This window comes from Leiobunum rupestre, chromosome 5, assembly GCF_980474605.1.
Source record: "Leiobunum rupestre chromosome 5, qqLeiRupe1.1.hap1, whole genome shotgun sequence".
Taxonomy (NCBI): domain Eukaryota; kingdom Metazoa; phylum Arthropoda; class Arachnida; order Opiliones; family Sclerosomatidae; genus Leiobunum; species Leiobunum rupestre.
In genome coordinates this window covers 55,622,573-55,910,930 of record NC_143388.1, presented here as the reverse complement: position 1 = coordinate 55,910,930, position 288,358 = coordinate 55,622,573, and the positions used below count along the sequence as shown (strand labels likewise).

Genomic DNA, 288,358 nt, shown 5'->3' with positions numbered 1-288,358 from the left:
GCAGATAACCATTTTTAACGTGAAACTAATTTCTTAATCATTTGAAAATAATTAAAATCCGCAAACAGACGATTGAAACTGTTAACCCTCCCGTTTTACTAAGAAATCTACACCGGCAAAATGGAGGCATAGTTCATTCTAGCTCAAATTAAATATTTATTCTTGGTTCTTATATCTTTACTTGGAACTGCGTCATTGATGACGTAGGGATGCAAACTATGTATTGATTGTATATTTATTTATTTCCAAAAAGTAAATAAAGTTTAATTTTCAACAGGGGTAAGTTGGATATCACGTGATTGGGTGTGGCCAAACGTTGCCAAGGATATAAAACGAAGGTTTCCCCATCTCGCAAATAAACAATTAGCATTTTAAACGGCGAAAAAAAGAAAAAACGAAAAAAGTGACACCAAAAGTAAATAAGTGGAAGTATTTGGTGGGGTAACATATTACCGCCGATATCTCGGTTCGACCTTGTCCGATCGTGACCAAACTTGTTGATTTGATAGACCGAGGCTTAGTGGTTGTGGACAGGTGTCAGGCGTCGAGGTCAAGGATCATCTTCAAGGTGAAATTTGAGATTGAAAACAAAAATATGTTTTTCGATTTTTCCAAGGACAAAAATTTTTGTTTTTGAAAATATTTTTTGGGGGTGGGGGGGTTGTTTTGGTGGCCATCTTGGCGGCCATCTTGGATTTTTACATGTTCATATTTAGTTTTCTACTACTCGTGTAATATCACACCAAGATTCAACGTATTCAAAACGTTGATATTGGGTTGAATACGTATTATATACCACAATTACCATTTTTACACCTTATTTCAACGTACGTTTTCTACCGGGGTAATAGCAAAATAACAATTAAAGTTGAATTATCTATGAGTAACGAGCGAAAATCAAGAGAAATTTGTAAACTTACAACCGTTTTCCCGTGATGTTTTTCAAATTCTCGCGACTGCGCAGTTGCGCTTCGTCGCTTGAAAGCAAAAACCACGTAACTGTTTATAGTTACAGTTACGTGGTTTTGGCTTTCAGGCGACGACTTGTCCCAGGTAAATTTCATCCCGCCCGCTATTTACCCACCGACATTTTTCGATTTCGGCCGACGCCTCCAATGCCTTGACGAAAGCTATAGTAATATATCCAGTAGTATATTCCTTTATCCAAGAGCGCTTTACTATCCAATACTTGCCAAGCTATCCAATGTAGTACATTGGAGAGTTCATTTTCATTTATTGGGTTTACAAATTATAACTGGGTCAATTCCTTCTTCATTAAGTACTAAATTGTATACCCAATTGTAACAAAACAAAACCCATCTTTTTCGTAAGTTTTTATCACATTCATGAAATTTTCCATCCTAAATCCTAATTTATTATTTCTATCAATTATCTAACTAAGCCTTGCCAAACATGTGAGTTTTCACAAATAGCAGACGCATCAAATCCAGCCCAAAGACTATATAATCAGGTGGATAAGGAACTGAAGAACAAGAACTATAATATATCAGCCGATTTACGCAGGTACATGCAAGTAAAGCGCCAATTGTAATGCGCCGCCAAAGGGGGTAGGCACAAACTAGGGGCATGCTAGGGGGATCCTCATTTTTGATGGAACAGGGCCACCGGGTCCTCCCAGACTTATTGTTTTATATCCACTTTTGGTAAATCTAACCCTTTTAAAAATGAAGTATGAAAAATCTATTACGCGTGATACCCGTTTGATCCTTAGGGGGCCCGTAACATTGGGCCCGCAAGCCGCACCGTCCGTGCCGGTTGTTTCACAGCGAGTTGAAGCTCAAACCTTTCGAACGATGACAATATATTCCTACACTGTACTGATGAGCCCCAAAAGGGCGAAACCGGTCTACGAATGGAAATTTTGGCTAAATTGTTTTTAACTTTACTATATTTTAAAAACGTCGGACATTATGTCTATATATTATGACTCGAGCAACTGTTGATTTTTTATAATTTAACTGATATAGGCGACTATCAATCGTATAAAGCCAGAATTCCTACACTACCACGATCTGTTCCAAAGAGCGAAACCGGTCTACAGTTGGAATTACAGTCTAATTGTTCAAATTTGGTATGTACATAAATCGAGATATAAATATGTACCAAAATTGAACAACCGGTAGTACATGCACATTGAAGGTTGAAAGATTTTTTGAAACATTAAATGCTGTACAATATATTTTACTTCAAGAATTTGACAAACTGGTTCATTAACGTACGGTAGCTTCGTTTTCACCTTAAATTTCTTCAACCCGATTAAATTAAAAACTAAGTAAATAATTTAGAGATTAAAGTTTTCTCATATTGCTATCTCTTTATCGAATCGCGTACATTGAAACGCACAAAAATTGACATATCACAGGGTCTTATCTTGCATTTGGGCCCAATTTTCCTAGCTAGGCCACTGTGTAGGTTAATTTGCACTTTGTGTTGAATACACAGTTTTAAGCCTTCTAAGAATTACACGGTTTTTAAGAACAATCCTTAGACAAATGATCTATTACTTGAATGTGAACCGTTATAATGATTAAGAAGCCGAGAGAGATTTACTCCTTTTTGGCCAGATAATGGGGCGGAAAAGGGGAAGGGACGTGAGCATGCGCCAAACACATCCTTGTTTCTTTTAGACGCCATATTTGAAATCGCGCCAGCCATTTTGTACGGGAAAAATTCAGGGGTAACTTCGAAACACAAATTATTAACTGAAATAAGGTTTGGTGCAGCATCTTTGGTTGTAAAAGTATTTATGGAGCTCAAGGAATTATATTTAATCGCTTTCCAAAGAAGAGAACTCGCCTTTGGGCAAGAATAAAACACAGAAAAAATTGGAGCCCAACGCCGAGTTTGCGGGTTTGTAGCAGACATTTTCGGGGCTTAGGATACTGACTGGATTCCAACGCTAAATTTACCATCTCGTATAATAATACTCCAATCAAAACGTGAATTAGTGGGGTAAAAGGCAGCTAGATAAAAATAAATATGAAATCGGTTAGTTACGATATATTAAATGAAATTGGTTCCTAAACTTAAGCCTTTTTAGTAACTTAAATTTCTAGAGATTATTCGATTATGCCTTCTTTCTAGGAAAAGTATAAAGTTTTTATGAATGAATTGGTTCACCAGCAAAGACTTTCACTAAATTTTCATAATAATTACATGTCATTTGTAGAGATATAACCATAAAAGATAATACGGAAAACTATTCTAAAGAAGTTGAAAACTCGTTCCACCGTTCACAACCACAAGATAGTATTAAAAAGACAACCATATCACCAATAGAGAATTTGCATGAAAATTTTATCCAGAAATGAATGGAAATGTGCCTACGGAAGTTAACCTACTACCCGAGGCTTTTCGATTAAAGTTTTGTTCTAAAGGAACCCAGACAGACTACATGAACCTGAATTTGAGAACCGAACTTAACGAGAGAATTAGAGCACTGAGAGAGAGGAAACAAGGAAGATTTGGGGAGTAGAAAAAATAAGAGGCAATGATGAAATGAAAAAGTTCTATTATTATTTTAAAAAAGGAAGCTTTTTATTGTGGATTTATTTATCACTAGATTTCACGATGAGACTTAAAGTCCAAATCGAGTCTTAAATTTATTCCGGGTCTACAATTGCAGTTGAGCCCAATCTGAGCCTTATATTAGTCAGAATCATTCCAAAAATTAAATCATGTTTAAAATTTGTACCAATGTAATTAAACATTTTTAATTATTACGAAGTAATTAACTAATTAAAGCAGGAATAAATTAATCGATATCACTATCAACTCACCACACTCGATTCTAACCCACCGATAATATCGTTCGCTTCAAGATGGGCCACTGCTTTTTCAAAACCTTTGAAATGTTTATTGCTGTTGTTGTCAATGATCGATTTTTCATATAATTGTAAATTTCAACAGATGTAATTTGTAGTAGAGTTGAAGGAAGAGTACGAGTTTTCCAGTAGAATATTTTGGTTGTGGATCATCTTTCCCGCATAAATCTATTCATTAAAGATAGAAAATGTTTAATGATTTAAGTTATTAAAACCTAGCAGTATTTTTTTTAATCAACTTACCTTGGAAAAACTTATGAACACCACTACCTAGCAAAATTTCAGGCTTGTTCTTTTTGGATTCCTTTGATATTGTAGTTGGAGCTTTTCTTTTACAAGAGCATTCCTCCAATAACCATTGCACATATCAAATTCTTCAAAAAATTGTAGAGCTTCCTCAAATTTTAACAAAATAGTTTTATGTGCTTTCCAACTTCTGTAGAAATAGAAGGCCAACAACATACACGTTTTCGTCAAGGCCTAGATTTTCATCATGATCTAAGTCCGGCAAACCGTACCTGTTACCACTTATATGTAATATTGTCTCGTTTTCGCTCTTTTTTCTTTAATTCAGTAATATAATCACTTTTTTTCATTCAAATTTAATTCCTAAACTTGTGTATAACACTGTCAAAGTTTTATTATAAGTTTCACTAAACATTCGTTATCCATAGTTAACATACGGAGAGAGATGGCGTCGTCTGCTTCTAAGAAACATTGGGCCGTAAGCGCATGCGCGAAATAAAAAGCAAAAAGGTGTAAAACTGACGGATGGTTTGTTCGACAACAACCGCTCATTCGGCGGGAGGCCTACGTCTCAAGATTCTTAATTTTTTATCATCAGAACTTATTTTTTAATTGTTATAATCAGTGACGGGATGAATATTTTTCTTTAATTTCTCATCGATTTGTGTGTTCTTAAATTAAATAAAAAGCGGAACAGAGGGTGCGCAATACTAACTGAAAAAATTAAAAAAACATTTAGAATAATATAAAGGAATACTAAAAACAATTGGATAAATTAAATAATATATGGCACTATTTTATTATAAAAGATATTGACCGACTAACCCCTTCTAGATTGAATGTTACCGTTGTAAGTAACAGGTTCATCAAAATCTAGGGTGCAAACATTTTTCGCACGATATTAATTAATGATGGTTTTATACTGGAATTTTTTTTTGGGTTTTTAGTCATATTCCGCCGGATACGTCAAATGACCCCGTAAGAAACGAAATTTTTGTTAGAATAGTTTTTATTGTCTACGGATGTAATCAGTGGCGTACAGAAGGGGTCGGATTGGAGGGGAGTAGTGTACCAGATTTGTTGCCCGGTGTACCGCAAACAAAGTGCACACCACCGGAGGTCCTTATCATATTGCCCTATGCCAGCGTCCACAGCCCAGACAGGTGACAGAACAGCCAAGGCAGCGAGAGAACCCTACCACTGACGGTCTCACCTTCGACGCAAGCCGCTCAACCCAGCAGAAGGTGCAACAATGGGAAGATCAACCCCTCACTTCGCACAGAGCAGTGGGAATAAGAACGGATGCTATGGCAACTCCAGCCGACACCCTACCTACGTAGGTAGAGGGCCATACCCTTCAGAAAGAGTGTTTAAAAGGGAATGACGGGCATACAGCGGTCCGCATAACCTGGCACGGCTGGCACCGGAGATCCCGGTGGACTCCAAAAGGCCGGCAAATGGGACCACTGTGCCTCATACGGAGACCCGCCACCCCACAGCAGGCAACCCAATCCTCCGAGGTGGCCAGTTTGCCCTGACCCTCTCCGCAGTGCCGTAACTAGCCTTGTCTGTGTCCGGTGCGAGCTTCTAAAACTGCGCCCTTAAACAATGTTCTAATCTTTCCCGGTTCTGACTATAAAATAAAAAATGTGACAATGTCTATAAAAAAATCTATTATTCAAAAACTAATTTTTGGTTTGATAAATAATAGGTATTGTACCGTTTTGTACGTATGCCAGGGCCGGACTTAGAGATGCTGGGCCCCTAGGCCTATAAGGAGTCCGCTGCCCCCCCCCCTTTAGAAATATAGTATAGTATATATAGTTTACATAGAGTCACGTAGTGGCAAACCCGTGTAGTTCATAGACTGCTGGATTTTTGTCTGCTAAGCGGACGATTTGCCATAATAAAAATACAAAGCGTCTGCTAAGCAGATGAAAGTCCAGCAGTTTATGAGCTTCTCACGTTTGCCGGTACGTGGCTCTATATTATTATATAAACTGAAATAGCAAACTTCCTGATGTGAAAATATTATAGCGTACAAACCCATCCGACATAATCCTTTATAGGAGCCCACTAGCCCAAGCCTTTAAAATTAACACACACCTACACAACTCTCATAGCTACGGTTACACTACAGGATAGAACACATTTCGAACCGTTTAGAAACAAATCGAAACGGGTTGAGTGAAAATTCTTGATGTTACTTTTAACCTACGTATTTTAGTAGAGTTTAACCCTAAAATTGCTCTTATTTTTACCCTTCGCGTACCCAAATTGACTTTGAAGAAAACTTTTTATTTTTATTTGCGAGTATATTTTACACCTAAACCAAAGATAATTTAAACTCGTACCCTAGATTCGAATACTGAGAGCTTTCCCATTGACGGTTTTGTTCCGAAGCGTTTACCCTTCCCCGGAATGTGACCTCAGAAAAATCGGGCTCCATTGGTTGCGGTAAGGCGCAAACCATGGAGCGAATTTTTTCTGAGTTCCAGCGGGAAGTGGGTAAACACTATCGGCAACGCGTGAGAGAGTGATTTCGAATCTAGGGTACGAGTTTAAATTATCTTTGCCTAAACTAAGGTTATAAATATATCATCAAAAACGTGTTAATTTAGTTATTGGGATGTTTACTACTAACACCCAGTCACTCACAAGCGTATATTTTAATTTTATTAGATAAAAAATAACTTAGTTTCGATTTCTTGCACCCACTAATCACTGGCGATTTGCGAACCGTATTGCGCAAAAACTAATAGTTTTTAAATACCCTCTAAATCAAGAAATAAAGAGAGGCTTCCGTTTAAACTAGCGATGAATACCGGGCTACCTTTCTTTCACAAAGATAATATAACTACGTACCCTAGATTCGAAATCACGGAGTTTCTCGATAGCGCGTTTTCTCGTGAGGCTTTTACTGAGTTCCCGCCGGAAGTCGGAAAAATCGAGCTCCATAGCAAGGCGATAAATATGGAATTTCAATAGATAACCCAAGAATATATTACTCGCCTTTAGTTTTCTTTCGTTTAGAAACATTTTTAGAGCTACAGGCATGATCCATTATTGTTTTAAAATAATATAACGCAAAAATATCTGGTATCTTGAAAACCGCGAGTCAAAAACCACGGGGCAAATTTTCACTATAACTTTACGTTTTAACTATATGTCGGTAGCCCTGCCTGGCCCAGCTCCATGGAGGCAGTTTTTTCCCGACTTCCGCCGGGAACTCAGTAAGAGCCTGCGTTCACGTGAAAGTGCTTGATTTTGAATCTAGGGTACGTAGTTATATTATCTTTGTTTCACGAGCTGGAGTTACTCTGATCCCTGGAACTAGGCTGTGCCTGAATTTCCCTAATTCAGCATAGAAGTCGGAGCTCTGCGGTTATATTACTAAATAAACGCTCTTAACAAACGTGGACTAAATATGTATTAGTTTTGAAATATTGAGATTTAAGGCTACGACCGTTAACTGCCAGGTAGAAAATTGGTTAATTTAAATTACGATTGTTATTATAGATTCATGCTTTCGTTTACGGTAAGGATGGGCCCCTAGGCCTAGGCGGAAATACGGCCCTGACGTATGCTTCTAAAAACCATGCATGGCCCAAACCTTGGTCCTGGCGGCTTGGCCTGGTCATTTCTGCGCCCCTCTAAGGTCTGCGCCCTGTGCCTGGGCACCGCTGGCACCGCCCTAGTTACGGCACTGCCTCTCCGTTAGTCGGAGCCGAAGCCCAGATTCCAGCCCATACCTGACCGAAGTCGGGGGTGGAGATACCCAGGTAGCAAAATAACGTTTGTAAAATGGTCAATATTTGGTTTTTGGTCAAAATAACGTTTAATGGTTATTATCCCACTAATTATAAACGTTTATATTTAGTAAAATATTGACCTCTTTTAGAACTCATGTTTTCATCAAAATAGTTAGGTTGAAAAAACCACGTTATTTACATTATATTTATCACATTCAAAAACGTCACTTTTAATGTGGATATTAAGGTTAAAATAACGTTATATTATTTAACTTTTTAAGGATATATCTTTTGACAAACATGAGACGTTGTTATATTTTTTGCTATCAACTAATTTTTTAATCTAACTAATAATAAAAGTTTATATTTAGTTAAATATTAACCACTTCTTAAACATGTTTTTACCTCTCCGAGGAGGGGTTATACAATCACCGGGTCTGTCTGTCAGGCCTGCGAACGCGTAATCATTGCGTACGCAGTTTCTCGGAGGGTTGACGGTGAGCGTTAACGGATTAATTTGCGGTTGGGTTTGGTTGGCCTTTTTTCGTCAACGTTCACCGGATATTTCGTTATTGTTATGTTGTAGGGCGTGATTGTTGATTTCGTGTTGTGACTGTTGTGGGTGTTGAGTTTGTGTTATGATTGTTGTGGATGTTGAGTACGTGTTATGACGGTTGTGAGTGTTGAGTTTGTGTTATAATGGTTGTGGATGATGAGTCTGATGTGTTTGTATGGGCGTTTCCTCTCCAACTTCTTCTTACTTCGTCTTAGTATCAATTTGCGAATTTTTGGTGCCGACCGGAAATCGAACCCGGGTCTGCCTCGTGCAAGAGATGTGCTCTAACCACTCAGCCACCAACGCTTGTTAAGTTACGGTGTTTTTTTAAAAAACAGCTTTGGCGAATGTCCTTTACAAAGTTATAAAGTTAGGTACTATAATTTATTCTACATGATTTTAAATATTTATAAATTAAATTAATCTTATATTTAATTAAATATATATAAATTATATTAATCTTAAATTTAATTAAATATTTATAAATTATATTAATCTTATATTTAATTAAATATTTATAAATGATATTAATCTTATATTTAATTAAATATTTATAGATTATATTAATCTTATATTTAATTAAATATTTTAGTATTTTAATGTAAAATGTGATCGCGATCAGGAATTGAACTCGAGTCGCATTGTTACAATGCGGATAGTTCACCGCCGAGCCATTGACTTCCTTAGGGAAAATGTTCAAGTAAAGGAACAATTATGATTATGAACTAAACGGATTAATACAATATCTGTATATATTGTTTATTGAATGATAATTATTCAAAACTCCCGCGGAAACTATATCAAAGTAATAATATAGCGCCACCGTGTGGAGAACTACCAATCAAACCGGGTAATAATCTTGACGGGTCTAAAAAACGCCAAATTAACGTATATAAAGCCGTTGCCGTAAATAAAGAAGATTTAGTCTTTCTTAGTTCTTGGCTGTCAGACGAACTACTACAGGACGGGGTCCTGGTGTCGGTCAAAAGTTATGAGGTAACTTTGCGGTTTTAATTAGTATGTTCGGTCTTCGGTCAAGAAAAGAGTTTAATTGTGTTTCGCGTTTGGAACGTGAGTGAATGGACTTAAGTGTATGAACAGTGCGTGTTTAAGACTGAAAGTGTTAAAGTAATTGTGAACTAAATCAAGTCAGCTGTAAGATAAAATTGATTGTTTTTATTTTTTGAATTGGAATAACCTAATTATACCCTTGAAATTATCAACTCAACCTGTGAGGCTAATTAAGTACATTGGAAGTAATTAGTAGCGAACAGCTCTTAGCTGTTAATTAAGGCAAGAGTTTATAGTAAGGTAGTTTGAATTTAGTTAAAATTACTCAGTATAATTTATGATACTTACTTAAGTGTAAGTATGTTTTGGTTTATTTTTCAATCACGATGAACTAAGACAAATCTAGTCTTAGACACTTGAGTACCAGTTCTGTACAATTACGTAGGAGGGATATATATTGTTGGGTTATTAATGAAAGTTAAATCTAGAACGTTCCATAGACTGTTCTGAATAAAAATAAACATTTATAATTTTGCATAATTCTGGTTGCCATTTTATCTTCTAATCACTCGCCCACAACATTACAGTTCTGGCAATCCCGAATCAACTAAATTTTCGGTATAACGGCGACGGGAAATTATTATTGTAAATTTATCGCGCGGCCTTAGAGAATATTCTTTTAACAAAATTTCGATAATCTATCGTTTAATTAAAATCGGCCCGATTCCGTTAAAATTATAAACCAAAAAGCGAACGGTCGTTATAATACCCTCTGTAGATATTTCTTTCATTAACTTTGTATTATTTTCAACTGACAAACTTGTACTGTAAAAAGGGTTTAATTCAATTGTGCATTGTTATAGTACGTCTAACTCACTGTTGTAACTACTTAACTAATGATATTCTGAATAAATCAAAATTGGTCGTTTCATCTCAATTATTTTAATTATAATTAAAATTTTATACCGGGCGGGATAGAACTGGGATAACATTTTTAACAAATAACTCTAAATTTCGGAGATATATCTTTAAGGGTTATCTCGAGAAATTAATACCACTAGGGACAATTCTTCCGAGGAGAGGTATATTTTGGATTGCCAACTTGTAATAAAAATATTCTAATTAAAACATGTTATAGAAGTGGTTAATATTTAACTAAATATAAACTGTATTTATATGTTTGTTTGTCCGCTATAGGAATCTACAGTTTTCAACTTAGGTCGACCAAATTTGGTATACTATCTCATGGTACCCTGACTGTGGTTTTCAACGGTTACGGTCGGCAAAACATCTTTAATTAATTGGTTTATTTTAAAAATTAGGTATATCCGCTATACACAAGATACTACACTTTGGTCTTAGCCAAAAGACCGAGTTTCTTCATTCTTTGGCCCTACACACGGAAAACGATTAAACTATAGTAATGTTTTTTAAAAGCCTTCTTCTATAGACACTAGGCCTTATGATAAATGGAAAATTATTGTGTTATCAACGTATAATTGTTTAAATTTGCATAAATCAGTTGGTTATATGGGGTACGGTGCCATGCGTGGAGAGATTTACGCCACCGTTGTACTTTCGTAATAATTGTGATGGCGTTAGTCACTGTCGCTTTTTATTAGATTACTACCTATACTGTTTGGTGAAAGAATTCTTGTGTGCTGTTATACTGTATATTCCCCGGGAAGATCGGGTACCCTACCTCAAAGACTATTTATACGCTTCGCTTTCTAGACAGGCGTATTCCTAGGAAAAACCTGTTAACACCTCTGTAGCACTGTAAAAGATGGGGTAATATTTGGACCCGCGGATAGAGACGCCACTAGTAACACAGCTCAAGCTAGGGGAAAATTTTGACCAGCGTCGAGATGGAGCCACAATCGGTATGCAAGTTGAGCCATAGAACACGCCTGTCTAGTAAGCGAAGCGTATATATAGTCTTTGCCCTACCTAGTTAAGTAATTTACAAAATGTTCAAAACCGACGTTTAATCGACTTTAGTCCTATAACGTTTATATTAGGTTCATTATGCATCGTTTAATAGTTTTATTAACATTTCATATTGACGTTTAATAGACGTTAATCTAATAACGTTTATACTTGGGTTTCTGTTAGTATTAAAAGACTTAATATCAACCGTTTTATAAACCGTCTATTTTGGTGACATCGTCAACCATTTCATAACGTTTATCTCTCAACATAGTTTCAACGATTCACAAACGGTTTATCAACGAGATTTTGCTACCTGGGCAGCGATCAAAACGAGATTTACATCATTTACTGGACAAATATCGCCATTTGTCGACTTGTCGCGGTAAAAGCGAAAACTAGAACACTTCTGATACCATGTTATATTATGGGTTCGAAATGAAATCACGCATATACCTGCTCGGCGACTGCCGTTCCAAAACTAAAACTAAACTATTGTTACCCGTACTTGCTTCATGGATTAAAACCGTGATTGATTTTAGAAAGATCTAGCTTGATCCCTAGGAACTGGCGCCACCTACAGTTAACATACAAAACTATATAAAAATTATTACATACCTTCTGCATATGGATAAAACTCGTGAGGTCCGCTGTTAGGTGTGGCCAATAAACCCTTGGCTGGAACCCCTTGGTGTACTGCATGAAGCTGTTTCATGACTTCAGTCCGCATGTTCATATGTATAACCATAAGTGTATAATATTGTTACATAAGTATGACACTTCCTGTTCTTCACATGCAAATGGTTTACGGAGAGCTAGTCACAAGAACGACTGCATTACAGCCTTCGTCGCCGTTTTGCGTCCGCTTGCTAACGCGTCTCACGTAGCCTTTGACAGCGCCTCGCTAGGGGAGATTTTCTTCTTGTGATGACGTTACTCCAATACTAGCTCTCAGTAAAATATTACCCAAAGTGACAGACTTATGGAACAATATTATAAACTTATGGTATAACTAGTCAATTCCTTTCCCCCTATATATGAGCTATTTCAAGAGTCAGATATTGACCCTTAATCACGATTAGTACTATGGAGCTTCTTGCTGGGAGCAGTGCTGCCAGTCAATACCGCTATTACAAGGACAAGATTTACTGCATAAAACGGAGTCCCGTACCCTTTTACAACGCAATTAGAAGATTTATATTCTTTGCTTTATTTAAATTTTGCCGGTGATGCATTGAATTAAGAATTTACGTTTCTACAGATTATTTTGAAACCATTGAAGCTAAGTTTGGTTAGTAATTTATAAATATGTTTGTGGTTCTTCCGTTTTTCGTATGAGAGGGCTTTAGTAAGCAATTATTAAGCGATTGTAATGAAAGTTTTGAAAGCCAAGGCTTAATGAAAATTTTTTTTATATAATACAATATAATTTTGGGTACAGTAGAACTCGCGACGAAAAAAAAGCGAAAAGAAATATCTAGGTTAATTATTTTGGTTATTAATACCTGGGAATGAAAGAGCATTCAGTTACCAGTAGGTGAAATTATCAAATAGATACCTTTGAATTAAAATTCAACTTATTATATTATATCATAGATTAACACTCATACTTTTTCTATATAAAAGTTTCAGCTTAATAAGGCCAAATCTACGGAGTGATGATATTGATTGGGGGAAATTCATCCGTTTAATAACGTGTACCGTAATTTTTTTTTAAATTTAATTAACGGGTTGATTTTGAAAGCATGTTTGAATTTGAATCGAGAGTGAGTTTCAAACCACCGCGTAGGTTATGTTCGATTAAAAATGTATTTATTGCTATTTAGGGAGAATGCTACCCCCTTTATGCCAATCAGATTGGTGAGGTATCTCATTGGTTCCCTAGTAGCGATTTCCACTTGTGCGCTCTGAAAGCGCTCAGATTATTATCTTTCACTGGGAAGTCGAGAGCAGTTCTCGTTGAGATACACATTTCCCACTGGCGAGCGCTGGAAAATTGACCTCGGGCAATATGAATATGAACCAGGTTTTCAAGGGGAAGCTGCTTAGAAACTATTCCCAAAGCTACGGATCCCCGGGGGGGGGGGGATTTTATCGTGCTCTCAAGTCATCTCCAGACAGGATGGGTTTCATACGCTAGGCGGGATGGGTTTCATACGCTAGGCGGGATGGGTTTCATACGCTAGGCGAGATGGGTTTCATACGCTAGGCGGGATGGGTTTCATACGCTAGGCGGGATGAGTTTCATACGCTAGGCGGGTTGAGTTTCATACGCTAGGCGGGTTGAGTTTCATACGCTTGGCGGGTTGAGTTTCATACGCTTGGCAGGTTGAGTTTCATACCCTTGGCGGGTTGAGTTTCATACGCTAGACGAGATGGGTTTCATACGCTAAGCGGGATGAGTTTCATACGCTAGGCGGGATGGGTTTCATACGCTAAGCGGGATGAGTTTCATACGCTAAGCGGGATGAGTTTCATACGCTAAGCGGGATGAGTTTCATACGCTAAGCGGGATGAGTTTCATACTCTAAGCGGGATGAGTTTCATACGCAAAGCGGGATGAATTTCATACGCTAGGCGGGAAGAGTTTCATACGCTAGGCGGGAAGGGTTTCATACGCAGGCGGTGTTGCCCTAAACTCATTCTCATCCCTAAACTATAGCATGTGCAATTAGGCTTTAGTCTCCTAGTATAAGGCAAAAGAGGGATAACTCAAAACAATAAACTTTCTGGCATAAACGTAATAAAAGACTGATTATTTATTCATTCTCTCATTCTCACACATGTACATAAAAGTCAGACGACGCTTTCGTCTGACTGGCAAAATACTACGGTTATCTATGTGAGGTACGGCGAACTATATGAAGTACAGTCAACTATATTTAACATACTCCCCTACTTCACATACACAATCTACTAAATTACAATATATTACATTCATGAAACATTATAATCCAAATACTTTGGTAATCTACACAAAACTACCATAAAACTTTGGTGAATATATCGGCTAAATTATATTTCGAACGTTCAAAACATATTGTAAACAGTCCTTTACACTTTTCCCAAAGCAATTTTACACTTAAATCAAGATATCTAGTTCTCGCATTGTCGGCATGATTCTTAATACATCGAATAGCGGCTTGATTGTCCATCTTCTATATAATATGTCCTGAAACATGAGGAAATACTGGTTTACACTCGGCTAAGATGCGTTGCAGTACAATAATGGCTTTTGTTGCTTCAGTGGCTGCAACAAATTCTGATTCTATTTTTGATAATGCGGTCAGGGTTTGTTTAACTGATCGCCATGTGATAGGGTTTGAACCACACATTATTATACAACCAGAAATTGATTTTCTCGATTCAAGATCAGAAGCAAACGATGCATCACTGTAAACGTTAATTATAATAATGGCAGCAACAGATTTGCCATCTGTAACGCAAAGTTTCTCACCCTTTCAGATAATTAGTAGCATTGATGTTTATGCTTAAAAATTACAAAAGCATATGAATAATCTTAACTGGCAAAATAATTAGTAACTAAATCTGCTCATGTGCACATGGAGTGATTTTTTTGATACATGCGTACACAATTGGTGCTATTTTTCCAGATACAGGGATGCTGAGATGTCCCTTTTTTAATTAATCTAATAGTTAAGTGGTTGGACTCACTTTTTCATCCATCATTTAAAAGTTTTCTGGAGATTTTTTATCGATCAATAGCATCAATTTATGAAGTATGCTTAGTAGTCCAACAACAACCGAATGAACGTGAAAGTGAAATGCTTGAGTGCCTGGCATCAGCTTGGCAATAAACTTTTCAAACCTGTGAATTTAACTTGGCAGTAAAATGAGTGTTTTCTTGCTTATTTTAATTTTAAAATCAGTTCATTGAAATTGACTGTGCAAATCAGGCTGTGCAAAATATCTTCATTGTTTTTTATTTCTTCAACAAAAATTAATCAAGATTAGAAAATCTAACCACGCTTTAAACGAGATTTAATCATTCTAATCAGGATCTAATCTTTTTAATCAGGATTTAATCATTTTAATCAGATTTAAACATTTTAATTAGATTTAATCATTTTAATCACGATTTAAACTTAATCATGATTTAAACATTTTAATCACGATTTAAACTTAATCATGATTTAAACATTTTAATCACGATTTAATCAATATAATCGGTCGAATCGAGATTTTATCGAGCGCGGTAAATACGAAATAATAATTCTAATCACTTAGTAAATTATTCTAATAAGCTCGATAAAATCACGCACAATTATAATCATTCCAATCACCAATATAATCATTCTGATTCTCGTTCTAATTTCTAATCGCGATTTAATCATACTAATCACGATTTAATCGTTTCAATCAGATTTAATTGTTTCAATCAGATTTAATCATTTATATCAGATTTAATCATTTATATCAGATTTAATTGTTTCAATCAGATTTAATCATTTATATCAGATTTAATCATTTATATCAGATTTAATCATTTATATCAGATTTAATCATTTAATCATGATTAAATAAATTTAAAGATTATATTAATTAATTAAACATGATTTAATCAACATAATCGTGATTAAATTGAATTTAATCAAAATAATAACGATTTAATCTTTTGAGAGGTGCGTCGTTAATCAAGGAAGTGACCTGCCCCTCCAAATTACCCATTTAAAAAATACCAGCATTGTTCTGTTCCATTGTGTTCATCTACTTTTAAGAAGACCAAAGTGTCATTTCATCAGTTACCCGCTGATGAAAATTTATGCGAACTGTGGATTAAGAGCATCTCTAGGAATGATTTTGTAGTCAACGAAGCATACACTTCACATGGAAGATTGGTTTGTGGTTTGCATTTTAAGGAACTTCAGTTAATGATAGTCTGTTGTGAGGCTAATGCGTAATCGTAGGATTTGGAACCAGATGTACGTCACTACCTATTACTTAATTGGTGGCATTACATATGAGCCAATATACGATTAGGTCTCAAATTCGAATATAACGGGTAAATTTTACTTTATGGGAACGGGTGCCGTAGAACACGCGACGGACGTATTAAGTCGCAAAAAGTGTGCAAACCATACTAAGCCTTTTGGAAACCAAAATTCGAATGTAGTAGAACTCGTGAAGTTGAAATCAGGTATCAATTCATTCTTTTGGACTAGACTACAATAAAATGAAATTATTTTCTAATATTTTGGACGTTTTTTGACATATCATTTTCGAATTCTTCCAACATACTTCGGGATCTGGGGGAAAATTGGGGCTTTGGGTGGGGAAAATATATAATCGTATAAAATATTGAAATTTAATTAGCCTCGCAAGTAGGAATTTTGTAAAGGAAATTTCCTAGTAGAGAGGCCATTCATTGGGAGAAGGTGTATGAATTGGCCTCGCAAGTAGGAATTTTGTAAAGGAAATTTCTTAGTAGAGAGGCCATTGATTGGGAGGTGTATGAATTGGCCTCGCAAGTAGGAATTTTGTAAAGGAAATTTCCTAGTAGAGAGGCCATTGATTGGGAAAAGGTGTATGAATTGGCCTCGCAAGTAGGAATTTTGTAAAATTAAGCAAAACTATCTATACTTAATGCTTAAGGCTTGGTACTGCTCCTCTAGGTCGCGTTACAAGCGGCCCAGCTTGATTAGCTAGTTTGGGGTTGGGGTGGCGCCGCGCGCCCCCAGCGCTCGAGCGAAGCGAGTGCGCGCCACCGTTAGGTGGCAATACTTAAAATACATCATCTATTGGTTTGAATATTAAGCAAGACTATCTATACTTAATGCTTAAGGCTTGGTACTGCTCCTAATCAATGGCCTCTCTACTAGGAAATTTCCTTTACAAAATTCCTACTTGGGAGGCCAATTCATACACCTTTTCCTATTCAATGGCCTCTCTACTAGGAAATTTCCTTTACAAAATTCCTACTTGCGAGGCCAATTCATACACCTTTTCCTAATCAATGGCCTCTCTACTAGGAAATTTCCTTTACAAAATTCCTACTTGGGAGGCCAATTCATACACCTTTTCCTATTCAATGGCCTCTCTACTAGGAAATTTCCTTTACAAAATTCCTACTTGCGAGGCTAACTAAATTTCAATATTTTATACGATTATATATTTTCCCCACCCAAAGCCCCAATTTTCCCCCAGATCCCGAAGTATGTTGGAAGAATTCGAAAATGATATGTCAAAAAACGTCCAAAATATTAGAAAATAATTTCATTTTATTGTAGTCTAGTCCAAAAGAATGAATTGATACCTGATTTCAACTGCACGAGTTCTACTACATTCGAATTTTGGTTTCCAAAAGGCTTAGTATGGTTTGCACACTTTTTGCGACTTAATACGTCCGTCGCGTGTTCTACGGCACCCGTTCCCATAAAGTAAAATTTTTCCAATATAACTACCATCAGAAACGAAAAGAATGTTTATCCACATCATCCAGCATATTTCAACCTCATCCAGCATATTCCTACATCATCCAGCATGTTCCCACATCATCCAGCATGTTCCTACATCATCCAGCATGTTCCTACATCATCCAGTAATTTTAATTGAATCTTGATGAATTTTACTTGAAAAAAACTGATTACTTTAATGTGAGCGTGGGACTACTAAGTTATCGAGATTCTTAAAAGCAATTAACAAAAACCAATTTTAACTTAAATTATGGTAAAAAAAATGGGAATCTCTACATTTAGACCTAAACCATATTGTGAACTGTGAGTGAGACTAGTGAGTCTGTGATTTAGAATGCTTACATGTCTCATACATAGATTTCCAGCAATCTTCAACATTGTCTGACTTTGTTAACTGTAAAAATAATATTCTAGTTTTATAATCTGCATTACATTTACTACTTATTTACTTAAATTGAAGTTAACTTTGTAAATATTAAAACAACTTACTATCAAAGAACTGTAAGAATAAAATCGAAAAACAACAGCTGATAAGCGGACACATGACTAGTTCTTTTGTTTACATTATTAACGTCGACAGCGTCTTCTTTGTCTGGTTTTCTCGGCGCGTATTTTGATTTAAAAAATATCCAAACGTATTTTACTTATTTATTAATAAGTAATTTAAAGATTACGGAAAGAAATTATAACCCTAAAATTACACAATTAGTAATAATTAATGAAACTCTAAAAATTGGAACGTTTTCGCCATATCCTCCAGCCATTTCTTAGTTGTTACGTCAGCGCCAAAGGTCGATGTAGGAAAAAAGTTAACTAATTTAACTTTCGCAATTTTCAGTCGATCGCCGGGGCCGCTATCGTCGCGAGCAGCGTGAGCGCGTGCAGGGGGCCGTGCCCAGACATAAGCTGACAAATACCCACTTTTACCCATTCCAAATTTCAAAAATACCCTTAAAATTCCCACAAGACTCAAACAATAAAATACCAACTTTTACCCATTTTAAATTTAAAAATACCCTAAAAAATCCCATAAAAAACAACGATATAAAATATGTAGTTTAATTATCACAGTTTTTTCTTTAATTTTTACAAAGAAAAAGACACTCATATTAATGGTAGGTATGCAATTCGCTTACTAAGGGACGAAAACAATATTTTTGTCTGCTTCAGAGAAAGAACCTAAAAAGGTAACAACATAAGCAAAACCAGTTTTCTACTTACGGCCAACTTAGTTACACTTTGTCAAAAAGGGAAATTATATTTCATGGTAGATTATTTTCAAAATTATTTAAATACCCTTAAATTTCCCATGAATTGTTTAAAATACCCTCATTTTACCCATTACCCTCAATCTCGAAAAAAAATTCCTCTCGAGGTCAATTTTACGCGAAAACGGGTAAAATACCCTCAAAGTGGAAGCACTGGTAATAATAGAGTAATATCACTTCATAGCTTTGGTCATGGCTGCCATTTTAGACACGTTTTTTTCTCTGAAAAAAAAAGCATGGGTGTCGGATAACTAGATTTTTTTCGTGTATCGTCTGTATCGCGCCATTTTTTTAAATGTTTCGCTCCGCCATTACAGATCTGCTGAATTCGGGTAGCTTTAATGTTATATTAAAGCGAGCTATGTGATATTTTCGCCTTTATTATAAGAAACAAATATCTGTGATATGAATTAATGTATTTGTGAATGAAATTTTGAACCATGGAATCTGATAAAGTAATTAAAGTTAAAATAGGTAAGTTTATAAGTGAAAATTTGTATCTTTAGACTTAAGCCTTGGCTGACTTAGGATTTGGAATACAACCATTATTTATCATTCTTTTCTTGATAAGGACTAGGAGATACAGAAGTGGAATTTCCAAATCCAAACAAATTGACCATTTGGGAAGATGATATGAAGCAATGGCCATCTGTGACATTTGATAAAATACATTCCTACCTCATTAATACTAGAATAACTGAAGATAAAGATAGAGAATTTAAAGCTTTTAAGAGCTTAGAAGGCTACAACTATTTACGGAGTGGATGGGTAGGGACCATTTTCCATCACCTGCATAATGACGTTGTCATAATAAAGACAAAAGTAATTCCATCTCAAAATATCAACAATGAGCAGCACGAACCATGGGTTGCCACACTAAAGAATGGGACAGTGTTATCGGCATCATGTACTTGCATGTCTGGCTTGGCAAAATGCTGTAGTCATGTTGCAGCTTTGTTATTTAAAGTTGAATATGCCCATTTAAAAGGACTCACACAAACTGGCTGTACGGATGTTTTAGCAAAATGGAATTCTGGCACTCAAAAAAATATAGTTCCTACCAAGATTAAAAATATTCCTTTTTGTGCACCAAAGAACTTACCTGTTCCGAATGTACAGATTTCAAAAATAAGAGACATTTCAAATTCTAATGACCAAACTCAAGAAAGACTAGCAAGTTCTCAGCAATCTAAACCAATGTTTACAAGCCATGAAAATCTTAAAAAACACCTATTATCTAGTCCTTTATCAGTGCTTCTTCAAGACAAATCATCTTTAATTTCTCAAACACTGAATAAAACCGTAAAAGTTGTAGACCAACGCGCCCAAATAAATCTCAACCACACTTGTAAAAGTGAAACTATTTTAGATGAGGAAAATATAGTCATATTAAATTGTCAACGTTGTAGGGTGTTCTATGAAAAGTTAATAGTTTTATCAGAATTTAAAAGAGAACATTTAACAACTAATACAATTGATCAATCGGGTAGTGCAATATGGTCTCAAAGTCGTATGATACGAATAACTGGTTCGACTGCTAATAATATCCCTAAGAGGGAAACTACTAATCCTCAAAATTTTCTTCGTACAAAATTGGGATTCAAGAAATTTTCTACAGCTGCCATGGAAAGAGGAATTCTCCTTGAACCAGTCGCTCGTGAGCAGTTTAAAGCCATAACTAGCTATAATGTTATTGAAACTGGTACTTGGATTTCTGAATCGGAACCTTGGTTATCGGCTAGTCCTGATGGATTAATTGGGAGCTTCGCTATTTTAGAAATTAAAAGTCCGAATTGCAGTAATGCAAGAAAATTAATTCAAAGCGGGAAATATGATGTAAGAGAAAAAATTGATAAGAAAGGCGAAACCGAATTGTTCTTAAAAGAAAGTAGTGGGTATTATTTGCAAATACAAATTGCGATGTTTTGTACGAAACGACACTACTGCTTCCTATTCATTTTGTTCTGAATAAATTACATGTTTTATTCAAAATGAATGCAAACAATGTAAAAAAAATGTTCAAAATAGAAAAGAATTAAAATACAAAGTAAATGTGAAACATTTTTCTTGGTTATGAATGCTAATTGTCAAATAAAAATTTACATTTAATGAGATATTATTGTTGAGTGTAAATTACAAAGTGCAGCACAAGTAATAGCAATATCATCTAAAACTTTTAAAGTAGTTACTGGTAATATCTGCTTAAAAATTCTGAAAGTTTTCCACCTGCCAATGACACGCTCAACGTGAATTCTAACTGAAGCAATTTTTCTAGTTCTGTGAACGTCTTCAGCTGGTAGCTGTTTTTTCCCCTTAGTGAAAGCTGGTATATTTAATCTGGCATAATGTTCACTCAATTCTTCTTCAATTAAAAAACCACGATCACACATTAATTCGTCACCTGGTAAAATGAAATCTAATATTCCACAATTATTGGTAATAAATTTGTCACTAGCACGTCCACCGTATCCGTCTGATACAAACATAATAAGACCATTTGGTGATATTGCTGTTAAAAATTTTGCAGTATTTTTCTTTTTATAATTGCTATAAGTTAACGCTTTTGTCAGATGAGATCTAGGTCGATCAATGAATATTTCTGTGCAGTCGTGTTAGGATACTTTTCTTTAAATGCATCCATGTATTAAATATGTTGCTAGCAAGGCTTGTTGAAATACCAAATCGTCGCCCTAAATCTCCAAATAATGATCCAAGCCTGAGTCGCATAAGTACTAGTAATATTTGGTCAGGAAGTGGAAGTTTGAAAGGAACATCGCATCCACTCATCAATGTAACTAATCGCAAAAATAACTCTAAATTTAAGCCAGTGAAGAAACGACAGTCAGCGTTGTTTAAGTTCCCATTTGAAAAAGGTGGAAAGTCTGTTTGAGTTCCAACTGAACATGAATCAAGTAGAGGTTTACAATATGAATGGTCAACATGTAGCACATATTGCGTGGCTGATTCTTTCGTTTCGGGTTTCACCGAACATGAAAAATCTTTTCTTACTATAGAGCCAGCATTTCTTTCTTTCTCATCCCAGTTTTTACTCATAACTGTTTGCTCTTCAAAAGCAGATTCATTATCATTCGTGATGTTCAGAAGAGCGTTACTATTATCTGAATGATCGGAAACTTCAATTTTTTGTTTCTTGCTTTTTGTTAAGCTATCAGTCACTATAGTTCTCTTTAAAACTCGTCTTGGCTTAGGAATAGATCCTACAAGTTGATATCCAAGGTGTTTAGTTGGTATTTTATTTCGATTATTAATTTGTTCTTCTTCAAAATGAAGAGAACACACCTAATTAAATATAAGACTTCAATAAGTTTAAATCCTTTATGAAAGTTATTTATTGTTACTTACATATGTAAATTTAGATGGTTCAAAATTCTTTCTGTTAATAGCTTTAATCCAAGCCTGTTTTAAATTATCCTCTTTTGGTAATGAATGAAACGAATAGGGAATGAAACATGGGCAGTCAGAATGAAGCCAAGGCTTATGTTCTTCACATAGGGAATTTTTCCATTTATGTAATTTTTTATTACTGTTTGAACAATTATACACTGCACAGTATTTACCCGAAGAATTTTGGTATGCCATTTTATAAAAACCACATTAATATTAATATAGATTCACAATCGATAAAATTTCATCTCTAACAACAAGACCTATCATTGAAAAACATAATAGCTCGCGGGAAACTTGCAGATCTGTAATGGCGACGAAAAAAAATATTTCATGTAGACACTAACGCCATCTAGTGAGAATAAAAAGCGAAAAAATCTAGTATACTAAAATGATAAAATGGGTAATTTAAATTAGCGTCTGTAACTGCAATTCAAACACTAACCTTTTAATTTTAAAGTTCAATTCAAAGGCTAAATATGTAATATTTTTATAATTATAAAACAGTGCTTATAAATTTTGAAACCGCAATATGAGTCTGGAAAGCTGGATGTCATTACCAAATGTAATAAATAAATTTTACATAGTTCCAGACTGTATTATATATGACCATGCCTGTGCACTCCATTCTTACTGCCTCAACAGAGAGCCCAAACTTTTTAAGTACACCAGGTTCTTAATTGACAGACTTCACTGGAAAAATCACACTGGTAAGTATGAATGCATATTTAAATAAATTGTCAGTGCTTAAGAAAATATCAAGTGTTGATCTTGAAATTTATCATATTGAAAATGCAATTTTCCCCACTACGAGAAAAGAGGTGGCAGGATCTACAATCTCACCTATTTAAAGAGTTTTGTTTGCATGTATTTCAAAACTAAAGTAAGTAATGTCGCAAGCCAAATAAGACCCAAAGGTTTGTCAACTCTATGCACTTTTTAAAACATTTACTGAGAGCTAGTCTCACCATTGACTACATAGCCTACTAGATGGCAAAATACTAGGGCTATGACTTGGTGTTATTTTATTTTTTACTTGCCCGTAGAGATTTTCTATAATGCTGGAGTGTTGGAAATGTCAGATTTTGTTGACTAATTTTGTCTTTTTCACTTTAAAGCCAGCTCTCATTAAATCATATACCGTTGGGTCTTACAGTGCTTTTGGTAATGCTCTTAGCTTTTATTTAATTCAAAAAAAATTATTATTAGAAGTATTTCTTAACAAATCATATTAAGATAAAAAAGTAAGCATTGACTATAGTTACGATGACATTTAAAAAATATATATATATTTTAATTAAGCTAGAAAATTTTTACAGTTGGGACATGAAGATGCACTAAATGGGGAATAGTTTTCACTAAGAAGTTCATCAGAAAGTTGACAATGAAGTTAAATCATTTTATATTGCTCTTTTTATAATGAAAAGGAGATCTAACATGGAATGTGCAGGTTAATGATAGTTTCTAAGCAGATGCTGTAGACAAATTCGGAGTGGCTGTTACAATCTACAAAGATGTAAGGGAGAGAGCTAGGCTTCGTAAGGACAGCCAATGAAATTGTACCAGAATAAATCCAAGTGAATTCTCTAGCTATGATACTTTTCTGGTACAATATCATTGGCTGTCCTTACATTCTTTATTAGTAGAAAGCGACTGCTACCACTCTCCTTGCGAAGGGTGGGTGTTGCACTTCTTTGACAGTGCATAGTATTGGGAAACAAGGTTGCCTGCCAAAAATATAGAAAAACGGTCCAATTTCCCGCCTAAAAAATTTGATGTGATTGCATTTCAATACAAATTTCTATAAATTATTGAAACCGTTTGGTGTAAAATTTAGTTTTTTTGGCTCTGGGGAGTGAATTCTTTTCTAATTATTCGTTAAACACAAATCCAACATTATATATTCCTAATAATGATTGGTTAATTGGTGATATCCAAATTCCCAAGCTGTCATTTTCCTTGTTCACATGAAAAATGTCTAGTTACAATATCGTAAGCATTTCAAAACAGAATTTTAACGCTTGAAATATGGTAAATTGTCAGTTTTCAAATTGAAATGATTTACTCCAAAAACCCACTTTCCATCCAACTGGTTTATTTACCCCAAACAACCATTGAAAATTGCCCAACTGGCAACTGTGTGGGACAATATCACTACTTGCTTTCAGCCACTACATGTAAAGATGGACTAAAACTTAACACTTTTTTCCAAGATGGCCGGCAAAACAACCTCAAATTTTTTTCAAAAAACCAGTTTTTGACCTTGGAAAAAGTCATCAAAATATTTTTGTTTTCAATCTCAAATTTGACCTTGAAGATGATCTTTGACCTCAACGCTTGACCACTGTCCACAACCCCTAACAAGTTTGGACACGATCTGACAAGCTCGGACCGAGATATCGACGGTAATATTTGACCCCACAATTACTTACGTTCATTCACTTTTGATATCGCGTTTTTACTTTTTTCGTTTTTTAGCTTTTTAAAATGCTAATTAGTTAATTACGAGATAGGGAAACAAATTCGCAACCTTCGCTTTATAGCCTTGGCAACTTTTGGCCACACCCAATCACGTGATATCCAACTTACCCCTGTTGAAAATTAAACTTTGTTTATTTATTTATTTCCAAAAAAAGTAAATAATCAATACACATTTTAAAACAAATTACAATGGGGCTGGTCAATAGCCCCTTATGTATAACCCCGGTCGAAATAAAATACAATTTATTTACTTTTGAAGATACAATGTTTTTACATTTGCAATACAAAGGTGTAATTTTCCCCAAACAGGAAATTGGTTTTCAATAGTACACTAATACATTCTAAAATAATATAATCAAATAAAAATCCGAAAAACAATTATTTTAAAATAATAAATTAATTACATAAACAATCAATAAACATTTTTAAAACATTACAATGAACTTAATCGGTCGATATCCGCCAGAGATATAGTCACTAATGTATTATGAAAAAATTCAATTTATTTACTTTTTAAAGATACAATGTTTTAGCAATTCAAAAGTATAATGTTATCCACCTACAATAAAACATATTACTTTACCAATATAAAAATAATTCTTACATTTTTGAAGATACAATGTTGTTTTTATTGATACTTTTGCTAGTGTTCGCAATTGTTTATTCATTATCCACAAATTTTCCGAATTATTTTAAAAAAAGATGGGAAAAAGAATATCATTTTAACTTATTTAACTATGTTTTTTACGCAACCATGCATTAATTTGAATAAAAGTGGTATTTATTCAAATAATTGTTTGTTTTATTTAAATAATAGGCTTATTCACTTTCAATTATTTAAACATTTTGCCATTTTTATTAAACTATTGGTTATTTAAATAAATATTGAAATATAGCCGAGCTTATTTTATTCATGGATAAAAATTAATCGACTGCCGAGCACTAACTTTTGCAACTCAAAAGACTATAATTTTACCCAAACGGATGTCTGGTTAATTTTTAATAGTAAAATAATATATTCTAAAGTTGGAAAATCATTTTTAAGTTACATAATCAATAAAAATTCCAAAAACCATTTATTTAAAATAAATAAAAAATAATTAATTTTTTTAAATTAAAAATAGCAAAATTGTGAATACACGTAGATAGAATTTTCTCTGACTATACACAGTAAACGAACGGGTATTTATTGGTGGCTAAATTAAAACAAAATTAAGTTTAATAATTTTAATTATTTTTAAATTAAATATGACTTACTTTATTTGATATATAATTTTAACTTTCTGGTGAACTGTCGTTACCAGAAACACGCAAAGCAATTGTAGACGACACGATCTATGAAATTCTGCCGGATTGCGAGGTATATCTTTAAATTCATAAATTATAATTACCTCTAGGATAGAACTGGTTCAACATTCTATTGCATTAGCCTTGTAAAACTGATTTGATAACCACCCCTTAATTATTGTCACGTGTAGAGTTTATCCACTCATTACAACCTTTTAAAACTAGTTTGGATTTTTCAACAATTTACTAACGATATCACACTTTCAAACGCAAAAATGTTTATAAAAATCGATTTTACCCTTATCTTGTCACCTACATTGTAACACATCTCGGCGGTAAAACGATAAAATTAAAAACGCAGATCGCGTTTCGCCAGGAGACATTCCACAGAGCCAGTGAGAAGAAAAAACTGGTTTTTTACAAACAACCGCTAGATATTAATAAAATATCAATTAATAAATCCTCTAATTTGAAAAAAATTGTAAATAAAAATGAATGGTTTTAAAAACAAAGCTTATTGACAATTTACTTTTTGAAGATACAATCGTTTATAATACTTAACAACTATTAATAATAATTTATAATTTATTTAGGAGAGTGATTTAAAGCGTTATTTAACGCAGAAATTTTTAGTAAAGTGTAGAATAGCTGTCCCCCCACCCGATTTTATATATATATATATATATATATATATATATATATATATATATATATATATATATATATATTATAGAGGGCAAATAGGGGGTTATTTTAATGTTAAATAACATTTTGCCGGAAATGAATATTTACAAAGATATGAATTTTCAAACATTGGCCTTTTGCAGTGAATTTTCGATAGGACGATTCTTTAAATTCCTAGATTTTAATGCGTTTTGGATAACGTGGGGCTGATGACGAAAAAGCAAAATGTGGACATGCAAAACATTACTAACTTACTATTTTCGGTATTTTCGCGGTATTTCAACGAATTTTAGGGGTTTTGGTGGGGAAAATAGGTTAGGTTATTTATATTATTAGGTTAGTTGTATTAATATCGGGTTAACGATACTTGATGCGTCAGGCTTGGTGCTGTCCTCTAGGTTGCGTTATAGATGGCCCATAGCTTTTTTTAGTATGGGGTTCGGGAGGCGTCGCGCGCCCCCAGCGCTCGAGCGAAGTGAGTGCGCGGTGCCGTCAGGCGCCATTACTTAGAATACATTCGACGTTGTATAAGTCAACATCACACAGAAGACATATAATATGACATAGTATGATTAAAAAAGCCTTAAATGCGTTGAAATACGGGGAAAAATCCCAACCCTTAAAAGTTAGTACTGTTTTGCATTTCAGCCTTCTCCTTTTTCGTCATCAGTCCTACGTTATCCAAAAAGTATTAAAATCTAGGAACTTAAAGAATCGTCCAAGTCATCAGTCCTACCTCATCCAATACGAGTGCGCGGCGCCGTCAGCCGCCAAGGTATAGTCTTTGGGCATTTTTTAATTAACTTTTTAAATAATGCTTTGCGGGGAATAATATTCGCACCATTGGAAAGGGGGGCAAAGGGGGTGGCGGGGCTATTGTTCCAAAAGTATTAAGATTAAGTTTTTCTTACAAATGACCTAATTGCCTTTAGGACATTATTTACTTTTTAAAGTAACAGTCTTCTGGCGGATTTTGAATGATTATGCCCACTTTTTATAAAGTGTTAATTGATGCGGTCAGTTGAGTTTTTTTTTATTAGTGCTTTTACTGTTGATGTAGAGTTGTTTGCTGTTTTATAACACTAATTTTCTCAATTGGTTTTTACAGATACTTGTATGTCGTTAGTCAAACTAACACAGAACCATTGGCTCTTCATCTTTTTATTAACATAATATTTTTTTATTAATATAATAATTATTTCCCATTTAAATAGTTTTTATTTATATTTATGAACACACAATTTATTAAAAACTATCAATAATTATTTCTAATGGCCAATAAAAAGTTCATTTTTATTTAGCCCTAACCTTTTTTGTAATTTAATCCAAACCTTTTTTAATTAAAATGTCAAATAATAATGGCCTAAAATATGAAACAAAAATCACGATATTAGCCTCTTAAACTGGAATGAGAACAGAAAATCAAATTTTCAAATATCTAAAAGCTCGTATCCCGTAACAGTTAATCGCGCTATTGTATGTTTAGAAATTTGATTTTATTTATTTTTGTTTTTAAATTGTTAATATTCCCTCGCGAAATTCACCAGCTCAGTCGATATCAAAACCTTTTTTATCTACAATTTTTAATGGGTAAAGTTTATCTAAATGCAAGAAAAAACCGGTAAAAATATTACAGGAAAGTAGACCAAAGGACTAAAGTATAAGTGTATTGCACCTTGCACCTAATCAATGCATTCCGATTTAGTGGTCCACTTTTCTCGAGCTTTTTTCATATCTCGACAAAGGTGGTCTCCAGACATTGAGGCGGCCCTTCGACCATTTCGACATTTGAACTGAGGAGGGCCTAATCTTTCACGTGCTACCTAAGGTACTTACCACAATTGGGTAGAAATATTGAGCAAACTAAATTATTCCTAATAAATTTGATCTTCTGAAATGTGTTTTACACTTTTTTTCCAAGACGAGTGAAACTACATTGTTAAGTTCTAAATGGAAACCAGGGGTGTTGGAACCGGGGGGGGCAAGGGGGGCAATCCCCCCCCTAGAATTTTACTGGGAGGGGCAAATAATGTTATTGCCCCCTCCAACTTTTTGGTCAATTGAAATCTTCGCAAGGCTCAAATTATCATTTTAAAAGCATATAAAGCTTATAGAACCTCAACTGTGTTTAGATTTCAATCTTTTCCCACCAATTTTCACAGTAGTAAAAAGTAAACATGCATTCGTAGAAGTACACTCCATTAAAAATTCAAAACCATTCTCCAGACCCCTATTGGTTTCACTTTGCCCCCTCCAACTTCTAGAACGTTCCTACGCCCCTGATGGAAACGAGCGTTAATCGATTGAAACCTAAAAAATAAATTTAATTATACATCCTATATTAGTAATGGTCAAACCTCGCGTTTGATAGTGCCCAACTTCCACCATAAAAATAAGATAATAAAACAGCAGCCTACACTATAAGCACTGCTAAAAATCTGCTAATCAACGGTTAATAAACAGCGTTTTTAGCATTCCGAAAAGGGAATTCACTACTAAAAATACCTCAACTAACCGTATATAAAACATCAATTAACACTTTATAAAGATTGGGCGTAATAATACAAAATCCGTCAGTAGACTGATACTTTAAAAAGTAAATAATGCCGTAAAGGCAATTAGGACATTTTTAAGAAAAACTCAATCCAAATACTTTTAAAACCCCAAATATCTATTTAAGACATGAGATTATGCCAAAATTTTTACATCATATTATTCTCCCGAAAACAGCTATATTATATTCAATAGAAACAAATAGGGATTGTATGTCAAAAACAATTAAGTTTCATTGTAAACCAATTACCCCGCCAAATTAAATTTGGCATTTCTATGGCGCACAATTAAGTTGTTATAGTAATTGGAACGTATGGTTTGCAAGCCCGCATATGAACTTGATTTGACACTGTCTACACGTCACTACGTATACATTTCAAAAAGTACCTTCGTAAGGTTTTACATCCCCTTTTTCCCCAAGGAAAAAAGAGGTGTTTGTTCTCCGACTAACCAGTGGGTGTTCCTCCGCCACATCCTCAGCTCGACGGTGACCGCTGACGCCATCTTCATTGTTCACTCTTTTTTAGGGTCATCTCTCCATATAGGATAATATAAACAAGACGTTCGACAGTATTTGAGCTATTCACAGCAACCTGCCACGCCGGTATCACAACCACCACCCTCCTACGCATTGTAACCCGGCCACCTGAATTAATGCCTTCAAAAGTCGCTTGATGACTTAGACCTAAGGTGGTGCTTTGGTATTACTATTAGCCTAGCTGATATATATCCACGGCCACACATATTTGTTACTTCTAGTCATACTTTGAAAGCATCGAAGGTTCATTCGATCAGTGTCACTCTTATTTTTTACTTCTGATCACACTTATTTGTTACTTCTGTTCATACATTGCAAGCATCGCGTACTGCTCCAATAAGTGTCACACTTATTTGTTACTTTGGGTCATATTTATAACGGCCTTGAAAAATGCCAGAGATAAATTCGTGTATAGAGTAGTTTCAGTTCGTAGCTTTGGCTATAGCCGCCATTTTGTGCGGAATTTTTTCTCTATGGGAAAAAGAATAGGTGACGTCGTGTCACGTGATACTGAAATAACTGTATAGTCTCTATAACCATTTCTAATGTTGGAAGTTGAGGGGGGTACGTATACGCTGTCCAAAAAACTTTACTTAGTATTAAAATTAAGGAACGTATTTGCAACTCTAGGTTATATGTAAACCACAGCTATTCAAAAATATAACTTTCATGAAAATCGGACTTAAATTTAGGAACGTTATGTCGACTTTCAGGCGGAAATACAAAACCACGAACATTGGGGTCCCTTAAAATACCCCGAAAACCGTACTTAACAATAATATTTACTGATTTAACCGAAGGGATAGTTCCGCTGAATCCTAACCTATCCAATAATATTTTTTAACGTTATCGGACTTAATTTTTAACCAAATATCTACCACACAAAGCCAAACTACCGAAAATGGTAAATTGGGCTAATGCCCAACTTCTTGGACTTCGATTTCAAAAATTTATGAAAGGCTATCAATGGCGATGTACACAGTGGCGTAGCTGAGAATTCAAAGGCGTCCCCGCCAAAATCTCTATGGGGCCCCCCTTTTCAATTTTTTATGGTGAGCGCGGCCCCCTGAAGCTCGGGGACCCTACGCGCCGCGGGCCCTGCGGACCATCAGCTACGCCACTGGAAGTACACTCGAACGAGATATCATTTACTCTTCTAGCCCTAACCATTGAAGAGATATGCGAGACACGGCTGCATCGCAGGGCCGCCTTATCCATAAGGCAGACTAGGCAAAGTGCCTAGGGCCTACGAAAATTTTAGGAGACATTAGGGCCTACGATTCCATATAAAAGGGCCTACGAAGGTCCAAAAAGTCGGTAAATGAGAGATTTTGCCTAAGGCCTATGGAAGGGTTAAAACGGCCCTGCTGCATCGGCGGCATCGGCATCGGCAACGGCTACACTGTACGTGAAACTAATACACACAAATACAAGGATTGTGTGTAAAAACGCTGAAACCAGATATTTAAACTTTGTGTGTAACCTGCTAGACTTAACGTATTATAATTGGGAAAACATATTGAATTTTTAAATAATTGTACATGCCTCAAAATAAGTTATAATATTATAATCGTTATTTTTAGAGGCGTCCCTTAGGGCAGCGGTACCCAATTTTTTATTGCTATGGAACCCAAATTATCCACCTAATTCTGGCGCAACACCAACTCATTTTTTTTACTTATCTTAAAAGACTATTTACACAAACAAAGATGGCCACGCTGCGAATTCTCGGAACCCCGGCCTGTGACCCTTCCGTTTTGGATAGTTGGTAAACTGAGGTCTAGTTTGTGACTTGGAAAATATCCGGGGAGACTTGGTAAAATCGATAGTCTCCTCCTAATCTGACCAGTGATTACGTTCGTAGACAATAAAACACTAGTCTAACCAAAATTTGGTTTCTTAAAGGGTCATATGACGTATCCGGCGGAATGACTAAAATCCAGTATTTATAAATAGCGAGAGAAAAATGTTTGCAGCAATTGAGTCCCCGAGATTTCAATGAACCTGTTACCTACAGTGGTAACATTCAATCTGGAAGGGGTTTCGTCGTTCAATATCGCGACGGATGATATATTTTCATAATAAAATAGTGCAATATAGGTACGAGAGTCTAATTTTACAGATCCTATCCCTGGTTTGCGGTTTATTTTATCCAATTGTTTTTAGTATTCCTTTATATTATTCTAAATGTTTTTTTAATTTTTTCAGTTAGTATTGCGCACCCTCTGTTCCGCTTTTTATTAACTCTCCGAGGGGACTTTGTACCCTAGGAGAGGTTATACAACCAGCGTGTCAGTCTGTGTGTGTGTGGCCTACGAACGCGTTCGCATTTTCGGGGCAAAGGGTAATCACGCAGTCGAACAACAGTTTTAGCAGTTTAAAGGTTGTCAAAACCACCGTGTGACGGTAAGCGTTAACGGATAAATTTGCGATTGCGTTGAGGTTTTTTTCTTTTTTTCGTTAAAGCCCACCGTCGCTACGTTTGTTATGGGTGCGTATTCTCCAACTCCTTCTTATTGACTTTTGGGACGGACCGAGTCAAGGGGTGATTATTCCTCGTTTCGGTTTGTCTCTCCGTCAGAAAATCGAGAGCTCCTCTAGTCGCAGTCGCGTGTGACGTAGTTGGATCCCTTCTTCGAAGCGCCTACGATCTAGACACAATAATGAGGCGGCTTACAATCTCAAAACCATGTATAAACTATGTCTGTCATTTTAAAAACTTCAATCGTTTTTATAAGAATTTAGGACTATAAAGGAACTTATGGCACACCGTTCAGGACAAAATTTAACCAAAAATATTTATATATTTTTTGTAAATATAAAGGTGTTTTTAAAATATAAAGGCGTTTTTGAAATATAAATTACTTTTCAAAATATAAGGCGAATTCGTCTAAGACATTCGAGACCAGTTTAAGAAATGTACTACCTACCTGGAAGGTACAAACGCACTATAGTAACACATACCTCACAGGCAGTGGCGTAGACAAGGGGGATTTCCGTGTCACCACCCCCATTAGGCCTACTTTTGACTGTACTAAATTGTCACCCCTCCTCGACCCCCTTTGACGAATTTCTGACTACGAGACTGCTTACAGCCTACAAAGATAGTTTTTTATGTTTATTTCCTGTAGCTATGTATTAGGAGACAGCAAATAAACCAAAACTTTCTCCTACAATGCAGGAAAAATGGAGTACACCCTAAATCATTTCTCCTAAGCATACCAATGGAAAAAGGACCAAACCAGAGACCCTATATTTTAAAAACACCTTTATACATTTAAAAGCGTCTTTATGTTTTAAAAACGACTTTATATTTTAAAAACAGCTTTATATTTATAAAAATACCCCCATATTTACAAAAAATCTATTTTTTATTGAGTTTTGTCCTGAACAGCGTGCCATAGGAACTCTTATTTATTTACATCTAAATAATCCAAAGTTATATTTTCATAAAAACAGTTTAATATAGACTAAATCCAAAAATAGTTCTCAAGTACAGAAATATTTATCACACAGGCATGTATAATGAAAAAACACCTTTCAATTAAATTATTACTACTAGTTAAGTGACACCTTGTATTAACGCTTTTAATATTTTATACATTCAGTAACTATATAACGTAATGTGATGCCTTTAGATACAGTTGTTAAAAATAGCAGTAATTAATCAAATTATAGATTTTTACTTTTAAGTATTTTAAAGTATATTAATTATACATATTCAAAATTTACATTAACAATCAACTAGAACTTTAATTACCAATTTTATAATATAACACCTTAGATTTAAAATTTTAACATTAGCAGAAATCTATACATTCCTGTTACTTTAGTAAATTTTAAATTTGTACATATTTAAACTTTAAATAACACGCTACTAATACTTTATCACTTTCTTTATACTATATTTCATTTCTCGATCTTTTTTGAAGGAATGGCAGTGGGTATTCAGAGCCTCTTTGTATTGGGTTCATCAATTCTACTCTCAGATCTCTTGGATAATCTTCTTCATAGAAATGTTCTGAGCAAATCCTTGCATATTTCACATTTATTTTGTCTTGGGAACGTCCGCAAGCGGTTATCCATTTTTGCCTTATAATTATTTGAGATGGGAATCGATGGCATGACAAATTCTTCTTTCGGGTGCCAATTAAGGAATTATTGCACCCGAGAACCGAGCATTTTAATCCGTGCATTACTGTATTATGTTGAGTTCATGACAACTTGACAAGCCTTTATTAACAAAATTCAAAATAACCGCCTTTAAAAATTTAAAAGTTAAGCCTCGGCTATAAAATTAATGGTTTAAAATAGTCAAAAATACTATTATTATATAACTATACCATTTAACACTAGTAAAAATGTAATACTATAATGGATCTAATTTATGGGTAAACGATTAATGCTTACCTGAATTTTAATCCACAAAGGAATTTTATAAAAAGGCAGACGCGGCCTGCCAGCCGAAGAGGAATGTTTACAGCATAGACAATATTGTCTATGTTTACAGTCAGCTCTCCCGCTCGGCTGTCTTCCCACCGCGGAGTTTCTGAGGTACGCGACGCCTGTTTATTTTCGTTGTAGATCGTTCGCTGGGATCCAGCTACGTCACACACCGGGAAAGCACCGTTTTCTTCTCAGCTGATATCTCTATTCCCGACCCCGCGTTATGCGCTAACCTTATAATACACAGTATTTTTACCAACCTTGGGACCGAGTGCTATGGCAACCTCTCTACTTCCAATGGCAGGGTTTCCACCAATTGTTTACGGTATTCGTCTTAGTATCAATTTGCAATCGCATAGGGCGGGATTTGAACCCGAGACCTCCTGCTTAGCAGGCGGACGTTCTACCACAGAACCACCGACACTTGTTACACTCCATTGAAAATTAGACCTTCAGCTTTATTTTATGATGCTGGATCATGCTTCTGTGTCGTTCTTTTTCTTTTCTGCATATTTGAGTCGATCTAGGTTTTACCTTCACCGTGTCTGTCTGTCTGTCTGTCTGTCTGTGTGTCTGTCTGTCTGTCCTGCGAACGCGTTCCCGAATTCACCGCGTTCGCAGTGGCTTGGAATGAGGGAAAAGGTTTTTACAAAAACCTCTTCGGCTGCGTACTGTAATTTTCCGTGTTTGTAACGGACGGAGTCCTAAGGGTTACGTTAAACGTCTTAGCATCCAGATGGCAGGGTTTCCACCAAATGTTCACGGTGTACGCCTTGTTATTTATTGGCGCCGGCCGGGAATCGAACCCTGGTCTGCTGCTTGCAAGAGATTTACTCTAACCACTTAGCCACCGACGCTTTTTAAGCTACGGTGTTTTTTTTCTAAAACAGCTTTGGCGAAAGTGTTTTAAGCAGTTTTAAAGTTATTAACGTCAATTTTTTCCTGTACCATTTTATTTTTTTTTGATATGTATAAAATTTTCAAATTTGGAAATTTACCAATTTGTAGTTAAATACGATCGTCGTCAGGAATCGAACCCGGGGCACATTCTTATGACGCGGACTTTTTACCGATGAGCCATAGACGTCTACGGCTATACAGGGTGTCCACTAAAAAATGAACCAGGGCGACTATCTCAAAATCGGTTTTAGGTACGATTTTGAAATTTTCAAGTCGAATACAAGATGTAGGGGGAAACCTAATGCGAAAATGTCGATGACCTTGAACCATGTCTTCAAGGTCATCCTAAAACTAACTCGAAAACCGTAAGTGTTACAAAGTTGGTTCCAATTAAAAAGGTGTTCCACGTGACTTTCTTAGTACCAATAGCTTTGACCTGATCGGATTTGACCAATAGGAAGCCGAGAAATGCTAGATGAAAAACAATAAGTTCGTTAAGTTGATAACGTGTCGAAAGCGAGGTTCGGGAGCTGATAGCTCTAAAGATACTCGTGTTAGAGGACTGAAAGTTGTTACACATCCTCATCAAGATTGAGGGTCTTTAGTTTAAAAATTTCAATGACCTTGAATCATGTCTTCAAGGTCATCCAAAAACTAACCCTGTATAGTTTAAATACCAGTAAAACCGGGATAAAAATAAATGTAATATTTGTTTCTTGGCTTCTTATTCCCAAGAGATGGCGCACTGAGTTGGACCTAATAAGGGGTTTTCATAAAGTTTCTTAATAACTTCTAAGGGGCCATATATAAAAGTAGAAAATTTGTAAGTTAATCAGAAATTTGTTGAATTTTAAATGTTTTATAATCATGACAATGTAATTAAAAGATTGTACAAATAAGATGAAAAAATAGCAGTTTATTTCCCATAAAAATTTTAAACTTTATGTACCTTCCTTGATAATGTAGTTTAGAGGTTTCCGAATTTGTAAAGTATCAGTAGCGTCTCTGGCGTGATTATAAATATTTTTCTAGTATTAATTTGGGTAGGCTAAAATCTTTACAATTACAAACTAACACTTTGGTAAAATGGGGTAGTATAATTTGTAATTCGCTAGCGAAACCGGTATAGGCAGCGCCACAGTCGCTACCCCTGCAGCTTGGTTTGTCTGCGTACTTTGTTGATCAAAACAAACGATTAATATGGCGGATTGTACGCGCAGAGGTGGCATAAATTGCCTTTTTGTAGTAATACTGCCTTTAAAAATATTACAATTCGAGTAAATGGTGAGAAAAGAACGTTGGAGTTATCGTTTCTCAATTTTCCGAAATGCAAAAATCTTTTTAATGTGTGGTTAACTAATGTAAAATCAGGGAAGATGCCTAGTTAGTGGGCACAGATTTGCAGCGCCCATTTTAAAGATAAAGACTTTTTAGAAAGAAATGGTGAGACACAAATTTTACTTGTTATTACTGATTTTAAAGTTAATATTATTAAATATATATCATAATAACTGTCATTTAGATGGAGAATTCAAGAGATGCATGAAATGCAGTGCCATTCCAAGCAATAATTTACCATGTAGACTTATTACAAATCCAATGTAACTAAATAAAAAGAGAGGACCCTACGTTTTGTGAATCGTTTTAAAGGTGATCTGTTTTATTATATACTGAAAAATAAGGAAATGCTAATGAATTAAATTAATTTTAGGTCAAGCCGTTCGATTGTCATTATCACTGGAAAATATTACATTGAGGCTCACAAAATTATGCGTTAAAAGGGTATATTTTTCTATTTTGTATTGGACCCCAATTTTCCTATCTTTGCCACCCTGATGGTTCGGTATGAGTTTTCGAGTTGATTAATAACATTTCGAGCTATTGCCGCAGATCCCAATATGATTCAAAATAATACTGTAAATTCAAATGGTTTTTATTTTTAATACTTATTTGCATATGTTAACATTTTATTCACTTCTATTGTAATTTCTAATTAAGTGGTTTCTTCAATGAATTTAATTGCTTTTAACTTTGAATTAATTCTATAATACATTTGTTTTTGCCTTTTTAGTTAACATGGCTTTGAGTAGAAAATTCATAACATAAATAGTTCAGTTCATTTGTTATCTACAAATACTAATTGGCCAAAATTTAAAATAGGAACTAATTTAACATATTAAAAACAAAACTTTCCTTGACTAGAAGTGTAAATTTAATTATAACTTTTCTTTAACTAAAATCTAAAATAAAAATTATATATTTGGACAACGTTTTTCAATTATTGTCAGTCTCTCTTAATATCAATTAAAAATAGCCCTTGAGAGAATAGACAAAAAAAATGAAAAGGCCTAGCTGAATTTTTCCATAGTAGCCTCTACAGTCTTTAGCCAGTAGATTCCTTCCTTTCCAACTTAGTTATTTTGTGCCACTGCCTCTTCAATTGATATTATCTTCGCTACAAATGGACTCTCCACAAATATTTCATCCCGACTAAAAGCTAGAAATAAATTTTTGAGACTAACTAAGTGACCAAATAAGAGTACATAAACCTTTTTGAGCCAGCCAAATTTAACCCTCTCAACTCTAACCATTTTATTACCGTACAATACCGAAGGCACAGTTAGTTCTTTTCCTTCATTTCACACCACTAATGTCAGAAAGTTGGGATAGCTCTCAGTATCTTTATATATAAAATAGACCAGCAATTTACTGCATGTTTACAAAAGCCTGAATTTCTAGAATAATAAGTAAAACAGGTTACATTAAAGAATTGGGTTTTAATAAAAAATATATTTACCCACTATTGCATGAACAATGGACACTTTCAATGCTGTGTTTTCCATCACCAACTTCAAATTTTAACTTTTCTTTTAAGCATCCGCACACCTTATTCTATGGATCAATAGTAGACTACTCTCCAATATACTTAAAAATTTCAAGCATGGAGCGATTCACTAATATACCAAATAAAATTATTTAAAATACATTATACATTATACAAAATGCTGAAGCTACTAGTTTATGAAATTAGAACAATCTGGGCTTGTTCTAATGTGAAGATAATAATAAATTTCCTACATACCTTTAAAACTTTCAAACTGATCCCGTCACGCAGAGATGGGCGAAACTCTGAGGGAGAGTGTAAAGAGTAAACGAATGCGTCCCTCTTTCCCTCTCCCTCTCGCATATACCACTCTCTGCGAAGAGGGGATTTTTCCCCTCTTTCGACGCTCTCCCCACTCTCCCTCTTTCGAAAGAGTGGCATTCTCGGAACTCTGAGTATTCCACTCTTATTGTTCTAAAAAAGGCGCGAAATTTGAATTTCAATATTTTTTCCAGGTCTTTAAAGGGCGGGAATTTTGAATTTCAATATTTTTATATATCTTTAATGAGCCGGGAAATTCCAATCTTCGCTTTATTCTTATTTTTAGAGTGCTTGAAATAGTTTAGTGATTTTAAATTCAATAATTAAATAGGTATAAAATGATAATGCCAAAGACAGTTAAATTTATACCTAGCGCACTCATTACACTGACCACAGAAAATTAAATACGCTAAGCATTTCTGGAAATACGTTTTATCATAAGTAAGCTAACAACAATAAGTATGACAATGTTTCACATTTTTCAGCAATTCAAATGAATTGTAAATAATAGGCCATTCTATAAAACATCGTAAAGGAAACCACCAAGAAGTAATATTTCCGAAAGCCAGGAACTGCTAGTTTCTGTTTTGTTTTTGTGCTTTTTGAAATAATGGAAACTTCTCACCTGTAAACAGAACGTCGTGTTTTTTATGTCAAAAAAGCTACCCGATTAAAAGGAAACCGTTGTTGCATACCGTACAGGTTTTCATTATTGCAAGCTAAATGGTACGTTAACGTCGAAATTTCGAATTCGCAAGGGTATAAGGCTGGTATTCCTTGTCCTCGTACTTCTTCAATTAGTCAGCAGAATCCCTTTTGTGTCATGGAAGGATTGTAGAAGCTGGTGGGTACAAGAACGTCCCTGACGGAATCCTAATTGCGAGGCAGGTATAACGGAATTAACAACTAGGAACGTATTAAAAGCTTCTTGGAAACTATGGATTCCGGTAACTTGCCAATGATAGACGTCGAAAGATCAATACGCTTTCCAGACCCTTTAGAGACTGGAATGACATTAGTAAGCTTCCAACTCGAGAAAACGAAGACGAGGAGTTATACCATCTAGTCCGCAGGCTGAGCCGTTCTTTAATCGCTGTTAGGCCAAAGGTACATCTGTTGCGTCAACTGAGGAAAACGAGAAAACATTATCCGAAGGTGTAAGGAAAGGTAGAGTTAAGTCAGGCTCCAACTTGTCAAACTACGGTAAATGAAATCTCCAAAGGACATGACAATTGACAATTCTCTACTTCAAATGACGAAGCCGGTAGTATCTTGGATTTTGAGCGGATATGGTAATAATCCAGGGGGGACGCTTTGTCCAGCCAAAATTACCAAGTCTCATCAACATTACTTGAAGTAAAAACCATATCCCATGGAGCATAGGACACAGTCTCAACAACATCTCCCTCAGACAGATCCTTCTAGTTGAGTATAGTACCAAGGGTGCCAGAAATAATGAAATGATCACTAGGTAGGTTGGCTTTACTGTCAATCTCTTTGAGGAAACAATGGTAGTTGATAAAAACCAAGTCTAGTGTACTTCTTTCATGAGTTGGAAATGCCACAATCCGATCACAGTATCGAAAAAAATATACCATTGCAGGACTAGAAGACGGATTTGTTCAGTCAACATGCAGGTTGAAGTCTCCCATGCATCAGGAAGAAAACCTCATGAGGTGGAATAGTTTCATGTAAGTAGCCAAGAATGTCACAAAGTCTGTAAACGTATTCCATGGAAGAACTACGCGAGATGTAGACTCAACTATAGCCACAACTGTTCGGGTACCACATGTTAAAGTCAAGAAAATTGCGTCTACGACAATGCCGTTATCTGTTTCCTGTAATTCATCTGCCACTTCCACTGAAAGAAGATGAAGGGAGTCAAGAATAGCAATAAGGGCACCACCTCCATGCACGCGTAGGACAGTCGCAACGAAAATAACATAGTCTGGATGAAATATTTCCGAGCCCAGAACCGAGGGGTCCATCCATGTCATAGTGGGACCAATAACATCGTAATGTTCCAAATTTAAAAGAGTTAAGTAATTGATCTTTTTACGTACGCTACACACGTTAGAGAGAAGAAATGTGACATTTCTGGAACGTTTCGATGGCTTTGAAATTGACTGGCCAGTACCAAAACGTGTTGAAGAGTCACCAACAGCGAAAAACGAATCATTGAACGCGGTTAAGGTGAATGTCGGATAAATGTAACGTTCATTTGCGGAGCCAATACGGCGGTATTCTTCACGAGTCATATTGACGCATTTGGTATGAAACCACCTTTGACAAAGAGCTACAACACGGAAGAGATCAATTTGGTCCAGGGTTGCTTTCAACATATCCGCAACATGCAAGGTCAATAAACCGAACGGCTATCAAAGATTCAAAGGCGAAATTGTATAGTCAACGTTAACAATATAGTTGATGGGAGCGAACCGAAACGGCACTCGAGGTCAAATGATTTGTCATGGTGAACCGGAGAGTAATCCAACGAAGTAACACAGCAACAAGTAGCATCCACATCTAGCAAGCCGTAGCAGTTAACCCTGGTTTCGCCGAAACGTATAGAGTCATATAGAGCAGTCATAATGGAGAACATCCAGGAAAATCGCACGGATGTTAACTCTCTTTACTTTATATCTTTAAAGGCCACTTTGTTGCTTATGCTTCAAGTTACTATGGTAACGCGCGCTTATGAGAAAAGTCTCTTAGATTCAGTTTTCAACATTACAACATATAAGATTGTTCTAGTATTTTATCGCCATTAAACTCTTTGATCTAAAGTTAATTGTTAAATTCGTTCATCGCCAAGTCCTTCTAACGAAGCTAACCAACGAAGAGGTCACTCTAAAATTTCAGAAGTGGAATATTTATCCAAAATAGCAATGGGTTTATGAGGAGAAAAGCAACCAGGCTTAATAGATGGCAAAAAAGACCTATTTGAGGCAACTATTCATTAACTCTTCACACGGATAAACAGCACGAATAAAAACGCGCGCAATTTAAAAAGTAAGTGACGAAAAATAAATACTTTAACTCTAAAAAAGAAAACACAGGCGACTAGACGAAAAGAATCGCCCTTCACTGCCGGATTCCAACTATACAAAACCCGAAAACCAAATTCTCAGCTTAAAAAACCATTCTACCGAAAACACACTATCAATGTAACTGCCTACGCACTCATTGTGCACCACGATATTTTTAATAATAATCCGCTACAACAACGAAGGTATTCTCGACGATAACGCAGATTATTTTCACGAAGCGGTTGACAGTCCAACGAATTTTAACGACAAAATGCCAAATTCAGACGACTGTCAGGCTGATGACAACGATTCCATCTCTAATCAGAGCTCAACCATCGAACGCAACCTGGAAGATCCACTATACAGGCCTAGTTGTTAAACGCAAAAACCACTTACACATATTCGAAGAGCGTCCTAATGAAAAAGAATGCGACTTCTTAATTTGGACATAACATCGTTACCAGAACCAAAAATAAATCTGTGGGCTAAAGAAGCTACGGTTATTCCACCGAATTATATTCGTAGAATTGATATCACGCGAGCCGGGATTTCATAACTATGAGCTGTACATTGAAACACACGTTAGAATGAAACTTGGAAGTGAATATTGCATACCAGTACGAATCTATCTGCTCGATTGGTAGCGAAAGAGAAACGTATCTGATCACGAAATAAAAGATTAAGGCTGATCAGAAGATAGCGCGCTGACAAATTTACGTCCAGGAATCTGAGATTAACATGGAGATTGTACACGAACTGATGTTTCCAACGACACAGGCGCATAGGAACGTTTTGGATTTAGGGTGGTACAGTTGGAATATGGAATTTGGCGTCCCTTTTAAACGTTATAAAAATACACTTTTAGCGCCCCTTTCCAATTTTAAATGGGGTACATCGTTCCCCTGTAACCCTATGTGCTACGCCACTGCAACGATAGTTATGACACCCGTACGCTCTTAAAAAGGTTGGGTCAAATGGTACCCAAAATGGGTAAAATTTTACCCAAAACTATTTGTCCACCATTGCACCTATCCAAGAAATTGAGCAAACCTTGAAATACCCAAATTGGGCAAAAAGTATTACCCAAATGTCGGTCAATCTAAAATTACCCTAAATTTTGGGTAATAAAATACTTAATAAAATATTAACCCAAAAAATGGGTTGTATTCAAAATAGCCCAAATTTAAAGGTTAAATTGTTAATTTAACCCAAATATCTTGGTAGTTTATTATAAGGGTTGATTGAAAAAGTGCCCAATTAAAAGAGCCAAATATATATTTGACCCAAAGAACTGGATTACTCCATCAGAAATTTGATATATAGTCACTCGTGAAGGTACTTATTCCACCATTCCCACTGTTACTAACCATTATACACCTAGGGTGCCCTATATGTGAATTTTGCAGCGAAGTTATTCACCTTCTATTGCATGACGGTCGCTATACAGCAGACAGCTTTTTGGCTCGAGGTTCTATTTGAAACTCCAAGGTTAAGAAATATATCCAGAGTCAAAACTTCAGTCAGAGATTAAAACCGCAGACCGGTTCCCCATTTGAGGGCTAATCAGCACAGTGTAGAACTCCGTCTTTACTCGGAAGAAGCTGCCGATACCATTAAACTAATGTACATCCAGAGTTCCCTAAATGTGAGTAGTCCATTGAAATTTATAGTGAAGTTATTCACCTATTATTGCAAGGCGGTCGCTATACTGCAGACAACGTTTATGCTCGGGTTTCCGTTTGAAAATCTAACGTTAAGAACTATATCAAAAATCCAAATTTCAGCCAGAGATTCCAACACTAGACCGGTTCGCCCTTTTCTCTGAAAGAAATTTTGACATTTAATATAATTTTTAACGTTGGATTTTCAAACGGAAGCCCTAGTATAATTGTTGTCTGCTGTATAGCGACCGCCGTGCAATAATAGGTGAATAACCTCACTATAAATTGCAATGGACTGCTCAAATATAGGGCACCCTGGATGTATATTAGCTTCTTCCGAGTAAAGACGGAATTCCTACACAGTACTGATTAGACCCAAATGAGTGAAACCGGTCTTGTTTGAATCTTTGCTTGAAATTTTGACTTTTGATACCAATCATGCCTTCAAGAAAATACCAAATATGGTATTCCGCTCATTGACGCTCTAACGATCTCGCTCACCCCGCCGTGAACCTTCATGGGCTAGTGAATGTTTCAGCGTTCACTTAGGAATTACTCAGTGGGGCTTCCTCGCTGACAGTGAGTGAAACACGATGATTTTCAAACTGATATAAGTGCGCGCTCATTGTGGGAGTTTTTCAAAAAAGCAAGCGCTTTCCACTTTTGTTCGCCTCTGATGTACCATGCTAACTTAACAAACGTGTTTTATAAAAATCAACGTTACGTCAATTTAGATTAAGAAGATTAATAGTACTTATTGCTTTGACAAAGCAACCAGTTCAAAGACCCAAATCGTAGACTTTTTAAGAGCTATTGCTTATTAGAACAGTCTGGAAAGCTTATGGTGAAGAGGTGGAAACTTGTCAGTTGACAGTCTAGATCTATGCAAATTAAGCCTAATATTAAACAATTAATAAGTCGGATCTAATTCTAAACGCAATCTTAAGTACGATAAATTAATTTACCCTTAAGCAAAATCCTTCCAACGTCTGTCGCCAGTTTGTGAGGTGGGAAACGAATATTCGAAAAAGTGGCCAATCACTTTTATTTTATGAACCAGAAAGTTGAAAAGACGACCAAATTTCTTTACTACTTTGTGGGCAGAAAATAACACAAGTTGGGCTGGTGCTATAATCCATAAATAACCCAAAAGCCTTGGGGAAACCCAGCTACCCAAAAAAGTTGTAATAACCCGAATTGGGCCAAAAGGGACTAAAAATGGGTCAAAAAATATTTTACCGAATAATTTTTACCCAACCATTTTTAGAGTGAGGGTCACCACCAGCCGGGGCTGCCCTCAAGGGGGGCTGTGGTGCCTGGTTGTGGACGATCTCTTGGTGAGGCTAAACAGGGATGGTTGTTGCGGCTTTGATTACGCTGACGATGTCGCAATGATTATTACTGCGAGGTTCCCAGAAACCATTTCGGCTATATGAAAAAAGCTCTCATCTCTGTGGAATGCTGGCGTAGGGATTTTGGCCTCACCGTCAATTCTGACAAGACGAGCAGTAGCGGCGCCAGGATTTTTGGGGAGGTAGGCCAAACATTTGGAGGCCACCCAAAATTATGGAGGCACCCCCCCCCCACCACCACAATTTTTTCAAATCCGTCCGCGTGAACTATTTAATTTTTTTAAGCAGGTGGTGAAAATTTTGGGTAAAATGGGTACGCGACGAAACAATTAGAATTAATTATGAATTTAAACATTACTAAAAACAGAGTGTGTGTTGATCCTTTTTTGTGTACCGATAACACTTAACAAATGAGTGGTTATTTACTTATTTCTACCAATTTACATTAATTCCTTCGGTACTTCGCATGTACGTCCCATATATCAGAACTTACAACTTTACGAAAATGAATGTACGTAGGTACACTAACGTCGTAAGTAAAGTAAGTTTAAGAACCATTTATTTGTAATGATAAAATTAAAGATACAATTTGGATAAAGTAGCGCTCGCGAAATATTAAAACTAAAAAATAAACTACTGCCAAAAAAAAAGTGACTCGTACCTTTGAAAGGAATAAAAACAGCAGTGTCGTTAAGCGAATCACTCGCGTTGAATATTGAAAAATTAATAAATAATAAAATTATTTCGCAAATAAATTACAGAATTTTCTGATATTAAATAATTTGGAGGACCCATTTTGGAGGCCCCTTAAAACGACTTTTGGAGGCCCCTATCAAAATTTCAAGTAGGCCCAAGCCTACCCCGGGCTGTTGCTGGCGCCGCTACTGAAGACGAGCCTGGTTCCTTTCACTCGGAGGGTGGTACAGGCTCGTTTAACGATTTTTCTTTCTTTGGGAAAGACCCAAGCGTTTCTTTAGAGGTGCTCCTAAATATTCTAACGCTCCATCTTTATATAGAGGAGGTTGCAATTATATGAGTCCCTACCGCATAATGGTTGGTGGAGGTCTGCTTATTGGGAATGCAGCCACACCAAATTGTTTCGGCAATATTCTGGTCATTTACCGATCTTATTGATGGGTTCTGACAAGATAGCTGCAAAGTTACAATTTGAAAAGCAGTTTAGTGTTTACTTTCCAAGTCGCCTAGACTGGACTGGCGACACAGTTTTTGGAGCCAAAGGTGAAACTGTTTGGTTCACGGATGGCTCCAAGACTCACTCAGGGGTGGGAGATGGAGTTTACCGTCGGACTAGGAAGTTGGGCTTCTCTGAGAGCCTTGGCGTTTTTACTACGGTTTTTCATGCTGAGATTTCTGCAATCTGCTTCTGTGTAGACTTCTGTTCTTACGAAGAAGTATCGGGGCAAGACTGTTCAGATTTTTTCGGACAGTCTGGCTGCCCTTAAGGCTCTTAATCAGTTTAGTATCACTTCCAAGCTCATTCTTAGCTGTCTGGATCTCTTTCTGAACTGGGCACCCATAATAAATTTCAAGCACTAAAAGTAACACTAAATTGAAGAATCGAATTTCCCGCCCCGTTAAAGGCAAACCAAAGAATTGAAATTCCACAATCCCGCCCTTTAAGAAGAACATCGCGCCCTTACTTAGCGCGCTAGAAAAACCAAAAGAGCGAATTATCAGCGTCCCGAGAGTGGCACGCTTCCGAAAGGGGGAGAACTTCGAAAAAGGGGGAACCAGTTTTACCAAGAGTGAATTAATGTTAACTGAGAACATGCAGGCGCAACTGTAGTCCCCGCTTTGATGTTGTAACGGCGATATTCTTAGTGTCAAGTTTTCTTGTATTTATTTTTCAAAATTAGCTGAGTGGTATGGTTTTTTTTTTAAATGTGGCAACGCATTAAATTCCAGTTCCAGGTTTAGTTATCCCATGTTAGAGTAACCTCTTCGTTGGTTCGCTTCGTTAGAAAGCCCAGGGCCGGCGTTAGCGGGGCAAAAGTACCCCGGGCCCGGGCCTCCGAAAGGGGCCCGTCGGCCCGGGTGCCTAACTAAAATTTTCGAACTATTTCCAAAAAACCCTCACATATCTGAACTTGTTGATTTCTTGAAGAGTGACCGACGGCTCAGACTGTTTTTGACTTGTACAATAATACAGGGTGTCCACTAAAAAATTAACCAGGGCGAATATTTCAAAATTTGTTTTAGGTACGAAATTGAAATTTGCATGTCGCATAGTGCGCAGGGGAACCCTACTGCGAAAATTTCTATGACCTTGAACCATGTCTTCAAGGTCATCCAAAAACTAACTCGAGACCCGTAAGTGTGACAAAGTTGGTTCCAATTAGAAACGTGTTCCACGTTACTTTTTATTTACAAATAGCTTTGAGTTGATCGGATTTGACCAATAGGAAGCCGATAAATGCTAGATGAAAAACAAGTAGGTCGTTAAGTTGATAACGTGTCGAAAGCGAGGTTCGGGAGCTGATAACTCTAAAGATACCCGTGTTAGAGTACTGAAATTTGCTACACATCCTCATCAGGATTGAGGGTCTTTAGCTTAAAAAATTAAATGACCTTGAACCATGTCTTCAAGGTCATCCAAAAAACAAACGCGAGAACCGTAAGTGTTAGAAAGTTGTGACGGTTACTCATCCCTGTTTAAATTGATTTTTTTCGGAAAAAAAATTTAAACAAAGAAATTTACTAGTTAATATTTCGGAAAATGATTAAAAAACATGTATTATTCGTAAAATTTGAGCTTTTTGTCGAAAAAAACGTCGTTTTTCCGATTAGTCTTACAAATTTATCAAAAAATTAATCGGATAATACAGAAATATAAATTACTTGATCAAAACGTTTTACGAATAATTTTGAATAAAAGTTGACCATCCTCGACCTCTAGAAAGTTGGTTCCAATTAGAAAAGTGTTCCACGTCTTCAAGGTCATCCAATTTTACAAACTTGAAAATCTCCCACCATAATAAGTTTGTCTAGCAAATTTCGATGTAACACGAATTGGTTTCGAGTTATGGTCGTTTTCTTTCAAGTTTCTTTTTAACGACCTTTGTGATTTTGAAAAACAGTTCCTAGATTTCCTATTGGTTAAATTCGATCGAATCAAAGCTAATTAGACCTACAAAGTGACGTGAAACACTTTTCTAATTGGAACCAACATTGTAACACTTACGGTTCTCGAGTTTGTTTTTGGATGACCTTGAAGACATGGTTCAAGGTCATCGACATTTTCGCAGTAGGTTTCCCCCTACATCTTGTAAACGACTTGAGAATTTCAAAATCGTACCTAAAACAGATTTTGAGATATTCGCCCTGGTTCATTTTTTAGTGGACACCCTGTATAAGCGGTCACTCAAGCTGTCAATCAATTTATCATATTTGTCAGTTAAGCTGTCACAGTCACTCGTCAAAACATCGAGTACAGGATTAGAGGGGTAGCAATTCGCCCTGCTCTCGGTCTTTAACATAATTCATTCTCGGTTTTTCTAACCCACCAAAACATTTTAACGTAACCGCGAGGTCTTACTTTTAAGTTTTATAAGCGTACAAAGTTCAAATTTTTTTCCTTTCACGAGTGTTACAAACAACAACAAAAATTTGGGGAAAAAACATTAAAGCACTCAGCTCGGAATACGATTCGCGTATATCGCGAGTGTAAAAAGCTTGTCGCGTGGAACTAAATATCATGCCAGTATTCGCTTCAATTTATAAAAATTTCTAGTCCTCTTGAGACTCGAAATTGCATTTTCACACCATTTATCTTGTCGTATTCAAGCGTTGTAATATATAAAACCAGAAGTTAAAATGGTATCTATTACGTGATAAGTTACCATTTGCGACATTAATGGTAGACACTCACCTTCGCAGGGTCGAGGCAATATATATTGGGCGCGAACTTGCCGTCAAATCGCGGATGTGTACATAACATCACGTGATAGAATTTACCGCGAGCAATGCTGAGTTTATCGATGTAAAACGTGGAAATTACACGGCGTAGGGATATTTAGCGCTTTATACACCTTATTTTCCCGATGTAATAGCTATATAAAGTTTAAATACGATGCATTTGACCCGGCACTATTTTTTTTTCCCGAATTTAGATATTGAATAATCATCCAGAGCCTGCGTATAAGATTAGCAATATAGGAAGATGGATACTTCTCTCGTAAAAGTATAATATATACTTCTGATAAAACGTATTTTCAGAAACGTTTAACCCTTTTAATTTTTTATGGTCAGTATAATGAGTGAACTAGAAAAACTACTACTTTTGCGTAGTTTGAAAGTTATCTCCCCCCCCCCCTTGTTAAAGGGGTTTTCCCTGGTGTTCTTCGGTTTCCCCTTTCAATAAAATTTTTATAGGTTTAATAATAGTCAGTGTAGGGAGCTGTTGGCTCGCGTGGAAGGAAGGGCTTACTACCACCCTCCTACGCATTGTAACCCGGCCACCTGATTAAAAATTATTAAAAGTCGCTGATTTCTTGGGTATTAGAATAGCTGATTATTATTATTATCATAAATTTCTAAAAGGAAAACCTCGAGTAATATTTTTAACGAATCGGGTTTATCGAGTACTTGATTAAGCGGAAACTTTCTCTTGTTCGAGTCGAGTAACTAAAAGGAAAACCTCGAGTAATATTTTTAACGAATCGGGTTATCGAGTACTTGATTAAGCGGAAACTTTCTCTTGTTCGAGTCGAGTAACTAAAAGGAAAACCTCGAGTAATATTTTTAACGAATCGGGTTATCGAGTACTTGATTAAGCGGAAACTTTCTCTTGTTCGAGTCGAGTAACTAAAAGGAAAACCTCGAGTAATATTTTTAACGAATCGGGTTTATCGAGTACTTGATTAAGCGGAAACTTTCTCTTGTTCGAGTCGAGTAACTAAAAGGAAAACCTCGAGTAATATTTTTAACGAATCGGGTTTATCGAGTACTTGATTAAGCGGAAACTTTCTCTTGTTCGAGTCGAGTAACTAAAAGGAAAACCTCGAGTAATATTTTTAACGAATCGGGTTATCGAGTACTTGATTAAGCGGAAACTTTCTCTTGTTCGAGTCGAGTAACTAAAAGGAAAACCTCGAGTAATATTTTTAACGAATCGGGTTTATCGAGTACTTGATTAAGCGGAAACTTTCTCTTGTTCGAGTCGAGTAACTAAAAGGAAAACCTCGAGTAATATTTTTAACGAATCGGGTTTATCGAGTACTTGATTAAGCGGAAACTTTCTCTTGTTCGAGTCGAGTAACTAAAAGGAAAACCTCGAGTAATATTTTTAACGAATCGGGTTTATCGAGTACTTGATTAAGCGGAAACTTTCTCTTGTTCGAGTCGAGTAACTAAAAGGAAAACCTCGAGTAATATTTTTAACGAATCGGGTTATCGCGTACTTGATTAAGTTGAAACTTTATCTTGTTCGAGTATAGAAAAAACAAATACTCAACAAGTTTCGAGAGCAGCTTATTCGAGTAATCGGGTACCCAAATATGCAATTTTTTGGTACTCCGTAATCGACGAGTATTCTCCAATTACTTATTCGAGGTCGAGTTCGAGTACTCGCACAGCCCTACTATTTTGTCGGTTTATTTCATTGACTATGCAATGAGTTTAAAACTTCAATAGGTTATGGGCCCAGTACGCTTCCACTGCGGCACTGATATCACCGTCCACACCACGAAACGACTGAGTGAGTATCCGGAAATCAATAAGTTCCTGATCTTTCCTGATCACGATGGATGGGCTTCCTCGACACGACATTGAGAAACTGACTGGACCAGAAAACGGGAGGAGCTTGAAACGGGAGGTCATTGTCATTCTCACGATCTGAGATATTTTCGACGTCGTCACTGGTGACCGAATGGAACCGTTATCAAAAAGAAGTTCCGAGTGGCCTTCAGTAGCGCTCGAACCCTTATCTGGTCATCACTGTCAAGGAAGGTTCAGAACATGATCACCGTAAGGAACCGAAGGAGATGTGGGACAAACTGCGAGAGATCACAGACCGAAGTGCTATAATTGCAACAAATACGGTCAAATCTCCAGAAACTGTCCTAACCCGAAGAGACCGTGGAAGGATGAAGGCGACGGGAGAGGTGGCCATACACGAGGTAGCAGTGGAAAGACACACGATTCCGGAAGTTCAACACCCCAGCTAATGTCCAGGTCGGAAATAAAGCCCAGATGTCTGCAGACGGTGAAGGTGGCCTTGCAGTAGTAATCCGCATCGGAAAGGAGTTACATTGAGAGGTCATTCACAATGTCTAGCGTATCAAAGATTTCGCTTGTATGTTTTTTCGTTGAAAAGTGCAGTTACGAGAACAATGGCTTGGAATTTAGAGCTACGGCAAAGTCACGCGGCCTGTACGAGAATGGCGAGGGAACCCAAAAAATGCGTCTACCTGGGAAGGTCGATCACCTATTCCGTCTGGACATCACGCTAGAAAGGTCGAGAAAATCCGTACATCTGGCAGCTGATCCTAAGAATGAAAGAAAGGCAGATCTCCAAGTCTGGCACGAACGCTTTGGTCATTAAGATAAGCGTCACGTTGCAGCTACGCTAAAGAGACTCTGCTATGAAGTGGTTGAGTCGAAGATTGACAAGCGCTGAAAAGCCTGTATGTACAGCAAAATGACCAGATACCGTTTAAGCACTCGTCTGGACAAGGCGGAAAGACCTGGAGATCGGATTCAATCTAATCTCTGAGGACTATCGCCAACACCGTTTATGAAGGGCAAGATATACTACCTACTTCTTAAGTATGAATACTCTGGCTTGAGGGTCACGCATTTTCTGGCGAAGAAATCTGATGTGGTCGACCGTTTTAGAGACTTTATTGCTCTTTTTACAACCCACAGGTACACTGTTCTAGAGTTGGTAACCGACAACGGTACTGAGAACGTACACGACGACTTTCACCAGATGAATACGCGAGTCAATACCATACACCCCAGATCGGAACGGGGTAGCCAAGCAAGATAACCAAACGATTATGGAGTCCGTCCGAGCGATGTTAGTGTACATGTTAATTCAGATCTCCCACCCAAGCTGTGGGGCCTAGGCGGTTAATACCACGACGTATGTATTAAACTGAACGGCTCCGACTCGTATTGCCGGGAAGACACCGTATGAGCTATCGACTGGGAAGACGAATCCGTCCTATGATTTTTCGGAACAAAATGCTTGGTTCACAGTCCAAAGGTGACGAGAAAGAAACTGGGGAAGAAAGCCTATAAAGGTGTGATCGCCGGCTACGAAGAAAATTCCAACGAATAACGAGTCTACGTTCCTGAGCTCAAATGTCTTACGGTCTCGGGACGGTCGGTTCAGTCCCGAGAAATTCGTTGTGGATTTCTGGTTCGGAAGATGCCTTTAGCCAGAGTGAGCAGTCGACGAACTCTCATGATGCAACATCGGAATCAGATGAGAGTGGGGATGACGCGACTACCAGATCCGTCAAGTCAAGAGATGACTTGACTACCAGATACGTCGAGGAACGAGAAGATGCCTTACCCGTCGAACTACCCAAAATATGTCCAGCCGGAGCTGACGGCCCTGTCCTGAGGGATCGTTCGAAGCTGAGGAAGCCATCATGTAGTGTCTGCTCTCCTCCTGCGGATAAAGTGTTTCTTATACGCGACGCTTTGCCAAAAACAGTTGAAGAAGCTCATTCCAATCTTGATTCCACCGAGTGGAAAAGGGCGATAAACAAACACGGAGTCTACGACTTGATCACTCCTCCACGGTGAACGTTAAATAATTGGGAACAAATGGTTTTTCCGTGTGTAAACAGATGAAAGTGGAACAATCACGAAACACAAGGCTAGCGTTCGACAGTACAACGTAAGAGAGTGTGTTCAGCAAAGGATTCATTAATATAGCCTACGTTCCGAGTCAAGATATCTTCGCGAAACTATTACCGGCAGAGCCTTTCACTCGTTACGCCGGAGTTAAATCTACACGCGTATGACAAGGTCTTCATCGAGGGCCAGTGTTGAAGGAAAAAAACAATCGATATTGACTTTGTTCAAATTACGCGTTACCGTTTCTTCATGTATCTTCGGTGTTTGTAAACAAGATAACGTTTTACTGATAATAACCTAGTTTGTTTTCTAATATGTTGCATATATATCGAACCAGTAGAGTTTTAACCTAGTTCAGTACAGTATACAGTCTGGTTCTCTAGTACTTCTTTACTTTACAAATAATGTCGTCTTAAAAAATAATACTTCAGATTTACTTATTACTTGGTTTATTTCAATAACTGCCGGGACAAGTAGCATAGTCTTGTAATACAAAGCATTTTAGAGTCCGAATGTGGACGGCCTTGTGAGAAAAAACAACAATCTACAAACGGGTGGTTGTTATACTTCCGTTACGGGTGTCCCATCCATATTCCCAAGTATCACCCCGTTGGCGTGGCCGTAACACAAATCTCACCCTTGATTAATTCTAATCACTAATAAAAAATTATTTACTATGCTATGCGTTTAAGACTTCATTACATTTAAATATTTAATTTAAAATCACTAAACTATTTCAAGCACTCTAAAAATAAGAATAAAGTGAAAATTGGAATTTCCCGGCTCATTAAAGATATATAAAAATATTGAAATTCAAAATTCCCGCCCTTTAAAGACCTGGAAAAATATGGAAATTCATATTTCGCGCCCTTTTTTAGCGCGCCAGAAGAACAATAAGAGTGGAATACTCAGAGTTCCGAGAATGCCACTCTTTCGAAAGAGGGAGAGTGGTAAGAGCGGGAAGAGTGTCGAAAGAGGGGGAAAATCCCCTCTTTCGACGATCACTCGCACTCTAGAGGGAGAGTGCTACGATTGAGAGTGTTTACAGTTTCGCCCATCTCTGATCCCGTGTATGAATTCTCCAAGGCCTACTCATAGTGTTATTAAACTCGAATATTTATACTTATATTTACGAATTCAATACCTATTGACAGTTCCAAATTAATAAATAAATGTCGTATATACACCTTTGTTAATACAAAACATTCGAACACGCTATAAAAAATATGCTAAAATCGCTAGTAAAATGTATTAATTGATGTTATAAAACGCGCATTTTCGCATAACGCCATTACCCGTATCACCCAAATATAGTTCTAGGCAGTGTGACTAGGTGGCGCAGTTGTAGTTTTCGGTGGCGAATACTGTGGCTAATACTCGGTCTTCAGGTAAATTTTGCAAAACTAACTGTATAAATTTTGTTACCTCTACTAAAAGCAAAGCTAATAATCTGCTAAGGTATCTTAAAGTCTATCTTTATTAGTAACATGAGTGAGTTTGCAAGAGACATCAATAGGAACTGATAAAATTGAATGTGTTCACTGACATCAGTTTCACCAAATATAGATTCTATCACTTATTTTTAAATCTTGTTCTTTCGGGAATGAATGAAAACTGATGTGTATCCTATCATTTTCATGTTGACTTTTACGTTTATTACTTATTTTCTTTTCACTCTCATTACAATTTGGTACGGAGCAGACAACCATGTTCGAATATTAAATAAGGTTATATAAATTTCCAAGCTATATTAGGCTTCACTTTTTTCATTTCTATCAAAATATCTATTACATTTTATACTAAAACCATTTATATTATTGAAATTAATGGATTATTAACTTTCTTTTTCTTTATCCTTCGAATTCAATTCTTTAAATAACTTAAGAAAACTTTAATTACATCACAAGCTAGTCCTAAGGCTGCCAGAAATAAATAGAAAAAATCTAGCGTGCACGGGCCTTTATAATAACGTAGGCAACGGTTGAAGAAAGAGAAAATAGCGTCACCTGCATTGAGCCACGGCCAACTTTGATTTCTCGCGCATCTCTCGCGCTAGAGCGGCCATCTCATTCGTTGACGTTTCTGTGTTAACCTATGAGCAAAAGATGTGTATGACGTCAGCGCCCCTAGCGGATTATTATTTTTAGTATAGTTTTTACATTGAAGACAATATAACCACCGAGCGTGGTGCTGAACTCCTACACATTATAGTACAGTTTATAGGGGGAAAATCCCTGCTCGCGGAATTTCGACGAATGTGTTGGTCGTAGTAGCGCGAGCAGCGCGTGATCAAAGTTGGCCGTAATTGAGCACTCGCCCACTTGATCACTCAAATAAAAAACGTCTGAGCGTTCGTTTCGGAATTCGCTCACAATTTTTGCCCACCTCTGGTTTGTTATCCGATTTTTATGGTAATATCTCGGGAAGTTTGTTGTCAAAATTATCGCATTTTAATGGTTTACTAAAATAATAAATTATAATATTTTTGGAGGCACCGATAATTTGATAAAAATTTCTATTTGGTTAAAATTTTCAAACCCATAGAAATCTCATAGGTAACTAGAATGCTGCCGCCTACGGCCGAGCTTGACGCCAGTTCGCCTTGAACCTTCAGCCAATGAGGGGCCGTAGAGTGGTTCCGCCAAGGAGGATAATAATCCTCCTTGGATCCGCTACTAAAGAGGGAGATAGGTGACGTCATTCTCTCTGGTGACATTAAATTCTTGGCAGAACCACTCTTTGAGCTCTGATTGGCTGAGATCTGGCTATCGTCTGCCACGGCGTTTGGCCCATTTGCCAGTTACACGGCAGCATTCTAGTTACCTATGAGATTTCTATGTTCACACCTCGCGGTATTTGGTCGAATTATTTTTTCATTTTAAAAATTTGATTTGACTGTTGGTATTCAAATTCCTAAGTATTTGATATTTGACAAATATCCAAAAAAGTGCTATTAACCCAGCGAGCGCGGCAAATTATCGTAGAAGTCGAAAATAGTAAAAACGCTCGTTGTCCAGTTGTCCGTTGTCTGCGTATCGAAATAAAAGCTCCCTTGGAGCCTTGATAGCATTTTTATTTTTTCAATTTTGGTGTATAAGGCTTGTGCCTAACACAAATATCTTATTTGAAAACAAAATCGCTTTCACGCGGAGCGCGTGTTGTGCTTTCAAAAATTTTACGTAGTACGAGCATTGAGTTGGGAATATTAATCTAGAGATCCAATCAAATCTGCTCCCCGCGAAACAAGTTTTTGAAAAATACGAATGTGCTGTCTGCTCTAAAACGACGATCAAACGTTATCATATGACCCGTGGCGCCATCCATCATTTTGAAGAAAAAAAAATCTTTTTGCTTGAAAACGCGTCTTATTTGAAGGAACCATTGAGAGATAGACGGCGCCACGGGTAGAATGATAACGTTTTCTCGTTATTTGGGACGCCGATGGGAGCAGACGACAGTATTCTTATTTTTAAAAACTTGTTTCGCGAAATACTGAAATCCGACGTTTTGATTGGACCTCTAGATTAATATTCCCAACCAAAGAATATTCTTTGTCCCAACCCAATGAGTACGAGGGCTCTATGTATTTAAGGTATTTCTAGAGGGTTTTTACGTCGATTTCTTCTCCTTATAGTAAAGATAAATTCCTTAACCGGCAGGCTTTCACTTGAAATTATTTGCTTGTTTTATCGTGCAACTATTGGGCCTTAGGTAATCATTTTGAATAATATTTATTAAGTTAAGTGGTTTAATGTTATATAAATAGAACAGTCGTTTAATTTGTAAACTGGTATTAGTCTTAAATACAAATTTTCTTATTAAACCAAGGCTTATGTGAATCTTAAATTCAGTTTGTAGGTACAAACAAGAATTAATTAATGATAAAGGATGTTCCATGGGAAAATAACCTTGTGGCGGCACTCCATTAGCAATAAACTAGGAATAATTAACATGGTCAAGCTTCCTGCGTTTGGGGGAACAGTCCCATTTTAGAGGTTATTGCCTTGTTTTGCAAAATTATAAAATTTCCAACCTCTTCAACGAGATGAAATGTACCGTTTTTAGAAAGTGTTTACTGTTATATGGTGTTAGTACTTGTAATAACTCGGCAAACTGCTACATATGCAGTAGAAAAGGATATATTCATGAAAATTAAACGAGATTTGTTTTCATTTCCTAGACTGCCCATTCAGAAACTCCAAATAGTGTATTTTGCGATAAAACGCATTTTCTTATTATTCCAATTAGAAAATGCCAAACCGACCTATTCGCTGGTTTCTGAAATAATTCTACATAGGGCGGCCTCAAATGTCTGAAATGTGTTTGGGTGTTATTTGACTAATATTACAGAAAATGCGTTAAATGTATTTGATGGGTTTCTGAAAATAACTGATCCCATAGTGTGGAAAATACAAATAGCTCTAAAAATAGCAGCTCCTAACCTGAACATTAAACATCTATCTCGGTACTCACTTAAATAATAATTGTATTTACGATCAAAGTTCAGTGTGGAATTCAGTATTTAAAGTACAAGTCCGTACTTTCTTTCTAGACCTTGTGGATGATTTTCTGCAAGGATAAAACGTATATGAAAAGATTGTTCTGGCCATGCAAATTCTTGCTACTTAATTATATAGCTGTTTCTATGAAACATGTTGTGTCTGAGCTCATAAGCATTGGCAAATAACGGAAAACTCATACATTTCAATCTTAAGTAGTGAGTCATAATCAGGTAGTAATAAAAGTATTTGATTCGTTTGTAGAGTTGCTAGCTTCATCTAGCTTTTAAAATATAAACATCTACATGTTTATTTTCCGCCATATTGGCAAAGTTAAACACGTGTGATCAATGATAACACTTCAATACATGTATTAGTCTATATAATCAAAAGATATTATTGGTTATGATATTTGGTTTTCCAAATCTCCATAAATCTAAAAATTTCTACTTCATTTTGGTGGTCAGGTTTTAGCAGGAGACATGACTAGGAGTTCACAGCCGGGCACTTTTCCCAACGTGCGCTGTTAACGAAAAACGTGTCTTTCCCTTCTCAAACTTTTACCCCCCAAACCGTGGTATCTCAAGTCTCGGAGACAGACCCGAGATGAAATATTTTAGTGACGCTCTCTAGCGAGGATTTTGGGAACTACTGCTGAAGAAAAAACCAGTTATGACTGGGTTGTAGAGCCGCCTCAGAGCGAGCCCGCGAGAAGGGTTTTTTTTTTCTCCCAGAGGGCGCAATGTTGATAGTATAGTATCTACGGCCGAGAAAAAAAAGAAAACTCCAGAGAGAAAATTCGAGGGGTGGGTAGAAAGCGGGAATTATTGGGAAAATCGGGTTTTTGTGTTCACGACGCCGGGGTCCATTCACCGCGGCAACCGCTCTCAACTCCTAGTCATGTCTCCTGGTTTTAGTGCTAGTCGTTTTGGAACTACAACTACTTGAGGGAAGAGTTCACTCCACCAAGGTTATGAACCTTTGGCATGCGTCCATAGTAGTCCCAAAACAATATTAGTGCTTATTGTGAAACTGTTTTAGTAATTTGGATATATTTCGGTGTTCACCTCAAGACATTAATTGCAACTTCGTTTATAACGTTTTATCTCTGAACTGGAGGGAAAAGTACGGTATAAGTTGGCTTACTCTTCCCAATTGCGTGCCCAAAGTTAGGCTTGATAAGGTTGCACAAAGAGGGTCCTCCCAAATTTAACGAAACCCATAGAGTAGTATCAGTGTGACGTCACGCAACATCACCCATGCTTTTTTCCATAGATAAAAAAATGCGCCTAAAATGGCAGCTATGGCCAAAAATACGAAGTGATATAGCATAAGTAGACAATCTTAGACGCTGTCACAGAGTGTGAAGTGTTGGAAACCCGGCTTACTAACTCAATTTTGGCATTTGCTCCCTTTAAATGCAGACAGCAGTTCTGATGACATTTGCTTTCCATAGATAAGATGAGTTCTTCCGAGGAAGTATCATGGATATCCTGGTTTTGTGGACTTCGGGGAAATGAATTCTTTTGTGAAGTACGTTTTTTTATGTATTCATAATTTTTACCTGAAAAGTGTTTGGGACTGTTCACAAATTACGTAACGCGGTAGGGGGGGAGAGGGGGTTTGTGCAAGCGTTACTAATTGTTACATGGGGGGGGGTTCACTAAAATGTTATGTAACACATTTTTAATATCGTAGAATAAAATTTTCATAACTTTCAGAAACAGTCGTAATTATTAAAAACATAAGCATTTTCATTGGTTTACTCATGTTTAAAAGAATTTCATATGACCTTGATCTACAGTTTCGCCTATTTTCCCCCGCTCGGGATGGACAAAAGTGCGAGAACGATTAGTCTGGATCTACCACGTGAATTTTAAAGTTTTAAAATTTTTTCCTCAGTTTAGATTGATTTTTCATTGTTAAAAATGGACAAAAGCGCTCTATTTACGTCCCTCATATCTGCTTACGGAAAAGCGTTCCCCGATAAGACACCACAATAAAACCCATGGGTGGGTATAAAGTGTTGCATAAAAATACAGTTGTCATTTCAAGTGTAAATTACAAACAATAAAATTTAGTACCTGATCTTATTGTACTTTATTACCAGCATATTAGTTGTTACGTACTATAATAATATAAGGGGGGGGGAGTCTATATTTGTTACGTAATTTGAGAAGAGGGGTCTTTCCATTTGTTACTTTTTGTTACGAGGGGGAGGGGGGAGTCTAAAAAGTGGTTTTTCTGCGTTACGTAATTTGTGAACAGCCCCTTTTTGGGTAGTTAAACTCATACTAAGCTGTTTGATATTAACGTACAAAGCTTAGAATTTAAGGCTAACAAGTATCCTGGAAATCGAGTTTGGCAAAGCTTTAGGTTAGGATTTGTTTACAACCAACTATAAATTACTTTAAAACTTAAAAAAAGCATGATTAATTTGTCACTTCAACCAGGAAAAACATTTTCATTAATGATTCATTTGCCTCAGTGTAATAGCTGTAATATTGTTATAGTAATAACAATAAAACACCAAAGATTAAGTAATAAATAACAGAACAGGTTCATTAGCGTGTTAACTATATACATTTAGTTCTATTTACAGTTAAGTTAAGGTTAATATAAATCAGCAACATAGTTACTAGTGGGAGAGCTGCACATAAACTGAACAAAACCCAAGATCACAGAATCTATTTACTGTCTTCCTAATTAAAGTAAGGAACTAGATGGAGCCCCTAACAACCAAATGTCGTCTGCTATCACCTCTCCGATCTTAAAATGATTACTTAGCACTCAAATTAAATAGCAACAGATATGAGGAAAAACTTAAACGGAACAGTGTTCCGGTTCATTTCGAGCACTGCCCAACTTGTTAAAAAGGGACCACAAAATAGTTCAGTTAAAGGCTATAATACTTTATAATATCGCCTATTGTGACTAGGTAATGCAACAATGAAAATTAAATTATTTTTCTACAGGTTGATGAAGATTATATTCAAGATAAATTTAACCTCACTGGCCTAAGTGAACAGGTTCCTCATTACCGCCAAGCGTTAGATATGATATTGGATTTAGAGCCTGATGATGAGCTGGAAGATAACCCGAATCAAAGTGACCTCATTGAGCAAGCGGCAGAGATGTTGTATGGACTTATACATGCCCGATATATTCTTACAAACCGAGGAATTGCTCAAATGGTAAGTAGGTAGTTGGTTTTTTATATAGTGTCTGTTGTACAAAAATATAGCCTTTATTTTTGAATTAATATTACAATTATATGATTATGCTAATCTTAAGGTTTTTCTTCATCCTATAATAGACATGTATGATGTCTCTCGTATATTGATTTAAAATGTGAATTCCTCTATGGGACTATAGAGAAGATTAGATTAGTCGCAATACCCCCATTACTACTTAAGGTTTTGCGCCTCCTTTTATCTAACTTTTTTTGATTGACCAACTTAAAGTATAAAGGCCCTATCTCGTAAACCTATATTGTGCTTCTTATCCATGAGAAATTAACCAGTCATGTCAGCACGGTGGTGTAGACAAGGGGAGGGTTTCAGTGTCCAAACCCCTTCCTTTTGTGTAGCTTTGGCTTTACTAAAGTTTCACCCCCTACTTGACCCCTCTCCGGTATTTTCATTAGTTTGAACCCCTCCCTTAAAGAATTTCTCTCTATGCCACCACTGTGTCAGCATGAAAAATTAATTCTGTTTAAATTGTAAGCTAGACCATGTTAATATTGGTTAGAGATGTTTGTAAGCGAAACAAAAATAAAATATTTTTTATAGATGTGCCGAAACTGATATAATATCGGTATCGGCTACCGATTAAACACTTCGCATCTAAATAACCAATTTGTATGTACTGATTTTTCCGGATATATTTTAAAACCAATTATGGGTTAAATAATCGGAATCTGTTGAATATTGATCAACCAACATAGTTTTTTTAATTTTATAAAACTAATACTGTTGTAACCCCTGGTTTAAATTTTTCATACCCTTTACTAAATTTGCCATAGCTATTTAGATTTTGATTTACGGTAAGTGATTTCATCGGAAACAAATAGTTGGGAAAAGTCTAATTTCCCAAAAATAACGACCACTCCCCCTATTTAATCCTGGTAATACTTTTCAATTATCTCAAGTATAAATTCCTGTAGAACCAAGCAAGATGATATGCCCATTATAGACTGGAAAATCTGAAATCCTTTGTGTATGTCTGAGCCATTCTGTTGTCTGTAATCCTTTAATACATGATGCCTGTTTTAATTTCTGCTTATTGAAAAATAATTTTAAAATATTTAGATTGAGAAGTACCAGAATGGAGACTTTGGGTACTGTCCAAGAGTTTATTGCGAAAATCAAACCATGCTACCTATTGGTGAGTTCAAATTTTTTTAGATAGATATTATTTGATCTGGTTTAGGGGCAGAGTATATTATCTCAGTTTAACCTGCGTACTGTTACTATGGGTATTAACTTTTCTTTGGGTACCCTTACCAAAAAATAAGTTGGCTAAAAACCACTTAGGACAACTTGTATTTCAACTTGGTTTTCAGTTTGTATTTGGGACAAATGCTTACTTAAAAATAACTTAAATCCTCTTTATTAATCAACTTATTTCCAACTAAACCAGAATCAACATTTACATTTAACTACTTAAAAGCATCTTAAATCCTACTAGGGAAACATCTAAAAACCAACTTAAAAATATTATGTAATTTCCTGACTACTAAAAACCAACTAATTATAAACTTAGCAAAAGCAGTATTTTCCTACCAACTGAATAACTTATTAACCCTTTAATAGTAACTTGAAATATGCTGACAACTTGAGCCTACTTAATACCAACTCAATATCAACTATTAATGTGTATACAAACTAAATACAAACTGAAATCCAACTTATTTTTTGGTAAGGGTAATCTGTGTAAATGGTGTATAGACAAACTCTAGGTTATCAGCCCCTTGGTTTAATGGTAAAGTGTTTTGCACTTATAGTCAGCCCTGTAATACCTCAGCGAATTAACTAAACAAGTCATTTTAATTGTTGTTTGATATATTTTAGTTGTATTGTAATTGAAAATGAGGTGGCACTTTTGCCACACAACTAAGATTGTGACACTGGTTGAAAACTCTTGAATAACTCCTGTGTAGAGTTTGCAAGTTGACTCCCCACTGATTAAAGGGGTTTTCCCCTGAGCTTTTCAGTTTCCCCTTTCCATAAAACATGTTGAGGTTAATGGTAATAGTAAGTTTAGGGAACTGTTTGCTCGTGGGGCACTAAAGACTTGCCACCAACACACAGTTTAACTCTATTGGGTACCTGGTCATAAGGGGGCATCATGGTAATGAACGGGCTGACGCTCTGACCAAGGAGAGTATGGAGGCTAGGGTCTTTGGTGCTGAACCTGCTATTCCAATACCCAATGGCCTGGTTCGCAGCCATGTGCATGGCACTATGGCTGAGAGAGGTCAAACTTTGACTTGAGACGGATTAACCAAGGCAAGCCAAGGAGTTCATCCCTGGGCTTTCTAAGAAAAAGCAACTGAGTGGGTCTCTCTCTCTAACAGTAGTATCAGGTTATCTACGGGCGTTATTGCCAGCTAAATAGGCATCTGCATTTGATTGGCATCAGTGGGAGTCATATGTGAAGAGCATGCCTTGCAGAGGAGGAAACTTCCTCTAATGTCCTTTGTCTCTGATTTTTATGTACCCCAAAGGATTGAGCATCTTGGTAGATACAAGTTTGAAACGAGAGGTCTTTCCAATATCTTGGCGAAGCTGATCTTGCGCTTAGTTTCTGAGACTGGTCTTTTCTAGGTCTAAAAGGCTGGGGCTGCACAATGGTCGAACCAATAATAATAATAATAATCACCTGGCTACCTGAATCAAAGGCATTAAAAGTTACTTTATGGTGGTGCCTTGAGTATTTAGCCTAGCAGGTTATTAATATTTTTCGTGTTAGTTTAAGAAATGGTGCTCCAAAATTTTTACTAACGTCCAAAATCCTAATTTTGAACTTTCACTGACAGGTCTTTCCGACATTCCTGGTGAAGCGATGGTGAAACTTTATTGCCCCAAATGTATGGACGTCTACAGTCCAAAGTCATCAAGACACCATCACACTGATGGGGCATATTTTGGCACAGGCTTTCCACACATGCTTTTTATGGTTCATCCGGAATATAGACCCAAGAGGCCAACAAACCAATTTGTACCGAGACTGTATGGATTTAAAATTCATCCCTTGGCGTATCAGCTACAGCAGCAGGCCGCTGCAAATTTTAAAGCTCCAGTTAGAGCGATGAGTTATAATAATGGGAAACGTTAACACTTATCAATGATAGTTCTTTGTTCATAATATATTCATTCTTTTGTAATGAATTTCATTTGTATTTTCCAATTGCAAATAAAAAGTCATTCTCCATTTACCTAAAATCTACGCGTCCACCCATTTTTGGTACCGGATACAATTTATACTTATTATTAAAAGCGGCAGCTATCAGCTTTTAAATAACCTTTTTTTATACTTTTAAATTCACCACAGTCTAAAGGGTGTGTTGTACAGGTGTGTTATTGTCCCTTAATGAAAAAATCTTTAAAACCCCTAACAATATTCGTTATTTTAAAAGCAGTACCCCTAATACAGAATCTTTGTAAAAATCAATTTTAACTATATTTATTACCAGTTATTAACTATCATTTAATGCTACTTTTATTATTAGAATGTGTTACATAAATGTGTCAAAATGTAATAAAAAATTGTATTTTTAACAATAGGGATTGGTTATTCGACATAAAGCTTGAATAACATTTTGTGACATCAAAGAATTTTTTTATTTTTATCATTTGTACTTGAAAATTGAGTTCCTTCCTGTAAAAAAAAAAAAAAAATCAGCCCCTTATCCAGAGCCATTTTAGACTTTCAGTAGGCCTTAAGCAAAAATCTCTCATTTACCGATTTTTCCAGACCTTTGTAGGCCCAATGACTTTGCCTAGTCTACCCTATAGATAAGGCGGCCCTGCTGGTATACATTGGTTCCTTCACCTCTCATGATGTCGAGTGTATCATATACTTGGGGTGGCGGAGTGGTTAGCACTTTCGTCTAGCAGTAAAAGGAGCCGGATTCGATCCCAACTTGTGGCACTGAGATCTTTGGTTTCCCCTTCCATAAAAACGTTGAGGTTAATGGTAATAGTAAGTATAGGGAGCTGTTGGCTCGCATGGCATTAAGGGCTGGCCACCACCCTCCTATGCATTGTAACTGGACCCCCTGAATTAATGGCTTTAAAAGTCGCTTGGTGACTTAGGCCTAAGGTGGTGCCTTGGGTATTAGCCTAGTTGATTTTTATTATTTGATTATTATAGTCATCCTCAAGAAGTATAAATAAATATATTCTGGAACTGAACTAAAACAGCCCTACTTACAGGATGAGACTAAAAACATCTTTTGCATAAATTATAGTTCCCCAGTTCTGCACTTCTATATATTTTGACAAGCAACAGCTCTGACTGTTCTTGAATAAAGTATACTTACCAAAGGTCAATCAAAGAGGTAAGGTATAAGGTACAAGAGTCAATAATTTTACCGTGAAAAATTGTAGAAGTGTGGGACATGTGATAAAGAATCTCAGGCATTAAGTTGGTATAAAATACCTATGTTCACAGTAAGACTCAATGAAGAAGAAACTGCTAGCTGAAAAAATATTTTAATTTCATGCTTACGCAACCAAAAATATTAAAATTATATAATATAATTATAGCCAATGAATTTGTTGAGCAACCTTTGACCAACGTGGCATGGAAACAAAAAGTGTATGGTAAGAAACTCAACAGTGAGTCTGTTCAGTATTACTGAATGCAGCCACTATAGTAGCAAAACATTATCAATAGAGAAGAGACCAAGCGATTTTTTCAAATTTCACCAAAAGAATTGAAGAAAATTCAGTACCTTTTAAAAAAGAATTCATTTGCATTCGCCGGTAATAAAAATATTAAAAATTCTGCTAAAAGTGATTAAATAATAATTTTGCTATTTCTTAAAATATGCAATTTGGACCCAAACATAAATTAAAATTAACATATTTTCTGTAATCGCTTATTGATTAAAATTAATAAAATAGAAACACGTTCATAATGCGCAAGTAAAATGTATTTATTTACAGTAAAATAACAACCGACTTGTTTTGACCCTTACCAAAAAATAAGTTGGTTTTTAGTTGGTATTCACATTTAAGTTGATATTAAGTTGGTTTTAAGTGGTCAGCATATTTCAGTAAACTAGTTAAGTTGGTAATAAGTGGGTTTTAAGTTGGTGGGGAAACGCCTTTTTCTTTAAGTTGGTATTTAGTTGGTTTTTAGTGGTCAGAAAATTACATATTATTTTTTAAGTTGGTTATAAGTTGGTTCTTCAATTCTGATAAGTGGTCTTTATTAAGTAACATTTTAAGTAAGCTTTAAGTTGGCTTTAAGTGGTCTTTATTAAGTAACATTTTAAGTAAGTTTTTAGTTGGTTTTAAGTTGGTGTTAAGTTGTTTTTAAGTGGGTTTTTAGTTGGTATTTGTCTCAAATACAAACTTAAAACCAACTTAAATAGTTCTTAGACCACTTATTTTTTGGTAAGGGGAATTAACATTGCTCTTTTATTTCAGACAAAACGGATTGACTAACATAATGGCCATACTCGACGCGGGGAGTGGGAAAGATCAGCGATCGCCCTACATTGTAAGAATACAGGACATTAATTCCGCATCAGGAACCGAAGTTTTTTAAACAGAGATACACGTGAATGTATTGAAATATATAAGAATAGGAATTTTTTAATCAATGTTTCTGAGGGACCTAATTTACCTGAAATCTTTAAAAAATTATTGACAAACACGGTTTGAATAATATTGTAACTGTTGATAGATTTAATTTTTTATTTTTTGTGTTATATATTATGTACAATTTTTCGCCGCTCTCCTTTCCGCCTTGATGACACAATGTTGTGTCAAAACTAGTTGGTTGTTATTTTATGGTAAATAAATACATTTTACTTGCGCATTATGAACGCCCTTACCAAAAAATAAGTTGGTTTTTAGTTGGCTTTTAGTTGGTTTACACATTTTAGTTGATATTAAGTTGGTTTTAAGTAGGCTCAAGTTGCCAGCATATTTCAAGAAACTAGTTAAAGGGGTAATAAGTTGGTTTTAAGTAGGTTTTAAGTAGGCTGGAAAATTCTTATTTTTTCTAAGTTGGTAATTAGTTGGTTTTAAGTGGTCGGAAAATTTCATATTATTTTTAAGTTGGTTTTAAGTTGGCTTTAAGTTTGTGCTTGTATCGCGAGAAGGTTTAAAATGTTTTGACGAATATTTTTCTACTAAATAACTACGCTCGTCCAAATATGCAAAGAACGTATTTATATTTCTAAGAACCTACGAGGGTACTTTGTAACGATCCGTCCAAGGGTCGCTCTTTAACAGAATATTTCGGGCACATTTCATGCTTGTGACTAGTGTTGTTCCAGCAGAGGCGTAGCGAGAGAAAATGGCGCCCGGGGTATTTAGCCGCTTTTGCGCCCCCCTTAATATATAGTTTTAAAGGGAGTATGTATATGTATATTTTAGTAGTTGTTAAGTGGTTTAAAGGCCTAGGTTTGCTTCTGTCAGTCCGCCTTTATATTGACTTGCCTGCAGTGCAAATACCCTGGTGGTAGGCCACCCACTAAACATGTTGTTGTCTTTACTAAGTAAGTTTCAAGTTGGCTTTAAGTTGTCTTTATTAAGTAAGTTTTAAGTTGGTTTTAAGTAGTCTTTATTAAGCAAGTTTCAAGTTGGTTTTAAGTTGCCTCCATTAAGCAAAATCAGAGTTGGTTTTAAGTCTACTTCTAGTTGGTTTTAAGTAGGTTTTAAGTAGGTATTTGTCTCAAATACCAACTTAAAACCTACTTAAAACCAAGTTTAAATATTTTTTAGCCAACTTATTTTTTGGTAAGGGCGTGTTTCTATTTTATTAATTTTAAATTGAGGTTTCATAAAGTGAACGCCCCCCCCTGAAAAAACCTATGGGTCATAAAGTATGTGAACCCCCACCTAAAAAAACTTTCCATCTTTCATGGTCCATGTCAACTTTTCCAAATTAACACCATCGAATGAATCACACATTTCTCAACCCTTACCAAAAAATAAGTTGGCTAAAAAATATTTAAACTTGGTTTTAAGTAGGTTTTAAGTTGGTATTTGAGACAAATACCAACTTAAAACCTACTTAAAACCTACTTAAAACCAACTAGAAGTAGACTTAAAACCAACTCTGATTTTGCTTAATGGAGGCAACTTAAAACCAACTTGAAACTTGCTTAATAAAGACTACTTAAAACCAACTTAAAACTTACTTAATAAAGACAACTTAAAGCCAACTTGAAACTTACTTAGTAAAGACAACAACATGTTTAGTGGGTGGCCTACCACCAGGGTATTTGCACTGCAGGCAAGTCAATATAAAGGCGGACTGACAGAAGCAAACCTAGGCCTTTAAACCACTTAACAACTACTAAAATATACATATACATACTCCCTTTAAAACTATATATTAAGGGGGGCGCAAAAGCGGCTAAATACCCCGGGCGCCATTTTCTCTCGCTACGCCTCTGCTGGAACAACACTAGTCACAAGCATGAAATGTGCCCGAAATATTCTGTTAAAGAGCGACCCTTGGACGGATCGTTACAAAGTACCCTCGTAGGTTCTTAGAAATATAAATACGTTCTTTGCATATTTGGACGAGCGTAGTTATTTAGTAGAAAAATATTCGTCAAAACATTTTAAACCTTCTCGCGATACAAGCACAAACTTAAAGCCAACTTAAAACCAACTTAAAAATAATATGAAATTTTCCGACCACTTAAAACCAACTAATTACCAACTTAGAAAAAATAAGAATTTTCCAGCCTACTTAAAACCTACTTAAAACCAACTTATTACCCCTTTAACTAGTTTCTTGAAATATGCTGGCAACTTGAGCCAACTAAAAACCAACTTATTTTTTGGTAAGGGATACCCCTAAAAAGTATTAAAATTGTAGCTCGCCCCAAATGAGCAAACAATATTGAACTTTTTCTAAACGCTATAGAAATAAGGAATTTTTTAAAGTGCAGTAAAATCAAAAAGTAAACAAAATTCTTGGCTTATATTTTGCAAAACTAGTGATTTTGATTTGCTAAGTGACATCAAAATCGGTGACCCTTCATTGAAATAATTTCAAAGGTAGTAATTCTACAATTTTGTACAAATATTTACTGATTCTATCTAGAATTTCCAGTTCTTTTCATAAGCAAATTCCTGTAACTTTCTTTGATTTTTTTTAAAAAAACCAATCTAACTTAAATTATTATAAATTTAGGGTGCATGTTCTTGTGAAAATCTTCTCTAACTTCACCTGTAATCCATGTTTAGAATTATTTTTAATAGCTGGCCAAATTTGGAATTTGAAGCAATTTTACTGGCCACAGAAGTTAAAATTGATTTTTTATAAACCAAAATTGTTACAAATCAATAAAGAAATTTTCATACTTTATGTCAATATTGTTAAAAAAACTTAACAAGGACCAAATTGAATATGCTGATGACAGGACACAAATGGCCATCTTTGTTGTATTACTTTCCTGTTTGTTGCACATTTTCAGTGAAAAACTCAAAACAGAACCAACCACTTTATATCTGTGCATAAATTTACATTGGATGTTCATTTAGGCATTGCGTCCAAAAATTTACAGGAACACTTTTTACTATACAACGATATTGTGTATATGGAAGAATATCGTAAGTACAAAATGTACCTAAACATTCTCAGCCTTTTTAATTGAAATAATAAATAGGAATGTAAGTGGATTTAGTCAATTTGTGGTAAATATCACTACTAATAGAACATAGTTAAAAGCATTTTATGATCAGGACACATACCTCCCGAAAATTGATTATATATATGTGCAGTGGTTATTTAAACTAAAATTGAAAATGTTACTTTTTAAATTCAATTACTGCTTGCAATTTTGTTTGCTCTTAGTTGGCATTGTTAAAGAAACATCATAGACAACAAAAATCATTTAATTTAAACCAAATTGTATTAAACAATACCTACATTGTATTTGTTATTTCGACTTTTTGATTTATAATTGGAGATAAACAAATAATTACTAAATCGCTCACTGCAGTGATAAAGTAACTAGCTTGCTAACTTGAAACAAGAAATGATTTTCTTAAACTGTTTGCTATCTAGTTTTTAGTGAATTTACCACACCACTCATTTCCATTTAAATTGACTGTTGACCTTTTAGTAAAATTTATAGACTATCTTTCCTTTATTTAAATCTATTGGTTTAAAAACAATAGCTAAAATGACTCAAATGGATCTTTAAAGGGAGAATCAAGAATCCGGTTTGAGGGTGGTCCATTGATTTCAGAGAATTTGTCTACCACCATTTACAAACTCTTATGGGTCACTTGCTTTCTTGCAGGCATTCCATAACTTAGTTTATCTAATTATAGGCTTCGGAATAACTCACTGTACACTCTTAAATAATCTGAATGGGTGGTTGAAAATTTATTGTTTGTGCCCCAAATTTTCCAGAACTTTATATTCCCTTTAAAATTTAACTATGATATATGGAGGGTGTACACGTTAAAGTCTCGTATTTTGAATTTTGTTCTCTAGCTTTCAATTTACACCTACAGGTATGATTCAGAAAATTCAAAGTCCGAATGAGAAGCTCTTGAACTTCGCGCAAAAGATGTTCCTGTTACGAAACCGGAATCTGAAACTGGATCTATTGATATAGAATCCTTCTTCTTTCCTGGTGCCAGCAAGACTCCATCCATTACTTGAGGCTCAAAACATATTCTCACTCGTTCTCCACCACCTGCTCCTAATTGTGTGGTTGTCAAGACATGCGCTGACCTTAGATTTTGTTTTTCTCGAAGTTTCATTGTCAATATTTGTATCTCTTCTTCTTTCTATGGTATCAAAAACAAAATACATAAATTTATTTGTCACAGCCTGTTATTTTAAACAAAATCTTAATTATGCTCAAAAATCAATATCTGAAAATCTAAAAATTTAAATGTTGCTATGTATTTATTAATGTGTAGCACATTTAGTAGAAGGAAAGTGAGGGCGAGACGCCAGTCCCAGGATCGAGGATCGAGGATCCAGGATTTTAGGGGTGAAATGGGGGTAAAATCGTCGAAAAGTCAATGTATTTATGATATTTCTCGCGACGATTTGTTTTCCCGTATATCAACATATTGTGTCCAGGCCAGCTTGTTTATTTATCTACGCTTATCGCGAAAGACACTTGAACGTATATCTTATCGCGTTTTATCGTACGTAATAAGATTAAATGATGTAAAAATTAATAACCTAGGCGGCGCGTGCGTGGATTGCCCGGGAGGCGCGGTTAATTTGAATTTAAGAGTGTTTTGACGTCATGGAATATTCGTTGTTAAAGTAGAATGGAAATATTTTTAAACTTCATTTTATTATCATTGTAGTACGCTTGGCACTTAAACCGATCTCACGAGTATTTCTTAAAACGAATATCTCGATCGCGTTTTATCGTACGAAATAAGTTGAAATTATGTTAGTTGTATGATACTTAATAACCTAGGCGGGAAGATAGTGTTCGCGCGCGCGTGCGCGGATTACCTGGGAGGCGCGGATTACCTGGGAGGCGCGGATTGCCCGGGGAGCACGGTTAATTTGAATTAAAAACATGGATTTCGTCTCCGAAATAATTCATGTACCCAAAATTGGACCGCAAGTGTTTTGCTTTTTAGGGGAAGCTCTATGGGAGTTTAACATTACAATAAAGCTAATAAGTCCAGTTTTGGGTACTTTTGGTTCGAAATGGGGTACATAGGGCCGAAAATGGTGACTTTGGTCGTTTTTACGGTACTTTTGGTCTATTTTGGTTAATTTTTGGGTACATCAGAAAAGCAGTTGGAAAAACGAAGAGCCTTATTTTTTTTTCCACCCATCCCCAAACTCTAAAAATTTATTGCTATAATTTATTTATCGCTTCCGTAGGTATAAAATAAGATAAAAACCACTTACCTATATTTTAATTTCGGTAAATTAAAAATACTTAATTAATGTACTAAGTTACGTTTAAAAGAACCATTTGTAACAATTCCAATATGTAAATATAGGTAAAAGGATTGAAAAAATACTTAAAGTAAGTGGTTTTACTGATAAACTCTAAAGGAATTTAACTTTAAAGGGTATCTTAGATTATTGTTTTTAATTTTATTCAAGTTGAAAACGTATTAAGAGTCCTTCAAAGTACTATAAAAGGATTTTATTTACGAACGAAATTCATATTTTCTTCAAACTTTCAATTCGCTTTTATTACTATTTAAATACGGTAAAATAGAATTCTAATACACAAATATAGTCAGAAAGATACTATCAAACACTAAAATTAAAATGAAATGAAATTTGTGTGAATAAGATTTGTAAATATAATTTTGAAAATAATTACTTTCACGCTTTATTTAAGTCAAGCAATTACATTTTTTTAAATGAATGAAGTTAAACAATATAAAAATTTGTAAATATTGTAAATATTTTTAGACAATAAAGAAATTAAGAAATGTTTTAATTAAAATATCTTTTATTTTCTACAATAGTTATCTTTTATTACTATAAATATTCCAATATTAAATGGGAACCACGTATGCGTAACAATTTCAATATGTAAATATAGGTATAAAAAATACTATAAAAACAATTACCTATATTTTAAATACGGTAAAATATAAATACATTTCCGATATGTAAATAGGTAGAATAACACCATGAAAAATTCCTTTTTCTACTTTTAATACGACAACACACAACTCTGATACGCAAATATATACAGAAAATATTAAAAAAAAAAAACAATTTTCAGATACACAAATATAGATAAAGAAATACTATAAAATGTAAAAAGGTAGAAAAATACTACACATTAACCATTATAAATTTAAGCTTATGTTCAGAGTTAACTTGTTTCCTCGTTATCTTTATCTCATATGTTTTAAATAGCGTATGGAATAAGTTAAGAATGTACTGAAATGGTGTATGTTAAAACCTCGTATAATAAAGAGTAAAACATAAGTTCAGAGTCGGCTTGATTACTAAAGCGAATAACACAGAGACGTTTCCGGTGAAGTCACGTAGGAAGAAAAATACTACAACAATCTCTATACTCTACATTCAACACGTTAAAATATATTTCCGAAATGCCAATATAGGTAGTAAAATACTACAAAATCTCTATACTCTACCTTCAATACGTTAAATTACATTCCGATATGTAAATATAGGAGGAAAAATACTACAAAAGCCTCTTTTCTTGGCGTTCAATATGTTAAAATAGATTTCTGAAATGCAAATATAGGTAGTAAAAATGATATGCCTCCGATCGAATCGTTCATTTTTCCCTATTTATTTAAATATAAGTATTTAAATTAGAATTGCTTCTAGTCTTCGGCAGTCGATTAATTTTTATCCATGAATAAAATAAGCTCGGCTATATTTAAATAATATTTATTTAAATAACCAATAGTTGAATAAAAATTGTTAAATGTTTAAATAATCGAAAGTGAATAAGCCTATTATTTAAATAAAACAAACAATTATTTAAATAAGTACCACTTTTATTCAAATAAATGCTTGGTTACGTAAAAAACCTAATTAAATAAGTTAAAATGATATTCTTTTTACCAACGTTTTTTAAATAAATAGGTCGGTATATAAAGTTTAAAATGTGTGTTCTGAGGGTAGAAATAATATCAGCCCTATTTTGATTTTCTTCCAAGTTAAGTGTTTCAGATAACGTTTACTTATTCCGCACCTTCCATCCATTTTTTCACATTAATTTGATATAACCTTGTATCTTCCTACAATTCAGTTTTATGCTATGTACAATTCCCTTATTCATTACATCATTCCAAATTTAGTCTAATTCATTCACAGGCGTTGATCTTCTGAAATGGATATTCCAATAAAACATTTTTCTTATATCATCGCTTCTGATTAATCTGAATGTTGTCAATATAAAAAACATCATATGCTATATTTAAATATAAAGGATAAATTCATTACATCATTCCAAATTTAGTCTAATTCTTTCACGGGCGTTGATCTTCTGAAATGGATATTCCAATAAAACCTTTTTCTTATATCATCGCTTCTGATTAATCTGAATGTTGTCAATATAAAAAACATCATATGCCATATTTAAATATAAAGGATAAACACTGCTTAGGTTAAAGATAGATTGAAATGGAATATTTAAGTAAAAAAGCATAAATTTCTGAGGGCCTTTTCCTCCAAAATATCTAAAAGGGCAAGTACATTCTCGATAATTATACAAGTTCTTTGGAATAAGAGACGTTTTTATCAAAGATAAGCCAAGTTTATACCTTATTGTCATTAGTTCCATAACAAGAACCACGTTGTAACGTGATAATGGCTACCCCTATCGAGAATTTTCGGCACTAAGAAATTCTACGTTTCTATGTATTATACGGGTTTTGACAGATTGATATTTTAAATATCCGTGAAACGTAAACTTATCAGAATAAGAAATGTCATACAATGAGATTAGATAACTAGATAACGATCATTGATAATAAAATTCTAATCGTTTAAATTTAACATATATTTTTTACTAATAATAAAAATATTTAAGAAACATGCTATTATTTTTAACATATATAAGACAATTTTTTTATTCACTATATAATCCATTTTTTTTCAAACTTAGAAGTTAGTTTGTATGAAATACTTACTAATACCTGAAAAATAGACTTTAGAGTGGATAATTAAGTATTTTTCAATCCTTTTACCTATATTTACATATTGGAATTGTTACAAAAGGTTCTTTTAAACGTAACTTAGTACATTAATTTATTTTGGAAGTTCAAAACGTATTAAGAGCCCTTCAGAGTACTATAAAAGGATTTCATTTTCAAACTAAATTAATATTTTCTTCAAACTTTCAATTCGTTATAATTTGAATTTAAATAAAAACATCATGGATTATAGATGCGTAATCTACTATTAGACCGAACGGATTAAAAATACTTTAAGTAAGTGGTTTTACTGATAAACTCTAAAGGAATTTTGGAATTTTCTAGAATGGCAAAGTAAAACTAAAACGTAAACCAAGTTTAAAACGAAACTAATAACTGGGAGAGAGGTTGAATTAAGTAATTTTTTTGATTATTCGTTTTTTAATTTTTGAGTTCCCTATATTATTATAAACTAAATTAAATATAATTTTTGAAAATTTGTGATAAAAGATCTGCTCCTTCGTGTTTTACATATATTTAAAAACTCGAGATTTTAATGAATTGTTTTCAAAGCATGAAAAATATAGCAGATCCTTTGATATTAATTGTAGTTAGTAGTTACTTAAAAAAAAGAAAAGTCGCTAGCTGACTTGGAGCTGGTGTAGTTAAATTTTAAAAATGTGTATTTTAAATTTTGTTTGTAAAAGTTTTTTTTGAAAAGGTTTAGTATTATAGTTTAAATTTATTAAATAAAACAAAATATAAATTATACATTTGGTTTAGTTTTTTACTATTGCAAGTAAAATTAACAGTAATTTCAATTACTTTTTTAGTTTTTTTTGACAAATATGCAAACTATTTAGTTATTTCAAAAACAAATACGTCGAATTATTTGGTATTCGAAATACTATTGGTTAGTTTTTATATCTTTAATTTTATTTTTCAGAACAATTTCTCTTTGTCTAGCTTCTTCTAACTTTAATTTAGATGGCCTTAAAGCCAAGTATTTAACAAATTTTGTAACCAAGTAGATGGAACTTTAAACAATTTTTCAGTCATGTAGTCAAGGAAATGTTCAAATATACGTGTATTTGGTCATTTTGATGGTCAAATAGCCCAGTATGGAACTGCCAGAGACGCGGGTGGCGCCCGTGTCCCCAGCGTCCGCGCCAGCCCCGTCGGTGCCCCATTTCACATTTCAGACGTCGACGGGGGCTCATGACTGAAAAATTGTTTAAAGGTCCATCTACTTGGTTACAAAATTTGTTAAATACTTGGCTTTAAGGCCATCTAAATTCAAGTTAGAAGAAGCTAGACAAAGAGAAATTGTTCTGAAAAATAAAATTAAAGATATAAAAACTAACCAATAGTATTTCGAATACCAAATAATTCGACGTATTTGTTTTTGAAATAACTAAATAGTTTGCATATTTGTCAAAAAAAACTAAAAAAGTAATTGAAATTACTGTTAATTTTACTTGCAATAGTAAAATACTAAACCAAATGTATAATTTATATTTTGTTTTATTTAATAAATTTAAACTATAATACTAAACTTTTTCAAAAAAAAACTTTTACAAACAAAATTTAAAATACACATTTTTAAAATTTAACTACACCAGCTCCAAGTCAGCTAGCGACTTTTCTTTTTTTTAAGTAACTACTAACTACAATTAATATCAAAGGATCTGCTATATTTTTCATGCTTTGAAAACAATTCATTAAAATCTCGAGTTTTTAAATATATGTAAAACACGAAGGAGCAGATCTTTTATCACAAATTTTCAAAAATTATATTTAATTTAGTTTATAATAATATAGGGAACTCAAAAATTAAAAAACGAATAATCAAAAAAATTACTTACTTCAACCTTTCTCCCAGTTATTAGTTTCGTTTTAAACTTGGTTTACGTTTTAGTTTTACTTTGCTATTCTAGAAAATTCCAAAATTCCTTTAGAGTTTATCAGTAAAACCACTTACTTTAAGTATTTTTAATCCGTTCGGTCTAATAGTAGATTACGCACCTATAATCCATGATGTTTTTATTTAAATTCAAATTATAACGAATTGAAAGTTTGAAGAAAATATTAATTTAGTTTGTAAATGAAATCCTTTTATAGTACTCTGAAGGGCTCTTAATACGTTTTGAACTTCCAAAATAAATTAATGTACTAAGTTACGTTTAAAAGAACCTTTTGTAACAATTCCAATATGTAAATGTAGGTAAAAGGATTGAAAAATACTTAATTATCCACTCTAAAGTCTATTTTTCAGGTATTAGTAAGTATTTCATACAAACTAACTTCTAAGTTTGAAAAAAATGGATTATATAGTGAATAAAAAAATTGTCTTATATATGTTAAAAATAATAGCATGTTCCTTAAATATTTTTATTATTAGTAAAAAATATATGTTAAATTTAAACGATTAGAATTTTATTATCAATGATCGTTATCTAGTTATCTAATCTCATTGTATGCCATTTCTTATTCTGATAGGTTTACGTTTCACGGATATTTAAAATATCAATCTGTCAAAACCCGTATAATACATAGAAACGTAGAATTTCTTAGTGCCGAAAATTCTCGATAGGGGTAGCCATTATCACGTTACAACGTGGTTCTTGTTATGGAACTAATGACAATAAGGTATAAACTTGGCTTATCTTTGATAAAAACGTCTCTTATTCCAAAGAACTTGTATAATTATCGAGAATGTACTTGCCCTTTTAGATATTTTGGAGGAAAAGGCCCTCAGAAATTTATGCTTTTTTACTTAAATATTCCATTTCAATCTATCCTTAACCTAAGCATTGTTTATCCTTTATATTTAAATATAGCATATGATGTTTTTTATATTGACAACATTCAGATTAATCAGAAGCGATGATATAAGAAAAAGGTTTTATTGGAATATCCATTTCAGAAGATCAACGCCCGTGAAAGAATTAGACTAAATTTTGAATGATGTAATGAATTTATCCTTTATATTTAAATATAGCATATGATGTTTTTTATATTGACAACATTAAGATTAATCAGAAGCGATGATATAAGAAAAATGTTTTATTGGAATATCCATTTCAGAAGATCAACGCCCGTGAATGAATTAGACTAAATTTGGAATGATGTAATGAATAAGGGAATTGTACATAGCATAAAACTGAATTGTAGGAAGATACAAGGTTATATCAAATTAATGTGAAAAATGGATGGAAGGTGCGGAATAAGTAAACGTTATCTGAAACACTTAACTTGGAAGAAAATCAAAATAGGGCTGATATTATTTCTACCCTCAGAACACACATTTTAAACTTTATATACCGACCGATTTATTTAAAAAACGTTGATAAAAAGAATATCATTTTAACTTATTTAATTAGGTTTTTTACGTAACCAAGCATTTATTTGAATAAAAGTGGTACTTATTTAAATAATTGTTTGTTTTATTTAAATAATAGGCTTATTCACTTTCGATTATTTAAACATTTAACAATTTTTATTCAACTATTGGTTATTTAAATAAATATTATTTAAATATAGCCGAGCTTATTTTATTCATGGATAAAAATTAATCGACTGCCGAAGACTAGAAGCAATTCTAATTTAAATAATTATATTTAAATAAATAGGGAAAAAAATGAACGATTCGATCGGAGGCATATCATTTTTACTACTTATATTTGCATTTCAGAAATCTATTTTAACATATTGAACGCCAAGAAAAGAGGCTTTTGTAGTATTTTTCCTCCTATATTTACATATCGGAATGTAATTTAACGTATTGAAGGTAGAGTATAGAGATTTTGTAGTATTTTACTACCTATATTGGCATTTCGGAAATATATTTTAACGTGTTGAATGTAGAGTATAGAGATTGTTGTAGTATTTTTCTTCCTACATGACTACACCGGAAACGTCTCTGTGTTATTCGCTTTAGTAATCAAGCCGACTCTGAACTTATGTTTTACTCTTTATTATACGAGGTTTTAACATACACCATTTCAGTACATTCTTAACTTATTCCATACGCTATTTAAAACATATGAGATAAAGATAACGAGGAAACAAGTTAACTCTGAACATATATGTTATGCTCTATACGTGAAGGATGTTGTAAGCTTAAATTTATAATGGTTAATGTGTAGTATTTTTCTACCTTTTTACATTTTATAGTATTTCTTTATCTATATTTGTGTATCTGAAAATTGTTTTTTTTTTTTTTAATATTTTCTGTATATATTTGCGTATCAGAGTTGTGTGTTGTCGTATTAAAAGTAGAAAAAGGAATTTTTCATGGTGTTATTCTACCTATTTACATATCGGAAATGTATTTATATTTTACCGTATTTAAAATATAGGTAATTGTTTTTATAGTATTTTTTATACCTATATTTACATATTGAAATTGTTACGCATACGTGGTTCCCATTTAATATTGGAATATTTATAGTAATAAAAGATAACTATTGTAGAAAATAAAAGATATTTTAATTAAAACATTTCTTAATTTCTTTATTGTCTAAAAATATTTACAATATTTACAAATTTTTATATTGTTTAACTTCATTCATTTAAAAAAATGTAATTGCTTGACTTAAATAAAGCGTGAAAGTAATTATTTTCAAAATTATATTTACAAATCTTATCCACACAAATTTCATTTCATTTTAATTTTAGTGTTTGATAGTATCTTTCTGACTATATTTGTGTATTAGAATTCTATTTTACCGTATTTAAATAGTAATAAAAGCGAATTGAAAGTTTGAAGAAAATATGAATTTAGTTCGTAAATAAAATCCTTTTATAGTACTTTGAAGGACTCTTAATACGTTTTCAACTTGAATAAAATTAAAAACAATAATCTAAGATACCCTTTAAAGTTAAATTCCTTTAGAGTTTATCAGTAAAACCACTTACTTTAAGTATTTTTTCAATCCTTTTACCTATATTTACATATTGGAATTGTTACAAATGGTTCTTTTAAACGTAACTTAGTACATTAATTAAGTATTTTTAATTTACCGAAATTAAAATATAGGTAAGTGGTTTTTATCTTATTTTATACCTACAGAAGCGATAAATAAATTATAGCAATAAATTTTTAGAGTTTGGGGATGGGTGGAAAAAAAAATAAGGCTCTTCGTTTTTCCAACTGCTTTTCTGATGTACCCAAAAATGGACCAAAATAGACCAAAAGTACCGTAAAAACGACCAAAGTCACCATTTTCGGCCCTATGTACCCCATTTCGAACCAAAAGTACCCAAAACTGGACTTATTAGCTTTATTGTAATGTTAAACTCCCATAGAGCTTCCCCTAAAAAGCAAAACACTTGCGGTCCAATTTTGGGTACATGAATTATTTCGGAGACGAAATCCATGTTTTTAATTCAAATTAACCGTGCTCCCCGGGCAATCCGCGCCTCCCAGTTAATCCGCGCCTCCCAGTTAATCCGCGCCTCCCAGTTAATCCGCGCCTCCCAGTTAATCCGCGCCTCCCAGGTAATCCGCGCCTCCCAGGTAATCCGCGCACGCGCGCGCGAACACTATCTTCCCGCCTAGGTTATTAAGTATCATACAACTTACATAATTTCAACTTATTTCGTACGATAAAACGCGATCGAGATATTCGTTTTAAGAAATACTCGTGAGATCGGTTTAAGTGCCAAGCGTACTACAATGATATTAAAATGAAGTTAAAAAATATTTCCATTCTACTTTAACAACGAATATTCCATGACGTCAAAACACTCTTAAATTCAAATTAACCGCGCCTCCCGGACAATCCACGCACGCGGCGCCTAGGTTATTAATTTTTACATCATTTAATCTTATTACGTACGATAAAACGCGATAAGATATACGTTCAAGTGTCTTTCGCGATAAGCGTAGATAAATAAACAAGCTGGCCTGGACACAATATGTTGATATACGGGAAAACAAATCGTCGCGAGAAATATCATAAATACATTGACTTTTCGACGATTTTACCCCCATTTCACCCCTAAAATCCTGGATCCTCGATCCTCGATCCTGGGACTGGCGTCTCGCCCTCACTTTCCTTCTACTACATTTGATTTAATAATAGTCATAGAATTTTTCAGCTATAATTGTATAATTCATTACACGTGGAATGCCCATTTCTAGGGCGTACAACCTTGAGCTTTTTTTACGTGTGGTATTGAAATAAAAATCCTTCTAATTTTTATTACAATGTCCCAGTTGATGACAACTTGTTGTTTTATCTATTTAAAACAGCTATCATCTACAATGTTCAGAAACGTTGGCATTTTAAATTGTTCAAAAATAGTATAGGACCATATTTATCCAGTACAACTGACATTCCGAGTAAAGTTGAAATTCAGTGTTGTTTAATATGAAGTGTTATTTACCTGTGCAATTTGTCGTTTAAAATCTTCATTCTCCAGGAGAAGTCGTTGGTGTCTCTCTTCCTCTTCTTTGCTGCTGATGGTGTCAGTTAAACTTCTAGCATCTGCCCTTTCTTTAGGACGACGGACCAGTTCAATAACCTAAAGGAATTTAGAATAGGTTATATAAGGGAACTAGATCTACAACAAGAAATAAAACTTAAGGCAGTGTTTTGATAATAGGTGGAAAAACCAGAGTTACTAGGATGAAAAATTTTAAGGTTTGAGAAACCTCAATATTCTGTATTTAAGTGCTGTAAGATATTCAATTGTTTATATCTCTTGCTAAACAGAACTCCCGGCAGTCTTATCAAACATACTACCTAAAATTTGCAGATGTTTGGCATACAAAGTGTACGAACATGGAATAATAAGTTGACCACTGACATACAGGAGAAGGCCACTAAGTACTTAATTCTTCATTTGCGTTTATAGCTTTTGGAATTACTTTTTAATATCTTAAGTCTGAAGTTCCTTTATTTTAAAACATTTTATTTAGTTTTTTTAAATTTTTAAATTTTTTTTATTTGATAATTTTTAGATCCTAAAACTTTTTTGATTTTTTAAAATTATTTTTAATTTGTGTGTGTGTAACAACACGGACATATGAAAACTAAATTTCCCAAAATAAAAATTATATTATCTATTTACTTACTTTTGGAATGAATACAAGTGCCATTGAAAGAAAACTACAAAATATTATTGCTAAAGCCACAAATGCAAATGTTGCATCCTGTTGACTGCTTATCACTAAAGTAACAGGTGCCGTTATTAAACAGAGAACCTGTAAAGTGGAAATGAGTTAAGATAGTTAAAAAAATTTAACCTTAAAATTAACTTCATATTTCTAAATGACAATTGGCTACATCCTAAAAGCTGTTTTTGAAATTTCTGTAAACTTTATTTAGTTTAAATTTAAAAATGAAGCAACCCCATCATCTTATTTGATTCCACAAATTTTATGAATTTAAATGTAGGGTGTAAATTGGATTCTAAAGAACCATTTCTATTTCATGGCAAAAATAATGCTAATAATTTTAATACACTGCTTAAGTGCTTAAAAAATACAGACACCGTAACATTTTGAGAATGTTTACTTTGATATTGTTTAAGCGAAAGCAGCTACATGATTCATTAGAGGTTTGCCATTCTACGATCAAAGAACCAGAGTGACTGAGTTTATATACTTCTTGAAATGGCCCTAGCTCTCTTAAACAAAGCCGAAAGATATGTCAATTGACTATATTATCAAACATTGTTTTCAATTATGGGCACTTGTTACTTTTTATACTACAGAATGGCTTTGGTTAATACGTATATTCTTGTAACAGGCAAAATTTTAATTTTAGGAAAAATACACTTACAACAACATTATAGATGCTCATCCCTACAAGCCTTGAATCATTTAACTGTTTTATTTTGACACTTCTTGTTTCATAGGCAAGAAAAATTCCAAATATAAGAAGCAGTCCTTTATAACTGTAGAGAACACCTAAAAATGGTAAATGCTCTTTAGACACTATAAAAATTCAAAAAAAATTGAATGGAATAGGCCTGTTGGTATCTAACTTCTCACGTAGTAGATAATTTGCAAAAATTCTATACATTTTAACTTCTCTTCAGATAAGCTATATATATATACTCTTGGAATGTTTATGGAACACTGAGGTGGATCTAATGATTCCCATAAAAATAGGCATGGTATAGAGCTAATATTTTTGCTCTAGCCATGGTAAGTTAAACTATGTGCCAAATCCTGACTAAGCCATTGGTCAATTATAGAAGTTCACAAATATGTAAAATTGTGTAAATATTCCCAAAAAAATTAAGAACGGTGACAGTGACCATCCAATAATACACGTTATATCTTGTATTAGACGTTATTTAAGAGGGTGCATTCACAGCAATGTAGCAATGAATATTCCCAGTGTATATGTATGTGGTCGTATTATATAATTTTTTATTATATGTTCTTCACGAATACACTTGAGAGGGGTTTTATGAAAACTTTGTTTAAAATAATTTTTTATAATTTCAATAAGTATACCTAGCCAAATGGCATTGTATTCCGACTCGCAATGTTCTAGAAGAGGTTGAATCTTTACATCTCGTTCTGTTCCTGCTTCAGGTATTTCCTGAGGAAAAACTTCCAGCTTTCTTTGCAGCGGATCAACTATTTGCCATGTTGTTAGGATAATAATATCAAAGAGCAACAATGCACCAACCAGCACGTATAGTTTCCAACTTTCAACTTTCTAATAAAAAAATTAAACATACTCGTAAATCAGTTACTGAATTACTTAAAATTTGCATACTTTGTTTTCATTGTTTGATTTTGTGGTCAAACGATGTACTCTCCAAATTTTTGAAAACATAGCACCATAAGACAAAGTGAAACCTAGAGTGAGTAGCCATGCCCTGGCCTGGCACATATGAGAGAAAGAAGCTTCTTCAACAAACTGACCATCAAGTCCAAGAAAGCAGACACAAAGAAGGCATAGTATAATTCCCAAGAGGAGAATGTTGTTACACATTGGATGTGACAGTTGTATATATCTGTTCAAATAAAATTAGATAAGATTTTTACACATGTTAGCTTGACATAAGTATTTTTGTATACTAAATCTAATCATAATGAGAAAAAATACATAAAAATTATTTAAAATTTAATATTTAGATGTTATTAAAATAAAACCCCACTATTGTTTCTGTTACTTTTTCAATGTAATATGCAGTGGCGTAGCTAGCATGGGTGACACCCGGGGCGGATATCATGGTGGGCTACTTACTAGTCTCTATAGCTTGTGTTTTCACGGTCGGGTGTCACCTCCAAATAACGCCCAAACGGCTGGCACCCGGGGCGGACCGCCCCCCCTGCCCCCCCTCCCTAGCGACGCCACTGGTAATATGTTAATTTTATGATGCTAGAATTGAAAGAATTTGACAAATACTGCTGGGCATGGTTTTTGAGCCTGTAGCTTTGACTGTACTAAAGTGATTACGTAATCAGTTACAGATTAAGCACTACCAAAGGCTGTACTCGCTGTACAGAATTTGACGAAATGTTTAGCCCCTCATATTTTATGAATTGAAACAGAATAATACCTTGAGTGACGAAATAACCAGTTGAACACAAGAAGTCCAGCTGCCCAAGTTATACCAATAAAAGCAACAACACACATGCTAATGAAAAGGCCTAATGAAACGGTCCTTAGTACTTCCACAATTATAGTTCGATCTTGGGGAGGACGACCATCTAAATATACAAAATATGTAAAAACAAAGTAATTTGTTTGTGTTGTTACTTAAAAATGAATTACCAGGCCAGTGTTCAGATCTAATCCATGTTAAGTTGTCTGTCTGAATGTCATAGAATCCCAGTTGACGATATTCACCATCTTCAAAAATCATATTTGTGTTATTTGCGACCGAAAACTATCACAATGCCCACTTTGTTTCGCGAATGAAACCTAGATAGGTTGCGGCTAAAGCAGATGCTATTCGTTTTTCCTCATGTTTATTTGTTAATTTGACTTTATAAATAATCATACTTGCATTTTAAAATAATTTTTGCATCATTTGCTTATATTTTGATAAGTTTATTTAAGAAAAAACATCTTTTATGACTTTTTTATTTGTCTGTAGCAGACGCTAGATCATAGGCGCTACCTCGGTGAAGCTAGCGCTGTTACACCACCTAGACTTGTTTCGGTCTTGAATAGGGATTCAATTAAAGACAGATTTACAATAATTAAATCTCAAAATTACATATAATAGCAGCCTTAGAATAATTTAATTGTAAATATCCAAATTATATTTAATAGAGGACCCCCAAATTATACCAAGTGGGCCGAAAATATTAAAATTTGCAAAAACTTTTGGTGGGTTATTTTTAAATTCTTTAAAACTACTGAAATTTATAGCGGGTAGTATAAAAATAGAAATTTAGAGGATGAATCACCATATTTTTTTAGTTTTAGGAAATAAAAGCCCTAAAATCATGATAAGGGGTTCAAAAAATGAAATAGGGGCCCCCACTTAATAATAATAATAATAATAATTCTTAGATTTGCCACTGTGCCGTGCCCTAATTTGACAAAAACGCAAAAAAATCTGTGGTCAAAGCAAATGGATACAAAAGTATCTTACCCAATGAATTATTCATTATAATTGTATATTTTTAATTAAAGAATTAAATCAATAACAATGAAAATTGCATAGTTTTTAAGAGATCCACACATTCATACTTACCTATCATTTGTTCTATTTGAGTCCAGGCCATTCGGTCACCTTTGGATGAAAATGCTACATGCCCCTGAGATGAAAATTTTATTAAACCAATAATGTTTTTTCATTTCATTGAAGGGAATGGTTAATTTACCGATACTCCTAAAAATTGGGTGGAGTTCATAGCAGAGTAGATCTCATTAGCTATTCTACTGTTCGAGTAGGTAAAATCTTCCAGCGATATTCCATCTTTACTTAATTGAGTGATAGTCTTATTTAGGGCTAAAGTGATGGCCCATATCGCATCATAAGCTAAAGGAGCTTCTTGGTACCCTTCAGGTCGGCGATCAGTGTAGCCCACTTTGCTTAACTCTTTTTGATAGCGTCGTATGAACTCTTGTGATGTCTACGAAACCAGAAAATAATTTATATAAAATATAAGGAATTAAATGTCACAGTACAAAATGTATTATTTTTTCTGTTTAACTTTTTTATCTTTTTAATGCATTAACTTTTTATGTCTCAATTCCACCATTTAGAAAACATTTAAATCTATTCCATTTCTCTAAAAAAACACTACATAGCTAATGTACTACTGTTGGCCAATAAAATGCTGAGTTATATATCATTAACAATAATTATAAGCTTACCATTCCTGATATAGTTGGTTTGCTGTCTTGATTTAGCATTAGAGCTTCAGTTGTGAAATGTCCTTCTACGGCTTCCTTCATTTGTTCTGTGGTGCAGTTTACACTCGAATCTCTCACTGTATACCAATCATCTTCATACCATCCAATAAGAAACCATACAAACTGTTTTCCATAAACCTTTTGCCTATAGGCCTATAACAGAAATATAGTTTCAGCCTATTTAATATTTGATATTATATTAAGATTAATTAATGTATTGATTTGATTTACACAAAGGACATGCAATTATACAAGCTTATAGAAACCGCAAGCCTACCTCACACAGAACTCGCCTGGCCGCACCACCATAGAACATGCCCACAATAATTCGAGCATCTTGTCTCTGTTTAAAAGGAATTAAATATTAAATGTATTATTAATCAGAGATTTTAAAGGTGCCAATTTGCCCAGAATTTTCTCATTGGTTAATTATTTACAAAACATTAGGTTGATTTTTCAATTTTATAAAATATGTAATAGTTCCATTTTAAGGGAAGTATGATATTTATATTGTATCAACAAATTTCACTAGGAGTGATTTGTGCTAATTACATTAAAAAAAATAGATCATAAGCACACATTTCTTTTTATTTAATTTCTCCTTTTATATCACAGATAATTTATCGTTTTTAGTTGTCATAAACATTTTCAGTTACTATTTCAAAACTAAAACTCATCGTAATTTTTCACATAACATGAAGGTCTAATTAATTTTGAACTTTGGAGTAGTTGAAGGAGGGAAAATTCCATACGTATAGTGTTAGTTCTCTTCTTCTATGATTGCCACCGAAGGCCTTCCCAGAATGCCGAACTCTTTAACTGGCATCACCCTACGAAGCCAATAGATCTGCTACACTCTAACCAACCCTACCATACTGCAATGGTTTCTGGGTAACATTTTGCTTCACACATTTCTCCTCAGATGGTCTCCTTTCTACTTGTAAATTACATAAAATTGATAAAAATTGGTGGAACAGGTGCATTTTTACTCGCAATGCCAGAAAAAAGTAATAATTTTTATTGTTTGCAAATACATGTGAGATTTCCCATAACCCACCAACCACTGGTGGTTTGGTAATTTATCTTCAAAATGAGATATAAAACACATTCAGAGAAAAGTGTATGGGATTTCAAGATTTTAACTTGGTCTTCGTGATTTCAATACGGATTTAGGGATGAACTTCAAAATTTTTTATTGTTCCATTTATTTTAATGACCAAAAATCATACGTTTAATAACGGTAAAACTTTACAAAATAGACTTAATAAATCATTTCAGGATAAATTTTGTGGAAACAGGAAAAAAGGAAATTCCGAACTAAGCATTTCTCTTTCTGACAATAGTCACTGCGCTTGCTGAGATCGTAACTCAGTGAAGCTTTTACTTTGATAATTTATTGCCTATTGGGACTTAGCAGTCATTTAAAAATTGGGTTAACTAGCTCTAGCAAAACAAGGTCATGAAATACTTTCAAATTGCCAGCGTTGGAAGCCTACCATCTATGATTGGCAAATATCAAATAGAAATTGAGTATGTGCTATTGTGACATTCCTATGTGTTTAAATATGCATAATTTTCCATCTTTAATAATTTCAAAATAAATAACCAACCACAAGATTTTTAACTGCGTCTGTAACATCAGTAAGAAAGCTTTGTCTTGTAACAATTTCAATTTTAGCTTCTTTGCATCGATGCTCCAAATCTTCACTTGTCTGAAGTTAGAAAAGGTGTTATAAAAATTTAATGAACCAAAGTTATTCGTTTAATTAAATTTTTAAGCGTTCATTTTCCCTAACATGAAAGGGAAGGGTCCAGTGTTAATATCCCCTATTCTTTCTCTCATAAAATCGCTATTCCTATGTTCTCTATGCACAGAATTTAAGATATAATTATAATATCATAGCCGCCTAGATTAATCAAAGCCCGTGCATGGTCGGTAATTTTTTTTCGGAACTGTGTTTTTAAGGACGCCTAAAGAGACCGCTAGAGGGAGTCTTATGGACTAAGATCTATGACGTATATCAATGACGTTGTATGCGTAGACAATGATGCAATAACACAGGGTCGTAAACTCGTAACTGCTGCCACTTTTAATTTAATTTAAAGAGAAGGAGCCTGAGGTAATAATTAATTTTTAAATACAAAATTATTTACTTGTATCATTAGCTTGCATTTAAACACTTGTTTAAACATTTCATATTTTGAGTGAGCTTATTTAATTAATACCAAAAGCAATATACTTAAGCGGTTAAGCCTTAACCGAAAGTTATATAAATCTTAGGCCTTTAGACCATGTTAATTAATCCATGTTTAGACCTACTGCAGAATGAAATCTTTGTGGAATTCTATCAATTTATGTAAACTTATTATAATATTTCAGTACTAAAGTTAAATTGATATTTAACGTTAAATGGTAAAATGGTGTACTGTTTAATACCAAAATGCAAGAATAATGACTGGTATAGGAAAAGTAATGATGATCGAAGCTTTCATAGGATTCCTAAGAAAGGAGGTAATCGTGAAAAGTGGCTATGTGCAATATTTGGAGTTGAATATGAAAATAAAAGGGAATATACAGAACACATAATAAATCCGGGTGCAAGAGTTTGTAGTGAACATTTTAACCCTTCCGATTTTAGCATTTCATGCACGAGAAAATCATTACTTCCATTCGCTATTCCTACTATATTTCATGACTCTACCGATGAGAACCATTTAAATGAACCTATAATTCAGGCAAATAAATGTCAAAGATTGGAAGAAGACAACCTAATAACTAAAACACCATTAGCAGAAGTACAGAGTAGAAATCCCCAAGCAGTTCCTGATATAAACGAAGCTAGTCAAGAAAACCTTCCTTGTGAATCAAACATTTCTAGAAAACAAAGCACTTTACAGTCCAAAGCTATTCTTGACGACAATATAGTTAGTCCAGAAAACTTTAAATTTGGATCGAATTCATCCTGTTTAATGAACAAAGAATCGGATTGTAGTAATATAAATGAGAATTTCACTCCTAGGAAAGAAACAGTGCCAACACTTAATAGAACAAAACGATGTGTCAGACTTCGAAGATTATTATTTGAGAATTCCACCGATGAAACATCTGCTGTTTGCCTCCCAAATAAAAATTGTGAGATACAGTCAATTTTATTAGGCAATAAAAATAAAGACCACATAGTACTGAAATGTATGGAAGAAAGAGGAATTCAAGTTAACGTTCCAGTTCCATATAGGAGACGCAGAATAACATCAACCAAAAAACAGTCTAGGATTATATTCAAATTGAAAAAGAAAATTGACAAGTTGAGGAAGAAGGTCTCTGAATTTGTAGCAGTTAATAAGCAAATAAGAAATGAACAGAAAAAAGATGAATGTGTCCAATTACGCAAAATAGTGGAAGAATGTCAACACGATTTGCAAGCATCTTTTTTGTTAGAGCAAATTTTATCTTTTCGAAAACAAAAAATGCCGTACCTGGATTCAACCCTAAAAATCTCTTGTATATTATTCAAAAAATCGCCATGTGCTTATGAGTTTATTAGGGAGCTGGGAATTATAAGACTTCCTCACAGGGTTACATTAGCCAGGTATATCGGTCATTCTTCAGGAGGAGAAGGCATAAATAACCTTGTTAAACTATGATTAAAAGAACAATTTGAAAAAATTCAAAATGACCACGAAAAATTGGGCTCCCTAGTAATGGACGAAATGTCAATTAAGCCTAAGCTATTATATGACCGTAACATGGACACAGTTTTTGGGCAAACTAGTTCTGCCGCTGCAAATGGCATAGATGACACTTTAGCAACACATCTTTTATGTTTTGTGTTTCATGGTATTTCCACAAATGTTCGCTTGCCAGTGGCGTTTTATTTTACTGCAAATACTGATGCTGTCACTTTGGAAGTAATGAAGTGATATAAATCAATCTCTGGCTACAAGTCTCTCTAAGGAGTACGCGGATGATAATGCTCTTATAAATTCGGCAGCAACAATTGATGAGTTAATGAGGGAATTGGAGAAAGAAACACAAAATTTTAAATCCACTTTGAAATCTAGGCGCTTAGTACTAAACGAGGGGAAAACTGAATTTATGATTTTTTGCCCCAATGGAAAATCATTACAACCAGATGACCATAACACGATCGTAGGTACTGAAATCAAGAGGGTATCGTCCTACAAATATCTTCGGGTCATAATAGACGATACACTAACATGGAAACATTACATCGATTACGTCATTAAAAAGACTAACAGTCGGTTAGGTATACTAAGACCGCTACAAGCATCTCTTGACACAGACACCCTAAATATATTATACAAAGCCCTTATACAGCCAATTTTCACCTATGGTGATATTTTTTATAAATCGGAAAGTCAATCCAATTTAAAGAAAATACAAATTGCTCATAATAACGGTGCACGTTTTGTGGCCAGAAAGAAGAAAGGAACCTGAGCTACATATACACGAGACCAATTAAACTGGCTCACACTGAAACAGCTTTATGTTAAAATATCTTGATACTTATGTATAAAGTGTCAAAAAATCGCTGTCCAGAATATCTTTTTGACTTTTTTAGAAATTCTGCTGAAGTTCATAAACACCAAACCCGCGGTTCTAAACTAGACTTTTATTCTGAACATCTAAAAACATCCTTACGTAATAAGAGTTCTAAACATCGTGGTATAAGTTTGTGGAACAATATGAAAAGCGAATTAAAACAAATAGACCATTTTAAACAATTCAGGGAAGATGTGACAAAATATATTATTAGCATGGACATATAATTGTATTGAGACTATATTTCAGAGTTTAAATTCCTTATTTTATTTTTATTTTATTTTTTAAATTAATACTCGGGACCTCTTTGTAAATCAGATTTTTTTTTTCTGAAAGAGACATCCAATAAAGCCTTTTATTATTATTATTATTATTATTATTATTATTGTAGAAGAAAGTGGTTTTGCAGTTTTGCGGTTTGTGGCCGATAATGCCAAAATCAACACAGCTGTTTACAAAATATTTGGAAATTGAACTTTAACTCACGCAATACCGCACCCATTTGACCAAAGACGTAAACTTTTCTTTGCATTCGACCAAAGTCACATCATTAAAAATTTTAGGTCGCTCTTCCTATCAAAAGACATGGTATTTATTGGTCTAGTGATATCATCAAGTTTTATTAAAACACTTTACAACATGCAAAAAGGAAATTTGGTTAAAGCTGTACGCTTCCTAACTAGAAAAGTCGTCTTCCCGAATAACCTTGAAAAAATGAACGTATTACGTGCGGTACAAATATTTTCTCAGCCGTTAACTGCTGCTTTAAGAACTCTTTTACGAATTCACCTTGTAGATGAAGAACAACGGGAAAATTTGGAAGCGACAATTTTCTTTATGGAGAGTGTAAGGAAATGGCATGAAATTCATGATATAGCCAATCGAACAAATGCGATTCATTCTCGCAATGATAATAAATTACCATTTTCTGAGTTAGATGATACACGGCTGGAATGGCTTATAGAATAATAGAAGACTTTCTACCCTTTTTAGCAGTAATTCAGGATAATGCCACAAACAAGATGGAAAGACTATCAGATGAAACTTATGAAGCTGTGCAACTAACAACTAGATCTACAGTTGACTCAATTAAATACCTCCTTGAAAGTGGCTTTCATTATGTCCTAACAAGAAAACTATCCAGTGATGTAGTGGAGATGACTTTTAGTCATTTGCGGCATTCAGGAGGTCATAATGACCAAATGGATGCAAGAGCGGCTACTTTATCCATTGAGAGATCATTGAAAATTGGAATCCTCTGGAAATTCCAATGTTGGAGCAAACAAAAGTCTCAAAGAAAATCTGGAATTCGGTATGTGTTGTAATATTTATATTCAGAAATTTTGTTATGGAATTTAATAATAATTTTTTTTCAGAATTATTGTCTAATAACACGAGATCCTTCAAAAATAAATTGAATAGCAAAATATCTAACCCTGTCAATCTCAGTGTGCAGCCAGTTTTACCATGGGGTTTAATTAATTTGTTAAATTTAATGGAAAAAGTAACCCGGAATGGTAATATTTTGATAATAGAACTATTATAATAAACACGTTGTTGATTTCTCTATTTTATTATTCAGATTTCTGCATGGTAACAATGAGGAATTGTTCGGTTGCTCTAATAGGTGGATATATAGTACGTGTTGCTGAAGAAAATTCAAGTTGCGATGGATGCTTGGAAAAACTAATACAGCTACAGTCCGAAGCACCTCTACTGTATTTAATTAAAGCAAATGATAGAGGCGGGCTTAAATATCCTAGTCGATTATTTATATGTTTACTGGTACTTGTCTTAGATTTCGTAAATTCATCAATCACCCTGTTTTCCCGTCAAAATATTTTAGCAAAATATGTCGAAAAAATATTGCCCCATTTTAAAAAACCTTTGCAGTGTGAATTAGATTGTGGGAATTTAGTTCTTCACAAACTATTATTAGAAAAATTTTTACGACCCTTACTCAACAATTACGCCAAAGATGTTTCGGATGTAAAAGAGAAAGTCAGGAAATATAAGACAAAACCGTTATCTCGAAAACTTTTAAAGATTTAAATACTAGTATTTAAAAAAATTCTTTCAAAAAAGCATGTTCCTATTTTTAAGTGCACTTCATTAGTATGCAGTAAGTTTAACTCAATATGCATATATAAGATATCAAACACTGACAAAAAATTATCTAATTTCAATATCTTAAAGTTATCTTTAAGATATATGTTTTAAATGTGATCAAATTAAGGATTTATGTTCCACTTGGAGAACAGTTTTGATATTTTTCAATTTAACATGTTCCTATTTTTAAGTGTAAAATGAACAAAAAATGCATTAATAAGATATTAAACACCGTGATATTTTAAAAAGTAGTCTAGTGATATTTTAAAAGTAATCTATTTGCAATATTTTAAAATGTAACTTTAAGATATAATATAATATGTTTAAAATGTGTTCAAATATAGAATTGATGTCTAGTGATATTTTAAAAAGTAGTTAGTGATATTTTAAAAAGTAATCTATTTGCAATATTTTAAAAAGTAATCTATTTGCAATATTTTAAAAAGTAATCTATTTGCAATATTTTAAAAAGTAATCTATTTGCAATATTTTAAAAAGTAATCTATTTGCAATATTTTAAAAAGTAATCTATTTCCAATATTTTAAAAAGTTATCTATTTGCAATATTTTAAAAAGTTATCTATTTGCAATATTTTAAAATGCAACTTTTAAGATATAATAATAATGTTTAAAATGTGTTCAAATATAGAATTGATGTCAAAATTGTAAAATGGTTAGATTCAACAAGTTCCTATTTTTAACAAACCCTGATAAAAATGTCTAATATTTTCAAAATTGTCTTTAAAGAGAAAATGACAGATAATATCCATATTAATTTTTCAAAAATAAAGTTTAATTTTGAGGATTAGAAACGGCGTAATTGCTTATTTTCATATAAATAATGTATAAATAAGTATAGTAAGCCTACGCCTATATAAAAAAAAAGTTGGCATACATTTTTAGCTTTATGGCAGCTTCCTCTAAATTTCTTGAACCTTTATTGAGCACCCCGAATCTCCTAGTCCATAACACGCCACCGTACGGTTTAATTGAGAACTAAAATTCGGCATGGAGTAAGTAAATTATCTCCCCCTCTCTGAATACCATGCACGGGCTTTGATTAATCTAGGCGGCTATGATAATATCTTGGCAGGGAAAATTTGGCTGTATCATCCCCCACCCCCCTCACCTGTGGCGTGTAGACAGGAAATTTTCAAGCTTTCAAATGAGGGAGTATAGGGAAAATACTGCTTACATTAACTTCTGATATCATTATCATTTTTAACTATAAATTTTGATTAATCTTTACTTTTGTGATAGCTTCATTTAACAGCAAAATGTTTTTTAAATTTCACTTTCAAAAATTAACTGCCCTGGACAGGCCCATAGAGTTACTAGCCCCAGTGACCTAGCCTCAGATCAAAACTACCCTTTGACTAGGGGCCTAAGCTATGATTCCACTTTGCATTTTGATACCGAGTCTGTCCCTCTGAACCCTCTCAAATGAATAGCAAAAATACCTGACATGCAGTTTTATAAATATTTAGGCTTTGTCCATCATCCATGGTCATTATTTCACTCCACTTCTCGCCTATCTTTTCCCCCTCCACTTGATAATTTAAATAGTGGCAGTAGTGGTACAGAAGAACAAATTTATGACAAAGTTCCTAACATTTGGTGGCTCATGGGGAAAATGTTTGCTACATTTTATGGTATAGAGGATAGCAAAGACTCGATCACAATTAGTCATTTCAGGTTACATACAGCCACGTAGTGGCCAACACGAGAAGCTCATAAACTGCTGGATTTTCCTCTGCTAATCAGACACTTGGTACTTACTGTCTGCTTAGAAAAGGCCAATCCAGGGATTATGAGTTTTTAACGTTGGCTGCTTTATGACTTTATGTAAACTGAAAATGGTAATTCAGTAGACCCACATTCACGTACATTTCTTACTATCACCTTTCCTTAGTAGCAAGATGATCAAATACATAATCTCAAAATTTACTAGTCTTTCTGGGTTTCATCGATTTCATAGCTCTTGGAACAATATGGCCTAATGAAATTGGGAACCGTTGCTACATTCAGTCGGTTAAAGGGACTTTCAAGGGAGAGCTGTGTGGGGGCCAACACATTCGTCGAAATTCCGCGAGCAAGGATTTCCCCCCTATAAACTGTACTATAATGTGTACGAGGTCAGTGCCATGCTCGGTTGTTATATTGTCTTCAATGTAAAAACTATACTAAAAATAATAATCCGCTAGGTACGCTGACGGCATACACATCTTTTGCTCATCGTTTAACACAGAAACGTCAACGAATGAGATGGCCGCTATAGCGCGAGAGATGCGCGAAACATCAAAGTTGGCCGTGGTGGGGGTTGAAGTCCATTTAAAATACGTCATTCGGTGGCCGTTCGTCATATTTACAAACATACACTCTTATGGCGTTTCAGTGACGTTTTTGAATCGACCCCTCACAGCTGACTTGAAAGTCCCTTTAGTTTCCTTCTTTCACCTTGTTCGAACTGAGTGACCAGGCCCTACAATGGCCACCAGAAAAAATGCCGATTTATATTCTAATTATAATAGTATCATCATAGAACAGTAAAAAAAATACCGAAATAAAAACTTCTTCGGCTTCCTGAATGATCGCTATTCTGGACCATCCAAATTTCTGGAAGAGCTTAATTCGTGTTGGATTGTGAATAGTAGCTGATGGATGCGTTCGAAAGAACGTTGGAAATCGTTTCCGGTTCGACAAAGCTGGAGAACTGGAGCCATATGAGATCTGAAAAATATGCATATATTTAATTGAAAAACAATTTTTATCGTGAAATAATGCATTTAATTCAATCGTAAAACCACTTTTTCAATCGAGATTGAAACACCCAAAGATGGAGATTTTCAATACAATATTCATCAATGCAGTTTGGAATGCAATTGAGATTACGATTTGGCTAATAAAAAAAATTTTGCCACAATGTAATAAAATCTACAGAAAATATAGAAAAGGTATAACAAATGTGAAAACATTTTTGGTCGATGCATGAAGTACCATGAGACGATAAATAGGCTGCTTTTCTATATTTTATTTCTAAATAAATCTCTCCTGATGCGCGTCATTTTATTACAAATCATGCAATAGTGGTAAGAATTCCTACTTCTACTCAAACCCACTCATTTATATTAGCGGCTCAATCCAGAAAATGATTAAATTTCTTTCAAAATTTAGCCTATTTCTTTGTTGTTTTACTACTATTAAAACAAGTAATAAATTGCGGCTCTAAGTAAAAATAATTGATAATTTAGGTTCAGGTATAAAATTATGTGTAACATTTGAGTGGCCTTCCCCCTCGCCCGTGTAACATTTAGTAACGCTTTTACAAACTACTTCGTTTCGTAATTTGTGTACGACCTCTTAGGTTACAAAATTTTTAAAGCTTCATGTACTATACCAATTAAGTATATTAATACTGCTACCCTCTAAATGCACTACATATTGTTCTCCAGTGACGAACTTGTTTTTAGAGTTATTTAGAAGGTATAGAAACTACCACAAGTTCATAATTGTTCTCCAGTGACGAACTTGTTTTCAGAGATATTTCGAAGGTATAGAAACTACCACAAGTTCATAATTGTTCTCCAGTGACGAACTGGTTTTTAGAGATATTTCGAAGGTATAGAAACTACCACAAGTTCATAATTAGATTTCACATCGGTAAAGATATTTAAACGTAATAATAATAATAATAATACATAATTTAGTCCAGGTTTAATGGAAACACTCTTATCCCTATCCCTCTATTTTTTAACGATTGTATTGTTGTTTAGCACCGTAGCCGGTGCTAGAATTAAACTTTGGTTTCTGCTTGATGATGCTCAAAAATTGTTGTTTTAAGGTAAATTTAATATAATATTTATATTACTATATTACTTTTGTCATGAAAATATTCAAAATCATGCCTTAAGAAAACTAAGCGTTGGAAGTTGACTGACTCTTTATTTGCTTTTATATTTTTAAATTAAGCCTAGGTTTAGCCTAGTTTACCTTAATTGAAATAAAATTTTCAAATGTTAATTATTAATTATTTTGATTTTTATTGTTAGGATGTCTTGCTCAATTTATAATTGCCCCTCCAATAAGAAGAGATCAGTTGAAAAACCTTTTTCGGGCTAGAGTTAAAAATCAACTTGAAGAATGGGGTAATTTAGATGAAAGACATTCTTAACCATTCACAGCTAAACCACAGATTAGTCATAAATAATGGCCCATTACTAGAGTCTAGAGCCACCTGAATTTTATTTTGAATAATTAAAGCAACTGTCGACTCTATCATTTCCAGTTTTTGCCACGTGTATTATGAGAAGGCCCCTTTTATTAGTGATGGCTAAGAATCTATCTAATGTTTCGAAAAACGTGAATTTACTGGAGAGTGTGGTGCCATCTATTTATGGCAAAGGAAGCTAAAATTTAAAATAGCCAAATGATAACGTCGTCAGAGAGCCATTGTAGAGTATTATAGTTAAAAAAATTAAAAAAATTAGTACTCTTTGCCGCAGTCAGCAGAACATACGGGTCCCCGCTTCCCTAGCATCTACGAAGGTACAAGAGCTCTAACCTGTGTTACTGTGTAGAAGAGTTGTGGTTTTACCAAAGATAATATAGACCTCGTAAACTAGATTCGAAATCACTGCCTTGCGCGTAGTCAAAAGCGTTTACCAACTTCCTGTCGGAACTCAGAAAAAATCAATTCATAAATAAGCTTCGAGCTTAGGAAATATAGCGCCATCTGCCTTAATATCCGCAAACTAAATATGTGAAAAATAGCAGACACCATTTGAATTTCTAGGTTTTCCGGTTCAACTTTCAGCTGTTATGCACAGAGAATTTTGAACCAGCCGACAGCTTTCTTATATTCAATTTAAACTTCGGTCGGTAGGCGGCGATACTTATGACCAAAATTTAAACTACGCACGAAACCTATAGTTACCATGGCAACTAAAATATCACCCTACAGCAACATACGGAGGCCGATTTTTTCGGAGGTCACGTGTCGGAAGTGGGTAATCGCTTCGTTACAAATCCAACCTGCCAACTACACTTAAAGGGGCTCCAAAGTTCGGTGGCAAAATGTGTGTAAAGTCAGTAAAGTGCGAAATTTACGGTTAACTCTGCCCGCCACTGCCAAGGCCGAGTGGGGGGTTGGGGGGAAGGAAAAGCATGCTCAATTTTCTTTTTTTTTTGCCACCGAACTTTGGAGCCCCTTTAATTTTAAAGCATTAAAACACAGATATCATAGATTGTTTCTAGTGAGGGCAGCGCAAGGAAACTTGGCTCAGTTCTCTTTAAATAGGTGATTAGTGAAAAGTTTAAATTAAAAACTATTTACCATAACCAAATTCCACATTTTAGCTGCTTCCGCTACAGTAGAGCAGACAATGCTGCATCCACCGAGTAACATCAATTTTTGAGGTGGGTTATAGAGCAAATCGTACATCACACTAGCTCCAAGTCCAGGATTACACTATATCCATAAAAATAAAACTAGAAGTAAGCAGAAATTAATTAATTTAAATAACGTATTATAAATATTTGATAATTGGTATTCTTTGTTTACTTCTGAAGTAATCGAACTATAAAATCGATATGAGGGCCTAATTTGTTAAAGGACCACACCGGCGTTGCAAAAATCCGGGTGAAAATTCAGGAGCTCCTCTAGCTCTTCCGTACTTCATGAACGCAGAGACAGCAAATCATACGTTGGAATTTATCGGACATTCAGTAACCTTCAACTGACACTGAAGCAAGTACCTTTGGTGTAATTGTACTGGCAACTTTCTTCTGTGTCAACGCACTGCCTTTTATATTTTGTCATTGTGTTTTAATTTGATCGGCCCAGGCATTTCTCTCAAAAATTATATTATCTATAACTGTGAAATTTTCAGGATCTACACTACCGGGGGAGGTCGTTGTTATTTGTAATTTTCAGCAAAATCGTGACATTTTTGAATTTATATATTTTAAACGCTAGGTGGTTGACGAAAACTGTCAATGCACAAGTTGTAGAGCATACAGGGAAACTTTAAATTAAATTAGTTTGGTCGGAATGGGTTAATTTTCCACCTATATGTTAGGTCATGAAAACTAACAAGTTGGTAGGTGGACCTGCCTTTTCACAACTAATTGAAAAAGAAACCTATCTAAATTGTAATGTTTGTATTACTGCTAAAAATGAACGTTTTTAAACTACTTTTTATTGGTAATTAATTTTGAGATAAAAAAAACAATTTCCGAAAGTGTTACAAACTTTACAAATGTACCAGTCTTATAATAAATAAGGTTCAATAATTCCACCATCCGCTGCTATACACGGTCACGCGCGATACAGTATATTTTGAAAAGAGCCACGGACCATAGCTCGATTTACGAGTCAAAACGCTGCAATAATTCTCTGGCGCAAGTCTTCTTCCCTAGTGACTGGCTTCTTATAAACTTGCTCCTTCACGGATCCCCACATGAAAAAGTCCGGCGTGGTCAAATCTAGGGATCTACGAGGCCATCGCTCTGGACCGTTCCTTCCAATCCAACGCCCAGGGAACTTGGTTTTTAAGGAATTGTACCACATCTCTATGCTGGTGATGAGTCACACCGTCATGCTGGAACCAAAGGTGTGGGATGTCGACGTTGAAGCGAAATTGGAGGAGCAAACGGTGGAAATTTTAATTTGCATCGGCAAAAGTCCAATCTAAGTCGCCTATCACCATCGTGAAGTGCTTGGTGGAGCTTGGCATGATATGAATGAAAGTTATGGTGGTCAAGGACACCCAAGACGTACGTTAACAAATCTAAATCGGAGTAAGCCATTCTTTAATTCTTATACTTGCTCGAGGGTAGGCGACAAAGTAATCGATGACTGTGTCTTCCTTATTAATGTTATGATGTCCCCGTCTGCGGAATCTGGGATTCATGTTGTCATCATCTTCAAAGTCACGAACAGCACGGAGAATAGTGTGGTGATTTGGTCAACTGTCAGGATATAACTGACTTACTAGACGTACATTTGGATGACCATCAACGTAATATAACTTTACCATTTTGGACCGCATACTTAATAGTTCTTTTTATAAAATAGCTTTGGCCATATTGTTGAAATGTTGCCTCCCCGCTTCAGCTGTGGATCCGTTGTCTCTCCCACTAAAGAGTTTATGAACTCATTCTTAGGCATTGGCTGAACTATTCCAGGGCAACATTTCAACAAGTTGGGCAAGCGTAAAGACATTTTATAAAATCAACTATTACTGTAGTACGTTGAGATAATGATTTTAATATTGGTGACTCCGCACTTTAAATACTTCAATTGCAAAAAAGCTTTTGGAAATTCAGTTGGCATAGACATTTTTGTACATTTCTTAAAATCTCTTTTTCTAATTTTGTAACAATTTCGGAAATTATATTTTTCTCTTTAAATTAATTACCAATAAAAAATTAAGTTTGAAAAACGATCATTTTTAGCAGTCATACAAACATTACAATTTAAATAGTTTTCTTTTTACCACTCTGAGGGGAATATAACCTCGGAGGGGTATTACAATCACCGTGTCTGACTGTCTGGGCTGCAAACGCATTCGCAGTTTTGGGGCAAAGTGCAATCACCGCGTTCGCAGTTTTTCGTATTAATTTTGGTAAAACGTTTTCTAAAACACCTTTATTTTCAAAAGCACATAGCACTTTTTTTTGCAGTTTGTGTACATTATACGGTTACGTGGTTTTAGGAAGTGTCACACTTATGTAACAACATTATACACTTATGGTTTTGCTTACCTTACTCCTAACTTCGTAATTTAATTTCCGTGTTTTCTTATCGGCTTTAAATGTGTGATACATTTTCATTAACGTAGTTACGTTGGTTTTAGATACGCAATGTCATTTAAGGGTTTTATGTGTGCATTATAAGCCAGAAATTGTTAACGGTAGGGTGTTTTCGGTTTTTTATATTCCAATTTTTATTACCGTGGGTATTTGGATTGACTTTTTCTTGATTCCTAAGTATTTGAATTAACTTGTTGCTTGGTTGGGTTATTATTACATATTTTTCTTGTTTTATTTCGTTTATCGAAAGTGCGGATAATGTGAGGGATAATTCATGTCTAATATTTTTTATTTACATTAATTTTTACCGGCTTCGTTGGGTGGTCGTGGTGAGCCCACGTAGTTTTTACCTCTCCGAGGGGAAAAAGTCCCCTAGGAGGGGTTATTATTAGTTTTTTCACTTACAGTTTTTGTTTTCGCTTTAACTTTTGTTTTCCATATATATTTGATTGTTTAAGACCTACAATGGGTTCGTTTTTGTCTCTAAAATAGTTTTTCGCACGTATATATTGTACGTTTCGTGAGCGTTCTAATAATTGTTAATTACCTATCCGAGGGGACTATGTCCAAGAGGAGTTATACACCGTGTCTGTCTGTCTGTGTATCCGTGCAAAGCTTAATCATTGCGTAGCGAATTAATTTGCTGTTGGGTTTGGTTTGGAATTTTTTTTTTCGTTAACGCTCACCGTCGCAACAGTTTTAACTCAGTTTGATTGGATATTTCGTTATTTTTATGTTTATGTGTAGGGTGTGAATGTTGAGTTTGTGTTATGATGGTTGTGTTTGTTGTGTTTGTGTTATGACGGTTGTGGGTGTTGAGCCTGTTGTGTTTGTGTTTGTTGAGTCGGTTGTGTTTGTGTTTGTACGGGCGTTTTCTCTTCGGTTGTGGGTGATGGGTGCGGGGGCTTTCTGTTTGAGTTTGTTGTGTTATGACGGTTGCGTTTGTGTTTGTTGTTTGTTTTTGTTGTGTTTGTGTGTTGGCGTGTACGGGCGTTTTCTCTTCAACTTCTTCTTACTGACTTCTGGAACTGACCGAGTGCTGAGTGTTATAGCAACCTCTCAACGTCTAATGGCAGGGTCTCCGCCAATTGTTCATGGCATTCGTCTTAGTATCAATTTGCGATTTATTGGCGTCGGACGTGAATCGAACCCGGGTCTGCTGCGTGCAAGAGAATTACTCAAACTACTGAGCCACCGACGCTTGCTAAATTATGGTGTTTTTCTAAAACAGCTTTGGCGAAAGTGTTTTAAGCAGTTTTAAATTTATTAACGTCAATTTTTCCATTTTATTTTTTTGATATGTATAAAATTGTCCAATGTGGAAATTGATCAATTTGTAGTTAGATACGATCGCCGTCAGGAATCGAACCCGGGGCACATTCTTATGAAGCGGACGTTTCACCGATGAGCCATTGACGTCTTCATCTTTGAAGTTTAAATACCAGTAAAACCGGAATAAAAATAAATTTAATATTTGTTTGGGTGGGAAGATTATAAACACCTTACGTAGATGTTTATTTTGTTTTTGTTTCTGTTACCTTAATGTTTGATATTGCATTGGGTGTAGTATAACGTTACTTCTGAGTATTTTGAATGTGTGTGACGTTGAGACAAGGCTAACTATGTTAAAGCTTTGTTATAAAAAAAATGTTTCAATCACGTTACTTAAAACTTGGCCATTAGCTTGAAACTCTTTAAGCTGCAACCTGATACACAGAGAATTGGCACCATTTTACTAGCGCACAGCTCGCGTAGGAATATCACTCTTAGTTCTAAGCCGCCTCACACGGTAGCGCTCGAGTATCTCGATTTTTATGACGTATTTTCCGACTCCCTCTTCGTTTCTCTTTTTTATTTTAGGACAAATTCTAATTAATTACTATACAGTTCTGACACACTTTTGGGTCTTATGTTACTTTTGATGTTATCAATGTCGTTTTCTTTACTCGTTATTTGTTTACGTATGAAAATTTAAAGGTCAAATCTTGTTTTAGCTCAGTCAGCAGATAAGATGGTTAAAGGTTAGTTTTTTGTAATTTATTTCGGTTTTTTCAGTCGTATATTTTTATCTGTGCTTAGCGTATTAGTTTCCAAGCGTAATAGTTCATTTATGAAGAAAATATCGAGTTAGATACATCGTGCTCTTACGTTGTTCTGGTTTTTAACTGGGTCGTCATTACTTCGTAATTCATTTTAAACGCTTTCTCGACTGATTAAGATGTTTAATGCAGTTCATCAACTGGGTTCGTTTGTTTTTATTTATAAAGAGCCCTAACTATTCCGTCTACGGTCATTTATTGATATACGAGCTGTCGTTTAGTCAAGTGGCTTTCTGTGCTTTGTGAATGGTAAGTTTTTCGCTTCTTGTTAATTAATTTTTTATTGGTGTGGATATTTGGACATCTACGATTCCTAATGCAGTCCTTGATTTCCTGGGTGTGCGAGTCATTATATGATATTGGAAATTGTACGGTATTGGTCTTTATCATGCGGTATGTGTCACAACGTCAACCGGAAGTCTACGAGTCGTCCACTACCAGATGTCGAATATAGCAATTCTACGGTATCTTCATCAAGGGCGAGTGTTGAATTAAAATGAGCGTTAAAGATGCGGCAAGTATTTCGTAAGCGAGAAAAATACAAATACCCTCTGTAGATATTTCTTTCATTAAAATTTACTTCGTATTATATATAACTGATAAACTTGTACTGTAAATAGGGTTAAAATCAATTGTGCATTGTTTTAGTACGTCTAACTCGCTGTTGTAACTACTTAATTTATATTATTCTGAATATATTAAACTCGGTTGTTTCGTCTCAATTATTTTAATGAAAATTAGAATTTTATACCGGGCTGGATTGAACTGGGATAACGTTTTTAGTAAATAACTCTGAATTGCGGCGACATCTTTAAGGGTCATCTCGAGAAATTAATACCACTAGGGACAATTCTTCCGAGGAGAGGTATATTTTGGCTTTCCAACTTGTTTCGTATTTTCTATTTCTCATTTTTGTTGCTTTGTTAATTTAATAACGTTTTCGGTCTAAAGTGGGTTTTTGGTTCTATTGATATTTGAAATTTGTTTAAGGCAATAACATGTATAATATTTATTTTAATCATAATAAAAATATTCTACTGGTCGGGATAGAACCGGGATTACGTTTTTAGGAGGACGCTCTGAATATGGCGAAATACCGTTGAGTACCGTGTCCTGTATTTAATACGCCCTAGGGCAAATTCTCCTGAGGAGAGGTATATTTTGGCTTGCCAACTTGTTAAATTAGTTGTGAAAAGGCAGGGCCACCTACTACCAAATTGTTATTTTTCATGACAAATTGACCTATTCCGACCAAATCAATTTCATTTAAGGCTTTCGGGTTTGATCTACAACTTGTTCATTGACAATTTTCATCTACCACTTAGCGTTAAAAAATTAAATTCCAAAACCGTGAACAAAGCCACAATTTTTCAGAAATTTACAAATAACATCCTTAAAATTTCACATTTCTAGGTAATATAGGTTTTGAATAAAATTCCTAGGGCAAACAAATTAAGTTCTCTGACAATGATCTGTAGAATGTATATTTTACTATTTAATATTAAAAAATTTTGTAACTTCATATCTATAACTATAAGTCTTAAAGTTTGTCCTTTTATTTATTTGTATGCCATGTTCCTAAAACTCGAGAACGGTTAGTTCTAGAGCTTTGAAATTTTAACTAAATGTTCAGGGCCTGATTTCCAACTAAACGCGCCTAATTCCAAATACCTGACATGGTTATTAATCTAATTCAATTTCATTATTTTACTCATTTTATTTTACTCGACTTTGGACTTTCGCCTCTTTGCTCCCCTTATCTATTTTCCGGCTGGTCTCGGCTTTCAATTTTTTTCTTACTTCCACCCCTTTTCTTCCCTTATCTATTTAGGATCTATGTTTTATTTAATGTCGCGTGGTCACGCCGTTATTTGTTTTAAAACGTCGCCCGGTTTGTTTTCCTCTCTTGAGTTCCTTGCGCCCGTCCCGACCTTTAAGCATTTTAAACGGGTTAGTGTGAAATTCGTAGAAGGGGAGTCAGTGTGAAAGAAAGGGACTTCGTAGAAGGGGAGTGTATTGTTTCTAGCTTAACCAGTTAACTGAGCTTAGTTCGACATAATGACTAGACACTGAGTAGAGCTAGATAATGTTTATTCATCGACTGCACAAAACACTCTAGTCAATATTACAATATTAAGGAACGAAGTAACCTTGGTATGTTTACATTCAGCGTCATTTTTTATCTTATCTATTGCAGGTCTAAATATTACTTTTTATACAGTTTATTTATTAATCGAATGTTTTTCCGATAACGCTACAGGGAGTTAGTGTGAAAGAAAGGGACTTCGTAGAAGGGGAGGTTTAGTTGCGATTTTTAAGTAGTTCAGGACTTTTTGCTACGCGTGTTACGTGTGTTAGGTTTTTGCTACGCGTGATACGTGTGTTAGGTTTTTGCTACGCATGTTACGTGTGTTAGGTTTTTGCAACGCGTGTTACGTGTGTTAGGTTTTTGCTACGCGTGATACGTGTGTTAGGTTTTTGCTACACGTGTTACGTGTGTTAGGTTTTTGCAACGCGTGTTACGTTTTTGCTACGCGCGTTACGTGTGTTAGGTTTTTGCTACGCGTGTTGCGTTTTTGCTACCGCTTTTGCTACGCGTGATGCGTTTTTGCTACGCATGTTGCGTTTTTGCTACAGCGTTTACCTTTCTTACGTACAATCAGATCTAATTCATTAAAACTAAGACCACGGGCGAAGCCAGGTACTAAAGCTAGTTTATTTATATTTTCTCAATTCTCCCCAGTTATCGTACAATTTGGGGTATCGTACGGTGTGCTATCGTACATCGTACGGACGCTCAAATTATCGTACGGTTGGTAACGCTGGACCCCAAATCCAAAAATAAACAAAAAACGCCCGAGCGAGCACTAAGCTATAACCAAGACGTAGTGGTGGGGGCAAGATTCTTTTACGGAGAATATTCGTGGGGGGATCCATGGATCCGTTTGATTAATCCATGGGGCATCCATAGCTTGACTACCTGGGGAGGGGAAACGATAGGGGAAAGAAATTTCAATAGTGGAGGTATATTTGATTTCGATTTTAGTTTCACATCGAAGTGACACTATTGCTAAGGACGGAATTTCGTGGAAAGCGACGACATGGTAGATGAAGCTATACATCGAGCAGTTAGTTTGGCGGGAAGTTTGAAATAAACGATGTCGTCGGCGTTGTCGTTAAGTGTTGTATGTTTGTTTATTGTCGTGTCGGGAAATTTGGAAGTTCGGAGACAACATTGAGCAGTTAGTTGGGCGGGAAGTTTGAATTAAACAATGTCGTCGGCGTTGTGGAAAGCCAAGGGCGTATTTAAGGGGGGGTTTTGGGGGTTCAAACCCCAACCGAAATGCTGATGACTGGGGGGGGGTGCCTAATAAAAATCAGTGAAACTTCCGTCAGCACCCCCCCTTGAAATTTTCCGTCAAAACCCCCCTGAAACAAAATCCTGGATACGCCCTTGTGGAAAGCGACGACATGGTAGATGGAGCTACACATCGAGCAAGTTTGAATTAATCAATTTCTTTCGATATGTTTTAATAGAAATATTATAATAGGAATATTTCTCGACATTGTAAATTAATTATAATTACTTATTTTCTAAGCTATATCAATAATTAAAAGAAAAATAATTAAAAATGTAATAGGATTAGTTTGGCGGGAAGTTTGAATTAGACAATTTCTTTCGATATGCTAGAATAGGATTATAATTGGCGGGATGTTTGAATTAGATAATTTCTTTCGATATGCTAGAATAGGATTATAATTGGCGGGATGTTTGAATTAGACAATTTCTTTCGATATGCTAGAATAGGATTATAATTGGCGGGATGTTTGAATTAGATCATTTCTTTCGATATGATATAATAGGAATTTTTTTTGACGTTGTAAATTAATTAGATTGGATTATTATTGCACGTAGTAAGACATCGAAGGTAGATTAACTATTTCACCTTTGATACTTTGCGTCGATGTGAAACTAATATTCCGGCTGGGCTGACTTGTTGGTTTTACTTTTACTTCTAAATAGTCAGCCGTTGAAGCGACTACTCCACGCGTATGCCTAAAGTTCTTACTAGCGGAAACGAGGGGGTAGTCATTCGTAAGTATTTTGTACAGCTGATTACTGATTTTCGGAAAATAATCGGTGATTATCAGTGATTGGTCAGAATTTTTCGGTGATTTACAGTGATTACTCACAGTTTTTCGGTGATTTCCGGTGATTATTTTAAGTGAATTCCCGTGATTACCTATGATTTGTACACCTGATTACTTAAGTGACTACCTCCTCGGGCGGAAATCAAATCAATCATAGTTATTGAACTTTAAACATGCTCTGTCGCTCAAGTTCGAGTTTTGTCACTTTTGTAGTTAGGAAACGCTTAAAAATAAAAAAATAAAAAAATCCCCATCCGACCCGACCCGGTTTTTTGGGTTTTTTTCTCTTCTCGACCCTGATTCAAATGGCACCCCGTATGATCACTAGTTTATGGTGATGATAGAGCGTACGCGCAGCTTTTCACGTAAATAAAGTTTGGAAACTTACTCCTCGAATGTATACACTCTTTTACGAGCGTATCGTACTCCACCCCCCTTTACAATCTCCCATGTGGCGGCCACCACGGCCGAACTACCCATGCCTTCACTATTGACGCATTCACATATTGCCTACAGGGAAATATTCAAAAAGGGGCGAAATCCACCCGAGGTACCTTCCTATTTAATTATGTTTGAGGTAGATGGCGACACTATAAAGTTTATGAAAAATAAACTTTTTTAAAAAGTTATTAATTAATTACTAAATTATAGTACTTTCAATTCTTATTAAAAATATATAATTTTTGTGATTTAAATTAACAATTAATTTTAACAGAAGTTAACACTCTCTGCGATAGATGGGACTATAATACGATTTTAAAATATCCAATCAGGGAAGAGAATTTTGTATTTTAAATCTCGACAAAACCGTTCTCCACTAAAACTAAAAACTTTCAACCAATCATTGAAAATCAAAATTATGACGCCATGTTGCTATCAGAGCCCCATCTACTAACAAATAACGCCATCACCACGTTACCTCGGATGAATTTTACCCCTTTAAAGTCGTCTTTGTCCGTTATAAATTGTAAATCGATCTATTGAAATTTATTCCTCAAATGGGTCCCCTCCCCAGGTAGTCAAGCTATGGATTCCCCCACGAATATTATCCGTACAATGTTTTAGAAAATTACTACATTACGACTGCACTATATTTTCTAAAAGTCTGTTGAACATTCAAAGGGGTCTACGAAGCAGAGGCATAGCCAAGCGGGACACGGGGGCACATACCCCACCAACACGTATGGGTGTACAATTAGTTTTTTTAATCGTGTGCCCTCGACCTCCCTGAGCCAAAATCCAGGCTATGCTACTGGTCTCAAGATAATGAAATTATGTGAAAAGAGAGATGAATATTTCTCCCGTGTAATAAACTTCTGGTGTAACCGATAGTTTCCACTAAATATTACGAATTCACAGTTGTACTTAATTAATGTACAACACTTTACCTCACTGTCATTCCAGTGTATCCTCAATCGGTAACCGGGCAAAAGACTACGGTCGTTGTTGACGTCCTTTAGAGCCATGAGGGCGGCGGGTAAGCATCCTTGTCCTCCGAGCCACCCGCCCGTGCCTCGAATCGGGAAAATAGCGGCGATATGCAAGTCCACATCGTCGTCGTCGACGTAAATCGCCGTCGTTGAGACTCCATAACACGCGAACAGAAACAAAAACAAAGCCACTCTTTTGCAAAACAATCTCTTCTCCATATTCCTCGGCGATATGACTAAGAATTCTAAAATATGATATATATCCATAAAGGTCGAGGAAAAGAATGTCGAATCCCCATTGCCGCCTTCTCCTTTTGCGTCCGCGGGTAGTCTCGCGCCTTTCACGCAGGCTGCAATCAATAAATCTGCGCATTTGGCCTGCTTCGCGCTTTACAAAAAGCAGTATTCCCAGGGAATTTGTATCGATTTGTAAATGGCAGAGCGCCGCTATCCGGAGCAGATAAAAATAATTTAAAACAATTCCGATATCTGTTAGTGACGTGGAAATAACGCCCAGAAGTAAAATAATCAAACTTTACCAAAGTAATGCAAACTTAAACACATAATCGATGCTTTTTTTGTAATATGAAACCAACGCCATCAGGTCGAAATGAAACCCAATTTCTAATTTCGACAAAAGACTTTAGATATTTACAAAAATAAAAACTAAAACATAAAAGCAATTATGAATTTCAACAGTATCTAATTTGCGCACCATTAAATTAATTGGAAATGCCTAAACAGAATTTGTAGTAGTATTTTCCAAGTTAACAAAGGGATATCGGTTGTACGGTACGTCCCATAGAGTATTTTATTTCTATTAAATAATAATTAATACTTAAATTTAAATCATTTTTGGATCAAACCTAACGTCGTTCAACATTTAATTTATTAATATAATTATATATAATATAATAATATTTTCTGTAATTTATGTTATTGACCAATTTACAATCGAACCAATCAACACGAGGGGTACCTATAAGTACCGCCTTTTTGATTTCGACGCTAGTGACATCTATGGAAAAAAGAGCTACTTCACGTCGACCGCCACTTGCTTTAATATTTTGATAGATCCAAACCTATTGAAAATTTTGTATTAGCTGTTTAAACCCCTAAAAGTTCTTAATAACAATATGTACAGTCTTTTTGAACAATTTTTAATTAACTATATCTTTGGACAATTTTTAATTAACTATATCTTTGGACAATTTTTAATTAACTATATCTTTGGACAATTTTTAATTAACTATATCTTTGAACAATTTGTAATTAACTATATCTTTGGACAATTTTTAATTAACTATATCTTTGGACAATTTTTAATTAACTATATCTTTGGACAATTTTTAATTAACTATATCTTTGGACAATTTTAAATTAACAATATCTTTGGACAATTTTTAATTAACTATATCTTTGGACAGTTTTTAATTAACTAAAACATTGTATAACCCCCCTCGGAGAGATAAAAATTAACAATTATTAGAACGTAAAATATACAGGGTGTTTTGCACTTCTCTGACTGGGAATTTTTTTCAGAAACTGCAAGAGATAGAGTTGCGAAATTTTCAGGGTATTAATTCTAGTGTGGGATCGTTTTAAATCCTAGATTTATGAAAAATCGGAAATAATTTCGGGTCTTTGTAAAAAATATTTTTTTCACCGGTAGGTGCTAGAAAAACGTTCCAATGAGAAAGTTGTAGAGTGCTGTCGAAAATGTTCAAAGAAATTGGTTTCATTGGAAAAGAACACTTTTTCACGAAGATATGAGCCAATGAAAAAAACAAGCTGTCCATGGGGGCCAATAGCCTACGCATTTTTGTACGTAAATGAAAGAAATCACGTTAAAAGATTAAATTCCTTAAAAAAAAGTACATGTAATTTACCAAAACGCCAATTTAGGCCCACAGTAGGCCCACTACGCACAAAGGTCAAGTTTTCAATTAGTATTAAATGTGAAATCTTTTTGTTTTCAACCATTCTTTAACGTTTATTGAGCCTAATCAACATGCCCCTAAATTGTTGTCGTGATCAGCGTGCATTTATGGTCGAGCTATTTTATGGTGAAGCCAATCGTAACGCGTATAGGGTTAGTGAATTGTTCACCGTTCGATATCCAGATAGAAGACCAAGCCACAACACCGTTCTTGGAGCTGTTCGTGACTTTCAGACTTACGGAAACGTCAATCCCAGATTTCGTGGACCAGGTCGTCAAAACATCAACATGGAAGGCACCGTTCTAGCCTATTTTGTTGCGTATCCTCGAGCAAGCGTCAGAGGTGCAAGCGACGATCTCGGATTATCGACGAATTACGTGTGGACCACTCTTCACAATCACAACTTCCATTCGTATCGAGTGACTCTCCACCAAGCTCTGCAAGAAGGAGACATGGATTTGATTTCTGCAACTGGCTAATAACCATGTCTGATGAGATCCCAAATTTCATCAATCAAATGCTGGTGTTCCATTGGGAGAGATGGGACTTTCAACCATCAAAACACCCACATGTGGTGTGACGAAAATCCTCACTAGGGTTTTCCTCACCACCATCAACAACAACTACTCCGACTGAATGTTTGGGCGGGTTTGCTCGGGGATCGAGTTATTGGCCCAATTTTCCTACGAGCTCGTCTTAATGGACAACGCTACTTGGTGCTTTTGCAGAACGATATAGCAGACGCTTTAGAAGATATTCCGCTGGACGCTTACAGACAGTTGTGTTACTAACATGACGGCGCACCACCCCACGTACCTAGATGTGTAGTGGAGCATCTTAACAACGAGTTCCCTCAGCGTTGGGTTGGCAGGAACGGTCACGTTCGTTGGCCTGCGAGGTCTCCGGACCTAACTCCGATGGACTTTTTCTTGTGGGTGTTCATCAAAGCACAAGTTTACGTGACGCCCGTTTAGAACATTGAAGATTTGCGTCACCGAATCATTGCAGGTTGTAGAGGGAAAATTTTTCCACTTTCTAAATATGAATCGACCATTGTGAATTCAAAAACACGCGAGTCAGTGCCGTAGAACCAATATTTAAAAAGTTGTCAAAAATGAGTTTTGACGGTAGCTGCCAAAACTATTAATTTTTGGTGGACGAAACCAATAAATAACGAAAGATATTGGAAAATAAATAATAGTTGCAATTGGTTTCATCGATCTATCTATTATAGTTTTCTAGCAGATTTAAAAAGAGGGCAAAAATTTCACCTGTCGAAGACTTTTTAAACAGAGTGTACCTGTAAAAATTATTGAATTGAGGATTTGAGGCTAAATAAGGGGTGTTACTAAAAGGCCTACCAGTGGCCTACCTTTAGCCAAGATAAGTGCGAATTGAGTCAACTTTTTAAGATTGTTTCCTTTGCATTTTACGCTTTGTTTTAACAGATTGGCCTTATTTAAATTAAATTAAATTAATTATAACTTAATATTTTGTATATTTAAACAACGCATCAACAATTTCAAAGGTAAAGGGCCTACCAGAGACATACTGACGATTAATCGATTGTTTCTTCTGTTCATCAATTATTTTCCCATTTTAAATAAATTTTCGATATTTTAGAAAGGGCCTACCAGTGTCCTACCTCCCGTTTATCTATTATTTTCCAATTTTAAACGAATTTTCGCTATTTTAGAAATGGTCTACCAGTGGCCTACATCCCGTTAATCTATTATTTTCCAATTTTAAACGAATTTTCGCTTTTTTAGAAAGGGCCTACCAGTGGCCTACCTCCCGTTAATCTATTATTTTCCAATTTTAAACGTATTTTCGCTTTTTTAGAAAGGGCCTACCAGTGGCCTACCTCCCGTTAATCTATTATTTTCCAATTTTAAACGAATTTTCGCTATTTTAGAAAGGGCCTACCAGTGGCCTACATCCCGTTAATCTATTATTTTCCAATTTTAAACGAATTTTCGCTATTTTAGAAAGGGCCTACCAATGCAGTGGCCTACCTCCCGTTAATCTATTATTTTCCAATTTTAAACGAATTTTTGCTATTTTAGAAAGGGCCTACCAATGCAGTGGCCTACCTCCCGTTAATCTATTATTTTCCAATTTTAAACGAATTTTCGCTATTTTAAAAAGGGCCTACCAGTGGCCTACATCCCATTTTTAGTGTTGTTGTGGGCAAAAATCATAAAACAATGCAGAAATCAAAATGACCAAAATTTTGCTTCCGTCATTTTTGCTACCTGCCTTTTCTTTTTAAAAACCAATCCCTCGTGCCTATAATTTTATTAAAGCACATGATCTCCGCGCGTGGCTGCTACTTGTAATTAAGAGGTTAGGAAAGAGTGATATAAAATAATATGGTAGATGTCACATTCCTACCTTTTTGGCGAAAATAACATTTTGTTTAACAGGTTATTACAAGAGGGAAAAAAAACAAATCTAAAATCCAAAACACTTTTTCTTTCCTCGTCCTTTTTACACACAATCCTAAGGATTTGTGTGTATTACCCTTACAAAAACTTTCTTAAGGCGTCTTAAGAAAACCGTATGGAGATTTAGGAGGGTCTAAGGAACCTTAATCAAAGGAAATATTCTAAAGAAATCTTTAAAATATTCTTAAGAAAGTTTAAATAATAATAAATTCAATGATTTGAATTTTTAATGAGAATATTCACATACATTTTCTGAAAGAATCCTTGAGAAACTATACAGATAAATCCTCTAAAATATTTTAAGGAAAAATACCCAGTATGGTTTCCTAAGATAATCTTAAGATATTTGTAAGACGCATCTCCTAAGTTTTTGCAGGGAATATGCTCGTTAGTTTCTTAAGCAATTCTTCAGCTTCCTTAAACAGCAATTCTTTAACGTTTTTAAGGTAAAAATGAACCAACAATTTTATTAAGAGTGTCTTAAGAATTGGTTTGGAGGCATACCTTAAGGTTTTCTAAGGAATATGGTTAAAGTTTTCGTTCAGGATACTACAGAACGTTTACGGAATGACTTGGGAGACATTCCTTGAGATTTTCAGATAAATGTGTGAAATACTTTCTTTGGTGATTGTTAGTATTTCCTAAAGAATTACTTTATGCGAAAGTTAATAACAATTAATATACGGCATAAAGAGAATATTTATGAATTTTACTTTTATTTTTAAAAATTATTCTAAAATAACAAACAAGTTTATTGTTAACAAATACTGGTAGGTGACTTTTTATTATATCAATTAAAATGGCGTTCCTATCGTTTCAGTGACTTTAAAAGCCGAGGTCGCATCGAAAAACAGTTAATTTTGAACCAACTTTTAACTAGGGTGTTTGAAAGTAGCCCTCTCTCAATAACCCTAACAAAAACTTTCCTATGAATTCTTAATAATTTGTAAAGGGAAATTCTATAGAATTTCGTAAGAGATTTTTTTGGGAAATATTGGGAAGTTTGGCACTTTTTTCCCAAGCACTTCTTAAGATATTCTTAAGACAAATACCCAAGAAAATCCCAAAGATATTCCCAAGGTTTTCCAAAGATATTCCCACGGTTTCGCACAGAAATTCTCAAGAAATTACCAAGGTTTTCCAAAGGTATTTGCAAGGTTTCGCAAAGACATTCCCAAATACTCTCAAGAAATGCTCTAGGTGTTCCCATGGTTTTTCCAAGAAATTCCCAGAGTATTCCCAAGAAATCCCCTAGGTGTTCCCATGGTTTTCCAAATAAAATCATACGTTTTTCCCATGAAATTCCCAAAGTATTCCCAAGAAATCCCCAAGGTTTTCCAAATACAATCCTACGGTCTTCCAAAGAAATTCCCAAGTTTTTCCAAAGAAAGTCCCAAACTATAACCAAGTCATTCCCATGAAATTCCCAAGATATTTACACGTTTTCCCAAAGAAATACCTAAGACATATCCACATTTTCCCAAAGTATTCCCAAGAAATTTCCCAAAGATTACCAAGACATTTCCCAAATAACTCTCCAAGTATTCCCAGGTTTTCCCAAGGATGTCTTTAAATGCCAAAGGATTTCCAAAAAGTTTTCAAATGAAATTCCACAACGTTCGGCGCATGCGCACGCGACCAATTATATATAATTTTAAATTATTTATATTTCCTTAACTATTCATTTCCGACAATTAATTTAAACGGCAAAAGATTCCTTGCACAATCAAAACAAATATATAGCAGAGGGACCTATTCTTCAAAATAGCTCTAATTCAGTTTCTTTTTAATTAAATATTTATAAATTATATTAATCTTATATTTAATTAAATATTTATAAGTTATATTAATTAAATATTTATAAGTTATATTAATTAAATATTTATAAGTTATATTAATTAAATATTTATAAGTTATATTAATTAAATATTTATAAGTTATATTAATTAAATATTTATAAGTTATATTAATTAAATATTTATAAGTTATATTAATTAAATATTTATAAGTTATATTAATTAAATATTTATAAGTTATATTAATTAAATATTTATAAGTTATATTAATTAAATATTTATAAGTTATATTAATTAAATATTTATAAGTTATATTAATTAAATATTTATAAGTTATATTAATTAAATATTTATAAGTTATATTAATTAAATATTTATAAGTTATATTAATTAAATATTTATAAGTTATATTAATTAAATATTTATAAGTTATATTAATTAAATATTTATAAGTTATATTAATTAAATATTTATAAGTTATATTAATTAAATATTTATAAGTTATATTAATTAAATATTTATAAGTTATATTAATTAAATATTTATAAATTATACTAATTAAATATTTATAAATTATATTAATCTTATATTTAATTAAATATTTAAGTATTTTAATGTAAAATTTTATCGTGATCCGGAATTGAACTCGGGTCGCATTGTTACCATGCTGATAGTTCACCGCCGAGCCATTGACTTCCTTAGGGAAAATATTAAAGTAAAGGAACCATTATGATAAGGCGGGTTTTGTTACTAAACGGATGAATACAATATCTGTGGATATTTTTTATTGAACTTTGTTTTTTAATTTTTGTGAATTTCGCAGGGTTGGCAAGTTTTAAACAAAATGTTTAAAACAAGTGTTTAAAACACGTTTAAAACAAACAACAATTTGTTTTAAACGTTTTAAACTATCTGTTTTAAACATGTTTTTTATAAGATAAATTTTCATTGTTTTTTTGTTAGATTTTGGTTATTCAATATGAGGGAAAGGTAGAAAAAACCATTCCAAGGCTCTAAGAAAGGTAAATTGTATTGATAACTTTTAGTTTGATTTTAAGATTCTCTGAAAAGAGCGACTGAAAGGGCTCGATATGATTTCATGAATTTCCTACCAGTGCAAAAATCCTACGAACGCATTGAATTTTGTCTTTTTGTTTAAATAGAATGTATATAGCTGCCAATATACAGGGTCTTTTTTTTTGCTCGGAAAAGTGTTTTTTTTTCAAAAACTATTTATAGTACCGATTTCAAATTTGGAAGGTCAATTCTCTATACCGGGGGACATCAGTTTGAGAAATTTGAGCGTTTTCGGTAATGTTTTTCACCAATTTTGAAAAATTATTTTTCGACCACTAGGTGCGAGATAAAAAATTTCTAGTATAAAGTTGTAGGCCGTCATCGAAAACCCTTAAAAATTGTTCACTCGACGAAAAACAATTTATTATCAGTGAAAATTCGAGCTTGAAAAATTTACAAGTTGGTGAAGCCAAATTACGATTGTTTGAAACGATAATTGAAACCGAATTACCTAATCCAGTTGAAACTTTGGTTAAAAAAACGACCGGATTTAAAAAACACGAGGCTATAGGTCAATCCTAAACATGCATTGGGTATTTAAAGGAAAACTTTGGGAGATTATTATCAGTGTTTGATAATATTTCGAACAATGCCTCGTTATTCAGTAGCTGAGCGTACCGAGATAGTTGCCATTTACTATGGAGAAGCAGCGCAAAACCTTAGAAGAGTGACTGAAATCTTCGCAGAAAGACATCCAAATGGAGCACCATCTGTAAATACAGTAAGACGAGCAATTCACGATTTCAATCAATTTGGTAACTTGCAACCTAGGTTTCGCGGATTGGGTCAACCGGATTTAGACTTCGAGAACAATGTACTCGCGTACTTTGTGGCATATCCTCGTCACAGTTGCGCTAACGCCGCTGCTGATTTGGGTTGTTCTGCAAATCGTGTGTGGAAAATTCTTCGTAAGAATCGCTATCACCCATACAGAGCTACGCTCCACCAAGGACTAATTGACGGAGACCATCAAAGACGTTATGAATTTAGCAACTGGTTACTAAATGCCGTCCAAGAAGATAGACAATTTTTGCGCCATGTTTTGTTCTCCGACGAAGCGTCATTTTCTAGAGATGGGCCCTTTAATCATCAAAACAGCCATCTTTGGTCTGACATCAACCCACATTGGGGTTTTGAATATCATCACCAGGTTCAATTTGAACGGGTCAATGTTTGGGTTGGACTTGTTGGAAACCGTTTGATTGGTCCCTTTTTCCTGCCGACGAACCTCAACGGCCAAAGGTATTTACATTTTCTACAGAACGAACTGAGTGACGCAATCGACGACCTTCCATTGGCTGAAAGACGTCAGTTGTGGTTTCAGCAATATGGCGCCCCTCCGCATTTTTCCCGGCAAGTAACTGAGCACCTCAACAACGAGTTTCCTGAAAGGTGGATAGGGAGAAATGGTCCAGTGCATTGGCCAGCAAGGTCACCTGACCTAACACCGCTGGATTATTTTCTCTGGGGATTCGTTAAAGCAAAGGTATACGCCACGCCCATTGAAACTAGGGAGGAACTCATTAGACGAATAATCAGTGCTTGCCGAGACGTCACACCAGAAATGGTAGAGAAAGCGTTTGAGAACTTAATTGTCCGCGCACAAACCTGTGTTGCAGCCAATGGTGATATTATTGAAAATGTTTTGTAAAAATTTATGTGAATAAAATATCTGCATTTAAAAACCAAACGTGTACATTTTTTCAAGTGTGAAAACTCTACTACGTTTGTATTAGACTTGTTCCCTTTCCAATTATCGTTTCAAACAATCGTAATTTGGCTTCACCAACTTGTAAATTTTTCAAGCTCGAATTTTCACTGATAAATAAGTTGTTTTTCGTCGAGTGAACAATTTTTAAGGGTTTTCGATGACGGCTTACAACTTTATAATAGAAATATTTTATCTCGCACCTAGTGGTCGAAAAATAAGTTTTCAAAATTGGTGAAAAACATTACCGAAAACGCTCAAATTTCTCAAACTGATGTCCCCCGGTATAGAGAATTGACCTTCCAAATTTGAAATCGGTACTATAAATAGTTTTTGAAAAAAAACACTTTTCCGAGCAAAAAAAAGACCCTGTATATCTATTTGGGACACTACCTATGCACGAGATAAAAGTAGGGTTAAAACCGACTAGGTGGCACTCCTAGATAAAAATCAAGGGATTTCGGTCCCCTTTCTCGATTTTTTAGAAATTTTCTGACGTGATGGAAGTTTTAAGTTTATAGAGGTATCTAAGTTCTTATTTTTTATAACATTGTTTATTTGTAATAATTAAAAGTTTTATAAAAGAATGATACTTCATGGAATTAAAAACATTTTATTTACAATTAGAAGCTTTCGGACCGCGGTCCTTCCTCAGCTAGTCAATATAATTGTTTATATGTGATGATTTACGAATGCAGACATGCACATTTCAATAAACCAAACCTAAAAACAATGTGTGGATAACTAGCTATTTTCCCTTTTCTTAGTATTATGCGACCGAAAATTCAGGATGATAGCTATATTAAAAACCCTACTACAGGTAAGGTAGTATTTGCATGGAGCATCGAAAACCCTAAGGCCGTCAATGGTTGGTCAACAACGCTTAGAGAAATTCTTGGCTGGTTTAAATAAGCGTGTACTCTTTGGTTCTTCTCCCTGTGAGTTTATTTATAATACCATAAGTGGCATAATTACCCTAAGTCAAGTGTGCCAATAGGAGCCTTTCCCACAGAAAATCTTCAATTTGAGCTTGTTCTAAACAGACCAAAGAAACGTAGGACTCGCGAATTCCGTTCAAGTACCATATATGGTATTTTTAATGCTCGCCCCGCAGACGCCGCTTAGCAAACACATTACGTAAATTTCGTCACTGGAAAAAATGACTTCATTTACGTCACTTTCGTTAAACAAGGTATCGTTGAAAAATTCATCTTATTAACACACTTAGGGTAATTATGCCACTTATGATAATACGTTTAATGATACGTAATATTTCTTTAAATGAGTTTACTCGTGAGTCGATTCATAAGTATAATGAATAGTTTAAAACGTGTTTTAAACAGTTTTTTATTGTTTATTATGTGTTTTTTATTGTTTGATTTAAAAACAGTTAAAAACAATGAATATTGTTTAAAACAATAAAAAACATTGTTTTTGTTCTTTTTGAAAAAAACAAGGATTTTGCCAACCCTGGAATTTCGTCGGGAATTGAACCGGGAGCGCGGTTTTAGGACTTTTTTCGTTGCCGCTGTGTTATTGATTCCTTTTACGTTGTGTTATAAATCTGTAATATATTATTCAATGACGTTGTTAAACTCTTTAATTGTCAGTAGGTTTAGTTTTTTCGGATACTCTTTTTTTAATATAATATGTATCTGGGTTTTAGGCAAAGGAAGGGTCGTATGTTATTTTTACTGATCGAGATAATGTTGTTTTTTTGTCTATTCTTTGATCTTATATTTTTATCTTTGGTTTTTTGAGATTATTTTGTTTCCACAAAAACGTCCAGTTTTGGAGGATACTTTAAGGTGTGTAGGTCGTGTTGTTTAGCTTATCCAGTTTCATGATAATAACGTCGAAAATTCCTGTTTGTTCATTTATTGATATACGAGCTGTGGTTTAGTTAAGTGGCTTTCTGTGCTTTGTGATGGTAAGTTTTTCGCTTCTTGTTAATACATTTTTTATTGGTGTGGATATTTGGACATCTACGATTCCTAATGCAGTCATTGATTTCCTGGGTGTGCGAGTCATTATATGATATTGGAAATTGGATGGTATTGGTCTTTTTCATGCGGTATATGTCACAACGGCAACAGGAAGTCTACGAGTCGTCCACTACCAGATGTCGAATATATTGCTATTCTACGGTATCTTCAGCAAGGGCGAGTGTTGAAATAAAATGAGCGTTAAAGATGCGGCAAGTATTTCGTAAGCGAGAAAAATACAAATACCCTCTGTAGATATTTCTTTGATTAAAATTGGCTTCGTATTATATATAACTGATAAACTTGTACTGTAAATAGGGTTAAAATCAATTGTGCATTGTTTTAGTACGTCTAACTCGCTGTTGTAACTACTTAATTTATATTATTATGAATAAATTAAACTCGGTTGTTTCGTCTCAATTATTTTAATTAAAATTAAAATTTTATACCGGGCGGGATTGAACCGGGATTACGTTTTTAGTAAATAACTCAGAATTGCGGAGATATATCTTTAAGCGTCATCTCGAGAAATTTATACCACTAGGGACAATTCTTCCGAGGAGAGGTATATTTTGGCTTGCCAACTTGTTCGTATTTCTTCTGAGCGGCGGTTTAGAAGAAGCAGACGATAATATAACAGGGCTACCAGACATGTTTAGGTGTTTCACAACTAGAACGATTTTTCTTATGGCGGAATGCCCGCCGTTTAGAACCGTAGCTTTGGCGAATGGTGAATCTTGGTATTTAAAGGTAATAAACAATTTCTAATTAAATTAAATGTGGTTTTGGATGGAAATTAAGGTTTCGTAATATAACAAATTTATTTAAAGTTTCTAAAAAAATTATATTGTCAAACAATGTCCGTATACGATTATCTCTCCCCAAAGAGTTCTTGAGAAAAATTTTCCCATAGTTAAAACTCTCAGAAACTACTTCAAGCTCGTTAGGTTTTTCTTAGGAATTCGTGAGAAAGTTTTGGTAAGGGTTAAGGGAGGGAACGATATATATATTAGTTATATATCAAGAATGTATTTATTTATACTCAGCATAGAGGAAAAGCCCTGGAGTGGTATTGATAGTTCTGATTGGGCTAAGCACTGACGTTCTTCTTCAGAAATCTCGTGAAGGGGGATGTAGAGAAGGGGAGTATGTCGAGGTAGACTTTTATCATGTGACCGAGAAAATGAACTTCGCCATCTAGTGAGCGCTGGTGAAAAAAAAACAATATAAAATCGCGCTAACCGATCGGGAATTCTACCTAGGCTTAATGCAAGCTCTCGGTCTTTCACAGAGGATAGGAATAGTTATAAGTTACTCGTGTTTAAACGTTAAAATTTTCTGAAATTGATCTATTTGACATGAAATGGGACGGTATTGTTTATATCGAACATGTACAAGTCACCAATCATCAAAGGGATTTACCTCCCAAGATATACAATTTTTCCCTGTCCCCAAGCCTTCAAGGAACTTAGAACTGTGTAAATTGTGGCTAGAAGCAATAAATCGCCCTGATATAAAAACGCAGAATGTTAAATCACATCATTTTATATGCTCAAAACATTTTATCGGTGGAAAAGGCTCAACACTGGAATTTCCGCATCCTGTAAATGAAATTACTAAAGTATGTCGAACATTACCATTATTCACCTTATATATATATCTCTCTCTCTAATCATCATTTTTCTTAGCCATCATTTGTGTTAGACCACAATTATTGTATGTATACCAAGGATAACGCAGAACAACAAATCATGGATCCAACTGAACCTTTAGTGCCAGTCTTAACCAAAACTTTACTTCTAAATGATGGCGATGCAAATTGTGAGCCTGAACAGATGTTGGAACAATTTTCTCTAAATGAAGTGAACGTTCATGTGACAGAAAATTATAATTTGCAACACCGGCAAGACAATGAACTTTTGATTGAACAATCTTCAAAAAACCACACACAAGAGTTTCAAACCAATGAAGAGGGTTTAAACAATAAGTTACAAGAGATTGAAAGTAAAGTAGTTCAATCAGAAGAGCCCAATAATATGCATTTGCCAATTGAATCTCTTCGCCAATTAGCGCAAGAATTTTTATTATATCAATCAAACAACTTAGACTCCATTTATTGGTTTATTAATTTAAAACAAGAAAAAAAGTCTAATCTTGATATTACCCAATTGATTTTCAGCCAATGTTCAAATACTAATATATTTAAAGTGGAAATGGATGGCAATTTAATTCCGAAACTCAAGTTTTGTAATGAATATATTTTGAATAGTCATGCAATCTTTAAATCAAATGGAAAAGATTTGAAACAACCTTTACCTACTCTCGCTGAAGTATTGGAATTCCTAACCGAAATTGATAAATGGACCAGCTGTAAAGGAATTCAAGGTGAATTATTTAACTACTTTCAAGACAAGTATTTAAAATCAGCCAAAAGTTGCAATGTCAGTTTGTCAATAAGATCTTCTACGTGCCAACAACTTTTTGCGAGTAAACGGTCAAACATTTGCCAAAATTGCCGTCTCACAAAAAAATATTACAAAATAGGAGAAAAAGAGAGAAGAACCACCCAATAAATGAAGTGAAGAATAATACTAATATTCGCTACATGTCTGAAAGCCAAATACCTAGGAAGGTGGCCTTGTTAAACAAGAAAAACTCTGCATTAAAAAAAATTAAATTACTCCAAATTAAAATTAAAAAAAGCTTTAAAACTAGTGGAAGTTTTCTGTCTCAAGAGGAAAGTGTGGAGTTTGAAGATATTATTGCTCAAAACCCTTTTCAAAGCAAATCAGTATTTCACCGCCTTTTACTACGAGAACAATTAAAACTTCTAATGACCAAAAAATAACGTCCAAGAAAATGGCACCCAGCCATCATACAGTGGTGTCTATCAATAAAGGCCAGGTCATCGTCTACCTATGAAGCTATGCGGCAAGCTTTCATTTTACCTTCTCGCAGGACTTTATACAATTATTCCATCAATCTCACCACCAAAAGTGGGTTTAATGATTTGGCTTTAAAAGAAATGAGAGAGGAAATTGATCTGAAAGAGCTTGAAGAGCACCAAAAATATTTCTCGCTTATAATAGATGAAATACAAGTAAAGCAGGATTTGGTATTTCACAGTCACACTGGAGAACTGATTGGAACCACAAACTTAAATACCTTTAGAAATAAAGTTGCTGAATCTGAAAATATTATATCGGGTAAATCAAAAGAAGTTGATTCGAAATTTAGTTTAGAAGACAATTTTCTTGGATATCTGGATGAGTGGCAAGATGAAGTGGACGCTTTAGAAGTTGACGAGGGTTTTGACAAATCAAAAATGCTCTTAAGTAGAGAAACACTCGAAGGAATTCAAATTACTGGTAAACTGGTGTTGGTTAAATTAAAAAAAAAAGTATTATTATATAAACATGGTACAAATTATTTCAGTGTATTCGACAATTGAAGTAGTGAAGTTTTTATTGGATAAAGGAGCCTAATTTGTGTTGACAACACGGTTAAATCAGGATTTAGTAGAGAACTATTTCAGTAAACAACGTTCAGCTTGTGGTGCCGGGGAAAATCCCACTGTAAATCAGTATGGGCAAGGTGTTAAAAGATTGAAGCTAATGAAATCGTTAATGGTAAATGTTACTAATGGAAATTGTACAAATACAAAAAAAAGAGAGCTGAGAGACGGAAAATGGCTCGAGATGCACAGCTGTAATAGTACTTTTTCTTGTAACTAGTATTGAGTTATATAAAACAATGCTATATAGCTAGGTTTTTAGACGAACTCTTGATTTAAAACCAAACAAATTAAAGTTCAGATTTAATTAAAGCTTTTTATTTGTGATAACTTTGAGCTCTTTCCTTATTCCGCTACTATTTAGACAATTCTTCTTAATCATTTGAAATATATTTTTTACATTTTTTGTTAAACCTTTTAAATGACAATTCATTAGGATTGAAAAACATTTTAATTTGGCTTGACTAGAATTTGGTTTATCTCCCCACAATTGCTCCCACATTTTCACAATATTTTGATCTTCATTTAACCTATTTAAAATGTTTTCATTCCTTGTAGTGTTATCTTTAAACGGTTCCATAGGGTTAACAAAAGTAACAATAATATCACAGGTTTTTTGAAAAAATTCAAAAGCTATTGCTGACAGGAACAATAAACCACCTCTATCCTGTTTTTTGCTCCATGAGTGGTAACCTTCTTTGGCATCAATCTTGTTGATTAAACAGTTTCTCCAAAAATTTGGGCATTCATACAGTCCGATAATTTCATTCACAACATAGCCACCAATTTGATGGATAATTTTAGGATTATTTTTAGGGTTATCTTCTGGATTTGCTTCAGTTTTGACAGGTTGGGTTTCTACCTCTTTGTTTTCATATAATGTAAAAATTTCATCAAATAACCTGTTTACAAATATGGATGTTACCAAATTCTGGTCCCTTTCTTGCAACGCAGGGAAATGAGTCAAATCTTTAAAAGAAAATTTGACCTCTTTTAAAAAATCGCTATTCGTAAATAATTCGTGTCTCTTCCAAAGAAATCTCCCTTTGTCTAAAAGGTTGGTAGAATTTTCAGCAAAAGATGACAACATTTCTGTAGCCTTATTATTGAGCGTGCTGATTTTCGTTTTCTTAATTTCTTGAAGAGAATCCTTAAAAATTTAGGACAAGTAAATTATTAGTATCCTGGTTCCTATATTGATATGGTAAGAACTTAAATACAGTACTTACAATTACAATTTGGGGTCTTCCTACATAGGTGACATTGTACAAATTAGATGCATTGCTGAGAATAGTTTGAATATTTGCTGACAAAAATTGTTCATTATATAGTATACCTAAAAAGGTAAAAACCATATTTAGAAGGTTTTAACAGTCTTATAAATGAACAAAACATATATCAAAAGTTTTAATTAAACTCTAATATTACTAACCTTTATCTATTTTCTTTTGTTGAACGTTAGTAATTTTTTTCGCTTTTAATTTAAAATATGAATGATCTTTCAAAATGAAATTCATGACTGCCCTATTCAAATTTCCTAACGGTTTATTCTCAATTTTCCTCTATGATTCCAATCATAGGCGGCGCGTAGCGTTTGAATTCTTTAAAAAGTCTACCTCGACTTCCCCCCCGCCTCGATCTGGCACTACGCTGTCGGATTTAGCGCCTTCTTTCCTTTCCCCTCCTCTACTATTCCTCCATGTACTCAGGGAGAATGAATATGTCGAGGCTATCGACGGACTAGTTGAGGCCCTAACCCCGTCACGCTAAGGGGGGGGGGGGGAAGGAGGCGGTCTTATTTTTTGCGTCCTCGCAGCAGCGTTAATCGCGTCGAAAAACGTAATTTTTAAGAACCAATGAGATTGCAGTATTATTGGATTTTATGAAAGCGGAGGAGCATACCGGGGGGCCCAACGGGTGGAATTGGAGAGACGCCAAAAATAATCTCGACATATTCATTCTCCCTGAGAATAAATAAATAAATTATTGTATATATATAAAATATATATTATGTATAAATATTATATTAAATTATAATATATATATATATATATATTATTACATAATATATATAAATAATAAAATAATAAAATACACTCGAATAATGCTCTTGAATTAACTATAAATGTCTCAGCTCGTTTCGATACGAGTGGTTATAGGCGTTGGGCTTAAACGCGGCAAACGCCGCGTCCCGGGTTCATTTCCCGGTGGATTCTGAAACGTAAAGGAATTAATACAAAACTTATGGAAACCTCAAAATATTTTTTAGGGGGGCTTTATTAATTCTTAGGAATATCCTTTGAAAAGGTTAAATAATTTTAAAAGAAAGTGTATGGAATTGGTATGGCTTTTCTTTGGGATGTCTAAAGAGGATATTTAGGAAATATATATAAATTGTTAACGATAATTTAAGGAATTTTTTAAATCTTTCTAACGAAAAACTTAAGAACCCTTTGTAGAGATTTTTAAGGAAAATCTTGAGAATCATTTAAGAAAATTTGAGGGATGATTACAATACTATCTTATGTAAATTCTTTGGAAATTCTTTATGAAAAAGTGCCAAATTTCTTAAGAAGGTTCTAATTAATTTTATTTACAATTTTTCTTAAGAGGTATGTAGCACTTGACGCGTGACGCGTAGATTACGAAACAATTTTTTGGGCCGCAAATGATAATTAAATTAATTAACTTAATGTTAAAAATGTACTAATTGTAGGAAATTACCGTGTTTTTGTATTTTTGGGTGGCGGAGAATGTAGCACTTGACGCGTTGATTACGAAACTTTTGTTTTTGGGTCGAAAATGATAATTAAATTAATTAACTTAATGTTAAAAAGTTAGTAGAGTGGAAACCTAAACAAACAGTAACAAGCCGTGGTGTAGGCGACAACCCGACGAAGATAATTACTTCCAAAACACGTAAAAGACGTTACTAAACTCCCCGTATTGGCGCCTGACGGCGCCGCGCACTCACTTCGCTCAAGCGCTGGGGGCGCGCAGCGCCTCCCAAACCCCATACAAAAAAAGCGATGGGCCATCTATAACGCGACCTAGAGGACAGTACCAAGCCTTACGCATCAAGTATATACTTTTAATCTCAACCAGAAACAAAGTGGCCCAATAATAGAAAACACGGAGAAAATGAACAAAAACTGTAATTGATTTTATACAAAAAGGGAATATCACGTGGAATTCATTAGGACACCGAAACTGTGTTGCCGGCGAACACACGACGGAAATAAGTACAACAAAACACGTGTAAATACCCAAAAATTAGAAATTTAAAATTACATTAAAAAATTAAATAATCATTTGCGGCCAAAATAAAAATTACTCTCGGCGTCTACGTGACAAGGTCTATCAGGCGCAACCAAAATTAATATAAAATTCAATGAAAATGAGAAATTTTTAAAATTAAAAAATTAAGTTAAACAATTAAATAATCATTTGCGGCCAAAATAAAAATTACCCTCGGCATCTACGTGACAAGGTCTATCAGGCGCAACCAAAATTAATATAAAATTCAATGAAAATGTGAATTTTTAAAATTAAAAAAATTAAGTTAAACAATTAAATAATCATTTGCGGCCAAAATAAAAATTACCCTCGACATCTACGTGACTATGTCTATCAGGCGCAACCAAAATTAATATAAAATTCAATGAAAATGAGAAATTTTTTAAATTAAAAAAATTAAGTTAAACAATTAAATAATCATTTGCGGCCAAATTAAAAAATACCCTCGACATCTACGTGACAAGGTCTATCAGGCGCAACTAAAATTAATATCAAATTCGATGAGGCCGCTGTACTACACTTCACCCGAAAGTTTTTGTAAGGGTAGTCTCACGTACAGTGTAGCCAATGCCGATGCCGATGCCGATGCCGATGCCGCGGAGTATATTTAGAGCTCATCTTTTCCCCATTTCCACCTCTGATGGTTTGGTCGTGGAAGACGTCAACTCAGCTCGAGTTACTTTTAGGCCTTTTTTGGGTGGCGCTCTAACCTCAACCACTTCTCGTATTTTAATTCTGTAAATGGATTTAAAATCAGCATATTTCACTTCATAGGCCCGTCTTTTCACGATTTATAATTTAATCAATAACGCCGAGAAATTATAAGTTTTTGAAGCCAGGAAATTACGGTTTCGAGGCATCCATTTTCCCTTTTAAGTTCAGATTGGCGCGCATGCGCAACGGGAACGGTTGGAAGTCGGAAAAAAGTTGCCAACTTGTCGAATGTCGACACGGCTTCGTTTTCACGGCGGGTTTAATGCCGCGTGCCCGGCTGAAATGTTAATTTTCATATTCTAACTTGTTTAAACATAATGATTTAAAACGAACAAATCTTCGATGATAAAAGGTAAATAATATAGTTGGCTTTTATTTCAACCTAAGTTTTGTCACTTTATGGTATTTGGTAATTCTAAATCGATTTAAATAAAAGTTAGGTTAAAATTTTGGGCGTTGGGTATTATCACTGCCATAATTTAGCAGCCCGACTTTTTGGAATTTCGCCTGGAATTCGGTAACAGCTTCATGGCGTATAGTCAATGTAAAAGCACCGTGATATCGAATACAGGATACGTATACTATCAGTATTTTTTAAATTTTAATATTTTGACGGCTGTTAAGTGTCACTTAAGTTTGACAACTAATAATTTTCGAGCTCTAAAATTTGAAATGCCAAGGAGGCAAAACGACGAGCTGAGTATTTGCGCAGCAAAGGTAATAAGTTTTATGTGGTTGAACTAATATAACAATATTTTTTTGAGTTTTAAATTATTTTTCTATGCAGGCCTTAGTTCGGCACTTTTATTAGAGACACTACAAACATTTAATTTTTAATTTTAGAAAGCACTAATTTTTTAACAAATTAGAAAATTGGGATGTAATTCTTGTAAAGCACCACGTCTCATAAATGGGCATATATTATAACAAAAACAGTTCTTCGAACTGAAAAAACAGTTAGAGCTCGTTAAATGTACAGCCTTAAAGGGACATATATCATTTTTATTGTTGATGAATATGTCAAATTCATTTAAAGTATTAAAAAATATTCCTGTGAACAACAGAATGACGTCATTCCGCCTTTCAAATCACAGTCCACTGGTATCCATATTTATATTACTTTTCTTCCCTACACATTTAACATAAAAAATTTAAAATTTATTATTATTATTATTTTTGCAATAAATAAATAAATAATAAATAATAATAAATTTTAAAAGCAGTTGTTGATCTCGACCCAAATTAAATTATTTAACCTTTTCATAGGATATTCCTAAAAATTACTAAAGCCCCCCCAAAGAATATAGACCCCAGGAATCGAAAGAAAAACCGTTAATGTCTCACCTCTCAAGTTGACGTGAGAGCTTCCGGCTAGGCGAATCAATAGAACCGGAAATAAGCTCTTCAACCTAGGTTTGCCTTTGGAGGCTAGAGACAAGTAAATTATACTAGATAGAGCTGCAGTTTCCATTCCTGGGGTCTAAATTCTTTGCCCCCCCCTAAAAATATTTTGAGGTTTCCATACCTTTTGTATTATTTTTCCATTCAATTTATTTTTATATATAATATATATATTATATATAACTAATATATATTATATATATATTATATATAACTAATATATATTATATATATATTATATATATAATATATATTATATATATTAGTTATATATATAATATATATTATATACTATATATATATATATATTATATATTAATATAATATTTATACATAATATATATTATATATATAACTAATATATATTATATATATAACTAATATATATATCGTTCCCTCCCTTAACCCTTACAAAAACTTTCTCACGAATTCCTAAGAAAAACCTAACGAGCTTGAAGTAGTTTCTGAGAGTTTTAACTATGGAAAAAATTTTCTCAAGAACTCTTTGGGGAGAGATAATCGTATACGTAGTGATGTAAAATACCCGGGTATTTATAACTTAGGGTAAATACCTGGGGTATTTACCCAGGTAAATAACCAAATCTTATAAATACCCGGGTATTTATAAAACAATTATGAAATTGTTTATTTTTTGTAATTAAAAAAACTCAAGCGAGTCTAACAGGTTATGCTATGCTCATGCGTCATAATTTTATTAAACTTTATTTTTTTTTTATTTTTACAATGAGAGAACAATTGAACTTATTATTGATCTAAATTCAGTATTATTTAATCATTTTCGTCGCTTGATACTAGTTCAGGCTCTGGCTGGCCCTGAGGCCCTATAATATCTATTTCCTCATCGTTGTCGCTAGTATAAGTAGATGAAGCCTCCATGTTGTCATCTTCGTTCGGTTCTGAATCTGATGACGAATTATTTTTCTGTTTATTCTCATTTCGATTTTTGGTACCATCGTGACGATTGAGTAGATTCCAGTTATGAGATAAATAGGTTATTTTGGCTGCTCGCTCTGTTGTTAATCTATTTCTCTTCTTGTTATGGATCCAGCTAAACGTACTAAATGTCCTTTCTGTGGCAGCTGATGTAACAGGTGCCCCAAGGATCCTTACTGCCACGTCAGCCAACAAACAAATCCCTCTCAATCCTCTCCACCACAATATTGGACTGATCAGATTTCCAGATACACCCTTCCCAAATGAAAGGTCGTTGCCAATTCCCTCTTTATCTCGGTAATCTGCTATATCTTTACGAAGGTCTACAGATTTCAAGTCCAGATGGTCACCAACTTCACAGATAAAACTTATTGCATCTAGTAGTTCTTCTGGCTTCAATTTGCAACCTTGTGCAGCAGGATTTAACAGATCGGCAGCCAAATGAATTTTGCCTAAGCCAAATTCTTTCCGTTTCTCAAATTTCGAAAGTATCTTCTTCTCCTCGGCTTTTTTAAGAGGGGATACAGGAATCTGTTCTATTAAAGTTGTTTGTAACTCGTTAAATTTAGTGTACACTTTGTGGATCAGAGGAGTGTTTGACTCGATCTTAGTTATCAACTCTATTATTGGGCTCAAGATATTTATCATCTTTTCAACACGAACCCAAAATACACAGTCATCAAGCAGTCTTCTTTTCATTTCAGAGGAGAGAGTCGCTTCCTCACTAACTGCTAGTTTCTGGAGTACAGATTTATTTGATGACAAACTCTGTAAACAGAATAGGTGGCTTCCCCACCTGGTTTGACCAGGTAATTTTAAAGCAACCCTATCTTTAAACGTTTTTTCCAATTGAAGGCGGTCGAAGATCGCTTTCAAAATATGGCTATTCTTGATAGTTTTCACAATGTCAACAACAGTAGCCATGAATGTTTTGACTGTCACACAAAGTAAAATGTCTCCACATAGAAGGTGTAAAAGATGAGCGAGACATCCAAGGGGAACGATCGATGGCAATTTGTCCTTGACTAAGTTAAAAGCAGCTCGCATGTTGGCAGCATTGCCTCCAATTATAACCAAAAATTTTTGGGGACCATATTTTTCAATTTCTTTGATAATCAACTCAGCCAAGTATGCCACGTTATGTCTTCTCTCTTTTGTCGTAACAAAATCAACAAAAAGTGGCTCTGGTTTTGAAACTACAAAATTTATAATCGACTCATTTCTAATATTACTCCATCCATCACACTGCAAATGCAAGTTTTTGGAATCTTGCAACTGACTTGCTACATCAGCTTGCATTTTTGCATATATTGAAGATACACGGTACCTTGAAGGTAGTGTGTAAGATGGCCGAATTTTCTTGAAAAACTCTATCCATAAAGGATGTTCAACCATTGACAGTGGTGAGCCACTAACGAAGATTGCTTGTGCAAGACTTTGGTTTAAATTTTCGTGGAATAGAAATCGCACTTATCACTATCATTTAAAATAATTAACTTACGTAGGCCGTAGGCCACTAGCACTAGGTCTTGACTATTAGTTTTACTATAGGTTTACTTACATTCGACTGAAAGTCCATGTGGTCAACAAAGGTTAGCAGGCCTCCTCTGCCGACATGCGAAGATGAAGATAATGAACTAGAAGGTCTTTGAGTCTTTTGACTAGTATTATTACTATTTGTACTTGAACACATAAGACACGCCTACTTCTAATTCTTCGTTTTGGTCTTGCTGCTGTGGTTCACTTGATTCACTTGTCTTTGTTGTGGTGACATTCTTGCTCATTTTATTACTAAGCAAAACCGCAGCATCAAGGATTTTTTTCATTTCATTTGGACATTTAAAACATTTTCTTATATGCTTGGGCATGTTGTTTACATTAGAATGCTTGAATTCCTTACAACAATATTTGCATACCACACCTTTATTTTTAACTTTAAAAAACTCCCAAACTGGACCCTTTTTCTTACCAATTTCTAAGCGTCTAAGCCTAAGCTATAAACAAAGCAACATATTTAGACAAGATTCACAAGAAGGATAATAGATGGCTCCATTTGACACTATAATAATAATACACTAACGCTCATTTTATTTCAACTCTCGCCCTTGATGAAGATACCGTAGAATAGCAATATATTCGACATCTGGTAGTGGACGACTCGTAGACTTCCTGTTGCCGTTGTGACATATACCGCATGAAAAAGACCAATACCATCCAATTTCCAATATCATATAATGACTCGCACACCCAGGAAATCAATGACTACATTAGGAATCGTAGACGTCCAAATATCCACACCAATAAAAAATGTATTAACAAGAAGCGAAAAACTTACCATCACAAAGCACAGAAAGCCACTTAACTAAACCACAGCTCGTATATCAATAAATGAACAAACAGGAATTTTCGACGTTATTATCATGAAACTGGATAAGCTAAACCACACGACCTACACACCTTAAAGTCTCCTCCAAAACTGGACGTTTTCGTGGAAACAAAATAATCTCAAAAAACCAAAGATAAAAATATAAGATCAAAGAATAGACAAAAAAACAACATTATCTCGATCAGTAAAAATAACATACGACCCTTCCTTTGCCTAAAACCCAGATACATATTATATTAAAAAAAGAGTATCCGAAAAAACTAAACCTACTGACAATTAAAGAGTTTAACAACGTCATTGAATAATATATTACAGATTTATAACACAACGTAAAAGGAATCAATAACACAGCGGCAACGAATCAAAGTCCTAAAACCGCGCTCCCGGTTCAATTCCCGACGAAATAAATTCACAAAAATTAAAAAACAAAGTTCAATAAAAAATATCCACAGATATTGTATTCATCCGTTTAGTAACAAAACCCGCCTTATCATAATGGTCCCTTTACTTTAATATTTTCCCTAAGGAAGTCAATGGCTCGGCGGTGAACTATCAGCATGGTAACAATGCGACCCGAGTTCAATTCCGGATCACGATCAAATTTTACATTAAAATACTTAAATATTTAATTAAATATAAGATTAATATAATTTATAAATATTTAATTAATATAACTTATAAATATTTAATTAATATAACTTATAAATATTTAATTAATATAACTTATAAATATTTAATTAATATAACTTATAAATATTTAATTAATATAACTTATAAATATTTAATTAATATAACTTATAAATATTTAATTAATATAACTTATAAATATTTAATTAATATAACTTATAAATATTTAATTAATATAACTTATAAATATTTAATTAATATAACTTATAAATATTTAATTAATATAACTTATAAATATTTAATTAATATAACTTATAAATATTTAATTAATATAACTTATACATATTTAATTAATATAACTTATAAATATTTAATTAATATAACTTATAAATATTTAATTAAAATAACTTATAAATATTTAATTAATATAACTTATAAATATTTAATTAATATAACTTATAAATATTTAATTAATATAACTTATAAATATTTAATTAATATAACTTATAAATATTTAATTAATATAACTTATAAATATTTAATTAATATAACTTATAAATATTTAATTAATATAACTTATAAATATTTAATTAATATAACTTATAAATATTTAATTAATATAACTTATAAATATTTAATTAATATAACTTATAAATATTTAATTAATATAACTTATAAATATTTAATTAATATAACTTATAAATATTTAATTAATATAACTTATAAATATTTAATTAATATAACTTATAAATATTTAATGAAATATAAGATTAATATAATTTATAAATATTTAATTAAATATAAGATTAATATAATTTATAAATATTTAATTAAATATAAGATTAATATAATTTATAAATATTTAATTAAATATAAGATTAATATAATTTATAAATATTTAATTAAAAAGAAACGGAATTAGAGCTATTTTGAAGAATAGGTCCCTCTGCTATATATTTGTTTTGATTGTGCAAGGAATCTTTTGCCGTTTAAATTAATTGTCGGAAATGAATAGTTAAGGAAATATAAATAATTTAAAATTATATATAATTGGTCGCGTGCGCATGCGCCGAACGTTGTGGAATTTCATTTGAAAACTTTTTGGAAATCCTTTGGCATTTAAAGACATCCTTGGGAAAACCTGGGAATACTTGGAGAGTTATTTGGGAAATGTCTTGGTAATCTTTGGGAAATTTCTTGGGAATACTTTGGGAAAATGTGGATATGTCTTAGGTATTTCTTTGGGAAAACGTGTAAATATCTTGGGAATTTCATGGGAATGACTTGGTTATAGTTTGGGACTTTCTTTGGAAAAACTTGGGAATTTCTTTGGAAGACCGTAGTATTGTATTTGGAAAACCTTGGGGATTTCTTGGGAATACTTTGGGAATTTCATGGGAAAAACGTATGATTTTATTTGGAAAACCATGGGAACACCTAGGGGATTTCTTGGGAATACTCTGGGAATTTCTTGGAAAAACCATGGGAACACCTAGAGCATTTCTTGAGAGTATTTGGGAATGTCTTTGCGAAACCTTGCAAATACCTTTGGAAAACCTTGGTAATTTCTTGAGAATTTCTGTGCGAAACCGTGGGAATATCTTTGGAAAACCTTGGGAATATCTTTGGGATTTTCTTGGGTATTTGTCTTAAGAATATCTTAAGAAGTGCTTGGGAAAAAAGTGCCAAACTTCCCAATATTTCCCAAAAAAATCTCTTACGAAATTCTATAGAATTTCCCTTTACAAATTATTAAGAATTCATAGGAAAGTTTTTGTTAGGGTTATTGAGAGAGGGCTACTTTCAAACACCCTAGTTAAAAGTTGGTTCAAAATTAACTGTTTTTCGATGCGACCTCGGCTTTTAAAGTCACTGAAACGATAGGAACGCCATTTTAATTGATATAATAAAAAGTCACCTACCAGTATTTGTTAACAATAAACTTGTTTGTTATTTTAGAATAATTTTTAAAAATAAAAGTAAAATTCATAAATATTCTCTTTATGCCGTATATTAATTGTTATTAACTTTCGCATAAAGTAATTCTTTAGGAAATACTAACAATCACCAAAGAAAGTATTTCACACATTTATCTGAAAATCTCAAGGAATGTCTCCCAAGTCATTCCGTAAACGTTCTGTAGTATCCTGAACGAAAACTTTAACCATATTCCTTAGAAAACCTTAAGGTATGCCTCCAAACCAATTCTTAAGACACTCTTAATAAAATTGTTGGTTCATTTTTACCTTAAAAACGTTAAAGAATTGCTGTTTAAGGAAGCTGAAGAATTGCTTAAGAAACTAACGAGCATATTCCCTGCAAAAACTTAGGAGATGCGTCTTACAAATATCTTAAGATTATCTTAGGAAACCATACTGGGTATTTTTCCTTAAAATATTTTAGAGGATTTATCTGTATAGTTTCTCAAGGATTCTTTCAGAAAATGTATGTGAATATTCTCATTAAAAATTCAAATCATTGAATTTATTATTATTTAAACTTTCTTAAGAATATTTTAAAGATTTCTTTAGAATATTTCCTTTGATTAAGGTTCCTTAGACCCTCCTAAATCTCCATACGGTTTTCTTAAGACGTCTTAAGAAAGTTTTTGTAAGGGTCGGCATGGCATACGTTGCCGTTTCGCGCGTAAAAACATTGGACGGCATAATTTTCGATCCCGGATTTAAAGGGGCTCCAAAGTTCGGTGGCAAAAAAAAAAGAAAATTGAGCATGCTTTTGATTCCCCCCAACCCCTCACTCGGCCTTGGCAGAGGCGGGCAGAGTCAACCGGAAATTTCGCACTTTACTGACTTTATACACATTTTGCCACCGAACTTTGGAGCCCCTTTAACGTAGAACGACTTTTGAAAGTCAATAGTTAGACCGGGCTAGCTTTCAAAAAAAAGAACTGGAGAGGCTGGAACTACTATGATATGTATGTCATAAAAATAAAAGTTATTACCTTAATTTCTTTAAATGTGTGTTCAATATTTGAATTATTTATATTGTCGCTAGCTCGTTCCGCTCAGGTTTTTGTCAAAAATACCCGTTGGGGTTTTGTGACAACAACTAAGGGATACGCTACATAATTGGTGACAGCGGCGAGATGGGGTTTTTTTGTTAATAATTATTGTTGCCTTGGGTACGGTGTGGTACTTTTAGGTTTGTTTGTGTTATAATTCTTTGTCTTATGAGTTTATTTTTATTTTATTTTTGTTATTTATTTAAGTTTTTAAAGGTATTAAATTAAATTAATTGAGTTATATTTTTAAAGTTATTTGAGGTTCGTTTTATGGTTTTGTGTTTGAGTTGAAGTTTTTTATGGAGGTTTATGGACCCGTTTTGCCAAAGTTCTATGGGTTAACAAGAAGTGACGGATGTCCGGCATGGGCATCGGAAATGGAGTGTCCAACAATGCAGGGAGCGTTGGTGGTACCGCGGAGTTTTGGGAGTTATCACCACTTTCCGAGCTAGTAGGATATAAACAGTCCTGGGAAGCATGCAGAAGTCTTGGGCAACGTCTAACCTTGGGATTCCCGCCGCATCAGAAACAACCGATCCGACGAGGAGCCGAAGCGAAAGTGAAAGGTGTACTGGTGAGTGGAGTATCATTCAAAGGCTCAATTCTGAATCGACTGTTACGGAAATCCACCAATACGGGTAAGAGTTCCAGGATCGAATACTATCTTCGGCGGGAGCAAATCCTCAGCTTGCACAAACAGGTAGGGCAACGTCCAGACCGATGTTAGCCAGGTAACCTTGACTTGCATAAGAATGACGACCACCTTAATCCCCGTCCACTCACTGTAATGGTCCAACTCAGAATCGCTCAAAAGCCGTGGTTTAGCGTGGATGCATATTACTCCTGCGGCGGACAAACGCGGTACGGGTGAATGCTCCAAGCTCAGAGGTATCTCAACGAGATCCTCCGTTAAACGAACCCTTAGAAAGGTCCGACCAGGATACCTAGGAAAGGCATCCTGCAAAAAACGAATTAATTAGAGATGTTACAAAAAGCGGTTAGGCTCACCCGCCCGCCGCACGAACTCATGTGGTTCTTTATAAATGGGTCTCTTATAAAAACAAAGGTTTACGCTATCCATGCCATGTGTGGGGAAAGCTTCATTGTCCATGGCCTGGAGTTCTCTTCGCACATCATTCATGGACCAAATTGTTTGACGCTGTGACCTAGGGGTAGGTCTAGGCGAAAAGTAATAAATATCGATGTCTACTCCTGAGCTAGATGGCTTAGATCGGTGTACCACCGCTCTATACCATCTGTGGCTGAAGGGCTTTAACCAACCGTTTCCCACAGGGGCCAGCGCATCGGTAGCACCTTCCTCATTCCCAAACAATCCCTGACCCAGCTGAGAATCGAACACACTCTCGTCCGATTCACCATCGCTAGCCTCAGAGACAGAATCGTATAATCGGGGCATATTCTCCACTCCCACACTCTCATCCGGTACCTCTACATTCCCCCTTCCGTTGGCATTTGCATCCAGGTCCTCATCACCCTCAGGACTGGTAGGGAATATTGGTAAATCCGCCTCCCTCGTATAATAGAGTTTCAATAACCCAACGTGCCAAGACCCCACATTTTCTCCTGTACGCAGGTCCCGCAACACGGGGGACACCGGGTTGACTATATCCACCACCCGGTATGGCCCGTCCCATTTGGCGGCCAGTTTGGCCATGAACCCTAATGCTGCATTAGACTGCGGGTGGGTTCTTTTCCACACCAAAGACCCAACTGCGGGGGACCAATCCAGCCTGCCCTTGTCATAATATGCTTTACGACGCTCTTGGGCCTTCCTAAACAATCTACTAATACATTCCGGGTTATTGCCGACATGCCCTATGATGCCATCTTGGGGCGGAATTTTTTGATAACTCTTCATGGGAAAATAGATTATGCGACGGGTACTATCTTGTTGGGGCAGTTTAAACCAGTTAGGTTGTTTTTCATTAGTGAGGACAGGGGAATTACGGACCTGTCAGAGGATTTAGTCGCTACCATTGACAGGGTGGTCAAAGGTACGAAGTTAAGCTCTGAGCACAAATCTGACTTGGGTAGTTAGTCAGTCGAAATAAACCAGAGGTGCTGACAAGACATGGCCACACGCTCTTCTACGAAAAGGGATCGCACATTTGTAATTCCAGAGGTTTGAATCATTTCTTTACTTTAGCTTAAGCCCGGAGTGGGACTTAACCCTAGTTATTATTTATTGTGTATGCGTATCCGCCCCCTCAAGGCACACTACCTTACAACAACAACTAAGGGATACGCTACTAAACAACTATATGAAAGGGGAGGGCGCGGAGAGGGGATTTTTTCTCTCGTAGGCGGGGCCAAAGCCGTAAGAGTGATCTTACCATACGCGATACGGCAGAATAAGCATTCCAAGTTAGGTATGGATTCCTAACTTCAGTAATTAAGTATGCCTCGTTATAGTCGTGAACAGCGGTCCAAGATGGTAAAAGTATACTGCGTTGATGTTCATAAAAACACACGTCTAGTAAGTCCGTTATATATTTCAATTTTCAAATGTTCTATCCTGAAAGTCGACCAGATCACACTTTTCTCCGTGCTGTTCGTCACTTTTAAGATGATGGCAACGTGAATCCCAGATTCTGCGGTCGGTTACATCATATGTAAAACACAGTCATCGCCTACTTTGTCGCCTACCCTCGAGCAAGTATAAGAATGGCGTTCTCCGATTTGGATTTGTTAACGTATTATGTCTTGGGTGTCCTCGACCAAGATAACTTTCATTCATACCGTGGTGATGGTGATAGGCGACTTAGATTGGACTTTTGCCGATGTAAATGAAAATTTACTCCGGTTGCTCCTCGTGACTGATTCTCGAGAGACGGCCCGTTTAACAGACAGGACAACCACATGCGGAGCGATAAAAATCCGCACTGGGGATTTCCTAACCACAATCAGGTCCAATTTATCTTCAAAGTCTGGGCTGGTCTACTAGGAGATCGTGTTATTGGACCATTTTTTCTACCGAACGGCTTAATGGGGAGAACTACTTGGCCTTCCTACAGAATGAAGTTGCAGAAGCGTTGGAACATGTACCTTTGATCGAAATCCCACACCTTTGGCTCCAGTATGACGGTGCGCCTCCTCACCAGTAAAGAGGTGTAGTACAATTCCTTAACAATTAAATGGACAAGGGTTAAGTTAGACCGTGTTGATTTGAAATAACGCGGTACTTCGGCACATATGCCTTCGAGGTGGAGAAGAAACTAACAATTCCTTAACACCGAGTTCCCTGGGCGTTGGATTGGAAGGAACGGTCCAGTGCGATGGCCTCCTAGATCCCTAGATTTGACGACGCCGGACTTTTTCCTGTGGGGATTCGTGAAGGAGGAGATTTATTCAACGCCAGTCACTAGCGAAGAAGACTTGCGCCAGAGAATTATTGCAGCGTTTCGACTCGTAACTCCAGCTATGGTCCGTGGTTCTTTTCAAAATATGCTGTATCACGCATGAACGTGTATAGCAGCGGATGGTGGAATTATTGAACCTCATTTAGTATAAGACTGTTAAATTTGTAAAGTTTGTAACACTTTCGGAAATTGTTTTTTTTCTCACAAAATTAATTACCAATAAAAAAAATCAGTTTAAAAAACGTTAATTTTTAGCAGTCATACAAACATTACAATTTAGTTTTTGGTCTGAAGTGGGTTGATATTTGAAATTTGTTTCAAACAATAACATGTGTAATATTTATTTTAATTATAATAAAAATATTCTACCGGTCGGGATAGAACCGGGATTATGTTTTTAGGAGGACGCTCTGAATATGGCGAAATATCATTGAGTGCCGTGTCCAGTAGTTAAAGGGGCTTCAAAGTTCGGTGGCAAAAAAAAAAGAAAATTGAGCATGCTTTTCATTCCCCACAAACCCTCACTGCCTTGGCAGAGGCGGGCAGAGTCACCCTTAAATTTCGCACTTTACTGACTTTACACACATTTTGCCACCGAACTTTGGAGCCCCTTTAATACGCCCAAGGCAAACTCTCCCAAGGAGAGGTATATTTTTGCTTGCCAACTTGTTAAATTAGGGCCACCTACTACCAACTTGTTATTTTTCATGACCTAATATCTCAGTGACAAATTGACCTATTCCGACCAAACCAATTACATTTAAGGCTTTCGAGTAAGATCTACAACTTTTTGATTGACAGTTTTCATCCACCACCTAGCGTTTAAAAAATAAAAATTCCAAAACCGTGAAAAGACACGATTTTTCAGAAATTTACAAATAACAACAGCCTTCCCCTATAGTGTACATCCTTAAAATTTCAGTTAAATGCCTGGGGCGATCAAATTAAAACACCCTGTATACACAAATCCAATAGGATTGTGTAAGATTTAGCATTCGGAAAATAGGAAGTGTCATACTTATGTCTATAGTCATAAGTATGACACTTCCTACTATTCTAATATATTATGCTAGCTAGGATAGAATCAGATACCTTTTGATAAGCCTTCTTTCATTTTAATGTGATATTAATTGATCTACCATAAATATGAAACTTTATACTCCCTTTAAGAGATAATTATAACTCATGATATTCAGATGAATTGAAGTAAAGACAATCATAACCTAAGTATAAAACTATTTATTGGAGGCCCACAGAATTGTTTGAAAATTCATGAAGAGTTTCGGGTTACTCCTTTCTCTTCTGTAACGTCACTCCCACTTCCCAAATACATGATTCTGTAGCCCCTCTCTAAAAATAAAAAAATTCTGTGGCCCTTCAATGTATAAATGGCTTACAAAAATATTGGTTTTGTTTAAAGTGGCTTTTCGGATAAACCATCAATGGAACAATTATTTTGAATAGTGGTTCTTGCTTTTTTTTAATAAGAAACCATGAAGGAAACTGTTGCAATTTATAAATAAATAAATAAGTATTATCAGCTAGGCTAATACCCAATTTCGAACTGAAGTCCGTCACCTCCCAAAAATACCTTGGGGTAACGCTATCCTGTACCCTTGATTGGAATCCTCATATCTCAACCGTCACTTCCAAAGCCGCCCGTGCCCTAGGTTTTGTGCGCCGACACCTCTCACATTGCTCCTTCCAGACAAAAACCCTTGCTATTAAAACATATGTCCTCCCCATTCTGGAGTATTGTTCCCCAGTCTGGTCCCCCAACACCGCCAGCGGCATGCATACCATTGAAACCATCCAACGTAAAGCCCTCCGTTTTGTTGCCAACATCGGTTTCTCTTGGGATACAAGCATGACGCGAGTCTTGAAAAACTTAAAATGGGATTCCCTCTCGGACCGTCGCTGCGTCAAACGCCTCGCAATAGTAAACAGTATTATTCACCGCTCCAACGGAGCCCTTGCCCCGCTTACGTCTGCCATCTCGTCTGGGCGTCGAGCTCCGCGCGGAATGAAATCCGCAGCCCTCATTCTTCCTGGCTTTCGACTCTCCGTCCGCAGGCACTCCTTCCTCCCCTCTTCTATCTGTGACTGGAACTCTTTCCCGGACTTCCTAAAGTCCATTCCCAACCCCAAACAGTTTCGCAAGGAGCTAACTGAGTTCCTAGGACTTTATATTTAACACGTTTACATGTAATAATGTAACCCCTTTATTTTGTTTTATTTCCCTTGTATCTCCCTCACATTGTACTGTTTTCCTGTACATACAAACTGTATATAATATCTCCTTTGTATATGTATAATTTGTATTGTCCACTGTCTTAAAGTGATGGGTCTTAGACCTCTTGTTGAGCAATAAAAGAACTAAAGAACTAAAGAAAATTATTGAAGTTTTTAACAGCAACACTGAGCAGAGCGCAGATACCGAAATGAATCCAATGACTTCAGTTAAAAGTAATGAACGGTTTATTTACAACTTGGTTAAAATATATATACATTACAATTAATGAATAGATGGTAGTACAACATAAAACTGACTAGTAAGAACGGACTAGTAATGTTGAGTGGCTGTAATAGCTATACGCATGTTAGTTTTATATAGGAGAAGTCTTATCTCTTAAAAGATAACGGAAAGATAAGACTTGTTACAAAAATATCTTCATTGTTTTTTTCATTTCTTCAATAAAAATGCACCACCCTAGGCCTAAGTCATCTAGTGACTTATAATGCCTTTAAACAGGTGGCTGGGTTACAATGTGTAGGAGGGTGTTGTTAAGCTCTTCATGCCATGCGAGCCAACAGTTCCCTACACTAACTATTATCGTTAACCCAAAAATACCTGTTTAACATTAGTGAATGGATGTAGGCCGTTAGTACAATTTTTTGAGTGTCATAATGATAAGGCTAAATATAAAGAAAATGTAAAGGCAAATATACATAAACAGAAAGCAATATTTGTCCTGATGCCAAGTGATGACCCTGGAAAAGTGATTAGAATCATTCTGACAACACTTGTTAGCAAGAAAGCTTTAAGTAATATGACAGCCCAATGTAAAACCACAAAAAAGGCATTAAACACATTGTCTTCCTCGTGAGTTGTTGCGAGCCATAATAGGTGTAGCTATTATTAAAATTTTTAACCAGAAGCCCAAGAGATATTTTTATTTTTGTTTGTTATAATTTTTGTCCGAAACAAATGTTATGGAAGCAAAATTAACTTAGAAAATGTCACAGCTAGCTACCATAAATGAGAAGTGTGCTTCTGAACGCAGGTCTTTAAAAAAAACTGAATGCCAGTCTTTAAAAATCTTAACGTAAATTTTGAAGAAAAATAAAACAATATTTCTGTAGTAAGCTACTTTAATTAATAACTTTAGGCATGATTATTACCATAACTATTGTAACAGGCTTAGTATGAAATGGGTAACAACCTGGTATAAGCATAGTATATTAAATGGTTATCAACCTGGTTTAGGTAAGGTATAGGCATAGAATGATTTAAGTATCAACCTGGTTTAGGTAGGGTATATAGGCCTGTATCAACCTGGTGTAGGCCTAGTATAAATTGGGTATCAACCTGGTTTATGACGAGTATAGGCCTAGTATATCCCTTACCAAAAAATAAGTTGGATTTTAGTTGGTATTCACATTTTAGTTGACATTAAGTTGGTTTTAAGTAGGCTCAAGTGGTCAGCATATTTTAATAAACTAGTTTAAGAGGTAATAAGTTGTTATTAAGTTGGCTGGAAAATACTTTTTTTTTAAGTTTGTAATTAGTTGGTTTTTAGTGGTCAGAAAATTACATATTATTTTTAAGTTGGTTTCAAGTTGGCTTTAAGTTGGCTCCATTAGCGAAATTGAGTTGGTTTTAAGTCTGGACTAGTTGGTTTTAAGTGGTTTTTAAGTAAGTTTTTAGTTAGTATTTAGTTGGCATTTGTTCCAAATACCAACTTAAAACCAAGTTTAAGTAGTTCTTAGACAACTTTTTTTTGGTAAGGGTAAATTGGGTCCCTTACCAAAAAATAAGTTGGTTTTTAGTTGATATTAAGATGGTTTACACATTTTAGTTGATATTAAGTTGTTTTCAAGTAGGCTCAAGTTGCCAGCATATTTTAAGAAACTAGTTAAAGGGGTAATAAGTTGGTTTTAAGGTGGTTTTAAGTTAGCTGGAAAATACTTATTTTTTTTAAGTTTGTAATTAGTTGGTTTTTAGTAGTCAGAAAATTACGTATTATTTTTAAGTTGGTTTCAAGTTGCCTCCATTAAGCGAAATCAGAGTTGGTTTTAAGTCTACTTCTAGTTGGTATTAAGTGGTTTTTAAGTAGGTGTTAAGTTAGTATTTAGTTGGTATTTGTCTCAAATACCAACTAAATACCAACTTAAAACCAAGTGTAAGTAGTTTTTAGACAACTTAATTTTGGTAAGGGGTATCAACCTGGTTTATGACGAGTATAGGCCTAGTATAAATTGGGTATCAACCTGGTTTATGATGAGTATAGGCCTAGTACAAATTGGGTATCAATCTGGTTTATGACTAGTATTGACCTAGTCTTAAAACAATATATTTTGTCAATATAGTATGAAGCTGGTTATGAAAGGTAGTATTTACAAAGTATTATTATGGTGCTTGAGACAAATCCAAGGTTAAAACTAGGTGCTAACCTAGGGCATATAAAAGAGTATAAAAACCAGCTTATTTTTTTGGTAAGGGAATTCCTTCACAGTAGACTAGTACAACAAACAATTTCAATTTCTACATTTATTTTTAAAAAATTACAGAATTGTGTTTAACATTTAATAATATATCTCGTGAAGCAAAAAAATTTTTTTTCACACTATTAATAAATATTGATTTATCCCCAGCTATGGGTAACAGTACACAAAAATATATTTCTATTTAGTAAATATAACAAAATTTTTGTTGCATTTAATGGAAAAATTAAAATGGTAATACCAATAGCAAATATTCAATACAGGTGCTTGATTCAAGCAGATAAGTAATTTTGTCACGATGGACACACTATAGCTACTTAAAAAACAAATTTTCAAATAACAATGTTATCTCATCCAGCCACTTGGCGATATGAAGATTTGAAGAGATCAAAAACCATGCAATAGAGGGTTCAATCGAATACTAGTACTTAAAGGTACCATTATTTTTACCATCACATGAAAACACATGATGAATCGTTCAATTCTATTTTTAAAGGAAAAGTTCAGGTTGGGTAAGATTTGGATTTATTTGAAAGATCATGTTTAAATAAAGTCAAAAATATGTCGTAAAATTGTATCTTTTTTAATGATGAGAAATTAATTTTTAAACGAGCCAAATTTACCCGCCAAGCGATCTGCCATTTTGTTTCACGGTGACGTTTTAGGACTTTAATCACACGCTGTTCGCGCTATAACAGCGCTCTGTCCCTGCACGCGCTTGATCTGCGTGCGGTCTGCAGAGGGAAGGTGAAAGAAAATGGCAGCTCGCTTGTCGGGTAAATTTCGCTCGTTTAAAAATTTATTTCTCATCATTAAAAAAAGATACAATTTTAAGACTGATATTTTTGAGTATATTTAAACATGATCTTTCAAATAGACCCAAGTTTTACCCAACCTGAACTTTTCCTTTAAACAAAACTTAACCTGGATGATAGTTCTTTAAACTAATATGCTTTTACTCCATGCTTAGTACCAGGCTATTTTCAAGAAATGTTATGGTGATGTAACAATTTTAGTTATCAGTGAATAATGAAATGTGAAAGTTTGTATGTGCAAAAATTTAGGGGATTTCAAACCCATGAAAGACTTTTACAGTGGTACTACAATATTCACGTACCACATTCTTGAGCTTTGACTACATAACGAACAATAGAGTGAGATAAGTTTGACTATCAGTATTTATTAATGGTTAGATGAAGTGATTTCCTAAATTTTGATCCACATCAAAAAACTTACGGCACATTGGGCTTTTATAAACCAAAACTTATTCGTTAACATTGGATTTGAACCACAATGTTGATAAAAAATAACTAAACTGTGCATAGCTAACAGGGTTACCACACGTCAGGAAAATCTGGGAAAAGTCAGGGAATTTAATAATGGGCCTAAAAAGTCAGGGAATTTTAAGAATTTGTAAAAGGTCAAGGAATTCGATTTTCTCTTGACACTTTTTGAAGGTAATTTTTACTCTAGATCTTTGACAAATTCTATGATTATCATTTATTTCCTTGAAAATTGCAATAACCTTTATACTGAAATATAAGTTAATTTAAATTTATTAACTTCTAATAAAAGTAAATTATAAAATAAAAATTTTGTATTTAAAAAGTCAGGGAAAATCTCTTAAAATGGTCAGGAAAAACGGAATTTGAATCTGAAAATTTTGTGGCAACCCTGGCAATGTTTTCACGAGACTACTAAGGTCTAAAAATAAACCACAATTCATTCATATTTCTATTAGATTACGTTGAAGTCTACCCTTGAACTGAAGAAAGATAGCTAGACTATAAATTAACAAATAATCACTGCTACCAGAACTATACATGTTCAACTTAAAATGGTTTATATTTTCAAAAACCTTAAACATTTCATAAACTTTAATCAACAGCATAATTTTATAGGCAGTTTTTGCATCGAAACTGAAGTATTGCTCTAACAGCTCAAACCTTAGCATATATAATTTAGACACATGAGTTTTACAAAACTTAGAAAATACAAAAATGGAAAAGGACAGTCAGCATAAATGGAACCTTTACAATTAGTTATTAATAATTATATTTTATAAGCAGCGTTTCAATAGGCCCGAGGTTATTTTCACGGTGATACAAGGGTTTTTATACTGCATGATAGTGTTGTGCTAACTATTGCTTTAAAACCACTGCAGGTTTCTTGAAGGGGGAAAACAAAGCACTCAGAGGAAAAACAACTTTAAAATACTAGGCAGAGGTAGTGTTTTCAATGTTTTATTGTTTTCATTAAGTGCAAAAAATGGAGTGAATCAAGCTACCTTCACCAAGTACGTATTAAAAACTGTCTTTTTACAATTATATGTATAATTCCAATGTTAATTGCCAATAAATTCAAAAATTATAGAACAAGATAATGCATTTAGTACCAGTTGAATGAAGGTTTTTCTAAAGCTCCTTTTTTGTATCTGCATTGGCAACGAGTTTAAGTTAAGATGTATTCAAAAAACTGATGGAAAATATTTTGTTCTCAAATTGATCCCTCTATTGGTAATTGATATTTAGTATTTATCATTAGTAAACTTTTACATTGAAAATTTAAGATTTTTTTACTTTACAGTGTGTTACCAAATACCATAGGGTGTGAAAGATACAAAATTCAATTGCTTATTTTTCTTATTTGCATAATACATTTGTACAATATATTTTATATATTAGGAAATGGATACTTTCAGAATAATACTGTGGTGTTAAAAAATTACCGGTATATACCTACTTAACTACGTAAGAGGTTAATTCCATCCACATTTCTTCACTGAATTTCACAAATTATCATTATTGTGCTTGAATGTTTTCAACACTTATTGCAATACATAAATAGTAATAAAGACTGATTTTTAATTAGAACAGCCGCCTCACATAATACTACAAACCACGCTTCCTTGAGTCTTAAGTTCACTGGCCATTTCTTTTGCACGTCTTTTATTCCCTGTTATGACAAAATTAAATCAATGACCAAAATAGTTTAAATAATTACACAATGACGCCCTCAGTATTCCATCTCTGCTCAAGAGCCCCGGGATAACAGCCCAATAAACATTTCATGTTTCATTTGCTATACAGAGGAAAAATTTAGAATCTTAAGCAGTCCATGTAAAGGTTTTTAGTAGTGCGCTATCCTTATGCATAAAACGGGTTTCGTTAAAGCTGTCACTTAATTAAGAACAGGAGTGAGAAACACCATTGAATCTGACCCAATATAGCCCGAGTGCTTAAGTTTACAGGGTTCGAATTAAAAAAAAACCCAGCCCAAAAAAAACACATTTAAATTTTCGAAATTTTATTACTTAAAACAGGAATCCATACCTCTACTTGGAATGCTAATCGCAGCATATTTTCGTCTCGATGTGGCCGACGGGTTTTTTGACGTCACTATGTTAACTTAACAAACAATAATATGAGAAGGGAGCGAGCGCAAAGAAGATTTTTTATCTCGTAGGCGGGACCAAAGCCATCAGAGAAATCTTACCATGCGCGATACGGCAGGATAAGCATTCCAAGTAGAAGTATGGATTCCTGCTTAAAATCATTTCCAAAGATACATATAGTCTTCATACATTTTTTTACCAATCTTTTGGCTCTGCTCAAAAGTATCTGTAAACTTAAACAAGTTTTAACATCTGTGCCAAGTCTGTTTCTAAGTTTGGACCACACCAATCCAAATGTTATTATTATTATTATTATTGATGAAGGGGTGAAGGGCTTTGGAAATGCCCGTTCGCGCACGTCGACCAGAGGTCCATTGTGCAAAACCCGAACCTTAAGACTTAAAAAGTCCAATATCCGACACAAAACGGAGAATCCTCTTGGCCGGCATATTATAGAAATCAGAAGTTTCCAGTTGATGCATACCAAGATGCTCGAATCTTTGGGCCGCGTAGTAATCGCACCTACAAAGCACATGAGAGGCGGTTTCCTCCTCAGCCTGACATGCCCTACAGATTGGATCATCACTGATTCCAATCAGGTGAAGATGTCTGTTAAGGAGACAGTGACCTGTTAGTAGGCCAATGACCAACCTGATATTAGATTTGGAAAGCGAGAGCAGCTCCTTAGCTCTCTGCCTAGAGGGGCCCGAGATAAACTCTTTAGCCTGCCTTTGGCCATCCATCTCAAGCCAAAGCTTGAGTTGACGGTCAGTCATGGAGTTAGAGATAAGGCCGCGAACTACGCTAGAGGGGATAGGAACGGCAGGTTCAGGACCAAAGAACCCAGCCTCTGCCCCCTTCTTGGCTAAGACATCGGCCCTCTCATTACCATAGTACCCCCGATGGCCAGGAACCCAATAGAGCTGAACTTTATTATTGGTGCCTAGCTCCGAGAGGAGGTTCAAACAGCTGTAAACCAGTTTTGAAGAGACCTGAAACTGGTTGAGAGCCTTGAGGGCTGCTTGACTATCCGAATAAATTTGGATAACCTTGCCATGAAGCTTCTTCTTAAGACAAAAATCAACACAGAAGCAGTTAGCGGCAATTTCCGCCTGGAAAACACTAGCATAGACACCAAGGCTTTCAAAGAAGCCGAGATTGCTAGTAAGGCAATACATCCCCGAACCTGAGCCAGAGCGGGTCTTAGACCCATCGGTAAACCAGACGATTTCTCCTCTGGCCCCGAGGGTACTATGATTGGCCCACTCTGTACGGCTCGGAAAATAAGTATTGAAGGACTTACTAAAATGTAGCTTCGTAGTCATCAAATCAGAACCCATGAGATATACAGGTAACTGACATGAAATTTCCCGAAAGATCTTGGTGTGGCTATTATCCCAAGTATTCGCCTTCCACCAACCATTCTGGTTGAGCCTATAGGCTCCCATAGCAGCAGCTTCCTCTATAAAAAGATGAAGAGGAAGAATGTTCAGGAGAATTTCTAGAGAAGCACTTGGGGCTGTTCTCATAGCTCCTGTGATGCTGACACAAGCCAGCCTTTGTAGAGTGCGCAGATCGCTCTGCACAGTCTTAATTCGGACTCTTGGCCACCAGACCACTGCAGCATAAGAGAGCAGTGGTCTGATGATCATGGTGTACAGCCAGAAGGCCACTTTAGGGCTAAGCCCCCATGACCTGCTAACTGCACTCCTAGTCCTCCAAAGTAACATCTTGGCCTTCTTAACTACACAGTCAAGGTGAGGCTTCCACGTTAGTTTGTTGTCAAGAATAACACCAAGGTACTTCACCTCCGTGCTTTCCCTCAAAATAGTCCCAAATAAGGAGATATCATTAAAAGAGTTTTGCAGCCTTTTACGAGTAAAAGGAACAAGTACCGTTTTACTAGGATTAACCGTAAGACCAACTTCCCTGCACCATTTTTCCACTGATGCAAGAGCACTTCTCACTAAATCGCTAGTAGTGTTGGGGAATTTTCCCGTAAAGATGATGGCGATATCATCGGCATAGCCGAAGCAGCGGCACCCATCCCTGTCTAGCCTCACCAAAAGCTCATCCACAACCAGGCACCACAGCAGAGGTGATAGAACACCACCTTGCGGGCAACCACGGCTGGTGGAGATCATAAGGGATTCACCGAGCAGGGAGGATACCACCACACGATTCGTCAGCATAGCTTTGAGCCAGAGACACAGAGTGTCATTAATGCCAAAGCGCTTAGCAGCCTTCATGATGACTGCGCTGGACACCTTATCGAAGGCGCCCTCAATATCAAGGAACACAGCTAATGCTATTTCCTTAAAGTTAATAGCCCTTTCAATGCAATTGGTTATGCCATGAAGGGCAGTCTCAGTAGATTTGCCTTTTTGGTAGGCATACTGAGCCGTCGAGAGAGGTGTATGAGAAATAACCTCTCCCCTAATATAGTTGTCTACCAATTTCTCCAAAATCTTTAGAAAAAAAGAAGTCAAACTGATTGGTCTAAAAGCCTTAGCCTCGAGATAGTTAGATTTCCCTGGCTTCGGAATAAAGATCACCCTAGAAAGCTTCCAGGTGCTAGGAATATATCCAAGGGCAATACAAGCCCTATAGATTCTACTCAGCATTGGGCAGACAACGTCAATGCCCTCCTGCAACAGAATGGGAAGTATCCCATCCGGCCCCGGAGACTTATAGGGCTTAAAAGACTTTATAGCCCAAATAAGGCTCGAGTGCGTGACAATTTTATTCGCCACCGCCCAGTCCTCCCTTTTGGTACGTGCAATCCTAATAGGAAGGGGGTCAGAATCAGTACTGTTTGTAATTCTGGAGTCGGGAAAGTGTACATCTAACATATGAGTTAGAGTCTCCTTACCCGACGAAGAATGACTGCCATCTTTCAACTTGATAGTGTCAAGATGTTTAGTCTTATCGTTGGCCATAATTTTCATTAACTTTGCCGTACTAGGAATATCAGAGATATTCTCACAGAAATTCCTCCACGAGTCCCTCTTGGCCTCGCGGATGGCCTTATGGTACGCAGTGAGGGTTTGCTTGTAGGCAACCCAGTCACCCGACCTCTTAGCTTTGTTAAAGAGCCTCCTAGACTCTTTGCGAAGCCTGCCAATCTCAAGGTTCCACCAAGGAACTAGCCTTGGCTGGTTGGCAGACTTCACCGGACAGTTACGGTGGTAGGAGTCGATAATGGCATGTTGCATGCGATCAACAGCCAAATCAAAATCCAGCACCGATGACAGCCTAGGCTTATCATCCTTCAGATGAAGATTTAGATCATCCCTAAAACCAGGCCAATTAGTTCGCCTGGGATTACGAAGTTCCAAATGTTAAAAACACCTTTTCTAATGACGCAGAACTTGAAGGACAACAATTTAATTTCCAAAAGAAAGTACAGAAACCCTCCACCAATTTTCCACTGCCTTTCTCTTTTTTTTCTCTAGGCTCTTCCACCATTTTACAGTTGAAAATGCCTTAACAACATTGTCATTCATTAGGGATTTAAGGTAAAATTCTTCATGCTCAATTTGAAAATCAAGAATTGCAGGTAGAAACTCAGGATACATATCTTCAAACCATTCTTCTGCTTTAGCTTTCTGTTCCTGGGTTAGACGATGTCCTTTGTATTTGGGATCCATAATGTTAGCTAGAGTGTGACACTGTGTCATCGCTTGTACGGACTAAGATCTTCATTTGCAAGACAATCAAACCATAATTCTTTAGAATCAGAAATAGTGGTCCCATCAGCCTGGAGTTTGTCAAGTGCAATTCCAACTGCAGTAAGTTGTTTTTGTAAATGAACCCCTTCTTGGTATATCAACACATTGTAAAAGATTTTACAGATATGTTTCTCAAATGATGATTAATTTTTCAATCTAATAGGAAAATAAATGTGACAGTTGGAAACAAACGTTTTTACACAATCGTGGTGCGAGTTCCATCAAGTGTCATTCAGAATTTGAGGTATAACGTCATTCTTTTCTTTCAACCAGCTGCATGCTAAGTGTACATTTCTAAAATATTTCTGTAGTTTGACAATATGCTTTAACACTGTTGGTGGTGTGACATATACTTTTCAACTAAGTTCATCAAGTGGGCTGAACATCCATATGTTACAAGTTTCGGATTATTTTTTCTCAAAATCTCTCATTTTATTCTCATTGTCTGTAGATACTACAAAACCCTTTTTCCCAAATCTTTCTTCACAGACTGATGCCAGTTTCTGCTTGAACGGCAGTAGCTTCTAGTAAAAATGTGGATGTTCCTGTAGAAATACTTGTAGCTAATATTGGATCACTTTTATATTTGACCACACATCTTGAACTAATGTCAAAATGGAGTTCTTAACATCATCCTTTTAATTTTTAGTCTACCTCTTTTGCAGCATTTTCCAACAATTCCCCACCAATCTGTGTAGCCCTAGGAGGCTTATATCTAGGTCTCAAAGCTGCGATCATTTTTCATACGGTTTACTTTCTGCCACAATAAAAGCTATATTATTAGCATAGAAGAAATTTTCAATTATTTTGCCATATGTTTCTTCTCTTCATCAGTCTTCTTCAACGTAAATTTATCCATAGACATTTGACTTTTCTTTCTTTTCTTTGACACTTTAACAGCTTGACATTGAGTTGTCACTTAACGAACTACCTGGGTAACCTGGCCTGTTAAGTTCTTCGGATGCTGAGAGTGTGACATTGTCTCTATTTTTATTATTATTTCTAAATCGGATTCCATGTGTAGAAAACTTAGCCAACAAGCTAATTAAATTTAATTAAATAATAAGTGTTAATTGTTAATTAATAATAATAGTGTATAAAATGAATAATTTCAATGTGTAATATTTTAGTTTTAGTATTTTTAGTGTAAAGCACGTAATGCGTGATCGATTAGTTCATAGTCCCTCAAGTTTTAAAATATATAAAATTATTAAAAACTATAGTCAGTCTAATTTTAGTATAGGTAGCGAGCTTAGAAGAAAACAAGTTTATCCCGTGGTCTGGTAGAATCCCGCGCAACTGAAAATTCTACACCATGTCTACTGTTTAATCGTTTTCTGCCCCTTCAGTTGCCTTCAAATGGGCCTTTAATCTTTAACATTATTTTTACACTTAACTTTCAATAGTTTCAACCACTAAGGAGCCAGCTATCGACCACTGCCACTTGCCATTTTCAATTTCAATTTATAATTATAATAATACTCCTTTCTAGGTACTTCAAGTCTTCAGCTACTTTGTAAAACCTGTAGCAGTAGACCAAATAGCAGACGAGAGTTACATATTATTACAAGGGCAAGAAATAAAGAAAGTAAATTTCAACATTAATTCCTTTTTGGAGGGCGTCCTGTATTGCTTTTCTATACCAACTGTGGCAGATAAAAAAGCAGACGACACTTTAATATAAAATGGACAACGAAGGCCAGAAATAAGTAAAGTAAGTAAGTAAATTTAGAAACTAGTTCAGTCTATAGGGGTATAATGTCTTACGTTAATTTAAAAAAACACAAAAAAAAAACCCAGTGGGTTTGGTTTTTTTTAAAACCTGAAAGTTTATCAGTATGGTTACCCAAGCTTGAATAATGGTTGGATTAATATAACTGTACTGTATTTTTAATAAGGTTTTTCTACCACTATATTTCTCATACCATGAAATATGTACCAGCTGAGTAGCCAGCACCGTAACCAGGATTTGATTTCCGTGGGGGCACGCAATGGAAACAAAATAAAAATAAAAAATTGTACATACAATCATACGGCCCTGTGTGATAACCCACATCATTGAAATGTTTTTTATTATATGAATGAACTTCGAATGTTTAAGAATTCCCCTGTAGTCTATTTATGGTTGGATAGTGGTCGAATAGTCGTTTCACATCATATATTCAGTCTGAAAATGTTTGCTTTTATAAAAAGCTCTCATCTCGAGTAGGTCACTAATGCCATCTATCATGGTTTATCTGTAATTTTATATATATATATATATATATATATATATATATATATATATATATACAGGGTGTTACGGATAAGAGTACCGAAACTTTTTATATGCATTCTATGGGCTTTACGAGTAAAAAATGTCAAGTAAACATGGGTCCTAAAGTGCTTCGTTTCAGAGATATGGACTCCTAAAAACTACCTCAAATGACCGGACAGAGCCTTAAATCATCTTTAGATGAAATAATTAAAATCATATCAATAAATTAAAATGGCTTGTATTTGTCTTCAAACTCATATTACTTCTAAAAGGACATTAATGAACTTTTGTCACTTGTTATTAAAGTTTCTCGTCTCACAGATAAAAAATAATTGATAGTTTAATGAAAACAATTTGGTTCAAGGAAGAATATTGTTTGCCAGATTTAAGGCTGTGTTTTGGGGTATTTTTTGAGAGTCCATATCTCTGAAACGAAGAACTTTAGGACCCATTTTTATAAGACATTTTTTACTCATAGAGACCCATAGAATGCATGTAGAAAGTTTCGGTACTCTTATCCTTAACACCCTGTATATATAAAATTACAGATAAACCATGATAGATGGCATTAGTCTAAATACATATAGAATAGATTTAGATAAGGAAAGATAAAGTTTGTGTATATATATATGGATTTCCTAATTATGGAAATATATAAATATATATATATATATATATTTATATATTTCCATAATTATATATATATATATTCCATAATTAGGAAATCAATCTCTTTAAAGTGTAAGAAGTCCGGTATCCAAGATGGAGGCCAAAACTCTGTTGCCCTATATCTCACTTATCCGTTGGCTTAAAATAATGATTTAAATGTTTGCTTTGGGGTTTTCTCGAGTGCCAAACACATTGCAATGCTCAAAATTTACTTAGTCAAAGTTTGGAGTGCATGGGTTCCAAGATGGCGCCCAAGATGGCTGCCGAAAATTTGTTGTTCGGAAGCAAGCAAGGAAATGACCATTTCAGAATTAAAACATTGTCGAGAGCCGTGGCATAACTGTGTGCAATTCAGTTCATTCTTCATGCACGTGCACATGGCAGTCAGGTAATTTGTATTTGTTGTATTTGGAATGTAAAATCCGTCAGATATATGGTTTTTAGTGTTTAAATGTTTACTATGTAGACTATTGTGTGCTTATTTATTTATTTATTCACACACAAACTTGATAAGATATAAATATATACATTATATATACAGGGTGTCCTAAATTGCTCGATCAGTACAATTTTCTCATAAACGATTTCACTTAGAATTTTGAAATTTTCAAGGAAGGTGTAGTAGACAGTAAATGCCTAATTAAAAAACATGTTTTCACCGGTAGGTGGTAGCGGAAAAGTGTCAACAATAAACTTGTAGCGCATACTCTAAAACAAAATAAAATTTGATTTGTGAAAATTGGCCTATTTTTCACTGAGATACGAGGACATGAATATAAACAAGTTGGTAGAAGGAGGCCGAGAGGTATTATAAAATCAGGCGGGATAGTATTCCAATCGTTTATAACACGCTAAGAAAAATTATGTTGGCGGACTGAGGTTTTTACAAATGGTTTCCGAAGTTTTGCATGATAGCCTCTAGTTGAAGTAACCAGTGATCGATCAAAAAGGTTGTGCCGTGGTAAGTAATATTTTACACCTTCCGAAATACAATTTGGTAACAAAACATGTGTTACTGAAAGTGTTTGTTACTTTCAGAATTTGTCATTTTTGTAAAATACTGCAGTTTTTTGCAATATATGGCCTCAATGGTGTGCTCCTTAGTTGTTACGGCTCAAACGTTCAACCACAACCTATGCATAATCTGCCAGAAGAAAAAATGTTCAAAGGACAAATTATCAGTTTTGATGGATAACGGCAAAGAGACTCTTCTGAAGTACGCTGGCTTGAGGAAAGAACTTCATGATGCTGATTTTGCTGCCACTATTGTCAGGAAAAAAAGTTGACAGATTGTGAAGATAAATTTAAGTACCACCGCAGATGCTACTCAAACTTTGCCAATTCTGGCAGATTGGAAAGTTTGAGGAACAAATTCAAGAGCTCTGAAGGGCTGTGTGGCCATTAACAAGTGCATTTTCTGCCAAAGCGAGAAAAACGAAGCATTGAGGCAGGTGATGTTAGACTCAATGAATGAGACTATAAGGGAGCTGGCTAATTATGACCACCAACTGTTCGTCCACATCAATTGTATGCCGTGCTTAATAGCATCTGAGGTGAAATACCACAGTGTGCATAGCAAAGGCCGAGAGGAACCAGAAAAAGGTACAGATGCAAATGAAGAAGTGTGGTAATTTAGCTATGAGCCAAATTTGCAAAGAGCTCAAAGTGTCAGCCTCACTGGGCCACGTTTTGCAACTCTCAAATGATTGGGAAGGATACGTTCACCTGGCGAGAACAATCGACGCTGAGATACCAAAGTCATTTGAATCGCGCTTGTCAACTTTTAAAGATAAATTGCAGAACATCATTAAAGACTCGTTCCATTTCATCCAGCCCTTATCACAGGACATCACCGGAAGGCAAAGTCTCCTTATACCCCGGAAGTTTTCGGATGTTGCTTTAGGAGACATTGATGAAGATGTTTCGATCCCGAGGGAATTGCTCAATGACGATTCTCTAACTCTTGTCCATGCAGCACTGCTACTTAGAGGGGAGCTACAAGATTCGCCGGTTCACTCAGGGCTTCATGTTTCACTGGAAGAGGCTCCCGCAGTAATACCGAAAAATCTTTTATTGTTCCTGAGTGTACTGATAGGCGGAGACGAGGTTCTCGACGACGTTGTCGCCGACGAAGACGATGACTCAAGCAATGAAGAAGACGACGATAACTTAGAATCTTTGCAACTACGTCATTCACCCAAAAAACGTTGAGCTTTCTAAAGGCCAAGATATAGTCTATGCTGCAAGTGGCGGTAAGAAGCTGACACCAAAACATATTGGATTAGCTTTATCTGTACATCAGCAGACACGATCTCGTAAACTTGTAACTCTGCTACACTCGGCGGGGCATTGTATGAGCTATAGGCAGGTGCTCCAGGCAGATAAACCTCTCGCAAATGTAACTTTGAGGTCCCTCGACAACGCTACCGGTGCCGTAATCCCCCCAAATTTCAAGGTGGCTACAACTGATGGCAGCAATGAACCAGCTTTGCATTCAACATTCCAAAGGTGAGACCGGAGCCTCATTTTGCGAAAGCAGTTGAAGTCAATTGGTTTCGCGTCAATGAGCCCGGAGATATGAAAAAACCTGCCGCTGTGTGTCCAGGAGTCTCGACTACAAGTGTAACGGGGAGCTGTGTCGGGTGGGTTTATTTGGGCATTTGTAATGGGTACCCGCCGATCTTGGGGACGGAGCTGATTGGTCGAAGCGGTTCGGACAGCGGCGTGACATCTTGGTGGGCATCCTCAAACTGGGGGTTTAGCTGATGCCGGGGGAACGCCGGGCTGCAGGCCTTCGAAGGAATCAGGTAGTCCAAGGAGCAGGGCTTAGGTTATTTATCCCGCTGGTAGTTCACTTACTGGTGTTGTGTCCCGATCTCGATTTCCCGACGATGCATGGCTTTGTTTCTCTTTGTCTTGCTTTTTACCGTTCTGGGATCCTGGATCCTGGGTGGAATGCTATGAAGATTCAGGGTTTTTTTGGGCCTTGGTTGCAGGGGTCCATTAGTCGCGAACTATGGCAACGGGTGGTTGTTGCTGGGTGATGGAGGGCCTTCGTTTTGACGGTATCCTGGGGATAGATTTCATCGGCGATTTGCGTGCGACGATCGACTATTGCGAATAATGCAGTGAGCTGTGCCAATGGTTATGTTCTCTTGCTGGGACTTTAACGGAAGGTGGGTCGTCGGCGCGATGTTTATTATATTACCCCGGGGCTGGTTCGGGGAAAAATTGCGGTCGGGTCCTCAGGTTGCGACGTATCTGCGGGATCATCCTAGCCAGGGTCGGGTATTGAGTTTGGACGACTTTACTTTTTCGTCTCGGCCGGTTGGGGGTCCACCGTTTGAGACTGTTCGGGAGACTTTGTGGTAATTTGGTTGGTTGGTTTTAGGTATGGCGAAGAGAGTTGCGAACCTGGGGTTTGTGAAGGATGTCCTGGTGCTGAGTGCGGTGGACGAGGATGGCCCAAAAGGAGGTTTTTGTTATGCAGCTTGGGTTGGCACGGAAATATGGGTATCCAGTGGTGGTGCAGTGTCGGGGGGCGTACACAGGGGTGTTTCGGTTGTTGAAGGAACACGTATCTCAATCCCATCATGTTCTCCTTCACAATTATTCGGGGTCTCGGTGGGATGCGGACCAGTTTCTGGGGTACTTTTCGAACCTTTGGTTAGGGTATTCTCCTATGGCAACGTTCCCATCGTTGGGGCCAGCTAGGGAAGTTTTTCGGGGGGTGACGGTTGGCCGGATTATTGTCGAGTCAGCGGCACCGTTGTTTGTTCCTGGGGGTCTTCCGGCTGACTATTTGGTGGATATTTCAGTTTCTTTGCCGGGGATTGTGGTGGTGCTTGTTTGTCGGTTGGCATCTTCGAGGGAATGCGAGGTGGATCCTTTGGCGGCGGTTTTGTTGCAGAATGTACAGAACTGTTATAAGATTTATCTGCCGAATTAAAATTTGTTCGGGTGGAGTTTTTTTTTTTAAATAAAATTGTTTTTTCCCGTTGTTTCTTTGTTTGTGCGGTTTTCCCCTCCGGTATGTTTTTCCCGAGGCTTCCCTTTTTAGAGAGGGGGAAGATGTAACGGGGAGCTGTTTCGGGGAGCCTCGGTGGGTTTATTTACGTTTGCAGTACATCCTGGGGTTCAACGGACAGCGGCGGCGGGCTCTTTCAGATGATATATAAAGAACATGCTGGTGAGACGGCGGGTCATTGAAGTTCCGGAGGTCGATCGACGATCGGTTCATCTCCCATATCTTACGAGTTTATGTATGCGCGCTAATCGGCTGGCTAAATAAAGAGTTTTTATAAGATAATCATCTGGTTAATGCGACTTCATTCTGGTTCAACTGAACGAAACTCAGCAGTCAAACCTTGACCCCCCTTACCCCTACACAAGATTTGGCCTTCGCGAAGTCTCGTGTACACGACACGATCAAGCTAGGGTGAACGGAATTCAATAAAAAATCATCCGGTTCTACTTACGAAGTTTCGGGAATTGGGTATATGCCCTTGATTCTAAACCCCGCTCATGAGATGACAACACTAAACACCGTCGTCCGATGATGCATTGCGACTGCTGACAAACTTGGAAAGCATCATGTAATTCTGACAACAGACCAGGCATTGTACTGCAAGCTGTTGGAACTGAAATGGTGTTCGGAAGAGGTGCAGAGTCGAGCTATTCTAAGGATGGGCGGCCTTCACTTAGCTATGAGCTTCCTTAAGGTTATCGGAAAGCACATGACAGGGAGCGGCCTCAGCGAAATGTGGCTAGAAAGCGGACTAATGGGTGAAGGCAGTATTTCCAAAGCTCTCGACGGCAAGGCTTATGGAAAAGGAATGAGGGCTCACAAGATTACGCTTCAAGCTATATGGCAGATATTAACTCCTCAGATAAAGTTTTTCTTTGAAGAGCATGACGTCGTTCCTGCAGAGTTTATGCGCATATCGAAGGACCCTCTACAGTTGAAATGTTTCCTTCAAAGCGAAATTTTTTTAAAATTATTGTCTGGGTTTGTAAAGGAGAAGTCCAAAGAAAGCCCAAATTTTGAATTTTGGTGGTCCTACATGGACATGGTTCTGACGCTACTTATGTTTACGAGAGGTAACCGAGATGGCAAGTGGCACACACATCGAGCAGCTTTGACAGAAATGCTTACGTTCATCGCCCGATATGACCACGGAAATTACTTCAGATCTCTCGCAGCGTACATCTGTGACATGAATCAGTTGCCGGCCGAAGTTGAAGAAGAGTTCTTGAATGGTGACTTCGCAGTGCTACGTTCCCAATATAAATTCTCCCAAGTTGATCCAGACCACGCGCAGGATTGGGTTGTCGGCATCAGCAAGGGCGCCGGTGGATTAGTTGGGATAACTCAAGATGTATCCACGGTTCAGCGCTGGAGGAGAAATAACTCAACAAACCTTCGCTATGTATGGACAAGGCCTATCCACAACGGGTTGGGAGGAGAAACCAGGTCGAAGAAAAAGAGATAACTCCGACGAAGATGCACTTCTCAAGGTTATGCAGTCGTTCAACTTGATAGACTCTCAGTTCAAGTGTCTGCAACGTCGCCACAAAAGACCGGGCAACCAAAGAGATTCAGGCATCGCTCCTTGAAACCAAGAAGCGCAGCTCAGATCTGGTTATCAACTTTGTGAATCAGCGGCTTATTCTTCAAGAGTTATCTGAAAAACCTGTTAAGTTTTTATGTTACCATACCGAAAAACTCTGCTTTGACCCTCTTAGACCTCTTTAAAGTTAAGGACTCTAAAGATCGGAAGAAAGTTGTAGTGGCTGACAGGGATGTTCTACGTCGTCTGATTGTATCTTACGAAGCAGGCAGACAAATTGACTTGCCCTCCATTTTGAAACACGAGCTTCTACCAGTACCTTTATCGTTGGCGGAAACGAACGCACCCTCAGATCGTCGGAAAAGGCATCGGTGGTAAATCTCGTTACTTAAGGCGTGAAATGCCCAAACTCAATTGTAATTGATCGGGACACTTCACAATTGATTATAGACGGTCAAGCTTTAGTGAACAGCATTGGAAAACCTGCTAACGCCACTACTTTCGGACCAGAGTCGACATCCTTTTCAATCGGTACTGTCCCAAGTCAATTAGAAGTGGGACCCGTAGCAGACGAACCAGGGGAGCCGCTCCAGTAAGAAGGGACATTACAAGTGCAGCCGTTCCACTGCCAAAAGCTTGGAAGAATTTTCTAGCACTGGGGGAAAACAAGACCGACCTCGCCCGCTTCCTCTCTCAAGAACTTCTTCAACATGACTTTGGGGCCGTCGAAGTCATTGTAGCCGGAGGGCTCACAAATGAAGAGGATGTGCAATCAACCAACCCCGAATCCAGCGTCAGTGCCCTAGCTTCGACACATGAATATGCCGACACATGCGTTGTGCTACATGCTGTGCACTCCGATGCTGACAACATCGTCGTTATGGCCAGGGATTCCGACATCTGTTTGCTGCTGATCCATCACTTTGACAAAATGACCAGCTCTAAAGTGTGGATGATGAGTGGCACAGCGAAAGAAAGGAAGTATGTCCCAGTCCATGAGATCTGCAAAATTCTTCTCAATGCTCAAAAGAAGAACATCTTGGCATTCCACGCAGTCACGGGTTGCGACTTGACATCTCACCTTGCAACAATAACGAAAAAAACAGCGTGGAAAGTCTTCAATGGAACGGCCTGCGAGCTTCTGAACGACCTAGGGCGCTCTCCACTGACTCCCTCATCAAAGGCCAATGCAGATAAATTCCTGGTACAGCTCTACAAGGTTGGTAGTTTTTTTATGGTGTTTCAGCAAGTCCAAATTTGGTTTATTTAATGTTAAAACAATTCTTCTTGTCTTAACAGGTGGGCAAAGACGTATCCAATGGGGATGAAGCGAGACATCAGCTTTTAGGTATTGTAAAAAAGCCGGAAGCCTTACCTCCAACAAGCGATGCGCTGCGACTACACCTGCTAAGAAGCCATTACCAGGTAAAGACATTATGGAAAGCGGCGGAATACTGTAAGTAAAACCAGTTGCTTTTCAGCACTGACAAGTTAACAATTCTTTCGGGTGAACGTGTGGGAAAATGCTCATCATGCTCGACCGGTGGTGATGGATCCTGAGTCATATGGCTGGAGACTTCACTCAAACCAGTACATTCCAATCCTTATGACCCTTGAACCCGTCCCCAAAGCCTGCACGGATATCGTAGCCTGTAATTGTTCATCCCAGAGCATGACTGCCATGTGCACGTGCATGAAGAATCGACTGACTTGCACCAAGTTATGCCACCGCTCTCGACAATGTTTAACTCCTTAAATGGTTGATTTCTTAACTTGCTTGCAACCTTGTCATAAGCTGAAAACACTTCAAGAATGATTATTTTCTTATCTTTACAATCTTGCAATAAATAATGTTTGAACTCTAAAATGGTCGTTTTCTCATCTTCCTTGCTTACTTCAGAACAACAAAGTTTCAGCGGCCATCTTGGGTGCCATCTTGGAACCCATGCACTCCAAACTTAGACTAAGTAAATTTTGAGCATATATATATTGGTTTGTTACCTTCTATGCACGCCCAAGATAATTGTCCAACTCGCACGAAATTTGGCCTGTGGCCCCTGCCGTCAGGTTATAGGGTTGTCTTGAGATTGCTAACATTCGTAGTTTTTGACCACGGGACCAATAACCGGTGACCGCAAGACCGAAACCCCTAACCTCACGCTGTCAAGAGACGCTGGTATTAAGAGACACGGGAGTTTATCTCTCTGGCTCTAATTGCCTCACTTAGCTGCTGCATGGCACGACCTTCGACCCTTTTGGCTTGCGTTCGTTCTCTTTTCTCAGCCCCCCCCCCTCCCCTCTCTATCTGTGTCAAGCAGACAACTTTGCCCGGCCTGCAATTTCCAATCAATCTTAGCTTCGCAATGACAATTAATAAAGGACAGTCACAGAAAACTGCGGGGACGCTTTATCATAATCACATCTTAAACTAATCAAAGAAATCAAATATATATTAATATTGCAAGATATGATATTTTGCACTATTAAACGTTTGTAATTTAAAAAAATGCCTATTTACCATTTAAAAATAATTTAATTTGCATATTTAAAGTAAAGTGCATTTTGTTTCCATTTTCTAAACCCTAATTTACTCAACTAGCTGAAAGCACGGCCGGAGGCGGGCTTCTCAGCTAGTATATATACAGGGTGTCTGAAAATATTCGACATGGACATTTTTCTCGAAGACCACTCATACTAAAAATCTGAAATTTTCAGGATATGTTCCCTAGTAATGGACCTCTTTAATCTGTAAATTTCAGAAGAATCGGAAAATATTTCTCGGATTTGGAAAAAGTACTTTTTCACCGGCAGGTGGTAGACAAAAATGTTCAATGACAAAGTTGAAGAGAATACTCTGAAACCTAAGAATACATTTTGTTCTGTGAATTTAGGGCTGTTTAGACCTAGATAATGGGTCCCGAAAAATAACAAGTTGGTACTACCTAAATTATACATTTGTTTAATAGTACTTAGTTTTTAACAAATCAAAATTAATTTGAAAGTTTATCAAAATTGAAAATTTATTAATTTACAAAAATGGTCTGATGATTCATTTTTGTCTACCACCTGCCGGTTAAAAAATACTTTTTCCAAATCCGATAAATATTTTCCGATTCTTCTGAAATTTACAGATTAAAGAGGTCCATTACTAGGGAACATATCCTGAAAATTTCAGATTTTTCGTATGAGTGGTCTTCGAGAAAAATGTCCATGCCGAATATTTTCAGACACCCTGTATATATACATATATATATAAGAAACCTTCTCATTGTTACTCACTCTGGTTGCATTAGTGGCACATTGGCCAAGAAGGCACAGATATTAAAAGACTGAATACACAATTTCTTGGTCATACTTTTTCATACATTTAGGAAAACAGGAGTTACCCTTGTTTAAAAATAACAGACCAGCCACTCAAGAGGGACCCTTATTTCCCTCATAAATGTCTTAAATGTGATACATATATAATTAGTAAGCTTCAAAGGGCCATCCCATGGCTACTGTTTCCACGGACTTTGCTCACTAACTGCGACAGTATTACAGGTACTCAAACGGGAATGAGTGTTTATTGTAGTTAAACTTCTTTCAAAATGTTCTACCAAGAAAGTAATTTTTTTTAGGTAGAATCACTATGTTGAGACAGTTCATAGTGTTGCTCATTATCCCCCTTGTGGATCAAAAGTAAGCTAATTACCCCTAAAAAAGACAAATCAGCAGGAAATCTCATTAGTTCCCTAAACTTAAAGTAGATAATTTGACAATGATGCCCACACATCGTCTCAACATAGTCATTCTCTCTATGAATAAATAAATAGTCTTGGTTATACAAAAATGAACTCATTTTACTGTAATTTTTTTGGTGTTTGTACCTTCAAAGTTTTGCCTGTCAACTGACAGATAACAAATTATGTTATTTGTACTTTGAGGTTATTATCAGAAATAAGGCCCTTTATCAGGGGGGCTGATCTGTGGAAAGTAAATTGGATATACAGTCTAAAGTTTGGGTCAAGAAAGCATAGTATAAAAACTAATAATATTATACCTTCTAAATAAACATCTCTCGCAAACAATCCCGCAGACAATGGAATGCTGAAAAGAAAATTATAAGTTTTCATCTTAGTAATAAATCAAAAGATACCCACTCATCTCGTCCTGGCCTCAGATTCACATCAAATATTGCAAAAACAGGTCGGTGGTCTGAGCATTGTAAATCTGGCACAATGGAGTAATGGCAACAGTCAACTGAACTGTTGGTTTTGCAACGAAATAAAATTCTGTCCTAAAAATTTAAAAAACAAAAAAGTTTAATTGGATGCTATGACGCTCAAATATAAAAAAACTGGTTTTTGAATTGCGTTGAGTTGCATATAGTTAGGATAGTACTCTGGCAGTACCTCTTGATACAATGACATACATAGAACCTTTCCCACCCAGGACATATCTGAGTTTGCAGCTGTTTTGTTGCCCCTTTCACCACGGTTTTAAGAAAATTTAAAAATTATACATTCAAACATTATTATTATTTAACTATTAAAATTGTTATTACAATCATTTTTGAAATACTTGTTCAAACCAAACATTACTATTGTTAGTTTTGAAACTGACTCGTCTGAACCTTAAAACACTGCTACGCTGTTTTAATATAAGGCAAGGCAAGTTAGTGAGTCATTATTTGCGACTTAGCCCCGCTATCCCCTTTTTTTGGATACACCAAATGCACAATTAAATTAAATTGAAATTGAAATTGTTCAAACCAAAAAAATACTACTATTATTTTGTTTGTTTCTATATGAGTAATGTACATTGATAAGGATGGATATTTCAAGCAAAGCATATAAAAATTAATGTGACCTTAAAGGAACTGGCAAGGGGAGCTTTATAGGGGGGGAACGAAAATTCAAAAAACGTCATCGTTGACGCGGATTCGGGGGTCTTTTTTGGGAGGGCAGAATTAATATGCTTGGAATATTTACAGTTTATGCCGCTGGAGTCGCAAAGCGCTTCGCGTTGCCTTTGGATTTTTCGTTTCTCTTAAAGCGTCAAAAGTATTCATCTGCGATTTTTTCGCTTTGTTAGCCGTTTGGGGTTTACGTATGGCGAGTACGGGGTAATTATTTTTTATTTTAATTATGGAAATAAATAAGTCTGATTCTGATAATTCCAAACGCAAACCTACTGAGAGTGTCAGAACTTGAGTAAGCCTTCTCAATGCTTTTGATACTTTTCACCAATTAAAATCCCAATGTGTTCGAGCAAAAATGCCACTTTTAAGACTAGGCCCAAAACGCTATTATATATTAATTATATTCGGGTCAGTCATTCTGCCGGAATGCGTGATTTCAGAAGCAATGAACTCTTCTGTCAGCATCTCTTTCATTTAACCCGTACTAGCACTAGGCCTAACATCCAAATCGGCGTAAAGATCATTGTTTTTGCCATTGTAACATGGTATTTTTTGACCACACGAACAAAGTGAAGAGCAATTTTTGATTTTGAATTCGACAAGCGCAGCCCTTACGTTTGCCCTTTCCAGGAAGACAATTTCCTTCGTAATCACACATAATTACAATATTATTAGTCCTGCCAGAGAAAGTCGCACCTCGAGACTTCGAACTATTGCAACACGTGTGGCATCGATAGTTGAAAATAGTGACGAGGAAAAAGCTTCATCACGCAGAAAAATATTTCCCGATTTCCCGCTCTCAAACAGGGGGAGGGTTGAAAGGGTAAGTTCCGTCCCCCCGAATTCGCGTCACAGATGACGTTTTTTTTTTATTTTCATTCCCCCCTATAAAGCTCCCCTTGCCAGTTCCATTTAAAAAATCAGGATAATTTTTTTAAATACCTACCGTATAAGAAGGAACTCTTTGTTTTACTGAATCAAACCCAGGACTTCCATAGTCATATTTGTAAGATGGCTCAAATTTAATTTCAGCTTCATGAAATCCCCGAAAAGCATCACCTATTAAACAATATAAAACATGAAAAGATAAAGAAGCACTGATAATAAATACTGCCTTAAATGTAAGTAGAATTTGGAAATATGAGGTCTGCTTGATCAATGTTTAATCAATTTTTGTTTTGGAGTGGGGTGAAGTTATACTCTGCTTGGCTACTCACCACCAAGGTCATGACCTAAGGCGAGTTGATGCTTGCAATCAGTTAGGTTTAATTAAACTTCGGTCACGAACAAGTTATAAGGATAGTTGTCATGCAAAACATTACTTTTTAATAAAAAGTTTTATTTAAGAAATAAAAAAAACTTACTTCGATTTTGAGGCTCTTTTTCAACTGAAAAAGAGCCACAAGCTTGAAAGCTCCTGAATTTTAATTAAAATTGTTTTTTTCTATATTTTAACCTTTATTACCTTTTAACTTATTTTATCTGAATTCACAACTACCCTTCGCATTTATTTTGTCTAAAACCAAATTTGGATGTAGTTGCATTGAAATAAGTGTTCTGAAAGCTTCTGGCAAGAATTTAAAAATTACCTTTATCCATGAGTTTTCTCAATTGGTCATGTTGAAGAAGAGTTTCATAACATGGTGCACTTTGTCGAGACGAGTTTTCAACCAGTTTAATGACAGTTGCTCTCTCTTGGTCCAAACGAAAATTGAGATCACCACACCAAAACACATAATCAAACCTGGCAGTGGCATCTTTGGTAACACATTGTGCTTTCGAAGGAATATTTTTTGGCAAAGATAAGGAACTGCATATCTTCTCATAGTCTGCTACTCGCTCCTTTATCTTTTTTTCATGGGCTATCAAAAATAATTTTTATATCATGCTAACTGCTTTATAAACCAAAAAAAAATTATTAGGGATTATGAATCAATTAGAAAATGATAACTAGGAAATTGTTATTATTACAGCCAATGACTTGATAATTATAGGAGTGGGAACTGAGGGACAGCTCACTTTAATGATTATTAGGACACCCTCGTATGATTAAATCATTAGATTAGATTAAAATTAAATCTGTAGCTTTGGCTGTACAGAGAATAAAAATGATTAAATAATGATTAAATTTTTAATCATGATTATTATGACATCCTGTAACAAAGTGATCTGCCCCTCAATGAGAACAGAGCAATTACCGTAATCATTTCAGTCAGAGTGTACACTGATTATAACAAGGAGTTGGTTCCTATTAATTCTAAACTGCATATCTCACCAGTTAAATGGGAGTTGATGAAAAGAAATGACACCCCAAAAAACGAGAATGAAATAGCAACTGCTCCTTTGGTTTTAACCATAGTTCCTGGACGAGTACCAAGAGAATCATCTTCTGGAACTGTTATGAACACAAAAAACACGCTTAGAACAGATTAAAAACCTAAACAAGTCTGACATGCTAGTAAACATGGTAGTTAAGAAGAGTTTCTAATAGTTGTAATATCATCAAAATTTTTATGTAATTGAGTAGATAGAGCTAACCAGAACACTTTTGAGCAAAATTTTTCTAGGACCGAATAACAAATTTTGTAGTGGTAGAGTGGTGTAGTTCTGTACACTGTTAAAAAAAGTCTTTGCCTGTAGCAATATATGCAATTTCATTTTAGATGCAACCATCAGTTCTGTCGAATTTTTTTTTATCCTAGCCGTCGGAATTTACCAATACCATTTTTGACAACTTTTTAAATAGCGTTAAGCCACTGAAATTAGGATTTTTAGTCGCTTCATACTCACATAGTGTTATTTTTATGTTTCTAAGACCAATGGTTGACGAGTTATGCACCTTTCAATTTTAAGACCGAATTAAAGTTTTCGTAAATTGAATAATTGACCACTTTTTAAAAACGCCTAACTTCCACAGCATTTCAAAAGTATTGAAAAAATTAATTTTGAGTGCTAAATTTAGCAAATTAAAATGAAGAAACTATATGGGAAAGGGAAAATAGAGACAGAGGTTTATCTTCGCCTTGGGGATCAGTGCAACTGTCCTGCTCACACTGCCTGAGTCATCATGGCTTTCTTGTATGAAGAAGGAATAGACCCTCAACTGGCCCCCTTCCCCCCCCCCCCGATCTCAATCCTGTAGATAACATATGTTCCAGAATCCTTATCTCATAGAACAAAGGATTCTAAAGATTTGAAAAACATGGTCAATGACGCGTTTCAGTTTGACTCTGGAATATTTGCGTGAGTTAACCAACTCATTTTGACGAAGATTACGTTTATGTATAGAAAGAAGGGGAGCTGTTATACCTTAATTATTAAATTTTGTAATATCATTCATTGTTAATAAATTTTTCTCATACACCAATTATCTAGTGCTTAGTTTAAAAGCTTCAAAATTAAATAAAATTAACAAATACAGACCTAAAAATTATACAGGACACCTGTATTGGCATTAAATATGTAACTAGATGTCTTAGGCCTATGGTGGTGCCTCGGGTATTATGTTTAACAATTGTTTAATACAAGTTCAACATCTCCTAGCTGCCACTGGCTTTTAAATACAGCGGGTCTAATTGCTCATCAATCTATCCTTCAAGTGAGAAAATGACGAACTCTATTCCACATCTATCGAACATCAGTAATATTCAAAACAAAGAAACAGATTCGTCCGTGAGTTTATTTCCAACAGTTAAAAACCGCATCATCGGATCGTGCCAGTTAAATCTGCACAAATTATTATAAAATTAACTGTCATAGACATAGCTGAGTGTCTATTTTCCCTTTACCATATAGTTTCTTCATATTCATTAGTTTAATGTAGCACTTTGTTTTCAAAGAGATTCTGACAAGTAAAAACAAGATTCTGTCTATGATAATGGTCCACGAAGTAGACAATAATGTTAGACCATATGCTTAATTTTGTGTGTGTAACAGTCAGTGGTGTATTGGTTAGAAGTTAGGTTCCAGCACGCATGAACCCTACCCCAATTTCATAGTCTTAAATATAAGTCCCATAGTTCTTAAGGCCAATTTTCAAAATGTCTTGGAGAAACAAGTGCTGGAGCATGAGCCATTAGGGGGAAATAGTTACTGCATAGTTGGACTAGTGGAAGCTGGCTCCAATACACCACTGGCAACTATATTGAAGTTTTGTTCTAATGCCATATTTTTTATAATCTGCATATAAAACTGCACCTAAAATTAATTTACAATTTTAATTCTGCGTCAGTAAAAAACAAAGTTTTAAAATCACTCAAATGGTGTAAAAATATAAAATATATACAATGTTGATTAAAATTTTGGTGGTTTTCAAAATATTTAAAAGGTGCCAGAAGTGTTACACGGAATAGAGTTATTACCAGAACAAAACCAGATCAGATCTCTCCGTAGGAAGACAGCCAAATGTAAAACTCCAAGAGAAGCAGAATGGAAGAGAACATGTGAGGGGCCCAGGCACGACTGAATGCCAACCTCCCAGTCCCGCCTTCGTTAAGAAATAGGTGAAAATAAAAAGGGGAAAAGAAAGCAGGAAAAAGTACGAGGAAGGTTAGAATAGAATATAATCTGAAGATTAAAACCTGGGCCATTCCATTAAACGGCAATGAAAGGCTTGAATGAGCTTTGATTTTTACGTCTTTGAAACAGTCACATGTGTGTTATCGAAGACTAAAAATTTGACTTGATTTTTCCGCCTTGTATCTTTGAGCTACTTGAGAGCAAAAATTAAGCAAGTTCATAAAATCCCTAATTTCAGAAAAATTAAATTTTTATTTCATATCTATAAAAATAACACTAATATACTAATTATGCACTAAAAGGTTAATAATATACATAAAAAAAGCAGAATCAGATTTATATATAAATAAAATGTAGATTTTTTTTGAAAAGTCACATCTCAACTTGCTTGACCTTTGATACCAGTTAGAAATCAGAGTGATATTAATATTTTATACAGGGTGTCTCAATTTGCTCGATCAGGCCATTTTTCTCAAAGTGTATTTATGCTAGGGTTCTGAAATTTTCAGGGTTTATTTGTTAGGTATGGAAGGATTTGGTTACTAAATTTCAGAAACATCGAACGATTTTGTGCCGTTTTGGAAAATTTATTTTTTCACCGGTAGGTGTCACGCAAAATGTTTCAATAGAAAAGTTGTAGGGCATAGTCGAAAGTGTAAAAATAATTTTGGTTCGGTTTAAAAAGACCTATTTTTCACTGAGTTTGGAGGTTGGGGGAAAAACAAGTTGTACTAGCAGGCAATAGCCTTTAACGTAAACAATCGTACATAATCACAACACACATGTACATTTATTTTAGGGAACTAATGATTTCAGCTATGTAGTTAATAATCATCAATTATTGTTAAAGAAAATTATTACGTTCAACACCTAATTAGACAAAGTAGACAAAGACCGTGTCTTCCATTTCGACGTGGTTACGAGTAAGATCATCAAACAAAGATTTGTAGACCAAAAATTACGCTTATTTTTCTTTTGTTGTTTTTTAACGTGAAATATCAATTGTCCGAGTAGTATTTAAAGCGTTTACATTTCAAAGTTAAAACATTATCTCAGCCTGGCCGATTGTTGTCCAGTATGCCTCTTTACACTCGAGATCAGCGCGCTCATATGCTAGAATTATTTTACGGAGAAGGTCGTCGTAATGCTACTCTAGTAAGTCAGTTATTTAGACGAAGATTTCCCAATTGCAGACCAAGTCATACGACGGTTCTGAGAGTGGTCCTCGACTTCGACAACTGGGGTAATATCAATCCGAGGTTTCGTGGTCGTGGTCTCCAGGACATCGACATGGAAAACACCATACTTGCCTACTTCATCGCCTATCCTCGAGCGAGCGTCAGGACTGCCAGCTTTGACTTAGGGTTGGATCGAAACTACGTTTGGAGAGCACTCAAAAGACACCATTTTCAGCCTTATCGAGCGATACTTCACCAAGGACTGCATGACGGTGATAGACAGCGCCGACTCGACTTCTGCAATTGGTTTTGCCTCATGGCTGACGCACACCAGGATTTTAACGATCAACTACTGATTTCCGACGAATGTTCATTCGGAAGAGATGGGCCTTTCAACCGTCAAAACCAACATATGTGGGACTACGAGAATCCACACTGGGGATTTCCTCACCGCCACCAAGTGCAGTTTCGCTTAAATGTGTGGGCTGGTCTGTTAGGTGACAGAATTATTGGCCCGTTCTTCCTGCCAAATCGTCTGAACGGTCAAAACTACTTGGAGTTCCTTCAAAATGAAATATCCAACGTGTTGGACGACATTTTGTAGAAGTCATTAAAAAACATTTGTCACTTGGGCTAATTATTATTTGTTTATTTTTCGAAATCTTATAACTGAAATGCATGTTAACTACAATTCGTTAAAGGCTATTGCCTGCTAGTACAACTTGTTTTTCCCCCGACCTCCAAACTCAGTGAAAAATAGGTCTTTAACAACCGAACCAAAATTATTTTTACACTTTCGACTATGCCCTACAACTTTTCTATTGAAACATTTTGCGTGACACCTACTGGTGAAAGTATAAATTTTCCAAAATGGCACAAAATCGTTCGATGTTTCTGAAATTTAGTAACCAAAGCCTTCCATACCTAACAAATAAACCCTGAAAATTTCAGAACCCTAGCATAAATACATTTTGAGAAAAATGGCCTGATCGAGCAAATTGAGACACCCTGTATATTTGCTAAATGCCAAAGGTATACCAATGCCACAACTATGCATGCACCCAGAATTATAAATAAATGATAATTTATCAAAACCAGCACCCGCAAACTGATGACATTTTAGTTGGCCGAGTTTTTTAACTTTAACTTATTGAGATCTTAGTCCCCAAAATTTAATAAAAATTAGTTGTGGCCCTGTAGAATTTTGTCCACCTGGCCAGTTTGCCCTTGAAAACCACAATTTAAACTTAGTTACCATCATTTTAATGAACCTAACTTAATAATTGCAAATTAGTTCTATCACTATTGTTAAAACACTTTTGATTTATATTTTATGAAGTAGATATTAAAGCACTACAGCGGCTCATCTTTCGTACCTCGTGACAACATTATGAGATTTCTTCAGCATTATTTAAGGAAATTACATAAGAAAATAGTAATGCTCAAATGACAGCGCAACCCTTAAATATCCCTGGTTAATAAAAACTAAGAATGTTCCATACCAGGTATTGTGCTAAATACATCACTATTTGGATAGCTCAGTTTTTAAATTATTGTAAACTAGTTTCATTTGGTATTATTATACATCTTGCCGTAATTTTTCAATAGCAATCTTTGGAATGACCCCTGAAGCCAAACATGGAATGAGGGTTCTTGTGCCACCGCATGTCCCACAGCTTGAATAAGTAGGAAAAAAGGGAACAATTGCAACTCGTGACCACATTCTGCACAGTCCCTAAATATTTATCCCAGCTTCAACCTTTATATATTGTGCCTGGTTTAAACTGCCTGGGCAATGAAACAAGAAATCTCATTGTAAACCTCAATGCAAATGCAGTTACCTATCACTAGGGCCTTCCTGAGTTCCTATTACATACATATCTGGAACTAGGTTAACAGATTCAGGTAGAAGAAAATCATTCAGATTTTTTGGAGCACTCTGGAAAAAAAAACACATTTCAATGAAAAAGTCAAGTCAGGCAATTGGAATGGCCAATGGCAAAACTATAATGGTGGGGGCCTTGACCATTGTTACTACTGAATGTTAAGTAGGGTTAGGAATGTTTGCACAATCAATCAGATACCGTTATTTCACTGTTTACAATGGTTCATTTAAAAATTTTACTTAATTAAAATCTGACCAAACTAGCTTCACCCATTCATGATTAAAAAGGGGAAAGAACTAACATCAGAATCATATAGTGAGGTGAAAGGGCAAAAATGGCAGTAACCACATTTTGATGTGAGAAAAAGTAAATTGCTTGGTTTGGTGAGAAAACTATGCCAACTTTTATTTGTAGCTTAACTTTTAGATAACTTCATTTGCAGACGCCCTTGGTAATTTGTACTGTGCTTTCCCCCTCTCTTTTCAGGCTAGCAGCCAATAAGGAAGCACAAGAGGAGAGGTATTACTCATTCATTTTCTCTACTGGATTGTGCATTGATCCTAAAAGATTTTGGGAACTAATTTAAGAAATCCCCATGAATTATAATAATATAATAATGATAATTATAATAATTGATTATTTTATCATTTTTCAACTGTACTATAACGCTGACCTCTTGACGGTCATATATGTTTGGAGTGCTAGATAGTATTGACTAATTTTTATGCAATTTTTATCTTTTATATTAATGTCATTTGTATTGTAATTGTTTTAAGTCTAATATCTGGACTCCCAAACATTTTATATTATGTGCTAAAGTGTGGTAGTGTACTAAGTTGTATAACTCTCTTACATTTTCCCGCATGGCCTCTCAGCCTGTCTTATCGGACTGCTCCCAGTGCGGCAAACAATTTAAAAGTTTAAACAGGCACTATAGTCGGTCCTCAACTTGTACTAAACCATCGGCAGTTCCACGTCTCGAGGATCTTGGTGAATCGCCTTCCGATATTCGCAGCGATTCCATCGTCAGCCTTCTCGCGAATTTAAAATTATCTCGGCGTGTCGTGCGTCGTATTCCTAAAGGGGCCCGTCATTTGGCCGCCAGTTGCCTTTCTAATGTCATCAATACGGTTGTCCGCGTTAATTCGGTTTCCTCGTGGGTTAGTCTGTTTAGTTTTCCGTCGGCGTGCCTGCAGGTTCCCGGGTCGGTCGAAGGAAAGCCCGCTTCGCTCGCTACGCGCATTAAAGAAAATATCAACACGTTCAGTGCCGGCCTCGTTCTACCAACAGCTTCGAGCATCCCTACTTCCTCAGCCCGGCGACCGACAGCTCGTAATATCGGCAAAATCGTCGAAGCCAAGTTATCTGACGGTGATGTTACGGGTGCTGTTCGTATTATCTGTTCCGATGATTCTTTCGCTCCCAACGACGCCACTACGCTCGCGTCCCTTCGAGGTAAACATCCTTCGGCGTCGGGCCATACTGATTTTTCCTTCGAGTTGGACAACGATCGGTCAACTTTGTCTGCCTTAAACGTCTCTGACTCAGCCGTCCGCACAGCTCTGCAATCGTTTCCAGCCGGCTCCGCCGGGGGCCTCGATTCGTTGTCCCCTCAGCACCTCAAGGATCTTGCGGGCCCAAATTCTGGGGTATCCGGCGATTGTCTGCTGAAGTCGCTCACGAGACTATGTAATCTTATGCTCGATGGCCTCGTCCCTCAGGAAATCTGCCCTGTGCTGTACGGCGCCTCCTTGTGCGCTCTCAAGAAGAAGGACGGGGGTATCAGTCCTATCGCTGTTGGCCATACCGTTCGGCGTCTGGTAGTAAAGTTAGCTTGCTCGCATATTGCGCCAATTCTCGGCCCTTTTCTTCGTCCATCGCAGTTGGGGTTCGGTACTCATGGGGGGGCCGAAGCCGCGGCTCACGCCGCCTGGCGCTACGTTAACCACCCTCATCAGGCTCCCACTGTTTTACTGAAAGTCGATTTCTTAAACGCTTTCAACATGATCCGACGAGACCGTCTACTTGAATGCGTTCGCAAGGATACCCCCGACCTCTATTGGTTCTTACGCCAATGCTATAGGGCGCCATCACATCTCGCCTACGGTGAATCAATCCTGTCATCCGAACGGGGTGTTCAGCAGGGCGACAAATTGGGTCCAGCGCTCTTTTGCCTCCTTGTGCATAGAGTGGCTTCCCGCATGGCATCTGAGCTTAACATCTGGTACCTCGATGATTCAACGCTGGGCGGCAGTCCACGTTCCGTCCTCGACGACCTGCTACTTCTCCAAGAACTTTCCGCTGATAACGGCCTGGAGCTCAACCCCTCCAAATGCGAGTTATTACTCCTAAACCCCGGCGGCTTTGACCTTCAACACTACCAATCTTTGTTCCATGCGGTGGCTCCTGGCGTTAAACTCTTATCGCGCTCCGAATACATCCTCTTAGGAGCTCCCCTTTCGGACGAGGCTATCTCCACTTGCTTGTCCTCTAAGGCCGAGGCCTTGAATACCATGGTCGGAAATCTTCAGCAAATATCTGCCCATCAGGGTTTTTTTCTATTGAAAAACTCAATTGCTATCCCGAAGCTATCGTATCTCCTCCGCAGCGCCCCCGTTTGGCGTGACGTCTCTGGCCTTACGTCGTTCGACGAAACCCTTCGTTCGGCGCTGCAAACAGTTACGAACACTCTCATGGACGAGGCACCTTGGCTACAGTCGTCACTTCCCGTGTCTCGGGGAGGCCTGGGTATTCGCCACGCCTCTACTCTCGCTCTCCCCGCCTATCTCTCGTCGGTATCCAGCGTGGAGGCCTTAGTCCGCGCTATTCTGCCTGCATCTATCGACCCTAACGGGTTAGATTTTTCCGACGCTTCATCTCAGTGGGAAATCCTTTCGGGTGCGGTCTTGCCATCGCCGGATCTCCGAAGCCATCAACGCGCGTGGGAGGCCCCTCTTGTCGAGCTGTCTATCACTCGGTTGTCCGCCCATACTTCCAACGACAGGGACAAAGCTCGGCTACTGTCGGTCAGCTCCGCGGACTCTGGGTGTTGGCTAAACGCCCTTCCTTCGCCGTCTTTGGGCACGCTCTTAGACGACGACTCCTTTCGGATCGCTGTCGGCCTTCGGTTGGGTGCCGACATTTGTGTCCCACACGTTTGCAAGTGTGGTAGCCGTGTGGACTCCTTGGGCACCCACGGTTTGAGTTGCAAACGAAGCTCTGGTCGGCTGTCGCGCCACGGCGCCGTCAATGATCTACTTAAACGCGCCCTCATTTCTGCCGGTGTTCCGGCCATTCTTGAACCCCCCGGCCTGTCGCGGAACGATGGGAAACGACCCGATGGCATGACATTGGTCCCATGGTCCGGTGGAAAAACCCTGGTCTGGGACTTTACGTGCACCAACCCTCTAGCCCCGTCCTATTTGGCGTCTTCCTCTTCAGCCCCCCTCTGGGCGCCAACCCAGGCCGAATTACGGAAGAACTCAAAATACGCGGGCTTGGAAAATCGGTTCATCTTTACTGCTGTCGCGGTTGAAATCCTTCGGGCGGGATGGTCTGGCCTTGATCCATTCGATAGGCCGTCGGATCAAGGAGGTCACAGGCGAGCATCGGTCGGTGACTTTCCTCTTGCAACGGATCGCCATCGCGGTGCAGAGAGGCAATGCGGCCTCAGTACTAAACACTTTCCCTCCGGGCGCCTCCCTAGGTGATTGTTTGTACTCCCTGCCCTAAGTGTTCGTGTGGGTGTTTTTTTTATTATTATTATTTTTGTACCGTATAATTTAAAGTATTAAAGTTATTTTAATAACAATAAAAAGCTTAATTTTGGAAATTCCCATTCAGATAAAATCGCAGTGCGGTTTTACAAGGGAGTCCCGAGTTAAGTTAAATTAATTCTTAAATTAAAAATATACATAAAATGAGAAATAAAGTACATAGATACTGTATATATTTTAACAAATTCACAAAAAAAAACTCTGTAAAATCCACCAATACAAGAAAAAAATTAAAATTCTGGAAAAAACCTATAACAATTTTGTATTTTTTTTTAAAAATCCAGGATTTTTAACAAATTTACTAAATGCAAGAGCTTACGTACCTAAGAATACAAATTCAGGAAAGAATTCAATAAAACAACCATTGTACACAGTTAAATTATACCTCATTGATTTTGTAAAGATTACATTTACAGTATTGTAATATTTAGAAATCTACCCACATTACGTAGGTCACTTTAAATAGCTATATAAAAACATTTGCTATAATTCAAATTTTTAAAACCAAAGAACCATTGTTGGAATTCCTACTGAAGTAAAGCTATACAGGGTGTTAACTAAAAAACGATACAGAGCCAATTACTCAAAATGTGTTTTATGTAAGAATTTGAAGTTTGCAGGATACATAGAGGGTTCCGGGGGACAAATGTCAATGGAAATGAACCAGGTCTTCAAGGTCATTCAAATATTATCTCGAGAACCGTTAAGATTAGAAGAATGGTTCCAATTAGAAATGTGTTCTACGTTTAATATTAAGTCTAAACAGCTTTACCCGATCTAATTTGAGCAATGGGAAGCCGAGAAATGTTAGACCGAAAACCATAAGGTCGTGTATGGTATTCTAATTAAGACACGACATTTAAGGGCTTATAAATCGAAACCTACCAGATTTAATGGATCAAAATTGTCGTAACACTCTAAACTGAGTGGGGGAGTTTGAAATTTGTAGCTTATGATGACCTTGAAACATTAGTTCAAGGTCTGTCCAAATTTATCTCGAGAACCATTAAGATTAGGAGAATGGTTCCAATTAGAAAAATGCCTGCCAAGGTTTTTTAAGTCAAATAACCTTTTAACCGAGGTAAATAAAACAACAAAACTCTGAAATAAACGTTAATTAATTGATTTAAGACGTACCAAGTATTTTTATTAAGTTTTTTAGTTTAAATGTTTTAAACACAAAAGAAACTAAATAAGTAATTGAAATAAATAAGCAACTAATACACGAGGGCAAGCATGCGTAGTAGCCAATGGAGGTATTTTAAACACTTCATAAAATAAGTCTAGAATTTAAGGGAGCTTGAAACATTACATTGTCATTGTTATGTTCATTATTATTTGAAATTTAATCTTCAGTTTTTTCATTATTTATTTAAGTTATTTGTAAATAATTCTTACATTTACTAGTTGCTTATTTAGTTTCTTTTGGGTTTAAAACATTTAAACTAAAAAAACTTAATAAAAATACTTGGTATGTCTTAAATCAATTAATTAACGCTTATTTTGGAGTTTTGTTGGTTTATTTACCTCGGTTAAAAGGTTATTTGACTTAAAAAACCTTGGCAGGCATTTTTCTAATTGGAACCATTCTCCTAATCTTAATGGTTCTCGAGATAAATTTGGAATGACCTTGAACTAATGTTTCAAGGTCATTGAAATTTTCATTGTAATTTGTCCCCTTGCACTCTCTATTTAACCTGGAAATTTCAAATTCTTACATAAAACACATTTTGAGTAATTGGTTCTGTATCGTTTCTTAGTTAACACCCTGTATAGTCTTTGTGAAGGGTTTGATTGGACAGGACTAGCTAGGGATTTATAGAAAGGTCTCTAGCATTTCTTTAATAAATGGAACTATTTTAAAGGATGTACATAAATTAAATATAGATTAACTATGATTGTCGATCTGCTTTATTCCTTCACTTGTCTCGATGAGAATAATATTCATTGGATTATTTTGTGCATGCTATAATTAATTCTAACATAATAATGACTTTTACCAAATACATACTTGTCCATTCATATTCCATGTTCCAACAAAGAGTTTAACCTTCTTGTCCGGAAAATAACGAATCATTTCTTCAACTCCCAAAAGAGAGCCACGTGAGCTAACACGCCCAACCAGAAAGCTTCTGCAATGTCATTAAACAATAAAGAAATTTCATCTTCATGGTATAAATTACATTACTTAACTTTAATACTCAGCTGTCTTATTCTTATAAACAAGCCCTACTTATTTTTATGTTTAGAGTGAAAACTCTACGAACCACTGACTATATACTGGAGTGGTTTTCATGTCCCTCTATTTTGAATAATACCAGGGGTGCTGATAATATTTTTTACGTTGAAACCTTTCAAACATCTCTTAGAGATAAAAGCACTAAATTTAACGGCATTAAGCTATGGAATAGTATCAATTATAAATATAAAACTCTTGATAGTATAAATAAGTTCAAGGCAGCCATCTCTGATATATTGACTTAAATTACTTTTTGTGACTAATTATTAAATTCTTATAAGTGTATTTTAATTTAAAATTTGTGGACCCTTTTGTAAACAAATCTTGTGATTTAAAAGGATATCCAATAAAAAGCATTTTATTATTATTATTATTATTATTATTAAATTACATAGTGGTCAAAGCTATATTCCATATGTTTTATAGACAGATATAGAAATTATCTTTCTTTTTGCCACTGCCTGCCTTAAATTCTTGGCATAAATTTATCTCTGGCGGCTGCTGCTGCTACCCCAAGTTGTTTCACCTTAAATATGATCCCAGCGATACTGAGTGTTACAGGTGAACATAAAAAATCTTATCTCTTTAACTCAATGATTAACTGGAAATAAATTGAAATGTTGAAAGATCAAATGATTGAAAAGAAAGGAATTCGCTGGTTGTTTTTTAAAAATCCCTCTATGATGAGGAGTTGCTCCACTATATCACTCAGAATGATGAAGTGTAAAGGGTTTTTGCTTTATAATTTACAGTCTAAAACTTGGGTTAAGATCTAATCTATACTATAATTCTCAATGTTAGTCCTTTTGTATGTCCGTCCCATTAATAACTTTTAAACGACGATAGGTAAGATGCTGAAATTCGCGCCACGTGCCCTGCTATCTTTTTCTAGCTCAACGTCACTATTGTGACCTCGCTGTGATGTTCCGGCCCTGGGTTGTGACCTTTTCCAATTATTTTGGCTCTCCCGTTAGTAACTATTAAACGACGATAGGTAGGATGCTGAAATTCGCGCCACGTGCTCTGCTATCTTTTTCTAGCCCAACGTCACTATTGTAACTCGCTGTGACGTTCCGTGCCTGGGTTGTGACCTTTTCCAATTTTTTTGGCTCTGTAAGCTAAAGCCGCCGGCTGCTGCTGCCATGGCGGGGGGGAGGGCAGTCTGAGAGAGCGGCTGTCGAGCCAGGGGTAAGGAACTCTTGAGAGGGTGGCTGACGTGGCGGAGGTGGGGGGGGGGGGGGATGGTCGCGGTTGAGAAGCGCTTGCGAATCACTTTACCAGAAACAACAGACGTTTCTACAAAGGTTATGGATTTTCGTTCAGTAAAACAATGGTATTTACAACGGTATCTTATCGAGACTCTCCCCGGGTACAAAAGGCTAGTGTAAGATAAAGCAGTCTTAGTCTGAGAGGAATGCTAAAAGTGATCCCACTAGGATAAATTGACCTTTCTTATTATTACACTAATCATAAGAACTTCGAGTAGAGTAGAGTACAAATTAAAAAAAAAATAAACTACCTTGAGCGTGCCTCTTTAGTAGTGATTGGTGGTAAAATGCTACCAGTTGGTGAAATTCCAATGCATGTTGAAGAATTTGTTAACTCTGAAAGGGAACCTGGCAGAGTGTAGCTTTCCCCACATGGTCTGTCATAACTCGAGTTACTACTCTCAATGATCAGAGACTGACACGACAGGTTTCTCCTAAGCGTGGCTGTCGAAGACTTTCCGCCACCAACTAAAGGAGGCAAAAATGGCACTCTCTTTTTCTTCTTCTTTCTTCGCGTTGGAGAGTCCCAAAAGGAAGAACTTTTCCTTATTACTTCTTGGTTTGTAGACTTTTCTTCAAGAGAAAATGAACCAAGACTTTCTTCTTTGCTAGAGGACACCATTTCTCTTTCTAATTGAAGAAAACTATTAAGTGAACCACTTGATGAGCTAACGCCTAAAATAATACAATAATTGGTTTTGTTATTGATGCACTACAAATAAGTAGTACAAAAAGATAAGAAGGATAACATTGGTAGATTTTGATAAATGTTGAGTTTTATGTACAAACAAAAAAGGCTAAAAGGGAATGGCAGAAATTGAATTACACTAGTTTCCCATTTTAATATTAAGAAATAGGTTGTAAAATCGGGGGAGTATGATTGGACGAATCTGCTATCATGAGGTACAGAAAGGGAAGAGAAACTATGTTCACCCAGACTTTCAAATGCCAATGTGAAATATTATACTTTTAAATTCAGTAACAATTTCAAATTGGTTAGGGAATTTTTTGCTCTTGAAATATGATTTGCCTAATCCCAACTAAATTACAGCTAAAATATAAAATACCAGACAGAGATATAATAAATCTACACAATTATGTTAAAAAAAAACCCCTAGTCCTAGAAATTATTATACAATTATACCTATGCTCCTGGATGTGTTAATAGGACTATAGGAGGGTAATAGAGAGACAAGGAGTGAGGGAGTTATGCCAAGATAATTATTTCTAGTAGACAAATTAATTCTATGTTAAATGAATTTAATGTTAGGTTAAAAATACTAGTCTCAATAACACCCTTCTAACACACCTAAATTAATAAAAAAATACATACCACTTCTTGCTACTTGAGGTGGAGACTTAACTAAACACTGAAGACTAAGTGAGCGAATTGGAGCAACTGGTCCAAAGTAGTTATCTTTGGATTCATCATGAACATTACAAGCTAATCCCAGTCTTTCACTGACTTTTGATAGAGTTTTTGATATTTTTAGGTCTTTCAAAACAGAAGAACCACTGTCTAAGCTTGGAATAGAACTTGCACTAGAAACTGAATTGACACCATTACCTCCTGAGAATGTTGCTGAAATACTTCGTAACTGCCTTGGTCTAACTGTATCTCTCAATTTGATCTTAGGAGCAGCAGGTTCCACTTCTCTGGGCCGCGGTTCAGACATGAAAATCAGATTATTCTACATCCAAAGTACCTAAGTGTACTCCTAATTTTATTAGATTAGTAGTTCCAAAATGTATTCATTATCAGAAACTCATCACAGATGTACAGATCAATGAAGGTAATCTAATAAATCTTCAACAGCTTGATCACAGACAACAGGTTGAAAAGTAACAATTCATACTGTAAAAAAAAAATTCCATATTCAAATAAAACAGATTGAAAAAACTTTGATAGGACTAAATTATCCTATTTTAAAAGTTAATTTCATTCTCTTAAAAGAGAATGCCAAGTGGTCAGAATATTTCAATGAACTAGTTAAAGGGGTCATAAGTTGTTATTACGGTGATGTGAAAATACTTTTTTCTTTAAGTTGGTAATTAGTTGGTTTTCAGTGGTCATAAAATTACATATTTGTAAGTTGGTTTTAAGTAGGTTTTAAGTTGGTATTAAAGTATTTCCTAGACCACTTATTTTTTGGTAAGGGATAGCTATCTTATTTTTCCTTAACAGTATTCATTGATTACATAAATCCATGATAAGATATAAGCAAAAATAGAAAGACTAAAACAAACAGTTCACTTCGTGAGCTGCCGCGAGCCTTTGGCAGTGCTCCTCTCGCAATATAAAGAGCGTTGAAACAATCCCCTTTCCCCAAGACAAACTAGCCAATCATGTTTTTCTCAATTTTACGAATATAGTTCAGCCTAACACTAGCCCCTTACCAAAAAATAAGTGGTCTAAGAACTATTTAAGTTGGTTTTAAGTTTGTATTTGAGACAAATACCAACTAAAAACACACCAACTTAAAACCAACTAAAAACTTACTTAAAATGTTACTTAATAAAGACCACTTAAAGCCAACTTAAAATTTACTTAAAATGTTACTTAATAAAGACCACTTAAAGCCAACTTAAAACTTACTTAAAAAATAATATGTAATTTTCTGACCACTAAAAACCAACTAAATACCAACTTAACTAGTTTACTGAAATATGCTGACCACTTAAAACCAACTTAATATCAACTTAAAATGTGAATACCAACTAAATACCAACTAAAAACCAACTTATATTTTGGTAAGGGAAGTTTTTGGAACTAAGCAGAAATTTCCCAAAGATGAATATCAAAGGCTTACATTTGATTGTATAGTTTTCTCAACCCAACCACTGTTTGAACTCATTTATTCCATGTATCTTTAACCCAAACTCGAGGTTGAAAGCTTTTTCATATCTGCCATGTTTTACATTTTCTATATAAGGTTAACTAAATAGCGCTGTATATGTATAGAAGGTCAAACTACTTTTTTTTTTCAAAAAAAGTGGTACAGAGAATTGCTACCCTTACCAAAAAATAAGTTGGATTTCAGTTTGTATTTAGTTTGTATACACATTATTAGTTGATATTAACTTGGTATTAAGTAAGCTCAAGTTGTCATCATATTTCAAGTTACTAGTTGAAGGGGTAATAAATTGTTATTCAGTTGGTAGGAAAATACTTCTTTTGCTAAGTTTGTAATTAGTTGGTTTTAAGTAGTCAGGAAGTTACATATTATTTATTTATTTATTTATATAATTGCTCAATAAGCCTCAGGTGGGCTTTTGTTTGAGCATCGCTACAGAAAGACGCAAAACCAAAAAAAAAAAAAATTAAATAAAGGGAGAGACGAAAACAAATGAGTAAATTTGGAAATATTGGTTAAAAATCAAGTAACGCGAGAGGTACAGTACCGCCTAGAACAAAGTTCACTAAGCGAGCGGTCGCTTAAAGCGAAGCCGGGGTCTGGCAGCAGCCCTAGCTCATGTTTCCCCCCCATAAGCGCCACTTTAAGCGAACGCTCGCTTAGTGAACTTTGTTCTAGGCGGTACTGTATCTTTAAAATGAAAAAAGGCAGAGACATGGCGGCGAAACGTGTGGCGATTGGGGATAGAAACAATCTCTTGGGGAAGGGAATTCCAATCATTAATCACACTACAGGAAAAATGATTTAGACGCTGAGCGGTACGAACTCGGGGCTTGGAGAGTTTGAGTGAGTTTGGTTTTAAGTAGTTAAATGTAAAAGTTGATTCTGGTTTAGTTGGAAATAAGTTGATTAATAAAGACGATTTAAGTTATTTTTTTAGTAGGCATTTGTCCCAAATACAAACTGAAAACCAAGTTGAAATACAAGTTGTCGTAAGTGGTTTTTAGCCAACTAATTTTTTGGTAAGGGTAGTGCAAAGCTCTCCCTTATGAAAAAATAAGTTGTCTAGAAACTACTTAAAGTTGATTTTAAATATGAACTAATTACCAACTAATTACCAACTTAAAGAGAAAAGTATATTCCCAACAACTTAATATAAAAACTTATTACCCCTTTAACTTGTTTATTGAAATATGCTGACAACTTGAGCCTACTTAAAACCAACTTAATATCAACTAAAATGTGTATACCAACAAAATACAAATTAAAATCCAACTTATTTTTTCGTAAGGGAGCTTAGTTGTCTATAGCTAGATGAAAACCTAACTTGGGGTCAGCACATTCTAAAGACATATATATATATACACAGCAGACCCGCTTTTTGTGATCACTTTGGGACCGTATAAAAACTATAACAATAAACGGGTGATAACACTATGCGGGTTCCAAAAAAACCACTTTAAATACATATACATGTAGTTCTGTTTTAATTTCCGTCGGTACATGTTATTGACATTTGAATTACTATCTTCTAAAATAGTCCTAATATAATCCTCGTATTTTTAATGCAAATTAAAACTATAACTATAGTAGTGAACGTCTCTAAAAATTTGGTTCAACACAGGCTGAGAGATCAGAAGTTGAGCGGCAGTGTCACATTGGCTCATTTTTGGTAATGTGTCGTATGCTTTCAACAACTCGCACTTAAATCGCGACATTAACTCATTATCGCACTAACACGAAAGCGTAAAATAACGAGTAAAATAAATAATTGGCTGATAAGATAAAATGGAACTATGATCACAGAAAACTGTCTTATTCCAACCCTTACCAAAAATAAGTTGGATTTCAGTTTGTAATTAGTTTATATACACATTATTATTGATATTAACTTGGTATTAGGTAGGCTCAAGTTGTCAGCATATTTCAATAAACAAGTTAAAGGGGTAATAAGTTGTTATTAAGTTGGTGGGAAAATACTGTTTTCTTTAAGTTGGTTTTTAGATAATATTTAGTTGGTATTTTTCTCAAATACAAACTTAAAATCAACTTTAAGTAGTTCCTAGACAACTTATTTTTTGGTAAGGGATAGTCTCTAGTTTGTGTAAGTTTTTTGTTCACCGTCGGATGTGACCCCTAAATCAGGCCCAAACGGGTAGCAACCAGGGCAGACATCCCCCTAGCTACGCCACTGTGTACACAGAAGCAGATGGCAAATCTCTGCCTGAAAAACCCTAGCAAAATCGCCAAGGCTCTCAAAAAAGCCAAACTTAAGTTTTTAGTCTGACAGCCCATACCAAAAACTAAGTTGTCTAGGAACTATTTAAAGTTGCCCTCACCAAAAAATACGTTGTCTAAAAACTACCGAAACTTGGGTTTAAGTTGGTATTTGAGTCAAATACCAGCTAAATACTAACTTAAAACCAACTCTGATTTTGCTTAATGGAGGCAACTTAAAGCCAACTTAAAACTTACTTAAGAAAGACCACTTAAAGCCAACTTAAGACTTACTTAATAAAGACCACTTAAACCCAACTTAAAACTTACTTAATAAAGATCACTTAAAACCAACTTAAAATAATATGTAATTTTCTGACCACTAAAAACCAACTTAAAGAAAAAAGTATTTTCCCACCAACTTAATAACAACTTATTATCCCTTTAACTAGTTTATTGAAATATCCTGACCACTTGAGCCTACTTAAAACCAACTTAATGTCAACTAAAATGTGTATACCAACTAAATACCAACTTATTTTTTGGTAAGGGGCGATCCAACTGTTCATGTTTCGCAATATCACAAGGGACTTTAAATCGTTGATTTTCTTTTGAGTTAAAGCATTAACACAGTCAACAGACTCAACACTAAAATTTGTTTTAATAGCTTGCTCTAAGCCTTTGATTTTTAACGTTACATGCACTCTTAGTTCAAAATTAGTTTGAACACCAATTTCATAAACCTCTTTAAAAACTATGAAAGTGTTGCATTGAGTTTGCTGGTTTTTCGGGAATCCAAACAATCTAAAGTCTAGACAAATTTCAACACGCGTCTAGGAGCAGTTAATGGATATTTTTAACCAACCACTTAATTTTTTTTAATAAATAAACAAAGCTGATTTAATAAGAGTACATTAGGATCAATAACTTAACTTTAAAATTGGTCCAGTTAATTTTTAATTATGAAATGACGCGACTGTGAGCAGAATTCCATAGCATGCATATTTTTATAGCCTATTTTCACATGTTCCTGTGCGATGACCCTCAATAGTAACCTTACACAAAGGGGGAAGGCAATTTGAAGGGCCTCCTCAGCTTATGTGCAGGCAGGCTAACGATGACGAAGTAAACCTTTTGTTTTTGTCTATGTATTTTGGATGTAAGTTACTATTTTTAAAATGGCTTTGTCCTCTAATCCAACTAAAATTTGGCTTTATTTTTACGTTACGTTATGGTTTCATTTATCCACATAAGCTTGTTAAACAACTTGGGCAATCTGATCTAATATAAATGTGATTGAAAATCAACAACACTGTCTTTCTTCCATTTATTTGCGCTAAACTGTTAATTTCAAACTTTCTCATAAAACTTCAACTAGGAAAACCCCTCTAACTTTCGCACTTTTTGACCACAGAATTTGTGTAATCGTCGTTTAAGAGCCACAAATAAAAAAAGAGCTACGAAGTATCCAATTTTACCCTCTCCTCAAGGCTTCTAGCAATTATCTACCTCAGTTGGTTATCCTACCCACCTAGGTTGCAGAGCCCTAGTTGAAACTTTAAAAAACTGATTTTCATTTTAGAATTCCACAACTCGTCACTTAAAACACTTCCTTGTAAATAAAACCAACTAGATATGACTTTTCCAATCAAACACTGTAAATATACTTACATTTAAGTTATAATTTATATGGAAAAAGCCTTGGTCACAAACCGAATTTCTTCATTTTGGGTATTTAACTACAGACGACAGTGCAGAAAGAATCAATCAACAATAAATATGGGATATTCAGGCTGGAAATAAGTATGATCTAGTAGCACCAAAAGTCACTTTCTAAATTACTCATTAACTCGAGTTTTTTCATGGGAGTGGTTTTTGCTCAAATCTTTGAAATTTCAATTTTGAACACGTGCAAAATATTAGGGCTATGGGAACTGAGATCTGGAAAACTATCGCTACGCTCCCTTTGGTTCACCATTGAAATCTTCTTTTTTTTTAGAAGCTCGTTATGAGCGATTGTGACGGGTGGGACCATAGAAATCTCATGGGTAACTAGAATGCTGCCGTGTAACTGGCAAATGGACCAAACGCCGTGGCAGACGATAGTCAGATCTCAGCCAATCAGAGCTCAAAGAGTGGTTCTGAAAAGAATTTAATGTCACCAGAGAGAATGACGTCACCCATCTCCCACTATAGTAGCAGAATCAAGAAGGATTATTATCCTCCTTGGCGGAACCACTCTACGGCCTCTCATTGGCTGAAGGTTCAAAATGAAGCTCGGCCGTAGGCGGCAGCATTCTACTTACCTATGAGATTTCTATGGGTGGGACAATCAAAGATAATTTAAACTCGTATTTTAAATTATCTCTGGGAAAATTCAGTCCGCTCGTCCATTTGGTTAATCAGGTGCGAGTTTTGTGTTACGGCCACGCCAACGGGGGGATACTTAGGGATAGGGTTGGGACACCCGTGGCGGAAGTATGACAACCACCCGTTGGGGGATTAGTGGTCGTCCTCACATGGCCATCCACAAACTGCCACCCAGACGCTTGGGACCGGATTACAGGAGTACGCGACTACTCCCGGCCCATTGAAATCTAGAGAGGTATCAGGGCTATTCCTCTATGATTGAAGTTACTAATTCTTGGCAGCAGCTAAAGCAGACGCTATTATTTTTTCGTAATCTTTATTCGTAAATTTGACTTTATAAATAATTATACTTGCATTCATATTGAACTTTTTAATATAATTTTTCATTGTTTTCTTGTATATTAATAAGTTTATTTAAGAAAAAACATTCTTATGACTTTTCAATTATTTGTCTGTAGCGAGCATAGATATAAGAAATGTATATAAAGGTCTAGATAAATTTCGGGGCGTCTAAGCCTAACATAAAATACGGAATTGATACCTAGCAGACACCGGGGAAAGCACGTGACCAAGAGCGCGAGCTCTCTTAGCATTTTAGTACTAAGTGCTTGACCTTTCCGCAGGCCGTAGTCTTAAGACACCATCTGTTGGTGACTTTTAGTATAATTTCTAAGCAGGAGACAATGGCTCTCGCGACGATAGCACGAGTTTTCTTACCGATAGATAGCGTCTTATAAGGATAGCCTGCAGAAATTACGCGTTTCTGCTAGCTGTCACCTCCGTATTCACTCCCTTTGAAATATTTTATTTAGACCTTTATATACGTTTCCTATATCTATGGGGTACGTTCAGCAGCGCTCATCGGACTCACCGATTACTAATCGCTGACATCGGTTTCCTACTGTACGCTTTTTCGCGTTTCCGGTTTTGACGTCACGATAGTCATCGGTTACTCACCGAAGTCATCGGCTGGAAGAGTCGGTTTTTCCGATGACTGACGTCATTACTGACGTACAACTACTATAAAAGCTACGGCATTTTGGGTACGTTCAGTAGAGCTCATCGACTAAAAAGCGCTGTTTCTTTAAAACTGTAACCGCTGAGCTCTGTCGTCATAATGACGTAGAAATTTGTTGAACGGGTATTGTTTAGTAATCGATTCTTTTTAAAATGGCGGCAAATAATTTTTCCGGGCAAGAAAATCGAAAAAAACGAAAACTTCTGTATTTGATCGTAAATGAACTTGTTACCGATGAAATAATTGAAAATGGTGGTGTTAATATTTGTTACACTCCTAACTATTCTAAAAAAACTAAAAATTGCGCCGCATTAATTGCAACAACATTCACTAATTCTAAGCCTCGGTCTAGACCTGTAAGAATAACAGACTATGTGGAAAGTGTAGTACCATATTATACAGAAAAAGATTTTAAATCTCATTTTCGAATGAGCAGGACCGCTGTTGATGAATAAAAGTAAACAAAACTAATTTCAATTTGTGCATTAGGAATTAATCAATATTTATTTAAAAAACACCGATGACTGAATAAAAGCGATCAGCAACTTCCAACGTCATTATGACGAAAAAGCTCATCGGTGGAAAATATAAATCCATCGGGTTTTTTTCCGTTGACTGTTACTGAACGTACCCATGGTAGCGAGATCGAAACCGAGACCAGGGTTGGACACAAGGATAATTTTTTTTAGTAGTAAGCCTGACTAGTGAGCCTTAATTTATTTTAGTTGTCACTGACTAGTGGGGGTATAAAAACAAGGACAGCCAACCTTTTGCTTTACTCGTCAGAATTAAAATAGGAATTTATTATCACTTGTGTTACATGATGTGATTTTTTGATTGATGAATGATGAATTAATTTATGATTTGCCATATTCGCCATTATTTATGAACATTTAGTTACATTTTTCACTATTCAAATTGACTAGTGAGCCCCCAGATTTCGATTAATTTTAGTAGTCAGACCATTTATTTTACCAGTGAAATGCCGTGACTAGTACTTTATGTCCAACCCTGACCGAGACTCCAGAGGGCCAACAATGTGGGTACATTCAAGGAGAACAAAATACCGGGCATATACGGTTTAAGCGCCATCTATACAACTAAAGAATTGAAATGGCAGAATGCTGAGAGTAGATTGAGACCTGGGAGGATAGATTGAGACCTGGGAGGATAGATGGCGTTTAAATCGTACTAGTTTCGTAACGGGTCTTCTTACCCTATTGTCATCGTCAGCCCCACGAGTCTCAGTTCTCCAGCTTGGACATATTAGCTGAAAACTATTCGTGAGTTCTGAACCGTTCAACCAGTCCCCATGCGCACTATTCGGCAAAAAAATTCTAGAACTACCCAAATGCAAACTATTGGCAGACAAGAACCTCTTGTTGAACCGTTCTAAATGGTACCTGCTCAAGAGCAAGTACTGGCCGGAACTCAAGGTTGAAATCTCTAAAATTCGTCTGCACATCGGGCTGCGTACGTCAAATCGTACGATCCTAATTTGAATCACAACTATTCGTACAAAAGTTCTGAACTATCCAGGGGCGTGATTCTACTCTTATCGTTAGCTACTTAACGAAAATAATTATTCGTTAGCTAATATAATTTCAATGGAGCCAACGAAAATTTTCTTTCGTTAACTCCTAACGATAAGAGTAGAATCACGCCCCAGAACTTTTGCGTGACGTCACAGCTCAGTCCTAGGCCGTTCTCTTAACGGTTCAGAACTCACGAATAGTTTTCAGCTATTGGGTGCTTAATTTATAACTCCCTTTCTGCTCGGAGAAGCTAGCGCCGTTACGCCACCTAGACTAGATTTGTCCTTGAGAATTTTTGTAAACAATCGAATGAACTTCAATCGAGGCAAGTTGGCCGTGCTCAAGTGAAGTGAGAGAAGAGTCACGTTCTTAGCCCTAAGCCTAGGACTGGTCTATCTACCTGCTCCATCTATTTAATTTCAATTTCAAATTTTTACTTTTAATATTTGTGAGAATGACACGAAAATTTAACAGAGTGTTTTCGAATGGTTTCTAATTTTCTGTCTCGGAGTTTACAAGTGGACACTACTACATTCGCCAGTAAGAATTTAATTAAGGAATATTTTTAAGTTATTAGTGGCCAAATTTCTTCAACTACTAGGTGAAATGCTCTTTCTGTGTGTGAACTATATTTCTATTTTTCCCACACTTGTGACTTTTCTCATTCCTTTTCTTTATCAAATAAATATATATTATATCATGGTACACTTCTAGGGTTTTTTCACGTGGTTTTACAGGAAAGCTAACTTTAAAAAGGGCACTTGAAATTTTTGCTTGTTTGAGGAATATCCCTCCTTGGACTATATAACACGGGGACGTTTTGCTTACACCGAATTTCCCCAGCAAGCGCGCTATGGTTTTTCTTATTCCTCTATCGGAAGAAATAGGTGTAACAGCCACTGCGCAAGTGCGAAGGTATCACAAGCAGCGACCATGCTTAAAATTGAATCTTGAATGTAAGCTATGGTACCTCATAGCTATTAAAGATATTACTATTTCTTTTCAAGAAGACTGCTTAAAAATTGACAGGCGAATGCCAACAGAGGACTCTACCTAACGAGAGTGTTCTGTGTGATACTTTCGCGCTTGCACGAAGTGAGTAACCTATTTTTTCGCCAGTAGAGGGATGATTGTAAGTGTGGTTTATTTTTTAGGGATACTGAAATATCTCTGTTTCTAAGATCCATCTGTGTGGACAGGGGTAGAGAAGACAGTAAGTTTTTAAGTAGGAAACAACCACGGAAAGTTAAATCCAGTACTTTTCTGCCCCTCTTGTTATTGGTCCTTATGAAGTAGAATTTACTGACTAGGTGTGGAACCTACTTAATCACAGATTTTTAATTTGTTTTCAGTAAAAAGTCACGTGGCATTTTACTTCCCTTACCAAAAAATAAGTGGTCTAAGAACTATTTAAGTTGGTTTTAAGTTTGTATTTGAGACAAATACCAACTAAAAACCTACTTAAAAACAACTTAACACCAACTTAAAACCAACTAAAAACTTACTTAAAATGTTACTTAATAAAGACCACTTAAAGCCAACTAAAAACTTACATAAAATGTTACTTAATAAAGACCACTTAAAGCCAACTTAAAACTTACTTAAAATGTTACTTAATAAAGACCACTTAAAACAACTTATTACCAACTTAACTAGTTTACTGAAATCAGTGTTCCGGGGTGGTAAATACCACCTGACATTTATTGTGGCAAAAAGTGTTATGGCAAATAATGATTTTTAGTGACAAATTGACATATACTGGCAAATAATAGAAAAAGTAAAAATACTAATAAAATTTTCATATGAAATACCATAAAAACATTTTAGGCTATTTTTGTAATTATAGTATGCGGGGTTGCGAATAATTGGGATATTTTGTATATTTTTCGCATAAATATATAAAATGTTTGGCAGATGATTGAAACATTTAAAAAAAAATTAAACCTTTCATTTTGTTCATTGCTAAAAGTTCTAGCAAATAAAGTGTTCTAAGAGTAAAAAAATATTTTTTTTCCCTATTTGTCATTAACTGCCATTATTTGTCATTAACTGCCATTATTTGTCACTATATGCCATTATTTGTCAAATTTGCCATTATTTGTCACTATTTACCAGTGACATGGCCTATATTCGAAAAAAGTGACATTTTAGGAACACTGACTGAAATATGCTGACCACTTAAAACCAACTTAATATCAACTTAAATGTGAATACCAACTAAAAACCAACATATTTTTTGGTAAGGGTTACTTTAAACTAAACAATTTTGAAATTGCGAATCCCTTACCCAGCGCCGTAGCTAGGGCTGGGCGCCGTCCGCTCAATAGGGTATAGGGGCATCAAAATTGGTCTATATTATTATATTAGGGGGGGGGGGGGGCAAAATTGTAGCTTGCCCCTGGCGCCATTTTGTCTAAGAACTATTTAAGTTGGTTTTAAGTTTGTAGTTAAGTTTGTGTTTGAGAAAAATACCAACTAAAAACCTACTTAAAAACCTACTTAAAAACAACTTAACACCAACTTAAAACCAACTAAAACCTTACTTAAAATGTTACTTAATAAAGACCACTTAAAGCCAACTTAAAACTTATAAAATAATATGTAATTTTCTGACCACTAAAAACCAACTAAATACCAACTTAAAGAAAAAGGCATTTTCCCACCAACTTATATAACGACTGCTTTCGATTTGGGCGAAAATTTTAGGAAATCGTGCCGATTTTAGTAGGAGGGATCTACAGTTCTTCAAAATTCGCCACTCCCGCGCAAATAAATTAACGAGACTGTACTCGTCCGCCGTTACATCGAAATTTATATTGTTCGGGATAACCGTGCTAATGAATTGTGGAGATGAGTGAAAAACAACACAGTCCAAGGTTCAATGAAATAAGAGCTTTTATTTGGTCTTTAGACCTTAACTACAATAAAGGTTATCATCAATTTAAACTTTAATACCCCACTTGGATAATTACTTAATTACTAATATACATTTGACTTACAAGTCCAATTATCTAGAAATTGTACGAAATTAATTGAAATAAGTCTTACATTTGGCTTCAAGTTTCGTCTTGATTACTTCGTCCGCGCACCAACACAACACTGGTATTACAGTTTATAAATCACACTTGAAACACATCAGCGACTCTACTGTACTTGTAGCCCCGGGCTCTCTCTTACTGGTCCCGCTCGGCAGTCAGCCAGCCTCTCGAGACTTTTCAAACTTAATTCTCTAAAAATATAACCGGCACGGCTTTATATATCGCCCCCGTGTTGACTTAAAACATAAAAGAGAATAGGGGGGGGGGGGTTGATAAACGCTGGTGGTCTTTCTTGACCTTGAATAATTTACCTGGTTTGAACTATAGATGGCGCCAGGTTTGCGGTCTATAGTTCAAACCCGGGGGTTTTAAACTAAGAATTAGGGTGACTTTTGTCTGTCGTGCATATTTAAACCAAAATTTACGGTAATTTAACAATTTTTTGACCGACATCGGTTGAAATCGTTATACTTATTACCATCTTAACTAGTTTACTGAAATATGCTGACCACTTAATATCAACTTAAATGTTAATACCAACTAAAAACCAACTTATTTTTTGGTAAGGGATCTGTTTGAATCGCTCACTTAAAAAATTTCACGATATCTGATTTAATTATCTTATTTAAGTTTCTTGTTTGTGTATGTTCCCTTACCAAAAAATAAGTTGGCTAGAAACCACTTAGAACAACTTGTATTTCAACTTGGTTTTCAGTTTGTATTTGGGACAAATGCCTACTTAAAAATAACTTAAATCCTCTTTATTAATCAACTTATTTCCAACTAAACCAGAATCAACATTTACATTTAACTACTTAAAAGCAACTTAAATCCTACTAGGGAAACATCTAAAAACCAACTTAAAAATATTATGTAATTTCCTGACTACTAAAAACCAACTAATTATAAACTGAATAACAACTTATTACCCCTTTAATAGTAACTTGAAATATGCTGACAACTTGAGCCTACTTAATACCAACTCAGTATCAACTAATAATGTGTATACAAACTGAAATCCAACTTATTTTTTGGTAAGGGTTAGTCACTTCTGACTTTCACAATCATTAAACCTTATCAATGTCTTTTTAAATAACCTTTAATTAATTAATTAATCAATAGAGCTATTTATTTTTTTATTAATCTTGAACTTATCAATTTTTTGAGTATTTCATATTTTAACTTAATAATTAAGTAATATGTGTATCATAAGATCCCCCTGAATAAGGTCTAAATCTTATTTGTTAGGATCATGCATAAAATAAATCATACAAATAAAATTTTGTTTTAAGAGACAAGCGAAGGTATTGGTGAAAGAGCCTTTGGAATATGCCCGATTCAGTATGGACCAACAATCTAAGCGAAATAACTTATCTCTCTTAAAGAAGCACACAGTACAATTATAGTTAACTGGTTCTGCTCCAATTATAAAGTTTTTCCTATGATTTTGGTCCGAATATTTCAAATAAAATATTTAAAAAAAATCAGGGTTCGCCGGAAGTTTGATAAAAAAATTGGGTTGGGTTAGGTTGGATATGGTAGGCAACTATTTCACTTTGGGTAGGTTAGTTGGACTCGCGACGCTAAAAAAAAATTGCACTAAATTGTCAACAAATATTAAAATCATTTTTTTATCAAATATTTTTTTATTGAAAATTTAAAAAAATTCTTGAGGATTTCCTCATTTTCTTCTAAAACATATACAGAATATACTTTTCTAGTTATTTAGAAATGCAAGGCTCTCAACCAGTTAAAGATTTCTTCTAAACTGGTCTATAGCTGTTTGAATCTCCTCTTGGAGCTAGGCATCCCTTACCAAAAAATAAGTGGTCTAAGAACTATTTAAGTTGGTTTTAAGTTTGTATTTGAGACAAATACCAACTAAAAACCTACTTAAAAACAACTTAACACCAACTTAAAACCAACTAAAAACTTACTTAAAATGTTACTTAATAAAGACCACTTAAAGCCAACTTAAAACTTACTTAAAATGTTACTTAGTAAAGACCACTTATCAGAATTGAAGAACCAACTTATAACCAACTTAAAAAATAATATGTAATTTTCTGACCACTAAAAACCAACTAAATACCAACTTAAAGAAAAAGGCATTTTCCCACCAACTTAAAACCCACTTATTACCAACTTAACTAGTTTACTGAAATATGCTGACCACTTAAAACCAACTTAATATCAACTTAAATGTGAATACCAACTAAATACCAACTAAAAACCAACTTATTTTTTGGTAAGGGCACCAACAATAAAGTTCAGCTCTATTGGGTTTCTGACCATCAGGGGTTCTATGGTAATGAGTAGGCCGATATCTTGGCCAAGAAAGGGGCAGAGGCTGGGTTCTTTGGTCCTGAACCTGATGTTCCTATCCCCTCTAGCATAGTGCGCAGCCTTATCTCAAATTCTATGACCGACCTTCAACTCAAGCTTTGGCTTGAGATGCCCGGGATGGCCAAAGGCAGGCTATAGATTTGGTAGTTGGCCTACTAACAGTCCACTTAAAGGACATCTTTACTTGATTATTGGAATCAATGGTGATCCAATCTGTAGGGCTTGTCAGGTTGAGGAAACCTCCTCTCATGTATTTTGTAGGTGCGATTATTACGCGGCCCTAAGATTTGAGCATCTTGGTATGCATCAGTGGAAACCTCTGATTTCTGTAACATGCCGGATATTAAATTTTGTTGCACAATGGACCACTGGTTGAGTGTGCGAATGGGCATATCTTTAGCCCTTCTCCCCACTCATTATTAATAGTGAAAATAATAACAATAATAAACAACAACAATAACTATAATAATAAAAATATGTAGAAATGGGAGAAAATGACTTTTACACATTTCTTTTATTACATTTCTTGAAATGCATAATTAAATATATAAATAATATAATCACTAAGAAATAAATAATTATTATATATAATTATATAATATTTAATTAAATATCTCAAAAAATTATTTTGTATACATTTTACTCAAAAGAATTGATACTTGTATGTATTTTAAATATTTCATTTGGATATGTGTTGAAATAGAAATTGATCACTTCATTATCATTTGTTTAATTTTTATAAGTACACTTAAGAAGTGGCTATAGTTGTATTTTTAGCCCAAATCAATTCAGACAAACTGATATCAGGGCACAATTTTATTGACCTTTCTTGGAAATCAATAAAAATGTGTAGCATCAGTCTTTCAAACTATCATGATAAGCAGATACCAGGAACATATCAGTTAATAAACTTTGATCTAGCAGTATGCAGCATATTTCTGTGCTGTATTTTGTTTACTGGTTTTTTGTTGACTTAGGTCTATAGATAAGACTGTTGAAGTTTCTTCTCTTTGTTAGTTTGTTTTTTTTTGTGTATACTTTAATATTTCCCATTTTTTGTGATAAATTTAGCATTAAAACCCATTTCTTAAATGCTTTTGCCATAGCTGGTTTCTAAATTGTTGTTTGTAACTAATTTTTCCCTGTATTTTTGTTTTCACTTAAGGTACATGTTCACATTCGTTCTTTAAACCTCTACACTGTTTTTAAGTGTTTAGTTGGGACATGTTGAAAAATTATCATTGAAGGAAGTATATGTTAAACCATGTCTGCCTTAAAATTAAGTAAGTACCATGTTCTTAGTCTTTTCAAACTATTATTGGTTATGGAAATTATATAATTTAATCCTAATTGTTATTCTAGCTTAATAGCTTTATGCCCTAGCTAGCTGAAATTTTTGTCAGTCAATTTTTGAGAGCCATAGGTAGGTTTTAACTTCACTAATTGATTCCAACTGGATAAATGACAGAACATGATTGATTGAATAGGTTATCGCAAGGTACAGACAGGAGATCGAGAACCTACCTGAAATTTGGACTGAATGTTTTCAATAATTGCGTTCCTGTTTAACCATAACACTTCAAATAACTGTCCACCATTTTAAATATTTGTTACTATTTATAATGTGAAGAGTTACACTGTGCTGTTCGCCTCTAGTAGCTAAAGGCAGAGTCCTTTTGTCGTGATTATTTTTGGTAATTTAGATTTTCTTTGATGGAAGTTCCCACTTCAAAAGGGTTCCCATGTTCAATTCCAGGGGTTGGGAATGATATCTTAACTAAATAGATGCAACAGATAAGATTTATTTTTACAATCTTACCACTTTTATTTAACTTTCTGCCCTTAGTGTGATATTTATTTAGTTGAAAAAAAGGCCTGTTTGCTTGCAAAAAAGCAAAGCACTGCATCCTTTGTAGGAAATTTGGTTGCAGGTGTTAATGAAGAGTTTTTTTTTCTCTTTTCGTTTAAGTTAACAGAGTTAATAGTTAATAACCATATGAGAAAAATTGTACTATCAAAATTGCCTCTAACTTCAAGCTGACCAAGAAATTTGTAGTAAACAACTAACTCATAATATTATGGCTCATTCATTTCTTTTTCTGGGTTCGAAAAACCTATAATTTAAATTACTTGTAAATTATAGTTTGGTAAATTGGTGTTGTATTCTGTTAACTCTTCAGGTCTTACACTTTATTGATTTATTTTGTTTGCAAATTTTGTTGATCTTTGAATACTTTTTTATGTTGTTCCTAGTGATATTGATAATATAGAATTTTTAAAAATTGTATACCATACTTATACCACACTATTTTTAATATATATTTCAGATGCTACCCTTTCTTCTGAATCTAGTAATGGTAGCTGCGACTCTGGTTTAGATGATCAGCACCACACAATGCACAGTTTGTGTGATTCTTCAAACATAACTTCCATGGACGAGGTTTCGGTGTTCTCTCAGCATTCTCTTCAAAGGCAACCACCTCATTTCAAAGTGCCTCGTGTAACTAACTATGGTAGTCTTGACATTCCTTCTACGTCAAATACATGCAGTGGCATCTCTTCGTCAACATGCTTAAATGATGAAGAAACCTCAGATACAACTAATGATGATCCAGATCATGAACATACCAAAAAGAAATCTGATGATCTTTGTGCTGTTCAGGCATTATTGAAAGCAATTATAAAGTTAGTCCTATGTTTAAATAAAATATGTAACTTAACCTTTGGCTCAGGTGGTGTAGCATGGGTATACGGCGCCCTGTTAAAAAGATTAAAAATGGCGGCCCCTATATACCAAAAAAATTTAAAATTGGACATTAAAGATAGGAGTGATAGCTAGCTTAGCGCTCTGGTTGGTACGCCTCTGTTACTCTCACAATTCAATCCCTTTTAAAAGAAATGACCACTCCTTGGTTCGCTGCCAACACACTCACTATAACAATGAGACAAATATTAAGTTCAATTACTTAGTCAGGATCAAAGCACACCAATATCCATGGTCATTATCGAAATCGCTCTCAGTAAAAATATAATGTGTGGAAGAAAGGCAAATGACACCGCTATAAGAAAAATTATTATAAAGTTATTTAATACCTCGCAACAATAGGAGTTAGTTTTAGTTTATTCTAGAAAAAATCCCTGGGGAAAATATGGCCTCTGAATTTTCGGTACTGTAAGATAGAAAATCAGGTTCACAATCCTTAAGTGGTAGCACAAATTAGTTACCAGGGAGCTTGAATTGTTTCTGTGCCCTTTCTACTGTACTATTATGCTTCGTGCCTTTTTGTTTTTTATGTAATTAAGTTGTTCACTGGTTGCAGAAAATTTTCATTAGCTGTTGGAGAAAAGAAGTTATTTTGTTAAACTGTACTCTTTCTAGTCCACAACTTTTATATTTCCTCATTTTCAATTTCATCTCATCTCTACCTAATTACCATACCTAGCTATTATAAGCCTGGGTTGAAACATTTATTGTTATTTAGACAGTACCGAGATTAAGAGGGGCTAGTAGAGTTCGCAATTTCTCTACATATATTAAAGGGTTTTCCTTCGAGCACATAAGTTTCCTCTTTTCAAGAAAACTTGCAGAGGTCTTAAAGCAATTAATAGTTAGCGTTAGAGTTAATGCTAGTGGTAAACTGTTTCCCCCCAAAGAAGTTTAAAAACCCAACTTGTGCCACTGGGTGAAAACTGGATTTTGCAAGTTCTCTCTTCACTGGATGAAAGGGTTTTCCCCCCTCAGTTCTTCAGTTTCCCCTTTCCATAACAACTTGTTGAGGTTATTTAGTGTAGGGAGCTGTTGGCTTACAGACACCACTCTCATACACATCGTAACCTGGTTAAAAACAACCCATTTGTTCATTTTTCAGAAATGCATCTGGGTCAGAATCATCAACTGCACTAGATAACATGACTTTAAAAGACTTAAAGACTGAATTAAACATGGCATCTGAGGAAAATAAAAGTGCAATATCGGACGACCACTCATCTAGTTTTAAACTTTCGCTGGTGGAGAGTTTATGTTCTGGCAATAGCTCGAGTTCATTTCAGCTGGGTGATGAAAGTTTGTGTTCAAAGTCTAAGTACGATTTCTCACTGTACAATCAATATTCTAATAAGTGCGAGAGCTTGGAACTTAAAATAGTCAACCAACCTGAAAGTCAACACAGAGCTCGTTACATGACTGAGGGAAGCAGGGGTGCTGTTAAAGATCGATCTGGGAATGGATTTCCATCTCTCAAAGTAAGTGCTGTACTCGATATAACATAGATTGTCCTGAATTCACGATGGTGCTCATAACTTCTTAAATTTTATTTTAGTCTTTTTCCATATTATAATCAGGTAAATTCTGTTTCAAATTTGGTAGAGGTAAACCAACTTTAGGGGCTGCTTCTTTTCTCATTATTTTCATATTAAGAATTGAAAATTTACATGAGCACATTTATTATTTTAATTTAAATTAAACACACATGGGAAAAGATGTATTTTAAATTGATCACATGGGGAAATGGTTATTTTAAATTAAACACTCAAGGGAAAAGACATTTTAAATTAAGCACGTCGGAATAGGTCTAATTTAAATTAAACACGTTGGAATAGGTCTAATTTAAATAAAACACGTTGGAATAGGTCTAATTTAAACTAAACACGTTGGAATAGGTCTTAATTTAAATTAATCACGTGGGAATAGGTGTAATTTAAATTAATCACGTGGGAATAGGTGTAATTTAAATTAAACACGTGGGAATAGGTGTAATTTAAATTAATCACGTGGGAATAGGTGTAATTTAAATTAAACACGTGGGAATAGGTGTAATTTAAATTAAACACGTGGGAATAGGGGCAATTTAAATTAAACACGTGGGAATAGGGACAATTTAATTAAACACGTGGGAATAGGGGCAATTTAATTAAACACGGGAATAGGGGCAATTTAATTAAACACTTGGGAATAGGAGCAATTTAATTAAACACTTGGGAATAGGGGCAATTAAATTAAACACTTGGGAATAGGGGCAATTAAATTAAACACTTGGGAATAGGGGCAATTAAATTAAACACTTGGGAATAGGGGCAATTTAATTAAACACGTGGGAATAGGGGCAATTTAATTAAACACGTGGGAATAGGGGCAATTTAATTAAACACTTGGGAATAGAGGCAATTTAAATTAAACATACTGTAAAATGTGTAATTTAAATTAAACATACTCTAAAAGGTGTAATTTAAATTAAACATACTGTCAAAGGTGTAATTTAAATTAAACATACTGTCAAAGGTGTAATTTACATTCGACACATTAGGTTTAGTGTCAAATGCGTTTATCCTTAATTGACCTGTACCCTAATTTCCATGACAAATTGACCCTAAACCTTATAATTTATTAAAACCTAATAGCCATATCCCTAAAATGAATTAAAAAAATTAGAAATGACTCTGTAAATGTCACTAGTTATATTTTACTTTCTGGGTGCTAGCTTTTTCATATGCACAGGTATTTCCTAGTTTCTCTCAAATCCATTTTGTGCTCTCTAAAATAAATGAAAAGAGACTTAAAACGGTTTTAAAATTCACAATTTATTTATTTAAAAATCCAACGTTTCGGAGGAACTCTTCCTCCTTCAGGGATTTTTACAAGTCTGACAGTATAATGGTAAAATTTTGGGACGAAAAAACATTTATGCGCTTTATACATATAGTGGCTACTTTTCTTTAGCCGCAAGCTTTTTTTCCCGAAGGCGAGTTGACCGTCGAAGTGTTATATGAGCAATGGGCTTGATATCTTCGTTATGGCCAAAAACACGAAGGTGTTCGCTAACCTTCGTGTTTTTGGCCATAATGCTAGGTGGGACTCAATAGACATACTAGCTAAACCTAAAGTACAGAAAACTCATTTTAATGTACGCGAATCTATCGAAATTTAAAAAAATAAATCTGCACAATGTTTAAACCATGACGATGGTCCCTTTAACTTATCCACTTTATCTCCACTTTTTAAATGTTTTTATGGTCCTCACCCTCTCCCACACAACAAACCAATTCCTCCTCTCGCAGATTCCCCCATTCCGACAATAGTAGCCTCGCGCGCAAATGAAGATATCGAGCCCGTTGCTCATATAACCCTTCGACGGTCGACTCACCTTCGGGAGAAAACGCTCGCGGCTAAAGAACAGTAGCCACTATATGTATAAAGCGCATAAATGTTTTTTCGTCCCAAAATTTTACCATTATACTGTCAGACTTGTAAAAATCCCTGAAGAAGGAGGAAGAGTTCCTCCGAAACGTTGGATTTTTAAATAAATAAATTGTGAATTTTAAAACCGTTTTAAGTCTCTTTTCATTTAGTTTTTCACAATGTGCTTCTCTTCACTTCTCTCTAAATTAGCTATGACAAGTGACGTCATAAAAACGAACATGGAACATTCAATGTTTTATAGAAACATCTATTATCTTTAACATCAAATGAATAGTTTCTGATAACTTTACAATGTTAAAAATTATCGCTACCCGACTACCCTTTAAACCAACAGGCTTTTTCAAATTAACTTAAATTGCTTCCGGTGTTTGTCCTGTATCGATTCAATTATATTAATTAACTTGATCAGTTAGGGCACCTGATTTATTTTACTTACAGGCTCTATTTTCAAATTTGTGTAAATGGCTCTTACCAAAAATTAAGTGGTCTAGGAACTTGGTTTTAAGTTTGTATTTGGGACAAATACCAACTAAATACTAACTAAAACCATACATAAAAACAACTTAATTATTACCAACTAAAACCATACTGACAACTTAAAACCAACCTAATACCAACTAAAATGTGTAAACCAACTAAATACAAACTAAAAGCCAACTTATTTTTTGGTAAGGGGGACAATGCTGTGTTTTGTGTTTCTGATAGTAATAGAGATAAAATTCACGAAAAAGGGCCCCTTGAAATGCTTTAACATTTATCATAATAGAAATGTTTGAGGTGAATGTACTTTTGTCTAGCAGTCTCAGTTATCTAGACCAGAGTTCATTTGTTTTATTTTGTTAAAAAAATGGTATACGTGACTGAATTGGAGCTGCTTTAATCAAATACTTATCTGGTGTAGTATATTATCATTGATTTCTCACATTAGTTCATGCTAACTTGTTTCATTTAAAAATATAATTTTTATTCCAGGGACTGCATTTTTATAATTGGAAAATTTATTTAGCAAAATTATTAATTAATATTATTATAGCTTTAGTTAAAAAAGATCTGCAGTTTTTTTGGAACTTTACATTATGATATTCTACACTTTTTCCAAAAGAAATTATGCTTGCTTTGTCTTCAGCTGTGTTAATTATTTTGTGAAATTTGTAAACTGAGATTTAAGAGGAATCCTATCCCTCTAGTATTCAATAACTTCATTTAATTATCATCTTTTAAACTGTGCCTCATGAACTTGAGTTAGTCTGTTGAAGCTCTGCTGTCTCTTATTTAAAGAATTTGGTGCTTGCTCATAGCACAGCAGGCATACGGCATAGCTATGTTAGGGTTATTGTTGCATGTCACAGATCACAAAGCAAAACACCATGTACCTGGGATGAAAATAATATAAAATAAACACATGGGTGTTGATGGTGATGAAAACAATGCATCCACGAAATGGATTACATTTGCAGCGCCATAATTATGCAGGGGTTCACCCACCTAAAACCCATATGTCAGAAAAAAACCATTTTATAATCTCAGATTTTAAATGAAAAACCAACTTATTCAATGTGCAATGACCCCTTTAATATATATCTTAGACTGGATTATAATGAGGTACAATCTTTACAAAGTTAACTGGTTTGAAACTTAGTACTTGGTACTTCTACCAGTCCTTTGGTTCAGTTTTGCACAATGGTATCAGTAGGATTAAACTTTACACATTTTGTTAGATGTGTTTTTACTCTCTCAATTTTAGAACTTATTAAATCCTCACAATGAATGCACATAACCTTTGATGGACATTCTTCAATAGTTTTTACTTCATTCCATTCTGGAGCAAGTTTTGTGCCGAAAGGCATTTTTAACGTTGGTACAAACTACTACCTGACAAAGTAAGAAGAGAAGCAATCTATTTAGCAGATGATATCTAGTCTCTAGAATCTTTATTTAGCAGAGCTAAACATAAGACATTTATAATTTATATTATTTAAAGTTGGAAATAGTATACGAAAATAAAAAAACCCTGTAGTTATGACACTTCCTATTCTTTACATGCAAAATGTTTTCAGACCTATAGGGCTATTCAAGAGCATTTTGCATCAACTCTCTCTCTTTCTTCATTTAGCAATTATTTTCCCTATATGACTCTCGGTAAAATAGTTCCTAAAGAGACTTATAGACAAATATTATAGAATTATACTTCTAATAAACATATTTTGCTTACTCTACATCCCTATTATACACATTGCTTACTGTACATTTCTAATATACGTTTTGCTTACTGTACATAATAATCATTTTGTAATTATTTTTAATTTCTAGTTGTTTGGATACAGGGGTGAGCAGCCTGCAATATTGCAGGTTTTCATTGCTGCAGATAATGGAAACAATACAGCACCGCATCTCTTTTACCAAGCAAGCAGAGTTTGTAATAAAAATTCACCGCCATGCCATCAAAAGATAATTCAAGGTTGTGTTGTCATAGAAATGGAGCTCTGTCCTCAGCAATCATCGTCAATAATGTAAGCAATCATTGCTGTTGAACTTTCATTTGATCTGGCAACTTGTCTCTTTCATAATTTCTGTATAGTAATATTTTATAATTGTAGATATGTTAAAATTTCTTATAGTTAAAAACTCAACTATTTTTAGGTTAATAAAATCACCCCTTACCAAAAAATAAGTTGGCTAAAAACTACTTAGGACAACTTGTATTTCAACTTGGTTTTCGGTTTGTATTTGGGACATATGCCTACTTAAAAATAACTTAAATCCTCTTTATTAATCAACTTATTTCCAACTAAACCAGAATCAACATTTACATTTAACTACTTAAAAGCAACTTAAATCCTACTAGGGAAACATCTAAAATCCAACTTAAAAATATTATGTAATTTCCTGACTACTAAAAACCAACTAATTATAAACTTAGCAAAAGCAGTATTTTCCTACCAACTGAATAACAACTTATTACCCCTTTAATAGTAACTTGAAATATGCTGACAACTTGAGCCTACTTAATACCAACTCAATATCAACTAATAATGTGTATACAAACTAAATACAAACTGAAATCCAACTTATTTTTTGGTAAGGGGTACCTTACTCAAAAGTTTCACATTTACTAGCGTCGATTTATATAACATAATTCTTCTAGTAAAATTAGTTTTTTTTCATTACCAGAGTGGACTGCGTTGGAATTCTGAAAGAAAGAAATGTTGATGTTGAACAAAGAGTAAAGCATTTGGAAGAATGTGTTACTCTCTATAAAACCCCATCAGCACTAAAAGCATTTAAAAAGAGAAGCACAAAATGTAGGCTCGCATTTAGAGTTATTATACCAAGTGTTAGTGGGACATCATTATCGGAAGATGCCGTTCGAGACAAGGTAGTCATCCTTCAGGTCTTATCTGGTTCAATTCTTTGTAGTAAGTATTTTTTTTAACATTTACAAACGGTTTTAATCACTCTCAAGGGCTATGATTTGAAAAATAAATCAGCTAGGCTAATATCCAAGGCACCATCATAGGCTGTCTGCTAACAACTTTTTAAAGTAATTCTGGTTGCTGGGTTATATTGCGTAGGAGGGTGGTGGCGCAGTCCTTCATGCGAGGCAAGCCAGCCATCCGTTCTCTACACCAGCGGTTCCCAAAAGGGTCACAGGGGTTCCAAGAATTCGCAGCGTGGCCATCTTTGTTTGTGTCAAGAATCTTTTAAGATAAGTAAAAAAATGAGTTGGGGTTCCGCCAGAATTAGGTGGATAATTTAGGGTTCCATAGCAACAAAAAATTGGGAACCGCTGCTCTACACTCACTATTAACGTTTTTGAAATTCATGGAATGTATTAATAACACATTCATAGATGAAAATTGTCTATTAGTAATTGACAACTACATGTACAATGTGAATACGGCAGTTTAAGATTTTTTCTCATTTTATGGAAGTATTGGTAGATCGGGCCGAGGGGCTGATCAGTCCTTGTAATCGGTGTACAGAGCCGTACCTTTGACTGTACTAATGGGATTACGCGTAATCTTTGAAGTCCCTGCCTTTGGCAGTGCTAATCTAAGCGTAATCCGGCGTAATCGGTGTACAAAATTTAAAGAAGTGGTTAGCCCCTCGGATCGGGCACATTTTACAATATTTAACTATAACAATTTTGGCTTTGCATTGCAACAATTGTTTGATCTTTTTGAATTTCAGTAGTCGTCACTTATCACAATTAAGTAATATAACAACCAATTGTATGACACTTAATCTATCACTGCATTTTTTCTACCACCTTTAAAAAAATCCATAATCTTTAAATTTTTTATTTCTTGCACGTTTGTTTTTCTATTGATCAGCCAAATTAAAAGTCAGACAGTATAATAATGCTCGGAAAATGTAGATTGACTCATTAAAACACATTTAAACCTCAAAATTTGAAAACATTATTGCTACAGATGAAGTAAGTCTTTTAAATAAAATTTGAGCTCTGTTTCAATAATTGGTTATTTTACCGAATAAAATCTTCATTTTGGAAGTATTTGAAATTTGGTAAGTTTTAGCCTCAAAGTGAGTGTAGGCATAGAGAATAGCACCAATTTGATTTGGGTCGGTGGCAGTGTTTATCAAAAATCACCCAGATGTGACATGGCGCGCGGTTTTAAAAAATCGTTGGCTTCGTTGATCTTTTCAGCAGCGAAGGTGTAAAAATTTCTTCCCCTTTGAAAATTTTAAAAATAAATTCAAAAATGTTTTAAAAGAATAAAATATAAAGTTATGTAGAAAAGCTCCAATAATATTTGGCAGCCAAAAAGTAAATTGCTCGGCAGTTCCATAGAAAATATCGATGACAGCAGTGTTTGATCGCTGGCGCTAGGCAAATACACATCTGGTATTATATAGTCCACAAACTGGTTACTGATTATGGCACCATTTTGATATTTTTTACTTCATTGTCAGTAAAGGATAGAATAATAAAAATTACCCAAGTCATACTTAAGGCCATTATTCTTCATATGATATTATATGTATCAATGCCATATTTACATTTTAAACACTTTACGTCATTAATCACATAATATTTGTAGCTCAACCACAAGGTATTCCAGAGATCTGTCGTCAGTCTCTTACAGATTGCCATTGTAATGGAGGATCAGATTTGTTCATAATTGGTAAAAACTTCACAAAGGATTCTAAAGTGGTGTTTCAGGATGTGACGGATATGAGTATTAGAGGTAAGTTCAATGTATTCAAGCTATATTAAACCATTTAAGACATTGGGTTTTGAATGTATGATTATTTGTGGTGTTGAAAGTTGAAAGCTTTATAAATAAATTATTTTAACACCGAAAGAAGTTAACGCTAAACATTGTAATTAGTTATATTAAAATTTTTGAAATACATAATCTAAAACTAACCAAATAAGTTTGATTCACGAGTAGGTTGTGAGAGAATTGGCCCGTCTTCCAGCCACCCTGTTAGAAAACTAATAGAAAATTTAGTCATTATATTTGTAAGGAACTAATTTTACTCGCTTATAATATTATAGAAATAATGTTTTGCCGGAGTTATATCAAAACAAATTCCTTTAATTTTACTACATATAGGTAGTCAAAGGGCAGGCAGGCAGCTAACAGTCAGAACGCTCTCACTCCTCAAGGCTACCCCAGGCCGGACCTCGTTCCTTACATATTCATTAATTTTATAACCTAAATTTATATAAAGCCTACTCAAAATATTTAAACGATTGTCAAATCTAGGCCTGGAAATTATGGGGTAGACTGGGTAGGTAGGTTTGGCAACATTAAACCATTGAACTTAATACAATATAGACATCTAGCGGAAATAGTTGGAACTTAAGAAAATATTTTCGTCAGCTAGTTGTTGGCATGCCATGTGTTTTTGTTTCTAATGGCAAATATATGTTGTTTAAATATATTACAATATTTTTCTGCTATAACCAAACATTCAGCTTCCTCCACTAATTAAAATCAGTTTCCATTACTGAACCAAAGAAAAACCCATTAATACTTCTTATTTCGAATGTCTAGCAGACAAAATTAGGTTTATAGGCATATATGTTAATCTAGTAACACTGCCTGCCGTAAGATGGCGCTACTTAGGTTAAAGTTTTAGCTCAAGCTACGTTACTGTAGGTGCGACAGGGAGCCCGTGTAGTTGGAATACAGCTTTCCATTCCAGGATACGGTTCATTCATATTCCTAGGTCAAATTTAACAAACTCGAACCAAAAAAAAGTTAAATTTTTTTGTGATACGTTAATACCTTAACTAAAATGTTCAAACATTTGGTTATGTCATTGAAGTTAGACATAAGATAAATATAGAAATGCTTTTTTTGTAGGGTTGCATGGCTGATTTAAATCGTGATTTTTTTAATCACAAGGTATCTCATTGGGGAATAAAAATTTGTTCTTAAAAAATTAAAATACATGGAAAATATGAGCAAACTAAAATATTAAATAGTAAATTTAATTAAGATTTCATTTTAATTCAAGATTACCTAACTGATGAAAGTAAAATTTCCGTTAATGGAAGAGCCATAAATTGTATAAAAATCAATGAAATAAAAAAAATATTTTATTTTATAAAAATCAAAAAAGTGCCAACCCTGGCCGTTTTTCAAATTTTTTATTTTCCTGCATATAAATATTTTTATTTAAATTTCCTTTCAGGACCAAAAAGTGCAATTGGTTGGCAAGAAATTGTGATACCTGACAAAGACTATTTACAACCGGTAATATTCTTGCAATAACATCAACCAAACTTATTATTCTTTCATTTACCTATTGATTTAGACAGATAAGGTAGTGTTTAACATTAACTGAAAATGGTCAGCAGCGCTACCGAAATTTGTAGGGTTTAACAAAGGACTTTTTTCTTGTCTATAATATGACTGACATTTAAAATTTAAGTGCTTCTTAAGTAGTTTTAATTTATAACTTCCCCAACTTAACAGACGTCTTTGCATGCAATGTTATTATGACTTTATATTTTTACATGATTTAGTACAAAATTTACTGGTACTAGATCGATCAGCATTCTTAAACATTTTTACTTGTGAAAGAGCAAATATAGGTAGTTGAACCACCGGTTAAAGAATACTGAGATCGCTTACTTAAATGTTGATATTGCAATTTCTGACTTTTGACTTATATTTTCAGAATCATTTAATTTGCAAAATACCACCCTATGATAAAGCATCAACCTTAAAATCAAATATAAGGGTGAAGTTTTTTGTACAGAGTGGTGGGAAGAAAAGTGAACCTCATTTCCTTACATTTCATCCTGTTGACACTCAGTGTAAGCATAACATTTATATCTTAAACCTACAAATGTAAACAAAGAACTGTTGCCTATCGTGCTTTATCTTATTATTGTTAGTCTCCTCAACATTTTTCAGTCTTAATGTATTTAAACATACATTGAAATTTTTACATCTTTTAATAGTTTTAACTTGAAATGGAAAATATTTAAATTAATGTTAATTAACAGAACTTTAAATTCTTGCTGATGTTCTTTATTTGCAGTAACAAATGTTTTCATGGGAAACAACATTGAGTCACGTAAGTGTTTTTATCTTTGTTAAGAACAAAGGGATCAGATACTTGCTATTTTTGCATAATGGATTTTAAGATTTATTTAGTGGTTCCATATAAGCAAAAACAAAGATTTTTATATTTTCCCCAAAAATTTTTAAGTGTCTGAACCCTTAACAAGCGTGTGTCCTTTTTAAGTGTTTATTTCGTAATAGGATTACTTGGTTCAGCTGTACAAAACCATCAGACTATTCCACCATTAATGAAGGTTCGCACATCACCAATTGATACGAGTAATGTGTATAAACCTGAAGATTTAAAAGTTATTCCTGGAGCGAAGGTTGTTAAGGCTGAAGGTAGTGAACCGTCACAACCTAAAGTATTCATCATTTTGCCTGGAAGTAACTTACCAAATGGACAAAGTCAGATTCTGCCAGTAGTTACGTCAGCACCAGTAATACCAACAGTTATACAAAAACCAGAACCGTTGGTTACACAACCAATGGAAAATTGCATTAATGAAAATCCAAGTAAGTTAAGTAAAATTGTATTTATCTATCTATTTAGTAATAGAATATTAAGGCCATTCTTGTTAAAAATCAAGTGTCAATCATTTAGAAATTAGTATTGCATATTATATTGGATGTTAAATAAATGGTTGATAATAATTTCTTATAAAATTAGCGAATAAGTAGATTAGTCCATTATGAAAAGGGATAATAAAGCTAAACCCTAAACAAATTTGAAGAAATCTATTTGGTCAGAGTTGCGCGTCTTTTTGTTCGCTCAAAGACCTATCAGTATGAGCTATTAAAAAGTTTTTAAATTTCTTCAAATTTGTTTAGGGTTTAGCTTTATTATCCCTTTTCAGTCCATAGGTGGTTCCTATTAACTTATAATTTCTTACTCAAATCTAGATAAAATTTACTAGTTACAAATATTTCATTTATTTTGATATTTTTTTTGGGTGCTAGTAATTACTTTACTTTAAGTAGGGAATGCTGAAACATCTCTTGGAGTACAATCTCAAACTATGAATGTTATAGTGGTACCACAACCCTCTAATACTGTCACAACTGCAGCTGATGAGTCATTTGTGTTGAAAAAACTATTGGTTCAACAAGAAAATCAGCAATTACCTGTTACAAGTATTACTTCTCAAACTGTTTCCAATGATGTTCAAAGTACATTATTTCATGATAAGAAGCCATTATTAAGTCAAATATCAAATGAACCACATAGTTCCAGTGAACCTCAGCCAAAAGTGTTGAAAAGTATGGGGCGTTTTGACGATTCTTTGTCAAATCAAACGGGTATTACACAACAGAACATTCAAAATATGAACCAACAACAGTTCAACAATTTGCAACATCAAATTCAACAAGAACAGATGCATCGTAATTTACAGACTGAATTTGAACAGAATTTAATGCAACATCAACAGAAAATACAGCAAGATCAAATGAATCAAGTACTTCAATCTCAAGTTCATCAAATTCAACACCAAGAAATGAACGGGGTTATTCAGTCCCAAGTACAAGAACTTCAAAAAGAACAACAGTTGGAGAGAGAGCGTGAGATGAGTCAACAAATAATACAACAGGTACGCCACAATTTTCAAGAGAAATTTCAAGATAGGCAACTCAGTTTAGAAATTCAACAACAACAACAGATCCAACAAAGTATTCAGAATCACATAAATCTTCAGCAAGAACAGGCATTTCGAGCCATAGAGCAGGGAAACCTACATTTGGATTTTGAACAGAAACTAAGTCCAGCAGAAAAACAGCAACTAGAAAATGGTCTTCAACAAATCCAACAAGAGCAGCAGTTCCAACAAGAACTTCAGAAACTGGAACAGAAAGTGTGTCAAGGTCATCAACTGCAAAATGGCTTAGAAAGACTTCAACAAGAGCATATGCAGGAACTGCAACAAGTACAACATCAGTTAGAACAGAAACGACTCGAAGAAGGAAGATTACTGCAGCAAGAGAGCAACAAGAGTCCTCGTATGCAGTTTCAGTTGCAAGATACAAATTTAATTCAAGGGGCCATCAAATCTCCAATCATCGTTCCAGAAATAAACAATAAAACATTGTGGCCAGCTGCTACATCTGTATTTTCTGACAGTATTCCTCCAGTGCCAAAACTAGAAAACAATTTTTTCTTTAAAGAGTCTCCTGAATCAATAAAAAATAATAACCAGTCTAGTTTAACTCCACCAAACATGCCTACCATTGCGACAAGTAATTTTCCATCTCAGATGGATACTACTTTTAATAATACCAATGCTTGCATGAAGAACATTTTTGGGACTGATTTCCAAGTGCATTCCTCAACACCAGTGACCAATGCAGATACTTTTTCGCCAGTTTCGTCTCTACCTTCAAATGCAACCTCAATCTCTTTCACTAACACCAGTGTAACGAGAAATGATGTTGGTACTGGTATTGAAAATATGGATATCTCTGTCCCAAATATAGTATGCAAAAGAGAAGATTCTCGCATGATTGAGACAACGCCTATGGTGACCAATCCAGTGTTTGTACCTACACAAACAAACATGCATGTAATGGATAACTCTTCTATACTACCCATGGCACTAAATAACAATATACCTCGCACTCTACCAGTATTGAATGCAGTAGAAACACAGTTTCTTAACTCCGAGAACATTTTTTCCACAAATATTATACCAAATGGTGCAACAGGTCTAGCTCAAAACAAACCTGAGCACAACAATTTACCCATGTTGGGTAGCGATATTTTTGAAAATAACCTTTTAGCAGCTAACCAACAAGTTATGATAAATACGGGAAAGGTAAATGAACCTGGTAAATTGGTAGAGCCCCAAGGGAATTTTCTTCATTCTGGTTTGTTGCGAACCATATCTACACCTATGGTTTTGGGACGTCCTTTAGACGCAAGTGCAAGAATAAGGGATATCAAGACAACATTAATGGATACTTCTGTAAGTCAGTCAGACAGAATGGACACAAGTTTTCCTGTTACACAAGCCAGCATTAGTTGCATGCCCAATGGTGCACATCAGGTTTCTGACATTATGAAGATGTTTCATAACTAAAAGGTAAAAATTAACGAGTTCAAAAAATTGCTGTGTACCGAAACCTTTAGACTGAGATTGATAAGCTTAGTTTTGGAGTGGTACTTAAGTTTTCGAATATATTCTACCAAAATTATGACCACTTTATTTATTATCGAGATTCTTGATTTTTTGTCCTACACTTTTTAATATTATGAAAAAATTCTTAAGTTTTATATAAAATGCCATATCAAGCAAAAACGTCATACCATTTGATAAACTTAAATGAATATAAATATACTTTTTTTAAATCGACATTAAATTTGAAATTATGGAAAAAACACTTATAGACAGTTAATGCTACTTCTAAAATACACAGCCAAAAAAAGTTTAAAAGTGCTTAAAACCACTAATTGTATGGAAAAAATTATTGTTCGGTTAAATTTCTCATAAATTTCAATAATATGTTTTATCTGAACTTTCTTAACCACTAGAAGGTTTTGTGCTTTATTTGGAAAGTAAAAAAATTTTAAATGTATATGAATGGAATGCCTCAATAAGGCCTCGACAAAATTGTGAGATAAAAGATAATATAAATTTATTTTTATGGGATTGAACTTGAGGTGAAAATGAAGTGCCAAGTTAAGGTCAATTCTTTTAATTGATAGCAGACTTGGTAGTCACTTGGTTTATTATTGATACCTAATGGGATTAAATTACCATGACGGATATTTTTTTGAAAAATATTAAACAATCGGATAAATTAAAACGTGATAGCTATGCTGTACCTGTATTGTAGTCTCTTTTGCACTTATTAAAATGATTATCTTAATGATTTAACCATTTTTTTTTAGGTATTGCGATGATTATATTGGAACCTGTTGTATTAATGAAATTCTTTGGAATGTATTTTTGTGGACCCATTTATGTCGGGTGGAGTTTTACAAATTAGATATAGATAAAGAATTAGAAAAGCTGTATAATTTTTCACACTAAATACAGAAATATAATTAAGTAATTGACTTGATTCTTTTCCTATGGTGCATCATGGAATAAGATCTACATTAAAAAAATGTTTTAACTCATCAAAAATTATATTAACTTTGTAATCATGTAATTGAGGACTTTTACAGCTTCCTAAACTTTAGAAGGTATATAATTGACATTAGTATGAAGAGTTAATTCATCAAATGCTACAATCTCTGCCATTGGAATTAATCCATTTTACTATGAGCTGTTTTACAAAATATACTGTATTGGTATATTCTAATAAAGCACGAATAAATAACACAAGACAATCATTTAAATTATATGGCTAAGTGTATATGGCATATAGTCAAGTAACCCATTCAAATGACTCGCAAGTTTTATAATAATTATATTAAAATCCAAATTGTCTGTTCATGGACAAGAATTTGTATTTTCAGTTAAGGAGAGTGACTATGTTGCGATGATTTGTGGAAATGATAGTTGGTACAATGGGGGGGGGGCTTCACCGGTTGGCCTTCCCAAGTCAGTTTTAGGGAATCAATGAGATGCTAGGCCAATTTCATTTTTCAAGTGGAAGTAGCTTTTTTTTAAAATCACAACAATTGGGACTAAACACTAAATTGTTGCAACGTTGTTATTTTTCTTTTGCTAATGGTGGATCAACAACTTTATCTTTGACCCTAGGAGTTCTGTTGATTGAGTCTTAGGGTGAAAAGTCTGCAGTGGCCTCCATTTTTACTGCCTAATGCAAATTCTGACACGTGCACCTTTCCTGCAGTTCGTCCTCTTAGTTGTTGAAAGAAGATTCTGCCAAACTATCACGGTGTACACTTTGGTGGGCCAATTCTATAGCATTATATCAGAGTACATATTTGGTGTGTGAAGTGGGGATTTCAAATGCCGACCCAATTATTCTACCCCAAATTTTCAAACAATTGTTGCTAATTAATTTGAGTGGCTTGCTAAAATTGAAAACTGTTTATCAGGTAATAATTGCCAAATATAGTTTGTGCTACTGTGACTGGACCTACATCTGGTTTATTATTGTACTGCCAAAGCTGTTGTGATAGTGGGCAAGACAAGTATTTTATCGAAAAAATTCTGATAGCGGATTTTAAGCACAAATTAAACTCATTTGGATAGAGTTTGAACTAAGTCTGAGGAAGTTAAGTGGATTAGTCCATTATGAAATGGGATAATAAAGCTAATTCGTAAACAAATTTGAAAAAAACTTACTAATTGCTCGTACCGATAGGTCTTCGAGCAAACAAAAAGGCGCAAAACCTGGACCAAATAGATCTTAGGGTGAAATTAAAAATAAAATAAAATAGCCAGAAATTCCAACGGTTTTGTCCTATTTGGGACTCGTCAGTACCTTGCGGGAAATCTGGCTTGCGACTATAACACCGAATAGAGGATCTAAGCCTAAAATATTAAAAATTTCAAAACGAGTTGCATAAAAATGGAAAGCCGAATAGGGGGAGAGTGGTGGAGATTAGTATATACGCAATTTTAAGTTAAAAGGAACCACCTATGGACTGCATTGTAAAGGATGATAAAATTAGCGATTAAGTGGATTAGTCAATTATGAAACTGGATAATAAAGCTAAACCCCAAACAAATTTGAAGAAAATTAAAAACTTACTAATAGCTCGTACTGATAGGTCTTTGAGCAAACAAAAAGACGCAAAACTCTGACCAAATAGATCTTAGAGTGAAAAACTAAATTAAATAAAATAGCCCGAAATTCCAACGGTAGGTTAGCGATTAAGTGGATTAGTCCATTATGAAACGGGGTAATAAAGCAAAACCCTAAACAAATTTGAAGGAAATTAAAAACTTACTATTAGCTTGTACTTAATCGCTAATTTTATCATCCTTTACAATGCAGTCCATAGGTGGTTCCTTTTAACTTAAAATTGCGTATATACTAATCTCCACCACTCTCCCCCTATTCGGCTTTCCATTGCTATGCAACACGTTTTGAATTTTTTAATATTTAGGCTTAGTTTCTCTATTCGGTGTTATAGTCGCAAGCTAGATTTCCCGCACGGTACTGACGAGTCCCAAATAGATCGAAACGGTCTACCATTGGACTTTCTGGCTATTTTATTTAACTTAATTTAGTTTTTCACTCCAAGGTCTATTTCGTCTGAGTTTCGCGTCTTTTTGTTTGCTCAAAGACCTATCGGTACGAGCTATTAGTAAGTTTTTAGTTTTCTTCAAATTTGTTTAGGGTTTAGCTTTACTATCCCATTTCATAATGGACTAATCCACTTAATCGCTAATTTTATCATCTTTTACAATACAGTCCATAGGTGGTTCCTTTCAACTTATTAAATATACAACCCATTACCCACTGTGATAAAATCAACAAGATATAAAAAAAATGGTCTTAACTTTTGTAGGTAGGTTACCCACCCTATTTACAAATCACAAACATGGGAGTAGACTGAAGGAAATGTTTTAGTAAACCCAGTGTTGTTCCTATATTTTACCCACAGAAAAAGGGTTCATTACCCCGTTTCCAAAATGGATAAGACTCCATTCAAAAAGTCTAACTAAGACTAGGAGCATGTGTTATTTTTAGTTACGACTTTTCTCTCAAGTTTAGCAAATGTAAATAAAACTAGAGCCTAAGCACTACAAAAAATATTTTTTATAATAAAATCGATCTCTATGTGTAATTGAAGAAAAACGGGTGTTAAATCATTTATGCATAAATATAGATCACCAGATGGCGCGTTCTAGCCAGAGACCATATGTTTTTTTACCTCCATCACTCTCTGTTTGACGACCATGCGTTGATAGTTACATTAATTTATGTTCCCTAATACTTTGTTATACTGTTTTTAAGTTGATTAATAAATCGTTCTAGTTATGTTATTAAAACTTCATAGTGTGGTTAATTAACTAATTGCCCCTTACCTACTTCAATGGCATCTCTGCTGGGGACATTATGAAGATTTGACGATTTTGGCTACATTCAGTGAAGCTCAACTATGGGTGAAGGCAAGTCGAAGGTCATTCGATGTGGTGACATTTAGTTGGAGATTGATGAAAACCTATTTAAACTACGAGGTGTGATGCATACACCAGGTATGCGTAGGAATCTCCTATCAGGTCGTTTAATAGATCAAGCCGGGTTCAAGTCAATAATAGAAGATTTACATTTTACAACTTATTTTCCAAATGGAGTTCTTGGATTCGTGGCTCCTTTATCGGAAGAGAATTTCTATACTGTCAAGGCACGGGTCTTGAAGGATGAACCTGAAAGTAGCTCTGTAATGGTCGATAATGACAAATTGAGTGAAATAGTATAATGGCATAAATGTCTCAGACATATTAATGAAGATGACCTGAGATATATGGCGACGCATCAAATGTTGGCACGGACTGAAATTTTTTAATAAAGGAAATATTGGTGTTTGTATTCCATGTAGACTGGCCAAAAGTACGAGAAATAAACATCCACCACTCAAGGATATAAAAAGTCAGGAGTTGCTGCAGTTAGTCCATTCTGACGTTTGGGGTCCTACCTCATTGCAGTCTTTGGGTGGAGCAAATTATTATATAACTTTCATTGATGATAAAAGTAGAGTAATCAAGATATATTTTATAAAGCACAAGAATGAAGCTTTTGACTGTTTCAAAAAGTACAAGACCGAGGTTGAAAACCAAACCGGACGAACCATTAAAATCTTGAGAACGGATAATGGGCTTGAGTATATGGCTGGTTGTTTTGCGATGATAGTGTCATTAAGCATGAACGTACTAACACATATTCCCCGCAAATGAATGGGGTGGCTGAATGCGTAAATAGATCTCTTCTCAATACTGTTAGTAGTAGGAAACTAAATATGAACATGTAAATCCAAGATGGCCACCAAAACAACCCCCCCAAGACGCCCCCAAAATATTTTCCAAAAATTTTTGTCCTTGGAAAAAGTCAAAAATATTTTAAATCTCAAATTTCACCTTGAAGATGATCCTTGACCTCGACGCCTGACACCTGTCCACAACCACTAAGCCTCGGTCTATCACCCCAACAAGTTTGGTCACGATCGGACAAGGTCGGACCGAGATATCGGAGGTAATATGTGACCCCCTAATTACGTCAACTTATTTACTTTTGATATCGTTTTTTCGTTTTTTTCGTTTTTTCGCCGTTTAAAATGCTAATTAGTTATTTGCGAGATGGGGAAACGAATTCGCGACCTTCGTTTTATACCCTTGGCGGTTTTGGACCCACCCAAAATACTTTAAATAATTAAACTAATATAAATAAGTTTTCATTTTTCGCAAATATTTTATTATTTTAAAAACAATGCTAGTTTAAGTAATCAAAAAAACACAATTAGTTATTGTAATATTTAATAACTATGATATTTCAATATATTTTTAAACACTTAACAACATATGAAACACTACCAATAAAACTAAAAGCTAACAAATTAAATTAATAATAAAGAATTAAAGAAGGTTGTATAAATAATTTGAAGGCTGAAAAATATAAAAACACAATGTTAAAAATATTTTAAGTGTATAATAAAAATAATTATAATTACATCAATTCGTAGAAGGTATTTTTCCTCTTCGGTACAAAACAAGATGTCGGGTTGGAAATTCAGGCTAGAATTTATAAATATAAATAAATTAACCTATTAAAAAACGAATATATCTAAAAAATATTTACCACAAGAATTCTTTTTGTTGCTCTAACATCGCACGAATAAAAACACTGGTTTTGGTCTTAATCGCTTCGGAAGTATACAGTTCGAGAATGTGTGAATTAAAACAGATCGAATGTTGTACAGTGCCAACATGTTGAATTTGATCTAACACACGAAGTTCAGACTTAAACTTTTTTTAAATTCTTGTGATTCCATCGCGAAATTTGACGAGTATTACAAAGAATAAACATTCTTACTACTCGAAGAGAAATTTTTTTTTAAAGATCGCGGCAAAGAAAGTACAGGCTTTAGATGTAATTCACCAGACATCTTAATTATAGATTTCTTTTGAGATTTTATAGTTTAAGCCTGACATATATTTTTAAAATTTAAAAATATTGTCTTTGGGAATAATTATTAATTTTTAATACAACTAAGGTTAACTAATTATCACTATCCTTCTTAAACCTGTTTTTATAAATTAATAAAAACAATTATATTCAATTTTTAAAAACAACCTAGTACAAAATGTACTTATACATTTTTTCAGTTAATATACTAATCAATTACAAAAACAAACATAAAACATTAAAGTTTAACCGATATTAGTATAAAAAAGTACATAGAATACATGAAAAAAAACCAGAAAGAATAATAAATAATTAATGGGTTGTTTGATATAGGCGGTTAGGCTCAAGGGTATATAGCGCAAGAGATGAAAAACAAAAAAGATAGCGCAAGAGATGAAAAAAACAAAAAAGATAATAATAATAATAATAGAAAAACATTAAATCTAGTACAAAGCGTACTAATAAAGTTTCTTGAAAATGCGTTGGATAAAAAAGATGAAAACAAAGGATTTTTAATATAGAGAAAAAAGAACTTTACACCAATCCCAACATTAAATTAATAAAGCTAGTTAAAAAAGAAAAAGTAGATTATGAAATATTAAAAACAACCTCCACCGCCTGAATTAAATTAATAAAGCTAGTTGATTTGGAAAACATATTTAAAAAACACTTAAACTTTCTAAAATAAAAACATTTAAAATAAAAAATATAAAACATTTTAAAAATTAAAATCTTTCACCAAAATAAACAAATTAAAAAATAAAAACACAAAAAAGTCTTTAAATAAAAAAATTAAAATTTTATAAGGTTTGAGTCCTATTTCAAAAAATAAATAGTTTTAGTTTTTTAAAAAAATGAATAAATTATTGTAAATACCTTGAATCGCAGTTGGAAAAGTTGCCGACGATCGTTTAAATTTTGATTCGGTCGAGATAATTTGCAACTAAATAAAAATATTTATTTTAATTATTGTAATTATTTTTTTAAAATTAGTATTCCTTACTCTAAAGTTGTAACTATTTTAACTTCTTGTCGATCCAAATCATTAATAAAAAATAGAACGATCATGCCTAATTCTAAACGAATGTTATATCGTGTTAGGCGAAAGTCAGTTGTAATAGATAAATGTTTTTTTCGAAAAAAGGAAACTTGTTGTAATTGAAAGAGTATCAAAAGATCACGTTGAAGGCTCCTACGATTTTTGTGTTGATGGAACCATGGGATCTTATTTAAATTTTTATATAGGCGCATATGTTTTCCAATTAGGCGTAAAATTTCGTAAGAAAACCAACCTTCAAGAGAGGATTGAGTGTGGAACAATAAGCCGTCAAACTCAAAAGCCTCGTGGGGACAGACAAAATTAACAGAATGAACGTCAAATAGACAAGAATTGTTATTGATTCTTCTAGAAAAAACCGAAGCGAAAACAGCTGGCGATAATTTGAAAGAATTTTTTATAAAGGGACAGGCTAAAACAATTTTTTTAAAGGGTTCTATTAATGCTTTACACTCAAGAAAGACAGTTCTCATACAGTAATTTTCAACTCTAATTGAAATATCGTTAATTTTAAAAAGGTTATAATTCCTAACTTTACGTAAAGCTAAATATTTTAGTGAAAAAGGGTTAATAGCGAGAGGATGAGAAATCTTACCAGAAACAGTCAAAACTTCGCGAGAGCCCATGGTTTATAAAAGGAATACGTTGAAAATCACGCTTTTATAAGAAAGATTTCAGAATATTTAATTTTTACATCCTGATTTTAACCTGTTTTAAAATCAAGTCAAAAGACAATTTTTTAGCAAATACACCCTGCAGAAATATAATTTTATCCCTTCGTTTAAATTTTATACCTCGCAGAAATATATTTCTTCCCATAGAATTTTAAAACATCTAACCCTGTAATTACCAAAATTCTTACATCTATAATCGATTTTTAAAGCAAAAATATTAAAACTCTTAGGGCGTTGTCTTTTTTTGTCACGAAATTAAATATAAAGTCCTTCAAAAAAATAATTAATAATTTTATATTTTTTTACATGTCTACATATTTAAATTGTTATTCACAAACAATTTTAAATACCGTTTACATACTGATAAATTATAACTGTGTTCTATCCTTGTAGTATTAATCACTTTAATATTCAAGGTTTTATATTTTGAAAAAAATTAATGAAAAATACATTTGGTATAAAAGGGCAAAATTTTACTATTGAATCATAACAGGTTAAAATGGCGTCCACAAGTAATAGTCAAATCTCCGCGAGTCAGGTAGTTTCAGTTCTTGATAGGTCCGAACAGGAGATGTTATTAGAGTCGGACGAATCGGATGGGGACTATATTCAAGAGGTTCGTCGCATGTCAAACATCGAAGAAATTGGAATCGAACAATCAGTGAAAGTCAAGAAAGGTGGAGTGTGTTACGAAACTAAAACTCCGAGAAAAAAAGCGAGCGACAAGGGGTTATATCTAGATATCCAGATATATTCATATAAAAACATCAAACATCTTCCCCAAGATGAACTCTGGAAGGGTGATTATAAGAGGGTGAAATTCTTAGCTAACACACTATCCATGGATGTTATTCGAATCATAAACTCAACAAACAGGCTGAAAAAATTAATTGAGCAGACGGAAGGAAAAATTGTTGTTCCACCCACGAAGGCAAGTTAAACTCATTAATTAATTATTCGTAATAGTAATTAGAATAATATTTTAGACCTGGAAACGAAATTAGAACATGGAAGACTCGAGTGATTACGATTCGGACTCTCAATTAGACTTTTCATCGTTAAACAGTTTTAATTATAAAAAGTTTTATAAAATTAAAAAATTAAGCCCTAGAAATTCAAAAAAGTGGAAATGTAAACAACTGGATATTGACCTAGAACTAATATACTTAAACGAAATCCCCACACATTTATTTTTTACAGTATTTGAAAAGATTCTGTCCAAAATTATCAAATACGTAAGACAAGAAGCACCCGGTTTCGATTTCCTCAGATTTGCAATTCAATCGGAAAATTTAGAACATCCAATTAACATTAAATTTATTAAAATTGATCAGTTAACTGTTTCTCGAATATTTAACCATATAGCTCGCGTTGCTCAATCAAAAAAAGATTTCTTACTAGATGGAGAAATTAAATTTAGTATAATTCTTTTGAAATCCCCACAGAAAATGGGAAAAAAAATTTTAGCTTTAAAAAACAGAGATATTATCGATCTTGATGCTTTTTTGAAAACTAAAACCAATTTTTACTATATCAATAATGTCGATAATTTATGCGTAGCAAGAGCCCTTACAGTAGGAATAAAGCTCTGTGAAATTGCCGAGTACAAAAAGAAAAAACTTCCATTAACAAGTGTTCTTAAAGAATATAGAGCCTTAACATTCTTTCGTAGTAAATTACAAACTGAAGCCGCTAAGAAATTGCACGACGATGTAGGAATTGCTCGAGGCGCTGTAGAAATTGGCGATATAGCTAAATTTCAGACATTTTTAGCCCCAAAGTATCAGATAATAATATTTAACGCCACGGAAAATTTTCAAATTTATTTCAAGGGTTTTCCCCCTGCCGAACACAAAATTCTACTTGTAAAAATTGGCACGCACGTTCATTTAGCTAAAAATCTACATTCCATTTGGGGCGGTGTAGCTTCATGTTTAGATTGCGAAAAAATTTTTTATTCTACCGCTCGTAGAAACAAACACCCCTGCTTTGACACTAGAAATATTAAATGTAAAAGGTGTTTAGGTCGAGAATTTCACGAAGTTTTAGAAATTCCTTTAATTCGTTGTAAACTTTGCAATAGATATTTAAAACAAGGGGAATGTTATAGTTTTCACCTTAAAAATGAAACTTGCAAGCTTTTCCACAGATGCGAAAAATGCTGTGTTCAATTTGAAACTTCAAAAACTCACAAATGTGAAACAACTTGCGAGTCTTGTAAAATCGATCATCCTCCAAACCAGCATTATGTTAAACAGTCGACATTTAAAAAAGAACCAAGATCCTATGTATATTTCGATATTGAAACCATAATCGAGAATAATATACATAAACCAATTCTCTTAGTGGCCCAAAGTGAAATTTTAAATCAGCCTGTGGAAACCACGGTTTTTGAAGGACAATATTGTGTAAATAACTTTCTCAATTTTTTGTTTCAACATGAAACTATTTTACTTACTGATGGGAAACGAAAGAGAAAAACTATTAGACCAAAATTTACCAACCTCATCGTAATGGCCCATAATCTAAGATCTTTCGACGGAATGTTTATTATTTCTAAATTAATTAATCATGTTATTCCCGAGGTTATTTACGATGGAGCCAAGATACTCACTATTTATATTAAAAGTGTAGACATTCGTTTTGTAGATTCTTTGAACTATGTTAGTGCTCCTTTAAGACATTTTCCTAAAATGTTTTCTTTGCCTCAATCTAAAGGATATTTTCCCTATATTTTTTGGACGAAAGACACTTTGAACTATTCAGGTAAAATTCCGGACGAAAAATACTTTGAACCCAATAAAATGAAAGAATTTGAATACCGAGAATTTAGAAAATGGTATTCACACAAACAGCTCGAACCGGTCTATTGTATTAAATCAGAATCCAGAGCGTATTGTCTTTTAGATTGTAATTTATTACGCTTAGCTATGCAGAAATTTCGCATCTTATATAAAGAACTAATTGAAATTGATATCAGTAATTATGGGGGTATTTCTCTTTCCGGGGCACTTAATAATGTATTTATCGACAAGGTTTTAGAACCATATACACTATGTACTATTCCTGCTATCGGTTTGGCAAGTAGACAGAATCAAAGCGAGATTGCATTAAAATATTTATCTTGGTATGAAAAGGAAAATAATTTAATTTTGCAAACTGTCAGATCCGCGGCTGGGGAACAGGCTGTAGGGCCGTATTTTGTAGATGGCTACTGTGAAAATCCACCCATAGTAATTGATGTAATGGGTGATTTCTGGCACGGTTGTCCAAAACATTTTTCTGGCTCGAGCTTTAATTCAATTGTCGGAAAAACATTCAAAGAAATTAGAGAAAGAGAATTAGATCGAAAGAATTTATTGAACAAAATTTACCAAACCATACATATATTCAAATTTTTGAATGTGAAATATTAGAACTGTTGAGAAAAAATGCCGAGGCGAAAGTATTTTTTAATACAATTAAAATTATTCCTAAAATTAACCCTAGAGATTCGCTAGTGGGTGGTCGTGTAGAAACAATTAAGCTGTATCATGAAATTGAACCCTTACTTGGAGAACAAATCCGATATTTTGACTTTTGTAGTCTGTACGCCTATTGTTTACAAAAAATGGAATACGGTTGTAAAAATGTTAAAGTTATCACACACAATTTTGATTATGCCCCAGACGCGTATTTTGGAATAATTAGCTGTCGAATCCTCCCCCCCAGAGACCTCTACTTACCCGTTCTTCCATACCGATTTAATAAAAAACTTTATTATCCTTTATGCAGAAGTTGTGTAATAAATAATGATTACAAATGTACCCACAGTATTGACGAACGCGCTATAACGGTAGTCTTACCCTCGGTGGAAATCTACTATTCAATAAAAGAATGTAACTACAAACTGTTAGAAATTTTCGAAGTATACCACTATAGTATTACAACAAATTTTTTCAAAACATATATTGATATTTTTTTTAAAGCAAAAGTTAAAAATTCAGGATTTCCACCCAATATTAAAACATATCAAGAGCAAAAAGAGTATTTAGACGCGATATACGAAGCTGATGGAGTACGGTTAGAGCCTGAGGAAATTGTTGATAACCCATCCTTAAGAACTTCCGCGAAATTGGCGCAAAATTCGTTATATGGCAGAATGGCGTTAAGAATGGACAAATCATCAACTAAAATTATACATAGATACTCCCAATTAACTGAGATTATAGCAGACACATCGAATAAATTAACAGACTTTCATTTAATCAACAACGATGTTGCCATGGTAAGCTATAAAAAAAAGTGAGCTTGCCCCAACTTTTCGCAAAGGTAATGTTATTGTGGCTTCCTTTGTCACCAGTTACGGTCGTATTCATCTGCATAAGCTAATTAATAGGCTGGGGAAGCGTGTAATTTATTATGACACGGACGGAATAAAATTTACACATAAACCACACGAGTGGCTACCCCCCCTTGGTGGTAATTTAGGTGAACTTACGTGCGAGACTCCGAATTCATATATCACAAAATTCGTATCAACTGGACCAAAAAGCTACAGCTATAAACTTGAAAATAATCGGACAATTATAAAACTTAAAGGAATAACTCTTACCAGGGAAAACTCAGACATCATACATTTCGACGCCTTCAAACAAATGATTTTTGTGCCAAATACCGAGTTTAAGGTTAAAATTCCCTTTAACGTAATAAAAGATAAGTACAAAATGCTTTTACGTGTTGGCAACTTAAGTAAAACTTTCAAAAAGACTTTTTGTAAACGTGTGCTACAAGATAATATTTCCAGTGTCCCCTATGGCTATTTAGAATGTGAAAATAATGAATTGTAAAATAAAGTTGTCTTTTAATTATAAATCTAAAAAACATGTAACAAAAAAACTTGCAAAACAGGTGTCATTTAACCACATAGTTATCGTAAATGAAATCTCTTCCGAAAATCGAGTAAATACTTTATTTTTAAATAACCTAAGATTTAAACTTTTAACTTCCAAAATTGAATTTTTACTAAAAAACGGGAATTAATTATTTTTTGGTGAAGGAGATATTATGATTTTATTTTTTTATTCAAAATGTTATTTTTGTATGTTATTTTGAAACTTTATATAACTGGTGAAGGGATAGTTTTGATAAGAAACATTAATCTTTAATAAAATAATTTTTTAAATTTTAAAAATGTGTTTGTTTATTTTTTCATATATTCTATAAAACAGGCAATGTACTAACAAAATACGTAGTATGTTGTCTTTGTTTAAACAGTAATGTCTTATATAAAATTTCTTTCACCGTTTCGAATGATGGTGTCAGGCCCTACTATGTCGGGCAAGTCAGCATGGACGAACTCACTAATTAGATGGAGGAATGAATTAATTGATAAACCTCCTATTAAAATTATTTATTGTTATTCTGTTTGGCAATCAGGTTACCATGATTTATCTCAGTTTTTAACCGATATAGAGTTTATTCAAGGACTTCCTCCAATGGACAGCGAGTTCTGGGAATCAAATAGAAATTCTTTACTTATTATTGACGACTTAGCAGAAGAGCTTTACAAAAATGATCAAATTGCTAAATTAGTTACCGTAGACAGTCATCATTATGAAATTTCAGTCGTATTAATCTCACAAACCCTATTTCCTCGAGGCAAACAATCTCGTTTAATCTCTCTTAATATGTCATATCTAAATCTGTTTAAATCTCCTCGAGATCTAAGTCAAATCCAATATCTGGCCAATCAAATATCTCCAAATAACACAAAAATAATTAAAATGGCCTACGATATGTCTACTAGAGAACCTTACAATTCACTATTTATAGACACATCTGTAACCACTCCAGATAGCTTACGATTAAGATCGTACACATTTAATCAAATCGGACCACAAATGGTAGTTTTTTCCAATAATAAATAATTTACTATATTATTATCAAGTTCATTAAAGAAAATGCCACCAAAAAAGACAGTACGTAAAAAAACTACTCCTATTGCAAATCCCTCTGACAGGTTTAAAACACACTATCCATATTTAAATTTATTGTATAAATCTAAAGGAGGGATACGTAAAAATTTATTAGCTAACAGTTCTCCAAAGCAATTAAAAGCCTTACAAACCGTTTGCAAAAACTTGAAAGGGGGTGGAATTATATTATCTAAAGCCAAAAAAAACAACTTTCTAAATATAAAAAAACAATACGGTTCTTAGCCAGTCCGAAAATTTCGCAAAAAAGAAGCGTGCTCTAATAATTCAGAAAGGTACGGGATTCTTCATACCGGCTTTATTAGGCTCTATTGTTCCTTTAATTGCCAATTTATTCAATAAAAGATAAAATGAAAAAAATGATTTTAGTTCCCGCCTCGAGTGTCGGACAAATATCTCAAGAAACTAAACAGCTTGTTTCTCCCCAGGAAACGTATTATAACTTATTAGATAATGAGTTGCAAAATATATTAACTTCTAATTTAAACAGCCGCTCTAAATTGCGAGAATTTCTAAAAATACTGAGCGAGGCCCGGGAAATGAGAAAAGCGATACCGGTACCTAAAGTTGAAATTACAAACTTTCAAGCCCCCGGACCTGTTGCTCCATTAAATTCCCCGTTCACCTCGCAAATTTATTCACCTTTCAAAACGCCCGAGGGAGTTAACGCTGGCGACGCTGCGGAGGTGCGTTTAAATACTATGACACGCAAAATGAAAGAATATCTCAGCGAGAGAGAAAACGAGCAGAGTAGAAAATTCCCGAGTCTCTTAAAAAATGTAGAATCTTGGAAGAGGAAAGCATCTACGCCGATTGTTAAGCAGCAAAAGACAATTACCGATGATAGAATGCATAAACGATTAAATCGAGAAAATGAAATATTTGAAGAATACTTAGAAAATACCGATATTGGAAGTCAATTAAGCCAGGAAGATGATTGGGATCGAGAGCTGTCTTTGGAGGAGGGTGCTGTCGGTGGTGTTTCAATATCGCCGCAAAGAAAATTAAAATTACCATCCCCCAAAAAATCGCCAAGGCCTAAAAGACAGACCCGCCCTCCTTCTCGTTGGCAAGAATAATAAAAATGTGTAAAAATAATTATGTGTGAAATAAATAAACATTTTTTTATTTTAAACAAATCGATTTATTTCGTTTCCACTCTTTCATCAAATGAATACATATATTCAACAACGCTAAACTATCATTTCTTTTTAAATCGAAATTATACAATTCGTTAATTATTTTACTGTAAGAAATCCCCACACATCTCGAGGTTATAAAATAAATTACATGAGGTCCGCAGTTTTGGCTTTTATTTGATTGAAATTTATGAGTATTGTGTCGAATACGCTTGCTATATCGCTCTAGCAAAAATCCATAATCACGATGTGATCTTCCTAGAGAACAAAAAAAGTCCAGAGTGTCGCCCGATTTGTAAACAGCCGTCCAATGAGACCCTGGAAGCGTATCAGGATCGGTGTTGATTACGAAACAATATGATTTTTTTTTAATTGGAACTTTTGGTAATCTATTAGCGGGAAACACTCCGATAAATTTATCTCTCGAGCGGGGGTCACACTTAAGTATAGCTTGGATTTGATTAGTGTTCATCTTTCACGTCACTGTCAAAATGCATAATTTCTCATATTGATCTTTTGTTAAGTTGATTCCTCTGATAGATGGTTTTAAACTACCGTCTTCTTTTTTAAAATGTCGCACGTCAAAAGTTTCGTTACATTTTACAAGGTACGTGTCTCTTCCTAAATCGAAGGCTTTGTCGCAAATTCCAATATCTAAGCTGTATTCGGGACTTCTTTTTTTAAATTTCATCGCGGATGAAACTATTGTTGCGCTCACGCCAAATATTACAATCGCGAGACCCAGGAGAATGTGTACTTTACCCATGGATAACAAAATGTTGAATAAAGACTGTAGCGCTCTACACTTGAATTTTAACTATTTCTTGAGCGTAAAAAGCTCCTTTAATTATATTGCCGGTCAAATCTTTCACAATATACATACAGGGATCTCTCGTAATTACTCTATGAATTTCAAATATTTCGGCTGTAAACGTTCCCTTGTATGCTTTATCAAATGTTGTTTTTGCAACGGCTAATCGAACTTTATCCCCAATTTTTTAACTTGCCTTTCCAATCATACTAAGATTGCCATAGTTTTTTTCCCAAATTGCCGATTCATTGTTTTTATTGACATCTTTAGGGGCGATTCCCGTTGTTGAATGTTTTCGAGCGTTATAAGATTTTGCAATTAATGGTAGTTTATTAAGATAGTGTAAATCGCCGGTCTTGGTAATTATTTTAAAAATTTTAGATTTTACCGTGCGAACGAGTCTCTCGATCATAGAAGCTTTTTTCTCGGAGTACGTGAGGTAATGGTGGATGTTATAACGTTTTAAGAGAGCGCGAAATGGGGCGTTTCGAAATTCTGTCCCTGCGTCGGTACATAAATTAAGGGGTACCCGTTTTTTGAAAATCTCTCTAAAGGCCTTCACAATCTCGCTCGAGGTTTTATTTTTAATTGGCAGAATAAAAGCGAATTTGCTTAATATATCCTGAACTAATAACGTATAGCGGTACTTTTTATTAAAAGTTTGTAAAATAGGGAGGTCTAATAAATCGGCCATAAATGTCTCATCAATCGTCGTTACATATAATTTGTTACGTTTAAAATTTAACCTCCTAGCTTTGTGTTGTGTGTAGGTTGGTTGTTTACTGAGAAAATTTTTGATTTCTTTTTCCGAAATTTTGGGAAATTTTTTTCTTAAAGTAACACTGTCAGAATAACTGTATGGGTTTTCAACATCGTAATAAACTTTACTTAATTGTTTGTCTGTTTTTGACAACACCATCTTTAAATGTGTGAATAGAAATAATAAAAACAGATTATAGTAAAAGTTTTATTTTAATAAATTAAATCACATTTTAAGTTTGAAACATTTTGTACAATATCAAAATATAATTGACTTTCTACTATTAAGGGATCAAGACCAAATTCCTTTTGGAATCTTACAACAATATGATCGTAGTTTAATTGGGGGATAGCTATTAATATCATATTTTCCACTCGGTCTTCAAAATTTGTGCTAAATCCTAGTTTACAAGAGACATCGTGAGCAATCGAAGATTTACAATGCGAATTCTCACAATTTTCGGTACTATTTTTTTTTAACGACTCCTTAAAATTTTGACCCGCAACAACATCGTCCATTATCCTTTTCCCCATAACCAACCCTTGAATACCGAGTGATTTAGCTACGGGTCGAAAAAGAGGTGTTACGAATCTTGCTAAACTTTTAAAAATTGACCCAAATCCACGTCCATGATGAGCTTGTTTTAAGTGTACTTTAGACTAAGCATCCAGTCTTTTAAATATTAATTTAATAATAGTCTTGCCTGTTTTATATGGCAGGAGTTCACCGTAATCCGACCTTAAAGAAATTTCTATAGTCTGTATTTGATCGTAGAGAACTGGAAAATGGTCTAAAAAATGAAATCTTTCAACCTGTGCTCGATTTTTATTTTCGTTTAATTTGATAATTCTCAGCAGGGGGGTATTAGTGTGTCCTGTTATTATAGGTTGTATAATATTTGTATAGACATAAATTCCGGATATTCCGTGGTTGAGATCTGCGGGGTACATACCTATTTCGTTAAAAAGAGGCCTTTCAATTTGATTGTTTGAAAAACCTAACATTCGCCCGAGTTTGGGGTTATCTATTGGAAAGGTTAAAAAACTGTTTCCACCCAAACCTTTAACTGAAACTGTCGAATCTGAATTAAAATTAAACTCGAATTTAGCCCAACTCTGATGTGGCAATGATTGTTTCATTGCTAATAAAATATCATCAATAGTGTGGTACACACCAGTTGGAATTCGACAATGGAATTTGTCTACAATATTTAGTTTATTATTTTTACCATGTTCGTAATTGTGGAAATCAATATCACGTTTTTGTCGTCGACTATTCTCAACTCTGTTTAAATCGTTTCGAAAAATTATAAAATTAGCCGTATTATCTAATTCTAATCTAATTTGAAGAGGGTCTAATGGTTTGCTTTTATAAACTGAGGATATATAATCTACTTTGTACTCAATTTGTAAGAGGTCTGCTAGAGGACCGAATATTTTAATTTCCAGCCCACTCATTAACTCAATTTGAAAATAATAATTTCCATTTTCTTTGAAAATAAAAAATCCAGCCTTAAGTGAGATATGCGAATCAAAATATTTTTGAAGTTCATTCAAAATTTTGAAATGAACAGATAACGGTTTAAAATTCCCGCTTAAATCTTTATCAGCCTCGTAATAGTTTCGTTCAAACGTATAACTGTCATTTTCCCAGTTAGGGTGTTCGATTGGAATATTTTTATTGTACCTAAAATCTATAACAGATTCCTCATCTGACATAAATTTTTCCTCATAAACTTTTAAAGGATTTTGACTGCTAATTACACCATTTTGAAATTCTGGCGCGTTTATATTAAAAATATTTGCTAATCTCCCAGTGAAGGCAATTTGTAGATCTTTAGGGAATGAAATTCTTAAGTAATGACCTCGATTTATTTCTTCTATTGCGTAACTAATTTCGTACCGATTCAAAGGGGGGAAGTTAGTCGCCTGTTGAATCTCGTTTTTTAATTGCCTATGCAAAGATAATGGGATAATATTTCCAAAATCATCTCTCTGACCTTCAAATAAAAAAGGTTGTATGATTGATACGGAATAGAAAGCCCAATCTTCCTGCTCAAATTGCGGTATTTTTGTAGTCTCAATACGTATGTCGATAAAATTAGTAAGCGAATTAAAAGTAATATTATTTAAATTATTTAACGGTCCAAATTTTTGAATACCCGTAAAATAAGTGTCTGGTGGAATTTTAAAAAGATCTGCTAATGGATTTTGAAATTTAATTTCCATTCCTACCGGTATTTCTAAATTAAAATATAAATTATCTTCATCATCGGAAGATATTGCGGTTTTTAATCCATCAAACTGTCTTGGTTTACATCGTTCTAATAAATCACGTATAATTAAGTGTAATGTGAACGGTTGAATTTCATTATTATATTGTCTTTCTCCCTCATATCTGCCCGCTTCAAAAACAATCGCGTAATTATTCCATTGTATTTGTTTAATAACAGGCTGAGATGGTGGATTAATGGGTATTGGGAGAGAACTTGGTAGATTATTTTCTTCGGAAGGATTTAAAACTTTTGGTTGGTTGACGTCTTCATTAATATTTAGAATTAAAGGTTCTGTTGGTAAAATTTTGTTTAGATTTTCTTCTGGTTTCAAATTTGGCTTTTCTTCTTAATTTGTTTTTGGTTCAAGTTTTGGTTTTTCCTCTTGTTTCACTTCTGGTTTTAGTTTCGGTTTCTCTTTAATTTTCTGTTTTTTTCTCCTGGGTTGTGATTGTATTTCTTCCACGGGAATTTGTCGTGGTAAATATTTTTGTTGATATTTATTCACAACTAACGCTTTTTTAATTCGTACTTAAAATTTGTTGCGTAAGTTAAAGAAATAGTTTTGGCGTGATTCGAGAGAGGATAATTAGAAAGATAATCACTGTCGACAAAATCATTTTCTCGAAATTCCAGAACAGATGCTAGGGGCGATGCTTGAGGTATTCTTACTTGCACATCTTTTTGTAACTGTATTTTTAATTTTGAACTGTCTTCGTTTTCATCAACTTTTACCGTATTCATATGTATTTTTCCTTTAAGTGTTTGATTGGCCTCAATAGTTTTAGCAAACTCGTTGAGTATATTATTTTGAAGAGATGTTGGAATATTATTCTTATTTCGATCTAGATCACCCTCGTAACGTTTGGGTGGAATTTCAATTTGAATATAATCCCATTGATTTTCTTCGGGTGAAATAACATCTGACACGTGCCCTACTTGGAAATGCGAATACTCATTTGTTATATTCGAATAAGTTTCAGGAAGAATTATTTCTGCTAATGCGCAAGACCATTTTTCATTGTTAAAATTTAAAGGTTTTGATAACTGTACTTTAAAGTTAGAAGGCGTATTTTCCGGGTAAATATCGGGTGATGCGTTCGAAGGTAGAAATACTACGAAACTTGACATCTTTATAATGACAGTTTCAGTTGGGCGACATCTCGTTTTATACTAATAAAAGATTTAGCGTGATAGATCGAAAGGATTGGGATTTGAACTTGAGACTGTTTGAATAACGTTCTGCAACGCTACCGATCTACCACGATAAACCTTAACATGAAAGAGTTAAAATATCTATTTTTACGTAGGAAAAATAATCACAATATATTAGAAAATCAGCTTTATTCACATATTTTCAATCATTTGACAAGTTTGTTCAAGATTTTCCAAAACCTCAATGGGTGTTTCAACTTGATTAAGAGTTAAAATTTGATTATTTTTACAATATTCTTGAAAAAAAAATAATAGCTTCCATCTGCTCATCAGATGGCATGACAAAGTCCGGTGGAAATACAATATTTGATTTCATTGTTGAATTTAAAGTTTCTTCGGACTTAATACCAGTTGTCTTTTTTTTACGATGAATTTTCTTTGGAGTTCCAGTACCATTAACAAACTCGTTTAACCATTCTTGATGTTTTACGTTAAACTCGTTCAAATAATCAATAATTTGATCGTCTAATATTTCTTCTTTGGATGTATATTCTGGTTTCTTTGAATGAAGACAATCGCAAACATCAATACGAATTTGATTTTTATAACTACTCGATAAGTGATCCATTAAGTGTTGCTTAAAAATTGTCTTGTCAAGACATTGTTCTTGACAAATCCAGCATTTAACACTAAAGTTTAAATTATCAAAGAAATTAAAAGCGTGTTTGCGACATGGCTCGTTATAATAACAAGGATTATCGTTAGGCGATTTGCATTTAATTTCTGGTTTCCCCATAAATAACTTCATTTTTTTAACCTTTAAAGAGCTCGATTTTTGAGACGTCTTACGCTTACACATATCCTTTGACTTTTAAATGTAAAAACAATTATTATTTATAGAAATAGTTATTATTGCAAGTTTAGACACGTTTATTAGCTGTTTAAAGTATTTTGGGTGGGGCCAAAACCGCCAAGGGTATAAAGCGAAGGTCTCGAATTCGTTTCCCCATCTCGCAAATAACTAATTAACATTTTAAACGGCGAAAAAACGAAAAAACGAAAAAAACGATATCAAAAGTAATTTAACATAAGGATTTGGTGGGGTCACATATTATCGCCGATATCTCGGTTCGACCTTGTCCGATCGTGACCAAACTTGTTGGGGTGATAGACCGAGGCTTAGTGGTTGTGGACAGGTGTCAGGCGTCGAGGTCAAGGATCATCTTCAAGGTGAAATTTGAGATTTAAAATATTTTTGACTTTTTCCAAGGACAAAAATTTTTGGAAAATATTTTGGGGGTGTCTTGGGGGGGGTGTTATGGAGGCCATCTTGGATTTTACATGTTCATATTTAGTTTCCTACTACTACTGTTTGTGCATTGATAGAAGATGCGATGTTGCCTCACTTCCTATGGGCAGAATTGGTTCTTGCAGCTGCGACACTCAGAAACTGATCACGACACGCAAAATTAGGAAATAAAGTACCACTAGAAATTTGGAGGAACCAAAGACTGAGTGAAGGGTTCTTAAAAAGAATTGGCTGTCTGGCTTTTGTTCACGTTCCACCACAACGACGAAGAAACAAATTCCAGCGAAGAGCTAAACCAGGTAGGTGTGCTCGTGGGTTACGCAGTCGATACAAGAGGGTATCGAGTATGGTTGCCCAAAGAGAAAATTGTTGTAGAAACCAAAAATGTTACTTTCGCTGAAGATAAACTTGGTATTGATCATGTGCAACAAGCTCAACAAAATCTAGAGGAATATGATGTATTTATCTGGCCCATTAATGACGAAATCAACATATCTGCAACTACAGAGAAGGTGGAAAGTACAACCAGTTATAATCACTGAAGTCGTTAATGATAAAGTCAGTGATGATCAACAACAGGAGACTGCTGAAAACACTGGTAAATTACAAGTTCCGGGATTACCGGGTTGGACCAGAGAAGTGATAATACGTCAATCTGGGGCTACAATAGGATAAAAGGACATCTATTATTTTAATGAAGATGGCACAAAATTCTGATCTAAGCCTGAGGTACTTAGACATATTCGAGATAATAAGTTGCAAATTGATCCAGAGATATTTGACTTTGCAAGACAAGTAAAGAATCAACAACATCAACCTTATTTTCAAGTAAGCAAAGTTAACTATAGCAACCTCATTTTTTTATAATTTTTTGGGCGGATACGATAGAGTTTGTCACGTAGATAGCGTGGGTATCTTTTATTTTTTGCGCAAATGATTATTTAATTTTTTATTTTAATTTAAAAATTTTAACATTTTATGTTATTTTCACGTGTTTTGTTATTTTGTCGTGTGATAGACCTTGTCACGTAGATAGCGTGGTTTTTTTATTTTGTCCGGAAATGGTTATTTTATTTATTTATTAATTTAATTAATTGAACTTGGTGTATTTTAAAATTTTGTTTTGGTTATTATTTTTGTCGTGTGTTCACCGACACCAGGCTGTTTTAAAAAATTGCTAAAGAACAGTTTTTCGCTCTGTTTTTCGTGATAGTATAAGTATTGGCGCCGCACGTTCGCTACGCTCTCGTGCTGGGGGCGCGCGGCGCCGCCCCAGCCCCATACTAAAAAAAGCGATGGGCCTTCTATAACGCAACCTAGAGGACAGTACCTAGGCATACCAAAGATAATTTAAACTCGTACCCTAGATTAGATTCGAATACTGAGAGCTTTCCCATTGACGGTTTTGTTACGAAGCGTTTACCCTTTTCCGACACGTGACCTCAGAAAAATCGGGCTCCATTGGTTGCGGTAAAGCGCAAACCATGGAGCGAATTTTTTCTGAGTTCCAGCTGGAAGTGGGTAAACGCTATCGGCAACGCGCGAGAGAGTGATTGTCGGGAGTGTGAAAAATTTGCCCGTATATCGCACGGCCAAGGGCAAAGTGGGATACGCGACTGGAATAATTATAGTAATTATTGGATTAAACTGAACTAAAATATTTAAAAAAGCCTTTAATATGCCGAAAAATGAACAAATCGTGAAAAGGGAAAATAAAAAAATAAAATAAGCGGCTGCGGCCAAAAAAAGGCAGCGCAGTCAGAAATGTCACTTTGAGATTATGGCATAATCATTATGCGAATCAACAACGCAAATAACAACCAGAACGTAGCGCGATATTACGTGGAAATTATTCGTAGTGAACGGCTACCGAAACTGCAAGTGTCGGCGAACACACGACGAAAATAATAACAAAAATCGTGGAAAGGCCCAAATAAGGAAAAATAAAAAAATTAAATAAGCGGTTGCGGCCAAAAAAAGGCAGCACAGCTAGATAATTCTCAAAATTTAGAAAAATTGTAATTTATGTAAGCGGAATACCTCGTGGAAAGTATTTTTTTACAAACTACCGGAATACCACGTGGAAATTATTAGGGCTGAAAAACGCGTGGTGTCATGATAACAAAAAACCTGAAAAAACAACAAAATTTCAAAAAATTTAAATTAAAATAAAAAATTAAATAATCATTTGCGCAAATTAAAAAAATACCAACGTTATCTACGTGACAAACTCTATCGTCTCCGCATGATATAATTATAAAACAAAATGAGGTTGCTGTAGTTAACTTCACCCTCAACCTTATTTTCAAGTATTACGGAGGCGGATGTAGATGAAGTATTCGAAGTTCATTGCACAGAAGTAACGGTGCCAACCAGTTATGAAGAAGCTATAAAATCATCGAATAAAAACGACTGGCAAAAACCAATGGACCAAGAGACAGAAACCCTGGAAGAGAGACAAGTCTCTGAAATAGTCCCAAAATCAGATGGACGTGTAATGGGTTGCAGATGGGTTTATGCCCTTAAGAAGGATCATACTGGGACGATTATAAGGTTTAAAGCCCGACTGGTGGCTCAGGGTTTTGGTTTAACCGAAGGTGTTGATTATGATGATGTCTTCATAGAAATCGGATAACAAACTAGAACGATTTTTGAAATTTTGTCGCGGGTTCCGATTAGAACTTTTAAAAAACCCTGCCTTTGGCCCATGCTTTTCGTTTGGCTGGCAACGAAAGTTACGTCATCGGTGCCAAACTGGTGAACTAACACTCTATTTCACCTAAAATTAAATGGCCGACTTTAGCTCGACGCTAAGGCGATTTTTTTTACATCTTTAAAGTAACTTATGTTTAATTAAAGTAGTCAAATCGTGTAAGAGTACATACTCAAAAGAAAACATATCTTTTCACAGGTTGAAGCGGAAGAGACCAAGGGTAGTGTTTATTACGATGTACTTCCGTGACTCAGTTGCAAGTTCTACCTGATTGTAGGCGTCGCGTAAATCAAGTTTCGAGAAGAACTTACAGCCAGCTAGCTTAGCAAAGATGTCCTCAGCTCTCGGTAATGGGTGTTGATTAATGTTGAGTTGTGGGTTTATTGTTGTCTTGTAGTCCGCGCATGTGCGTATGCCACCGTTAGGTTTCATGACTGTTACTATTGGTGATGCATATTCTGAATAATCCACTTTTTCAATTATGCCTTCCACCTTCATGCGCCTTAATTCAGCTTCAACCATTTCTTTACGTGCGTAAGGAATGGTCCTAGCATTGCAATACTTCGGGATTGCATTCTCCACCATGCAGAGACGGGCCTGTACTCCTTTCAGCTTACCCAGACCAGGGGTGAATAGATCGGGGTATTTTGCTAGAAGGGTGTCCACGTGTGGGTCACCGCTCTGAATGTTGCCCACGATGGCGGTTGATTGGTCAACCGAAGGAAGGATGCAGAGGTGGGAGTATAGCCACTTGCGACCACAGAGGTTGGGTCCACCACCTCGGACGATAAGAGTTGGTAGGTCAGCCTCTCGTTTGCCAAATTCAACATGTACCGTGGATTTTCCCACGATGTTAATAGGATCCCCCGTGTAGGACTGTAAATGTCGTGAGAAAGTTTGTATATCAGACTGCTTGCCAATGGCCTGAAAATCACAGTCTCGAATCATCGTGTATCCAGATCTATTGTCAACTTCAAATGTAATGAATTTTCCATTATCCTTCAGGGTGATTTTGTCAGGCGGAGGAACATCCTCATCAGTAGTGGCAATTGTGTGAATCGTGTCATTTTCACTGACTTGTGTGTTCGGTAAAAGGGTGTCATCTGGTGGAGGTTTCCGGGCTTCTTCGATGTGATAGATGTCAGCGTCATATTCAGCATACTCATTATAGATGTTGTCAGATATTTCTCCGATGTTGTTAGACCGGTTGTTTGGCTGTGTGGGCTTGGGTGGAGGATTTAAACACGCCCTAGCGATGTGACCCTTCCGGTCGCATTTTCGACATTTAGACTCTTTATATGGACAAGCATGACTCTTGTGCTCAGCACTCTTGCAACGAAGACATTTACTGTAGTCTGGCGTGATTTTCCTATCATCTTGTTTGCGTCTATGGTCGGTCGGCTGTGATCTTGAATTTTCACTAGGATCTGATCGTGAATTTCCGGTATGGGTAGAGGTGTTGTTGTTGTGACGTCCTCTATCGCGAGAGTGAGTGTGTTGGTTAGGTTTGTTGGATCGGATTCGATTTACCTGTCCTTGTTTCGCTGTGTCATCGGACTTCATCTCACCAAGGCTGCGCTTGGAATTCTCCATTGCGAGAAGAATGGTTTAGCTCGAGTCAGCGTGACCACCTGTTTTTCATCTTCTTCTGCCACAAGCTTCTGCTGCATTGCATCGTCATTGATTCCAAAGATGATTTTGTCAACGATCATCTCGTCTCGGTTATCAAACTTACAGTTGACAGATAACGCCTGTAGGTCGGCGATAAACGTCTCCACCGATTCGCCTGGCTGCCGGTTTCGGCGGTGAAACCGGAGACGTGCAATACAGCGAAGAGGCGTGGGGTTGAAATGCTTGGATAGAGTGCTTACCAGTTTAATAAATGTTTTAGGCGCAACGGTGTCGGGACGCAGCCGATTTCGTAACAAGGTGTAAGTGTCCGGGCTGAGAATCGTTTGTAACACCGCCTTTTTCTTGTCAGCATCGGTAATGCCGTTTGCCGCGAAGTAAGCGCCAAGTCGTTCGGCATATTGATCCCAAGATTCCGTTTTGTTATCGAAAATGTTTAGATGCCCGATCATAGCCATATCAGATTGGATAAGACACGCGCGGCGTGGTTCAAGTTGTGATGCAGCGTTTTTACCGCGAAAAAGCAGTTAATGTTTCGGTAGAAATAGTTCTTGGGTAATGACGTCACTGAATATGCGCGTATTTTCTTTTTACTTCCGTATCGTTGTTAGATGTAATCGGATGAATTTGTACGTTACCGCGATCCTTATCTGTCGTTCGTTTTCTGTCCTGCCGGCGCGTTAAGCCTTGTCGGCAACGTGCGTGGTGCGATCGCTGAATCTCTTCTAAAATTACAGATGTCTTCTGCCGTTTACTTTAGTGTTGAGATCCCATCCCCATCGCCATTTTGTTGTGTTTGTGAATAACCAAAAGTACTTTGTGAACTGATTTTTAATGGATACTTATTAACATATTACAAATGATATAAATTGGGAAAGATCTAAAACGCGAGCACTCAGTCTGGAGTCTGGAACAAGGATGCCAGCCCCCGATTCCCCGCACGCGCTTGACCCCCTATCTATCTGAACGCCACCTAACGGTTTTGGTAGGAAGTGCTCTAGACTTTTTAGGGTGAATCATAACACTAAGTTTGAATTTCATTGCTAACAACACGTCTGCATATGGCATTCCACTTTATTGCTCAAGTGCAAGCATAATGTAGGGGTTTGGTTTTCAATAAAGGAAGCTTATTATAATCAAATGACCAGGTTTAATTTACAATAATTACGATTTACAGTGATTCACTTGAGTAACAGAATCGAATGTTGCTTGGCTTGAGTGTCAATCCAATCTACCCAAAACATGCGACAGGCAGTTCTTCATAAATTGGTTTGTTCCTGCCAAAACCAGGTAGGCACGTGGCAACATATTGTTGCCAGAAATCCACCTGAAAATAACCCAGTGGTTTTCCATAGGCCTAGGTACTCCATTACAGTTTCATCTTAGTTTCATTGGCATTTAACTGATAAAACATTTTTGCCATTTTAATTTATATAATCTATAAAGTAAACTTAATATAAAAGCAAATTAATAAATTTTATTTACACAATATACACAAGACATTACAGATTAAGTTTTGAATGTCACTAAAAGTATAATTAATAGAACTGTTGTCACAGCCATCACCATTATACAAGTCATTTTTCTATTACTACGTTGGTGTCCTTCAGCTTTTCGCAGTTGCTCAAGTCCCATCTTTACTTGACTCTGTACCAGTTCAACGTTGTAATCAATTCGGTCTAAAACTGTTCCCTACAAATTAAGTTTTTTAATTATTACAGTACTCAGCAATATTCATACTTCAACTCCTTATGTTAATTTTTAGGTATTATATAATTATTAAATAAGTTTCTCTAAATAATCATTTCACCTGTTCATTAATGATAGTTGCCAAATCACGAAATATTTCATTGAGATCTAATATTGATCGCACAATATGATTAATTTCCCTTTCTCTCTCTTGTACTCTTTGGGTATTGTCTTCAATAAGTAGCAATTGCTGCTCCGTAAATGCCTAGTAAGAATAAATGAGAATTGCATTGCATTTTTGAACAGCCAAAAGACAACTTACTTGATCAGTTATATTATCTATGTAAAGTTCATTTTCATCTGTTGTAGTAACAAGTGGTGAATCTAAAAACTGTTGTGATCTTTCCTCTCGTGACTTTAGCCCTACAGAGAAAAAAATTAGTTATATTACATACAATCAATTTTAACAAAGGTTTGAGGTTTATATTATTTTTTTGGTTAACTCTTAGACTGGATAATGCTAAAATTGGGTTTAATATTATAGCAAGCGCTCTCTCGATCGAGGTATACTAAATCGAGAGTATGGTACCATTTTATTAATATATATACATAAACCCTTTCAGGATTGGGCACTAACAAGCAACGAAACGCACCATTATAGGCTTAAGTCAGCAAGCAACTTTTAATACCATTATTCTAGGTTGCCGATTTATTGCATAGGCGGGTGCAGGCAACCCTTCATGCAACACGAGCCAACAGCTATTACCATTAACCTCATCAGGTTTTTGTGGAAAGGTGAAGAACCCCTTTAAAAGGTGGGAGATAACTTAAAAACTTAATACAGGAGTTGATCAAAGTTAAACACCCTGGGCCACTAGAAAAGACCAAATTCATTCAATAAGACTGTTACAAGATTTAGTGTTACTGTTTTGGCACTCTCACAACATTAATTTATATTGGTGAAAACTTTAGTTCACCCACCCTTAATAGAAATATTGGTGAAAACTGTAGTTCACCCACCCTTAATAGAAAATCATTTACTTCTTAAATAAGCAGACTGGTCAACTCTAAAAGTAGTAGACAATTCTTGGAGTGATGTTGCTAAGGAAATTACTACATTCTGTGCAACCCGGGACTCCTGTATGCCTTCACTCATAGTAGCTCTTTCCATCTGGGCACCACTCTTAATTTTGTGAACTATCCTTTGGCAGTGGGTGAACATCTGAAATTTAAATTACCGTAAACAATCTATCCAAGTAATAATAATAATAATAATATTTATTTTGCAAAGAATAAAATGCTTCGCTGGCAACCACAGAGGCAAAGCCTATTCAAGGTGGTTACCGAGACATCACAAACACAAAGATACAAAAAGTAATAAGAAACCAGAACTGTAATTTAAAATAATTGGGAAAAAAGCAAAAAATAGAACTTAAGAATTTTAATCATCCAATCAGTGAAAAGAAATTCTTAAATTAGCAAGTAAGTAGTTCTCTTAATTGTAGAAATATGTTACTGAGAAGTTAACCACTCAAGGCCATAGCTAGGTCTTAGAGGTAGACCAGGCGAGCCGTTTCTTAGGAGGGGCGAGTAGTAAATCCCTAGCACTTTTTATTGAAACCAATGTTTCTTTGTCAGTTTATCACATTCCCTGGTGGAACCTTCTAGAAAATCGGTTCGCAATTAGTCAGGAAAAAATATTACATGCTCACCATCTGTCTAGGAAAAAGAGGTACAGGTATGTCAAAAGAAATATTCATTAAACGCTTCAATGCACTACTGCAGTCACATTTAGCCATTATAACATTCATTAGCGAAAATGTGCAGCAATTACCAACTAAGCATTTTAGTTTTTTCAAATGGTATTTTCAGACTCAACCACTATCTCTGTAAAGAGGTTAAAGCATATTTTATGAAACAGTGAATTCAAGCTGCGCGTTTTCTTGTCTCCTAACCAAGAATTCCCAGCTCTTTGATAAATCTTGGCCGAGTCTCCCTTCTTCCTTTGGTTTGTGCTCTCATGTCGTACATTGAAATAGCCAAAAATTATAACTTAAAATTGCCCCAATTGCACAAAGATTTTGGCCCATCAATCATTCTGAAACACTGTACTAAATTGATAGCTGCTTCTGTAGCGGACCTAATTTCACGTTTTCTCTCCCAGGGACTTGAAGCTCGCCAACGTAACGCTGTCGCAAAAGGCTGGTTTGTTAGACCACCCCAATGAGTACTGGAAAATTTGTTAGTGTGAGATAATGTGGTGCCTTCTGTAGCCAACATGGTCAGTGGCAGCCATATTGATAGTAGGCCCTTATCTTATCAGGCCTAACTCCCAAGGGCACCGGTGGTGGCGCCAGTGTGGCATTATTATTAAAGGAGATAAGCTGAGAGAGAGCAAGAAGCAGTGGTTAGTAGGGGAGTGGTTAACTCCCCCCGCTGGCCTGCTAGTTAAGCATAGTATTTTCCCCCCAGTGGCTCCAAGCTTAGGTTACATTCTCTTCCCTTGGTGGGAATATCTAGGAAGTATCAGTATCTTATTATAATAGGATAATTGTGTAGTCCGTTTGAAGGCCTCCTTAGGCACTGTACCAACCCATCTGAAATCTCAAAATGCTATCACCTAGGCTCAAGTACGGGTGTGTTGATTTTAAGAGTGCTGGGCTTGAAAGTGCTTCTCAAGTGAACATTATCTTTCTTGATTTCAGGAGTTGGACACTGTCTCCCCACCAACTTTGTATTTCTAAATTATATAGCTATAGAGTTCATGGTGCATCTCTTTTGCAGGAAGCCTCCTCCTGTCTTTAAGTGCGAGGATTTCATGTGATTTGTCCCAAAGCTTAATCTGTATGGTAACCTGTTTCCTCTGTTGTTCTCCAGGAGCTTTTGCTCTTTACAGTTTAAGATAATGACATTAGCTCTGGGGCTGTCTCTAAGCCAGCGGTTCCCAAAAGGTGTTTTGCAGCTCAGCCATCTTGTTTGTGTCGAGTCTTTTAAGATAAGTAAAAAAATTAGTTGGGGTTCTGCCAGAATTAGTTGAATAATTTAGGGTTCCATAGCCAAAAAAATTGGGAACCGCTGCTCTATGCTCTATTTACACAAATGTCGTCAATCTCGGGCGATTTGCTTTCCCAGTGACTAAGACACACTTGCATCAAGCTGGGAATAGTAATAATGATAATAACAAAAGCTTTTTATTTAAACTTTGTACTGAAGCTCCATTAAGGAGCTCCAACTTAATTTTAAAAATGTAAGGCCCTCAGTCTTCATCGCCCTGGTCCAACCCTCTTTTTATACGTAAACGATCAAAGGCGGGCAAAAAAAACTCGACTAAGTACAAATACCTCGCTTTTATGCTCACTTTGACATTTGGGGTGTTCACCTCACCAGAATAATTAGTTTCCCAGGCCCATAGAGTACTTGGCATTTTCCATCTGCATCTCCATGAAAGCTTTTTGCAGTCAAAACCAACTTGAGGCCTATCTTAGAAAATTGCTTCTTTGTTTGGTCTCCACGTACGGAGGCCAAAAAGCACCAGTCGATTGTTTTTTTAATAAAGTTTAAATTTGTTATTATAACTTTCTATTTTCCATTATGTCAATAAGAAGCAGACATAACCACAGAGATTGATTACAGCAAGTTCAGATTTCCATTTCACAACCCTTACCAAAAAATAAGTTGGCCAAAAACCACTTAGGACAACTTGTATTTCAACTTGGTTTTCAGTTTGTATTTGGGACAAATGCCTACTTAAAAATAGCTTAAATCCTCTTTATTAATCCACTTATTTCCAACTAAACCAGAATCAACATTTACATTTAACTACTTAAAAATAACTTAAATCCTCTTTATTAATCCACTTATTTCCAACTAAACCAGAATCAACATTTACATTTCACTACTTAAAAGCAACTTAAAAATATTATGTAATTTCCTGACTGCTAAAAACCAACTAATTATAAACTTAGCAAATGCAGTATTTTCCTACCAACTGAATAACAACTTATTACCCCTTTAATAGTTACTTGAAATATGCTGACAACTTGAGCCTACTTAATACCAACTCAATATCAACTAATAATGTGTATACAAACTAAATACAAACTGAAATCCAACTTATTTTTTGGTAAGGGATTGGTGCGAGTTTCCTATTCGCTACGTGTGAGCCAAGTCAAAATACGTGACTTTTGAAAGTAATTCTAAAAAAGAATCCTTAATTGTTTTCCCGTTAATTGTTTTGTTAGACCACCCCAATGAGTACTGGAAAATTTGTTAGTGTGAGATAATGTGGTGCCTTCTGTAGCCAACATGGTCAGTGGCAGCCATATTGATAGTAGGCCCTTATCTTATCAGGCACTGGTGGTGGCGCCAGTGTGGCATTATTATTATTAAATTGATAGCTGCTTCTGTAGCGGACCTAATTTCACGTTTTCTCTCCCAGGGACTTGAAGCTCGCCCATGTAACGCTGTCGCAAAAGGCTGGTTTGTTAGACCACCCCAATGAGTACTGGAAAATTTGTTAGTGTGAGATAATGTGGTGCCTTCTGTAGCCAACATGGTTATACCTTCTTTTTAATATTTCAATTATTAGATTATTATGATAGATAAATTATTTTGACTAACGGAAGCATATGGAAGATTTATGATAACAAATATTGCAAAAAAACTGACAGTTCACCTGAGTTATTTCTTGAGTTAAAACTTGGATGTTATGTTCCTCCTCAGCTACGTCGTCAAAGGTAGGTCTCTGTAGATGTTTCTCATGAAGTGCTGAAAGGTCTTTCACTGAAAAAATTGCACATTTAAAAATATCAGTTCAGAAAAATGTTTTTTTTAGAATTTAAGATCTGGTCACTCCCTTTACTTTGTGACGTATAATATAGCTATAAAAGAGACGGACCACATTAGGCCCAAATCGGATAGCAACTTTTAATGCCTTTAATTCAGGTGACTGGGTTGCAATGTGTAGGAGGATGGTGGCAAGCCTTCATGAACACGAAGCCAACAGCTCCCTACATTAACTATTACCATTATTTTAAGATTTTATGGAAAGAGGAAATTAAATAACTTATGGGGAAACCACTTTAACTCAACGCAGGAGTAAATTGTTCTGTATTTGCACCGGGTGCCACAAGCTGGGATCGAACCCGGCTCCTCTTGCTGGCAGGTGTCTAAAACCTCAAAATAAATTGAAATGTACATTAAAAAGTGGACCTAGATAAGGGTTAAAACCCATCTTAGATGTAAATCAGTAAAGACAGTGCTCCCTGGCTTGCACTGTAAACCACTCCATAATAGCTAGCTATTAAACCTCTCCTGGCATACTTTATAACAAAAGTTTTACTGCTTTCAATCATTGACGGACTTTCGTCTTTCACACAGACAAACATCATCTATTCTATGTTCACATTTTATGATTAAAAATTGACAAACTCTCACTACAAAATATGCAGGAGGCCTCACACATTGAGTTGGGAATATATAACTAGAGATAAAATTACGGCTTCAGAAATCAGAGTTTCGCGGGACAAATTATTCACTGACTAAACTTTATCATTCAGCGGTGGTGCCTTCTATCTTTTCCAAAAAACTATATTTTTGCAAATCGTCTGCTTCTATACTTCTTGAACGGTTCATGTGTATCTTGGTGGTAATTTGTATTTAGCTATTTAAATTACTGAGAAGAAACTCAAAATAATGTTTAATATTCTGATTATAATAAAAAGTAAATATTGTATTATTCTAACATGACTCCAAACGGTTAGAATGAAAATAACTATGAGCAATATCAATTTACTATTTTACTAATGCATTCCATTTTCACCTTCTCTTTAATATTCTTCACTATTTTACTGAGTCTTAAGTCCATGTAAAAGTTAATTACTTTATGCGATCATTCAAATCTGGGAGAAGTGTTTCATCATGGTCAAATATGGTCATGGTTGAGGCACCTTTGAATCAGCAACTCAATTTTTAAGGTAAGGTGTTTATTTGAGGCCCCTTGATTTTCCAGTTTAATGCTTCTTATCACTAACTTAGAGACGCGTTTAGTTTGCTAAGCCTAATTCTCAGTTTAAATATTTTCGTCAATTTCGTGCAAAACGTCGCCTGAAAGTAAAATCCACACAAATCAGAATGATATACGTGGATTTTGCTTTCAGGCTTTAATGATTCCCACCGTTAGAGATAGATAGCCACATTGTTAAGTGATAACCCTTACCAAAAAATGAGTTGGATTTCAGTTTGTATTTAGTTTGTATACACATTATTAGTTGATATTGAGTTGGTATTAAGTAGGCTCAAGTTGTCAGCATATTTCAAGTTACTATTAAAGGGGTAATAAGTTGTTATTCAGTTGGTAGGAAAATACTGCTTTTGCTAAGTTTATAATTAGTTGGTTTCCCATCAACTTAATAACAACTTATTACCACTTTAACTAGTTTATTGAAATATTCTGACCACTTGAGCCTACTGAAAAACCAAATTAACGACGACTAAAATGTGTATACCAACTAAATACCAACTAAAATCCAACTTATTTTTTGGTAAGGGAAGCTACAAATATAATTAAACACCATCAGCTACAAGGGCCCTAAACACATTGTCTATACTTTCATTCTATCACCCACATAGCAGTATTTATGTGTCTCGTAAATAACGAGTCCTTTACCAAAAAATAAGTTGGCTAAAAACCACTTAGGACAACTTGTATTTCAACTTGGTTTTCAGTTTGTATTTGGGACAAATGCCTACTTAAAAATAACTTAAATCCTCTTTATTAATCAACTTATTTCCAACTAAACCAGAATCAACATTTACATTTAACTACTTAAAAGCAACTTAAATCCTACTAGGGAAACATCTAAAAACCAACTTACAAATATTATGTAATTTCCTGACTACTAAAAACCAACTAATTATAAACTTAGCAAATGCAGTATTTTCCTACCAACTGAATAACAACTTATTACCCCTTTAATAGTTACTTGAAATATGCTGACAACTTGAGCCTACTTAATACCAACTCAATATCAACTAATAATGTGTATACAAACTAAATACAAACTGAAATCCAACTTATTTTTTGGTAAGGGGTATGCACCGGGTTATACATTACAGCTTTTCCATATTAGTACACAACTATAATACTAGAACAAATAAACAATTGTTGAATCATTAACACTTAACCTTCGTATTATTTTTCTAAAATGTCAAGTAGTCACACTGAATTAATTTCCCCTCAGAGGCACACGGCAGTATAAATTATTATTATTATTGAGTGGGGTGGCAAGCCAAGCACTTCGACCTAAGGTCCATTGTGCATCCCCAAACTGGGTGACTTAATTAAGTCCTATTGCCGACACAAAGCTTAAAATCTGCCCAGCCATGATGTTAGAGACGTCATAAGTGGTGGTGCATACTCAAATGCTCAAACCTCTGAACTGCATAGTAATCGCGGCTACAGAGTACATGTGAGGCAATTTCCTCCTCAGCTAGAAAAGCTCTACAAATTGGGTCATCACTGACCCCAATAAGAGTTAAATGTCTGTTTAGATGGCAGTGGCCTGTAAGTAGGCCAATAACAATCCTGATACTAGCCCTAGAGAGCGAGAGTAGTTCTTTGGCTCTCTCCCTAGAAGGGCCAAGAGTAAACTCTTTGGCCTGCCTTTGACCCTCAATCTCAGACCATTGTCTGAGTTGACGATCTGACATAAACTTGGAGATCAAGCCGCGTACAAGTCCTCGGGAGATGGGGAAAGCCCGTTCGGGCCCAATGAACCCAGCCCTCACACCTAACTTGGCCAAGGCGTCAGCCCTTTCGTTCCCAAGATGCCTAGTGATGTAAAATACCCAGGTATTTATAACTTAGGGTAAATACCTGGGGTATTTACCCGGGTAAATACCTGGGGTATTTACCCGGGTAAATAACCAAATCTTATAAATACCCGGGTATTTATAAAACAATTATGAAATTGTTTATTTTTCGTAATTAAAAAAACTCAAGCGAGTCTAACAGGTTATGCTATGCTCATGCGTCATAATTTTATTAAACTTTATTTTTTTTTAATTTTTACAATGAGAGAACAATTGAACTTATTATTGATCTAAATTCAGTATTATTTAATCATTTTCGTCGCTTGATACTAGTTCAAGCTCTGGCTGGCCCTGAGGCGCTATAATATCTATTTCCTCATCGTTGTCGCTAGTATAAGTAGATGAAGCCTCCATGTTGTCATCTTCGTTGGGTTCTGAATCTGATGACGAATTATTTTTCTGTTTATTCTCATTTCGATTTTTGGTACCATCGTGACGATTGAGTAGATTCCAGTTATGAGATAAATAGGTTATTTTGGCTGCTCGCTCTGTTGTTAATCTATTTCTCTTCTTGTTATGGATCCAGCTAAACGTACTAAATGTCCTTTCTGTGGCAGCTGATGTAACAGGTGCCCCAAGGATCCTTACTGCCACGTCAGCCAACAAACAAATCCCTCTCAATCCTCTCCACCACAATATTGGACTGATCAGATTTCCAGATACACCCTTCCCAAATGAAAGGTCGTTGCCAATTCCCTCTTTATCTCGGTAATCTGCTATATCTTTACGAAGGTCTACAGATTTCAAGTCCAGATGGTCACCAACTTCACAGATAAAACTTATTGCATCTAGTAGTTCTTCTGGCTTCAATTTGCAACCTTGTGCAGCAGGATTTAACAGATCGGCAGCCAAATGAATTTTGCCTAAGCCAAATTCTTTCCGTTTCTCAAATTTCGAAAGTATCTTCTTCTCCTCGGCTTTTTTAAGAGGGGATACAGGAATCTGTTCTATTAAAGTTGTTTGTAACTCGTTAAATTTAGTGTACACTTTGTGGATCAGAGGAGTGTTTGACTCGATCTTAGTTATCAACTCTATTATTGGGCTCAAGATATTTATCATCTTTTCAACACGAACCCAAAATACACAGTCATCAAGCAGTCTTCTTTTCATTTCAGAGGAGAGAGTCGCTTCCTCACTAACTGCTAGTTTCTGGAGTACAGATTTATTTGATGACAAACTCTGTAAACAGAATAGGTGGCTTCCCCACCTGGTTTGACCAGGTAATTTTAAAGCAACCCTATCTTTAAACGTTTTTTCCAATTGAAGGCGGTCGAAGATCGCTTTCAAAATATGGCTATTCTTGATAGTTTTCACAATGTCAACAACAGTAGCCATGAATGTTTTGACTGTCACACAAAGTAAAAGTCTCCACATAGGTGTAAAAGATGAGCGAGACATCCAAGGGGAACGATCGATGGCAATTTGTCCTTGACTAAGTTAAAAGCAGCTCGCATGTTGGCAGCGTTGTCTCCAATTATAACCAAAAATTTTTGGGGACCATATTTTTCAATTTCTTTGATAATCAACTCAGCCAAGTATGCCGCGTTATGTCTTCTCTCTTTTGTCGTAACAAAATCAACAAAAAGTGGCTCTGGTTTTGAAACTACAAAATTTATAATCGACTCATTTCTAATATTACTCCATCCATCACACTGCAAATGCAAGTTTTTGGAATCTTGCAACTGACTTGCTACATCAGCTTGCATTTTTGCATATTGAGTGTCAAGGTATGTTGAAGATACACGGTACCTTGAAGGTAGTGTGTAAGATGGCCGAATTTTCTTGAAAAACTCTATCCATAAAGGATGTTCAACCATTGACAGTGGTGAGCCACTAACGAAGATTGCTTGTGCAAGACTTTGGTTTAAATTTTCCTGGAATAGAAATCGCTTTTATCACTATCATTTAAAATAATTAACTTACGTAGGCCACTAGCACTAGGTCTTGACTATTAGTTTTACTATAGGTTTACTTACATTCGACTGAAAGTCCATGTGGTCAACAAAGGTTAGCAGGCCTCCTCTGCCGACATGCGAAGATGAAGATAATGAACTAGAAGGTCTTTGAGTCTTTTGACTAGTATTATTACTATTTGTACTTGAACAAGTGGAACTTGGCCCTGGCTCTGACACATAAGACACGTCTACTTCTAATTCTTCGTTTTGGTCTTGCTGCTGTGGTTCACTTGATTCACTTATCTTTGTTGTGGTGACATTCTTGCTCATTTTATTACTAAGCATAACCGCAGCATCAAGGATTTTTTTCATTTCATTTGGACATTTAAAACATTTTCTTATATGCTTGGTCATTTTGTTTACATTAGCATGCTTGAATTCCTTACAACAATATTTGCATACCACACCTTTATTTTTAACTTTAAAAAACTCCCAAGCTGGACCCTTTTTCTTACCCATTTCTAAGCGTCTAAGCCTAAGCTATTAACAAAGCAACATATTTAGACAAGAAGGATAATAGATGGCTCCATTTGACACTATAATAATAATACACTAACGCCATCTGAGGAAAAATCCATAAAAAACATGAATTTAAAAAAAAAATAATAAAAATATTAAAAACCCTAGTTTCGGGTATTTACCCAGGCATGGGGTAAATACCCAGGTAAATACCTGTTTAAAAATACCCTACCCACTGGGTATTTACCCGACTTACATCACTAAAGATGCCCCTTATGCCCAGGCACCCAACAAAGTTGAACTTTATTGTGCCACCCAAGAGCACAGAGGAGATCTAAGCAGCTAAAAACCAGTTTAGAAAGAATACTTTACTAGCTGAGAGCTCTAAGAGCGGCCTGGCTATCCGAATAAATCTGGATAACCTTCCCATGATACCCCTGATGTAGACAGTAAGCAACACAGGAGCAAATGGCAAAAATTTCCGCCTGGAATACACTAGTGTGCATCCCTAAGCTTTCATAAAAGCAAAAATTATTAGTAAGGCAGTACATCCACGCACCAATGCCATAGTGGGCCTTAGACCCATCAGTGAACCAGACGATCTCTCCTCTCGTACAGAGGGTCAAGTTATTCTACTCCGCACGGCTAGGGAAGTTGACCTGAAAAGGTTTACTAAAGTGAAGTTTAGTAACCATCATATCAGAACCCATTGTCAAAATCGGCATCTGATTAGAAATATCCCGATAGAGCTTAGTGTGGCTGTGCTCCCAATTATTAGCCTTCCACCAGCCATTTTGGTTAACCCTATAGGCACCTAAAAAGGCAGCTTCCTCAATAAAGAGGTGGAGAGGAAGCATATTCAGGAGAATTTCCAGAGAAGCGCTTGGGGCTGTTCTCATGGCTCCTGTAATGCCGACACAAGCCAGCCTTTGTAGAGTGCGCAGATCAAACTGCACAGTCGTTAAAGTAACTCTTAGCCACCAGACCACAGCTGCATAGGACAGGATAGGTCTGATGATCATAGTGTACAGCCAGTACACAGCTCTGGGGCTTAGGCCCCAGGTCTTGCTAACTGCACTTCTCCAAAATAACATTTTACCCTTCTTGACTATATAGTCAAGGTGTGGCTTCCATGTTAGTTTGCTATCCAGGATGACCCCTAGGTACTTCACCTAGGTGCTCTCCACTAGGTCCTTTCCAAATAAGGAAATACCCTCTAACATGCCTTTTATCCTTTTACGAGTAAAAGGAACCAGGACAGTTTTATTAGGATTAACCATGAGGTTGACCTCCCTGCACCAGCTCTCAACAGATGCTCGAGCCCTCCTCATTACATCCTTCACAGTTACCGGAAATTCCCAGTAATGATGATCGCAATATCATCAGCATAACCGAAACAGCGGCATCATCCCCTGTTCAACCTCCGAACAAGTTCATCCACCACTAGGCACCAAAGAAGGGGAGAGAGAACCCCCCCCCCCCCCTGTGGGCAACCACGACTGGTGGAGACCATAAGGGAGTCACCCAGCAAGGAGGATGTCACTTTCCGGTCTGTTAACATAGATTTGATCCAAAGGCACAATGTGTCATTGATACCAAATCTTTTCGCAGCCTTCAGTATAACTGCGCTGGAGACCTTATCAAAGGCTCCCTCAATATCAAGAAAACCCGCTAAAGCAATTTACTTGTACCCAATTGCCTTTTCCAGGCAGCTGCTGATACCATGCAGGTTCTAATTGGGGACAGTCCCTCATGCTTAGGGGTGGGTTCTTTGGTACTGAACTTGCCGTTCCTCTCCCCTCTAGCATAGTTCGCGGCCTTATCTCTAACTCCATGACTGACCGTCAATTCAAGCTTTGGCTTGAGATGGATGGCAGAGAGCTAAGGAGCTGCTATCGCTCTCCAAATCTAATATTAGGTAGGTCTTTGGCCTACTAACAGGTCATTGTCTCCTTAACAGACATCTTTACCTGATTGGAATCAGGGATGATCCAATCTGTAGGGCTTGTCAGGCTGAGGAGGAAACCGCCTCTCATGTGCTTTGTATGTGCGATTACTACGCGGCCCAAAGATTCCAGCATCTTGGTATGCATCAGCAGGAAACTTCTGATTTCTATAATATGCCGGCCAAAAGGATTCTCCGTTTTGTGTCGGATATTGGCCTTTTTAAGTCTTAAGGTTCGGGTTTGCACAATGGACCTCTGGTTGACGTGCACGAACGGGCATGTCCTTAGCCCTTCACCCCTTCATTAATAATAATAATAATAATAATAGGGGTGGGTTCTTTTGAACCCTCCCCTTGTCTTGGGTCGGGTCCTTTCAAACCCTCCCCTTGCTTTGGGTTGGGTCCTTTAAAACCCTCCCCCTGCTTTGGGTTGGGTCCTTTCGAAAACTCCCCATGCTTAAGGCTGGGTTCTTTCGAACCCTTGCCTGGTTTTGGTTCTTTTTTGTTTGTTTTGTTGACCATCCATTTTGGTCCCACGAGAAAAGAGGAAAGTAAAAGGTCACCGCCCTTAATCCTCTCTCCGGGCAGAAGGCTAATTTCAACGGGGTTTCGCCTGGTTGCCGAGGGGATCATTCATGATTATGTATTTTCGCTTCCCCGGTACCACCCAGCCCTCAGCACGGTACCTTACACCTTAGCTTAAGGAAGAAGCGGAGCCTTAGTTGGCCAGCATGGAGGGTTGCCCCACCACCTGTTACTCCCTTCCACCACGAAGAGGTACAAGGTTGCAGTTTATGGAAGGGCGGCAGTATAAAAATACATGCCTTGAGTATTAACTACATAACATTTTTATAGACATTACAATTGTTTTTAGTACATATTTTGGGGCCCGCTTAGGAATAAGCTTTATTGAAGAGGGTTTCACTCTGAATGTAAATTTGTAATAATTAAATAAGATTATTATTAATAATGCTATTTCTAAATATTCTTAAGCACTTTATTCCTTCACAGATCATTGGCCTAAATATATATATTATCATCAAAAATAATTGACAATGACTTCGGTAATGAGTTTCCCGTTTAATTTCACATGAATAAATTATAAATATCAAAATTATTTAAGTGTCATACTTATGATAGTTTTACAAAGGCTGGCTCGCGTTGGCATCACAGGAGCTATGAGAACAGCCCCAGGCGCTTCTCTTGAAATCCGCCTGAATATTCTTCCCCTGCACTTATATATAGAGGGAGCGGCAGTTTTGGGTGCCTATAGGCTTAACCAAAATGGATGGTGGAAGGCTAATGATTGAGAAAATAGCCACACTAAACTCTATAGAGACATCTCCAGTCAAATACCGATTCTTACAATGGGTTCTGACATGATGGTTGCTAAATTACACTTTAGTAAACCCTTTGAGGTTAGCTTCCCTAACCGCACGGAGTGGTCCTATAGTACCCTCGGTACCAGAGGGGAGGTTGTCTGGTTTACCGATGGGTCCAAGACTCGTTCAGGTGCAGGTGCGGGGATGTATTGCCTTACAAATAACTTTGGCTTTTATGAAAGCCTTGGGATATACGCAAGTGTATTCCAGGCTGAAATTTGTGCTATTTGCTTCTGTGTTGACTATTGTTTTAAACAGGGCTTTCGCGGTAAGGCTATCCAGATTTATACGGATAGTCAAGCCGCCCTTAATGCTCTCATTCAGTGCAGCATTTCTTCAAAACTGGTTCTTAGCTGCCTAGATCTCCTACATGCTCTTGGGACATACAACAGAGTTTTTCTCTGTTGGGTCCCTGGCCATAAGGGGTATTAGGGCAATGAGAATGCTGACGCCTTGGCTAGGGAGTGTGCAAGGTCTGGGCTATTTGGACCGGAACCTGCAATCCCCATTTCCCCGGGTTTGACGCGTGACTTGGTTTCCAAGCATATGGCAGGTCGCCAACTCAAGCTTTGGCTTGAGATGAGTGGTCAAAGGCAGACCAAAGAGTTCACTCTAGGCCCGTCTCGGAAGAGGTGGTCACTGGCCTACTTACAGGCCATTGCCAACTCAACAGACACTTAAGTCTCATAGGGGTTAACGATAACCCAATCTGTAGGGCATGCTCTACAGAGTAGGAAACCACCTCTCATGTTCTCTGCAGCTGCGACTATTACGCCGCGCAGCGATTCGAGCATCTGGGTATGCATTGGTTGGAGACGCAGGATGTCTCCAACATTTCGGCCTAGCAAATCCTTGATTTTGTCTCGGCAATAGGACTCTTCTAGTCAGGGCTCTGGGGATGCACAATGGACCTTAGGTCGAAGTGCTTGGTTCAACCACCCCGTTCAATAATAATATATGATAGTTTTAAGAGTAACATGATAGTAGAGGTTAACGGTAATAGTGAGTATAGAGAGCTGTTGGCTCAGGTGGCATGAAGAGCTTTCTGCTAACCATTGTAACCCAGCCACCTGTTTAAAGGCATTAAAAGTCGCCCGATGACTTCGGCCTAAAGTTGTGCCTTGCTGTTTATTATTAGTAACAATGTTTATCATTTTAAAGTGAACACCATTTTGGCTGTTATATATAAAAAAAAATTAAGTACATTCGATCTAACAACCATTATTTATTTTCAAAAACAGTTTTAAGAAATGCAACTTATACCTTGTCTGAAAAGAGTATAATGGTGTCAACCTACGGTTTTAAACACCAAACCAACTAAGTAGAGTTAAAACTACCAAAAATATATCAATATAATTTTGAGAATGATAAAAAACCTACTTTTTTTCTTTATTTTTGTGGTAACATATTGCATCTAAAAAAATTTAACCATTACATAAATCTGATGGTTTTAAGTGTAAAGTACCAAAATAGGAACAAAAAATTACTTGCTTCTTCTAGACCATCCATCCTGAAATAAATTAAATAATCTTAAAGACCTAAATTACATATAGGTAAACTTTTATCTGGTCAATCATGATACACTAATAGCATGTTCCATTTTACTCCAGCAGCTGATTTAAAAAGGCATTAAAAGTCGCTTGATGACTTTGTGCCTTTTGTATTAGCTTAGCTAATTATTATTATTATTATTATTATTTGTTCCGAGTCCCTCGCTGACGTAATTGATCCCACTCCAATCAATAGATTAATGGAATATAAATTGAAAAAATTCTTGTGCTTTATTCTTGAGTTGAAAAGGAACATGTGAAAAAATTGTCATGAGTGGGCCAAGCACTTTGAAACACAAAAATGATATGTTATTTGTTGAAATAGCTCGATAGGATTCTGGCGATCTCTGGGCGCTTGAAGGCAATAAATGGAACACATATTTTTTGATTGGAGCAGATCCAATCCCATAATAGAACCCGAACCTTTGATCAGGGCAATCGCGAGCGTTCAAGGGCAGTAATTTTTTAGGACTAACTAAGCCTGGGGCGGTAATTACTATAATTTAGAATTTTAATTTTAAAGTGCCAATTTCAACATAAAAAATGTGCCTGGCAACACTGCAAAACCACCAAAGTGGTGGTTTTTTTGCAGTGTTGCCAGGCACATTTCTTTACACCCCATTTCAACCCGGTGGCCTCGTTCGTAGGAAAGATCCTATCATTGTTTCCAAATGTAAAGAATCTGATCTGACCTTTATTATGTGGCCAATATTTACTCAAAACAGTTTCTTGTGTTGTACTTTTCCTACTTAAGCGTAGTTGTGTTATATTTTTAACTTAATATTTAGAAAAATCAATTGAAATGATTTGTTGTAGTGGCAGAAAGTGTATGGCCCTCTCATTTACCAACTTGTATTTAAACCCAAATAAGATTTAACAAGGAAGTCCAGCTTTTCCAAACATTTATAACTTAACCTTAGAATCTTACCATGATGGAGGATGTCCATTTGATTTATGATTTATGAAGCCTTTCTCCACATCGGCATCCGTGACTAGAGCTGCTTGGTCATCCGTAAACTAATTTTTTAAAAGAAAAAAGTAATATGTAGTTTACTAAGTAATCAATTGTCTACAGTTATCATATTTTGACGGTGGCCCAATTATTGGAAATATAACCATAAAAACATTAGAACTTTCAAACCAATCTAAATCTATGACATTGAAACTTTTCGTTGCTATTAAGTGTCCAGTTAAAATGTGACTGGCAAGGATTATACGATGACATAATCAGGGAAGAGTTCTTACAGGGAGTAAGAAAGTTTTAAGTGTCTTCGTCTTGCATAGATGGCGCAACAAGCAACTGCAGTGGTGGGGAATAAGAAAATAAGAAGGCAAGCACAGCTGAACCAGAGGGCAATTGTTGAAAGGTCTTCATCTAGAGATGTGGCTTAGAAGTATTGCTCCACAGTTAAACGTATATGGAAAGGGAAGGAGCAGTTCATATTACTACTAATTCCACTTACACTATACGAACCTTGTTTATATGTAACCATTGCCGATATTACTTTGATTTAATTGTTAGTAGAAACTGTAACCAATTACAATATTATAAACTAGTATGATACGTGGAGGATAGTTGTGTTTAAAATGTTTATTATTATTATTATTGAGTGGGGTGGCAAGCCAAGCACTTCAACCCGAGGTCCATTGTGCATCCCCAAACCAGATTTCTGACACAAAGCTTAATATCTGGCGTCTCCAACCGGTGCATACCCAAATACTCAAACCTCTGGGCCGCATAGTAATCGCAGCTACAGAGTACATGTGAGGCAGTTTCCTCCTCAGCTAGACAAGCTCTGCAGATCGGGTCATCGCTGACCCCAAAAAGAGTTAAATGTCTATTTAGATGGCAATGACCTGTAAGTAGGCCAATAACCACCCTAATACTAGCTCTAGAGAGCGAGAGTAATTCTCTGGCTCTTTCCCTAGAAGGGCCAAGAGTAAACTCTTTGGCCTGGCCGTTGACCCTCCATCTCAAACCATTGTCGGAGTTGACGATCCGAAAACTTGGAGATCAAGCCGCGTACAAGTCCCCGGGGGATGGGGAGAGCAGGTTCCTAGCCCAATGAATCCCGATAAAGCTTAGTGTGGCTGTGCTCCCAATTATTTGCCTTCCACCAGCATTTTGGTCGAGCCTATAGGCACCTAAAAAAGCAGCTTCCTCAATAAAAAGATGGAGAGGAAGCATATTCAGGAGAATTTCCAGAGAAGCGCTTGGGGCTGTTCTCATGGCCAGAGAACGTTAAGAGGTTGCTCATAGGGGAATTCGAAAGGCAAAGACAATTGACTCGTGAGAAGGAAGGTTATTCAACTGTGGTTTATACACAGGGGAAACGTACAAACACCAAACAGCGAAAGACTAAGAAGCTTACATGCTACAATTGTAACAAAGGTCATTTCGCAAGGGATTGTAAAGTGGACTCAGGTAGCAGACAGCAGGCAGAACCCAATGATCGGAGGAAGCAAAGTAAAAAGAGAGTTTTCTTTGCTTCAGCGATGTTGACTGAAATGGAGACAGATGCATGGATTCTGGACTGTGGTGCAACCCACCATTTCTGTAAAAACAAGGATTGGTTTACGGTTCTTACGAAAACTGATAGAAAGGTGGACTTAGCCGATAATAGTTTACAAGCTGAAGGTATTGGAGAGGTCTAATTAAGTCTACGAACCCCATCAGAAATATGTTGGTCACATTGAAGGATGTCTTCTACATGCCAAATTATGAACGAAATTTATTATCATATCGGAGAATTTATAATGAAGGATACAGAATTACTACAACCAAAAGCGACATAAGACCCAAAAGTGTGTCAGTACGGTATAATGTTTAATGAGAGCTTGTCGCGAAGTAAAAAGAGGGAGTGGTTAAAAATACGTCATCAAAATTTGAAATTTCCTCCACTTCAGCGCCGCCGAGTGAGGCATTTTAGAACGATTGTTATTGTGGAATAATAAATAAACTAATGAACCAATTAATTAAGTTAATTTATTAGTGAACGATATAAAAATAAAGTAAACTCTGTGACAACATAATAGCAACTGACTAGCTTAACATGTCAGTGTGAGGGAACAGTACTGCCAGGCAACAGGGATTGCTGCCCAACAGGGCTGTCAGACCTAAACTATGTATTTATATATACCCCACACTACACCTGTGGATCCATATATGGATGGAAATTTATTCTTTCTGACTATAGACTATACCTAAAGCTTACTATGGCTAAGTATCCTCTGATAACCGAACAACAACACGTATGTCTACGGGAGAATAAAACGAAGAGATAAAATCGCGGCAGACATAGACTAAATATAACGTTGCTAGTACTTTTCCAACTAGTAGGTTATGTAGTCTGTTGTGAGACTAGCTATCAGTAAATATTTTAACGGGCGCAAAGGTAGAGTTGACACACTTTTGGGTCTTATGTCACTTTTGCTACAACCAATGGTCTTGTTACAGTCCTAGATGATGAAACAGACGCGTTTGCAGCGGAATAACCTATATATAGTTGATGGATTAGTAGAGAAAACAAGCGAAAGTCATGTTGGAGTAGCACTTTGGCACTTTAGTTTGGGGCACGCGAATGTGGACAGAATGAAATGGTTAAGCAGAAATGCAATGGTTCTTGGTTTACCAAAGTTCACAGGGCAATTCACGCCATGTATAACTTGTCGGTTGGCCAAGTCAACTAAAGCACCCGCAAGGGCTATAGAGAAGATAACAACAACACGATCATTGGAGCTAGTTCATAGCGACCTTTGGGGCCCTTCACCAGTTCTATCTAGTGGAGGGGCAAAATACTTTATAAGCTTTGTGGATGACTTTACAAGAAGAACAAGGATATATCACCTGGAATCAAAACAGAATGTCTTAGAAGTCTATTGGGAGTTTAAGTCTTGGGCAGAGAGACAGACGGGTAACAGGCTTATGAGATTAAGAACAGACAATGGCTTGGAGTACTGTTCAAAGGCATTTGAAAGATCATGTGAAGAAGACCGAGTTCAAATAGAGAGGACAAATACGTACTCCCCTGGTATCCTGGTCGGGTATGCCACCGCGACCAGTGGGTATAGGATATGGTTTCCACATTCAAATGACATCCAGAAATGAAGCAGGTCACGTTTGACAAAATGAAACGAGGGTGGGAAGCCATACGAGGAAATCAAAATACCCGGGAAGCAGATGAGATGACTTATTTTTATAACGAATCCTGGCCTGAGAATAGTTCGGATGCAGAAGAGTCTCAGTAGGAAAGTGCAGATGAGGTCGAACCTGAAGGACAAGGTCTTTCAGTAGAACATACAGATGATACAGATGGAAGCCAGGATGGTTCGGATGTTTCAAAGGAGTTTGACATATCAAGATGCTCTGACAGACGAACTAGCCCTGAGACACCTCCAGTACCAGAAGTCAAACATAATTGGCGCAGAGAAGTCAAAACTAGAACTACAGGAACGTCTAAAGGGCGTAGGGATGTTTATTATTATGATGGTCAGTCAACGCACTGAATCAGATTGAATAACGAAATACAAAAATACTTGGAAGATAGAGGAGAAACGTTCGACCCATCGGCGTTCAAGTTTAAGGAAGATAATGTTGAGGCAAACCTTGTCGACATTCCACACACGTATGCGGATACCATGCATAGTAAGGAATCAGATGAGTGGCACACAGCCATGACGATGGAGTTGGATACATTCCAGGACCGACATGTGTATGATGTTGTTTGTAGACCGGACAATAAGAAAGTCCTTGGTACAAAATGGGTTTACAATATTAAGAGGAAAACAACAGGTGAGATCGCTAGGTATAAGGCAAGACTTGTAGCCCAAGGTTATTCTCAAAATCCGGGTGAAGATTACAATCTCACATATGCTCCGGTTGTTAACTTTACCTTGATCCAGTTTTCTATTTATTGTTTGTCTTGGTTGGACCCATCACCAACTGGATGTAAAATGTGCCTATCTCTACGGGAGCCTTGATGAGGAAATTTGTTGAACAACCAAGTGGTTTTTCACAATCAGGGAAATATGAGGTATGGCGACTAAAGAAGGCACTTTATGGTCTTAAGCAGAGCGGCCGTCAATGGCACTTAGAATTAGATGGAACATTGAAAAAGATGGGATACACTAGGATTCCTGGTTGTAATTGTATATATAGAAGAGAAACGATGGCAATCTTGATTGTATATGTCGATGACATAATTCTGATGTCCAAGAATTCCACGATTATGGAGACTTTGGTAAAACAACTACAATCTGAGGTACTTCACCTCGCTACTCTCCACCAGGTCCGTTCCAAATACCTTCTAACATGCCTTTTTTATCCTATTCGAGTAAAAGGAACCAAGACATTCTTTTTAGGTTTAACCATTAGGTTGACCTCCCTGCACCAGCTCTCAACTGATGCTAGAGCCCTCCTCATTACATTCTTTATCGTCACCGGGAATTTACCAGTAATGATAGCAATATCATCAGCGTAACCAAAACAGCGGCATCCTCCCCTGTTCACCCAAAGCAGGGGAGAGAGAAACCCACCCTGTGGGCAGCCTCGACAGGTGGAGACCATAAGGGAGTCACCCAGTAGGGAGGATGTCACTTTCCGGTCCGTCAAAATATTTAAGTTAATGAGGATATTTTGAATGCTAAATTTTATTACAGTTACAGAAAACTCATGGAGGAAGATTTTTACTCTTGACTATTGGGTGCTTGCTTGTAGCATCGTGAAGTAAGCGTAGCTATGCCCCCCTTGAAACCGCCACCATGACAATTATTTGACGTCACAGATCATGAGACAACACCAAATGATACTGTGAAATGATCACGTGACATCCATGGGCGTCTTAATGTCATGGCAGACTTAAACGTGTTACCTTGGTAATGAACATAAGTTGTAATGGGGGCCTTAGCTATGGGATGGGAAACTGCGGGGTTATTGTTACTACGTGTTGTTTGCGTTCTCTCTTGAGTTCTCAGTTGTATATTAACCATAGTTATAAATAAAAGCCTGTGCGATTAATTATATTAGTATTTTTAATGACTTGAACCCTACACTCCCACGAGCAAGCTATGAATGCCGAAGATGGCGCTACACAGCACTATGGGGTGTTCCCAGTTTCAATTTAATGATGTCGTCAAGAGTATGACGCACTCTGTTATTAAACACCCTTAGCAGGGCTCCCACCAAAATCTCAAAAAATAATAGGGAAATAGGGGATTTTTCTGGCTACAAATAGGGTGAAATAGGAACCAAATATTTTAAAGTAGGAACCAAATAGGGACCATTTTAATAAACAAAAATAAGATCTTTTTTTAAACTTTTAAAAGCAGCAAATTTTTAAAACTGACTTTAGTTTTAAATTAAAAAAAAAATTTGTCACAAAAATTAAGTACTTAGTTTTAATTTCTAAAAAAACTTTTATCAATCCCAAAAATGGCTATAAATTTTTTGTAATAATTCTATCACATTAAATCGGGTTTTTTTTTTCGCTTTTCTACGAAATATTTTAAGCCGATGGTACTTTTCACCAAATATACTAGAAATAGGGTGATTTAGTGACCAAATCCAGATTTTATGGTGGTTTAGGGACCTCGAAAAAAAGTAGGGGCTTTTAGGCATTTTAGGGACCTGGTGGGAGCCCTGCCCCTAGTGTTGTCAGAATATTCACAGCAATTCATTTTCTTTACCTGTTCTGATAGAATATGTCTATTCTGAAGAGCATTGTTCCTCATCAGTAAAAACACATCTGTAAGATTTCGCATAGCCATCTTTACTGCTAACTTGATGGGAAACTATGCCTGAGGAGAAAGTCAAAATTTAAAAATTGGACAAGATAGATATTTTTAAATAATGCTTGAAAAAATGATGAAGACCAGTATTGAGTTGAAAAACAATTTTAATGGGTCAATGTGATGCCAGTGGAAGAATGAGCTCTGACAAAACCTACGTTGCAAATTATGAATTTTTTTCCAGACTGTGACATCGCAAGTAAATAGACTAAGTTTCTATTTCTTTCTTTCACTCTCCACAGTTACAAAATGAAAATGTTTTACAACCCAATTAAATACCTTTCCTCAAATAATTTTAAAATATTCTTTGAACTTTGAAAATTGGATCTAGTTTTGTACTTTAAATTAATTAAAATCATAATTAAAAATTATGCAATTTTACCAAGCATCTATGTTTCACCATTAACTGATTTCAAAATTGAGCTGAACAAAGAACCTCCATGTATTTGATCTTTGCAGGCTTATTTACCTGCATAATCACCCATAGCATGTTTTCAAGCACAAATTTTAAAATAACAATGTATTTTTTCATTCAATATTGAGAAAATTGTTTACAAAACTGATGAAAAGATAAGCTCTGCACCTGATGTCTTAAAAATTTGCTGATACTGTTTTCATCATCTCTTATTTAAGGATGCACTGATATATCAGCCTATTTTCCTAATATAAGTATCGGCCAATATACGCTTAACAAAGCCGATATTGGCTGATACTGGTATTAGAAAATTATTTTCAGAAAAACATTTAAAAGTAAGAAAATTCTCGATTGACTAATGATAATATTTTATTTGATTAGAAGGATAACAATTTAGATAGTGGACCAAATTCTGAATCTCCAACAATCGAATGAGCCACAAAAGTTCGTTTATAAGAACAGTCTGGCCATAGACATGTTTATGTGTGCTTTGTGTACTATCAGGACCTGAACACTTTTTCCCACCCAAATGTAATTTTTTCTCTATGCCATATACAAAACTATCTAAAAAAAGACTATCAGAACACTAACGCCATCTACCCTCAGTATTTTTGGACTTGGAAGTATCATTTATAATACTTTTTTAAAAACTAAGATCTTTGAACCTTAATTAAATCAGTTTAAAAATCTTAAAAACCTAATTTAATACACTCTCTAATTCACCCAAAATATTATTGATATCAAATCAATCATTAAAACGTTTTTTAGCTATTAAATCTTATGAAAATCTAAAACAAAATTATGAGATTGAAGACTAGAATTGTGGAATGTATCACGACCCGTTAACTTTCGAGAGTGATCATCTTGCTATTTTAAACATTTTTTGATTTTCTACCCTCAGTATGGCCATCTAGGGGCCGGCTAATAATATCATTTTGTATAAATGAATCGTGTCTATTCTGGCAGCCCCGTAATTCGTTTTTTCGAACCCTGAAAAGATAATAGTTGTTTTTTATTTCCGTATATAAAGCCAAGTCAGCTTTATTTGTGAGACAGTATGAACCAGAATTAGTATGAAACAGGATTAGAAATATTATTGGAACGATTAATTATTTATTTTTGAGATTATGATGTTTGTCAGATTACAGTTTAATTAATACCTTGTTATAATTTTCATTAACGTTAGTTGCTATTTATTGAGTTATAGTTTAATGTTTAAATTATGGTGTGTGATTCGGGTTAACCAAGGTAATCTTAGTACCGTGTGTCGGACGTTGTGTGTTGGCGAATGCCGAGTGACCATCATAATGGTGTTGTGTTTTGTGAAGAAGACTTTGTATATAGAAGATTGATAAGTACTTTTAAATTATTATTTTGAACATTAACTGATTCATCCGTATAAAATAAACCAAGTCCTCCAGCCCAAAATTAAACTCTCTTGTAAATATCCGGAAACTCAACTATCCAGAACTGTTTAATTTCAATCTGTTACCGACCCATCAGGCCTTATAGCGACAGCCATATCCTTTAAGTGCCTTTGCAATATTCCATACGTTGCTACCAAGTACAAATTAAAGAGTTGCTATTTTTGCATAACTACTATTGGTTTCATTTACCTACTACGTAACAATAACGACTCTACGGATCCCGAACAAATAAATTCGATACATACGGCACGGGGAAATAAGTATTTAAATTTCCCTCGAGTTTAGTGCGTGGGTCAGATTCTCAAGGTTACAATTGGAACTTTTTGAATTTTCCCTCCCTTCCAATCTCCACGACTCCCTTAAACCCCCCTGAAAGTTAGTGTTGTAATAAATGAAATATTTACGTTTTGTCTATAGAAGCATTTTAAATTCAGAGTGCCCAATGATTGATCCGGATTTGAGAGTAACATCACAGATCTAGCTCTGAGGTGGCATAAGTGGTAGATTATTAGATAGGGTCGCTTTCACAAAACAAAACAAATTAAGAAAGTCCAAGTAAAAATTTATTAAGCTCATAATCCATTAACAATCTGAAATTAACACTGTGTTCTGAGACAGAGAAACTTAAGATTAATCCACAAGGAAATAACACGTCAATTTAAGATGTGAATCAATCTAGGTGATGCACTTTTTTCCTAATGGAAGTTTTTAGGGCGATACGCCGATACGAGGGCACTTTGAACAACCCAATTGGATATGCAACTGCTAAGCCCTATAGCCCAGTTGCATGTATCCCTCAAAACAGCCAAATCCAATTTACCCGAAGCGTTTCCTTAATAGACAGAACCCCAGACATATTGTGGTTGTGTATTATCAAAGGAAAAAGAGTATACTGTAATAGCCACTGTCTCTATAGCATGATCCTGTCAAAAAGTACGTATATATAAATAGCATAGATTCTGATTCCTATGAAGTTTGCTTGTGTAAGTGCCTGAGGTTTAAGGGTAGACCGACATATGTGGTCCACTTCACCTAACATCATTCATTTAAACGATATTAAATAAGACTGATATATTTACCATTTTACATAAGATAATTCATCACTCTGAATAGTTTATAAAAAATTTCTGAATCCTCCTTATACTTTTAGGTGTACGTGTATTCGTGTAATCCCATGGAATGAAATGGACAGTGCTTCCACTCCGGAAATTTGAAATTCCCTTTTTCTTTATTAGGTAACCAATAAAATTCCCTTTTTTTAGGTTTTTAACGTTAGAAATTTCCTAAAAATTTTCCTATTGATTTCTAACATATGTTAAATATAATATTTTCACCTAATATTTAAGTCAAGAAATATTATAAAATAAATTTATGTTATTATTATAGACTACGTGGCTTAAAAATAGGCTACGGCCCGAAAGCTCACCAAAATAATTTTAAATTTATTTTAATAAAAGAAAAACAAATTTTAGTCATGAAGTATCTTGTCTCTTTGAGTTATTTTTAATGTTATACAAAACTATGACTTTTAAAACTATAAATGTTAAAGATATTTAGCAACAAGACTCCAAAAAGCTTTCCCTTTTTTTCCCCTTTTTTTCAAATAAAAATCCCTTTTCTAATTTTTAAAGTTGAAAATTCCCTACAAAGGGAGAAATTCCCTACAAGGGGTAGCACTGGGAATGGAGAACAGGAGAATTGGAGAAATCGAAATCTGTCTGAAATTTTTTTTTCTAAATAAACTTGGGGTGTCACCCAAAAACCTTAGACACCAAACACTGAGAACCTATGAAGTCAAAGATTCGAGGAAGAAAAACGTACGCGAGAAGTGCGCCTATCATGATAGCAAGTTTGTATTGCCAAAGGCTTGAGAGGTGGGGAAAGGGGGTGGCAACGAGAGAGGATTGCAGCATCCGTTTTTCTTACGTGTAGTCTGCTGTAAATGCCGGGAAAGCGAAAATCATCATAGGAGAATTTCTGGATAATAATCCACTGGTAATTTAAGGTTAGTTATTTTCATATTTTTCGGGAATCAGATGCTTATTAAATAAGTATCAACAATTATCATTATTTTTTAGTTACTTTACGCTGTATGCGATATTTAAACTGCTGACAGCTCGACACACGCGGTTCAACAGATCAAGGCTTATTTTTAGTTACTTTACGCTGTATGCGATATTTAAACTGCTGACAGCCCGACACACGCGGTTCAACAGACCAAGGCTTATTAAAAGTAGATGGGATGTTTCGGTCTGAGACCCTCCTTTTCAACCTTCCAAATTGAGCGTGTGAGCTCGAAATGCCCCCATCTACTTTTAATAAAGTTGATTTAAAAATAAACTACGTTGACTCCGTCTCTATAATTTTACAGTTAGTTATTTCAACTAACCATGGTTAAAAACTTTGTTTACATGAGGTTTTTTTGTCTGGGTGGTTTCAGCTATGTTCTTTGCATGAATTTTTGGTTAAGAAAATTTGCTGGTGATTTTTGACAATTACAAGTTAATTAGGTTAGTATGTCCAGTGCAGTGTAGCGATGCACCGACTATATTATACTTATATCAGTAATATCTAAATGGTATTGGCTGATACCCCTTTTAAAAAATTTGTACAAAGTAAAAATAAAAAGAAACGTCGCTTTTACATTTTTTTAATGAAACACGAACGTTCTTAAAATGTTGATTTTGATACAATTTCATAGTAATGATCCATATAGTTGATGCAAGTTTCAAGTTATTTGTATTATTTTTGAATAACTATGATTTCACTCTTTCTATCTACCATGATTAACGAGTTACTTCACCACATACATGAAAAAAACTTTTCATTATTAGTTCAACTTTTTACCAATTTGTTCAACTTTCGACCAATTTGCTCAACTTTCGACCAATTTGCTCAACTTTCGACCAATTTGCTCAACTTTCGACCAATTTGCTCAACTTTCGACCAATTTGCTCAACTTTTGACCCATTTGCTCAACTTTCGACCAATTTGCTCAACTTTCGACCAATTTGCTCAACTTTCGACCCATTTGTTCAACTTTCGACCCATTTGTTCAACTTTCGACCCATTTGTTCAACTTTCGACCCATTTGTTCAACTTTCGACCCATTTGTTCAACTTTCGACCCATTTGTTCAACTTTCGACCCATTTGTTCAACTTTCGACCCATTTGTTCAACTTTCGACCCATTTGCTCAACTTTCGACCAATTTGCTCAACTTTCGACCCATTTGCTCAACTTTCGACCCATTTGCTCAACTTTCGACCCATTTGCTCAACTTTCGACCCATTTGCTCAACTTTCGACCCATTTGTTCAACTTTCGACCCATTTGTTCAACTTTCGACCCATTTGTTCAACTTTCGACCCATTTGTTCAACTTTCGACCCATTTGTTCAACTTTCGACCCATTTGTTCAACTTTCGACCCATTTGTTCAACTTTCGACCAATTTGTTCAACTTTCGACCAATTTGCTCAACTTTCGACCAATTTGCTCAACTTTCGACCAATTTGCTCAACTTTCGACCAATTTGCTCAACTTTCGACCAATTTGCTCAACTTTCGACCAATTTGCTCAACTTTCGACCAATTTGCTCAACTTTCGACCCATTTGCTCAACTTTCGACCCATTTGCTCAACTTTCGACCCATTTGCTCAACTTTCGACCCATTTGTTCAACTTTCGACCCATTTGTTCAACTTTCGACCCATTTGTTCAACTTTTGACCTAGTTGTTCAACTTGTAACAGTTTGACTCAACCTAATCGTATCCGATCAAGGTTGCAACACGTTTAGGCTAAACTGCAACAATTTGGGATTCGGGCCAGGCAAGTTTTATATGTAAAATAATGATACGAATTAAATAAGAGAAAGAAAGGTCTTTACTTGACATTGAAATTATACATTTCATAAACAAAAAGAAACACTTACAAAATACGATAACCCTCCTCAGGCGGCCATGGCTATGGTTCTATTTATTTAGAATATCAAAATCAGAGTTATCGAAGCCCGGATGGCAAAAAGGGAAAAAAGGAACCTTTCAGCTTGACAGCTCCGGAATCAGAACAGCCAGGACGCGCAGCTTCGTACGCAGCGCCTTTTTGTTGGGCACGAAGCGCCGCGGATCGTCCTGGCGGTCAGAAATCCGTACTAGGGATTTTAAAACATAACAAAAAATAAGAAAGTTAAATGATAACCGACCAGGTCGCCATCTGGTGACCCGATCGGTTACAAACTTTCGACCAATTTGTGCAACGTTCGACCCATTTGTTCAACGTTCGACCCATTTGTTCAACGTTCGATCCATTTGTTCAACGTTCGACCCATTTGTTCAACTTTCGACCCATTTGCTCAACTTTCGACCCATTTGTTCAACTTTTGACCCGGTTACTCCAACGTTCGACCGGTTACTCCATCGTTCGACCGGTTACCCCGACGTTCGACCAGTTACTCCATCGTTCGACCGGTTGATTGATTGTTTAACCAAATATTTTTATATTTACAAGTAAATATTCAATGCTTGTTGCTCACCTCCTCTCTGTCATGTGCGGCGTACAACTGAGTTTTACCCACAAATTCCAAAAAAGGTGGTATTCCCTTTGAGTGAGGAAATTAAAGAAGTTTCTTTATTTAAATTTCAAGGTGATATAAATTTCTACTATTAAGAATTGAATTTTAAATGCGTTTGTGGAAACTACATAATCAACATGAAATTTAGTCAAATGTATGGTATCACTAATTTTTGTGTATAAATAATGTAGTGTTAATTTATTATGGAAACCCTACAACTCTACCTTGAAAGTTAGATATTTGGGCCAAAACGTCCAAGTAATTTTTTCACATTATAGGCTCAGAAAAACATTGTGTATTTTCTGCAACCGCGTGTGATTTTTAATTTGTTTTTGATATAAAAAGGGGAAGTTATATCAAAGGGACTTTCTCTCAAACCACCACTTGATTTGACTCAATTATATTTTAGTAGGCCAATTGTAATAATATTTAAAAGTTCAAACTTTCAGAAGTAAGGTGATGGAACAGCAAGATTCTAGGCAGCATAACTGGAGAAGACCAATTTCTTCGATAACAACAGAAGATGCCTTTGGTATTAAAACATTTTCCATTGAAAAAAGACAACGTCTCAGGCCATCCAAACACAATGAATTGGGTATGACTGACAATAAATAGTTATTATCCATTGTAATTTATACATTCAAGTGTTCCTCTTACCTTGTAAAACCACCCAATTGGAAAGCTAGGTTCGCAGGTCAATTTGGAGAAATGTTTGAAGTTTTTCCAAGCTTTCAGGTAAAGATATAAATGAAGCACCCAAAGTTGCAACAAAGATTTTGTTTAACAAAAAACTTGTAGGAAATCTAGCACTTTTAATTAAACTATTGACAGCTTGGTGTTTGTCTGCACGTAGTACTGAGGTTTAAAAAAAATTGTAATGCCGTTTCTATTTAAATAACTTCTGATTTTCAATGTATAAATGTCTAAATTAAAAAAAGCATAACTTATTACTTGTTTTTTATGCGTGGGGTGGTGTAGTGGTTAGCATTCGCCTCTCTCTCCCCACTGATCTTCGGTTTCCCCTTCTAGTGATCATACGGGGACCACAACCCGGTAAGTCGGTGATTACCGGGTTCACGTTTTTGGCCCAAGCCAATTAGAATAAAAAAATAGGAAAAATCGAATAGCGGCCCCTAGCCTGATAAACAAAACATGTAAAAAGCCCCAGTAAATAATAGAAGAGGGCAGTTAACAACCTGAGCTGGGTGAAGGAAGCTAGTTAGAAAATACCAGACAAAGACAGACCTCTCAAACCACTGTCCGGCCATAAGTTTTTTTAAATAAACAAGGAGTTAACTATATCTTTGAGTTTTATTACTTGTAAAGTTATGCTGTTTAATTAGTGCCTTGCATTTTTGTGGCCCCGAGTGCCATGGAGATATAGATGAAAAAAAAATGATGACTGGTTATAAGTAAACAAGACATATTGTATCTTCAAGTAACTAGCGACCTTTTATTAATAGTTAAACATAAATTATATACAAAATTCAGACTTAGCTCGTATGGAGGCTAGGTGGGAACTGCCATTCAATAGAGTGATCCTTATCTTATCAAGGCCTATTTAAACAATTTACTAACAAGACCCTCTGGCGCCATCTAGGGGCAGTTTGGGTACTACCCTTATAATTTATGGACCCACTAAAATTGGTCCATTACAGCTAGGAGCAACAAACCCAACCCAACACCCCACACAAGGAGAACGCAACCCGTCAGAAGTCGTGGATTTTCTTGTGTACATTTTTCATTGGCTAGACGCTTCAGCGTAAAGGCTCATGACGCTCGTCCAATGAAATTCGTACACAACCCTTCGTTAGCGTGTTTAAAGGCTAGCTGCGTTCTCCTTGTGTTTGTTGCTCCTAGATTACAGGGTTTTCAACCCCACCTCGATTCGGGACTGGTTGCAAAATATTTGAATCGGGTTTTTCTTCAGGTTTTTCTTCAGTCGGGTTTTCCAAATTTCATGAAAACAGTCAAACTTAAAAATGTTTAGAAAACCCGACCCGACCCGGCCAACCTGGGTTTTTAGGTTTTTTCCTCTCCCCGAACCTGACCCCGACTAAAATCTTACCCCGTACGATCACTATCCCCTTCTCATAAAAAAACTTGCGGAGGTTAACGGTAATAGTAAGTGTAGGGAGCTGACAGTTGCTCGCCTGGCATGAAGGGCTTGCCACAACCCTCCTATGCAATATAACCCGGCCACTGGATAAAAGGCCTTATAAGTCGCAAGTTGACTTGGGACTGTAGTGGTGCCTAGGGTATTAGAATAGCTGATTATTATCATTATTATTAATAAATTAAGAGTATAATACTTCTGCACCTATAGGTGGAAAAAGAATTGCATCTCAAGTCAAAAGAAAGTGTGAAGCTGCTGTAGGAATTTCTGATGAACTACAAATTAATCCAATTACCATTTACCACTCTACACCAGAGGATGAATCCCAAAACCAGACAAACATTTTCCTTAGGGAAGAAGAGGTATTGTATTATTCTCAACATTATTTTTTGGTCTTTAGTTTAAGCCTAACTCAGGTCGTTTCAAGACCCAATTTTTCTACAATCTCCCTAAACCAACCAAAATCTTGAATTGGTCCCTAAAGTGCCCTATTTTCCGTAAATTTATAAAAACGCACCATCAAGTTAATGTATTGTTATTGTTAAATAAAATGGTCAATAATAATCAGCTAGGTAAGGCAATTTAACCACTGATTGGGTTATATTGTAAGGCCTGGTTTTGACTTACTGCCAAAACCTTCCACCGACGGCCACAGGTGGCGCTAGAGTACTATAGAAAAGATTAATATAAAAGAATCAGCTCATGAAGGTTAGGTGTTAGAAGTAGTCGGAGCTGAACGGCGCTCGGAACTTATAGTAAGAGTCTCCAATTTAGACGTATAGCCTTGGGACCGCCTTGATAGAACCAACCGCAGACCAGTAAGAAGTTTTGGTGAGAAATATTAAAAGGGTTTTGTTGTTTTATAACCATTTAGTTGAATTATTTGCCTATGTAAAAATAGTCCCTTACAATATAACTCGGGGGTCTTTGAAACAAAATAGTAACTTTTTTGTGCAAATTAAAATCTTGCAAAATTTTTTATAAAATTTATTTAAATACCAATTACTTCAGAAAAATATAGTACAAATAAAAATTTCTTTTGATTTAGCATTATTTCCTGTCATTTAGATTTCTTTGGGAACCCTACTAACACACAACTAGATGGACTATCAATTGAATTTTTAAAGTACATGCCTATATGAAATCTCACAAAAATGTAACATCTGAATCCCCTTACGATAACCATCGCTCAAATTCTCCACCAATGCCCTGTTTTTATTTTGGGACAACATGTTATCGCGATGCCTATAATGGCATAAGGGGCAGTATAGTGTACCAAAGATATTAAATGGGAAAGAAAGAATGACCAACAAAATTTTGGGAAGAAAACTGATCATTCTTTACTCTTTCGCATTTGTTATCTCTTATCTCTTGACCAACGGTGGCTTTCGTCAGTGTACCAAACACTGATTTGCAGTTATTTACCTTGATATTAGAAGTGGCATAAATAAAAAAAAATTATGATCATAGTTAATAACCTTAATGACCTTTTCTAGGTAAATATTTTAAAATTCACATTTAAGCCCTTTTCACACCTGCTCTTGTGTTGTTTTATTTATTGTTTGATCGATTGATTGATTGATTTTTTTTATTTATTAGCTTACTGATTTAATGGTATACAAATTAGAAGTCTCAAAGATTCAAGGCATCCAGCCATGTAGTGAAACTAGACATTTTTTTTGGATGGTGGACTTCAATGAGGAGCGAAAGAAACTTAAGGTATTTTAATAAGTTGAAGATCAACCTTGAGGCAGTTTTAAGTTTTTCGCACTTAATACCTTTTGAATCTGATTTAATATACAACTCTGTTTAATATTTTAATTTCATCAAGAATGTATTTATTTATACTCAGGGAGAATGAATATGTCGAGATTATTTTTAGCGTTTCTCCAATTCCACCCGTTGGAGCCCCGGGTATGCTAATCCGCTTAAGTAAAATCAAATCATACTGCAATCTCATTGGTTCTTAAAAATAACGTTTTTCGACGCGAATAACGCTGCAGCGAGGACGCAAAAAATAAGACCCCCCTCCTTCCCCCCCTTAAGTGTGACGGTGTTAGGGCCTCAACGTGTCCGGCGATAGTCTCGACATATTCATTTTCCCTGAATATAAATTCTTGATTTCATTAGGAAAAGAAGATAATTTTTATTGAAGTTAAAAAAAAAATGTTCAAAGACGGATTAAAAAAATTAATATACTGCTGCACTGCCTGTGATGAAGTTTTATTAGGTTTATCAACTATCATTCAAGAAACTTTCGCAGGTAATTAAGAATAGCTATCTGATTACTTTAAAATAAAATTTCTTTAACATTCTGACCAAGTGAACCCTTTTGGGTCAGAGATTGCATTTCTTCAGTCTTTAATGTGTGGGATTGTACAAATCATTGAAGTAGTGTACACTGGACACGTAACTGCCCATCTCCTCTCATTAATATTAGTAAAAAATAATAACTTTTATCTAGAATAGTCAAGCAGGGTTTCCACAGTACCTGGAAAAGTTGGGGAATTTGAAAATGGTCTAAAAATCACGGAATTTTGTTTTGTTCTAACTGATTTTTATGTATAATAATTGTTTTTCTTAACGTTAATAATACGTGAAATAGTGTTCATACTATTTTTAAAACTAAAATAAAGTACTACTGTAATTGGGAAATGGTACGGGTGTTAGACAGGCAGGGAAATCCTGGAAAAATCCGGAAATTTGAAAGTGTAAAATCTGTGACAATCTTGTCTAGGATTGATTGATTATCTGACCAATGTAGTATAGAAAGATATAAGGTTTTTCATTATATTTAGTAATCATAATCAGATTTGCAGAAAAAATACATTTAGTCATTGCTAATTTTTGGTACATATTTAAATTTATGACTTCATGCGTACATTTTGAGAGCATGTGCATAATGGTTTATTTTGCAGAGTTTATTGGAAAGACTCATTTCTGTATCCATTCAAGGTGTGCCAAATTTTTCCTTGATAAACATTTTACAGAAGAAATCATTGAAGGTAGGCAAAAATTCTTTTTTTTTCTGGAACCGCTCATTTAAAATGAAACCGCATTGTCATTAGACAAACAAAAATATTTCTTAGGCAGGGTGCCACTTCTCTACATGAGTCGCAATTGAAATACACTTCATAGCCCTATAGATTTTAGTGTTGCTAGATTTACGCTACTCAATTTTTGGAGTTATTCGAAACGCAGTTAATAATCTAACAATGGGAAGGGTAAGGAATACCGTTTTTAATGAAAATATCAGGTTACTACAGCACTCTTCACCTTAATTAAGTCACTAATAACAACCCATTGGTTGTTTGAGTAATTTGACACCACATAAATTTTGGGAAACTTAAGATTTTTGTTCAATAATTATAGAGGCGAATTCTAAGTGGTTTATTTTTAAATCAACTTTATTAAAAGTAGATGGGATGCTTCGAGCTGAGACCCTCCTTTTCAACCATACAAAATGAGTGTGTGAGTTGGAAATATCCCGTCTACTTTTAATAAAGTTGATTTAAAAATAAACCATGTTGAATCTGTCTCTATAATTATACAGTTAGTATATTTCAACTAACCATATATAATAATAATAATAATATGGATTTAAAAAAAGAACCAAAAAATCTCCATACTGAAAATCATAACTTGTTAAACCTAAAATTGCAGAAAAAATTTTGAATTAGAAAATTTGGTATTAAATTTAGCTGAAGAAGTAGATATTTTCCTTATTAGAAATATTCAAAACATCACCATCGCCCATCCAAAAAACGCCTAATTAAAGAAAACCTTTCCTAATTTAAAAAAAACACAAAAACATAACGTAATTATATATTGTAAAAAGTTGATAAATAAACATGTTTGACAATTTATATGTGACATTTAACAATGGATCTCGTAAGATCCAAAACGTTGTGTTGGGATCAACGTTGATGGCATTTTAACATCACGTTTTTAATTTTGTATATTTAATAGTTTTAATAAATTTTATGAAATAGCAATCTCATGAGTACTCCGTAACAAAATAAATGTATAATTTTATCTGTTTGATGAATTTGTTGTGAGTTTGAAAGTAAAGGTTATTCTCTAATTTTAGCGCTCATATGTGGACAACCCTTAAACTTGTTTACTGTTAGCTTTATTTCATATTTGACTCCTTTTGTCTTATTTTATTTTCTAGAGTTCAATGAAGAGCAATTAGAGCCAATTTCTGTAAGTGCTCCAGTTATATTATGTCTAATATGTGGGTTAACAAGGGAAATATGTATAAATGAACAAATACTCAAAGAAGTAATTATTTTATAAACTATGGTAATAAATCAGAAATTTTAACATCTTACTAAAACAGCTGAGTTACTTTTCTCACTTAAATACCTTTTTTTTTTCAAATCTGTCACTGAGTTACCTTTTCTAAAATTACTCTAGGGATGCAACGATATATCAATAGTCAAAGGTCGTTTTTAGACTTCAAAAGCCATAGATCATACCGGCTGTACCCATATTGGTGCATCCCTAAATTAATCACTATCACTTTTTTACAATTTTGGAATTTTTAATGTTATCATTAAAAAATATCTTCTGAACTATTTATAAACTCCTAAAAAAACGAAAGTTTTGTATTAAGAATTAAAAAAATATTTTTTAATAACTTGTTAGTCACTTAAATCACTAAATTTTAATCCATTTTTGGGATATTATCTTGAAAATTTAAAGAAATTGGGTATAGCTCTTTTTTTTGAAATGATAAGGGTTCCATGAATTATTAATAATCTAGAAAGGGTCTCACTTCAAATTTTCTTTGTAAATCCTGCTTTCTACTTAAACTATTCAATTTTTCTTTTTAGCCAAACATAAGTATTGTGGAAGCATTAGATGGAATTTGTGTCAGAGCCACTGATGGAGGCTATGGAATTTTAGTTGCAAGTGAACACCTTAATTCCGCAGAAAATAAAAATATTGTTCTCCAATGCATTTCATGTAAATTCAACACACATAATTGCATTCATATTGATGTCACCAGAGAGCTATCTGCAAATTCATCTGAACTCTTATTGATTGAAGAAATTTTATATAGAAAATCTCTCGAAATTAAAATTACTCAAAGAAAGGTACTCCCTATTTCAAAGATGAAGATCCCATATGAAGCAGCTACACATTCAGAGCTGAGAATAATTTCTGAAAGAGATTACGATTATTTTGCTAATTCCCTGAACTTTCAAAATAATATATACATCGTTGAATATTCTGAAGAAAAGTGTTCAGTCTGCAAAAAAGTAATACCCAAAGATAAACTTGAGTATTCAGTTGTACAGCTGTTTTTAAGGTCAAGTGTTGTTAACTGCCAAAGTAAGTTTTTGGTTGTTTGAATATTTTACATATCAAATACTATTTTTATTAGTTTTTTGCACATTGGCTGTAAACAATCTTGGTGTCTTAATGAAAATCAGAGTTGGCTTACCCTTACCAAAAAATAAGTTGGCTAAAAACCACTTAGGACAACTTGTATATCAACTTGATTTTTAGTTTGTATTTGGGACAAATGCCTACTTAAAAATAACTTAAATCCTCTTTATTAATCAACTTATTTCCAACTAAACCAGAATCAACATTTACATTTAACTACTTAAAAGAAACTTAAATCCTACTAGGGAAACATCTAAAAACCAACTTAAAAATATTATGTAATTTCCTGACTACTAAAACCAACTAATTATAAACTTAGCAAAAGCAGTATTTTCCTAACAACTGAATAACAACTTATTACCCCTTTAATAGTAACTTGAAATAAGCTGACAACTTGAGACTACTTAATACCAACTCAATATCAACTAATAATGTGTATACAAACTGAAATCCAACTTATTTTTTGGTAAGGGTTATAAACCTAGTATAATCCTTATAAAATTGGTCTACGGAATTCTATCGCCATGTTCAAAAAGATGGCTTTTTGACAGATGTTCTCAATCATTTGTGAAATCACAACACTTAATGGAGCGTTGCCATTATTAAGGCTTTGCGAATGGTACTTTTTTTGTATTTGTCAAATATCAAATTTTGGGAACCATTAATCGAAATTCAAATATGGCCAAATATTTCCACCAATTGCCGTGAAGTTTGAAAATTTCTACCAAATAGAAATTTTCATCAAATTATTCTACCATATATAAAATTTTTGGGTTATTAATGAATATTATCGCCAGAACATTGTTTCAATTGAAAAATTAAATTTTTCTTAGTTTCACGGTGTATTGACTTCTGCCATACTGGTGAAAGATGTGCACCGTAGGTGAATTAATAACTTCTCCCCAAAACATCATTTTTTTAACTAATCATATCTCCACCGTTAAGTACTTATTAAAAAAATCCAGTTATGGCAAGTTTAGAGGTGTTGAAAGTGTAATATTTTATACAGAAACAATTTATCAGGAGATATAAGTATAAAAAATGATGTCTAAAAAGTCATTTGAAACGTCACTTCATTTATACAGAAATTAAATTAGGTGGGGTGGCTGAGTGGTTAGCACTTTCGCCTCGTCGGTTTCGATCCCAGCTAGTGGCACTGGGTGACCCTTACCAAAAATTAAGTGGTCTAGGAACTTGGTTTTAAGTTTGTATTTGGGACAAATACCAACTAAAACCATACATAAAAACAACTTATTACCAACTAAAACCATACTGCCAACTTAATATCCACTTATTACCCCTTTAACTAGTTAAAACCAACTTAATACCAACTAAAATGTGTATACCAACTAAATACAAACTAAAAGCCAACTTATATTTTGGTATGGGGAAAAATCCAGAACCACAGAGTGTGTAAGCTATCTCTCCACTGGTTATAGGGTTTTCCCCCGAGATCTTCTGTTTCTCCTTCCCATAAAAACTTGCTGAGGTTAACGGTAAAAGTAAGTGTAAGGAGTTGACGGTTGGCTCGCGTGGCATGAAGGGCTTGCCAACACCCCTTTACGCATTGTAACCCGGCCACCTGTTACTTGATCACGCACAAGCAACATTGCTTATGTGCCTTGGGTATTAGCTCTATTTTAAAAAAAATATTCAAAAACTTAATTACTTCATAACCAGGTCTTATATTTGTTTCTCACAATAAAACAAACTGCTGTCTTCTATCTTATACAGTGTTCTAACAAAGTTGTCCGTAAATTGACAACAATGTTGTTTTAGAGCGCATGCTTGTAAAAAGGGTTAATCAAATATCAATTTTCTTACCTTTATTCAAACGCCTGTAAAATAACAAAATAAACCATTCTCGCAGTGTTTCCCCTTAATATAGGTCTAAAAATCACCAAATATAATCAAATTTTAAGACAAAATGCCAAAAATATTTTTTTTATTAATTTATTTTAATATAAATAATTAATTTATAACTTTGTTGGAGTGGCGTAGTAGTTAGAAGTTTTGCCTTGCAGCAAAAGGAGCTGGGTTGGATCGCAGCTTGTGACACAGGTTGAAAATCCGGGACCATTCTGCGTAGAGTTTGCAATTTCTCTCCTCATTGGTTAAAGGGATTTTCCTGAGATCTTCGGTTTCCCCTTTCTATAAAGACTTGCTTATAGGTTAACAGTAATAGTTAAGTGTAGGGAGCTGTCGGTTAGCTTGCGTGGCATGAAGGGCTGTCACCTCTCTCCTACTCATCGTAACCTGGCCACCAGTAAATAAGGCATTAAAATTCGCTAGCTGACTTTGGCCTGTGGTAGTGCCTAGTATATTAGCCTAGGTAGCTTATTATTATTATTATTATTATTAAACTTTACCACAGTTAAATTATAACACTTTTTAGCAGAGTATTGTTATTGAACGAGGTGGCAAGCCACGCACTTCGACCTTAGGTTCATTGCGCACCCCAAACCCATGACTTTAAAAGTCCTTCTCTGACACAAAGTTAAGAATCTGCCTGGTTGTAATGTTGGAGACATCATGTGTCTCCAACTGATGCATATCCAAATGCTCAAACCTTTCAGCTGTGTAAAAGTCACAGCTACAAAGGACATGAGAGGCGGTTTCCTTCTCAACTGAGCAAGCCCTACAAATTGGGTCATCACTGACTCCAGTAAGTTATAAGTGAGTAACAACAGAGTTCTACCGTAGATCTATATACCTGTGGTGGATGTGTATATTTTTTTATGCAGCGTAACATTATACTACGGTTTATCAGTAGAATACCTGTTTGTCATGTGGAGCATTGTGAGACCAAATCCCGGCCTAAAGCGAAGCAATAAATTCCCTTCCGAAATTAGAGCAAGCCTTACCCTACTTTTAAATAAATGCACTCTTCTCTCAAAATAATATATAATAATAATAATAACCAAATATTTATTTGTTGGAGCGAAAAGTAATCCTGAAATTTAACCAAATTATTGGTTAAATTGAATAGTGACAAATATCTTGCACAGCCCTAATCATTAAAGGACTGAAGAACTTGCAATAACGTTACGCAAACAAAAATGTTTCGCTACTTTCTTTTGTAAAGTTCCATTTTCCTCCTACCCCTAAAATCAGCTTTCTTGTGTTCGTAGGCGTCTTTGGGACAAACTTTAAAACTAGCGCTTTTCTGTACTGAATTATAAACACCCTGTATATAATACTATAGACTTATGCTAATAGTAATCTTATTATATATACTGAGCAAGTGTATTTAGGTCACCTGAACTCCTAAGCTAAGTTGGACATTCGTCATGAGTATGGTTTTCGGCAATTATTTTTTATATCACTATAGAGTAGCCGATGGATTGGATGCCCACGAGGAAAGTAATGTCACAATAAAATCCCACTCAGAATTTTGAATTGCTGGAATTGGAAAAAAATTAACTGTACAACTGTGTTTTACATCATGATGGGCACTCAAAGAAATGAGTAATCCCTTACCAAAAAATAAGTTGGCTAAAAACCACTTAGGACAACTTGTATATCAACTTGGTTTTCAGTTTGTATTTGGGACAAATGCCTACTTTAAAATAACTTAAATCCTCTTTATTAATCAACTTATTTCCAACTAAACCAGAATCAACATTTACATTTAACTACTTAAAAGAAACTTAAATCCTACTAGGGAAACATCTAAAAACCAACTTAAAAATATTATGTAATTTCCTGACTACTAAAACCAACTAATTATAAACTTAGCAAAAGCAGTATTTTCCTAACAACTGAATAACAACTTATTACCCCTTTAATAGTAACTTGAAATATGCTGACAACTTGAGACTACTTAATACCAACTCAATATCAACTAATAATGTGTATACAAACTGAAATCCAAGTTATTTTTTGGTAAGGGATGAAAATGCTGTTTAATAACTTATTGAAGTTCGCATTTTAGTGGTTTTTCAAAAAAGCAATAACAAGTTGATTTGTTTTAAGGTTTCGATATACAGTTTAATAAAATTACGAGTGTGAACTAAGTATATGAAATTAGTTTACTACAGCAAGTTTTTAAATATTATAATTTATACTCCAGTTAATACGCACTACTATTAACTGAAAGTTGCTTAACCTCAGTGGTTTTATGTATCCCACAAAGATGTTTAATATTACCACCAAATATAGAATCAAGATCATTCAATATTTAAGTTTGATATAGAAGTACAAAGATTTGATCTATCCTGGGGCGATGAATCTATGAGGGATTTAGGAGTGCCATTAATTACATCTCTTAGCACTTTTTGATTAGGCTGCATTTATAATTTTGTCTCTCTTGATATTGAAAGAATAGTTGTTTATATTTTAGGTGTGGCTTGATCTTCACTTTTTACTGATAGCCATAATTACAAAGTGAGATAAATAAACCCTCTCTAATGAGTCAAAGGCTCTGCAAATGTACTGTTAAGACACAAAACAGAGCGGGTTTCACCAAAACAAGCTTTTATCTGTGAATGGCATGACTGAGCTAAGGGTTAAACCTAGGAGCAACAAACAACCCCACCCAAGGAGTACGCAACCCGTCTAAAGACGTGGATTTTCTTGTGTACATTTTTGATTGGTTAAATGCTTAAGCGCCTGCTGCCGTCAGAAGGGGAAAATTCGGAAATTGTCTTCCCCCTGCCAGTAAAATGTTCAGTGTAAAGGCTCGTCCAATGAAATTTGTACACAACACTGCATTAGCGTGTTTAAAGGCTAGCTGCGTTCTCCTTGTGCTTGTTGCTCCTAGGTTAAACACTTTAAAATCACTCATTGTTAAGACTATTAATAAAAATAACGTGCAAGACTACCAATAAAAACATGTGCTGTTTGCTCTATTACGCTTTTCGTTTAATTTAAATTGATGCAGTAAATAGTATTTAGATGCAAATCTGTATTTCAAAACTATAGAAAATAATTTTTTTGGTGACATAGAAATCTGGCCATATTTAAAATTATATAATCGCCACAGACAATATTTTATTAATAAAAGAAAAATAACTAAATAGTAAATTTATCCTAGAAAAAAACCATGTAGATGATACCATAAAGTTTACTTTGAGGGAGAAAATAATGGTGCCTTACCATTTGTAGATGTAAAGTTAATTATTAATATTAATGAGATTAAAATTCAATATTACCAAAAACCAACCCATGCTAAAAGATTTTTAGATTATAATTAGTCGCATCCTAATTACATCTAAATCAATTTAATTAAAAAATTTAAAAATAAGTGACCAACCAGAAAAGGAAGAAGACTTAATTTGTAAACAGTTAATAGCATATAATTACCTGAAAAACTTAGTTAAAAATAAATTTAAATCTAATTTAAAAATTCGATAATAAGGTAGGGAGAAAATAACAAAAAAATACCTAAATTAGTATTGCCATATATAAAAGGCATAAGTGAAAAAACGAATTAACAGTTAGTTAAACATAACATAGCTTTAATCAATAATAATTTTGGAAATCTTGCATCAAATCTCTAAAAAAAAATAAGCCAATAATATAAAAATATATATCAAATCCCGTGCAATTGTAAAAAGTCGTATGTAGGACAGACAAAAAGATTTAAAAAACGAGTAAATGAACATAAAAAAGACATTATAACACAATTTAAATAACGGTCTGGCAAAACCATTTAAACAAAAATGTAGATCATGTAATGCAATGGGCCGGAGGAATCTAAAATATTAGCTAAGGATGATAACTGGTTAAGAAGGATCTTTTAAGAATTGTTATGATTTTATTTAAATAAAATATTTTAGTCATGAAGTATCTCGTCTCTTGATCACATAAATTTAAATATAAATAGTCTTAAGCCGAGACAAAAAATTTCTTACAACCCTTATTTATTTCATTGTTTCTAATTTTAACATGATGAATTTCTATTTCATTTTTTAAAGTATTTCATTATGTCTGTGTTTGTGGCACAACTTTTGAATTTGATGGCTTGGAAATTGGTGCCATCAACATGGGACGCTTCATGATAAGTCACCAAATACTTTGGGAATATCACGACGCATTTATTTTTGCAAGGTGATATTGTTATTGATCAAATCAGCAGTAGCATCCTTGAATCTGAACTTAATAAGAGTTATTTACAATTTATAAATGTTTTAGGAGCTCCTTCCATGCATTTTATGAAATGATTATAGCTCGTTTTGAAAGAACTAATGATTATCAAAACATAAGAAAACTTCTAAGCTACGCACAACTGAAAGCAAGCTGGCAGCATTTCTTAAAGTTGTTGGATTTTGATGCCTCAAATGGTTTTAAATGCAATGAATGCTTGGAAACTCCAAAAATAATATTATGCGATGGCACAACTTTGGGATTCAAAAGGAAATTTTTAACATGGGCAAGCCTCAGTACAGGAGATCAGGATGTGTTAAATATTCCCTATACAAAGTATGAAGTTAATTTTTTTTTCTTAAATGAAAACCTAGTACACGATTAGAAACAGAAAAGTAGAAATTTATTATTTAAACTTATAACTTTTAATAATCACTAATCAGGAGGATATCATTGATGGAAAGCTTGATGATTATTGCTTTTAAGAAATACTGAGAGCAGGTTGAAATTTTTAAGTAAAAAAGCCATTCTTTAAATAGTTGACATATAGCAAATAATATATTGCATATCTCATCATTTATTATTTTGATTTGTAAGGGACAATTCCCATATGGAAATGACTTCATCAAGCTTTGAACACGAGGTCAAGATAGGATACGATCATATCTTTGGATGATAAAATTTTTATATTTATATATGACAGAATAAATTTTTGATTGAAATCATTTGAATCCAATAAGTTTAATTGATTCAAAGTATATGGAAAGAATAATTTGTATCAAAATTTATTTCAAAAAATTTTTATCCAGTAAGATTTGAATTATAAATCCCCTGACTGCACAGTGAATATGTTGTAAAATTTTACAAAGCTATTTTTATATCATTTTATTTCATTGAAACATTTGAAATTCACCCTGTGACTCCATAAATAGGGCTATTAAAAATACGGTTATTTGAAAAGGAGGAGATACTTTATTTTCAGCCCAAATTTAAAAAATTATTTTAGTAACATTTATGAGCTTTGGTCATGCACTTTTTTTAAAATGTAGTGAACATTACAGGTTCTCTGATAGGGTGTTTTTAAAAACACCTCGAGTAAGAAAACAACTAGCCAGTTTTGTTTCTGCAAGGAACATATCGAAATTGGATTTTAGAAATCTCATTGATTGTCTAAAATCTGAAGCCACAGATGCCGCAACCACCTTGGCAGACATGTTAATTTCGATCGTTGGGGATTTGGAACATCCTAGTTGTCCCAATAATTATAAGACTTTTTTCGAGTCTTTGTCGAAGGATTCGGCATTATGTGCAACTTTTCCTTGCTCCAGTCAATTTATGGACTTGCTGCAGAAACTGGATGATGGGTTTAAAATTAGGCAACACCCGGACGAATTAAGATTATTATCAATGGAATGTCCAATCTTATTCCATTTAATATCAAATGAGAATTTTGACTCATTGCCTTCAAATTTAAAACCTATACTAAGGATAATTGCCCAAAAATCTAAAGCCTGTTTTCCAGTTAATGATGCAACTGAACTAGATTCTGAAAATATCCACGATAATTTAAATGAGGAAGACGATAAATTGGCATGCTTTCCAGCACTTTCAGTTATACGCAGAAGAGGAAATTTTGCAGCAGATATCTTAACAGATGCAAAGTCTTGCGAGAAGGACTTCTCAGGAAAGCATTCAACGCTTATACCTGGAATATTTACAATCTATTGCGAGCATGGTAATTATGTTTTCAATTGTTGTATTCATATTCCTATATTAAGACTTTTTGATCAATTTTGTGGTATCCTAAAAACACAAGATTTTTTCATTTATTGAATGGGGTGGCAAGCCGCACACTTCGACCTTAGGTCCATTGTGCAACGTACCCAAACCCATGACTTTAGAAAAGTCTTGCCTCGACACAAAGCTAAGAATTAGTTTGGCCGGGATGTGGGGGAAGTCATGTGTTTCCAACAGTTGCATACTAAGATGCTCAAATTTTTTAGCCGCATAGTAATCACAGCTACAAAGTACATGACAGGAAATTTCGTCCGCAGCTAAACAAGCCCTGCTAGTTGGGTCATCATTAACACCAATAAGGTTCAAGTGTTGAAGTTCCACATGTGGGGTCATTCCTGATACCTGTGAGACTCAAATATCTATTAAATTGGTAATGACCCGTGAATAGGCCAGTAATCAACCTTATATTAATACCGAAGAGCGAGAGCATCTCTCCACTCTTTGCCTTAAAGGAACTTGTCTTTAGCAGTGCCTTGGGTATTGTCCCTGGTGTATCCTAGCACCAACTGTTGGGGGTATAGTGCCAGAGGCTTACCCGTTGCGAGTTGGACTGGGTACCGCCTGGGACTAACACAAGACCAGAGTTAGTAAAGGGCGAGTATCATTCGACCCCTGTTAGTTGGGACAGTCATTGCCTAGGACCAACCCATGAGACGAGAGGAAAGTAAAGTCACCACCTTTAATCCTCTATCTGGGTGGAAGGCTAGAATACACAGGCTGTCGGCTGGTGCCCTAAGGAGATCGTTGGAAATAGTCTCTCTGCTTCCCCGATATTATTCAGCCCTCAGCACGATACACTTTGGCTTAAGGAAGAAGCAGAGCGTTAGTTGGCCAGCATGGGTAGTTTTCTCTCAACTTATTTCTCTCTTCCACCATGAAGAGGTACAAGGTTGCAATTTATGGAAAGGAAAAAACACAAGACACATCAAATAATAATAATTACTTTTTGTAACCTGTATCACAACAGGCGTGAGGCCCTTTTAACAGCGATACAGGGGAATTTAAACTGCGTGGGAGGGTTGTGGCTAGCCCTGCCACAGCTAACCGCTAATTGGATGTTCGTGTTAAGTTTAGGAAAGAACTTTTTTACAGCGGAGTCCATCATTAAATTAGAAATAAAATACAAATAAACATTGATCGTTATAAAAAGTTGCCTATAATAATTAACTTATATCACATATTCCCTAGCTTCAGTTTTAAATATTTAATGATTGACAAGTTTTTAAATTTTTAGGTAGTTCATTCCAATGTTTGGCCCCCTTTAGTTTCAAATTCTGAAGGCTAAATTTATATAATTGACTAATATAAAGTTAGTAAGTTTATTAAGAGTATTAATAGTTATGACTAATTGAAATATTAGATGCACCCACCGCCTTTTAACTTTGTTTATATAAGCTACTGCTTATTAACTTTAGGTTGATTTAACCATTTTAAGCGGAATATAAATTAGAATACTTTAATGTTAGTAGTATTTATAGTTTTTATTTTATTTTAGGGATTTGTTATGGCTTTCAAGCAATGCATAAATCAGAATCAGTAAATGTGCCTTTCACTATTCTGAGAACAAGATTTCAACAAAGTATGATTGAAATATTGTAACATTTTTAATTTAATTTATGTGCATGGAAGTGTACTTTTAATGGAAAAAATTTGTAGACAACCATAAATCCAAGTGCTCTTGGAACCCTTGTCATTCTCTAATGCAATTATTTAATTGGTCTTTAATTAGTTCAGGAGCATTTCGGTGGTTATAATGGTGTATTTCTCCATCCCGTCAAAAGCTTAATTATATATTGGGTAAATTTCTCCATCCACAATAACACTTAATTTTTATTGATGTTTAATTTTCAAACTACAATAACCTTGTCACCAAAAACAAAAGTTATGAGACCTTTGTAGCACTGCACTTCCATTTTGTAGTTGGGAAAGTATTGAAGTGTTGGAAAGATGGGGATTAGCTGTAGGTCAGTGTCCAACTGGTTACTATCTGCAGATTTTAAGGTCAAGTTTTGGCGATCATAAAACAATTATGTAAACCAGCTAGTTAACTTAAAGGTGATTCCAGAGAAGGAACATTATAACTATACCACTTGGATTACCTTGGATGAGTATTTAATAAAAGGTGTGAATGGTGTATATATAGGATCATGCCTATCATAAGGTCCCCATAAGTAAAGGTCTAGACCATTTGTGCTACAAGCACTTACCCGATATTAAGCGGTAGGCATATGGCAGGTCGCCAACCCAAGGTTTGGCTTGAGATGAGTGGGCAAAGGCAGGCCAAAGAGTTCACTCTAGGCCCGTCTCGGAAGAGGTCAAGAGAGTTGCTAACTCTCTCTAAGACCAACATTAGGATGGTCACTGGCCTACTTACAGGCCAGTGCCAACTCAACAGACACTTAAGTCTCATAGGGGTTAACGATAACCCTGTAGGGCATGCTCTACAGAGGAGGAAACCGCCTCTCATGCTCCAGTGTCAAGCTGTAACCAAAGCTTATTGAAAATTGAAACCCTTTCAAAGTTAAAAACATTTTTTTTCTGTCAGCTAGTTTTAACCTAAATTCGTTGCTTGGGAGTAAAAATTCTTAAAGGTGGCGCTACTTTTGTTACGAGGTAAATTTCATTTCTTCTCTCAACGACAATGTCGATAACATGGGGACCCTATGCTAGACCTTTTATTATGGTGACCTTATGATAAGATATACCTCATTGTCCCTTTTGGAAACATACAAAATCCACCTTCACTAAAATTTATTTGGCTTACAATTAATTTGCCCAAAAATTAAAATAAAATTGTCCAAAAAAATAAATGAAAACAAAAATGATTACTTTCGCCAAAAAGAATAGAAATTGCCCAAAATAATTAAAAAAATTAAACCAGTTTAAGTTTAGTAAAAAAACTTAAGCTGTTAAAGAACCATAAAAGGTAAAAAAAGTTTGTATCATTTCTGAACCAATTTCGTTTCTTATTTCTAGATGAAATTAGGTTGAAATAAAAGGCAAGCCTTGGCTTTAATTGCATAAGAACAAGTTATTCTTGTAAAACACCAGGATATGTGATCTATATTTTCCAATAATTCCAAATTGCATGCATGTAGCCAATAGTTTCCGCTACTCTACCAACTAGTTTAACTTGCATTTTCACTTAGAAAATAATTTAATTTCTTTAATTTTAGGTCCAAGTGTTGTGGTCTACGACTTCGCTTGTGGACTGCAACAATATTGCCTAAATAGAGACCCTGTATTTTTCAAAAACACCAAATTTCTAATAGATAGGCTTCATTGGAAAAATCATACAGGTGTCTATCTTTAAGCTTAAAACCCCGCAACATTGAATATTTGAAATATATATTTTTTTAGGGTGCTCTATTGGCTTTTGCTTGGACCTATATCTTCAGTTCAAATCTTTAAACACTCAAATCAACGAGCAAGTTAATTCGTCACTTAAAAAAATCAAACACATTTTAACATTCATGAATCAAGAAAATTTTATGTCACATTGCCAATTATATCTTTATTCCTACAATAGAAGTAAACTGAAGAATGGAGATTGGTATGATTTTTTCTTCTCATTTTGTTTACTAAAATATATCAGTGTTAAAAAATGACAAACGATAAGCTGATAAATCACTTAGTGCAACATGATTGTGTTAGCTAAACTATTCTAAAAATATTTACATTTTTTTTCAGCTAAATCTACATCACTGATGCTGCTATTTTTGGGAGATAATTAACAAATATTTGCTTTTTCTATGTCATGTTAATTTATTTTTGTAAAAAAGAAGGTATCAATTGTATAAGTTCTATAAGATACAATAAATTTATTCATTAAAATTATTAAATTTTTGTTTTATGGGGGGTTTTTAATAAAAGTTGTTAATTTGGTACTGAATTTTTCTTTAGGAATATGATTTTTAAGTTGGGTTAGGTCTTACCCTATCATATTAATTATTCCCTCAAAACTTGAATTTGGCAGCAGCTGAACTAATCATTTCCTTTAAAAAAAAACCCATTATTACTAATTATTTGAACAAAAAATATTTTGGCAAAAGTAAACTACATCAGATTGTTGTATTTATATACCCCGTGCACCGCCAAAGCATTACAGGGGTTAAAAGCATTACAGGGGTTAAAAGTAAACTACAGCAAGCTCATCTTGTTTTATAATTATTTTCGGCGGATACGATAGAGTTTGTCATGTAGATAGTGTGGGTATTTTTTTTTATTTTGGCCACAAATGATTATTTAATTAATTAATTTAATTTAAAAATTGAACATCTTTGGGTATTTTAAATTTTTTTGTGGTTATTATTTTCGTCGTATGTTCACCGACACCACGTGTTTTTCAACCCTTGGTATTCCTGTAGTTTGTTAAAAAAAATAATTTCCACGTGGTATTTCGGTAGTTTGTTAAATAAATTACAAGTTTTCTTAATTTTGGGATATTTCTAGCTGTGCTGCCTTTTTTGGCCGCAACCGCTATTTACTATCATCCCTATGGTGCTCAAGGGACTGCGGTGGCGCCCCTTATCTGCGCTATTTAAAGATGCCCTGACTGTTTAAAATACTTAGGGCCTGTTGCAAAAGCCCTAGCCAAAGTGCTTAGCCCATTGAATTTCACATGTGCGATTCTGGCAAAGCAGACTTTTACAACGGGCCCATAGTATCCTGATGGGAAATCTAAATTTCAGAGGATCAGTTTTGAAATATTTTTTCACTGGTAAGTGGTAAGAAAAAGTTATTTATTTACAAACACATTGCTCTACATCACAATAGAAAATTAAAATGGTATAGAAGCATAGAAGTCAGTATGAAAGTTGAAAGTTTAATTTTATTTATTGCAAAAACTTTTCTAACATTATTTGAATAACATGCTTTTTGGATCAAATATAAATTTAAGGTATATACTGGTAAACTTATTTTTGTACATGGTTAAGATATATAAAAGAAACAATTTTAATATTAAATTAATAACACTATCAGTCATAGAATGTACAAACCTGACTGGTCTGGTGACAAAATATTTTTTAAATATAAACTACATCCCTTGTAATATATCAATGACATGCAGAAAATAAGACTATCAGCAGCTCAACATGGTATCTTTGTGACTCAATTCTCAACACAGTTGTTAGTAATTAACAATAACAAATAACTATAAATACTGATTACGTTTTGTGAATAGTATACTTTACTATAAATAAAAGCCACTTATTGTCCAGCATAAAACATTTTAAAATGCTACATACATTTCATCTTAATTGCATAAGTCGTTGTCAGGCGCTAACATAAATCTGTACATGACAATCACAATGTGTATTGCAACCAGGGGCGGCGGAATAGTAGGGTACAGGGGTTAATTAACTTATTTCTTCTTATAGTTTGTACCCTCCTGAAAAACGAACATTCCGCTGCTACTGATTGCAACAGCAAAAAAAAGGAATCTTTGAACACCACCTATAGTGGGGACAAATTGCTTTAACATATCTCCCTGCTAAATTAAATTTTTTAATACAAAAATAATAATAATAGGTGAGATTCCATATTCAGTCAAAAAGGAGCGCAGTTCAAATGTATATAAATTATAACATATGCTATAAAAAAATCTTGATAACTAGACAGCTGTTTATGGGCCCCAACCTCAGAAAAGATCTCGAGCCCTGCCAGATAGTCAAATTTCCGGATGTGGGGTCCTTGAGACTGTAAATTTGGCACTGGAACTCTAAAAATTTGGTGGAACTATAGATAAATATATTTGACAATCAATCTGCTAAAGCTTTTGCAAAGAAAAATATTCAGAACAAACGCTCTAAATAAAATATTGAAGGTATAATTTTATTCCAGAACAAAAATAAAATTACTTTACCCTATGTTAAAACAACCGAAAATGTTGCACATATTTTGACCGTGTTTAAACAAAACATTTATACATTGTATACAGAGGTGTATACAACCAAAAATTTCAGATCCTCTCAAATTTTACAATTTCTGGTTAAGCCTTAAGCCAGTGATTGTGTAACCTTGTTAAATTTAAAATAAATTAATTGATATTTACATAAGTTTTTAATATAAATTGTTTCATAAGTACGTCACTTTTTATTTTACATATGCAAAGCGTTTACTGGGAGAGTCACAAGAGACTATATAACATACTTCGGCACAGTTTTCGTTATTCTCTCTTTGACTCGCTCTCAGTAAACGTTTTGCAACTTATCTCATCCAGAGGGTCACACTCGCTGTCCAGCGTGGCAATGCAGCCTCTGTTCTTAAGTTCTTTTATTGCTTAACAAGAGGTCTAAGACCCATCACGTTAAGACAGTGGATAATTCAAAGTATATATATATATACAGAGAAGATATTATATACAATATGTATGTACAGGAAAACAATACAATGTGAGGGAAATAAAACAAAATAAAGGAGTTATGTATTACATTAAATAAAACATAGTCCTAGGAACACTTTTGTATTGTATGTATTATAAATCTATGGTGGTAATAAAATTAGATAATGAAATGATTTTTCGCTTATTTGTCTCTTGATTAATTTAAAAGGTCCTACTATATTTTAATCTAAGTTATTATGGGTAAAGTCCAGAAATTAGAATAGCTGCCGCTAATGAATCTTGTCGAAACTAGCTGCAAACTACCAATCAACCAAAATTAATAGTGGTATAATTGCGCGGCGGAAATGAAAAATATTAAAAAACTTCTATGCATTTCCACCAAATATCAACCAAAATATGATATTACTTACGGAGTTATACTAATTGCACAATTTGCATCAACTTAGACAGTGAACTTCTCTGAAATCCATCTTCGCTTTCCCGCGCTTTATTAGCTATTTATCCTTGTTCGCACTTGGGGTTTCTGAGCCTTGGAAACCAACAATAACAAAATAGGTTAGCAAGGCTTCCCAATGCGAACAAGTCTTTGAATTCGTAAACGGCCAAAAACATAAAAAAATTAATAATTAAGCAATTTTTCAAAGAAAATTAATTAAATTCTGATAAAAATCATGTATTTGGAAATTGCAAATAACGAAACTGTACTTATATTGGTTATCTATGGCTATGAAACGACAAAATATGATATTTATCTATTTTGTCAAATTAATCTGCTACTATAAACAAACCCTTAAGACGGGCGTACTTTTCATGTTTCTGATTCCAGGTAACATATGTTTAAAGTATAACTAGACTTTGATTGCAAAAGCTTTGAAACTTGTACGAAATTTGTTCCGTAAGAAAATCTTGGAAAACGAAAGTCAAAATTTGTTCTGAAGATGGGGTTACCTAACAGTGCTGTTAAAGGCTATGAATGTATGCTATTAATACCAGGTTACTGAATTAAAATAATTAATATAAATATTGTTTATTTATCAAAATTAGTATCTGAAATCCATAATTTTTAATCAAAGGTTTAATTTTTATCACAATTAAATGAATATTAATTATTTCGAAACAGTAAAATTTTATAAATATTAAATTAAATTTTTTTAATATATTTATATCATAATTTTATGATATTATAGTGATATCATACCAAGTATTTCATAATAAATGATATAAAATGCTGTCAAATGATGATAAGTTTAGTTTGGCACTCTTATATGGTTAGGGCTAAGATAACTCCAACAAGACCACTGAAATATAGTTTGAATGCCTTATACGTAAGATTTTATGAATAAAATAATATTTAA

At 35.1% G+C, this 288,358-nt stretch overlaps 9 protein-coding genes across 19 annotated transcripts; 4 read left to right on the top strand and 5 right to left on the bottom strand.

Annotated features, from left to right (window-relative positions):
* Nucleotides 1–21,146: 21,146 nt before the first annotated feature.
* On the bottom strand, nt 21,147–22,641 carry LOC149945338 (uncharacterized). Its single transcript, XM_090176520.1, has 4 exons — nt 22,620–22,641; nt 22,405–22,544; nt 21,720–22,341; nt 21,147–21,550 (listed from the first exon to the last, which is right to left on the bottom strand). The coding sequence occupies exons 1-4, from the start codon at nt 22,639–22,641 to the stop codon at nt 21,147–21,149; spliced, it is 1,188 nt and encodes a 395-aa protein (XP_090032646.1).
* Nucleotides 22,642–55,953: 33,312 nt separating this feature from the next.
* Nucleotides 55,954–63,290, top strand: CkIIbeta (casein kinase II subunit beta). Its single transcript, XM_090175229.1, has 5 exons — nt 55,954–56,063; nt 58,308–58,384; nt 59,827–60,045; nt 61,162–61,237; nt 62,892–63,290. The coding sequence occupies exons 2-5, from the start codon at nt 58,313–58,315 to the stop codon at nt 63,188–63,190; spliced, it is 666 nt and encodes a 221-aa protein (XP_090031355.1). The 5' UTR covers nt 55,954–56,063; nt 58,308–58,312; the 3' UTR covers nt 63,191–63,290.
* Nucleotides 63,291–68,969: 5,679 nt separating this feature from the next.
* Nucleotides 68,970–107,536, bottom strand: GABA-B-R1 (gamma-aminobutyric acid type B receptor subunit 1). Of its 2 annotated transcripts, none has more exons than XM_090175212.1 (16): nt 107,150–107,536; nt 97,031–97,165; nt 94,258–94,428; nt 86,636–86,737; nt 85,303–85,368; nt 84,987–85,178; nt 84,491–84,742; nt 84,361–84,424; nt 83,430–83,507; nt 83,215–83,365; nt 82,425–82,665; nt 82,157–82,364; nt 81,474–81,601; nt 80,765–80,893; nt 80,074–80,211; nt 68,970–69,852 (listed from the first exon to the last, which is right to left on the bottom strand). In XM_090175212.1, the coding sequence occupies exons 1-16, from the start codon at nt 107,456–107,458 to the stop codon at nt 69,568–69,570; spliced, it is 2,649 nt and encodes an 882-aa protein (XP_090031338.1). In that variant the 5' UTR covers nt 107,459–107,536; the 3' UTR covers nt 68,970–69,567. The 2 variants fall into 2 exon arrangements, with proteins under 2 accessions (XP_090031338.1, XP_090031340.1); XM_090175214.1 differs by lacking the exon at nt 107,150–107,536 and adding an exon at nt 97,259–97,408 and having other exon boundaries at nt 68,971–69,852.
* Nucleotides 90,229–91,050, top strand: LOC149945336 (uncharacterized). The gene is made up of 3 exons (XM_090175586.1): nt 90,229–90,435; nt 90,594–90,901; nt 90,966–91,050. The coding sequence occupies exons 1-3, from the start codon at nt 90,229–90,231 to the stop codon at nt 90,976–90,978; spliced, it is 528 nt and encodes a 175-aa protein (XP_090031712.1). The 3' UTR covers nt 90,979–91,050.
* A 20,323-nt stretch (nt 107,537–127,859) lies between the features above and the next one.
* On the bottom strand, nt 127,860–129,323 carry LOC149945334 (uncharacterized). Its single transcript, XM_090176519.1, has one exon. It carries the CDS (start codon nt 129,321–129,323, stop codon nt 127,860–127,862), a length of 1,464 nt encoding a protein of 487 aa, XP_090032645.1.
* A 14,443-nt stretch (nt 129,324–143,766) lies between these two features.
* INPP5E (Inositol-3-phosphate synthase) lies at nt 143,767–184,347 on the bottom strand. Of its 4 annotated transcripts, none has more exons than XM_090174558.1 (13): nt 184,297–184,340; nt 179,121–179,408; nt 178,887–179,048; nt 177,805–178,228; nt 176,058–176,178; nt 170,226–170,323; nt 167,050–167,174; nt 164,964–165,083; nt 164,278–164,550; nt 163,635–163,747; nt 161,928–162,064; nt 161,828–161,874; nt 143,767–145,119 (listed from the first exon to the last, which is right to left on the bottom strand). In XM_090174558.1, exons 2-13 carry the CDS (start codon nt 179,227–179,229, stop codon nt 145,046–145,048), a joined length of 1,803 nt encoding a protein of 600 aa, XP_090030684.1. In that variant the 5' UTR covers nt 179,230–179,408; nt 184,297–184,340; the 3' UTR covers nt 143,767–145,045. The 4 variants fall into 4 exon arrangements, 3 of the variants coding, with proteins under 3 accessions (XP_090030684.1, XP_090030682.1, XP_090030685.1); XR_016480819.1 differs by adding an exon at nt 151,316–151,456 and having other exon boundaries at nt 145,043–145,119; nt 178,887–179,408; nt 184,297–184,347; XM_090174556.1 differs by having other exon boundaries at nt 178,887–179,408.
* A 3,442-nt stretch (nt 184,348–187,789) lies between these two features.
* On the top strand, nt 187,790–210,897 carry LOC149945332 (uncharacterized). Of its 5 annotated transcripts, XM_090174386.1 has the most exons (16): nt 188,069–188,088; nt 188,286–188,463; nt 188,556–188,643; nt 188,703–188,761; nt 194,098–194,215; nt 195,260–195,617; nt 196,802–197,174; nt 201,439–201,638; nt 202,300–202,544; nt 204,192–204,338; nt 205,798–205,859; nt 206,287–206,425; nt 206,653–206,688; nt 206,877–207,191; nt 207,654–209,749; nt 210,559–210,896. In XM_090174386.1, exons 5-15 carry the CDS (start codon nt 194,197–194,199, stop codon nt 209,744–209,746), a joined length of 3,987 nt encoding a protein of 1,328 aa, XP_090030512.1. In that variant the 5' UTR covers nt 188,069–188,088; nt 188,286–188,463; nt 188,556–188,643; nt 188,703–188,761; nt 194,098–194,196; the 3' UTR covers nt 209,747–209,749; nt 210,559–210,896. The 5 variants fall into 5 exon arrangements, with proteins under 5 accessions (XP_090030514.1, XP_090030511.1, XP_090030510.1 ...); XM_090174387.1 differs by lacking the exons at nt 188,286–188,463; nt 188,556–188,643 and having other exon boundaries at nt 188,074–188,088; XM_090174388.1 differs by lacking the exons at nt 188,286–188,463; nt 188,556–188,643; nt 188,703–188,761 and having other exon boundaries at nt 187,790–188,088.
* A 25,771-nt stretch (nt 210,898–236,668) lies between these two features.
* Nucleotides 236,669–261,873, bottom strand: Syx16 (syntaxin 16). Its single transcript, XM_090174347.1, has 10 exons — nt 261,771–261,873; nt 258,748–258,858; nt 252,992–253,080; nt 252,005–252,023; nt 251,894–251,927; nt 241,576–241,682; nt 237,942–238,122; nt 237,223–237,323; nt 237,022–237,165; nt 236,669–236,903 (listed from the first exon to the last, which is right to left on the bottom strand). The coding sequence occupies exons 2-10, from the start codon at nt 258,826–258,828 to the stop codon at nt 236,721–236,723; spliced, it is 939 nt and encodes a 312-aa protein (XP_090030473.1). The 5' UTR covers nt 258,829–258,858; nt 261,771–261,873; the 3' UTR covers nt 236,669–236,720.
* A 626-nt stretch (nt 261,874–262,499) lies between these two features.
* Nucleotides 262,500–284,499, top strand: LOC149945330 (uncharacterized). 3 transcript variants are annotated; one of them, XM_090174344.1, is made up of 16 exons: nt 262,513–262,540; nt 262,624–262,696; nt 265,710–265,855; nt 267,587–267,738; nt 268,976–269,095; nt 269,507–269,639; nt 270,295–270,381; nt 271,551–271,582; nt 272,215–272,716; nt 278,692–278,824; nt 278,909–279,196; nt 279,922–280,595; nt 282,153–282,236; nt 283,834–283,956; nt 284,018–284,210; nt 284,348–284,499. In XM_090174344.1, the coding sequence occupies exons 3-16, from the start codon at nt 265,720–265,722 to the stop codon at nt 284,349–284,351; spliced, it is 2,661 nt and encodes an 886-aa protein (XP_090030470.1). In that variant the 5' UTR covers nt 262,513–262,540; nt 262,624–262,696; nt 265,710–265,719; the 3' UTR covers nt 284,352–284,499. The 3 variants fall into 3 exon arrangements, with proteins under 3 accessions (XP_090030471.1, XP_090030469.1, XP_090030470.1); XM_090174345.1 differs by having other exon boundaries at nt 262,500–262,696; nt 265,713–265,855; XM_090174343.1 differs by having other exon boundaries at nt 262,500–262,696.
* Nucleotides 284,500–288,358: the final 3,859 nt, after the last annotated feature.

Bases quoted from the DNA above. Each gene is read 5' to 3' on its own strand.
- LOC149945330 (XM_090174345.1), top strand. From the start codon at position 265,720: ATGGAACAGCAAGATTCTAGGCAGCATAACTGGAGAAGACCAATTTCT. The intron at 269,096-269,506 runs GTATTTTAATAA...TGATTTCATTAG, and splicing joins AGGAGCGAAAGAAACTTAAG to GAAAAGAAGATAATTTTTAT. The intron at 282,237-283,833 runs GTATGATTGAAA...CTTTAATTTTAG, and splicing joins GAGAACAAGATTTCAACAAA to GTCCAAGTGTTGTGGTCTAC.
- LOC149945332 (XM_090174384.1), top strand. From the start codon at position 188,034: ATGGTTTCTAATTTTCTGTCTCGGAGTTTACAAGTGGACACTACTACA. The intron at 197,175-201,438 runs GTAAGTGCTGTA...TTTAATTTCTAG, and splicing joins ATGGATTTCCATCTCTCAAA to TTGTTTGGATACAGGGGTGA. The intron at 206,426-206,652 runs GTAAGCATAACA...CTTTATTTGCAG, and splicing joins TCATCCTGTTGACACTCAGT to TAACAAATGTTTTCATGGGA.
- GABA-B-R1 (XM_090175212.1), bottom strand. From the start codon at position 107,458: ATGGATATATATCATATTTTAGAATTCTTAGTCATATCGCCGAGGAAT. The intron at 86,738-94,257 runs GTATTTTTTTTA...TTCTAACTTCAG, and splicing joins CCGAAGAAGTTTTTATTTCG to ACAAGTGAAGATTTGGAGCA. The intron at 69,853-80,073 runs GTAAATAACACT...TTGATACCATAG, and splicing joins TTAAACGACAAATTGCACAG to AAAGAAGAAGAGATACAAAT.
- LOC149945338 (XM_090176520.1), bottom strand. From the start codon at position 22,641: ATGGCATACCAAAATTCTTCGG. The intron at 22,545-22,619 runs GTAAATACTGTG...CCCTATGTGAAG, and splicing joins GGCATACCAAAATTCTTCGG to AACATAAGCCTTGGCTTCAT. The intron at 22,342-22,404 runs GTAAGTAACAAT...ATATTTAATTAG, and splicing joins AACCATCTAAATTTACATAT to GTGTGTTCTCTTCATTTTGA.
- LOC149945336 (XM_090175586.1), top strand. From the start codon at position 90,229: ATGCAAAAAGGAAATTTGGTTAAAGCTGTACGCTTCCTAACTAGAAAA. The intron at 90,436-90,593 runs GTAAGGAAATGG...GCAGTAATTCAG, and splicing joins CAATTTTCTTTATGGAGAGT to GATAATGCCACAAACAAGAT.
- INPP5E (XM_090174556.1), bottom strand. From the start codon at position 179,229: ATGTCTGAACCGCGGCCCAGAGAAGTGGAACCTGCTGCTCCTAAGATC. The intron at 161,875-161,927 runs GTGGGTATCTTT...TTTTCTTTTCAG, and splicing joins CTGAGGCCAGGACGAGATGA to CATTCCATTGTCTGCGGGAT. The intron at 145,120-161,827 runs GTATAATATTAT...TTGTCATAACAG, and splicing joins GAGAGATGTTTATTTAGAAG to GGAATAAAAGACGTGCAAAA.
- LOC149945334 (XM_090176519.1), bottom strand. From the start codon at position 129,323: ATGCAAGCTGATGTAGCAAGTCAGTTGCAAGATTCCAAAAACTTGCAT.
- CkIIbeta (XM_090175229.1), top strand. From the start codon at position 58,313: ATGAGTTCTTCCGAGGAAGTATCATGGATATCCTGGTTTTGTGGACTT. The intron at 58,385-59,826 runs GTACGTTTTTTT...ATTTTTCTACAG, and splicing joins GAAATGAATTCTTTTGTGAA to GTTGATGAAGATTATATTCA. The intron at 60,046-61,161 runs GTAAGTAGGTAG...TAAAATATTTAG, and splicing joins ACCGAGGAATTGCTCAAATG to ATTGAGAAGTACCAGAATGG.
- Syx16 (XM_090174347.1), bottom strand. From the start codon at position 258,828: ATGGCTATGCGAAATCTTACAGATGTGTTTTTACTGATGAGGAACAAT. The intron at 241,683-251,893 runs GTAGGTTTTTTA...CAATTTTTTCAG, and splicing joins CACAAAAATAAAGAAAAAAA to TGAAAGACCTTTCAGCACTT. The intron at 237,166-237,222 runs GTAAGTTGTCTT...TATTCTTACTAG, and splicing joins TAGATAATATAACTGATCAA to GCATTTACGGAGCAGCAATT.